This window comes from Carex rostrata, chromosome 4 (assembly GCF_964058835.1).
Source record: "Carex rostrata chromosome 4, lpCarRost1.2, whole genome shotgun sequence".
Lineage (NCBI taxonomy): Eukaryota > Viridiplantae > Streptophyta > Magnoliopsida > Poales > Cyperaceae > Carex > Carex rostrata.
This window is the reverse complement of record NC_135921.1, coordinates 5,790,639-6,078,996: the sequence shown is the minus strand read 5'-3', so window position 1 is coordinate 6,078,996 and position 288,358 is coordinate 5,790,639. Positions and strand designations below refer to the sequence as shown.

Sequence of the window (288,358 nt, the reverse complement as noted above, 5' to 3'; positions counted from 1 at the left end):
ATCTTTAAAAAAATATGAAAACAAACTTAAAAAATATACAATGACAGTTGTAATACAAATAATGTATAGTTCAACTTTTTGAAAGTCGTATATATATGTCATAATTATTTTGGGCAATTCAAATCTGCATCCAAAGTTATGATTATAAATGTACAAAATTCAATCACAAGTTTTTTTCATGTTTGAACTTGAAATAAATTAAAATGAAACTCCATTAAATTTTTTAATATCTAAAACATGGATCAATCACAAGTTCTTCTTCTCTTTGATTGTTGTTCACTTCGCCGTAGATATTAGACATAAGCTCTACAATTAATAAAAGTCAGTGTGGTACTTATCCTAGCAATTTATCACGTAGATCATATTATACTTTGTGTTTTACATTACAAGAATTTTGCTTACTCTCGTAAATGAGATTCGATTGCAAAAATCCTGCCCTCCACAAATTTGGAGTCGATGTAAATGACCAGATGCTTTTTTGAAAGTATGACAAGCAGTACCCAATGATCCCTATAATTAAAATAATAGTAATAAATCAATATGAACTTGTGAATTAAGAAAAAGAAACATGAATAAATTCTATGATTCAAATTTTTGAACCCAAACAAAATTAATTAATCTACTATTGCACAAGTAAAGATGTTAGTTTTAGTGAAGAGGATCTAATGGTATAAGAAATTTAGTGAAGTGCAAAACCCCAAACCAATGAAACTAGATTATCAAGCAAACAAACAACTGCAATAGAATTAGTTTAGTGAAGAGGGATCTAAACAAGCAAACAGTACCGATAAAATAAGGTCATGCAGCGGTTTGCAAGACTTAATTATCAGCAAGATACGTACTAAACTAGTTCACAAGAGAAATAAGGAGCATTGGACACCCGACACCACCAAACGGTGAATCCAAACCGTTCAAACCGATCTACTTCATTAGTTGTGTGTTACATGCAAAATTTATAATTTTTTGAATTTATTTAGTATCAACTCAAGCGGTCAAATGTGTGAGTTTTTAAGTTAATTTTAATACATTAATTTTTTAACATATTTACCGCTTGATTTGATACTAAAATAACTCGAAAATATAAAAAAATTACATGCAAACACATCACTCATAAAATAAATCAGTTTGAACGGTTTAAATTAGTCGTTTGAAGTCTATTTAATCAATTTTGAAGTTAGTGTTATATGACACCGATGTCATACTAACCGGACTCTCCATTAATATGCAAAGTAGAGAAATAGCACATCGCGTTATTAGATTGATATCTTAAAATTATGGGCTTGGGATGGGAGCGATGGACAAGATTAAGGCCCACATATCCAAAAATGGGTAACGTTTGTGTGGTTTCAGCCCAGCAAGCCCGAGAACATAGTGTCCGAGCAAAAATTATCGGATAGGATTTGCAATATTTTTTAGTCCCACAATATTTTCTTAAATCAAATAGCTAGCATATATAATACAACCGCACAACATGATTATCCCCTTCCTTAAGGCAGTGCATTACAAATGCATTTGGCAAAACAAACTACTTAAACTTGACTACTTATAGTGTACGTCATGTGCACTCAGCCATTTTTAAATTTTGCGAGAAAATATTAATAGTACTAATTAATCGAATATAGACGTACTTCCTTGGAAATTCCAGCTCTGTTCCATAAGACCTTTTGTCTACAATTAAAATACTTTTTGTAAGCTACTTTCGTGTTTTGCTTTATCCAACTTTGAATTTCTGATTTTTAAAAATTACTTTTGTTATATAAAACTCAGTTCAAAGTTAGATTTATTAAATTGTAAGCGAGCAAATTTATTTGTTCCATACGATTTATTAAAGGAAGCTGATAACAGTATCCGCAGGGGAATCACCAAAAATTAAATGTGAAAATATAATTTTTTGTGAGGATCGCAAAAACTCCACAATTTGATTTTTTTTTAAAGTATTAATATTTATGCATAAAAGTATTTATATCTATGTACGGAAGTATTTATAGCTATGAGGTGAAAAAATATCTATTGTGCGGGTAGTGTAGCGGAAAGATAATAGTACCCGCAGCACTGTACCCGCAGAGGGACTACCGAAAATTAAATACAGAAAGATAACTTCCTGCAGGAATTGCAAAATCTCCACAATTTTAAATTTTTTTTCCATATTATTAATATCTATGTAATTTTTTATTTCATATGAGATCCATGATGACATACTTTCAGACTCGTCATCGCGTAAGTATTTATACCTCGCTGTACAAGTATTTATACCTATAATTGCAAGTATCTTTTACATAAGACACTGAAAGTATTAATATCTATGTATTGAAAGTATTTATACTTATACATTGAAGTATTTATATATATGCGGTCAACTATTTTTGTTAGAGGAAGGCTGACGCGAGGATGATTGAAGAACTCGAAAAAGGATAATCATAACAAGTCACGCATCAAAATATTAATATTTTTTTAAGGGTTAATATCTTCTCTTTTGAGTATTTATAACTTCAAAGGTATACATATCTAAGTATTTTTTACATATGACACTAAAAGTATTTTTATACATATCTAAGGTACTGTAGCACGATTACTGTAGAACGGCACTATAGCATGGGTATTGTGCGGGTATTATAGCGCGGGTACTAAAATAATAATTATTTATTAAATTGTAAGTACAATTTCTTTCAACATTTCAAGTAACACGTACTAGAGATCTCTCTCCTAGGGTTCTCTGCCAAGCCGCAGAAAAGAAAAAAAAGGTGATCTGTTCCACGAAGCTGAAGGTTTGAGAGTCGGCCGGCTCCACCGTGCATCTCCACCCTGCCCCTCTACCCCCCCCCCCCTCTTCGTCTGCTAAGTTCAACTTGCTGCGTTTTAATTAAGCGGATGGATTCATTCAAGGATTCCGTCGCTTGTTGTATTTTTCGTTAGACTCGACTTTTCGGGTTCGACTGAGGGTTTGTGAATTCATTCTGCCCCGTAGTATCTACTACATCTATATATGAATAAGGTATGTATTTTGATTGTTGCCGATGACGAGAACGCGACGAGTTGTCTCCTTTCTTTTCTCTTTCGTCTTCTTCCTCCTCTCTCAATGGTGACTGTCCTGGTCCGGTTGATTCAGTTCCCAGTTCCGGTTTGATTCAGTGCTATCTCGGTTGAGTGGTGACTGTCCTAGTTCAGTTTGATTCAGTGCCCTCTTCTTTCCTCCTCGAGTGGTGATTGTCCCGATTTGGTTTGATTCAGTGCCTCTCGGCTGTGAACTCCTCTGGGTGGCATCAAATTCAGAAAGAAGAAGACGTTTTGTCATCAAGAAAGGGTTCGATGCGGCATAGTCTGCGGGATATGCAACTCGAAAAAATTACTGCTGTGTCTACATTCTCAGAGAAGAAAATCGAAAGGCCCACCTACTTGTTATTCGGGCGCGAATATATCAATTCATATTTTTTGACTTCACGTATCTTTTATTTTCTGATATAGCAAATTAGATTATTGTACAAGTAGCTCAATGTATAGGTTTTTATATTTCTTAATTTTAACAAAAGAAACCTATGTAATAGCTACTTTGTAAATCATTAGATCAATGCAATTGCCTATGAGCTTTCAAACAAACAAAAAAAACACACGTACGAGAGATTTTCGCCTAGATTGACTGAATTGTTTTTCCACCTAAATAGAAAATCTTTACTTGCTAAGTTAGTATCTAATATATTAATTGCGCATATTAAAGTCAGAATTAGCTATTACACAATTTTTATAGAGATAAAAAAATGAAAAATGACTAAGATTATGCTTTTGTTATATTCAAAGGTTTAATAGCATTTATCGCGTTATAGCGGAACGGTTAAAAAAATGGCGCTATGTGCATATAATGTTATTATAGCGTAAAATAGTGTACTATATATAGCGCGGATAGCGCCATAGCTTTTATGGTCCAAAAATGTTTTAGTGCTGCTATAGCGCGTTATTTAGAATTTAATTATATCTAAATGATTAATCAAAATTGCTAAATGGATTCTACTTATCGAAATATTGTACGATATAAAACTTTGTACTAAAGTACAGATTTTTGAAGGATGAAACAAAAAAATGATACTAAATTAACATATTTGCATATCAAATAGGTCATCTAGGTCATCTTTAAAAAAAAAATATGAAAACACAAACTTAAAATATAGTACAATTTGACAGTTGTAATACAAATAATGTTTGTGCAATGAGGAGGGTTCAAATGCCTTAATTTTTTGTATCTCCATCATGCCTCCATTTTTTAGAACTTTAATAATTCAAAATTTAAAACTTAACAGTCAAAATAAAACCATTGGATATGATCTACACCATTTTATCTATGCACATGTAATAAATTATGACATTTCAATTTTATTTTGATTGTAATCAAGAGCTTGTAAAAAACGTACTACTGTGGATGATTTATAGACGTTGATTTTTGAACTTATTGATTCACATAAAAACAAAATTGAGATGTAATAGTTTTTTATAAGCTCATAAACTCTAACGGTTTTATTGATTACATATATCACATCTAACGGTTTTATTTTGACTTTTTAGTTTTAAATTTTAATTTATTAAAGTTTAAAAAAAATAAAAACATAGTAGTAACACAAAAAATGGAGGCATTTAAACTCTCGTCTTGTGCAATAGTCCAACTTTTTGAAAGTCGTATATATATGTCATATATTTTTCGGGCAATTCAAATCTGCATCCAAATTAAGTTATGATCATAAATGTACAAAATCCAAAAATGTCTTCAAATAATACGCCGTTCAATTTTTGACCGATGGTCTAACAAAAATAAAAAGCTTTGCAAAAGCACTTAATACGCAAACTAAGACTGGTTCAAGTGTAGCCCTGGTTAGCATCAACCAAGTTTACAAAAATAAAAGACTGGTTCATTTGTCCACAACAATATGAAAATGGCAACGACACCGAATGCCTACACAGTCAGCGCAGCAGATGTATAAACCTTACATTCCATGAGGGGGTAGGGATGGAGGGGCGAATTTTTTATTAATATCCAAATTTTATATTAAATTTAAAAAAATATCCGAATCGGTTGTTGTTTTCGAAATCTACCCATTCCGGAAATTTTTTTTCCGGAATTAAACTCTAAATCCGGAAAAAAAATTTCCGGAAACTCGGTTCTAACTCCGGAAATTTATTTTCCGGATTTAGGATTTTTTTTTTTTAGGAAATTTTTTTTTCAGTTTTTATTTATAATTTATTTATTTTTTGTATTGAAGTATTACAAATATTTAATATATTTAAAAAAAAATAGATGGAATACTATATAATTTTATTTATTCGAAAGACTGCTACAAATAATCCGGATCAACATTTTTCATGCCGGATTTTTTACGGCCGTAAAAAAAAATATAATATAATATATGTATATGTATATGTATATATAATATAATATATGTATATGTATATATAATATAATATATGTATATGTATATATAATATAATATATGTATATGTATATATAATATAATATATGGAGTACGGCTAACGCGCTTCCTCTAGCATATGGGCTGAAATGCTTCCGGTGGAAATTTGAAATTTCACAATCCAAAAAGTCGATCTGAACCGTTCATCTCCTTCTCCATATTAATATCGGCTTGGAGACCAAATTTTACATTTTTCTGAAATTTTTTACTATTTATTAAGCCACTTTGAAAATCGCTGATCCAATGGTTTTACTGTTTTGTTAAGCCACCGTTGGATCAGCGATTTTCAAAGTGGCTTAATAAATAGTAAAAAATTTCAGAAAAATGTAAAATTTGGTCTCCAAGCCGATATTAATATGGAGAAGGAGATGAACGGTTCAGATCGACTTTTTGGATTTTGAAATTTCAAATTTCCACCGGAAGCATTTCGGCCCATATGCTAGAGGAAGCGCGTTAGCCGTACTCATAATATATGTATGTATATGTATATATAATATAATATATATGAAAATGAAGATATAAAATATGAGGTATTGGAACCCTCGGTTAGTGCCTCAAAAATTCAGTTTAAGTTTTCGTTCAACGGTAGGCATTCAACGATCGGTATTTTGAAAGTTTTCAAAGTCCAAACAGATCGTTGAATGCCTACCGTTGAAACGAAAACTTAAACTGAATTTTTGAGACACTAACTGAGGGTTCCAATACCTCATATTTTTTATACCTCATCATACCTCATATTTTATATCTTCATTTTCATATATATTATATTATATATACATATACATATTTTATATTATATATAAATATACATATGCATATATTGTATTATATTATTTTTTTTACGGCCGTAAAAAATCCGGCATGAAAAATGTTGATCCGGATTATTTGTAGCAGTCTTTCGAATAAATAAAATTATATAGTATTCCATCTATTTTTTAAAAAGTATATATTAAATATTTGTAATACTTCAATACAAAAAATAAATAAATTATAAATAAAAACTAAAAAAAAAATTTCCTAAAAAAAAAATTTTCGGAAAAAAAAATTTCCTAAAAAAAAAAAAAAAATTCCTAAATCCGGAAAATATTTTTCCAGATTTAGCAAAAAAAAAATCCTAAATCCGGATATTTTTTTTCCGGAGTTAGAACCGAGTTTCTGGAAATTTTTTTTCTGGATTTAGAGTTTAATTCCGGAATTTTTTTTTCCGGAATGGGTAGATTTCGAAAACAACAACCGATTCGGATATTTTTTTTAAATTTAATATAAAATTTGGATATTAATAAAAAATTCGGGATGGAGTGCGTATCCTCTGAGATATCTCAACTTTTGCGTGACTGACGTGTTCGGTGCCTATTCGTGCTGATGTAGGGAGTCAGTATTATGTGTGCTTTGAGATTCGTGCAGTACGTATTTAAATGGTTGGGGTTTTCCATAAAGTCACGCAAAGTTTGAGATATCTCAGAGGATACAAATTTGTAGGGATGGCAACGAGCTGGATTCAATTTGAATTTGTCATGAGCTAGTTTGTCCGAGTTATGAGCGAATTGATTTTATAGGTTTGAGTTGAAATCTCACTTTGAAATTGTCACGAGCTGGATCGATCTAACTCGCAAGCTGGCTCGTTGGGTCTGTCTGGACCTTGTTTTAAGAAGAAAATAAATTCTATAAATTTTTTGGACCAAGTTAGATCGAGCTGAACAGTATAAAATACATACAAATTCATCACAAATATATTGATGCCTAGTCAAACTAGCTCGCGAACTTGTTAATTCTTGACCGAACTAGTGGCAAGCTGGCTCGTTAAAACCTCAGTCCAATAATGAGCGAACTGTTTGCATACGAGTCAGATGTGAATCACGATTGAGCCACGAACTACGAGTTTTTTTGCCACCCCCAGATAGAAGGGACGACTTATCCCAAAAAAAAATTATTTACAGAAATTAATATAAAATTATATAGAGTATTAGAATAATTTCTTTAAGATTTTGATATATACATAGAGGGAACCGTAAAAAAAAATTGATTTCAAATAATAAATTCGAATTTTATTTTTCAGCTTTAATGTTTAAATTGTTCGATATTATATGGTCAAATCAAGCAACGTGTGTGATGTGTGATTATTTTAATGAAAATCCAGCTCGAAAGAATGGAGCCGAATTAATTTATTTTTACGGTTCCGTCTATGTCATGTAAAAGTAACCTATGGCACTCATTCTAGTATCATATTTTATTTTATATTAATTTTTCGAAATAAAAAGTTATTATTTTATTTTATATTAATTTTTAGAAATAAAAAGTTATGCTCTATCCCATGGGTCCCAAAGATAGATAAATCATAATTGGAAGCATGCATCCTCTTAAGATTGTTTGTGGCAGCTCAAATTCCGTACCATGCACACTCAGGCAACCAAATTAAAGCCGAGTAGCCGACAGTCTATAGTCTATACATAGGAAACAAGGAAGTTACTAAAGAATAAATGAAAATTATGAATCAAGCGTTACAGCAAGAAAAAGCCTTAGAAGCCACGCGGCGACAGAGAATGCATGTCGTAATCGTTTTGTTTAGCCATAATATTTAAAAGTGTCACTCGTTTCACAATAAGCTATAAGATTTTAAGCTTTAAATCAAGAATGTAGGCGCTGCTAATTCAGCCGAAAATATAGCGGGTCAAGCTCAAGCAAATTAAGTACAACTGTAGAAGTAGCTACATCATATTGCTAGATGATCAGCTGTCTGTCACCATAATATAAACCATAGGATAAATGTAAATAAAAATATATATAGTTTAAACCAGATTAATTCAATATGTTCTGCTTCACTAACTTTTAGTTAATTACTTGTACATCCAAAAAAAAAGTGTTGGTGAAAGAGCTGAGAAAAATATATATTATGTTGCTCTTACGAAATTTTTTGGGTGAAAGGTGCGTGCTGAATATATATACATTATAAAATTTCATGGTGGATTGTTTTTTTTTTTTCTTTTTTCTTTTTGATAAAAGGCTTTGCATGTTTCATTAAAGAAACTTGTCCGCGGTTACAATCCTGTCGAATTTGTTTTATCAAGGGATATTTGCATTAATTCAGGCATGCACTCATAGACTTCAAATATTTCTGATATAGAAATTTGGGCATGTAGCTAGAAGAGGCACGTGAATATTAAACAAAACTAGGGGCACTTACGAAAATTTCTGGACCTCAATGTAAGATCGACATGGCAAAAATGGAATATATCCTTTTTCTCACATTTAAGTTTTAAAATTCTTTTGGACCCAAAGTTTGTGTCATGTGCTTCTACAAGAGAGAAGTAAAAGACGTTTTTTAAAGGTTACTTTGGGCATTATAATGTCAATATCATTTTGCAAAATTCAGATTAAAAAAATTAGCGCATAATAATGAGGATAAGCGTTTTTTTTTTTCTTAAGCTTATTAGTTAGCAGCCCTTTTCACAAAGAATGTAAAATAAATACTTTGCTCATGCCATCTTAATGTTTCGCTTTGCTAGGTGAAAGATCAAAATGATGTATATGTCATGTATATTACATTTTTTTTTTTTGCATTAGCTTGTTAATATAATTAATTATCTCATAAATTATGGCTTCTATATAAATGCACCAACAAGAGCATTCCATTGACAAATTAAATGAATGGACATGTTGATTTATATAAGTTGTTACAACCCTAAACATACATAGCACATCGCATTATTTGTTATGACATTTGTGGAAATCAAAACTTTACAACGGTGACCTTATCCAATTTTGATATAGACCAACGAAAATATCTGGAAGTTGCAAGTTATTCGTGATCTTTAATGGACTCAAAGGTAGATAATTATCGGAAAAATGTAGATTGAACGACCTTGGCACCTTGCCATCGAACCAAAGTGTGGATAAAAATCCGAGAGCGGATCGGATGTAGGTCGACCTAGTTGTCAACTAGCTAGTCGGCTAATTCTCAGAGTTTGATATTCTATAAATATCTTTTTACTTCGGGCAGTATGTTCAAAGTATTTATCGAGTTGATGCAAATGCTATTTTTGTTGGGTAAGTTTCAGCTAATTAGTTTTTGGCATCTATCATTCTCAGCATAAAGCCAGGATTGGATCCACTGATTTGTAGGAAATTAATTTTTTTTTTTTTTGAAATTCTTTTATAAAATGTTTATTAGATATGAATTAAAGGATAGAGATTGATGGTTTTTTGTAGTTGTATTATGTAAAATAATTTAGAATTACAGGTTTTATGGAATCTATTGTCTTTTGTACTTGGAAAATTAAAATTTTTAGTTACGTTCTTTAGTTTATATTGTGATAGAGTGAATTTGAAGTCAAAAATTTGTTTTCAACTAACATACATCAAGATCCCTGTACTAAACTAAAATAATTAATCAAATTTTTGTTCCGTCATATATAGAGATACATTTGAGAAATAGAACCAAGGACTAGAAGTTAACAGACACCTGACAATGACTTTTAAGATGGCAATGATTTGATATGAAATAGAGATAATATATATAATTTCTCAGTGTATGATTATCCGCACATTCTATGACTGCTAAGGGATAATCTATTTATAATGGTATCATTGGAAATATATAATTACAACGTGACAAAATGTATGGCCTATATATCAAGTATCAACCGTAGTTTTGTTGGCGCCATATTCGCATTTGCGTCCAGGAAAGAAATAGCAATTAAGAAAGTACTTTCATGAATTTAAACTAAGGTTTGGGACAACAGAGGAAGGCCCCATGTTTTATGGATGTCAGGTACTTAATTACAACAGAGCTGGCATATGTTTTCTCTGTTTTAGACATGAATATTAGAACATGATAAGTTTATAGGGAAGTGAACATTATTAGGTACTACCTAAGGATTTGAAATAAGACTACAGAAAATTGTACTAGAACTGGTAACGGCAGATGAACATATTTGTAATTTCATTTGTTCTGGAAAAAAAACCAACGGTAGGAATTGAATTTGTATAGCCCATGTATAAACGATAAACCCGGCCCAACTATGAACATGGAGTATTTAAGCGCAATACTCTTTTTCAACAGTGGAGACTTTTTAAGCCCACAAAGAAGTCCAGAAGAAACAAAATTGCAGACGAACCCTAATAAAACTTGGGAATCTTAAGAAAAATCTTCTGAAATTTATCACTTGGTCATTACAAACTTGTAAATTTTCAATAGAACCCTTTTCAGCCTTAGAGAATCTAAACCCCAAATGAGCTCCAAATCTTATCCAAGTCAACCCAAATCCAAATTAAATTCAAATTAGCCCAGATTAAATCTCAATTGGTCCAAATCAATTTTAAGTACGAATCAAGTTCATACAAATTTTAATGCAAATCGAACAGTTGTTACCGAATTTGATCCGATATATGAGACTGGATATGATAGTTTTATGGCGTAAGAGTTGACAAGGAAAGAGGCAGTGCGACGACAATGCTCCAGTAGACCAGTAGTGAAGTTTGGACATAAAATTTTAGATGACGGTTATTTATTTAGGTCTTATAGTTGTTAGTGCAAATATCTTTTAAATTTTTTGTATGACAATAATATAAAATAGTATTCTTCAATGAAAAAAATCTAGTTACTTGTTTTAGATACGTAAATTGTACGTATACATAAAAAACTCTGAATTATTTGTACAAATAAATATTGTACCATAAACTATTAAACTATCTTCTTCTTTTTTGAAGAAAAACTGACAGATGCTGTCAGTTGTCTACAAAAAAAGGAAAAAAAAAAAATAGTTTATGGTACAATATTTATTTGATTCGAGGATAATGTAGAGAATTTTTAAAATAAATATCTTCTTGAAATGATTCATCTATTATACGGTACGTGATGAGATATGAAAAATTGTCGTTGACATTTATTTAGTCATGCTAACTTAATGTTTCAATTTAGTTAGGTGGAACTAAATGTAATGTGTGACAGCATTGCTTTTGTATTTGTTTGGCTATATATATATACTATTTCCAAAACCAATGTATTTCTATATCAACTAATTCATAATATACAGTATGTAATATATTAGATAGCATATAATGATAAACAATAAATATATTCTCATGATTTATTAAGATATCTGAGAAAATCAAAATACAAGAGTAGTTGCTAATCCCTATTTTACTAATTCGGATTAATATTAAGAAATGAGTATTACCACTACCAATTAAAGAACAAATAAATATTGGACCAATTTTTCCTTTAAATTTTGAAGTTTTGTTAGGTTTAACAGTATTTGGTGCATATATTGTGATCATAGCCTGTTCTTTTTCTTTACTCTCATGTAAGTTGTCAATTTCACTCTATGGTGAATTTTCAACACTTTTTAGACAAAAGCTGAGGTGTCCTTCTCACAAAAAATAATGTGCGGGCACCTCTCTCCCGACATAATTTCATGAAAAATTGAAAGTGCCATGGTTTAAAGAAAAATATGCATTTTTAATATTTTTCGATGCGCATCTGATTTTTTTCTATTGAAATTCGTTCGCAATCCTCCAAAGGAAATTGAAATATTGGATTTCTGCAACAAATCTGGTCTTGCTATTGTCATTTTAGCTGTTGAGATATGGAAGGATTACAAAATGCCAAGGTTGTCAATTACTACTCTAGTACTGCCTCGAATTTTTTCTTGTCTTGAATTTGTATTAATTTATAAAAGTGTACTTCACAAGTTAATATAGAATTTTTCTTTTCTTTTTCCGTAAAGAAACTTGGTATTGATTTTCATCATCTCTTTGAAGTGTTGCACTAGTGGAGAAACAGGAATCAGGATCGGCCTATCTGGATTGTTTTTATTAATAAAACCGATCCTAAAAACTAATAAGATCGGATTTTTTGATCAACCGATCCTAATTTATGAACTTTTAGTATCGGTTCTTATTAAAAATCGATCCTGATAGTATCAGGATCGATTCTAACAAACAACCGATCCTAATTAGCATATATTAGGATCGGTTGTTTATAAAAAACCGATCCTGATACTATTAGGATCGGTTATTTGAAACAACCGATCCTAATACTTTTTTTTTCAAAGTTGGTTCTGCAAAGCAAAAAAAAAAAAAAAAATAGTATTAGGATCGGTTTTTTATAAACAACCGATCCTAATACTTTTTTTTTCAAAGTTGGTTCTGCAAAAAAAAAAATTTATATCAGGATCGGTTTTTTATAAAAAACCGATCCTGATACTAATTTTTTTTTTTTTTGCAGAACCAACTTTGAAAAAAAAATAGTATTAGAATCAGTTGTTTCAAATAACCAATCCTAATACTATTTTTTTTTTTTTTGCAGAACCAACTTTGTGTGGTGCGCTCTATGTAGTCTATATTCTTTTTTTTTGCAGAACCAATCAGTTGTTACATTAATTTTTTTTGATGAAAATTAATGTAATTTATATTATTAAAATTTATGTGATAATATAATTAATTATTTGACATTGATATTTCATTTTGAAGTCATTTTGACTATTGAATTTTTTTATACAATCATGCATGATGCATCAATGACTTGTGCCATATAATAATATACATAGGTCTTGAACCCTTGTTGTGTGGGGTTGTGAAGGAACGGATACGAACATTAGCATTTGGTCGATCGGAACCGTTAAAATGAAAGAATGTCATATTAATTTCACCATTATAAAATTTGATAAAATTCAGGATTCATTTACTAGTTCATCAAAGCAAAACAATATAGCAACATCGCACGGCCGTAAATAGTTTACGTTGGATCAAGACTTACAGTTGTCGGGCCTTCGGCACTTTTACGTTATTAATGTTCCATGTTATATCTTGATCATTTTAAAAATTATTACATGTCATTTAATTACAGACCCACCATTGGATGATCATGCAGAAATGAACGGTCTGCATTCCATTTAACAATTTGATGCCATTAATAATAATAAAATTGTGCAAAATTGATCATGGTAGAGTTGATTTGGCCATACAAACACAAATAAATAATTTTTATATTTTTCACATTTTTCTTAATATTTATCCGTGTACATGCATTACCAAACAGAAAAGAAAATAAATGGTAGCCGTTTGATGGTTGATAGACCATCAATATGAGTGGGGTTTACCTCAGTGATTTTTCTCATATATAGTATCAGGATCGGTTTTTTATAAAAAACCAATCCTGATACTAATTTTTTTTTTGGCAGAACCAACTTTGAAAAAAAATAGTATCAGGATCGGTTTTTTTATAAAAAACCAATCTTGATACTATTTTTTTTTCAAAGTTGGTTCTGCAAAAAAAAAATAAAAAATAAATACTATTAGGATCGATTTTTTATAAAAAACCAACCCTGATACTATTTTTTATCAAAAACCGACCTTGATACTTTTTTTCTTTTTTTTTATTTGCTGCAGAACCAACTTTGAAAAAAAAAATAGTATCTGGATCGGTTTTTTATAAAAAACCGATCCTGATACTATTTTTTTTTTCAAAGTTGGTTCTGCCAAAAAAAAAAAATTAGTATCAAGATCGGTTTTTTATAAAAAAACCGATCCTGATACTATTAGGATTGGTTTTTTATAAACAACCGATCCTGATACTATTAGGATTGGTTTTTTATAAACAACCGATCCTAATGATAACTCCCTATATAACCTGCTTAGGGTTCTTCTTATTTTCATTTCGCGCCTCTCATTTTCAACTTAGCGTCTCTGTCTCTGTGTCTCCGTATCTCCCTCTCAAATCCTCAGTACCCTTTGTCTCTCTCTCTCTTTGTCTCCGTCTCTCCCTCTCCTCCGTGTCTCTCTCTCTCTTTCTCTCCGTCTCTTCCTCTCAAAGCCGAGCCTCTCGCACCTCCGGCTCAATTGTGTCAGTTTTTAATTTTTTTTATTGTTTCAAAAATTAATTAATGGTGTTTGTATATTATTTTACAGTCTTGAGGACATCTCTCTTAAGTTACTTAATCATCCGGCCGATCAACTATCATGGTATTAGCTTTATCTAATTTTCTCATTATTATACTTTTAAAACACATTTTTTTTGTATTTTTTATTGGAAAATGTTTTTCCATCTAATTGTTACCTTTGTTTTTGTTTTTAGGGTCTTTTTTAATCTCAAGTGATGTGATTGCAAAAGAGGTAATTATTGATTTTTTTTATTGTCGTGCTTTACATTAATTGCATAAATGTGTATATTGCCTAAATGTGTGTTAATTGAAGAAATAGCCCAATTAGTCACTTGTATGTTTGTTAATTAATTTTTTTTTGGATTTAAATTTCTTGTTGTAATATGTAATGCTTCACAAAACTTTGTATGAACATGAATTTTTTGTAATAGTTTAAGATGTGTATGATAATTAATTTAGGATGTGCATATGATATTTGATTATTACTTCTTATTGTGCAAAACAAAAAAATTTAGGGTGTTGGCTAGCAAAATATATATGGAAGCTGGTCAAATAAATAAAAATATTTTTTTTAGCTTCAATAAAACATCAGGATCGGTTATTTTAAACAACCGATCCAGATTACTACTATTAGGATCAGTTGTTTACAATAACCGATCCTAATTCTAAAAAAAAAAAAACTTTTAGGATCGGTTATTTTTATAACCGATCCTAAAAGTTTTTTTTTTTTTTAGAGAATTATATCAAGATCGGTTTTACAAGAAAAACCGATCCAGATACTTAACTATCAAGATCGGTTTTTATGTAGAACCGATCCTGATAGTCTCATCTGGATCGGTTTTAATGAAATCCGATACTAATTGTGTTTTTTAATTGGTATTAAAAAACGGGGGGAAAAATATTAGGATCGGTTCTCCGATATAACCGATCTAGATAAGTACTTATTAAGATCGGTTGGGTACAAAATACAAAACCGGTCCTGATAGTATCAGTATCGCCTTCATCAAGATCGGTTATATTCCGATACTAATAGGCTTATATAACCGATCATGATTCCTTATTTTCCACTAGTGTTGTGCATATATATGGTAAAAATATCGCTAGTAACATTTTTATTCTATAAATATATATATCATTGGCCGTGAAGATAAACTTGCAAACTAAAATGAAAATATACAAATTTGTCAACATTAAAAACTACATTTTATTTTAGAATAATTGTCACCAAACACAAGCACTCCTACAGAGATTAGTAAATAACAGTATATGTATCAAATTTGAACCCTCTGGGATAGATGAATCACACGAAATCGGGTATTCTTCCCACTCCTCTGACTCAAATTTGATCCATCAAATATCCGTCGTGCATCAACCGAATCATTTAACCTTTTCCTTGTAGTACTGCAAAACATGATGACACAAAAGTAATTAATTTCTCAATGGAGGTTTAATTTTGGATTTGACTGCATATGGCTTTATGGTATGTATTATTTTTTTGATGGTTAGCGGTACGTAAAGCTAGGTTGCCACTAACAAATATATTGATTAAGAAAAGTATATTGACACAAATTATTTATGCAAAGCACCCTCAAAGTAAAAGTAAAACAAAAAGAAAGAAGAAGAGGGAAATAAAATTTGTAAAATATACACAGGAGGCCTGGTCTCTCTAACTTGCAAACAATGCTGTCACCATTGTGAAAACACTACAGCAGAAGTTATTTTCAGCGACCGGTATCAGAGACCGGCGAAATTACCGGTCGCTGCAACTCTTTTTTTCCCAAAAAAAAAAAAGAATTACGCAAAAATCAGGCGACTAAATGAAAAATTTCGGCGCTGGATGAAAAATTCTCGCGCGCCTACCCCTGCCTCTCCTCTCCGCCAAACGAAAACCCTCGCGTCTCCCTCCCGTCCAGACCCAAACCCTACACCCCCGCCTACCCCTGCCTCTCCTCTCTACTCCGCCTCTCCCTTCTTCTCGCCTTGCTCTTGCGCTTGTGCCAATCCCCTCCCCCGATTCCGATTCGCTGTTAGTCTGCGCGGGAGACTACGCTTACCATTCCTCCTCTCTCCTTTTCTGTTCCACCTCATCCATTTGCAAGACAACGAGGCTGGAAATACAAAATCGAATGGGTGCCCTGCTGATTCGTGAATTTGCACTCGGAGACGGTCGAGAGGCGGGGTTGAGAAGTCGTTATCCACAACCTTGGTACCGACTGGCTTCTACGGAGGGTTTCGCCCTTTCCTTGATTGGTCAATCTTTTGTCTTATACTGTCTTGATTCCATTTGTGTAAACGAGAAATGAACAAAGAGTTAAATTGACTTCCTTGTAAAAAGTGAGAAGACATTGAGTCTTAACTGAATTGCAATTCAATCGGTGGGTTAAAATTTGACTAAATTGAGGCATAATTAACTAAATTGAGGGAGATTTAGGGGTTTTAGTTTTGTTAAGAAGTTAGAACTCTTAGTCACTGTTGTTGAAATTTGACTAAATTGAGGCATAATTGTAGATTTAGTGCTTAACTGAGTTATATTTGCACAATTTTTTATGCTTACTTTTCCTTAAATTTTACCCTCTATAAACCCGTTACCTTTCTCATATTTTACAAATATACTTGGGAAAGGAATAAAATGTGTACAGCTCTAACCTTTTATACAATACATTCATTTACAGGATTTGCCGACTTCTTGTTTGAACAAAATACTGTGTATTTTTCATGTATATGTGGTTAGTCAAATCAAACAAAAATACAAAGACTCAGTATGCCCATTCTGAGATGCATAACTCATGCATGGTCGACCCTGATATCCTTATTGTAATAAATTCTGAGACGCAAAAATCATATTTTCATTATTTTGCTAATTAAGTAGATCTATGCATGAATTGGATGTAACACAGCGAAACTTGGCTATATGCCGCTGCTACCACTCGGCCCGTAAGTAACAGAAATTATGTGGTTTTTTAAAGCTGCATCATTAGTGAAAGGTGCCCATGAAGTATGTATTGATACTTGAAGAAGGGAAAGACCTTATTAGCTTGGTTAATACGGACTTTAACAGCTAATTGGGTCTCAACGGTTTCCCTTTCATTATTCATAGTGTGTATATATACCTTTAGATATGCACTTGTGTCCATTACAATACTTTCATGCATTAATTGCACCTAATACATAACACAACATAATGCATTTCCTGGGTTTTGAGAGGCTGAGCTTGCTTCATCCTGTTTAGCGGTTAATTGGGCTTTTTAAATTTTGCGAATTTCGAGTATCGACTCTTCAATTCAATCCATTCTATACCCAATGGCTTTATTCAATGAATTAGTGTGGTATTTGGTGAAATTTCTCTGCACATGATAAATACACTATTTGTGTGGATTGATAATAAACTCGTTAAATATGCATTCCAATTTTCAAAAGCTAACTACAACTAGCAGAAACCAGTTAGATTTTTCTTGTAACACCCGGCCCAAAAAAGAATCTGGCTTATTTTAGCCCAATTCTATTCTTCAGCGGTTAGATTTTCTATAACGAATAGTGGACCCGAGAGCCATTTTCAGATCCGCATAGAATATACTCTTCTTCTTTTTTCACGTTATACTAACGCTACTCTGTAACTAATATCATTTTATTTTTAGTCAAAACTGAAAAATGTGTATTGGCAATTTAGTCATGCTAACTCAATGTTTAAATTTTGTTAGGTGGAAATAATACAATGTGTGACTACATAACTTTTCCATTTGCTTGGCATTATATATAATACTATATATACTCTCAAGAAACAATTAATGTATTTCCATAGCACTTTATAATGTACAATATGCAATATATTAGACAACAAATAATGATGAACAATAAATACATTCTCATTTAATAAGATATTTGAGAAAATCAAAATAACTGAGAAGTTGCCAAAACTTTAGTGTGCCCATACAAACTTTTGAAATAGCCGAGTTATTCATAAAAACACCATAATATTCAAAATCCCTACAAAGACTTGACATTCTCTCTTCTATCCATTTTTAATTATTTAACTTATAATTTAATTATTTTAATATTTTAATGAACAAATATGTTCTTCATTTGACCGTTACTTGTAATTGTCTTCTTCTTCTCCTATACTTCACACATGATATTTCCTTCTCTCTTTCACAACTGGTATTTTGTGCAACTACTGGCACTGCTTCCATTACTTGCCCGGTCACTCTGACAACTACAGTTTATCAGAGAACATGTGCCACAATTTTGACGGTCCTTTCCTAATTTTTTCTTCAAATTTAATTATTAGAAACATATATTATTTCCTCTTTTTACTCTAACATCATTACCTCTCAACCTATAATACTCAGCATACACATCTGGTCTTGCTATTGTCTGTTTAGGTGTTGATCAAATGGAAGGATTAGAAAATGTCAAGGTTGTCAATTACTACTATACCTCCAATGACTTCTTGTCTTGAATTTGTACTAATTTAAGAATGTACTTCACAAGTTAATATTGGATTTTTTTTTTTTTCTGTAAAGAAATTGGTATTGATTTTCACCATTTCTTTGAGAGATTGAACAATGATGTTGTAAACAAATTTATTTATTGTAAACTTGGTAGCCACTACCAAGCAATTTCAAGAAAAGAAAAAAAAGATTTTCACCATTTCTTTGAAGTGTTGTACATATGGTAAAAATATCGCTAGTAAAAATTCTGTGCTATAAATATATATATATCATTGGCCGTGAAGATAAACTTGCAAACTAAATGAATATATACAAAATTTGTCAACATTAATAGTTACATTTTTTTTTTGAGAATAATTGTCACCAAACATACAAGCACTCTTATATAGATTAGTAAATAATGTATCAAATTTGAACCTCTGGAATTAATAGACGAATCACACGAAATCGGGTATTCTCCCCACTCCTCTAACTCAGATTCGATCCATCAAATATATATAGGTCGTGCATCAAAGAAACCGAATCTTTTAACCTTTTCCTTCTACTTCAAAATATGATGGCACAAGTAATTAATTTCTCAATGGAGGTTTAATTTTGGATTTCACTATGGCTTTATGGTATGAATTGATACTTGACGAAGGGAAAGACAATATTAGCCTGGTTAATACGGGCTTTAACAGCTTGGGTCGATCTCATCGGTTTCAATTGCACTTTCAATATTATTCATAGTGTGTATTCCTTTAGAAATTCACTTATGTCCAGCATAATACTTCCATGCATTGCACCTAAAGCATAACTCAACATATATAATACATTTCCCGCGCGTGGCTTTAATTATTCAATGAATTAGTGTGGTGCTTGGGGAAATTTCTCTGCACATGTAAGTATATTTATGTGGATTGATAATAAACTCGTTAAATATGCAATCAAATTTTCATAAGCTAACTAGAAAAACCGTTAGATTTATCTTGTAACACCCGGCCCAAAAAAGAATCTGATTTATTTTAGCCCAATTCTATTCTTCAGCGGTTAGATTTTCTATAGCGAATAGCGGATCCGAGAGCCATTTTCAGGCCCGAATAGAATATATATTCTTTTTTCACGTTATACTAACGCTACTCTGCAACTAATATCATTTTATTTTTAGTCGTAACTGAAAAATGTGCATTGTCAATTTAGTCATGCTAACTCAATGTTTCAATTTAGTTAGGTGGAAATAATACAATATGTGACTACATAGCTTTTCCATTTGTTTGGTATTATATATATATAATACTCTCAAAAACAATGTATTTCCTTAGCACTTTATAATGAGTCTCCTTTATAATATCCAATATGTAATATATTATACAACACATGATGAACAACAAATATGCTCATTTTATAAGATATTTGAGAAAATCAAAATAACAGAGAAGTTGCAAAACAATACTTATTGGGTTTAATTGAATTAAAAACAAACGAGAATTCACAACCTATAATACTCGGCATATACACATCAAATAGAAGATATAAACACCGAGTCCTCCAAGCTATTGGGCATCGACCCATAAACCAAAGAGGCCACTTCAACCACCTATAAAGCATGGCACAAATTATATATGTATTTATGTTGGATATTTGTTTAATATGTATATGTATTTACGAATAAATTATTTTATAATGGAACCATTTAGTGAAATAAAGTTTAGATTAAAAATAATATTTAAACAATATCAAATTTGACTACACATGATCAAATACAACCAAGTTACATCATATTTGTCAGGACACATAGTTACGGTGTGATCATTCGCATGCCATAACTATATTTTTGTGATTTTCGTATCACATTTCGACATGAATAAAATGATGTTGGATAAACATAAAATAATGAAGCAATTGCCTCCTCCATGTTGTTTGATAAATAAATTTTCTTAGAACTGTAATTCTCTCTCCCTCTTGTCCCCCAATTTTTTATATTATTTTTCCAAGCTTTTTGAAATAAATTATTATTTTTTCTGAGCTAAAATGATATTATTCATACCGTTTCCTACTAGAAAAATACTGTCAATAATATATATTTCACCCGAGAATCAAATAATATTACTTAAAAATTTGAAGTAAAAATTTCATTTTTGTGTTAAGTTCACACAAAGTAATTAACAACAATTCAATCATATAGAAAAATATAGTCAATGATATTTATCAACGTTTCATCTTAAAGTAAACATTGCTTAGAAAATTTGCAATAAAATATTGTTTCTATACTGAGATAAAACAATATCATTGATTTATAATTGTGTTGAAGGTAAAATCTAAATCTTGTCAAATGGTTTAAAATCTAATAAAAAGGAGACAAGCAAACAACTTGATTATCATTTTCGTTTTACTTGTATAGAAGAGCCTAGCCTAAATTAAGCTACATTTCTTTTCAAGTCCCGACCACTATCTAAACGATTAATATTTTCTTAAAATTCTAAAATGAAACATAATTAATACATGCAAAGATGATTATTGACTTATCAGGTTGAAACAAATTATGGGGGTTATCTCATTAACAAGTGTGTGTGTGTGTGCGTGTGTGTGTGTGTGTCAAACTTAGCAACTACATATACATTTATGCAAGTAGATGTTGTTTTTCAGTACAATGAAGAAAATTTATGGCATTTTCGAAAAACATAAAATATAACAGGCCACCCCAGAAAAAAAATAAATAAATAAAACTCAATGTGTGTATACACTTCTCTCTTTTTTCTTTTTTTTTTTAAACTTCACAAAAGCTGCAAAGTCGATGTATATATAATTTTCAAAATTATATTACTGTCATCGTGGATTAAACCTAGCTAGCATGACCTAAGCATTGAATTGAGGTAAACATTAACAGTTTTTTATATGTTAATTAGATTAGTCATAAGAATTGAATGTTTCAATTGAGTTAGGTAACAAATGAAAATAATGTGTGGCCACATCTAATTGCAATTGTGTCATGCATTAAGTACGCTCCTGTAAAATCTATTTACATTGGCGTAATTATTACTTGGTCCATTTGCTCAAGTTTTCAAGGTCCATGCAAATGCATGTATGAAATTCAAAGTTCTTCAAAAGATGGTTTTTTCATTTGTTAAGATATGTGAGAAAATCAACAAGATGTAATTATTTGTTTAGTAATATTTATGAATTGTCAAGAAGTGGCATAGGCATAATGAATGGAAAAAAAGAGTATCCATCATGTCCCCACTAATATATAACCACCATGAGAAACAGGTGTTGATGAACAAGATAGAACAGATTACATTAGTAATATAATTGAATCTAGTAATAACATTGTAATATTGAATAAATTTGTAGTCTAATGGTTGGAAGATGATCCTGAAAACTGATCAGCTAAAAAGGTGGATTAGTTATGAGAGTACAAATCATTTGTATAGGAATGATGAATTGAGTTTTGTACATCTTCATCTTCATCAATCCAAATTGCTAGATGTATTCTACCTATATCAAAATATTGTAGCTAGGATCATATTTTACTATTTTTAAATTTTGTTTACCGTAGTTTTCAAATTTTTGAATGATGAACCCAAAATGATAAATAATAATAATAATAAGCATATTTCATATCAAATAGGATTAACTTTAAAAAGTACGAGATAATTGTAAAATTGTACAAAATATTAAAAATTGTAAAATTTGAAATCCAACAAAATTTTGAACATGTCAAATGCATTGAGTATAGTTTCACTTTCAATCAGATGGTCAACATTAACAAATTGTTATTTAGACCATTTATAATTACAGAAGAAATATTAATATTTTTTTTTACAATAGCGTAACTGAAGGACCGTTCAATCTTTAACAGATGGTCTAACAAATTAAAAAAAAAAAAGCTTAGCAAACGCAATCGATCCGCTAAGACGGTTCATGCCCACAACAACACCCGAAATTTTTAAATGTAACATAACCTCAAAAAAGATAAATCAAACCACCACGGTTTTTGAAAATTTCGAATTTTGACACGGCCGCATCGCCTAGATGCGGCCACTTTTCTGCGTACCACATCTAGGGGATGCGGCCTTTTTTTTTGTTGTCTCCTTCTTATGTAGCCACATCGCCTAGATGCGGCCACATCTAGGGGATGCAGCCCTTTTTTTTTGTCTCCTTCTTATGTGGCCACATTGCTTAGATGCGGTCCGCAAAAAGTTGGCCGCATCTTGAAAATGCGGCCGTGTCAAAATTTGAAATTTTCAAAAACCATGATGATTTGGTTTATCTGAGTTATGGTACATTTAAAAATTTCGGCAACAACACGAAACGAGGTAAAAAAAAAATATGAATCCAGCAAATTAACCACACATGAAGGAAACAGGCGACCAAATTAAATCCGACGGTCTATATGAAGGAAACAGGAAATCTACTAACACCTTGTTTGGATGAAGAGTAGAAGAGGAGTCCGCATCGGCTGCATTAACTCAAAAGAGAATATTTTTTATTAATGCATATGGACCGTCTGATTGTAAACGGAACCCATCTAGCCTATGCCTATAACATAGAGGGGTCTTTAATATTTGTACGGATCTAATTCACACAAATCTTAAAGTTAATCAGACGGTTGAGATGTATTAACTCAAAGGATTCCTTTTTGAGTTAATCCAGATGATATGAATTCGAAGAAGAGAGGGAATGAAAAGAATAGAAAACTTTTCATCAAATTGTGTTTGATTGATAAAATTATGTCGGAGATGAAAAAGTACATGAGGTGAAGAGTTTAATCTTATATTATTGTAACTAATATAATGTGTTTCCCTTTCAATTTGGAGTGTAGCTGATGAAAACAAAAAATTGTTACAAATATTTTAAAAGAAATAATATGAATGTCCAACCATATATCTTACATATATAATTTTAATACAAATTTTTTTATTATAATCCTATAACAACCACATAATTTTTTACAACTTTTTAAATTTTAATTAACCAAACAAAAAATAAGACATAAACGAAAATTAAATTTATTTATCTTCATAAATCATTCAAACACAAAAAAGTTAAACTTGTTAATCTTTATTTCTATTTCATTTTATTCTGCTTCTATTTCTCACCTCCCCTTGCTTCCTCTAATCTCCATCCAAACATGACGTAAGAGTAATGAAACAAACATTAATAATATTAATAATATTATTAAAAGCCTTTGAAGCCACGCATCGGCAGAGAATGCAATAAAAATTATTAATAATATTGTTTCGTTTTCGTTCAGTATTGTGAATAATAAAGTTCAAATGAAAAACTATTAACTTTTATGCAGCATAAAGTCAAAATAACACTGTTAATATATATTTTTATCACACTGATATTACACCAACATGGAACTCGGATCCTCTGAGATATCTCAACCGTTCAGATACGTTTTGCACGAATATCAAAGCACAACTAATACTGGCCCCTGCACTATGCATCGGACACGTCGATCACGCAAAAGTTGAAATATCTTAGAGGATACGCACTCACCAACATGCACCTTAAATCCTTAATGCAGAAGAAGATTTTCCTAAATAAAAAATAAAAAAAAATAAAGAAATACAGAAGAAGACTTGATCTTCTGCAGATGTTTTATGTCTACACGGTATGTCGTTATCATTTTATTTAGCCATAATGCTTTAAAGCATCACTAGTTTCACAATAATCTATACAACTTGGTGTTGTCGACAAAAAGAGCGCCATTCATTTCACAATAATCTATACAACTTTGTGGAGAAAAAATCTGCCTAAATTTCAGCCGTTTAATATAACTGTGCGTCACACAACACCATCCGTTTTTTTTTTTCCTACCACTCTCAAAAATCAGAATTAAATGAATACCACCCGAATAATCAGATTTCAGATTCCGCCACGTTCGCACTGTGGATCTGCGGACTGACCCGCTCGCGTCCTGATCCGCTCGCGTGACCCGTTCGCACCGTGGATCTGCGCACCGACCCGTGGATCTGTGCACTGACACGCTCGCTTTGACCCGCTTGCGTCATGACCCGCTCAAGTGACCCGTTCGCATTGTGGATCTGCGCACCGACCCGTTCGCACCGTGAATCTGCGGACGGGTCAACCTGTTCGCAGATCCACGGTGCGAACGTGGCGGAATCTGAATTTTGATTTTTCGGATGGTATTCATTTAATTCTGATTTTTGAGGGTGGTAGGAAAAAAAAAAACGGCAACACCATCTAACGGCTGTAAATCAAAACTGTAAGGCACTGCCTGGATTTCAACCAGGCTTTAAAATTTATAAAATATATATTGGATAGAGATGTGTACATGCAGTTGAAAGATACTGTGGACGTGTCTTTTTTCCAGACTAGTTGATAAGAATTCACATCCTCTCTATTACCTGATAATGGAACCTTTTACAATTAGTAGATCTGTACCGTACTTTTTAACTTGGTATGAATCTCAAAGCCCAATAATACTGCCCCCTATGCTAGTTCGAATCTCAAACCGTAAAGTGAGGATAATCCTCGACAACACCTGAAATCCGAAAATCCCAACAAATATCCAAAGATGTGGTTAATATATTCGGTTGAAGTCCAAAATAGGGGTGTTCATTGGGTCCGATTTATTTGGTTTTTAACCGAACTGAAAAATTTTGGACTAATTGGTTCGGTTTTTCGGTTTAAATGAATCGGTTCGGTTCAATTTTTGATATAGTTCGGATTTCTTTAATTGGTTCGGTTTATAACTTTTCAAAACCGACTGAACTGAATCGACCGAACTACTTAGTTTTCTTCAATTGGTTTGGTTTTCTTTAATTGGTCCAGTTTATTTTCCTCTTTAGATCTTTATTGGTTCTGTTCTGTCTCGGTCTGCGTACTTTTCTTTTGTTTTTTCAAAAATCGATTTGCGTGCTGCACTTAATCTCTGCTCTCTCTCTCTTCGCTCCCTCTGTCACTTTCTGTTCATCTCTTTTATTTTAATTTTTTCTCTCAATCTCTCAATCTATTCTCCTTTTTTGTTTTTTTTTCTCAAATTCTCCCATACTTGAGTGTATTTTATTAAAATAAATTTCAAAGTCCGGTAAGATCTCATAAAACTCAGACTTTGATTGATTAATTTTGTATTTGGTTAATACTTGCTAAAGCGGCCATTTTTATTAATATCCCTAAAAAAAAGAAAATTTTAAAAATGCCCCTGTCTCCCAATTTTTATCGAATATGCCCTGACCGCCTGGGCCTGGGGCGGCCCAAATAACCCAGTGAGGCGCCCCCCCCAGTGGCGCCCCATATCACAAGTGAGGCGCCACCCCCTGGGGCGCCTCACTGGTATTTTTTTTTTTTTTTTTTTTTTTTTGAGAAATCTGAGGATTTTGATTTGAATAATTTTGTTGAAAAAAGTGTTGGGTTTATGTGTATGTGTATGTCAAAAAATAAAATATTATGTATATGTGTATGTGTATGCTAAAAAATAAAATATTTGAAGAGTTTTGTGAAGAAAAACAGATTAATCTGGACCGCACATCTTAATGGGTAATTTGACTAATCTGGACCGTCGGTTAAAGAATTTTCATGCAATTGACTTCTCTGAAAATAAAATTCTCCGGGATAAACAGAGCGGTGCTTCGTAGCCTCAGACATCGCTCGCAGGGGGCTGCCGCCCCCCTGCCACCCCCCGCATACTCCTACAATCAGGTCACCAAATTTTATATTTTTTGAAATTTTTTTACTATTTTTTTAGATTTATTGAAAATCACTGTTTTTGGATGGTCCCGAATTTTCACATACACATACACATATACATATACATATACATATACATAAATAATATACGGTTACCAATTTTTTTTTTTTTTTTTTTACTTTTTTTATTTTTTTTTAAAAACAGAAAATTTTAATATTTTTTATTTTTCTATTGAAAATATACATGAAATTTTTTTTTTAAAAAAAGTAAAAAAAAAAAATAATGATGCAACATGGTCCTACGAAAAGGCGTGTAACTTTTGATCCGTCCGTCGGATCGTGCTGAAATTTTGACAGGAGCTCCACAGCCCCAAATCCAAGCTAACTTCGTTTCCAGCTCGATCCGACCGTCGGATGGCTCAGATTCGCGATCCAAGTCTTCCTTTATGGAGTTTTGGACCGTTCTTTATAATTTTAACGTTTTCAGGGTCTTTTATGTAATTTCTGTTCTTACGGTTGGTATTTAAAAAAAAAAATTGGTAACCGTATATTATTTATGTATATGTATATGTGTATGTGTATGTGTATGTGAAAATTCGGGACCATCCAAAAACAGTGATTTTCAATAAATCTAAAAAAATAGTAAAAAAATTTCAAAAAATATAAAATTTGGTGACCTGATTGTAGGAGTATGCGGGGGGTGGCAGGGGGGCGGCAGCCCCCTGCGAGCGATGTCTGAGGCTACGAAGCACCGCTCTGTTTATCCCGGAGAATTTTATTTTCAGAGAAGTCAATTGCATGAAAATTCTTTAACCGACGGTCCAGATTAGTCAAATTACCCATTAAGATGTGCGGTCCAGATTAATCTGTTTTTCTTCACAAAACTCTTCAAATATTTTATTTTTTAGCATACACATACACATATACATAATATTTTATTTTTTGACATACACATACACATAAACCCAACACTTTTTTCAACAAAATTATTCAAATCAAAATCCTCAGATTTCTCAAAAAAAAAAAAAAAAAAAAAAACAAACAAATACCAGTGAGGCGCCCCAGGGGGTGGCGCCTCACTTGTGATATGGGGCGCCACTGGGGGGGGCGCCTCACTGGGTTATTTGGGCCGCCCCAGGCCCAGGCGGTCAGGGCATATTCGATAAAAATTGGGAGACAGGGGCATTTTTAAAATTTTCTTTTTTTTTAGGGATATTAATAAAAATGGCCGCATGCTAAAGTCAGTACTGATCTATTGTAAAGCTTTACATGGTGATCTTGTAAAATTAATTCGGATATTTTTCCTCTTCATTGGTCTTAGAATTTTTTGGTTATTTCGGTTTAACCGGATAAACTGAAAATTATATATTCTGGTTCAGTTTTTTTTGGTTTATTATTTAATTCGGTCGTTTCGGTTATGTTTTTTAAAACCGAACAAAATTTTGGTTGGACTATTTTTGTTCAGTTTTAACCTATGTTGCATGGATACGGATACGGGTATCGTATCGGATACGATACGGATACGGCGATACGGCAATTTTCAAAAACGAAGGATACGATACGGCTATTATATATATATTATTTTTTATTAATCTGTATATTACATTTAAATAATCATAAAAAATATAATTTAAAAGATGAATATATTACAAAAACTGAATCAAGCTATAAAAAACTAAAGGCTTAATATAAGATTAGATATTAAATAAGAGAGTTACTGCAATATAACACAAACAAAATCTTGCGGAGTGGATAAAGCTTTTGGCTGGGACTGGGCCTTCCCAAGTTCGAACCACAGCTTTGGCAGAAAAAAATAAATTTCAGCTGGTGTATACGCGGTCCACAGGTGCGGCGCAGCTCAAAGTCGCGGCTCACAGGTGCGGGCACGGTTCACCAGCGCTGATAGCCGTATCTCGCCCGTATCTAGCTGAAATAGTCGTATCGGATACGAGTCAACGCGTATCGCGACCGTATCAGAAAGTTTAGAGATACGCCACGTCATCCGATACGCCAGCTGGCGTATCGAATACGTATCGGACGCGTATCGGTATCCGATACGTATCGGATACGGGTACGGCGACTAAATAGCCGTATCCGAGTAACACAGGTTTTAACCGAACCGAACTGATGAGCACCCCTAGTCCAAAATATGAATACTCAACATGTCAGCTAAAATAACTCGTTCAGTGCCGAGTTCGTGTCCCCCCATATACATGAGGTACAATCTAACAAAATGGACGGTCCAGATTAATCTCAGCTAAGCCAAATTCGATCCGGTGCCGATAAAAGCTATAGGGGATCTGTTTTGAGATTTGTGCCATATAAAAAGAACGGTTCAGATTTAACACTTGCACCTCAGGTGATACGGATTCTTCAGTGACGTTGACAAATTACTCATAATGCAATGTTGGTTTAATTTAATTTGGGTTCATTATAGTGTCAGTTGAAATTGTCTACTTGAATTGATTCCTTCTATCTTCTTTGATTAGGTAAAAATCAGTCAGTTGTATTTGTTCATTATGTTTTCTAATTTGTAACCTTCAAACAAATATTTTGTACCTTTCGCATTTGTTTTGCTTAAACTTGGATTAATTATTAGATGCCTTGTATGTCCCAAAAAATAAATATTATAATTCAGTCATGCGAACTAAATGCTATAGTTCAGTAGGTGAAAACAAAATTAAGTAGATGTATAGATATTAAAATACTGTATCGTTATTCGTCATACTTCAGGTAATAACTAGCATGCACGATATCATTACGATTGTAAGCATCCACGAGAGATAATGTCGGTATACCATTGCGGATATTATCGTCGCTAATAGAAAAAAAAAATACCTTTATGTCGGCATATCTTTGCAGATACTGTCTCATTTTTGTAGTATATATAATTAATTGGGCTAAGAGTTCACAACATTTACATGTGTAATCATAAAAATCAATCCAATCATGCGAACTAAATGTTTCAATTTAATTAGTTAGGTGAAACACTAATTTGTTGGATAACATGCATTTCTTCATGTGTAATTATAAAAAACACTTTTATTTCAGTATATCCTTGCAAATATTGTTTCATTCTTGTAGTAATTAATTGGGCTAAAAGTTCACAACGTTTACATGTGTAATCATAAAAATCAATCCAATCATGCGAACTAAATGTTTCAATTTAGTTAGGTGAAACACCAATTTGTTGGATAACATGCATTTCTTCAAATTTACTATCATATAATTATCGAGTATATTCATGTATCTTAGATTATATAAGGAACTCAAATCTCATTACCTAGCTACAAAGTTGTTGAGGCTTTTGAAGCTGGATAATATAATGCAGTATCGAATAAATTTTGTTTTGCTAAGATATTTGAGAAAACTAGAAATGTAGCATTATCAGAATTTGAGTTTATAGCAAGGGTAGCACAAGTCAATTAGATGGTGGTTGAGGGTTCATGTAAAATAATTGACATTTGTAATTTCGTATAACTTGTTGCATGGGATGTCTCATGCAAAATTATACCCTTATAAATGCATATTGTTTATCCATGTTATTTTCTCCTATTGACCCATGTAAATAATTTTGAGAAAGCCAGCCACTGCCAAACGACTCAGATAATATATTTTATTAAATGTTCATGCAAATAGTTGATTAATTCTATACCCATGGAAATAGGTATAAAGTAGTGGAACATACTTTTCGCTTGGGCTAATCCGTCATGTAATTGTTTTGTTGATCCGTTTTTATATTATGTTATGCTAGAGGTGTATGTTAAAACTGAGCCACCATACTCATGTTAATAATTTAGAGAGTCGAGACTAATTATTGGCATGGATTGTTGCATGTAAATAATTTTTTTTACTACACAGAGACAATTTTTGTATATTTGAAATCTCCCTTTTATCATGCATAAGTGCACATGATAATGATAATCTATATATGTATTTTTATTTCCTTTCATGTTACTTCCCGTATCACTTCCAATATATATCAGTTCATGTACCATATACCTGTATAATCCCGATGATTAATACTTATTATTTTTGTATTGCACAAAATTATTAGGAACAAAAAATTAACTGAGAAGAATAATAATACTAATTCAACTCAATAAATTACCAAACATTTACAATAATTAAGCTTCTTCCTGATTTTGTTATGTCACGCATAAAAAAAAAAAAAAGATCTGAGTAATTTGTAAAGTTTGTTTAAAAACAAAATTTATACCTCCCTTTAGATCCCACTTCATAACTTCACTCAAAATCAAGCGATGAGAACCTTACAAGTTCTTATTTTACATGATTTGATTTTCTCAAAAGTATCACTAGTAATGACAACTTAACATTTTCATCCTATTATTTTGGAACAAATTAAGCACTGCACTCAAAACACTTAAGTACCCATGGCAACAGTATGTCAAGCTTGGTACGTACTGTCCTTAAAACTTTGATGGTACAGGTATGTTCCATCAAATTTTGACATTTTTTTTCCCTTGATTCTATAAATGGTTTAAAACTTAATATTTTACGCATAAACCTAAACTATTAATGGCCAACCATTTGTATTACAAACCCTTTGAAGTACAAACCATATATGATTAATTACATTTCTCCATCCCAAGTTTTTAATTGTAACACCCGGTCCAAATAGGAATCCGACTTATCTATTTCAGCCCAATACTATTCTTCAACCGTTAGATTTAACAAATGGCCATGTGCGTTTAAAATTTAAAACCATTTTCTGTTTTTTTTTTTTTCTTCGAATCGAAGATCATATTTCGAACATGTTTGATTTGTTGGAAAATAACAAACAAAATAAAATAATGAAGCAATTGCTTCCTCCATGTTATTTGATAAATAAATTTTCTTAGAACTATAATTCTTTCTCCCTCTTGTCCCCCAATTTTTTATATCATTTTTTCAAGCTTCTAATTTGAAATAAAATATTATTTTTGCTGAGCTGAAATGATATTCTTCATACCGTTTCCTACTAGAAAGTTGCTGTCAATAATATATACATTTCACCCGGGCCAAAATCAAACATTACTTAAAAAATTGAAGTAAAACTTCCATTTTTGTGTTAAGATAACTCACAGTAATTAACAACAATTCACTCATATAGAAAGGAGACAATAAGTAAAAAAAATGATTTATCATTTTCGTTTTAATTACTTGTATAGAAGAGCCTAGCCTAAAGCGACATATTTTTTCAAGTCCCCATCGACCACTAGCTAAACATTGATATTTTTCAAACAAGGAGATAAAAGTTCTCTTAAAATTCCAAAATGCAACATAATACATGCAAAGATGATAAATGAGTTATCAGGTTGAAACATATTATGGGGGTTATCTCATTCAAGGAATCATATAATGTGGGACTATGCATATGCGGGCAGGTTTTGGAGAGGTCTCATGGCACATTATAACATTTCTTGGATGGGAGCGTCAAACGTCTGCAGGATTTGGATTCAGGTTGCCTTTAACCTTGATGTGGCCCGTAGGAAGCAGTGGACAGTGATATGGGCAGCGGAGGCATGGGCACTACGGAGGGAGAGGAACAGAAGACTGTTCTCACATAAACAGAAGTTGGTACATTGTCTTATAATAGATACGACACTAGAAATTGAGAGCTGGTTGGCATACAGTTAGCTAGAAAGAGAGGTCATCTAATCATCAATGGCTAGATGCAGTGTCATTATGTGTTCTTCAGTGTATAGGTAGTGAGGGAGAACATGTATTTAAAATTTTAATTAGTTTATAAATAATTTTTTTATCAATATATTAGTTGCCGACATTTGCTGCCAACAATAAAAAAATTTAAAATAAAACACAAATGGCTGACACACACACTTAGCAACTACATATGCATTTATGCAAGTAGATATTGTTTTTTAGTACAATGAAGGAAATTTATTGCATTTTAAGAAAAACATAAAATATAACCCAGAAAAAAGAAATAAATAATAGAACTCAATGTTTGTATATACTTGTCTCTTCTTCTTTTTTTAACTTCACAGAAGCTGCACAGTCGATGTATATATACTTGTCAAAAATTATATTAATGCCATTGTGGAAACCTATCATGACCTACGCATTGAATTGGGGTAAACATTAACAGTTTTTTATATGTTAATTAGATTAGTCATAAGAATTGAATGTTTCAATTGAGTTAGGTAACAAATGAAAATAAAGTGGCCACATCTAATTGTGTCATGCATTAAGTACGCTGGCCATTTTTATTAATACCCTTAAAAAAATGATTTTTACAAATCTTCCCCCGATTTGAATATGTCAAATGCATTGAATAGTTTAGATCGTAGTCGAACATATATAAGAAAATGTTAATTATACCATTTGTAATTACCGAAGAAATATTAATATTTTTTTTACAATAGCGTAACTCTATTAAAGTCATAATATTTTTTTCTGGCAATCAAATCTGCATTTAAAGTTCTGATTAAATATGTTTAAAATGTCAAAATGTCTTCATACAATAAACCGTTAGTTCAATTTTTAACGGATGGTCTATCCAATTAGAAAAGGAAAAAAAACTTAGCAAATAATTGATCCGCTAAGACGGGTTCATGCCAACAAGGCAACAACCATAGTGACAAGATACCCGAATTATACCCGTTTAATTCTTTTTTGGGGTGATGCCGAACCGAACACCGAATTATTCGGTTGACCGAACTTTGACCGAATTAAATCCGAATAATTTCCGAATTTTACGAACTTTTTCCGAATTTTACGAATTATTCACGAATTTTTCCTGAAAATTTTCAAGAACAATTATTTTTTTGGTTTTTTTTTTTTTTTGCTCTCTTGCAGGACTGAGATTTCTGATCCGAATAATTCCCGAATTATACCCGAATTATACCCAAATCACGAATTTTTGATCTCGCCGAACCGAACCCGAATAATTCATTTGTCACTATGGCAACAACAACCCGAAGCGAGGTAAAAGGAAATATGAATCCAGCAAAACCACAATTAGCGCAGCAGATGTACTACTTTCCATGCTGGAGGGGATACTCACAAATTCGCATCCACTGAGACTCTCACGGTCTCACCAGTCACCTCATCACACGAATTCGTATCCTCTGAGATATCTCAAACTTTGCGTGACTTTATAGAAAATCCTAACCGTTTAAATACGCTCCGCACGAATCTCAAAGCACACATAATACTGACCCCTACATCACCCCCGAATAGGCACCGGACACGTCGGTCACGCAAAAGTTGAAATATCTCAGAGGATACGCACTCATCACACTGGGCTCCATACGTCCTGTTATGATTATTTGTGGCAGCTCAAATTCCGTATCATGCGCACACAACCAAAGTAAATGAAACAAGCGGTATATCTTTATTGATTTGTTTAGCCATAATGCTTTAAAAGCATCACTCGTTTCACAGTAATATATACAATTTTTGTTGTCTGACAAAAAAGCATCACTCGTTTCACAGTAATCTATACAACTTTGTGGATAAAAAGTCTGCGTAGATGTCAACCGTTGGATACAACTCGTACGTGACAGAACACCATCTAACGGCTGTAAATCGAAACTGTAAGGCGCCGCCTGGATTTCAACGAGTTCCGATCCAGTGAAGTAACTCAAAGATTGAATTTTAAATCGGTACCATCAGATTCGAATCGCGAAGCAATTTCGAGTGAAGAATTCGAATCGGATGGTCCCGATCCGAAACCCAAAGATTGAGTAACTTTAGGGGATCCGGACCAGATTTCAACCAGGCTTTAAAATATATAAAATATATATTGGATAGAGATGTGTACATGCAATTGAAAGATACTGTGGACGTGTCTTTTTTCCAGTCTAGTTGAAAAGCCCAACAAATATTATTATATTCTGTTGAAGCCCAAAATATGAATACTCAACATGTAAGGTAAAATAACTCATTCAAGCCATGTTGGTTTAATTTTGGGTTCATTAGTCTCAGTTGAAATTGTCTCCTTGAATTGATTTCTTCTCTCCTTTTTATTGGGCAAAAATCTGTCCGTTGTATTGTTCATTATGTTTTCTAATTTGAAACTTGTAATATTTTGTACCTTTCGCATTTGTTTGTTTATAACTTGGATTAATTATTAGATGCCTTGTATGTGCCAAAAAATAAATATTATAATTCAGTCATGCGAACTAAATGCTATAGTTCAGTTAGGTGAAAAGTTTGGGCATATATACTTCAGATAATAACTAGCAAATTAAGTTGATGTTTAGATATTAAAATACTGTATCATTATTCGTCATATATACTTCAGATAATAACTAGCATGCACGATATCATTATGATTGTAATTAAGCATCTAATTGTGCTAAGGATTCACAACGATTACATGTGTAATGATAAAAATCAATCCAATATCATGCGAACTAAATGTTTCAATTTAGTTAGGTGAAACACCAATTTGTTGGATAATTACATGCATTTCTTCAAGTTTACTATCAGATAATATTCCTGTATATTCCTGTATCTTAGATTATATAAGGAACTCAAATTTCATTACCTAGCTACAAAGTTGTTGAGGCTTTTGAAGCTGGATAATATAATGAAGTGTCGAATAAATTAATAAATTTTGTTTTGCTAAGATATTTGAGAAAACCATAAATGTAGAATAGCTTGAATTAAAAACTTTCACTAATTTACTCCAATATGAATTTAAAGATGCAGTCCAATAAATTATCAAACGTTGAAATATATAAATCAAATGCGAGAGTTCAAGATATAGCACCAAATGGGTGAATTTTGATTTTGTACAGATTGAGCTTCAATGAAAATTGTTCTACATAATTGTTTCTTATACATATAGCCAAAAGATCTTATTCAAGCACAAAAAATATTTGGACAAAATTATTTTATTCAGAAGAAATTCAGAATTTAAGAGTTTCGATTTGATCTTAAAATTGAAGACTATTATCATATATATCAAAAGAGATCAAAAGCTTCCTTTAGTTTAATGGTATCTAATTCACCACACCATAATTATAGTATCTTGCATCATAAATTTGTTCGAAATGAGAATGAAATCATTCCTTGTTACAACAATTTATTGTATATTCCGAAATTTAAATATTTGAAGTATATATATATTGAAAGTCGCGAAGTAAAATACGTTTCTACTTCACGCTGTATTTTTATTTTGAAAGTCCAAACAACCAATCCGAACCGTTAGATGTTTAATCCATATTGAAATGTGCTTGGAGACCAAATTTTACATTTTTTTGGAATTTTTTTACTATTTATTAAGCAATTTTGAAAATTGCTGTTTTGCTGTGAACAGTAAAAAACAGTAAAATTTTCTGGACCATCAGATCAGCGACTTTCAAAATTGCTTAATAAATAGTAAAAAAATTCCAAAAAATGTAAAATTTGGTCTTCAAGCACATTTCAATATGGAGAACAAGATGAACGGTTCGGATCGACGTTTTGAACTTAAAAATCGCAAAATATGAGCGTGAAGTAAAATAGTCACTTTACTTCGCAACTCACCGTAGCCCATCTCTCTCTCTCTCTCTCTATATATATATATATATATATATATAGAGATGGGCTATGGTGCATTGCAATGCATAGGCCATTTTGTGCATTGGACCATAAATCACCGATTCAAAGTCCAAATGACCGATCCAAACCGTTCATCTTATTCTCCATATTAATATGTGCTTGGAGACCAAATTTTACATTTTTTGGAATTTTTTTACTATTTATTAAGCCACTTTGAAAATCGCTGATCCAACGGTGACTGTTTGGAACAGTAAAATCAGAAGCCACCGTTGGATCAGCGATTTTCAAAGTGGCTTAATAAATAGTAAAAAAATTCCAAAAAATGTAAAATTTGGTCTCCAAGCACATATTAATATGGAGAACAAGATGAACGGTTTGGATCGGTCATTTGGACTTTGAATCGGTGATTTATGGTCCAATGCACACCATGGCCTATGCATTGCAATGCACCATAGCCCATCTCTATATATATATATGGTGAATTTAATAGTAATTAATTATATTTTACTAACTTAAAACTCTTTTAGAGATCAGATATTGTAATTTTGAATTTGGATTAATAGAAATTTCTTTTAGGCCACAAATCTTGAATGGGGAAGGAAATGCATATAAGCTTAAAATATGTTTAACTAGTGCATCAATTCTTCGAAGTTCGTTTGACTTCAAAACGCACTAAAAAAATAAAGTAAAAATGAAAAAAAAAAAAAACACACTAGGAATAGCGCAAAAAATAAATCATTAAGGTTCGAAATTAAATAAAATACAAACATATGCAGCCAACCATAGGATTAATGTTTCTAAACCCGACCCGTTAATTATCTTACCAATCTTAACCGAATCGGTCAACAACAATATATGTATACTATCAAAAAAAACAAAAAATCAAGATAAGGAGAGCATGGAGTCCACAAGCGCAAATTTGTGGCTACCCAAACACCATTCACTCTTCCCTCCCAATCACCTCTCTCATCTTTTATCTCCACTCGTTTCCAAATCCATTTTACACCAAAACACAAACACAGCCAAGCTACCATGGCCTCCACCGCTCTCTCCACCACTGTAAATCCTTCCAAGGTAATACACTTTTAGTTTAATTACCATGAAATGCTAAGAAGAAGAACCATAATAATCATGTTTAATTTCAATGGCAGATTTGCACCGGGAAGAATGGTGCCTTGGCTCCGACCCGGGCCCTCAAGTCAGTCAAGGGCTTGGGGTCTAAACCGAGCAGGGGTGTTGCGTGTCAAGCTACAAGTGGCATATTGCCAGAAGATGTGCCTGACATGGAGAAGAGAAAGCTGTTGAATCTGCTCCTTCTCGGTGCCATCTCTCTTCCCACAGTTACCATGCTCGGTCCTTACACCTACTTCTTTGTGCCCCCAGGGTACATGGCCTCTATTTCATCAGACCTTGTTTTATATTAGGCATATAATTTTTTAACTCGATCGAGTTCTTATTCGTGCAAAGCTAAAGCTATGTCGACATTGAATTATATAGTTGTCAAGTTCATAATCTGTTCTAGTTTCCAAGAACATCACCAGGTATTATTAATCACTGTTAGTGATTTGTAATTTGAATTATGCCACATGTTCTGTTAAGTAATTAGCATACGATAATTGTAAATCTTTTGATATATTTGTATCATTAGATGAATTAGCAATTAAGAAATGTTCATGCCTAACTAAATTTTCTTTTCTCTCTAACTTCTTCAAACTTCAACTTAAAATGTTATTTATTTATATTTTTTATTGACAATTTAAAATACTATTTCTATTTTACACGTACAGCTCAGGAGGTGGTAGTGGTGGGATTGTCGCAAAAGACAAGCTCGGGAACAATGTCGTCGTCTCAGATTGGCTCAAGACCCATGGTCCCAATGACAGAACCCTCGTTCAAGGCTTGAAGGTAGACAAATTTTGTATGATTTTTACAGCCCACAAAATTAATCTTGCTTTTGTTTTGCTAACTACTTTTGTATATCTAAACTATTGTTGTAGGGAGATCCAACATATCTAGTTGTTGAGGCCGACAAACAATTGGCAACCTATGGAGTTAATGCAGTGTGCACTCACCTTGGGTGTGTGGTGCCATGGAATTCAAATGAGAACAAATTCATCTGCCCCTGCCATGGTTCCCAATACAACAACCAAGGCCGTGTTGTGAGAGGCCCTGCTCCTCTGGTATATATGCCTTTCAATTTTAATAAAATTTTATATAATTTAGTTTAATATATGAAAGTCATGTTAACCAAAGAGCAAAGATCATGAAGTGATTTTTTTAATCCTGGTCACTGCAACTTAGTACAAAACAATATGCTGGTAAACTATTCCTGATGACTTTTGTTAAAGAACAAAAGATACATGCATGGTTACAAAAAAGAGAAGGTGAAAGCCCTGAATGATCACCATACTTTTAATAAAAAATTTAATGTGTCATAACTTCATGCTTTCTATTCTATCGATAATTTGGTAGATTTGAAATAGTTAAAAGTGATATTATTATAAGAGCATAATCATCCCTCTCTAACTATATGATTTACTCTTTTCTCGCTCTTTTTGTTTATTGTTTTGACCAATCTAACCCCTGTTGTTATTTACAGTCATTGGCTTTGGTTCATGCTGACGTGGACGATGACAAGGTAATACTGGTACCATGGGTAGAGACTGATTTCAGAACCGGTGAAAATCCCTGGTGGGCTTAATTTTACTGGCATGTGACGAGCTGAAATATAATACACTCTATATAAACATTTCTGTTTGACAATACTTTTGTATCTAAGAACAGTTATTGTTTTAATTTGATGCATATATTTTTCTCAATTCGATTTTGAATTGTACATCAGTGTCAATTGCTACTTGCTTTTATACTCGATTTGTTGAATCTAAGAGATGTTTATTATCAAGTCAGCAAATTCAGCACATCTTAATTAATTCAACCTCTCTTACTATTTTAATTGCTGAAAATAAACATAACGAAAAATAAATTAATTCTACTAGCTTTAATATTCAGATCACGGACAATAAATACGATAAAAATGAGGAGCTTAATTTAGATCATTTGATTTTCTATCAATCTAAAAATATAGCAAAAAAATCCTAAAAATGTAAACTTTATCTCCAAGTATATTTTATATGGAGATCATGTTAAACAGTTCAAATTAATTGGCTCTGTGCTTTGTAAAGTACCGTAGCCTCGCTCAAAAAGAGAAACTCTAAATCTTATCTCAAGAATTAGAATTTTAGATCAGTAAGAATAGTAAAATTCCAACATGCCATGTTAGAGCATCTACATCCCTGAAACTCTTTGAGTTTCTAATCTGATGTGACAGTTTCTAAACCAGTTTCAGGGATGCAGATGAGTTTCTTATTTAGCAACTTTGCTCCAAAGTTTCTTAATAAGAAACCGTTTATAAACTCTGACATGGTCAAATAATTCGCTGAAATTCTTTTCTCTTGTAATTTATTTGTTGATGTGGCAATTAAGAAACTCTAATTTTGAGTTTCAGGGATGTGAGGGTTTATAAACTTTCAGAAATAAAGTTTCTAAAAATTAGTTAACAGTTATTTAGAAACTCCAAGAGTTTCAGAGATGTAGATGCTCTTATCTACAGCAAACAGACATTATGATTGAGAAGTTTCTTCTACCAATATACAAGCTTTTTTTTTTTCCGGAAGGAAAAAAATCAAGAAGAATTCACAATACCTATTTATTACAAACACCAATCAAAGACCATGAATAAAAAAAATATATCTATTACTTACCAAACTGACACAACCAACATCCTACCAAAATCTTAAAAGGGATAACAACATCTCACCATCAGGGATTTATCTTTTCTTTTCTTTTTTCATTTATTTAATGAACTTTGAACCATGATTTGACATCCCAATTAAAAATTTCATTAATTTGGAACTAAGAAGGATTTCTTTCAACTATGAGCCAAGACCTCTGACATCCATGCCGGGTACAGCTGGTAGTTTCCTATCTGTATCTGCTTGAGGAGGCGGGTACACGGCAGCAGGAGGATAACTCAGCGGGGGCCGCACATAAGCACCAGCTGTTGCTTGCTCATACACAAAACTACCAGGACGCATCTCGACAAACTGCTCATTTTCCTTGCTGTAATAAACTTGCCTAGAAATCGGCATCGGCATCGGGATGTACCCACGAACTGGCATATTTCCTTGTCCTTCGAGCGAGGGTTGCATGTATGATACAGGTGTCGGCATGTAGTATACCGGCATTGGCTGAGGCATATAGTAGACTGGAGGCGCTGGTGCCGGCTGGACAGGCACCTCTTGTGGCGGGGCCGGTACAACTGGTTCAACTGGTTCAACAGTTTCTGTTGGGTCCGAGTCAGCATTCACTGGAGACCTGTCATGCAATGAAGGGCTGTCTAGTTTGTCAGAAGGTGGTACCAGTATAGAAAGGAAGTCTTTTGTGCTGCCTCTTTCAAACTTTACTAAAGTTTCATACTAGTCCTAGAATCTAAAAATTAGAACATTACTAAAATAATTTGTACAGCTCTTGTACAGCTGTACTGATTATTATAATTATCTATCTTTTAACACATTAACTTTAACCAAAATCAAAATCAAATCCATATAATTAATTTCAAAGAACAATCTGCAGTCATGCAATGAAGAATGTTTCATATGATAGGATTTTATTTTTGCTCTTCTTTTTCTTTTTCAATGCAGTAGAAAAGACCTCTCTGTGTTCTCTCTTTTAAAATTAATCAAAAGTAATTTCTACTAAAATCTAGGGTTAACAAGGAAGAAAAACCATATGCCCTGTGCCTGTTTCTGATGCAATTACAGAGGCCCTGGGTAAATTTGTAACCAAACATTAGTTGTTTACATGTAAACTACACTTTTATACTTAATTTAATATTTCTATAATTGAATAAATTAGACCATGTTACTTGGTCATATGCTTTTTGACTAGTTCAATTTCTTTTAAACCCAAAATTTGACCAAATTTTGGAATAAATAAAAGTCAGGGGTATACCTGTCAGAACCGGTGTCAATTCCAGTAAGATAATCTGGCGGATCTGACACCATAGAAGATGAGGCCTCAGACCGGCGCCGCTCCAGCACTGACCCGACGGCTGTCGGCGATGCTGAGTTGAGTGCATCGAGAAACCACTGGTTTGACTCCCCAGTCGAGAGCACTGATCCAAAGGCGCCACTTTGTGAAGAAGGAAAGAGAAAAAACCTCAATCTGGGCGACTTGGATGCAGGGTTCAACCGATCCAATTCATCAAGCATGTTGATCAGATCATCATCAGAGCAGAGAGAGATCAGCGAGTCCAGATCTTCGTGCGGGAGTTGATACTTGATGATGGGAGGCGATTTGTGGGTGAAGTGAGAAGGGGAAGGGGAAAGGGAGGAGAGGAGAGAAACAAGGGTGGAGAAAGAGGCGTTGCGAGGAAAGGAGACTATGCGTGTCTCTCCGCCAACGTACCTGAGGAGGTGATCACCAGGGCGGGGTACAATGCGACCTCCATAACTGCACATGAGGCGAACATGAGGGATCTGGGCGTTGGTCGGAGCAGCGGCGATGCTAGTATGTGGAGTTGAATGATTTGATGTAGTTGCTGTGATCGGATTCGACGGAGGCGTGATGGAGGTCGTTGTGGCGGCGGCGGTTGCAGCGGAGGTGGAAGAAGTGGAGATGGCCGGGACAGAGGTGTCGTGATGGTGAGGATGGGAGGAGGGGTGGGGGTGGGGGTGAGGGTGGGGATGGCCGGAGGCCATAAATGATTCGAATTCTCCGGCGAGGAAGGCGGCGGCGGCGGAGTGTGACCTGACTAAATTGCAGAGCGGCGGTCGCGAACAAGGATGAATGACTGTTAGTTGGCGAAAGAGGGGTTTAAAGAAGGTTGAAGAGGCTTGATTGGTATTGAGAGCAACGTGCGCAGCTGTCGAGAAATCCATCGTTTTAACAATTTCTCTGCCTCCTGGTTTTTTTGCACATTGGTACTAAAACCTTGCTTATTTATATGTGGGAGTGGTTTAAGAGAGACGTATAAAGGGACGTCTAAAATTAGAATTACTAATATGGTGATATGTTTTTATTGGTTGGATATTATTAGAGGAAAGGATTTTTAAAACTGATATTTATTGATTTATTTTTAAGAGGATTTTTTTATTTGAGCCCGGATAATTGTCCTTCCACTCTCATCCCCCTCATTATCCCCTCAATTTTATTTGTTCAATCTCGTTCACATTTCTCACAATCTACAAGAAATTTTGCGAATCTAAAACCACGAACGTCTTCTACACAATTTTATCTTTCAAATGAGATCCATGATAACATACTTTCGAGCTCGTCGTCATACAAATATTTATACCTCGTCATCTAAGTATTTATACCTAGTATTTTTCACATATGACACTGCTGACATTTAAAAGTATTTATACCTATGTGGTCAACTATTTTTGTTAGAGAAAGGTTGACGTAGGAACGATTGGAGAAGGTTGATGCGGAGATGCGAGGTCCACGATTGGAGATAAATACTTACAAGTATAGGTATGAATACTTGTACTATGAGGTATAAATATTTGTGTGACGATGAGCTCGAAAGTATGTCATTATGGATCTCATTTGAAAGATAAAATTGTGTAGAATACGTTCGTGGTTTTAGATTCGCAAAATTCCTCATAGATTGTGAGAAATGTGGACGACATTGAAAAAAAAAAATTCACCTCTAAAATATGTTTAAGAAATGAGGGGATGATGAGGGGATGGGAGTGGGGAGATTTATATAATTATTCTTTTTATTTATATTAGATTTTACGAGAAGAAGTTTTGTAAAACTATAAAAATACTAATATATGTTGCCGTGCTAAAAATGGTTCATTTACTCCCTACTTCATTTTCTAATATTCTATTTTTTTTAAGTTGGTTCTAATATTTATGGATTTATTCTAAACCGAAATTTAGTAAATATATTATTTTAATAGACATCAATATTATTAGAAAGTCTATTTTTATAGTAAAGATGGGTGAAGTTTATCAAATAAAATATTTACAAGAATTATTTCAATCTATGACCTCATAATAAGAAGACATTATTTTTGTGACTAGATCAAAGACTAAATTTGAAAAAAATTATCTATTTCAATCGACATCGAAATTATTATAGAAATTGTCTCGTTTAGAAAAATGAATATATTCATACTGGATGAAGATGTTACTACATTGACAAAAATTGTGAGCGAGAAGCAATTAGATAAATAGTATGAACATGTTCTTACTTGTTTCTATTTCTACGATGTAATGAATTATTGGATAAAATCTATAAAGTTGAAGTAAACAAGCAAAAATGAATTCATTCGGTTATTGAATGTATATTTAATGTCATTAATTATTGGTTCAATGCTAATCAAACAATACAGATGAGCCATATTTTTTTTAGCAATTAATGCTATTAACTTTTAAAGTCAATATTTGTAGCGAGAGTGTAATTATGCACTAAGATAAAATTATATCAAATAGTATAAATCGGACTAAACAATTTCATCAAATGTTATAAATTATTATTTAAATCGTTTGATTTTCACTAAAATAAATCTAAATTATAATGGTAGTGGACTACTATTACAACTATAACAGTGGAACTAGTAATCGTGCCCGTGCACAGCAACGGGAGCAAATTATGTAGTAGAAATCATTAAGCTCCTTAATAAGGAGGAGAGATAATTTAAATCAAATTTGTAGAGAAAAATAGTTAAATACTATATTTATCTACAACATAACACATGTGAACTCTAGTGTAGTGGTAAGAATTTTGGCACCAACAGAATCCAACTGGGTTCGAATCCCGCCTTCAACAGAAAAAAAGAAAAAGGGTGCGCGGTGCACAGGCTCGGTCCGTAGGTGCCGTGCGTCGTTCAGAGGCGCGTTCCACGGGTGCGACACACGGTCTACGAGCACTGGGATCATATGCTGCGCGACCAGTGCATACTTAAGTGTTGAAGCTCATAATTTGAAAAATTCATCTATGTGCGATCTAGAAATTCAACGGCTGAGCATATTTCGAAAAAAAAAAAATAGTAAATCAGGACTCTTGCAAGATCTAGACATTAAGCTCCTTAATAAGAAGGAGAGATAGAGAGATTAGCAAATGTATCTCCTCCCCGTAGAGGCTAGTATGAGATGATTAATTTCTTATACTTCATAAAAATGTAAATAAAACTTTGAAGGGGGTTCCTCTGCACATCTGCTTTTCCGGGTGTTGTCTGCTGCTGAAAAAGACAAGGGGCTTTCTAGTTCTACTCAAGTATCCGGGATTGATTATCTCCAGTTGTAACAGGAAAAGATAAAACCTTTGAAACAGTGAAACCACACATGCTTCCAGCTTCTCTTCTCATTAAAAACATACTCCAGTCTAAACAAAATGGAGAGACTACGACTTGTAACGGAACGGATACAGCTGGCGACACAATTATACTGCTGGCATGGAACGGTTATTTTGGAAACCACCCTTTGGGACTAAACAATTATTCTTGACCCCACCAAACATGTGGGGTCCAATTCCTTTACAGCTTCCACTTTCTACTTCCAACATTTCTTTTTTTATTGAAGACAAATCACAGTTTCACTTTCATGATTTCTATGTAGGGGTGCAAACGGATCGGATACGGATCGGATAGTGATAAAATCATATCCGTATCTGTTTTTAATTTTCGGATACGAATTGGATATTATACGGATATTTACAGATGCAGATCGAATAGCGGATATCTGTAGATATATACATAAATATTTTCATAATTTATGGTAAACTATATGGTATATATCTACTATTCATATACGGATAATTAAAATTCAAAACTATATCCGTATCCGTATTTAGGGGCAGACCCAAGATTTTTGTCAGGAGGGCAAAAAAATATCGAATCGGATTTAAACTTATTAACTAATTGGATACTCGATAAAAAAAAAAAAACAATGTTTTGACTTATATTTTCCAATGCCCTGACTTGTAATTTTTGATCCGATAACTTATAATTAATATTACCAATCATAATCCAAAAAATGCATTTTGATTTTAATACTAAATTTAACCCGAATTACAAATCAAACATCCAGAGGGGGGCAAAAAATTTTCAAGGAGAGATAGTCGATCGGTACCAATAGATCACCACTAAAACTTAAAATTCAGAAGAGAGGGGCGGCTATCCCCCTATGCTACAGTAGATCCACCCCTATCTGTATCCGCACGGATATTCAGATATCGAATATCGGTAACTAATTTTTGGATACGGATCGGATAACATCCAATCCAGGTTGACCCCTACCATAGAGTCTGTCTTGCTCTCTGTAAAAGTTACATTTGTATCAATTCAGTCGATATCACTTGACCATATTTTATTTGCAAAATTTCATGTACTCCTCAAAAAATTCCAAAATTAAGTATTTTTATATTAAAATTCATAATATCGTACTTTCTCTTCTAAATTTCAAAAATTACAAATTTACTGGATTTATTGATTTTTCTATTAAAACTCATTTTAAATTTATAAGGTATATATTTTATTTGTTATTAAAAATATATATATAGTCTATGTAAGAAACATCTTATGTTTTCTAATAGATAAGCTTGCAAGGACAAATTATTCATTTATCTACTTGTGAAGCATATATAATAGCATTTAGGTGTATGTTTGTGTGTCTCACATATAAGAAAATGAATCATTTGTTCTCAAAGTCAACAAATTAGAAGACTAAATATTTCTCTTGAACAAGTTTTTTTTTAATAAAGATTAAAATGGGAACTTGATAAATTTAAAATGAGTTGTAAACGAAAAGTGAATAAATTGGATAAATTTGGAGTTTTTAAAATTAAAAGAGTAAATATGATATTATGAATTTTAGAGAAAAACTAAGTAATTTTAACATTTTTTAGGGATATACATGAAATTCGCCCTTCATAAATTGTTTGCATACATACAGTGGAATAATTTCCTATTGTAGAATAGATATTCCATACGATCGTCTTACTTCCTAAAAGGGTTAAAATTGCCCCAATTCTGTCGATATCACTTTGTCATATTTTCTTTGAAAATTGTTTGCTTTAAAGATAAGTCAAATTGAACCGACTTAGCTTACGGACATTGTAACCGACAAAAAAAATTGACTTGACTGCTTTTTCAATGTTAAGTAATCAGTCTTATATGTGCATAATTTTATTCAATTAAATTTATCATCTTTAAAAAAAAAAAAAAAAAGTTCACCATTATAAAAGCATCCCAATTACAGAAGATGGTTTTTCATATCAATAAATTTAGTATTTATCTCAATCATTATGAAATTATCTTAATTTCTGCATTTAAAACTAATTTTAAATATGGAGTAATTTTTTTTAATTGAAAATTTACATCTCTACAATTATCAGTTGCGAATCAATTATAAATTAATGTTGCATTCTACAAAGGTTGATAATTTAACGATCTTGTAAAAATTAACATTCGATCAACATCAAAGCTATTGAAATTATACATATTATATCAATATTTATAATTATTTTGCAATTAAGATTTGGGTGTTGGAATGTTAAAGAATAAAAATAAATCCTCATATCTATCCCTCAAATCCACGCTTCTCTAATCATTTAGGGTATATTTAATTGCAAAAATAAAAATAGCTAAAATAATTCGTTTGTCATTTGTCTTATTAGAATAGTCAAATTCAACTTTTTATAAGAATATGTTATTCTAATAAAACAAAAGAGTTGAATTCACTGTTCTAGTCATTGAACTCCATCCAAATAAAAAATATGCTATTCCGAATAACCTTGTTCTAAGAATAGCATATTCTTACTCCAACTAAACATATCCTTAGGTGGTATGTTTGGTTGCAAAATAAGAATATTTAGAATAACCAAATCAAGAATAGCTATTGTTTGTCTTGTTAGAATAGTTAAATCTCAAAACTCTTAAGAATAGTCTATTCTAATAAGACAAAAAGTTTGAATTCACTATTCTAACTATTCTAACCTAACCAAACACAAATAGATTATTCCAAATAATTTAACCAAAAAATAACATATTCTCAATTCAACCAAACATACCCAATATTGATACGCTCTTCTTCTTTTTTTATTGTGCTTGTCTAGACCCACATTTGTTCTTATTCCTATGAGTTTGGTCTCCTTTATTTTTATCGGCATTCCTAAGCTTGTCTATTCCACGCTATCGTCTAAACTTTATTTTAAACTCGGTACATGACAAATCTTCTCTTCTTTATCCATCTTTGTCGTTGACTTTTCTAGTGATCTCGCAGTTAAGAGTTGTATGATATTTTATTTTGTATAGTAGTTGTTCATTCATGATTTCTGTTGTATTTGTTCCAATGTAAACACACACGAAGTTTATCTAATCAGTATTAAGAACATCAAATATAAATACTAAAAGAAATTAAATCTCAACACAAAATAGTTGGACTTCTAATTTATAATACCCAAAGGAATAAAGCTAATACGTTCTTAAACTCATCAAGTTTTTTTTATGAGCTTGACATTAAATTTATATCAGATTGACTTCAAATGATGAATAGCATTAAAACTGATCTATTTTATAAGTATTGTGTTACATATAAAATTTTTAAACTTTAATTTAATTTAGTATAAATTAATTTAAGCGGTAAAACAAAAGAAGATTTATACAAGTTATTTCAATAAATTCAGTTTTCAACAACTTTTGATTAGTTGTATATTTATAAATTTTAGCGTATAAACATAACACTAACGATGTAGATCATTTTCAACCGTTTGAATTTGCAAATTGAATCAAAAACCTAGTATGCACCCGTTAAAAGAACCGTTATGTATCAATTTTTCTAGAGGAGGGTTCAAATGCACCCAAATGCATTCTACTTTTCAAATCCTTTTTCTCCGTTTTCAAAGTCCGAATAGTTAATCCGAACCATTAGATGCGATCTATATATTAAGATGTACTTGGAGACCAAATTTTACATTTTTTGGAATTTTTTTACTATTTATTAAGCCACTTTGAAAATCGCTGATTTTACATTTTCTGGACCATTGGATCAGCGATTTTTCAAAGTGGCTTAATAAATAGTAAAAAAATTCTAAAAAATGTAAAATTTGGTCTCCAAGCACATCTTAATATATATATCGCATCTAACGGTTCGGATTGACTATTCGGACTTTGAAAATGGAGAAAAAGAATAGGATGCATTTGGGTGCACAAAAATTTGGGTGCATTTGAACCCTCCTCATTTTTCTATTAGGTAATATAACAAAAAAAAAAAACTGTTATGTATCTGTTTTTAAAAAAACTCATAAACATGTCATTAAAGAATGAGTTTTATATTTGTATGAGAATATATTGGTCTGTTTTTATTGTAGAATAATATTCTTTACATTGGCTTATTTTTTACTAAAGTATTTTATTTTGTATGATTTTTTTTCCTCTTATAATATATTCTCATTGCAACGCCGGTACCATACTGATAAACATTTAATTGTACAAAATTGAGAATTGGATAATTCTAATTCAAACAATCAATAATTTAAGTGCAATTTTGAATATTAAAAATAAATTAAATATAAAAAACATGATAATATAAACTTAGAAAATCGAACAATTTTAATTTAAAGTGATAATTCTAAAAGTATAAATAAGAGCATCTACATCCCTGAAACTATTAGAGTTTCTAATCTGACGTGGCAGTTTCTAATTCAGTTTCAGGGATGTAGGAGAGTTTCTTATTTAGAAACTATGCAGGAAAGTTTCTTATTAAGAAACTGTTTATAAACTCTATATATGTTGGTCAAATGATTGGCTTAAATTGTTTCTCCATTTTAATTTGTTGCTAACGTGGCTTAATAAAAACTCTAAAATGAGTTTCAGAAATGTGAGAGTTAGAAACTTTAGAGATCGTAATTTTTAAAAAGTAGTTAATAGTTATTTAGAAATCATGTTGAGTTTCAGGAATGTAGATGCTCTAACCCCGGTGTAAACTGAACGTGGCCACAGTGTGGCGATAAGCGTGGGTTGGAGGGGCGTAGTTGAGCAACATGCATCGTTTTGTTTTCTAGAAAATGCAAAAGCATTATGTTTATCATAAAGGATAGAAACAGATAAGATGACGGAATATGATGAAGATATGCCTTTAGATATTATTATTTAGTAGTATTATGTTTCATCATGTAGTTGAGCGGTGTGTGTCTTTTAAACAAAGAAATTTGTAAAGTTTTATTATCTATGACAGTTTTTTTTTTTTTGATGTAGGTATACATCTGTAGTTTAATATTATATTACTTAAATAAAAATGTTAAATTTATTACTATATATTCAAAAAATATATGAAATCATTGCTCGACTACAACTTTATCTCTGTAGATGACGATATAATAAATTGTTCAAATATTTAGCAAGACACTTCATATACACGTGCCGTGGTGTTCTGTGCTATAATCATGCGGTTCCGTACTGCAACTTTACCGTTCTGTACTGTAACTTTGCCTTTCCGTAATAGAGCCGGTTGCATCATGCTATATATTTTTTGCACTCTAGGAGAGAAATATTTTTATTTGCCCTCTTATTTTTAACCCAAGAAAATTAGGGAATTTACATATACACTCTAATAAGAGAGCAAACAATACAGAGAAACAGAGGAAGACAACTCTTTAATATTTTTGAATTAAGGTACTAAATTGACATTATAATTAGTCTATAATACACTGAGATTCATTATTATCCGGATGGACAAAAGATTTAAATAAATTATGGACAATAAATCATCCTCTTGAAATGTCTCTAATTTGTTACCTAGATTATACTTTCATTTTTTAAACATTAATAAACTAAAATTTTATAACTAAAATATAAAGATAAAACTGTTAGATTTAATCTATATCATTTTCACTTTGCACATATAAAATATTACGACATTTTGATTTGTTTTGATTAGTATCAATAGGTTGTAAGAATACATTGATATGAATAAAGGTTCTAAATAACGATTATAGCGCTATAGCTTTTTGTTGGATTTTGCTGCAACTCTTGTACTGGCTTAAGTGCGGAAAAAGACTGAAAAACAAAAATTTTACGTCTAATTTAAGCCAAGGATCTATCTCCTTGATTGATTTCTAAAACTAAATTTATTTAACAATTAAATAAATTAATATAACATTATACCTTGGTTCCAAATTATAATTGGAACTGCCACTGGACTTGCCTCGCTGTTGCTGCTGCTGCTTGGACAAGAGCACAAGATGTCTAGTTTCTCTATCAGTAATCCACATGGAATAACCAGAGAGCAGGTATTTCTTTTGCCATAAATACTTTACCTGCAGCACTCAGCTAAACCAGTTGTTTCACGATCTGCAGATACTCTAATTCACAACCATTTGCCATAAAGTCAGTTTTGCAAATTACCAAAATGCCCCTGGTCCCAAAAAGGCCCATAATGAATAGTACAAGGCCCGAAAAGGCCCATATTTGAATAGTATTGGACCTAAGCTTTTGGGCTTTGATTTTTGGACTTTCTTAATTATATTCTAAATATAATTAAGGCCCAAATATACTAATCCATATATATAATTGTTCTGAACAATTATATTCCTTTACGATTGCGGTTGTGATAACTTTTACACAACGTGTCATACACGCTTGTAATTTTAATCTGTTTAATCTTGTCATCTCTATGACATTTATAATTAATTATAACATTTATAACTAATAATTGTTAGTTTGTAATAATCTAGAAGTCAATAATACGATAAATTATCATAAAACTTTGTTCATGAATTGAGTGATTAATAAACTGTTATTTTGTTGTATTGAGTATTATTGTATTTATAGATTATTTCGAGTTCATGACTAGAATTGTGAAACTTCATAATATAGATGATATATATTCTTAAAAGTCACTGACCGAGGTAATTAGCAGGAACACTAATTAACCGTTATAAAGTTAGTATGTGGATTAAAAATGATTAAGTTTTAGAAACTATTTGACAAGAGATGTCATTTTAATCGCATAGATACATGTTCCAGGAACATAGTATTTGACAGACCCCGAATGAAACATTAAATGGATTGTGTTTGTGTCTTTAATGTTTTCATTCAGTGTTAAGTTCTACAGTATGAGGTATTCATCGTTCCTACTGAGAGATGTGTATGTGTGAGTGTTATCTAACACTGTCCGTAAAAAGCAGTTATAACAGTAGCACTTCCGTATGCATAGCTTAGTTGAGGAAGTGATAGTTTACCAAAAGTATTATTGTCCCTCGTATCTTTATACGAGTTATAGCATCACTGGGCCCCTTGGTAGAGTAAGATTATCTGCTAGCGGTATAATTACAAGAGTAATTATATTTGATAATCTGCTCAAGATCAAGAAAAGATTAAGTTTACAAGGATGACACACACCTACCTTGAAACTGATATGATAGCTATGAGACGAAAGAATTTAACACAAATAAAATAGTTTACTAGATCGTGGTATTGTACAGTACAAGATCATCTGTGTAATTGGATAGTCATAGTGCAGATGTCAGATGTCTCCTATGATTATAGAAGTTAAACAGTTTTAATTCTATTTACCAATATAATACAGATCCTATTGGGTCACACCGTATAGGAGCTAATCGGATAATCTTATTGATTAATTATAAATTGATTATAATTAATATTAAGATGGTTATAATTAAATTATAAATGTCATATAAGATGACAAGCAGAAACAACGGTTAATTTATAAAGCGTACACGGTACGTTGTATAAAAGTTACCGAAACAACAACCGAGAGAAATATAATTGTACATGACAATTATATATATATTGATTTGGATTTTAATTATTAATTATGGATTTGAATTATGGATTTAAAGTCCATTAACAATCAAAGTCTTAATTAACAATCAAAGTCTTAATTAACAATCAAAGCCCAAATCGAAAAGCCCAAAACAATTAAATTTGATTTATGGGCCAAAGTGCAAAAACTTTGCTCTGCCAAAGTGCAAAAACCAAATCAAGAATAGCTATTGTTTGTCTTGTTAGAATAGTTAAATCTCAAAACTCTTAAGAATAGTCTATTCTAATAAGACAAAAAGTTTGAATTCACTATTCTAACTATTCTAACCTAACCAAACACAAATAGATTATTCCAAATAATTTAACCAAAAAATAACATATTCTCAATTCAACCAAACATACCCAATATTGATACGCTCTTCTTCTTTTTTTATTGTGCTTGTCTAGACCCACATTTGTTCTTATTCCTATGAGTTTGGTCTCCTTTATTTTTATCGGCATTCCTAAGCTTGTCTATTCCACGCTATCGTCTAAACTTTATTTTAAACTCGGTACATGACAAATCTTCTCTTCTTTATCCATCTTTGTCGTTGACTTTTCTAGTGATCTCGCAGTTAAGAGTTGTATGATATTTTATTTTGTATAGTAGTTGTTCATTCATGATTTCTGTTGTATTTGTTCCAATGTAAACACACACGAAGTTTATCTAATCAGTATTAAGAACATCAAATATAAATACTAAAAGAAATTAAATCTCAACACAAAATAGTTGGACTTCTAATTTATAATACCCAAAGGAATAAAGCTAATACGTTCTTAAACTCATCAAGTTTTTTTTATGAGCTTGACATTAAATTTATATCAGATTGACTTCAAATGATGAATAGCATTAAAACTGATCTATTTTATAAGTATTGTGTTACATATAAAATTTTTAAACTTTAATTTAATTTAGTATAAATTAATTTAAGCGGTAAAACAAAAGAAGATTTATACAAGTTATTTCAATAAATTCAGTTTTCAACAACTTTTGATTAGTTGTATATTTATAAATTTTAGCGTATAAACATAACACTAACGATGTAGATCATTTTCAACCGTTTGAATTTGCAAATTGAATCAAAAACCTAGTATGCACCCGTTAAAAGAACCGTTATGTATCAATTTTTCTAGAGGAGGGTTCAAATGCACCCAAATGCATTCTACTTTTCAAATCCTTTTTCTCCGTTTTCAAAGTCCGAATAGTTAATCCGAACCATTAGATGCGATCTATATATTAAGATGTACTTGGAGACCAAATTTTACATTTTTTGGAATTTTTTTACTATTTATTAAGCCACTTTGAAAATCGCTGATTTTACATTTTCTGGACCATTGGATCAGCGATTTTTCAAAGTGGCTTAATAAATAGTAAAAAAATTCTAAAAAATGTAAAATTTGGTCTCCAAGCACATCTTAATATATATATCGCATCTAACGGTTCGGATTGACTATTCGGACTTTGAAAATGGAGAAAAAGAATAGGATGCATTTGGGTGCACAAAAATTTGGGTGCATTTGAACCCTCCTCATTTTTCTATTAGGTAATATAACAAAAAAAAAAAACTGTTATGTATCTGTTTTTAAAAAAACTCATAAACATGTCATTAAAGAATGAGTTTTATATTTGTATGAGAATATATTGGTCTGTTTTTATTGTAGAATAATATTCTTTACATTGGCTTATTTTTTACTAAAGTATTTTATTTTGTATGATTTTTTTTCCTCTTATAATATATTCTCATTGCAACGCCGGTACCATACTGATAAACATTTAATTGTACAAAATTGAGAATTGGATAATTCTAATTCAAACAATCAATAATTTAAGTGCAATTTTGAATATTAAAAATAAATTAAATATAAAAAACATGATAATATAAACTTAGAAAATCGAACAATTTTAATTTAAAGTGATAATTCTAAAAGTATAAATAAGAGCATCTACATCCCTGAAACTATTAGAGTTTCTAATCTGACGTGGCAGTTTCTAATTCAGTTTCAGGGATGTAGGAGAGTTTCTTATTTAGAAACTATGCAGGAAAGTTTCTTATTAAGAAACTGTTTATAAACTCTATATATGTTGGTCAAATGATTGGCTTAAATTGTTTCTCCATTTTAATTTGTTGCTAACGTGGCTTAATAAAAACTCTAAAATGAGTTTCAGAAATGTGAGAGTTAGAAACTTTAGAGATCGTAATTTTTAAAAAGTAGTTAATAGTTATTTAGAAATCATGTTGAGTTTCAGGAATGTAGATGCTCTAACCCCGGTGTAAACTGAACGTGGCCACAGTGTGGCGATAAGCGTGGGTTGGAGGGGCGTAGTTGAGCAACATGCATCGTTTTGTTTTCTAGAAAATGCAAAAGCATTATGTTTATCATAAAGGATAGAAACAGATAAGATGACGGAATATGATGAAGATATGCCTTTAGATATTATTATTTAGTAGTATTATGTTTCATCATGTAGTTGAGCGGTGTGTGTCTTTTAAACAAAGAAATTTGTAAAGTTTTATTATCTATGACAGTTTTTTTTTTTTTGATGTAGGTATACATCTGTAGTTTAATATTATATTACTTAAATAAAAATGTTAAATTTATTACTATATATTCAAAAAATATATGAAATCATTGCTCGACTACAACTTTATCTCTGTAGATGACGATATAATAAATTGTTCAAATATTTAGCAAGACACTTCATATACACGTGCCGTGGTGTTCTGTGCTATAATCATGCGGTTCCGTACTGCAACTTTACCGTTCTGTACTGTAACTTTGCCTTTCCGTAATAGAGCCGGTTGCATCATGCTATATATTTTTTGCACTCTAGGAGAGAAATATTTTTATTTGCCCTCTTATTTTTAACCCAAGAAAATTAGGGAATTTACATATACACTCTAATAAGAGAGCAAACAATACAGAGAAACAGAGGAAGACAACTCTTTAATATTTTTGAATTAAGGTACTAAATTGACATTATAATTAGTCTATAATACACTGAGATTCATTATTATCCGGATGGACAAAAGATTTAAATAAATTATGGACAATAAATCATCCTCTTGAAATGTCTCTAATTTGTTACCTAGATTATACTTTCATTTTTTAAACATTAATAAACTAAAATTTTATAACTAAAATATAAAGATAAAACTGTTAGATTTAATCTATATCATTTTCACTTTGCACATATAAAATATTACGACATTTTGATTTGTTTTGATTAGTATCAATAGGTTGTAAGAATACATTGATATGAATAAAGGTTCTAAATAACGATTATAGCGCTATAGCTTTTTGTTGGATTTTGCTGCAACTCTTGTACTGGCTTAAGTGCGGAAAAAGACTGAAAAACAAAAATTTTACGTCTAATTTAAGCCAAGGATCTATCTCCTTGATTGATTTCTAAAACTAAATTTATTTAACAATTAAATAAATTAATATAACATTATACCTTGGTTCCAAATTATAATTGGAACTGCCACTGGACTTGCCTCGCTGTTGCTGCTGCTGCTTGGACAAGAGCACAAGATGTCTAGTTTCTCTATCAGTAATCCACATGGAATAACCAGAGAGCAGGTATTTCTTTTGCCATAAATACTTTACCTGCAGCACTCAGCTAAACCAGTTGTTTCACGATCTGCAGATACTCTAATTCACAACCATTTGCCATAAAGTCAGTTTTGCAAATTACCAAAATGCCCCTGGTCCCAAAAAGGCCCATAATGAATAGTACAAGGCCCGAAAAGGCCCATATTTGAATAGTATTGGACCTAAGCTTTTGGGCTTTGATTTTTGGACTTTCTTAATTATATTCTAAATATAATTAAGGCCCAAATATACTAATCCATATATATAATTGTTCTGAACAATTATATTCCTTTACGATTGCGGTTGTGATAACTTTTACACAACGTGTCATACACGCTTGTAATTTTAATCTGTTTAATCTTGTCATCTCTATGACATTTATAATTAATTATAACATTTATAACTAATAATTGTTAGTTTGTAATAATCTAGAAGTCAATAATACGATAAATTATCATAAAACTTTGTTCATGAATTGAGTGATTAATAAACTGTTATTTTGTTGTATTGAGTATTATTGTATTTATAGATTATTTCGAGTTCATGACTAGAATTGTGAAACTTCATAATATAGATGATATATATTCTTAAAAGTCACTGACCGAGGTAATTAGCAGGAACACTAATTAACCGTTATAAAGTTAGTATGTGGATTAAAAATGATTAAGTTTTAGAAACTATTTGACAAGAGATGTCATTTTAATCGCATAGATACATGTTCCAGGAACATAGTATTTGACAGACCCCGAATGAAACATTAAATGGATTGTGTTTGTGTCTTTAATGTTTTCATTCAGTGTTAAGTTCTACAGTATGAGGTATTCATCGTTCCTACTGAGAGATGTGTATGTGTGAGTGTTATCTAACACTGTCCGTAAAAAGCAGTTATAACAGTAGCACTTCCGTATGCATAGCTTAGTTGAGGAAGTGATAGTTTACCAAAAGTATTATTGTCCCTCGTATCTTTATACGAGTTATAGCATCACTGGGCCCCTTGGTAGAGTAAGATTATCTGCTAGCGGTATAATTACAAGAGTAATTATATTTGATAATCTGCTCAAGATCAAGAAAAGATTAAGTTTACAAGGATGACACACACCTACCTTGAAACTGATATGATAGCTATGAGACGAAAGAATTTAACACAAATAAAATAGTTTACTAGATCGTGGTATTGTACAGTACAAGATCATCTGTGTAATTGGATAGTCATAGTGCAGATGTCAGATGTCTCCTATGATTATAGAAGTTAAACAGTTTTAATTCTATTTACCAATATAATACAGATCCTATTGGGTCACACCGTATAGGAGCTAATCGGATAATCTTATTGATTAATTATAAATTGATTATAATTAATATTAAGATGGTTATAATTAAATTATAAATGTCATATAAGATGACAAGCAGAAACAACGGTTAATTTATAAAGCGTACACGGTACGTTGTATAAAAGTTACCGAAACAACAACCGAGAGAAATATAATTGTACATGACAATTATATATATATTGATTTGGATTTTAATTATTAATTATGGATTTGAATTATGGATTTAAAGTCCATTAACAATCAAAGTCTTAATTAACAATCAAAGTCTTAATTAACAATCAAAGCCCAAATCGAAAAGCCCAAAACAATTAAATTTGATTTATGGGCCAAAGTGCAAAAACTTTGCTCTGCCAAAGTGCAAAAACCAAATCAAGAATAGCTATTGTTTGTCTTGTTAGAATAGTTAAATCTCAAAACTCTTAAGAATAGTCTATTCTAATAAGACAAAAAGTTTGAATTCACTATTCTAACTATTCTAACCTAACCAAACACAAATAGATTATTCCAAATAATTTAACCAAAAAATAACATATTCTCAATTCAACCAAACATACCCAATATTGATACGCTCTTCTTCTTTTTTTATTGTGCTTGTCTAGACCCACATTTGTTCTTATTCCTATGAGTTTGGTCTCCTTTATTTTTATCGGCATTCCTAAGCTTGTCTATTCCACGCTATCGTCTAAACTTTATTTTAAACTCGGTACATGACAAATCTTCTCTTCTTTATCCATCTTTGTCGTTGACTTTTCTAGTGATCTCGCAGTTAAGAGTTGTATGATATTTTATTTTGTATAGTAGTTGTTCATTCATGATTTCTGTTGTATTTGTTCCAATGTAAACACACACGAAGTTTATCTAATCAGTATTAAGAACATCAAATATAAATACTAAAAGAAATTAAATCTCAACACAAAATAGTTGGACTTCTAATTTATAATACCCAAAGGAATAAAGCTAATACGTTCTTAAACTCATCAAGTTTTTTTTATGAGCTTGACATCAAATTTATATCAGATTGACTTCAAATGATGAATAACATTAAAACTGATCTATTTTATAAGTATTGTGTTACATATAAAATTTTTAAACTTTAATTTAATTTAGTATAAATTAATTTAAGTGGTAAAACAAAAGAAGATTTATACAAGTTATTTCAATAAATTCAGTTTTCAACAACTTTTGATTAGTTGTATATTTATAAATTTTAGCGTATAAACATAAACATAACACTAACGATGTAGATCATTTTCAACCGTTTGAATTTACAAATTGAATGAAAAACCTAGTATGCACCCGTTAAAAGAACTGTTATGTATCAATTTTTCTATTAAGTAATATAACAAAAAAAAAACTGTTATGTATCGTTTTTAAAAAAAACTCATAAATATGTCATTAAAGAATGAGTTTGTATGAGAATATATTGGTCTGTTTTTATTGTAGAATAATATTCTTTACATTGACTTATTTTTTTACTAAAATATTTTATTTTGTATGAATTTTTTTTCCTCTTATAATATATTCTCATTGCAACGCTGGTACCATACTGATAAACATTTAATTGTACAAAATTGAGAATTGGATAATTCTAATTCAAACAATCAATAATTTAAGTGCAATTTTGAATATTAAAATAAATTAAATATAAAAAACATGAGAATATAAACTTAGAAAATCGAACAATTTTAATTTAAAGTGATAATTCTAAAAGTATAAATAACCCTGTGTAAACTGAACGTGGGCACAATGTGGCGATAAGCGTGGGTTGGAGGTAGGGATGCAAACGGATCGGATACGGATCGGATAGTAGTAAAATCATATCCGTATTCATTTTTATTTTTCGGATACGAATACGGATACGGATCGGATATTTGATGGATACGGATACGGATATGGATCGGATATTAGACGGATATGGATCCGATATTAACCAGATGCGGATACGGATATCCGCTATTTATAATAGTAAATAATATAAATTTTTTCATAATATATATTAAACTATATAGTATATACCTACTATTCGGATACGGATAATTGAAATTTAAAACCATATCCGTATCCGTATCCGCACAAATATTCGGATATCGGATATTCGTATCAAATTTTCGGATACGGATTCAGATATGATCGGATAATATCCGATCCGTTTGCACCCCTAGTTGGAGGGGCGTAGTGGAGCAACATGCATCGTTTTGTTTTCTAGAAAGTGCCAAAAGTATTATGTTTATCATAAAGGATAGAAACAGATAAGATGACGGAATATGATGAAGATATGCCTTTAGATATTATTATTTAGTAGTATTATGTTTATCATGTAGTTGAGCGGTGTGTGTCTTTTAAACTAAGAAATTTGTAAAGTTTTATTATCTATGACAGTTTTTTTTTTTTTTTTTTTTAATGTATGTATACATCTATAGTTTAATATTATATTATTTAAATAAAAAATGTTAAATTTATTACTATATATTCGAAAAATATATGAAATCATTTCTCAACTACATCTTTATCTCTGTAGATGACGATATAATAAATTGTTCAAATATTTAGCAAGACACTTCATATACACGTGCCGTGCCGTTCTGTGCTATAATTATGCGGTTCTGTATCGTAACTTTGCCGTTCCGTAATAGAGCCAGTTGCATCATGGCATTTTTCGCACTCTAGGAGAGAAATATTTTTGTTTGCCCTCTTATTTTTAACCCAAGAAAATTAGGGAATTTATATATATACTCTAATAAGAGAGCAAACAATCCAGAGAAACAGAGGAAGACAACTCTTTAAAATTTTTGAATTAAGGTACTAAATTGACATTATAATTAGTCTATAATACACTGAGATTCATTATTATCCGGATGGACAAAAGATTTAAATAAATTATGGACAATAAATCATCCTCTTGAAATGTCTCTAATTTGTTACCTAGATTATACTTTCACTTTTTAAACATTAATAAACTAAAATTTTATAACTAAAATATAAAGATAAAACTGTTAGATTTAATCTATATCATTTTGACTTTGCACATATAAAATATTACGACATTTTGATTTGTTTTGATTAGTATCAATAGGTTGTAAAAATACATTGATATGAATTAAGGTTCTAAATAACGATTATAGCGCTATAGCTTTTTGTTGGGTTTTGCTGCAACTCTTTGTACTGGCTTAAGTGCGGAAAAAGACCAAAAAACAAAATTTTTACGTTTAATCATGAATTTAATAGGTATTAATCACAATTGAATCTGTCATACTTAAAAAACTGGTTAAATTCGCTAACAAATCCATCAATTATAAATTCATCGAATCCAGAGAATAAAATGACATCCAAATAGATTAAAACCTGTTAAATTTGTATAATTCAGTATGCACTTGCTTGAACAATGGAAGATCGTCGGTGATAGGAGAGAACGCTCATGCAACACCGACTGGAAGACTGCCTCTCTCGCCCCTCTATCGCCTTCAATAAACCCTGCGCTCATGCAATTACGATGTTCTTGGACGATCGCCTCTCTCATCTCTATCGATTGTACTCCGCGCACGTCTCTGTCGCCTTTCAATCGCCTCGGATTGCAAGAAAAAAGACCTCAGATCCGAGAATGGAAACTACGGGAAGCATTAAATTTGAATTTTGAAAATGGAAATTGCGGGGTTCTATTAAGGCAGCAGCAATAATATATATGCGGGGATGAAAATGATTTAATTCGAAAATTAGTGCGGGGATTGGACTCTGTGCGGGGCCCACCAAACTGTTAAGGCAGTTAATTCTGATATGGATACTGCGGAGAAAAAGGGGGAAAAGGGGTTGGGGATTCATATAATTATCCATTTCTAATATAAGTGAGATTTAAAATTGGTAAAACAAAAATATTAAACAATTTTAATTTCAATACGATTTCTAAATTTGAATACAAAATATTTTATCTTTCTAATTTGGTCCTTCAATTTAATTATTTCCAAAATATGTAAAAGTTAACATAAACCCATATATTAAAACGTTGAAAATAAATCACAAAACTTTGAATATTTTTCTTAAAAAAATATATGAGATTGAAAAGTCCATTCAAATTTATGGGAAGTACATAAAACTCTTTCTAAGAAGTTTCTTCAGTAGTTATAGTTTTTGTATTATTTACATTTGTTTCTTCAATTATAATGAAAATGCAATAAAAAATCTACAAAATTATTTTTGGGCTAATTAAACTTTCCCAAAGCAATACTAACGGATTAGATTTCTGGGCTTGTAACTTAGTATTTACTTATAGGGCCTTTTCTTCTCCATATTAATAAAAGCTATGAAGAATTGTAGGTAAATACTAAGTTACAAGCCCAGAAATAAATGCTAAGAATAAAACAAGAAGTTCATACTTAGATCTCTTGGGCAAAACAATTTCAAAATAGCTTATTTCTATTCAGCATTTTTTTTTAAACTGATTACTTATTTCTTTTTATTTAAATAAAATACTTGTTTGCAGAAAATTTATATTTTTTTACATCATTGTTTTCGAGTAAATAAGTCAGGGAATTTATTATTAATTGGAATAAGCGAACAAAAAGAATTACGTTTGAAGTAGTTGCAAATACACCCTATTATAATGTCAAATTAGTACCTCGATTTAATTTATCTTATAATTCTCTTAACTTTTTTCTTTTCTTTTATGTTTATAACAAAAAAAATATGTTGTTGTTGTTTTTTTTTTTTTTTAATGAGCGACGATGTCTTTTATACTGAATCAACTTATAATCGATTGTGAGATGTCTAATTATAAATTGGTAAGATTATAACTTATTTTAAAAGACTCCAATGATTTTCTTTATTAATATTGTCAAAAGCTCAAGTAAATAAATTTTAATAGCACGTGAATCGCTTCATTAAGAAACATATTTTTTTTAGTAAAATTTGGCTGATTTCAAAACAGATTTTCTAAATCTTCTTCTCATGATCACCGATATCGTATATTTCTCTTCTCCTCCTGTGATTTCTTGCCTTTTCTTCGGTGGTAACAAAGATGGAAAGTTATATTTTTGAAATCTCCTTCTACTTAAATCTCCCCCTCTGTCAATTTGGTTGTGACTCAATCTCGTTTTCCAGACTTCGTTTGTGGAATCACAAAATAAGATGCTAGGATCAAGAACTGTGAGTAATTTTATGAAAATTCTGAGTTATTTTTATTGAATAGATCCATGCATATAAGATATTTGATAAAATGCTCAAGCCAAAGAGTATTTTGGTCTAGTTCTCTGTCAAAGCTTGCTGGTACATAAACAACTGGAAACTCAACTGTTTTTGAAGTTATTTAAGTTCTAAAATATGTATCAAATCATGAGGGGTAGTTTCTGGTGCAATTTTCCTTTTATTTTAATTAATATTGCATTTTTTAATACACAAAACCGTAACCCACTTAGAAGTTTTAAGAGAAGTGTTAACCTTTAACAAAAATTGATTGTCAGGTCCAATCCTTTTAAGTAAATTGATTGCTGATATAGTTATTTGATGTTAAATCAATTTAGGAGACCTAATCCCTTACCTGGATTGTTTAATTGCACCAATTTTGAACTGCTCTTTTCTTTTTTCTTTTTTTATAGATTACATCAGGTCAATTGAACAATACCTAACCTTTATATTTATAGTTGAGGCCACCTTTATACCAGTTTCTGGTACCAATGCACCAGTCTAGTTCAACAACTGGTATTGGTATTGATTCCAAGAAACAACAACCATCTTGTCATTTTAAAATAAGAATAACTTCATGCTGGCTTTGATTTAAATGCTCAAATTTTTGTGGTGTGTAGAACAAACAACAGAGAACAACTTAAAACAAATTTTTACTTTATCAGATGACCCCATAAGAAGATATTTAAATCACAAAAAGGTACCCTGCATAGATTCTGAAAATAACAGAAATTAAGGTTCATAATCTAAAAATTAAAATTCTTTTAAATAAAAATGAAAACTGAACTAGTGATGGTTCTATGTGATTGGATATGTGCTTTTGGACATTATAACATCAATTTTGGAACAAAAAATTTAAATAATCATTTGAAGACAAGCAAAACTTCATTTTCTAAAAATCAGAAAATTGTAGCCGTCTTGGCCTCTTTGAAATACACAAGTGCTTTGTTATGTAAGAATGAATTGTGAATTACTTTTGCTCATCAACAGAAGAATGCATTATGAATTCTTTTTATAGTTGAGGCTACTGCTCTTCGGAAAATATTTTTATTCTCCTATGTTTTAAGCTGATTTTTGAAAAATCTAATTATTGTTGTTTTACAGGGACTATGTCGGCAATTAATCTTGAGGAAAATGGATCTGTGAAGAATAAAAATGTGAAGGTCATTGCTTGTCTCCATTGTGAGAAAATATTTCAAGTTGGTGGTATTAACTGGTTTAAGTAGCACCTATCCGGTGTAAGAGGAGATATAGAGCCATGCAAAAAGGTACCGCCAGATGTTTATGTTTGTTTTCAAATTCAAGAAAATATTGATTAATTTGCCAACGAAAAATAGAGGTCAAATGATGTAGATGAACAAATTCATTCTCATAAAAGACCAATCTCCTATGGATTTGATCAAAGAGGAAGAAAGAAATTAGCAATCTGTAAGCCCCTTCTAGCTCCAAGGGCAAACATGTTGCTCAACTAGATGCTACCAAGAAAAGGTCAGAAGTTGTGAAAAAAAATGCAGAACTTGGTGTTGGCGACTACATCATTCCTTGTAGGCACATTGGCATCAACCATCCGCTTAGACACTGTGAAAGCAGCCTTCTCTTTGACTTCTTTTGTTTGCAAAACAGCCTTAATATATAAATGGTTGAGCACTGGATGTGGTACGAGGCATGAAGTAGTCACCAACACCAAGTTTTGCATTTCTTTTCACAAATTCTGACCTTTTCTTGCTAGCATCCAGTTGTCCTCCACTTAAAGCAGCACGTCTGCCTTTGGAGCTAGAAGGGTCTGATCTCTTCTTCTTCTTTGTTAGTCTAATCCACAGGAGATTGGTCTTTGTCAGACTGAATTTGTTCATCTATTTCATTTAACCTCTGTTTTTTGTTGGCAAATTTATCAATATTTTGTTGCATTTGAAAACAGACATTTGGTGGTACCTTTTTGCATGTCCCTACATCTCCTTTTACACCGTATTGTGCTTCTTAAACCCGTTAATACCACCGCCTTGAAATGTTTTCTCACAATATAGACAAGCAATGACCTTCACATTTTTATTCTTTCACAACAATGCATTCAATGCAATGTCACCAAGCTAGCTGTGTACGTTTTCCTTCTTGTGGCATCTTTAGGAGAAGAAGATGGTACGTATCTATTTTCCTCGTACCTGTTCGGCTGAGGTTCCTTTAGGGTGTCCTTAAGCTCTTAATCCATCTAAATCCGTTCGAACAGTGACTCCTCAGTGGAGATATGAGCCTCAGCTCCTTAATTAAGAGCATTTTTGGACCCTTTTTAGACTATTTTACCCTCAGTCTGCATCGTTTTGTACCGCTCCCTAAGAAGGAATATTTTCTTTAATATTACTTTTCTATTTTTTTTTTTACCTCCTTAAGCTCCTTTATGTTTCTTTTCTGTTCTCCTTCTCCAAGAGACGGGATACATTCCTAGGTGTGAGAAACAAAGAAAGAAGCTTTTTCTGGCACAAACTGTGAGCTCTCCGACAAATAACTTCCAATTCTAACACCACGTTGAAATGTGCTCTCTACATTGACACCCCTCTTGCTTTTTTTTCCTCTTTGATTCGCCACATCGAGAGTGACCGTTTAATTCCTTAGGTTTTGGGAGAGCCATTTGGGAGATTTTATATAAATTAACTTTTCAATTTGTTTCAGTTTTCAGTTTAATATAATTGTGGTATAATACTGCTTTAATTGACTATATACCTTTGCGAGTCGAGCTTTATGTTCGTGTTGTGGCTTTGCTTGATTCAATAATTGTGGGTAATATTACTTTTGAATGTATGTTGGAGAACTAATTTGTTATGTTATTTTTGAATTGAAATGTTACTTCAGTCCCCTTAAAACTTGCAGGTTAAGATACTTGGTACCACTGGTACCGGTGATTTTCTTGAAACTGGTATGGTTTATGAAGGGGTCATGAATGGATTCAATTATGAATTGGTAAAATAGTGAGTAAATAGGAATATGATTTGTAAATTAATTTTAGCATTAACAAAGGAAAAAGTAAATAAAATTTAGTATATTATCTCATTCTTATTTCTTTTGAATGGTAGTAACATGAATGAAAATGGTAATTGAGAAAAAACTTGAAACTCTTTTTGAATTCCTGAAAGGAAGTACTTAATAATCATCTTGAAACTCTTATTATAATAAATTTATTATGTAAGTAATTAATAATTTTATTTGTTCATGTACTCATTATTTTCCATCTTACTTTATTTATATTTTAATTAAACTTTTAATAATAAATTTTGTCAAATTTAACATAGTTTATTTTAATGAAATACATTTAATTATATTTAATTAAAATTATAACACAATTTGATTCATCAATCAAATTATATGACAACAACACATTAGGGGTAATATAGTCATCCACTCCGCACATATAATTTTTATTCAAATACATTCTATAATTTTAATTCTTTTTATTTGCCGAACACGAATTCTTTAGTGCTCCTTAATCCATATTGCCGAACGGACTCAAGATTAATTGCTAATATAGTTCATGTACTAGCAAGCTTTGACAGTAAACAAGATCAAAATGCTCTTGAGCATTTCATCAAACATCTTCTATGTATGGATCTATTCAATAAAGTTAACCCATAATTTTCATAAAATGAAGTGTGGAAAACGAAATTGAGCCACAACCAAATTGACAGAGAGAATATCGAAGTAGAAGGAGATTTGAGGAAGATTTCGGAAAAACAACTTTCCATTTCTACCGCCAAAGAAAAGGCAAGAAATCACATGAGAAGAGATTTGAGAAAAGAGAAAAAAAATATACGATATCGGAGAGAGGAGATTTAGAAGAATATATTTTGAACGAGGTTTTTATGTCAGTTTTAAATCAACAATTTTTTTTACTAAAAACCGGGTCGTTTAACCTCTTATAAGCGGTTTTATTTTGGCACCTGAGGTGCAAGTGGAAAATCCGCACCGTTCTTTTAGCTTGGCACAAATCTTAAAGTAGGCCCCCCTACAGTCACAATAGGTCCTGATTGAATTTGATTTGAATGGAATTAATTAATCTGAATCGTTGGTTTTTTAATTGTACCTCAGGTACCTGGGGGATACAGACTCGTCTTGATAATTCGTATAGACATTTTAGCTATTTAAATTTATTAATTCTAGGGTTAATTTCTCACATACCCTTCAAGAGTTTCTTAGTTTCCTATTTATCTCTTAACTCTTCAATATATCTAATTTATCCCTTAACTCTTCAAATTCTTTCTTTTTTACCCATAGAATTAATTAATCATTACTAAAATTTAATTTTTCCCATTTTATCCTTGTCTGGGCCCTCTAATTAATTAAAGCACATATATTCCTTAACAAATCAAGATCCTCTAAGTATTAAATAAATTAGACTGTATAAATCTATACTGTTTTAAATATTGAACGCTTTAGATTTGATAGGAAAGAAATATCACTTGCTTCTCATCAGACATAACATCTTCTTTTCCCAATTCAATCTCCTTTGCGTCTTTTGCTTATATAAATGGAAATATTGAGTTTAATTTATCATCTTCTTCTATTCTCTTATTCAATTAAAGTCAAACAAAAATACAGTAGGAGCCCAACTCCGCTAAATTGGATGTAGCTAATTGATTTTTTTTTTTTTTTGAGAATGCCCGTAGGCTTCAATTCTGAAACTGGTACTTGAAATCTGCACCTGGTACACCTTGATAAAACCTTAACCTGCTACTTGAAATAAACCAGTGTCAATTGTTGTGTGAAGTTTAAGTTCTTGCATGAAGGTTGCACCTGGTACACCCTAAAAAATGGTACCGTTTATTCCTGTGGGAGAGGCATTGTGCGGCTTAGAGAACAATTGCATATTCCTGCTGATTTTATTTCACTGATTTGGGTGTAGTTGTTCTATAGTTACTGTTGCTCTACAGAGTTTGTTTTATTTCAACTGGCGTTGAGTTGGGAGAGAAGGTCTTTTGTTAAGGCCTATGGATTTGTTGTGACGATTAACTCTGTAACCTTTGTTTTGTTGTTATATTTATCCATGGCAGCCTCTGCCTGGTTTTGATAAAAAAAACTAGAGGGATATATATGCTTTAATTAGAGGGCCCACACAAGGATAAAATGGAAAAAATTAAATTTTAGTAATAAGTAACTAACTCTATGGGTAAAAAAGAAAGAATTTGAAAAGTTGAGGGATAAATTAGATATATTGAAGAGTTAAGGAGTAAATAAGAAATTAAGAAACTCTTGAAGGATATGTGAGAAATTAACCCTAATTTCTAAATTGATTGTACGAATCACGATGCAGATTGGACGGTTTGAATTTGACTTTTGAAAATTTGTCACAAGCCTTTTGAACAAAAATTCTTTCGAAGAGATAGAGATTTGATATCCAACTTTGAGTGAGATAAAATAAATTGAAATAGATAAAGACTTGTCGATTCTACTTATTTTCCAAAATTTAAATTTAAAATTACCAAATGAACATTTCCACGAAATAATACCATTATCACTTGACAGTTGACACAAGAACACAACCCACAGGATACGGAGTCCGTATCCTCTGAGATATCTATTTAAACGGTGCCTACATTTGCATTCTGTGTCTATTAGAAATTTAGAATGGAGGAGGCCCGTTTAATGTGATTTGAGATTCGTACAGAAAGAATTTTGAATGGCCCAGATTTTATCCAAAATCACTCGAAGTTTGAGATATCTCAGAGGATTCGAATTCCACAGTACTATTCACTTTAGCAGTTACTACACAGCCCGCTAAGGTAAACTGAAAAGAAATGAACTTTAATTCAGAATTATGTAAAACAACAAAAAGAAACTGAACAGCGTTTAATTCAGAATTATGCAAAACAACAAAAAGAAACTGAACACCGTATAAACAATCATACTGAAGCATCACATGTAGCGGGTCATTACATAGAAAATGCGCCCCAAACCAAACCACCACCGTGATTTTTATTTTTACCCAAAAAATAAATTATTTTATTATAAATAACCACATTTTGGTCAAAATATTTACGGTTTGAATTTTTAATTGGAACCGTAAATAATCTGTACGGTTTGAGTAAAAATAAAATTTTGACCAAAATGTGGTTATTTATAATAAAATAATTTATTTTTTGGGTAAAAATAAAAATCACGGAAACCACCATATATGGGCTAGCCACAGTGAAACAAATTTACTTAACGCCTAATAAAATCCAGCTTGCTTCTCCAGCAGACCAGCACATAGGCGTAATGATTTTAACAGAGCAGTTCGAACTACATGCACTGCAAAAATTATTAAATTAAAAGAGTACAGCATATGATTATTGAGCTGTATAAATCAAAAACTGCTCTGTTAAACAGGGGCATAACCAGGATTTGAGCATAGGAGCTGCTAAATAATATCATTTAAAAAAATACATAACACAATATGACACAAGATAAAAAAAATTCTTCACTATTTTATTTCACAAAATATATAATAAATGGGATCGACTATCCCCCAGTCAATTTCCTTCATCCATTCTCCAGTCAATAACTACTTGTGGGGACTGTTAACTAACTGTATTTCATTAATTACTTTGGGGATCACTTAATATTTGATAGATTTTATAACTGACGCGTGCAAATATGGATACCTATACGTGCAAGTGTTAATATATAATATATCAAGTATTCATACCTAAAATATCAAGTATTTCGAAAAAAAACTGGACACATCATACACACATCTTCTACACGTTTTAAGAGTTGAGTTTTTTTTTCTCCATTCAATCTCATCAATATTTCTGACGATTTGTGAGAAAATTTGCAAATCTAAAACCATGGACGTCTTCTACGTAATTTTCTCTTTCAAATGAGATCCATGATGACGTACTTTCGGGTTGTCCGTCATGCAAGTATTCATACCTCGTCATGCAAGTATTTATACATCGTCGTAAATATCTTGTCATGTAAGTATTCATATCTCCTTGTTCAAGTATTTGTATCTCGTAATGCATGTGTATATAATTCATGTCAAAAGTGTTTGTACCTGACATATTTTATCAATTTTTTTCCATATGACATAGGATGACGTTTGAAAATATTAATATTAAGTACTGCAAGTATGCAAGTATTCATACCTCCTCATGTAAATGTAAATAGTTTATGTATCAAGTATATGAATCTAGAGGAGGGATCGGATGACACCCTTTTTTGGTGACATCGGATGACACCGTGCATTTTCAAAGTCCAAACAGTCGATCCAAACCGTTCAACTTGATGGATATGTTAAAATGTGCTTGTACATCAAATTTTACATTTTTCTGAATTTTTTTACTATTTATTAAGATGAGTACAAAAACTTAACGGTCTGAATATAGCGATTTTGTTAAATACTTAATAAATAGTAAAAAAATTCCAAAAAATGTAAAATTTGATATGCAAGCACATTTTAACATATCCATTATGTTGAACAGTTTGGATCGACTGTTTGGACTTTGAAAACTTTGAAAAAGCACGATATTATCCGATGTCACCAAAAAAGGGTGTCATCCGATCCCTACTCATGTATCTAACAAATTATATTTTTTTTTCATATGGCATTGGAAAATATTTGAAAGTATTGCAAGTATTCATACATCGTCATGCAAGTGTGAATAGTTCATGTATCAAGTGTTTTTATCTAACAAATTCTATCAATTTTTTTCACATGACACTGAATGATGTCTGAAAGTATTAATATCAAGTATTGAAAGTATGAATACATTATTATGCAACTGTGAATAGTTCGTGTATCAAGTGTTTGTATCTAACATATTCTCTATTTTTTTTTTCTTTGTGGCACTAGATGACATTTGAAAGTATTAATATCAAGTATTGTAAGTATTCATACTTATAACTGAAGTATAAATTGTTACGTTGAAAAGTATTTTAATTTAATATGTTTTTACAAATTACACTATTTCATGCTTGATTGTATTAATAAGTAATATGAAAAGTATTCACACCTGTGCATTTATGTACTAATATTTATGTTGTAGACTATGCTGCATAGATACAAGTAAGGATATTGTATCAGATACGATACAAATATGACAATACAACAATTTAAAAAAAAATCTAGAATATAAGTATTAATACAGCATCGAGCAAATATTTATACATTTGTAATGCAAGTATTCATACCAAAGGTACCTAACATATTTCTAAAATAACTGGATGCAAGTATGGATGTCTATACATGCAAATATTAATATATAAAAAATCAAAAAACCAAAATAACAAAAAACATAATAACAACATGAGTAAGGCTAGGTGCTATGGATAACACAAAGCATGCTATTCAACTCTATTTGTGGATGTCCGATGGCTTTCAAAATTACTATGTTTGGTGCTTGATTGTCGTGTAAGTATTCATATCTCGTCATAAAAGCATTCATACATATCTGAAAAGAGATATACTTACTGGTAAAACATTATGTACTTGTAAAAGAAAATGAATTCAAAAATATTTTTTCCTAAAAAGGTAGAGTAAAACATGGAATCAATTAAACAAATTTATGTAAAAAAATTGCTTTCTGCTTCATAATTATTAGCCTTTTGCATTTTCAACTCTTCTCGAGTTAATTAGAACTGGATTCGATATCCAAGTCATCACTTCCTATACCACGAGTTTTTTTTTTTTTTGATTTTTTTTTTATTATTTTTTTTTTTGATTTTTTTTTTTTTTAATTTTTTTTGAGAAAAGACCTGTAGGTTTTGCATTAATTGAAAAAGTTCTACATCTTATTACATTTCCTACTTGCAGTAAAATAAAATCCTTGCAGTAAAGAATACAAAGCATAAAAAATTGCAAACTTAAAAACTTAAAAAACACCTAAGAAGCTTATGAGTCGTAGCCCTTCATCTAAAGGCATATTTAAGCTCCTGCAAGTTCTGCCCCTTCTGTTTTCCAAAAACTGAATATACTAGGGGTCCAATTGTAATTTTGTTACAACTTTTGACATCTCCCTTCCTCTTTACCAGTATCTGCTCGGAATGCTGAAAAATACTGGTACGAAGCTTCTCATCCACTCATCTCCTTTCGCTGCAACCGAGTTTTGCGTACCATGAGTTTGTTTCTCATCCACTCATCTTTACCAGTATCTCCTCTTTACAAGGAAGTTCCTCTGTACCATGAGTTTGTTCCGCTGCAACCGAGCTTTGCGCCTTTTCCTTTGCCATTTGAGTATTTGTCATTTTCATTTGACTTTCCTTACTTTCTTCAATGTCAGTCTTAGTAGCTCAACTTCTGAACAATATCTATTAATTTACATTTGAATTTTAATAAATCAAGAGATTTAATCTATAATTTATAATCTAATACAAAGGATAATAACAGTTACACCTCGCCAAAATACATAACACAAATCGTACCCACTACACATATATTACATTTGAATTTTGAGGAAGTAAATTTCGCCTAAGTACATAAAACAAATAGTACCCATTACACAATCCTTCAAAACCACCTCGGGTGCTTGCTGTTGGGGGGTCAATGATAACAGCAGGCCAAGCTGGGGTCCGCTTGTCAGTCTCTACCCATACCAACTCATCGACCTTGAAATTCTTCATTGCCAGTAGATCTTTCATCATTTTACACACTTCCTCACACACCTGATCTATCGGTCTGATAATAAAAAAAACAGAGAAATGAAAATTATAAAAGGAAAAAAGAAAAACAAATTCAAATCTACATATCATAAAAAAAATAAAAGAAAGCTAAATAAATCAAACATATCAGGAATTTTACATGCTGTTCCATCTTGTTGACCGCGGAGGTTAAATCTTTTAATGGGTAAGGTAGGATATAGGTAAGTTCATATTTAATGGGTAAGGATAGAGTATGGGTAATACTAATTTTAAGTGGGTATGGATATGAAAATATCTCCACCCAACCCGTACCTTACCATACCCATTGACACCCCTAGTGTGGAGGTGGGAGTCCAAATCCTCTGGGGAAGTAACTCAACTTTTGAGTTTAAATCCAGTCCAACCGATCAAAAATCCAGGCCAAGCTGGTTCGAGTTGGAATGCACAAGATCCCTTTAACATTCGTGCCAAAGCAGATCTGACGGTCCAGATCTAAACTGTAGACAAACTCATCTGAAATCAATGTCGACTGCAAACAGGAGGTTCCTTTATTCAGGGACCGTCATTTGATATCTAAACTACCATCATTTCATCTATAGACACTGATTTCATTTGAGATCTAAACTCATTTGACATATGCAAATTATAGCTAAGTTTGGTAGTAAGGCTAGTATCTAATGTAGACTGCAATTAATCCATGTTGGTCACAACCTTGCTCAGTTATATTGGTTTTCTATCCAATGTAAGCAGATTCAGGGCAGAAAAAAATAAAACATGAAATGGAAAAATGTACCTTTCCTAGCATATGCATAGGTTGCCAATATTTTTGAAGGGCCTGGAGAAAAATGGGTCATTTCCTAAACCACTCATGCTGAAGCTCGAGCATGCTACTCGTCGCATTAACTTTGGTTCTTGGTCATGCTTCCCGACCATTTACGGAGAAAGAGAGAAGTACTTAATTAGCCTCTTATGTCAAGACTTGAGCAAGAGAACAATAATGTAATATCCAACCATTAATCTTTGTTCAGCAGAAATGTACCTTGTTTGGTTTATGTGTATTCATTGACTAATGGAAGATCATGTAAAAAAAAAAAAAATTCTATCAACAAATTATAATTATCTATATTCAAAAGTCATTACACTACATGCATAGTTTTCCTTTTCTGGGGCTTTCATAGTAAAAGAAATACACAGTGGTACATGTTATTTTAGACTGTGTGTGTGTGTGTGTGTGTTTATACAAGTAGTAACTGAAAACATAGCATAATTGACTAAATTGGTAATTGGAAACATAGCAAGAATAAAAGAAGTCATCTTTGAAGAATGGCCTACATAACAAGTGCTTCACTTCTCATGGCAGAGTTAACAAGCTGCAATTGATCTTGTTTGGATACACTAAATGCAAGCAATTGTATATATCTATATCTATCATTTATATTAATAACTCTGAATGAATTACATGTTATTTTTTAATAACAAGCATCTTTTGACTATGAATTATAAAAAAAAAAAGCAGCTCAACATGATTTGATGGCATGAAAAATGATTTCCCCAGAAAAGCATCACAATCATAGATTTAAAATTTTGACTTTAGTTTTCTCTTGAAGATGGTTAATCTACTTTCAGGATATTAGTTTGACTTTTGAAACAGTTGACACGAAGTTTTGCAAACACTATTAGCGATATATAGTGTTTTTTGTAAATTAATTTGACTCTCGGAACAGTTGATACGAATTTTTGCAAACACTATTAGTGATATATATAGTACATTATGTAAATAAATTCAACTCTTGGAATAGTTGACACAAATTTTCATCTGATACAAAAAAAAAGTTTGAATAGGATGCCTGAGCATAAATAACAAAATAAACACATTAATTAGTTGCCATCCAAAATTCGGACTGGAGCCTGTCGATGGTGTCTTTGTCAAGCTTAAATGTCTTAGCTAGAGCATCATCTGAAATAGGAGGATTTGATCCAAAAATGGTCTTCGCCACAGGAATTACACCAGGATTTTGGCTACTCAATCCCACAAAAGCAACAACTGGGACTCTACCGATGTTATACTGGAAGTGTATAAGTCCGATAGGAAAAACAAACACATCACCCTTGTTCAACACCTTAGCAATGAGCTTGTAATTAGGGGCTGATGTCACAAATCCGACATAGAGGGTACCCTGCAAAATGGTAAGAATTTCGGTTGCTCTAGGGTGGATGTGTGGTGGGACCAAGCCGCCATTGGGTGACAGGTCAAGACGAGCAACTGAGAGGCCCAGTGTGTTGAGACCAACAAGCTTATGCACATCAACTATTGTCACATTTGATCCGAGATCCGGATCAATACTGCCAGGTTTGTCAAGGCCAGAGAAGAGAAAGTCTTCTGGATTCACATCATCTGGATCTTTGCAAGCATAGCCATTCACAAACACTACATGCTCACAAAAGAAAATTAAATATATAATCTAATTAGTGTTTCATTAGTGAAATGTTGTCTAGATAGAGGTTAGAATATTTGAATTTTGTTTTGGTGAATTAAAATATCTATCATGATTTAACAATGCAATGGAGTAATTTTTTTTGTCTAAATTAATACTACAAAGAAGAATGTGTAGTGAATGCAATATGTACCTTTAGAGTTCTTGTCAGCAACACAAAAATCTTGGAGAGGACTAGGATCAAATGCAATTACATGACAAGAGAGACAAACAAACAAAGTGAATAGGAAAAGTGAATAGGAAGAAGCCATATCTCTGTTGTAAATTTCTAATGAATTGGTATGGTACGCAATTGACAATGTATTTCTGCAGTAATCAAATGTTGTTGTTGAGAAGTTACCTATTATAGGGGAGGAAAAAAATAATTTTAGGTGTTAGGTACCGCATTCAAGAGGTTATTATGTTGTTAGCAAGGAAAATTCCATATTTTGAGCAAGTAATTGATGACAAGTTCAAAACTGTTGAGTTCATTAGTATTAGAAATCACTAATTATGGATAATTTGCAGTTGTGATCAACTTTTTGTTGTTCATGAAAGTTGATTTGATTGTTGTTGTTTTGTGGCCACAGTTGCTAAGTGTTGTAATCCGCGTTCTTGTTATTTATGTTATTGTTGTATAATTGTTTGCGTTGTTCAAGTATAAACAATTGTTCAAACTAGACTCCAACCTTATAAGTTTACTATAATTAGAAAAGTGAGTATGTCCAAGATCATGGGGCAATCATTATTGTATTAAACTTTGTGCTTAGTTTATGTTGTAGGACTATTAGATGTTTTTCATAATTCATATACGCACAATAAAATATTTTAGGAAACTATTTAGTAGTTAATAGTCAGTACTACAATTTGAAGTAAATACATATACAGAAATTACTTCCATGCATAATTCTGATTCTTAACTATTTTGTTTTTTTTATGAGATTAATTCGGTGTTTATAGATTAATTTCTTAAGTGCTTTCGTCTCATGGCTTCTTTTGCCAGTCAATACATTTGTACTAAAAATATACCAAAATCCCTCATCTTATATAACTTTTTGAAATAGATTTGCTCAATTAATCAAAGTAGCACTAACATATATAGTAGCTCAACTTCTGAACAATTAATATCTATTGTTTTACATTTGAATTTTAATAAATCAAGAGATTTAATCTATAATTTATAATCTAATACAAAGGATAATAATAGTTACACTTCGCCAAAATACATAACACAAATCGTACCCACTACACATATATTTCATTTGAATTTTGAGGAAGTAAACTTCGCCTAAGTACATAACACAAATAGTACCCATTACACAAGCCTTCAAAACCACCTCGGGTGCTTGCTGTTGGGGGGTCAATGATAACAGCAGGCCAAGCTGGGGTCCGCCTGTTAGTCTTTGCCCATACCAACTCATCGACCTTGAAATTCTTCATTGCCAGTAGATCTTTCATCATTTTACACACTGCCTCGCACATCACCTGATCTATCGGTCTGATAATAAAAAAAAACAGAGAAATGGAAATTAGAAAAGTATAAAAGAAAACAAATTCAGATTTACAAATCATAAAAAAAATAAACAAAAGCTAAATAAATCAAACATATCAGGAATTTTACGTGTTGTTCCATCTTGTTGACCACGGAGATATAGTAAGTTAGCTCTTTCCATTGACACGTGCTCTCTCCATTGACACCCTTCTTGCTTTTTTTTTCCTCTTTGATTCGCCACATCGAGAGTGACCATTTAATTCCTTAGGTTTTGGGAGAGCCATTTGGGAGATTTTATATAAATTAACTTTTCAATTTTGCATTTTTTCAGTTTAATATTAGTTAGCTCAATTCGTTAGTTTTCAATTTTGATATAGTGCTACTTTATATTATCATATATTATTGTTTCAGTTTTCAATTTAATATAATTGTGGTATAATACTGCTTTAATTGACTATATACCTTTGCGAGTCGAGCTTTATGTTCGTGTTGTGGCTTTGCTTGATTCAATAATTGTGGGTAATATTACTTTTGAATGTATGTTGGAGAACTAATTTGTTATGTTATTTTTGAATTGAAATGTTACTTCAATCCCCTTAAAACTTGCAGGTTAAGATACTTGGTACCACTGGTACCGGTGATTTTCTTGAAACTGGTATGGTTTATGAAGGGGCCATGAATGGATTCAATTATGAATTGGTAAAATAGTGAGTAAATAGGAATATGATTTGTAAATTAATTTTAGCATTAACAAAGGAAAAAGTAAATAAGATTTAGTATATTATCTCATTCTTATTTCTTTTGAATGGTAGTAACATGAATGAAAATGTTAATTGAGAAAAAAACTTGAAACTCTTTTTGAATTTCTGAAAGGAAATACTTAATAATCATCCTGAAACTCTTAGTCTAATAAATTTATTATATAAGTAATTAATAATTTTATTTGTTAATGTATTAATTATTTTCCATCTCACTTTATTTATTTTTTTGGAAAAAAGACTTAAAAGCCCGTTTCTTATAGAAACTAGTTTAAGTTACAAAGAACCAAGAACCAAAAAAAGACCGTTCGCTAAACGAAACCAAAGCCATAAGCAACAGAGCTAGCAACTAAGGGTATACCCCCACAGGGTATGCCACTGAAACCACTAACTAAAGTACTTTGAAAGATAAGATTCTCACTTTATTTATATTTTAATTAAACTTGTAATAATAATTTTTGTCAAATTTAACATAGTTTACTTTAATGAAATACATGTAATTATATTTAATTAAAATTATAACACAATTTGATTCATCAATCATATTATATGACAACAACACAATTTGGTTGACAGTTGACACAACCCACTGGATACGGAGGCCAGTTTAATGTGATCTGAGATTCGTACAGAAATAATTTGAATGATCCAGATTTTGTACAAAATCACTCGAAGTTTGAGATAACTCAAGAGGATGCGAATTCCAGAATACGGTACCATTCACTTCAGCAGTTACTACACAACCCACAGAATATGGTAAATAGAAAAAAAAATGAACTTTAATTCAGAATTATGCAAAACAACAAAAAGAAACTGAACACCGTGTAAACAATCACACTGAAGCATCACATGTAGCGGGTCATTACTAGAAAATGCGCCCCAAACCAAACCCACCATATGTGGGCTACATTACATTATTAGAGCCACAGTGAAACACATTTACTTGACGCCTAATAAAATCCAGCTTGCTTCTCCAGCACACAGGCGTAATGATTTTAACAGGGCAGTTTGAACTTCATGCACTTCAAAATCTATTAAATTAAAAGAGCACTGCTGATGATTCTTGAGCTGTATAAAGCAAAAACTGTTCTGTTAAAATACTTTAAAGTTTAAACCGTCTCTTTTTCATCTATATATCATCCCCCTCTCTCTATCCCAAAATCACACCTCCAGTTAATTTTTCACTACGCAAACTCTGGTAAGAAGAGGAGAGGTTGTCGTTGCTTCGGAAATTAGAAAGCTGTATCAGATTCTCCGTCAAGCTCTATAATTCAAAGGTACCGTTGCAGCTTTTTTTTTTTTTCTAGAAATAAAATCAATTCATAAAGAAATATATTGATTTTTTTTTCCCTCCAAAAATGACGGGGACCGAACAAAAAATTAGGTCCAGTGATTGAAACTTTAATTTGGTCTGCCTTCTTTCACACGCACACCATCTGCAATACCGTTTTTGAACAGACTGATAGTTACTTTGTACCCCTGTTCGGTCAATATTCGGTCACTTCCGTGTCACCGTGTCCGGATATTCTGTGGTCTAAATCTTGTGGTGCTGTGAAAGGGATAAAGCGGACTAAAGTTTTGGTCAATTCATGTCTGGACTGAAATTTTGGTTCGATCGTTATTATTCCTGACAAAATGATTTTTTTTTTCTAAATAAAAAAAAAGTTGCTTAATACTCCCCTTTTCTATTCTTCGGATCAACTGTTTTTACTTCCAAATATAAATTAGAAAATTTAATTATCGGTACATTTCTAACTCAGACATAGTACACAATTTAATCAATCTATTTATGGTCTACAAAATTTGGTGAAGTTATTGTTGATTGACAAGGGATTTGGTTTAATAGCGTATCCTATCCCAGTATTGGGTTGAAAACTAACTAGTTTTTGTCCTTTTAGGCCTCTTAGGTTCAGTGAAATTTTTTATGGATTTTGTTCGCCCAAAACCACTTTACATTTAGAATCCTAAGAATATTATGTTTGTGATGACATGAAATGAAATTTATGTAAAAAATTACTTTTACTATTGCCTTATTATTTTGTCTATTTTAACCATATGGTGCCAATACTTTTTGCTAAACCGGTGTCAGTTACTTCAAAAGTCAAACTAATATGGTGCTATGATTATTCAAATGAGGAAATAAAATCAAAATTTTAAACAAATATGAATGTTATTGTCCTTTGAAAAATCACATTTTTCATTCCATTTTATTAGTTCGTACAGTTCCGTTATTTTCTTAGCTAATTCGTAGTCATACCATGCTTGTTTTAAGGAATTTGCTTTCGGAATGCAATCAAATAATAGATAGTGGTGTCACTGGATTCCATTTAAAAAATAGAAATTGGATGAAAGGATCTAATGATTCAATATTATGAAATATCTATTCAATTTCACATAATCGACATTTATTTTAGTTTCTGCTATGTATCCCGCAAATATCGTTTGCGCGATCATTTTAAATAAATACATCAGACCACTAATTACATTTAATATGAATATTATGTTATACTCAATATTACTTGGCTTTGGATATACCATTCAACCATCTTGAATGATTTCATTTTAGTCATTCCCAACTGTATTATGGAGATTACTCATTTATAGATTGTTTGTGTATAATAACTTCAGTAGTAATGATTGAAATGGAAATGTAAAATTGCTTGCATTATTGTGTCCATACAAATTATTTTGTCTTTAATTCCAAGAGCGCTTCAGTAAAAAAATGAATATGCATCGACTAAACAAGCTATTTTTTCCTTTTTCCTATAGACACAGCTAGAGCATTTTCTCAATTATGACCCAGAATTAATGAAAATTTTGTAGTTTTGAATAAAATTAGGGTTCACTTTCTCTCATGGAGAGGCCCCACTTTATATTAATACACTCTTACAAATAGGTCCTTATAACATTAACTAATTAACTTAATAGATCTAAATAACTCAACACTCCCCCTCAAGATGGACGATAGATATCAATCATCCCCATCTTGTTACAAAAGATATTATACTCTTTAGAACCTAATCCTTTTGTTAAACAATCAGCTAACTGCTCTTGTGATTTCACATAGCTCAAAATCAGAATTCCTCCATTCAGTTGCTCCTTGATAAAGAACCGATCAATTTCCACATGTTTGGTGCGATCATGTTGAACTGGATTGTTTGCAATATTAATTGCCGATTTGTTGTCACACCAAAGTTGTAGGGAGTCTCCTCTAAACAAGCGCAATTCAGATAGCATGTTTCTCACCCACATTAACTCGCAGAGGCTAACTGCCATAGCCCTGTACTCTGCCTCAGCTGTAGACCTAGCCACCACATCTTGCTTCTTGCTACGCCAGGATACGAGATTGCCTCCAACAAATACACAGTAGCCTGTAGTGGACCTACGATCATCCATACAACCCGCCCAATCAGCATCACAATAGCCTTCAATTCTCAAATGTCCAGAACTCCTGAACCATAACCCCTTTCCTGGGCTTCCTTTAATATACCTGAGAATTCTGTGAACTGCCTCCATATGCTGCTCTCTGGGATCATGCATATATCTACTCACCACACTCACTGCATGAGTAATATCAGGTCTTGTATGACACAGATATATAAGCCGTCCAACTAGTCTTTGATACTTCTCTTTACATACCGGGTCACCACCCTCGGCACACATCTTATGATTAAGCTCGATAGGAGTAGATGCAACTCTACAACCCAACATCCCTGTCTCTAAGAGAAGATCCAAAGCATACTTTCGCTGAGAAAGCACTATACCCTTTCGCGACCTTGCAATTTCAATCCCAAAGAAGTACTTCAACTGCCCCAGATCTTTAACTTCAAATGCCTCTCTCAGCTTCTTCTTCAACCGTAGGATTTCCTCAGCATCATCTCCAGTGATTACAGTATCATCAACATAGACTGTCAGGATAGTGATACGAGATTTGGAGTGCCTGTAAAACACTGTATGATCCCCATTGCACTGCTTGTATCCCGTACCACAAACTGCCAACCTGAATCTATCAAACCATGCCCTCGGAGACTGCTTTAACCCATACAAAGATTTCTTCAACTTGCATACCTTCCCAGCTGCTTGAGAAGTAGCAAAGCCTGGTGGAATCTCCATATACATCTCCTCCTGGAGATCTCCATGCAAAAAGGCATTCTTGACATCTAGCTGATGTAGTGGCCAATTGAAGTTTGTAGCACATGACACCAACATTCTAACCGTGCTCATCTTTGCTACTGGAGAAAATGTCTCATCATAGTCGATGCCATACGTTTGACTGTAGCCTTTAGCAACTAATCTGGCCTTGTATCTGTCAATCTTGCCCTCTGGAGTTTGCTTAACAGTATACACCCACTTACATCCAACAGCACGCTTTCCATTTGGCAAAAGTACCAGCTCCTAAGTGTCATTCTTCTTCAAGGCCTGAAGTTCCTCTTGCATGGCACTCAACCACTTAGGATCTTGCTTAGCTACTTGCCAGTTGTTAGGTACAGGCACTGAATGCAATGATGCAATGAATGACTTATATGCAGGTGGAATAGATGCATATGATATGTAATTCGCAATGTCAGTCTCCCAACTACCAAACTTAGCTGGAGGTATTCCAGCATTGACTCTAGGAGTTCTACGGGGTAAGATAGGATCATTAGAAGTATCAGGAAAGGAATCGTTACCTCTCGACTTAGGTGGAGAAGGTGAAGAAGGCACTGAGGAGAAGGAACTTGGGACATCAGCATTTATGGGTACTGGCACGGGCACAGGATGCAGCTCATGCTGCTGTTTCTGTCTTCTCATATATACTCTCAGCTCCCCCTGACCTTGACTCCCAACTCCTGAGTCACCACCACTGCTCGATGATGCACCATCACTACTTGGTGACTCAAGAGGACATGGAATCATCCCAACCACAATGTCATTCTCATTCTCATTTTCATTCTCATTCTCCCCCTCTCTACTAGCATCAATCGAGCCATCTCCAAACAAGGAGCTCAACTCAGTTTTCTCCCCATAAAAAGGTTCAAACTCCCGAAAAGTCACATCCATACTGACAAACAACCTTCTTTCAGTGGGACACCAACACTTGTATCCTTTCTGACTGGATGAGTAGCCAACAAAGATACATTTAACTGCTTGCGGATCCAGTTTACTCACCATTAATCTGTGATCTCTCACATAACATGTGCATCCAAACACTCGTGGTGGAACAACAAAAACATTCGAGTCCAAGAGTATCTCACATGGTGTCTTCATCCCTAATACTCTTGATGGCATCATGTTGATCAAATAAGCTGCTGTCATAACAGCCTCACTCCACAAAAACTTAGGCACGTTCATTGTCAACATCAATGAGCGTGCCACTTCTAGTAGATGCCTATTCTTGCGTTCAGCCACCCCATTCTGAGCAGGAGTGTCTGGACAGGTGGTTTGATGAAGAATTCCCTGACTAGAGATGAGAGCCGCAAACTCTTTGTTGACATACTCAGTCCCATTATCTGTTCGAAGAATTTTCACCTGCACTTCAAACTGGGTCTTCACATAAGCCAAGAAATCTTGAAAACATTTGTAAACCTCAGATTTCTGCTTCATCATGTATATCCAGGTCATACGTGAATAACAATCAATGAAAGTAACAAACCATCTAAAACCACTAATAGATGTAATAGGACATGGTCCCCAAACATCAGAATGAACAAGTGCAAATGGCTCAAAACTTCGAAGACCAATCATTTTATAAGTAGAACGAGTATGTTTTCCAAGTTCACAAGCATTACAAAATAACTTTTTTCTATCCACTTTCTTCATTATCTCAGGTTCTAACCTATTTAAACTATCAAAAGATAAATGCCCTAATCGGCAATGTTGAAGCATTGCTTCTGACTTTGGCCCTCCGCTAACAACAACAGCAATCATTGCAGTCTCCCTGTCCAAATACCAAAGGCCATCACGCCTGATGCCAGTCCCAATCTTCCTCCCCGATTCCTTCTCCTGGAAGACACACATATCCCGATCAAATAACACAGTGCAATTCAATTGATCAATGAGTGAGCTAACAGAGAGTAAGTTAACTGGAAACGAAGGAACATGCAATACAGATGACAAGGTAACAGATGAAGTGCAATGGACTGAGCCAGTACCCCTGATGGGTTGGGATGTCCCATCAGCGGTCTGAACTGTCTCAGGATGCATATGCTTACTTGGATAATATAATGCAAACTCACTAGATGATCCTGTGACATGCCTAAATGCACCTGAGTCAATGATCCAATCAACATGAGTTTTAGTGGATGCAAGTGCCTGAACCTGTGTACCTTTGTTCACATGAGCATAAGAAACAAAGTTACCAAAGCAGGTAGTGTTATCCAAATCCTGAGTGACTTGTCCCTTGCCCTTCGAACTCTCAGCCTGAAGCTTGAACTGACGTAGTTCCTCCAACTCTGTCATTTCAGCTCCAATCATCCCATCAGCAGTCTGGGACTCCTCTGCCACAACTAGGTGAGCAACTCCTCGGCCTCCACGTCCCCTGCCTCCTTGACCTGCACGACCACCTCTTTGTCCTCTACCTCCTCGGCTACCACCAATATTGCGGGGTTGAGGGCAATTGTAGCTGAGATGCCCTTTCTTTCCGCAATTGTAACACTCTCTATCATCCCTGATGTGAGCACCAGGAACCACCAATGCTGAGCGGACAGCAGGTGAGGTCTCGTTTGTCATCACCTTCTCTCTGATCTCCTCTTGTTCCATGGATGCAATAGCCTCATCCAAGGAGGGGAGAGATGACATGTGACACATTGCTGCCCTTCTTCCCTCAAACTTTGGATTCAGGCCCTTGAGAAAATGAGCCACACGTCTGCGCTCAAGATACTGCCTCCCAAGAAGAACATCTGTCGGGGTCTGCAGTGACAGCGGATCATAGTGATCCAAATCTGCCCATAAATGACGTAGCTCTGCTGCATACTGGTGAACTGTTTTCTCCCCCTGTGTGGTAGCATCAATCTTCTCCTCCACTTCCATCATCATCATCACACTCCCAGCTCCAGAGTACATCCCCTCTAATGTCTTCCAGATATCAGCTGCACTTGAGATAGACTCAACCATTCCGGCTATGGTTGAAGACATAGAAGTCAATAACCAAGAAACCACCAGAGAATTAGTATTACTCCATGTGTTCCACTCAGCACTCGCCTTCTGCTCCAGCTCAGTGCACTCCCCTTTCACATACTTTTCAAGTCCTTTGATCCGAAGGTTCAACAATGCCCTCCGAGACCAACTCAGATAGTTTCTCGTCCCCTCAAGCTTGATGTCATTAGGCAGCAACTCTATTCTCTGCATTACCTGCGCCGACTCCGGTGTGACCACAATTCTCCTACTAGAATTCTCCTCTAGTTTGGTCTGAAATATCCTAGCTACCCCCTCCAGGATCTCTTTCAGTTCCTGACTAGTTACAGGTGTTTCCATCTTCACAATTGACTGCCCAAACCCAACAAAGGAACGAGATCAAACACAACTCAACTACAAGCCGTGCACCTACACGCGATCACAGCTTTCTCCATCTATCTATATGACCCTAGGTTTATGCACATCTAAAAAAAAAATCTGTCCTTTTCCTTTTTTTTTTTTTACTTCACCAGCACATACTAATAGAAACGAACAAAAGAAAGGAATAACTTTGAGAAAGTCACCAGCACATGACAAAAAACTAATGCCTTTTTTACTTCACCAGATCCGTACAAACAAATTAGAAAAAAACAAAAAAAGAGTCACCAGCGAAGGAATAGGTGGAGAGATGGAGAAAACGCCAAACAACTTCGCTACCAACTATTAGCGCCCAAGCATAGACTAAAAATCAGAGCGGAGTCGCTAGAGCGATAAAAAACACTGAAGCGAACGAAATAGTCGAAGTGGTTAGATTCGCTAGTGGAGTCTGATCGCCATCGACAGAATAGCCGCCTCTGAGAGGCTCTGATACCATGTAGTTTTGAATAAAATTAGGGTTCACTTTCTCTCATGGAGAGGCTCCACTTTATATTAATACACTCTTACAAATAGGTCCTTATAACATTAACTAATTAACTTAATAGATCTAAATTACTCAACAAATTTCACAAAGTGTACAATGCTCAAGCTTTAGCATGGGTGGTCTAGGAAATGTGGTGATGTAAGTTTTATGCATTTTGTTTACTAATATTTGCTATGAATGTGGTTGTAGCAGTCTTGTCAGTGCACAAAAATATCCTGCGATGGCAGGAGTTGTTCTGCTTATTTTAATGAATATCTAAATGATAGGAAGAATCGAAAATGGTGGCTAAGCACCTCATTTCTATATGCGACTATCAGTTAGGAGGGTATTTTTCAAGTCTTCCTATCTTATGTATATCGAAAGGGTGCTTAGCCAACCATTTTCTATTCTTCTGATCAACAGTTGGTTCTTATATATCATAATTAAAAATCATTTAGACATCCATTAAAATAAGCACAACAACTCCTATAGGGGTGGGCGGGTGGCTACTCACCCTTTCGATTATACTAAGATTGTCCCTGTGTAATGATATAGATCTTTTTGTTAAATCGTTTTCTGAAATCAAAATTTATATGCACGAGTTATAAGCAAAAGCCATAATTTTTCAATCTAAAGTGCAAATTTCTCACTGTTTAAATAACTTAGTCTCAGGTTGAACTGCAGTTTGTGACTGCAATGGCCACACAAAAAAGAAAAAAGAAGAAGAGCATTTGAAAATAGTTGGGTGCTATCTGCAAATATGATATACTCTTTTTGTTATTTGAAAAGAAAATAATCCTTACTTTCTAACAGGTCGTGTTTAATTAATGACTTTAAACTTTGTTAGGTTGGTAGATACAAGAGCCCAGATGAGCACCCTTTCTTTCCAGAAGGTCTGCCTAAGCCGGTACTGCCACCAATGAAATACCCTGAGGTGAGTTTATGTCCAGATCTGAATTTTTATCCAAGTTATTTTAAAATATAGAAAAAACTATTTGCAATTTTTCATTTCTTTTTTTTGTTCTGGTATTTTTTTTACCTGCTTAGTACCTAATCGTACCTTTTGTTTTTTGATTAAGGTTTCTGGGTTCTGTTTAACAAGTCAGCCTTTTACGAGGAACCCAGAAAATGTAGCAGCGGTTATTCTAGGCAGTGGTGTTGGGACCCATTTTTTTCCCCTTACTCAAATAAGGGCTAAACAAGTTGTAAATTTCCTTAGATTGAAATACTGTACTATACATATAACAAAGTATCCTACAAATTTTTTTTGTGAGGCACTTATTACTTCTTACGAGGCAGGTGCCAATAGGAGGTGGCTTGTACTGGCTCAACAGTGGGCTCAACAAAGTATATATTCTGACCCAGTTCAACTCTGCATCGTTGAATCGACATCTTACATAAACCTTCAACATCAGCAACAATGTGGCTTTTGGGACGGCTTTATGGAGGTTAGACTTGGACTTCAGGGTTTAGGGTTCCATCCCATATGCATTTACTTGTGACTTGTACTTCCAAAGAACCTGAACATTATTAACAGAAACAAATTCCTGCTGAAGCAGCCTACTTGGACCCAAAATATATTTATGTCCGGACAAAACCCGAACACCTCTCTATTTTCCATGTCTAATACAAATTAGTGTATCATTTATTGAAGTATATAATGATATGTGGCAGGTTTTAGTGGCCACCCAAACCCCAGGAGAGGATGGAATGAAGTGGTTTCAAGGGACAGCTGATGCTGTTTGTCATTTTGATTGGCTCTTTGAGGTGCTTAATTATGCTTTTATGTCTTCATATAATTCTCTCATATGTACTTTATTATATTAAAAATATCAAATGGTTTTCTGGAATTACATAATTGACGATTTTAGCAACGTTTACTACTTTTATCCCGAGGGTGTTGGACTGTTGGTTGCTCCAAATTGGTAATAATTTAGTCTTGATTGAGCCTGAATTTGAACCGAAATTAGCCTCAAAATCCATGATTAATTGAGATTTAGAACTAAGTTTTTTTTTTTTTTTTTTTTTTTTTTTTTGTAAAAATACATTCCTGGCCTAACAACAATGTTTAGACTAATTTGCTGGCTTCTGTATGCAGGTCATATTGATCTTATCTGGATATTGTCTTTAGCGGATGGACTACGTGGACTTTGTCCAGGTATGATAGAACTTACAAAAGAATGTTTTTGTCATTAACATTTTAAAAGAACTTATAATATTGCTGATTTGTACTTCTTTTTGCATGCAGACACTACTAGAATCTGGGTTTATTGCATGCGTAGGTCTAGTTTGTTGCAAGGTAAGGATGGCCCTTGCAACAGAAATGACATTTCTGGATTCCTCAAACTTGTTGCAAGGGTAGTCCCTTGCAACACCTATCGCATGCAAATGTGTGATGTGCAACCATGCAACTGTTTTCTACCTACTCTTGCAATTACGTTTTGGAAATCATATATTATAATTAATTGGAGGTCCTTGCAACAACTGAACCCCTTGCCCATGCAACTACTCAAATACATGGTGGATATTATATTTTATTAACCGGCCTTGCAACTACTTAACCCCATGCCCATGCAAATATTTTATCCCCTTGTTTATATTATATTTTAATGAAGCTCCTGTTTATATTATTTTCTCATGCAATTGCATGAGACTACCCTTGCAACTGTTTAGTTCCTGGAGACAGATTTGTTTCTGTTTATTTTCAATGAAAATTTTTATTATAAATCACAACAACATGAATAATATTAGTTTATAAGAATTCAATACTTTGATAACTTAAATTTTGGAAGTTAGAACAAACACTCATTAAATTTTTCTTTTTTCTCATCACCATGGAATATTATTCTAAATATATACCTATACATGGGCAACATAAATATTCAAGAGCACAAAATAACAGATATATATTCATAATAATTTGTTCAATATCACTTCAATACAAGAACTATCTTCTGACGAGATTGTAACATCCACCTATCCATGTAAAATAAATTAATAAATTAAACAAATAATTATATTGATATCTTCAACTTGAAAGTAGACAATTCTTATAAGAGTTAAACGAAAATTTGTAATTACTGGTACAACATTTTCAAAAAAAAATACAAGATGATTATTGTCTTATAACAGAAACAAATTTTTCCATTTTTGAAATTTTCTACGATTTATAATGAATTCTTAAAGTTTAGCTTCTGAAAATGCAAAAACAGGTACAATAGTGCTGCTGTTGCAGAACTTCCCTATACAGAAACCCCAAATTCAACTCAGTTACAAAATCCATAAAAATGTTAAATAAATCATGGTGAAAGATCTTAATATCCTGAGAATTTTGGTACCAGGAACACTCAATTTGGAGCTGTATTTTGTCTTGTACAAATTATGCAAAACTGTTTGTCAGAAAATAAAATCTGGTACAGAACTGATCTTGAGAAAAACTTAAGTTTGGCATAGCTCTAGGCAATACAATGAGTTGAAATTAATAGTGGGTGTAGATCATGACTTCCTGAAATTTTAGAAACAAAGAATATCTAATTTGGATCTATGGTTTGTTCTACACAAAAATAACAAAACAACATGTCAGAATGATCCAAACTGCACCTCACAAACTGAAAAGTGATGAAATAAATTGTTAAAAATATTGCAAAAAATAAGAAAACATGCACAAAGGTTGTATGAAGGTCTTTGGGTAAGTTGTGCATACATTTTTGTGATAAAATCATCAAATTGAGCATCAAGGAGACTACAAACTAACCCATAGTACATGTTGCTTTTGCGCTATGCATTGATATGAACTTAATATGAGTCTCACACTCAATCCAGTAGCATAGATGCAAATGTATTAGTTATTTATTCTTGAATTTTTTTTTAAAAGATATAAATAACTATATCTTATTGCCTATTTTCTTAAAATGCCCTGCAATCAACAAAGAAATTGTTTGTTTTTTTCTAAAACATATCCGAAGATTGGATAGTGGATGAAGGAATACTCATGATTTATTTTGTAAAACATAGGCAGAACCAAATCCAACTCATGATATGGAAATGATATTTGTGAAAGATCTATTTGTCAAAGAATTTAGAGTTTTGTGAACTTCCCTCCCGAGTCCCATCTCTAAATCGATTGCCGACCTTGATAAGCAGTAAACTAACCCATCAGTGATCAATCATGGTTCCAATTGGTGAGCTGCGAATTGAAAATAGTTACTTAAATTAGAGAAGATAAAAAATAAATCATACTTTTTTTTGGATTTGTAGTCACTGGCACAAAAGGTTAAAAAATCAATAAATAATTTCCTAATGTCGCTTTGTAAAGCTGTCACCATTAGCTGTGGAATGAAAAGGTAGTTAGTTGTAACCTTATATGTGCAGGCATTTTAACAAAAACCTTGTATGCATGGCAAGATAAAAAAGATTCCAAAACCTATTTAATTGCAAATCTTTATTGTAACTATTCTTATCTTTAATTAATTGATGAAAGACATGTTGGAATAGAGTACAATAATCAATATGACAAACAAAAATCTGAACTAATAACTTTGCGTTAGTCAGACAATTCATCAAACACCTTTCACGCAAGGTACATGTAGTCAGTTTCTAATCACAATTCATCAAGTACCTTTAACAATGTTGAAGTTATGACTTGAAGTCAGTTCTTATCACAAAAATTAGTTATGATACAAAGTTAGTCTTACAATTTGGAAAGAACATTGAAGAGTCCAAAGACACCCGTTTAAACTGATTGGAGATCACTACGCAATCGTTGGTGTGGAGAGACAATAGAAATAACACTAATCGTAGCGACACACTAGCACCGAATCTGATTGCCCCTCTCGACGGTCTCTCAATAGAATGACAGTAGAAATAACACTAATCGTCGATAACACCATAAAAAATTGTTTGGCGGCTGCCAAAAATGTGGAGGGAAAATGTAGAGGGAAGTTACTGAAAGTACATGAGTTTTAGAGGGAAATGAAAATTAGAGTTTTGGAGCGAAATGAAAAAAATTGGTTTGGAAATTTTGGAAGTTTTGGACCAAAATTGTGAATGGAGCGGGTTAGTCTTCTCCATGAAGGAAATGAAGGGAAAGAGATGAAATATATTTTATTGGGGTGGGATCCACTTGGAAGAGAGAGCAAATGAGAGAAAAAAAGTGAGGCAAGGCCATACAACTATTTGTGTGGCTCGGTCTGACAGGCATCAGATGGCTCATATCTGTTATGAAATTAATGATTATTGTACAGAAAATAATATGAATAAATTCCTAAAAAAATCAATTCGGCATTTATACATATCCTTTGACCAGATAATGCTTGTAATTATGAATTTCATATAATTTCATCAGTATTTGCCATTTAAAATTGAGCCAATAATTATGGACCGTTCATTTTTGTATGATCAATCAATGGTGGATCTGCAATTAAATAATTTCAAATTAGTTTTTTAAATGATCAAGAGAAAACATTGAACGTAACCAACAAAAAAAATTTGAAGTTTCGATATGTGGAGGCTTCGATCCAATGCGAAGTATTTATAGCCCTACGATGTTTGTATATTCCGTTAGCTTGATAGATTAGTAAATGAACATAAAATTTCATCAAACTTCACTACAACGAAATGAATATGATATTCTTCAATTTGAACGGTTCCGATCGACCGTTGGACAATGTATACTTATGGGTCTTCATTAACTCACATTACAAGAGTTCATGTTCTATGTTGATACTTGAAGGGTGTGAGTTATTTGTGTAACAAGCATGGTATGCTGTGTAATTTTTTTTACAAATCATTCAGTAATTCACAAAACATGTTCTTCCATTTATTACCACATTAATTTAATTAATTTCGTTATAATTTGTTCCAAATAAATAAAATTTGTTCACAAAAATATAACTCATTCTTTAATGATGCCACGGTTCACTAAAAAAATACTAAATATCTAACCAAATCATATAATGTATAACTTTCAATTCTTACGTAAATTAAACCATATAAAGTTTTCAAATGAAATTAATTTCATTCCATAATTAAAAAACAATTACAAATTACACCATATATAATTCCAATCATATTCAATTAATTGCAACAATAACTAAAAATTGCTCTATTAACGATTATACCATATATAATTCCAATCATATATTATTCCATTCCATAAAATTATACCATATATAATTCCAATCATATATAATTCCATTCCATAAAATTGCTCTGTTAATGATTGATCTCTAGAAATTTGATTTCCAGAAATTTGGTTTATGTCCCAGACAATTTTCATTTCCCTCCCACTTTGACCCCTTAGTAATTCGGATCCATAAAGTAATTCAAATTGTGAGTGCAGATTCGGACCATTCGATATTTTGTGGCACGAATATTAAAGAGATCTGTGCATTCACCTCGGACCAGATCCTAATCGGACAGTCCATATCTAAAGTCACAATTCAAGTTACTTTAGAGACATTGGACCCAGACAAAAAACCCTAGAACTTATCCCCTCTCCCGCAAATGACCCTCCCTGCCAGCCACCTCGTTATTTCAATTTTATTTGTTCACCCCAGAAGTGCTACCCTCTCAAAGTGGCTCGTTTTACGCCTCTCTCTCTCTCATAAGTGCTACCCTCTCAAAACCCGATCAAATCGATCTCTAGACCATCCTCAAAACCCGATCAAATCGATCTCTAGACCATCCTCAGACCTTTCGCTCTTAGGCTTAAGAACCTAGCTTCTGGCTCTTTTCTCTGGCGCGATTCAGGTCTAGAGGAAGGTTAGATCGAACATCCAGTCGGGTACAGTGTGAACCAACTGATTTTTTCCAAATCAGGTAACAAGGTAGTAATTAATTTGGAAATTACTAGTTTTATAGTTTCTGGTTTAATTCGGGTAACCCTAAAATTTTCACCTCAAACTTGTTATTTCGAAATTGAGCTGTCAATAGCTTATCAAATCATGTTGATGCTCATTTAAGTGTTGCCTTGCTTGTTTGTTCGAATTTTGTGTTATGGGAACAAAGAGAGAAGGCTAATTGGATAGTTCTTGTTAAATATAGCAGTAAGGTTGAGGTTTTAACACTTATTGGATAGTTCTTGTTAAATTAGAACTCGCAAATTGGTGATTTTTTAACTACAAAATTTATTTTTAATTATTATGCAGGACATCAGCATTGGGTCTGGGATTGTATTTTCTCAGTTGATGGTGCTTAAATTATTTGATCACAGGTAAGTTTTTCCAGAAAGAGAAGGCTGTAATTCCAGTTGATGGTGCTTAAATTATTTGATCACAGGTAAGTTTTTCAGTTGACGGTGCTTAAAAGGGTATCATGACACCCCTATTACAGCCCATGCCTGTAATTCCATTGGACCGTCAATTAGGCTCAATATGTGCCACATTTACTCCTGGTTATCAAAATGGATACATTTGTTTTCGTTTACTGTGACACCAACATTAATTAAGAGTCTTTCTAATAATAAAAGTCAACATAAAAAAAGTTGCAATAATATTAATAATAGTGTACATCTCTATAATTTATAAGAATAATAAATTATTTTTCAAGTTAAAGTAAAATTATAAATGTGTTATTAATTGAATTTGTATGATTCTAAAGGACTTTTGGGCATTTGCACCAACCATTTATTGAATTATAATAAAAATTACAACTATCAGAGGAGCACGACTGCCATATATGTTGGTAAATTACTCTCATTTCTTAGATATATTTTAACTTTGCTGAAGGATTACTATGGTGGTTTTTGCAATAAAAAATTATGCTGCCAGTAAAACTTGTGTTGTTCACAAAGTCAAATAGTATGAATAACTATTATGTGAACTTCCTCTATTAGATAGATATTATTTGCTTCTAGAATTCAGTTCTTGGCTAGAGGTTTCATTATATTGTAGCAAATAGAATAGAAATATATACTTAATCAGACTAGCTATAATGGAGGGTTCCAATGCCACAAAGTTAATAGTCACCAACTAATTTTTTTTATTTCAAATTTTAAAATCCAATTGTCTAATTCAAACTGTTGATCTTGTAAATAATGAACTTGAAAAATCATAAAATTTTACGAGCACACATCTCTCATGAAAATGAACAAGATCAATGGTTTGGATTTGATATTTAAAATTTCAAACTTTGAAATATAAATAAAAATATTGTGGCATTTTGTGACGCCAATAATTTGTGGCATTGGAACCCTCATTTTTATGTGTGGTGCTTACACAACCTTTTTTTTATAGTTGCTCCAATATGCTATGCTCATCTGGCTGCGACCTAGGTGGGTCAATTCATGAAGTTTGATGATTATCAGTCTGACACATCCTCAAGCCAAGATGGCCACTCTGGGGGTGGTGCACCTGTGCCGGAGTTGCCTCGCCTCCATGAGAAGGTAAAGAGCTCATTTTCTTTTGCTAAGTTAACATAATAGTCTAAGAAGGTGAGGAGGCCTTCATTAGAAGGTGATGAGCTCCATGTTATTTTGCCAAGGAATAGTCTGACTGTCTGTGGTGTATATGAGGCTCTTGAGGCCTCCATTAGAAGGTGAGGAGCTCCATGTTATTTTGCCAAGGAATAGTCTCTCTGTCTATGGTGTACATAAGGCTCTTCAAGCCATGATAAGTTATGGCTGTTTTTATGATGAATATTAGTACTTACTATTGTTTTGTTGTGGTCCCTGGTAGGGATTCGTCTTAATTTATGTGATAACTTTGTGTTAGCAGTGCTTGGTAGATTATCTTTGTTATTTTCTGTGTACTTGGTTATTTGTTAGCTGTGCTTGGTAGATTATCTTTGTTATTTTCTGTGTACTTGGTTGGTTGTTAGCTGTGCTTGGTAGATCATGTACTTAGTTATTGTTGATTTTCTTTATTTTTATTTTATATGAATGACCCAAGGACCATTGTTTTCAAAATTTGTAATCTTGGCATATTTTTAGGGTCAAACACTAAAGTTTTCATTTGCTTTTATTATTGACTAATACATAATTAGTCAATCAATTTTTAAATTAATCACATTTAAAAAAAGTGATTAAAACAGATTTTCAATCCTCACGGCGTAGCGTGGGCACTTGACTAGTTTTCCTAAAAAAAAAAATATTTTCCTGAAGATAAATGGTGCTAAGTGCAGCTATCAGTACATGTATATTAACTATGTTGATATTTTAATTCTTTTATATGAATCTAATTGTTTGCTTCATTTTCAAATGAAGGTCGCCTAGTGGTTGAATTATTACTTGTAGTAATATTATTCCCACTTACAAGGAAGAGTTATGAACCCTCAAAGAGGCCTCTGACAGAAAAAGGTCTTATTTTTACAATGTCTTCTATTTTCATAAAAGAATAAAATTGAAATGCATGCTACTATATAGGAACAAAACACTGTATGAAATGCTAAACAACACACATCAGCATAATATGTAAAAGGAAAAAAATTAGGTACACCTATTTATGACCTTCAAGTGTCCCTAAAGGCCATAAGTTAGAGCCCTAAATTTCACCATAAGTCTCTAAAGGCCCCCATGCTGTTAGATATATCATGTGTTTCTTGAATAGTTCTCTCCATTAGGTCTGAAGCCACATGAAAACAAAATTATGTTTAATATGTACTATTTTTGTACTTGCATGTTTCATTGTATAAATAAATTTCAGAACTTAATACAAGTCATTCTTCACATATAGGGTGATGCGGTTGGATATTGCCTTGCCATTGTGAAGAGCAGTAGTCTCAGTATAATTGGGGGTAAGTTCAATTTCCTATATTCTTTTTGTTTTATTTTTTATCTTTGACTGATTATGGTTAAAGTGAAGTGATAATAGGCCCTTACAGTAATTATGTGCTATATTTCTCTCCTGTAAAGCAATAATTGTTGGTTTTGCTCAGTCAGGAAATTAGGTGTGGCCAATTCATGCTCTTATTTCAACAATTGCTTGTACAAAGTTAGATAAATATTTGATCAATTATGTATCTGAAGCACAAATGATCCAACAACAATAAGCACCAACCATTGAAACAAGAGTAAGCAAGCAAATTTGTTATTTACAAGAAATTTGTTGAGGTTAGTAAATTTAATAGTTTTCTTATGTAATGGTTGTTAAAATTCATATTTATTATGTGCAAAGTTTCAGATGAAAACTCAAGTGAAGTACAAGAGCAATAAAGTGTTTTTGTTGCCATGAATTCGACTGTGGAAATTAACTCAATATCAGTGCATGAAAATATGAAAATATAGAAGTTACAAGTACTTGCAGTATAGTACTTTTGTTTTACTATTTTTAAAATTCTGATACAATGTAAGATGATTATACTATGTTGGTCAATGTTTATTAGTTGCTTTCTATATATTTTTGAATGTGTTTTATGTAAATCTTGATTAATGGGAAACTGAAAATTGTAAAACAGCACTGAGCTAGTACCAGATTGGTACAGGAAGGGTGGATTGTAGAATTGGAGCATGCTAATTTGCATCCATTTCCTGTTAATATATTCTTTGGTACATCCACGCAAATAGTAATTACTGTGCATGCAAAAAATGCAAATCATATCCTTGAAAAATAATCATCCATGCAATAATCTAATCATCTTCTCATGCTAATAGTTAGGTGGGACCCACGTTCCCTTGCCTTGCAAATAGTAAGGTGGGACCAACATGTGTTAGCCTTGCAATAGTCAGGTGGGACCAACATGAGTTAGCCTTGCATATAGTCAGGTGGGACCCACGAGTGTTAGCCTTGCAAATACTAGAAACAGGGTCAACTGTGAAAGTATTAGCATGCGTAGTGATTGCAAGGTCAGGCGCTTGCAACAAGTCAGAAAATAGTTGTTGCAAGGGTGTCCTTGCAAATACTTAGTAGTTGTAAGGAACGTAGTTGCAAGGTTATTGTTGCAAGGGTAAGCGCATGCAACAAGCATTTTCGGGCTTGTTGCAAGGCTAGGCACTTGCAACAAGCCACTTTCTGATGCATGCAATAAAATCGGATTCTAGTAGTGAGAGTCAAAGACAATGTGGCGCAGATGTTGCAATCTCATGCTTGCATATGGACGACAGGTAAATTTAGACAAGTAAATTGCTATACTTTATTTGGTTGAAGTGCATCCATGGTCATTGTTAATTAACTTGTAGGTATTTGATTTGTTTGCTTGACAGTCGTGCTTCAGATTTTGCATTGATGAAGATAGGCGACACTATCAAAGAGTCAAGAGTCATTTCCTTCAGCAAGAAGCCCAAGGGAGAAATCATTTGAAGGATATGGTAATAGAATTTATTCAATGTCTTATCTAAGTTATTAGTTATATGCTATATTAGTCAGGTAATTAGTCCGCAAATGTGACATTAGTAATGTCTGTCTGCATGCATGACCATGTATATACTGAATAATTAAATAGTTGTTAGTAGCTAGTCTTTAGCAGTGTTTAGATCAGGATTATAGCTGTGACTATATAGCGGAAACCACCCTATACAAGTTGTTGTCTATGCCAAATTTTGTTAACAGCATATTCTTAGCTATAAACCATAGATATATTGTACTACCAGGGCCTGAAAATTTTGGGGTCCGGGGCAGGAGATTAAGTTTGAACCCTTTATATATACAATTTTTTTTATTGATATGTGTCAATAGATCATATCTATTCATAGAAAAATTTGTGCTTTTATATATACAAATTTTGGGTCTCCTTGGATCTTGGGGCCCGGGGCCATCGCCCTGGGTGCCCTGCACCTGGGCCGGGCCTGTGTACTACAATACCAATTTTGATACCAAATATTGGAATTCAGATCCAGTGCTAGACCTGATTGAGTAGAATGAGATCTGGGTCGTTTGTTTCAATTTGACACGAATATTAAAACGGAACCCATATTCTAAATAGGCACTGAATTGGTTTTGGCTCGTCCAATAGTATTGTACCCCATATTCTACTCCCAAGAGTTATTAATTGAGCTATGTATTTGCATTAACTTTGCTTTGGTTTGAACATAGAATGGTGAGTCAACAAAGGTGTCCAAGATGCTGCCAGAGAAACTGATGGGTACTTCATAAAGTGGCATCGTGACTGTGATAAAGGATACCATTATACCGAATGGCTGGATCTTTATGTCTGGACCCGACCCGACCCATCTACAGTAAATTGGGCTCGAAGAAAATAAGTTGCAGCCCAAGATCCAGAGTCCAAGAGCAAGGCCTTACAATAATAAACAACCCAATTGTCTCTCTCTGTGTGTGTGTGTGTGTGTGTATATAGATATATATGAGGAGGATTCAAATGCCTCCATCATGCCTCAATTTTTAAAAACTTAAATAACTCAAAGTTTAAAATTTAAACATCAAAATAAAACCGTTAGATGTGATCAATGTTATTTTCTCTATGTGCCCATAAAAAATTATCACATTTTGATTTTTCTTTTATATGAATCAATAAGTTGAAAAATCAATGTCTAGAAATTATTCACATTTGTATACATTTTTACAAGCTCAAGATGACAATCAAAACAAAGTTGAAATGTCATAATTTTTTATATGTGCATAAATAAAATGATATAGTTCATATCCAATGGTTTCATTTTGAATTTTAAGATTTAAATTTTGAGTTATTAAAGTTTTTAAAAATGAAGGCATGATGGAGGCACAAAAAATAGAGGCATTTGAACCTCCTCTGTATATATATATATTTGTATTGAGATGTTATTTAAGCGATAGACAATGTTTTTTTTTTCTCATTAAGCAATTAAATATCTGGTACTTATTGGTCTTCTCCATAAGTTAATTGAATTTTACAGTTTAGTTAAATTTGAACTTGTGAACGCATAAAAGCTAATATTCATAAGTTTGTATTTATTAGAAGCAATTAGTGGACACAAAGTACAATAAAATTTTAATTATTCGATCTTTCTATTTGGGATTTTGGGTCCTTCAATTTAAATTATTTTTCAAAATGTGTGAATATTAACATAAAACCCATAGTATTAAAAAGTTGAAAATAAATAACAAAGTTCTAAATACTATTCATAAACACGTATATGAGATTGAAAATAAATAAGAAAGTTAAAGAAAGAATTGTAGGCTTATAACTGAGTTCGACATAATTATAGGTATACATTTCTTCAAAAGTAGCCCATTCTATTTTCTATTATTTCTTTTGCCCAAGTATTTTATTCCTAAATCCCAAAAAGGGAAAAAAAGAGAGAAAACAGTACTTTGTTTAGCAATGTGCAATTTAGCCATTTTTTTTTATTAAGAGACACTAATTAAGAACGTTAAATTCTATTTTTTTTCATTTTTTATGTTTGAGAAAATTTGCAAATTTAGTCTATAGCTTCTAATAAAACCAGAAAAGTTAAATTGCAATTTTTGATAACCTAATTCTAAACAATAACACATAGAAAATCAAATTTTAGATTGTAACATTAATTTAAATAAAATAATGTATGCCAAGTGTTAAACATGACCAGGATTATAATTTTAAGTATGTTTTTAAAAATAAATTTGTAAAGAATAAACCAAGAAGTTCATATCTAGATTTTTAGGTCTTTTTTTAAAATTGTACTCATAGGACTATTAATGGATGCACTTTGCATATAAAAAGGAAGGAAGCTTGAAAGAGTGACAAACACACACAGAGAAAGAAACAGAGACAAGAAACAGAGAGAGAAAGGATGGAGGGAAGAAAGCTATTTTTTCTTGCTTGGATTTTGATTTCCACTTTACATGTTGCAGCTATAAAGAAGGTATGATATCCCAACCTGTTTTTGTGTTTATTTGTTAAATATGTTAGTTATTTCATTTTGTTTATGTCAAAAACAATCAAGAATCATACAAATCTTGTTAGTTTTCTCAAGAGAAACAATGATTTACGGTAACCAGTAACTTACAATATGGAATATACACTGTTTTATTTAAACAAATTATATGATGTTTTTTTCTCTTTAATTAACATTTTCATTTTCTCTCTGACATTTGCAACTTTTGTTGATGCAATTATAGTCATATATTGTGTATCTGGGAAATCATGCACATGGTAGCGATGCGACTATTGAAGACTATGAGAGAGCAACAAATTCCCACTACAACCTCCTTGGATCATACCTTGGGAGGTATTAAAAATTTCAATATTTCATTGTTACTGACACCAGCAATATATCAGCTTGAGGTTATAAGAGTTTCTGGATTGGTGAATGTTCTCAAAATGTTATATTGTTAATGCAAGTAACAATTAAATTTTTTTTTTTTTGAAGGTCAGGTAGCAATTACTACTGACAGATGCATTGAACTAAAAAGTGTTATACATTATTATTTACAAAGCCAGCCCCTAACTAATTACAGAAACTCAGTATTTATCAATAAATCTCAGAAATACAATGTGAAGAGGACAGCGATAAAAATTGAGAACGCAGAAGCACAGTTGCTTGCTTCCTTGCGGATTATGGTTGTTAGATGACCGTGAGCCACTGTTCCAATTAAAAATTAATGGAGTATCTCAAACAATTACTAAAACTGTTCCAATTAAAATAGGGAAACATCAATAGATTATAAGAGCAACATCATTAATAGTATAAAAATTAAATATATTGTTTTGTTGATGCATCATAAGCATGTGATTCAATTGCAGCTGATATAATGGTAATTTTATTCTTTTAGTATAAGAATATCATTAAGACAATTAAAATTAATGCTTCATTAATTATCATGCAATACAAATAAATTCTTTATTACTTGTCCTTAAAATTATTTTGATGTCCAAAGTTAACTGAAGGTTTGAATGTAAATATGCAGTGAAGAGGAAGCCCGTGATGCGATATTTTATTCCTACACGAAACACATAAATGGCTTTGCTGCTCGCTTGGAAGAGAAACAAGCTAAAGAAATTGCAAGTATGATTAAAAAATTTCTTCATCAATTTGAAAGAATTATAAAGCAATCCAAACTTATTATTAATTGAGAGAACACATCTTATATTGTGTTTTTTGTGTTGATGCAGAGCACCCAGACGTCGTATCAGTATTTCCAAACAAGATATATAAATTACATACGACCCGATCATGGAGTTTTGTTGACATGGACAACAACATGCTTAAGGAAAGTGTACCAATTTCAGACCTTGGCCGTAATGTTATCATTGCAACTCTTGATTCCGGTAATTCTGTCGAACTTAATGATTTAATTAACTCAATAAATAAATTACTGACTCAAACATATGAAGGAATGGGTTACAATAATTGAATTAACTGACTGATATATTTTGTTTTTGACATATTGAAATCAATTTAATGGCTCACAATTGAAATAACTGACTGATATATTTTGTTTTTAACATATTGAAATTGGTTTAATGGCTTAAAATTGAATTATAAGGTGTCTGGCCGGAATCAAAGAGCTTCAGCGATGAAGGAATGGGTCCAGTTCCTTCAAAATGGAGAGGATACTGTCAAAACAACACCAAAGAAGGTGTCCCTTGCAATAGGTGAAACAATTATGAGTTTTTAGTTTACAGAGTTCACTGAGTTTTTGTTTAGGTGGAACATAATTCATGCCAAATCAAAATTATCATGTTAACAAAAAAAGAAAAAACCTTCTATGAAAAGCCAAAACAATTATGATATTGAGGTTATTATAATTCAAATAAAATATCGTACATATTAATGTCACATCCATACAAATTATTGGACTGTTTTTGTAATTTTAAGGTGCTTAAACTAATGATACAAACCAAAAATTTCTTATTTGTGCTTGACAGGAAGCTAATAGGTGCAATATACTTCAACAAAGGCATAAATGATTTATATCCAGACCAAAACCGTACCAACTCTACACGTGATGAAGAGGGACACGGTTCGCACACCCTCTCAACTGCAGCTGGCTCATTTGTTCCAGGTGTTAACTACTTTGGCTATGCCAATGGCACTGCACGAGGCGGGTCTCCTCGTGCGCATATTGCTGCCTACAAAGTGTGTTGGGCTGAAGGTACGAAAATATTTTTTGATGCAAACAAACTATCATTTTTATTGTATAGAAAATGATTTCCAGAAATTTAAAGATAAAATATAACCATATCTGTAATTGACATCCTTTTTGGTTAAAAGTTAAAACCATGCGTAATAGAAATATGTGTCTGACTACATATAATAAAACTCTTCTCTTTTTATATTTTGTGCAGTAGGTTGTAGCAGTGCTGATATCTTGGCAGGCTTTGATGCTGCACTGCATGACAATGTTGACATAATATCAGTATCTCTTGGAGGGGGCTCAGCATTCATTGGAGGGACAGAGTTTTTGGATGATCCAATTGCACTTGGATCGTTGCATGCAGTTTCTAGGGGTGTTACAGTGGTTTGCTCAGCTGGAAATTCAGGACCAGATGCTAATTCAGTTAGCAATGTGGCTCCGTGGGTTATTACTGTTGGAGCGAGCACGATAGATCGGGACTTCCCAAGTTATCTTAAACTTGGTAACAAGCAGATAATAAAGGCATGTTTATTATGATAGTTTCTTGAGTTGATTTAGTCATTTCTATTTTTATAAATATTTATTGAGTAGATATTTCCCTTTTTTATTATACAAATTATACCCAAAAATCAGTTTAAACCATAATTTTTATATTTTATTTTCTTGGTTAATAGAACAAGCTTAGTTTAGAGCTCACCGATTTCATAAAATTAAAAGAACGTGCTTTCGCATGAATTATCTCAATTAATACTTAATAGTGACTCAATATATAGTGATGTGATGACCTTCTATTTATTTATTAATATCATGTAGGGAGCAAGTATGGAATCAAAGTCTCTACCACAGAACAAGATGTACCCGTTGATCAACAGCTCAGATGCTGCAGCCCCTGGACTAAATGTAACTATGGCGTAAGTATACCGTTGTTTCCTTGCCTTACTAGTGTTTTCTTCGGCAACTTTTTTCTCTATCCTGTTTTTAAGCTTCGATTACCTTACACCTATAAATTAGTTAGTCATGTTTATGATGATTTTGAAGTACGAATATATAGAATATATATCTAGGTACTTATTAATTATTTATCACTTTTAACAAGTTGCATGATCCTATATTTGAATTTTATCCAAAAAGAATAGTATAAGCATATAAAGTGTTTTTTTTTTTTTTTTTTTTTTTCAGTCAAATATGCAATACAAGTTCACTTGATCCTGAAAAGGTGAAGGGAAAGATTGTAGTCTGCATGCGTGACATGGAAGTAACCAGAGTAGTAAAAGGGATGACCGTTAAAGATGCCGGTGGTGCAGGAATGATCTTAGTCAACAACGAATATTGGGGGGACGTACTCTATGCTGACCCGCACGTGCTCCCCGCCACCATGATTTCTTACAATGATAGCTTCGCGCTTTTCTCCTACATGAACTCTACCAAGTAAAGTCATTTTCTAACATTTCATATTCCCTGCAATTTATCTTCATAGCACTTTTTTTCTCATAATTTATCTTGAAATTAATCCATGGCATCTATGATCCTGTAATTAAAGTTCTCAACTTCAATCAATATAACAAATCTATTTGACTTCAAGTTGATTGGGATCTCTTTTACTGTCACCGCAGGAAGCCTCTAGCTAATATTTCACCACGACAAACAAGAATTGGCCCCGAACAGGCACCGATGATGGCGGCTTTCTCATCTCGAGGACCTAGTTTTGTTACTCCAGAAATCTTAAAGGTCACACCTGAAGATCTTATCTTTTGTTTGCCTACAATAAATTGTTTACTTTCTATCTAGCCAAAGATTGTTGCTGTCTCATAATTCAGTTAACAAATAATGGAATGTAACATTATAATTTATAAATACTTGTACCTATTGCATGTTCTTATTATGTTGTGTGTATATATAATTTTTGCAGCCGGATGTGACGGCACCAGGAGTGAACATACTAGCAGCATTCTCCGAGCTTGTTAGCACGACAGGAGTCCCGGAGGACACACGTCGTTCCCCATATGCCTTTCTGTCTGGCACATCCATGTCGTGCCCGCATGTTTCTGGCGTAGCAGGCCTCTTGAAGTCGGCAAACCCTGGTTGGAGCCCTTCAGTTATCAAATCAGCTATCATGACTACTGGTATGATTAAATATACATTAAATTACTTGTTTGTTCCATGATTATATTGTTCTACATACTTTTGTAAGTATACATTATACCTTATCTATATATTATGTTCTATTAAAACTGACAACAACCTTTGTGTCTAATTTTTAGCAAGAACCAAGGATAACAAAAACATGACAATGAGAGATCTCTCCACTGGCAATGAAGCCACCCCATTTGCATATGGTAACGGCCATATAAGACCCAACAATGCAGCTAATCCCGGTCTAGTCTATGACACCACTGTGGAAGACTACCTCAAATTTCTATGCACGTTGGGTTTCAATTCAACCTACCTTAGCAGCTTCACAAAGAAACCCTTCACTTGTCCGTCAGAACCCATGAAGCTTGAGGATCTCAACTATCCTTCAATTTCTGTTGGTGCTCTTAATAAAACAATTGTTGTAACTCGGAGACTGAAGAACGTGGGGCCACCTGGTACTTATAAAGTTCGAGTGGAAGCTCCTCCAAGGGTTCAAGTTGCAGTGCTTCCTCGTGAACTTACCTTTACCAAGGTCGGAGAAGAGAAGACTTATCGTGTTGCAATGATGTCTCGGATCAAAGAGAAAAGACAGCAGGGAATTAAATTTGGGAGATTGATGTGGTCCGATGGCAAGCATCACGTTAGGAGCGCAATGGTGATTAATGTGGTTGCTTGATTGAATTAGTCAAGATAATCCAAATAGGATGTTTTAGTTTTAGCTAGTTTTGTTTTAGAAGAGCTCTTTAGAGTTTATGTTTTACTTTAAGTTGTTATGTTAGTGTTGTTCCCTTTTGTCAAACTCTAAAATCAAAATTAGGTATCTTATGAGCTCAATAGAATTTATATTTTTCCTTTTACTTTTATACTGTTGTTCTCTTTTGTCAAACGAATCCTATCTTTTTCTCCACCAACAAATGCTAGGCATTCTCAAAATAAGACTGCTTAATTTAAAATTTATTTTCATTTAACCACAGTGAATACTGGATTTTGGTTGATTCGAGTGTGTCGTCATAAATTAAATAATATATATATTTATACAACTCTAATACGCTAATACTAGCATAATAAACATATATACAACACATCTATTCATGACATTCGGGGAACTACATGAGCTAAGAAAGGCTTACACCAAAATTAAATTATTATTTCCCTTAAATAGTACGTAAAATCACCTTATAAAAGCCTTGTAAATTGAACGGCTCTTAAACTATAAGGCCATCATTCGATTTTGTTTTAATTAGTATGAAGAGCTTGTAAAAATACACCGATGTGAATCAATTTTGGATGTTAATTTTGCAACTTATTGATTCACATATAAACAAAATAAAAAAAGTAATATTTTTATGTGCATGTAGAGAAAATAATATTGATCATACCTAACAATTTTATTTTGATATATAATTTTTAAAAATTTTGTTATTAGAAAATAAAAAAGTGAAGGCACAATGAAAGAACAAAATATGAAAGCATTTGAACCTTCTCATTGTCAATTGATATTAAGAGAAGTTTTGTCAATTGTGGGATATAGAAGTGTAAAATATCAGCTGTGCGTGAGAGAGAGAGAGAGTAAAATTAAGGTAACAAGTGTATAATTTTTAAATATAAAATTCAAAAAAGATGTCACTAGTTTTATTCATAATAATTTTATACACATTTTTTAAAGTTACAATGATATATAAAAGTAAATGAATAAACCTATCAATTAGTTTGGACTTTCACTAGTGAAGAATCCACAATTAGTGTCGCCTCATTAGTGTCGGCTAAACATTAAAGACTGACACTAATAACTTAGTGTCGGCTAATTTTAATCACCCGACACTAATATGGTGCATTTAGTGTCGGCTCTTACTTATTATCCGATACTAAAACTTAGTGTCGGCTGATTATTAACAGCCGACACTAAAAATGGTACAATTCGTGTCGGTTAATTATATAGAGCTGACACTAAGTATTAGTATCAGGTAAAATTTAACAGCCGACACTAATTGTTGGTTGTTAGTGGCGGTTGATATTATTAGCCAACACTAAGTGTTAGTATCAGGTAATTAGAACAGCCGACACTAATAATATAATTTATATCTGCTTCTCGCTAGGTTTTAAGATAAACAGAAACAAACCCAAACCACGCTGAGCTCTCTCAACTGTTGTCTCTGTACGCGAATCACTGCGATTTTTTCATTTTCTGCACTTTGGCTAGGTTTTAAGATGAACAGAAACGAGCCACGCCGAGCTCTCTCTCAACTATTGTCTCTATAAGCGAATCACTGAGATCTTTTCATTTTCTGCACTTCGATTTCTCTCCACTGCATTTTCTGCATTGTAAGTTCGACTTTGTATATATTTTGATGATTAGGAACAATTTTGTATGATGAGCCAAATATAATTGGTTTTCACTTCTAAACCTTGGACCTTCCTCAAACATTTTCCACTGCTTGGTGTTAATTATTGATTCATATGGGGTATATTCTGAGGTAATTGAGTTGATGCGTAATAGTTAATACAAAGTGCTGAACTTTGAAATAAAAAGATGAGTGAGTCTATGGTACTATGCATATTACGATTTGACCCGTAATACGGTTCAATATTCGACTTTTCAAAATCTTAGTGGTCAATCCGAACCGTTCATGTTGTTCTCCATATTAATATGTGTTTGGAGACCAAATTGTACATTTTTTACTATTTTTTAAGATATTTAGAAAATCACTTGATCTGAAATTTCTGGACCATCCAAAAACATTGATTTTCAATAAATATAAAAAAATAGTAAAAAAAAATTTCAAAAAATATAAAATGTGGTCTCCAAACACATATTAATATGTAGAAGAAGATGAACGGTTCGGATTGACCACTAAGATTTTGAAAAGTCGAATATTGAACCGTATTACGGGTCAAATCGTAATATGCATAGTATCATAGACTCACTCTAAAAAAATTATGCAAAGTGCAGGGACCATAATGAATCATTTGAGAAAAATAGCAACTTCCCTTTGTCCCTTAGGTATTAAAATTGTACTTAGTTTTAAAAAATTAGATGAAAATTCTGATAATTGAATAAAAATATACATATTGTTTGTTTTACTAACAACAAATTAATTACAAAATTTCAATTTTAGGAGATTTATAAAAGAAATTGGTGCTATAATTTTGAGAGATTTGGTACGACGATCTCGATCTTCATGTCACTCGATCCGGCATCCCAAAACATTGTAAGTATAATATGAAACTCATGTTTAATTTTGGTGCATGAATGTGTATTATGATAAATGTATGTATAGTTGGTAGGTATGGAGCTAATTAAAGTATTGTCTTATGAGCCATAACTGAATTATTAATGCCTTTAGGTCATGATACCCGTTCAAAATTAATCCAATAGGGATTAATTTTGAATAGTCCCCGTTTTGGGACTGCTCTTTGAATATTTTGTCTCAATTAGGATGTGAGCCCGTGTTAGTCGCGTTTAGTATTTAAGAAAATTTCGGCAGCATTTCCCCTTAGTTCCCCGAGTATTCGGGGAACTAAGGGGAAATGCTGCCGAAATTTTCTTAAATACTAAACGCGACTAACACGGGCTCACTATGGAGACAAAGTATTCAAAGAGTGGGATAGGATTGTAAACCGGCCCTGTATAAGCACTAAATTCAACATTTGACCCTAAATAAAATAGTTAATTGTGTTTTCATATAATTGCAGATGGACCGCAGTTGGATGTATATGGCATCACGTGTTTCAGATGAATATTTGACAGGTGTGGATGAATTTATAAAAGTTGCTATGGAAGACATGACAAATAATGGGAATGTGAAGATGGCGTGTCCTTGTCGTGATTGTAACAATAACCAGAAATGGTCTAATCCCATCCAAGTGAGGAATCATTTAATCCGTCGTGGGTTTAAGCAAGATTATACGCATTGGATATGGCATGGCGAGAGTTTGGAAACCGGCATAGGTACTGGTACTGGTACTGGTAGTAGGAACCAGGAAGACCATAATTACAATAGCGGAAGTGATCTGCAAGGTGATATACATGATGATATGGTTGAAGAAGAATGTGTTAATTTTGATCAAATGTTACGTGATTTAGAAGATGATTTTGGTAATGATAAGCAATATGATGTATTTGAGAATTTGTATGAAGATTCTAAAAAATGTTTGTATCCTGGTTGTACTAAATTTACAAAATTGCAAGGTGTATTGAAATTGTATAATATAAAAGCATCTAATGGCTGGAGTGATAAAAGTTTTACTGCGTTATTAGAAGTATTAAGAGAAATGTTGCCGGATGGAAACGAAATACCATGTAATGTTTACGAAGCGAAGAAAATGTTGTGTCCAGTAGATTTGGAAATTCAAAGAATACATGCATGCCCAAATGATTGTATATTATATAGAAATAAGTATGCAGATCTTGATGAGTGTCCAAAATGTGGTACATCACGTTACACAAGAAAGAAAGTAACCAATAATAACAGTGATGATTCTAAATTGAAAAAAGGGTCTCCCGCAAAAACATTGTGGTACCTCCCTGTGATACCAAGATTCAAACGTTTGTTCGCAAATGCTAAAGAAGCAAAATTATTGCGTTGGCATGCCGAAGACCGGAAAAAAGATGGAAAATTACGGCACCCCGCTGATTCTCCTCAGTGGAGAAATATCGACAGAAAGTTTGACTTTGGTGGTGATTGCAGAAACCTAAAGCTTGGGTTCAGTACAGATGGAATGAACCCGCATAGTAGCATGAGCAGTAAGCATAGTAGTTGGCCGGGTCTATTATGCATTTACAATCTTCCACCTTGGTTATGTATGAAACGCAAGTACATCATGCTGACCTTACTGATATCAGGACCCAAACAACCCGGAAATGACATAGATGTATATCTAGCACCGTTGATAGAGGACCTACAACAATTGTGGTTACCAGGAGTCACTACTACAAAAAAGGAGATTGTACACGGACATAAATGGAGGAGCTACACGGATTTCTTGCCGTGTATGATGTGAGGGTGTAGAAATCATTGTAAACAGCCGTGTACAATTCCTTACCGAGCTACACAGATTATTACATAAATAGCCGTGTACGATTATTAGTTCTACACGGACGTTGAACTAAATATCCGTGTACAATTCCTTGCCAGTGTCGCTCTCCATTACCGAGCTACACGAATTATTACATAAACAGCCGTGTACAATTCCTCTTTCTGCACGGACTTTTAGCTAAATATTTGTGTAGCTCTCTTATATTATTATTTTATTTGGTTGTGCCGAAATAGTATCTCGGCCCGACAATTTTCACAAGTTTTTAATCAATATGCAAATAAAATAATTTTTTTTTCTTGTGCCAAGATGAGAATTGGGCACTCTATTGAAAAATATCAATTTTTTTTTCCTTGTGCCGAGATGAGTATTGGGCACTCTTTATCAATTTTTTTCTACACTGTGCCGAGAATATGGAGGAAGTCTTGTGAGTGATAGTTTAGTTTATAGAAATATGGCACTATGCCGAGAATTATTTTCTACACTATGCCGAGAATTTTTTTCTACACTGCGTCGAGAATTTTCCTTGTGCCGAGAATTTTTCCTTGTGCCGAGATGAGAATTCGGCACCCTTTTCTTGTGATTTTACGGCTAAGTGCATGTGAGAGTAATAGGTTCCTGCAATAAAATCAACTTAATATAAATCATGGAATAGATGACCCTTTTGTATTATTAGTTGTTTGTTCCTAATATTAGAGTAAGATAGAGAGGAGAAATACAAATTAACAGAAAATTAGAGGAAGAAAAGAGAAATATATATATATATATACATGACTAACCTTAGAGGAGAAATACAAATTAACTTTAAAGATCTCAGATCCAGCCTCCTTGTGTGCAGAAATCAGACCGCAAGAGAGAGAGAGTATTAATTGATCAAAACGGCGCTAGAAGGAGAAGACATTTTATATAACCAAAACCCTAAAAAAACCTTTCTACACGGCTCTTTATTAAATGTCGGTGTAGCTCTCTCAAGGCTTTCTACACTGTTATTTAAACAATGTGCAGTGTACAATTCCTACCTTTCTACACGGTTCTTTAATAAATATCCGTGTAGCTCTATCAAGGATTTATACACTGTTATTTAAACAACAATCCGTGTACAATGCCTACCTTTCTACACGGTTCTTTAATCAATAGCCGTGTAGCTCTTTCGAGGTTTTCTACACTGTTATTTAAACAATAATCCGTGTACAATTCCTAATAAAATGTCCGTGTAGCTCTCTCAAGGTTTTCTACACTGATTCTTTAATAAATATCCGTGTATAAATCCCACAGTTATTTCGAACTTTCAAAAAAACCTATTTTGTACACAGTTTTTATATAAAATTGTCAAATTCGTGTACAATGTGCAGTGTACAATGACCATTTCTGTAGTAGTGAGTGCAGATGTTCGATGCATATAGCAAAGAAAATTTCACCTTACGGGCTATGAGTGCAGATGTTCGATACAATTCCGTAACAGATCAAGTTATTATCTTTCTTATTTTCATTCCGTAACAGATCAAGTTATTATCTTTCTTATTTTCATTTTCTAATTGCAGGAACCAAGCAAAGAGTCACAAGTTCCCACAAGTGGGAAGTCAGTTCGTAGTGATGGGTTTCAAGAAAGAGATCGATACAAGGGGTTTCAGGGTATAAATTTTGATCTGCTGGGTCCTATCTTCAAGAATCTACGTGATCGGTTTGTGAAGCAAGTAGGCAACGCATTCCAAATCGATCCACCAATTGACCTTTTCAATAGCGAGGACCTCATTTCTGTTCATGCAGATGATTTGAAGACTTTGATTACACCAGAGACAATGCTTGTTGGACCAATTTTGCAGATCTTCATGATGTGAGTTAATAATTGTAATAGGTTCAAAATTTACTAGTAATTCAAATTTACTAATAATGACATTTCTGTCTTTATTTACAGGTATGCTCATAAATACTACAAGGATGAATATCCCAATGAGCTCGTTGGTTTCATGGACCCCAGGAAAACATGTGGCCAATTTTTGAAGGGTGATGATCATGACAAACAATTTGTCGAGGATTACATAACAGCAACATTGAAAGAAAATAGGGACAAAAAGATTATATTCTTACCGTATCATGAGGAGTGAGTTATCTAACTCTCTATTTATATAATTTCTTCCATTTCTGTCATTTTGTAGAAATTAAATATTATAGCATGTTTTACATCATATGCAGTGTCCATTGGATATTGCTTGTGCTGATGCCAAGAGAGAGCACGTTTTATGTGTTTGATTCCATGAGTGTCAAATGCCCGAAAAAAGTTTACTTGATCATCAAAGCACTTGAGGGGTAAGTTTTTGAAACCGCTAAGTATAATTGTAAATCATGCGCTCTTTTTTCTATTTCCATATTTTTCTTATTTAAAAACTTACTGCCCTCATATCTGTGACGGCATATACCAACTGATATTATACTCCTTAATATTTACCTTATTTCTCAAGTCTTAATGACATTTAATCTTCAAATAAAAAGGAACCTTTTCATATTGTTTATTTCCTGCACATGACTTGAAAGCTATCTAGAAAATTGTATATAAGTTTGATCAAAATTTTGTTCTCATTTAATCAAATGAGAAGGATTATAATTATCTCCACAATAATAAATTTTGGGCGAAAATTTGTTCTCATTTAATGGCAATGTTGTTCTCATTTTGCAAAAAAGAAAAGGAGATTGTGTCCAGTGGAATACTGGTTGGAATCCTCTTGCTGGTACGCTACTGGTGCTGTTGCGCCAAGTACCCAGCTTTGTCAGTAATTCACTTGAGACAATTATTCACTTTAGTCTACGTGTATTAGACATATCTAACTTTCTAATGGAACGAAGATGAGTTTTATTTGTACAAGGGTTGTATATAAAAGAGTAAAAGACGCAAGAACATTAATGTGCATGATTCAAACTTATTGACAGTGTGTGACATGCAGCACGTTCTATTTTAGTTGCCATTGGATCCTCATCAAGGTCGTAATTTATATAATTCAAATAATTAATTTTTTGTCATCATTTTGAATATCTTCTATCTTTCATCAGGTTACTTAATTCATATATTATATTTGATGAGGCACGTATGAAAATGACCTAATTCAATTTTAATTTCAAGGCTTATTAATTCATGTTACATGTTTCTTTTCTGTTGTGTTTTATTAAAAATTATTTTCGTTTTTTATATTGTGGGAGGGAGAAAAAAGAAAAGAAAGGAAGGGAATAACTTAGAAGAAGTGGAAGGGAGGGAAAATGAGGGGAGAACTGGGGCCACAACGTCATTTTGTTAATAATTTTAGAGAATGGGTATTTTGTTTGATCATTTTGGAAAGAAGGGCATTTTATCAAATTTCCCTTCAAATTCTCGTGCAACCCATAAAGTATCGAATTTATGCGCTCTCACAATTGAATTCTTTTCTAACAGCCCATTCCTAACGGATTCATGTACCGGAGGACCTGGAAAAACTAGGTGGAAACGTTCAAATGTTAAGGTAAAGCAGCTCTGTTTTTGCATTTTTTAGGACTAAACTGTAATTAATTCAAATTTGTTCATGGAAAAGAGATGACATGAATAATTCATATCTTTCGACTTCATATATGTTTGTATCTTTCGACATTTTGGATAGTGTTCTAATTTGAATTTTTTTTTAATGCAGTGCCCACAACAAGTTGGAGGTTGGGAATGTGGATATTATGTCATGCTATTCATGTATGACATAATAACTCGATTCCTTGATATTTTTCCGAATCTCACGGTATGTGCATATTTTTTTTTGTGCAAAGTATGCATAATTAATTTATCTTGCTTCAAAAATATGAAATTTTGATCTTTTATCATTTCAAAAATGCAGCACTTCCCCAAAAAGTACACCGGAACAAACATCGAATACATGCGAACATTGTGGGGTAAATTTTTCTTGAAGGAAGTATTAGGAGTTCAAAGTAAATCAATTTAGGAAGTGTTATTTTGTACTATTTGGTGAACTTTGTAATTTAAACAGGCTTAATTTTAGGATGTGTTATTTGAGATGTTTAATTTAGGATCTGTTATTTCATATGTTTATATAGGCCAGCAAAAACATATGGTAGCTGGCCAAATCTAAAAATTTATTTAAAAAAAAAAAAAAACAAATAGTGTCGGATATCTATTTATAGCCCGACACTAATAAATGTTGGTATCGCTTCTGTTCAAACCTCGGCCGACACTAATACAAACTTTGGCCGACACTAATTCTTGGGCCAGCAGTCGATATAATGATTTAGTGTCGGCTCATTATTAATAAACCGACACTAATTAATATTAGTGTCGGCTCATTATTAATTATCCGACACTAATACGTATTAGTGTCGGCTCATTAATAATGAGCCGACACTAATATTAATTAGTGTCGGTTTATTAATAATGAGCCGACACTAATTCTTAACCTTTAGTGTCGGTCGTTTCTATGTATTAGTATCAGTCCGATTAGTGTTCGCCGGTAATCCGCCACTAATACTCAAAAACAGCTGACACTAATTCCATGATCTCCACTAGTGTTTCTTAATTAATAACCCTGAATTCCAATTTATAATTAATAACACGTGAGAGATACCACATTACAAAAATAGTCAACAAATTACATTAGAAAACAGAGACAGAGAAGCTACACTGCAACATATGATATCAAAATTTAGACCATAGCATCAACAAAACAATTTTCATATCGTCTAAGGTATAAGAAAAGTAAAAATATGATGTGAATTACCAAAAATTACTAAAACTGTAACTTTGAAAGAACTTCTAAATATAAATTGTAGATAGATGTATTGCAAAATATTGCAAATTTCATATATAGACAAAATGGGTATATATGACTATTAATATGTGCCACCAGATTATAAAATTAACAAAGAAAATCTGAGGGGGAAATAAAACACACACATAAACATAATCACAAAACAAATAAATTGAGTGACAAAAGAATGAATAAGGAAAGGAACCTGATCCTGACTATAATTTGTATTTTGATTTTCACAAATATACAAGTTTCAGCTTCAAAGAAGGCAAGAGATGTATATATCATTTGTGTATATTAATATTCATGGTTCTGGTTTCTGCTTTTTTATCTTTCTCCATAACAATGGATTTTTTTTTTATAAATTTTTAGCCACGTATGATTTTCTTTTTTCTTTTTGTAGAGTAATAACTTCTTTTCCCTGTATCTCTTATGGAATTTGTGTAGTTTTCTGATATTTGAACTTCTAAAATGAATCATATGTGGTGTTCTTGTTTCTGGAACACAATTACACTAATAATTTCAGTACAAATCAACCAAAATAATGTTAAATTTGTTTACATTGTAACAATCAAATACCAGAACACCAAAATAATTACTTTGCATGTTTATTTCGTCAAGAGAAAACAGAACATATCTGCACATTGTTTTCCGTAATGAGCGTATAATTTTGATTTCTTTTCTTATTAATTTACTGTCATTTTCAAATCAAGCTTAATTGAGGATACTACATTCTGGTATATAGATCTGTATATAGTAATCTGGTATGGCTATGTCTTATGACCTTGCTACATTTATTGATGAAATTGTAGTCATATATTGTATATCTCGGATCGCCTCAACACGGTAGTGATGAGACTATTAAAGATTACGAACGGGCAGAGAATTCACACTACAAACTTCTGGGATCATATTTAGGGAGGTACCAATTTTTCAATATTAATTGTCACCAACAGTAATTAAGGATCAGAGTAAAAATGACAAGTCTCAAATACCAGCATATTGTCGCTTAAGATTGTAGCAGAAACTAAATTTGTGCAATAGGAATTTATGATTAAAATGCATCACCAACAAAATTATTTATTATGTTTTGTTGTTATTTTTTTTTTATTGTTATGTATAATCAAGATTTGAATGTTAATAAACAGCGAGGAGAAAGCACGTGATGCGGTAATTTATTCCTACACGAAGAGCATAAATGGTTTTGCTGCTAACTTAGAAGAGAATGATGCTGAGCAAATTGCAAGTAAATTCCCAAAAAAACAAAAAAAAAAATATCTGTTTCATTATTGAGATTTCATTATTGAGAATGATGCTGAGCATAGGTTAAAACAGAAGGTTGTGACTTGTGAGGTGTATAAAACAAAACATATCAATGCAATGCTTATTATATATATATATATATATATATATATATATTACAAGAAGATGCTACTTTTGCATGCTTTAGTAATCATATGTTGTGTTTCTGTGTTTAACCAGAGCATCCAGATGTATTATCAGTATATCCAAACAAGATCTACAAGCTGCATACAACCCGATCATGGAATTTTCTCGACATAAACAGCGGCACACATGGTCAAAGAGGATCTAATTCAGCACAAGCTCAGATCGGCCAGAATACTATCGTTGCAACTCTTGATACTGGTAATTTAATTAGTTAGACCAAATATTATCTGTTCTTTTCTTAAAGACAAATTTATAATGATTTGGATCATATTTGATTTCTACATATTAGAATTTAATTTAATTCCTTCTATATGACTAAGGTGTGTGGCCAGAATCAAAGAGCTTTAGTGACGAAGGAATGGGTCCAGTTCCTTCAAAATGGAGAGGATACTGTGAAAACAGCACCGGAGATGGGATTCCATGCAACAAGTACATATATTCCATCTTGTCTTAAATGATGCAATCTACAGAGTTTAATTTGGTTGAAATATCTATTTAATTTACTACAACTATATAGTAAATGATGCAATCTACACAGTCCATGTGTGTGCATGACAGGAAGCTAATCGGTGCAAGGTACTTCAACAAAGGCATTCTTGCATCAAAGCCACATCTAAATCTCATGAATACTGCACGTGACACTGACGGACACGGTTCACACACTCTTTCAACCGCAGCTGGCGGGTATGTGCCAGGTGCTAATAGCTTTGAATATGCCAATGGTACTGCTAGAGGTGGTGCTCCTGGTGCACATGTGGCAGTATACAAAGTGTGTTGGGATGTAGGTTGCAGCTTTGATGACGTCCTGGCAGGTTTTGACGCTGCAATTTATGATAATGTCGACATAATATCAGTATCTCTTGGAGGGGGACCAGAATTCTCAGGAGGAACAGCATTTTTGGATAATATTATAATGCTTGGATCGTTGCATGCGGTTGCTAAGGGAATTACAGTGGTGTGCTCGGCTGGAAATGATGGACCAGGTAATCAAACAGTTGGCAATGTAGCACCATGGATGATTACGGTTGCGGCGAGCACAGTAGATCGAGATTTTCCAAGTTCCCTTACACTAGGTAACCAGCAGATAATAAAGGTATGCTTTATTGTTCTTCTTTTGTTCCTCGATCTTTTTTTATCAATTTAGTCTTCTGACATTTTTCTTTTTTTGCTTATTCGTAACATAATATAGGGAGCAAGTCAAGAGACACAATCTCTACCACAGAACCAGTTGTATCCATTGATCAATGGCTGGGATGCCACCGCCCCCAATAAAACTCTTGCGTAAGTCGATATCAATTTGATTCAGTTTCTCTTCACTTTTTGATCGGATGGCTTTTACAAGTAGCATATTTTTCTCTCTTCATTTAAAAGGTATATATGTATTTGATAGATGTATTGATCTACAATATAAATAGTTCTTAAAATAATACAATCATTTGTGTTCCTCTTTTGAATTATCGTGCAATTAATTAATCTTATTGTTAACACTTGACACTTTTCGTGGAGGAAAAAACTCATTTATGACAGTACTCCATCGCGAATAGAAAAAGCAGAACAATGACGGTACTCTGTCGCGAAAAGTCACTTTTTTATCCTCGCGAAAAGTGTCTCATTCTTGTTGTGGTTTATCATTGTATATGTCTTCTATTTATTTTAAAAAAAAATTGTGCTCAATATTTTCTTAATACAAAATACTTTTGGTAGAAATTATCTTAATTTAGAAATTATATCTTCATTCAGAATATATTTCGTCCGGAAAAAAACTACCAAAGTTTAAATAAATATCTGAGTTATTTAACCATTATATATGGCATTATCAATAATAACCATTATGGCACTATCAATAAATAATAATTATTTGATTCATCCATATGGGATTAACTAAATTACATGAACTATGTACTTGATCTATTTTTTTAGTGCATTTTGCAATACAAGTTCACTTGACCCGGAAAAGGTGAAGGGAAAGATTGTAATCTGCATGCTTAGCGACTATATATCTCGAATAGTTGCCGGGATTACGGTCAAAGATGCAGGTGGTGCCGGCATGGTGTTAGTCACCAACCAATATTGGGGGAACAGGCTCTTCCCCGATCCTCACGTGCTCCCCGCCACCACGATTACTTACAAGGATGGCTTCACACTTTTCTCCTATATGAACTCTACCAAGTAAAGCTATTTAATTAATTTCAGGCATTTCATATTTCATCCAACAATAAAGAAGAATTAAAAGAAAGAATCTTAATTAGTTGCATATCCCTTTCCAAAAGGTTATCTTTAAATTAGTGTCTCCACTCTGCAAATGTTTGTTTGTCTTCTTAATTAACTTAGAATTTCTAATAGACATGTCTTTCTTATTTTAAGTAGCATAATTCTTCTCCTATTTATTAATTTTTTTTTTCTGTTATTTGACTGCAGAAATCCTCTGGGTAATATTTCACCATCAACAACAAGAATTGGCGTCAAAAATTCTCCAACCATGGCCGATTTCTCATCTCGAGGACCTATTTACCCGATGCCAGAAATATTGAAGGTTATATTTGACACTTTTTCTTTTGATTTTTTTTCTTTCATTCTCCCCCATAAGGTTAATTACAATATGAAAATTTCCCAATGTCTACATCTTAATTTACTTACAAAAAGTTGTCACTTTACTACCCTTCAAAAGAACATATTATGAAATTATCTCATATATAACTTAATTATCATATGATGAAATATATCCGGTGTATTGTCATCTTGTTTTATATATATTTATCAGCCGGATGTAACAGCACCAGGGGTGGATATTTTAGCTGCATTTACCGAGTTTAAAAGCCCGACGGATTTCGATGGTGACACACGGCGTAGCCCATATTTGTTTCTAAGTGGCACATCCATGTCATGCCCACATGTTTCCGGTGTAGCGGCAACTCTCAAGTCGGCACATCCTGATTGGAGCTTCACAGCTATAAAATCAGCTATCATGACTACTGGTAAGAACAAATTAATATGCATTCAAATTACTGGCTTGTTCCAAGATTGTTCCAACATATATAAGTGCTCTAACTATATAGGTAGTTTAATAAATTTAAAGAACATTTATAGATGCTTCAAATCTTTAGCACCAAAATCACCAACGTTTAACACATTTTAACTTGTACTTCACTTTAATTTGCAATGCATTGTATCTATTATGTACGATCAAACGTATTCATGCAGTAAATTGCACATATTATGTTTGAAGCTAATAATAAAGTGTGTGTCTACATATTCAGCTAGTACAAAGGATAACATGAACATGCCAATAAGGGACTACAATGGAATCAAAGCAACTCCATTTGCATACGGCAACGGTCAAATAAGACCAACCCTTGCAGCGGATCCCGGCCTAGTCTATGATAACACAATTGAAGACTATCTCAATTTTCTATGCACATTAGGTTTCAATGCAACCTTCCTTAGAAGCTTCACAAGCAACCTTAATTTTGTGTGCCCATCAAAACCCATGAGACTTGAGGATTTTAATTATCCTTCAATTTCTATTGCTGCACTTAATCGAACAATTGTTGTGACTCGGAGAGTAAAGAATGTGGGTAAACCCGGTGCATATTCAGTTCGTGTCGAAGCTCCTCCTCGGGTTGCTATTGAGGTCAAACCTCCGGTACTTGCCTTTTCACGTGTCGGAGAAGAGAAGGTTTTTAGCATTGCATTCATGTCTCGGATCAAAGACAAAAATGAGAAAGGTTTTAAATTTGGAAGATTGATTTGGTCTGATGGCAACCATGAGGTTAGGAGCTCAATAGTGGTAAATGTGGTTGCTTGAAAAATTATTAGATATATATGTAAACGAAATATATAGGAGGCTTCAGTTTTAGCTAGCTAGTACTTGCGTGCATTTTTTTTTTTCATTTACTTTGTTTTATTTTGATTGCTTAATAAATTATATTTTTTTAATTTTTTATTTCTTAAACATAAAAGTATAATTGCTTTCAGCATGTTGCAATCTTATCTGTGTTTTTCGTACGTGGAGCAATCCATGTTTCTTTAATTTTACATTTCTATTTCAAATTTTATTTTATTTGCTTTCGTGGGTTCTTGCACAAAAATTTCGTAGTTCGTGATTCGATTTGAGTTTGATTCAGAAAAAGTTTGTAATTAATTTGATTCAAAATTAGTTCGTTCTGAAACAAATCAAATAAATTCGGTTCAAAATTTATTCAAACTCAAACTCAAACTAGGTATAGTTTGTTCAAAATTGGTTCGTGAATTTAGATTGCAGGAGCCAAACTATATCAGAGCTCAAAATTGTTAATATAATGGTAACTTATAATAGGAAAATGCTTCAGTAGCGTAACAAATTAACGATGGAAATAAGTTTCATTTGACTAGGTCCATGCTGTGATTTTAATAAATCCAACAGCATAAAATGTAACGGAATTTTGGGCTGGCCATAATTTATTAGTGTGAATTTGTGAAAGGTAAAAGGTAAAAAGAAACTGCGTGAATTTTGTTCCAAGTGAAAAAAATTAATGCATAAACTACCGGTGACTGTCAAAAGAAATCCTTATTTTGTGATTCGATTGACTTCAATTCAATTCGAAAAAAAATCACAATTAATTCATTTGATTTGATTGAAGTTTGTTCTGAAACAAATCAAACCAGTTTAGTTCGAATCTTATTCAAACTCAAACTCACACTGGAGTAAGTTTGATATGGTTCAATTCGTTTGCAGCCGGTTCATAATAATTAAATTGTTATTCTCTTAAATCATGTATTGGAAGTTACGGGTCATGGTGGGTGGGTGTGTGGGTGTGCGCGCGCGCGTAGTGATTGCTGTGTTCCCAACACCGGTATCCATTCATAATGGAAAAAAAAATAACTTTAAAAATATAGAAGTTAATTAGCAATAAAATTTTAATTCGTCGAATTGAACATTTCAGATGAACTTTTGAATCTCAAATAAGCAAGAATATCGATCGGAGTTATCTATCGGTGCTATGCATAATATCATATACATACTTAATCTACACACACTCACATGTGATGAAAGAAAACAGAGTAATAAAATCATGGGCGAAATCAGACTTTCGAACTATGGAGTTAATCATATAAAATTTTTGTGTTGAGAATGCGAATCATATTTACAGTTTCTTGACATTTTACTAAAAATTATATAGAAAATTATATATAAATTAAAAAGTAAAAAATAGAGATCAATTGATCCCCATACCCTCTTTTTTGCCTCTGCCTCTGAATAAGATAACATGAGAACTAGAACTGTATATTCAGCACTGCAACCATTTTAAATCTCAAAAATAGTATTCGTGAGTTATATAATTAAGAGAGAGAGAGAGAGAGAGAGAGAGTCCAAGGACTGTTGTATACTCATTCCATGAATGAAATTGCATTAATGTCAATTTTGGAGAAAAGAAATGTATGAAACAATTGTTGTAAAACAAGACTCCATGGAATTATGCTTCCTTAGCATTTTCCATATTTCAAATTAATCTAGTAATAATTATGAACCGCATAAATGAGTCTACGGTACTTGCAAATTGTATAACGAAAGTTAACTACCTAAAGCAATGTGTTGCTTTTGTCGTACGTATTACAATTTGAGAAATTGGTTTGAATAAGAATAAACAAGAAATTGTTAATTAACGTTGAGAAAAGAATAAGAGGTTGGACCTCTCCATTTCATTGTACGTAGAATATCCTTAATAATAGCAGCAGTAAGAAAAGTTTGCCTCATCTATTTCAAAACAGAGGAAACCATGTTTTTCTTTTTCAGTTTTACATGTGATTAAATAGGACAAGTTTGGCATGTTGTGTGCCCTTCAATAGATCTTTGGTTTTTGTCACTTCCCAATCATATGTTGAATTAATTAATTGATGCAAAATTTGTTGTTGTTATGCATTTTGTTTTTGAAGAAATTTTCTTTTAGAATTGAGATGGGGGGTGGGTTCAACGAATCACATCCTCTCAAAAAGGGAATATTTTACTATTAGTGGATTCAGACTGTTCTTTTTAACTTGTCACGGATCTCAAAGTCAAATAATATTGTCTCCTGTGCTAGTCCGAATCTCAAACTAGCTGAGATTAAATCTCAAACCATATAGTGAGATCCTCTACAGTACCTGAGAGGAGCTAGATCCGGGTTTCAATGGACATAAAGGCCAAATTTTGATATGGATTGAATGATTTCAATCAAATGTTAGACAAAATTTGATCTAATGCCCATCGAACCTCTTCTCTTTTCCTCCTTGACAATGTCCTTTGCGATCTATCTATGTTGGTTTTTGGAAAGGAGTATTATTTTTCTAACATAATTATTATGTTGTGGTAGGTGGTGCTGATATGGAAATTGATATTTTTATTTTTATTTTGCATTACTATATGGAAATTTATATTTTGATTCATCTTATCTGGTGCAAATTTATCTATGAAGACCCTCATGGTGCTCTGTCTGCATGATAGCGGCATTCTTTCGTGGAATCCACATTGTAATCTGATTTGGTAGTCGAAGTATAAGTCCTGTTTTAAAATCATATCTGCCTCTAATTTCGCCGAAAGAAACAATCATTTTTGGGGTCAATTGTTTAAATGTACGTCAAAATAACTTGATAAATTCTTTGAATAGTTGTTCCTTGTATATAACTCAGTTTTGATCCTTCACCTTTTATATTTCTTTTTAGAGTTGAGCTACATTATTTCGGAAAGAGAAGTCTCTATTTTATTTCCGCTCTATATTGTACAATTTTAAAATAATCTCCGTATTAAAAAAATATGTTTAGAAATCAAATTTTACATTTTATTTTTATAAAGATATATTTTTGTCTACTATTTTTTACGTTTCATAATCTTTTAAACAACAATAATTTTCAAAAATATTAAAAAAATTCAAAAAAAATAAATTTTTGCCTCAAGCACATATTGATATGGAGATCATGTCAAATGATTCGAATCGACTATTTAATCTTTAAAAACAAAGATATAAACAAAAAATTAAAACAATTTTGATTTTGAAAACAAAAGTCTTTTTAAATTAAGAGGGTTCAAATGCCTCCATTTTTTGTGCCTCCATCATGCCTCCATTTTTAAAAACTTAAATAACTCAAAGTTTAAAACTTAAACGTCAAAATAAAACCGTTAGTTGTGATCTATGTTATTTTATCTATGCATATGTAAAAAATTATAGCATTTCAACTTTGTTTTGGTTGTCATCTTGAGCTTGTAAAAATTTATACTAATGTGCATAATTTCTAGACGTTGATTTTTCAACTTATTGATTCATATAAAAACAAAATCAAAATGTGATAATTTTTTATGGACACATAGTGAAAATAACATAGATCACATCTAACGGTTTTATTTTGACGTTTAAGTTTTAAACTTTGAGTTATTTAAGTTTTTAAAAATTGAGGCATGATGGAGGCACAAAAAATGGAGACATTTGAACCCTCCTCTTAAATTAAAGCCCACCTTTTAATTAAAGCAGTCCATTTGCAGCTTGCATTTCCTTTTTTTTTTCAAATGTGGTAGGCCTGCGTACTACCATTAATTAAATTAAACAAAACACATCTTATAACATTGATGAACATCTTTAAAAAAGCCCGGTGAATCGAAACCCCCTCAGCTGCCCAAAAATGAAAATATAGAGAAAACAAATTAGATATCTCAGAATACTAAATCCTTCAGAAAAAAAACATACAAATCAACTAATCTAAAAGTAAAAGAAACAAAAAAAAAATGGTTAAGAATGCGAAAGTTCCTTTGATGTTTCTAAGACTTGTTTTAGTACATCCGCTATTCGGTCGGCCATATGGTGCTCCATGAACCGCTCCTTGACCCGCTCGTACCCTTTTCGACCCATTCTTACTCTTCTCTCCACATGGGTTGCTAAATCCACCATGTTTTTTGCCAGAGGAATGATTCCTTCCTTCCCAGCTGGGTGCAACAGACCCGTCGTACCATTCACTACTATCTCTGTCGTACCACCAGCCGCAGTTCCCTAGTATTGCCAGATAAGTTATTCAAGTATAAATCTAAGGAATTCATATCACCTGAGGTAACAGAATTTTTGAGTTTAAATCCGATTCGTTCATTATATACTAGCATGGATCTCAAAGGGGAACCATGCATTACAGGCTTGGACCGGATTGGCCCAGATTTTGATTGGACGGTCCAGATTGAAACTCAAAAATTCTTTACCTCAGAGGATGCAGACTCAAATCTAAGCACGTCAGCATTTACATTTAATTCATTTTATTTATTTATTTGATTGATTTATGTGGTACTTACTAAAACAGGAAGATGGAAGGCCATAGCTTCAATAGTAATACGTCCAAAACACTCTCCACGTGCCTACAAAAACAAAAAAAAATACATAAATAAATTATGAACCAACTTTTCTCTTAACATGTGATGCCCTCTGTGGGGTGGGAGATGCAGATTGGAAACCAGATAACCGGTTTCAATCGGGTAAGTAAAAATGAGGGGCCTGAGCTCTTTCATTAACTAAAATAAAAATAAAAAGAAAGGAAAAAAACATTGTATATGAAGACATGTATGAGCACGCAGCAGAGCAGTTATCGGTTCAAACTGTCTCATTTCCATGTCCTCCATTTCAATTACATGAGTATAACCTATGAATTTAGAGTTGGCAATTCATGACCCACCCCAACCCGACTCGTGTAAAATATATGCCCATGAGTAACTGGGTTGAGTAACTGGGTTGGGTCCAGGTCAATGTTTCTTAACCAGCTGCAGACCAGGTCAACTACAGGTATGACCACTTATATGGCACAATTTATAAAAAAAATTCATGTCTGCACCATATATGGCACAATTTATAAAATTCAATTAGATTTCACCATAAAATTAATGACTGCCCCCTTATAGAATTTTGAACACTACCCATAAATCTACCTTAAAAACATGTTGGGCCAAATGTCGGTCAGACATTACAATTTTCGCCCGACCCAACTGATTACCACTGCGGCCCATGATAAAGGTCAGAAAAAGAAAACCAACAAAAAGGTAAGAAAAAAATAAGTACCTGAGAGTTCTGAACAAGCACATCTATGGCAGCAAGGTAAGGTGTAACATTCATGGTCTTATTTACAAAATGGACCCTGTCTTGGATTCCTTTCTTTGAGACAAAGTTGCGTAATTCCAATTCAAATTTGGTCTGTGCATTTATGTCACTTCCTACTATGATCGCATGCAAAGGTGGCACCTTTATCTTTTGAGATTTTATGATTTGAAGCATCTGGTAGAATGCTTGTAGAAACAAATCCTGGCCTTTTCCCCTTGACACACCTGTATGATTTTTTACACAGTTTCAAAATTGAAAGTATGAGACAAATATGAATCAGTAAAAGTTATGGTCTGATCGGAAGGAATGAGATTCTTCAGAAATAAGAAATGGAGTTCTTATTTTGGGAAATTCTCTGATTGAAACAAAAAAAAACAGAAAATGATTTCATTTCAGGGGATTTGAAAGGACAATTTAGAACATATGAAATCCTGTAACTTATGGTCCGATTTGGCGAGAATTCAACATGCACCATTAAAATTACTTATTTGGCCCCATTGTCTTTGAGTGTTTACTCTTCCGCTTGCACACCTATCTCATTTGATTGCGCTTTTGTAAATTTGATGAAAATTATGGATTATTTTTTTTCTTCCCAACAATGAATTCATCTCATTAATATAACGGTTCCCACCAAACATTTATTCTTTATCATTGCTACCGATCATAGCATTAATTGTTTATAGGAAGTATTGTATAAATGAAGAGAGAATGCTTTCAATCACTACTCTCTAATGGCCTAAAATCTTTACATCAAGTGATTTTCTACCTATCTAAAATAATAGTAAAAAATTATTAAAAAAAATATACACATTGATCTACAAGTGCATTTTCATATGGAGACCATGTTGAACAGTTGTTGAACTTTGAAAATGGAGATATTGATCCATAGTACGGACCAATCCGCTCTATGCATAGTACCATAGCCTCACTCAAAGGCAGTTGTTTATAGGAAGTACATAAAAATGAAGAGAAGCATTTACTGTTGATTAAGGCAAAGAGAAGGTCTTCTTTGCCAACATGAAGATCTTGATGCCGCACATGTTCTCTCAGAGCATATGTCTCGCCTTCCGCTACCTTCATCAACTCTTTGCTATTTCCAAGGTGTACCACATATGTCTTTGGCATCTCTATTCTTCACTCCTCACATTACATATACACCCAATCGCTTTGAAAACTTAGTTTATGCAAGAAGTTATAACATGTATTGGAACCATGCAGGTTGGTAACCTTCATATCAGCAGGTACCCACTGCCATACTGGTACCAGACCTAGCCAACTCTAGTACGAAAAAGGGGAGGTCCAATGGGCATCGGACCAAATTCAATCCGATGCCTGATCAGAATCGTTAGATACGCTTTAAGATTTGTGCAGCCCATTGAAATTTACAGAGTGGATTTCAAAATTCGTCTGCACGAATCTAAAAGCAGATCGAGTGGCTCAGATCCCATCGGACCACCCCCGGTCCCTCTAACACTATTTGTTGATAGTGAAGACTAAATTTGGAAACAAAATCAATGAAAAATGTCCATTTGCCCCTAGCTTTCAATCACCGAAGTCCCTGATATCTTTAAAAATCATACATTGCGATAGTATAAGATGCAAACCATACTCATAAGCCCTGTAAAGTTTTACTGTTTAAAATTATCATATTGTCCCAAAATTAGTTCGTGAAAACTTCAAGAAACTAATAAAACTACAATCAAATACAATAAAAGAGGCTAGTAACCAGTTGAATCCAATGATATGTAAAATTTGCATAAATTATACATACTTGAGACGTTCTCTGGTGCGGTTCTTCCAATAGGCAGCGGTGACGTAAGAATCAATCATGGAACCTGCCACATAAGGAAGGTGCTTCACATACTCCAACTTAAAATAGTGACCTCTCATTTCATGGATCCACCAGAGCACCTTTGGCAACACCTGGTGCACCTTTTCTTTCAATACACCATCCAGCCATTTCCCAGCGACAGCTGTATTTAAAATTACCAGATCACTTCTTAGTGCCATGTCGATTGCTTCTTGACTCTTAGCATTTATTAACTGCAAGACAGAGAATAGTTATAACATATGTTAATTAAATAAACTAAGAGTAACTCCGCTTGAGTAGTTTCACACAGCCTGTCCCAAGCCAGGAAAAAGGAGGAGGGTTATGATAGGCGTGGCGAGACAGCATAAAATACAGCCTTTTTACAGAAATGAAACCCTCACCAAATGACTCCGGTTGGGCTTCATTTTCTAGCCTACCCCAACTTGTATGGGACTAAAGGCTTGGTTATTGTTGTTGTAAATAAACTAAGGGTAGGGTTAAAATGCCTCATTGTTTTCGTGCCCCAATCATGCCTCGCATGATCTCCGTTTTCAAAGTTCAAACAGTTGTTTCGAACCACTCAACATTATTTCCATATTAAAATGTACTTGGAGATCAAGCTTTATAATTGTTTGGATAAAATTTACCATATTTTTTTAGATAGATACAAAATCACCATTTTTCAGATGATTTTGGACCATCCAAAAACAGTGATTTGGTACATATCTAAAAAATAGTAAAAAAAAATTCAAAAAAATATAATCTCCAAGCACAATTTTAACCCTACTCTTAACCTAAACATGATAGGAGAGTGAGAAAGAAATGTTTTGAATGAAAAAGGTTCACCTCGACTCCATGGTTGAGCATCTTGTGCTCCAACCTGCTCGTGACATCATTTGCCTCATCGGTTTTAGGGTAAGTAATCCATACCACTTTGGAACTAACTCCTCTTAGGAGGAAGGCGAGCTCCATCAGTAAAAGAGGCCCACCTAAAATCAATGACAATAATTACTTGACCAGAACTTACTACTAGTTGTCAGGAATTGTATGCCTCACTAAGAAATTGCATTAATAACCACTTCAATTAAAAATGTAAAATGCATATTTTCATGTTCACATTCCCAGATTCACTAGAAATTGCTACAACTGCAAAATTTACAAAAGATGTAAACTTCCAACCAAATAACAGATTGCAATTTTTATGCTAGACATTTCCGATATCTTCACAGATCCTTACCACAAAAATGATGATAATAATAAATGACAGCATTCATTAGATTTCTACTTTTAATAACACAATTTACCTGAGAGTGAGAGTTCATGTGAGACAAGAAGAACCAGTTTGTTCCGCATGAACTCCAGAGGATTACCACTCCGATCAGCACCTGTTCGTACCAGTAGCTGTTTGGGAAGGCTCTTTTGTTGGATCGAGGCATCTGACGTGGCGCTGGGGTTGCAACAAGCGGAGCGACAGAGAAAGAAACCGAGAGTGAGCGACACGGCGATAACGAAGGCTAAGAGAAGAAAGCGACGCGTGTGGAGCGGGATGCGACCGTTTGAGAGAGACGAAGAATGGGGCCTCGCCATTGGTGTCGTTTTGCTTCTATTTAAGGTGGAGCTGAGATCAGATTAGAGTAGATTGGTGCTAGAAGGAGATTTTGCCATTGAATCGTTTTTCTTTTCTCCAAGGAAAAGAGAGGGAGAAGCTCAGAAAGGCCGAAAGTGTCGAATCCGTATCCCCCCAGGTACCTGCGGTGAAAGCGGTGAATCTGGACCGTTTATTTCACTTGGAAAGAATCTCAAAGCAGACCCCACACCTCAACAGTTACCGGATTGAGTTTGGCTTGGATGGAATTAATCTGGACCGTCCATTTTTATTAATTGCACCTCAGGTACCTGGGGGACACGGACTCGAAGGTGTCTGCGAGTGACCGGATTGCGGAGATTCGCCTGGAACCGACACCGCCGTTTTTTTTTTCCGGGTGGAGTTTTTAGGGAGATGATATTAACAACTTGAATTCTGTTATCGACACAACAATTTCTAAACTTTTGAAGTTAACAGACAGTTTTTACTTTTACCCTTTTAACTTTTTTTTTCCTCATTTTAGAAGATAAAGATGTACCAATTATGGAAATTATACAGTTAATGAATACAAATGAAGACAAGGGTGATTTCAAAGAAAAATTAAGAGAAAGGCAATCAAAAAAATAAAGTTACAAGAGGGAATTTTAGAAGATAAAGAATTACTAATTATAGAAATTATTTAGCTAATGAATAAAAATATATTAAAAATCTTCACAGATGCTGTGAAGTCGCTAATGAATAAAAATTAAGACAAAAAAGAACAAACATTTATGAATTAAAAAAAAAAAAACATTACAAAAGAACAATTAAAAGAGGAACTAAATTGTCCATAATTTTTTTTTTTATAATTTTGTTGGAGGTTACTAAACTTTGGTCATATATTCAAATTTGATTTGCCACGATAAAAAGTGGCTTGTACGGACTCTTGTTTCTCCAATAAAGTTCTTGTCGAAAACAGTAAGGAGTTTGACAAAGCTGGAATCAGATCTCCTGCTCCCTGGGGTGCAGGAAATTTCTGTCCCCAGAGCCACTGCGGGGTGGGTCCGGTTACTGTTAAAGGGTTTAGAGTTAAAATAGTTTTGGGTTTAGGTTTTAATGGAGATCCACTCTGCAGTGACTCTGGGGGCAGAAATTTCCTACCCCCAGGGGGGCAGACGATTCGGTTCCGACAAAGATGCCGAGTGTGGAGCCTGACTTCCTGAGAGAAGACGGATCAGCAGGCTACCACGAGAAAAATGGTGGAAAAACCCTCTCGTTTCATTGCACTCTAATTAATTTTAAAAGAGAAGGTGCGTTCTCTAGTTAACTTTAGAAGAGAAGGGAAGAAGAGAGACACTAGACAGAAGCAGCGTAAAAATTGCAAATGGAACAGAAAATGGCATACATTGTAAATAAGAGGAAAATTATGACAGATTATAGTATATCTTCAAGTTAATTTCAATTATTAAAATTTAATTCTAAATCAATTTTTAACTCTATTTTAGTGATATTAATTGAATTCTTATTTTCTTTTTTATAGTTAGCGGCAAAAATAGACACTAACAAATATATTGATTAATAAAAGTTCATCTACTAAAATTGTAAGAAACATAAGGAAAAAAAAAATCTCCGCATAGTTTTTCTATACAAACACGTGTAAACACCTATTATAAAAATAATTGAATTTTTATTATACTTTCTGATTAGATGCTTAAAGAATTCAATATATGAAATTACTCGCGCAATAAGATTATTTTACGGTAGGGCTCTAAATGAGCCGAGTTTGAGCGAGTTACCCCCAACTCGAACTCGGCTCGTTTAATAAACGAGCGAGCCAACTCGAGTTGAGATGATAATAACGAGTTGTAGAGCCAACTCGAACTCAGCTCGTTATCAACTCGAGTTGGCTCACAACTCGTTTATAACTTGTTTAACCAGTGATAGTATTACAACACACGTTCAAACTCAGCTCATTATCAACTCGAGTTGGTTCACAACTCGTTTATAACTCGTTTAACCAGTGATAGTGTTACAACACAAGTTCAAACATATTTTACACGAATCTCAAAGCACAAATAACAGTCTAGAGATTCGGGTTTGATTATTTTGGAATTTATTGTGACCAATACTGTGTAACTTTATGTAACTCGAGTTATAAATGAGCGAGTTGGGCCAACTCGAACTCAGCTCATTTATTAAACGAGTTGGCCAACTCGAGTTGTAAATGAGCCGAGTTAAACGAGTTGTAAATGAGCGAGTTACGAGTTTGAGCTTTTTTGCCCAGCCCTATGTTACGGTATTATACATCAAATTTATGGTCACCTGGTGTGAATTGGGTGTCACGTGATATGTTTATTTGTGTGATGTGTTTTTTTGAGATCGAAAACAACACATCACAGCACGTAACAGACTTAATCACATTGCATGAAGTTACTAATTTTTCTAATAATATTTCTTTATTTAATTTATTTTGCAATTTATCTTATTGTTTAACTTCTTTTATTTTTTCACTGAAATAACTTAAAAATTTAAAATAAATAGTTAACATGAGTCGCTATGTCACGTCACGTATGATTCGTGTAATGTGATTGTCATTTATTATTTTAATCATACCATGCATCACGTAATTTAAAAAAAAATTATGTGACGTAACCAATCCATGGTGTGTTACTCAAGTTACATGTTACGTCGCATCACATTGTTTTCTTTACAAGTGGAGAACTAAGTTTTGAACACCTCAATTTCATATGGAGGAGGTTCCACCACCAACAAATCACCTTTATATACAGCTATTAGCACACTAGATAATTTAGGTGATATTAGTGTTAGCTATGAACCAGGAGCTACCTCACAGGTAAGATTTTGGAAAGATATTTGGTATCAGAACTGTTCCCTAGCTACTATTTATCCACAATTGTACCAGATCTGCACAACCAAACACATCCTACTTTCCACAGTTATTCAATCTCAAGGTAGTACCTTACACTTTAGAAGATTCCTTAGTGGTATGAATCTGATTGACTGGTCAGATATTTTTAATAGGGAAGTATTCTACTCAGGCCATTTATAAATTTTTAAATAATAGAGGGGTTTTAGCTGCACATCCTTTACTCTGGTGGTCATTACTTATACCACACAAAATTAGGATCTTTATGTGGCTCAATATGCATAGGAAACTACTTACTAAAGATGTCCTCACCGCAAAAGGTTGAACAGGGACAACCACCTGCCACTTTTGCTCTGATACAGAAACTAGAGACCATCTTTTCTTGAAGTGTCCATTTGCTCAACAGGTCTGGTTCTGGTTAGGAAAGAGTCAAACGTTTTTGCAACATTGGAAGTCCTGGGATGACATCTTTAACCATGCTCTTACTCTTACACTTACTGACTCTCAAGGACTACTTATAGTTTTTAGTGTTGTTTGTTGGGTGATCTGGAAGCATAGGAATGATATTTGCTTTAATGATTGTCAACCAAAATCTGTTAGAAATATCATCTTACTAATTAAATCTAACTTTATATACTGGACAGGGCCGGTTAAGAAAAAGATCAGGGACGCAGCAATGAGATGGATGCCAACCATAGAGGATGCAGTGCCCCTGAATGTCATTCTACCTAACATGGAGCTGGTGGTGTTCCAAGCACCTGGAGTAACTTCTGGTGATGAATGAAGACAGCTTTATCACTTACTTTTTGTTTACTGCAGCCCTTACCAAAGTGGCTTAACTATAGCTAGATTCAAATACTTTTGGTTGCTAGACTCTTTTTTTGCTTGGTTGTATTGTTGCCTTATTGCGCATGTGAACCAGGAGATCTGTTGGGTCTTCTTTTGAACTGCCAGTAGCTGGTTTGCTTTTGTAATTTTATATTTTTCAATAATAGAAATGGGCTTTAGCCTCTTTAAAAAAAAAAAAACACCTCAATTTCAAAATTCAACTAATAATATATAACTTATACTTATATATATTATATAAAATAATAAAATTTGTAATAATTCATATTAAAATATTTCATAAAAGAATAAATAATATTAAAATTGGATAATAATTAACACACTGTCGATTTATGAGGAAAACAACGTGTTTATTGTTTTTTGTTTTTAAAAAAGTTAGTATGATTTTTTTTTAAAAACATTGTTAAAATTGTCAAGTTTAGTCGTTGTTAATGCCTCCTAATTTTTTTTGTCCGATGTTAAAAGAAATGAGTCGATCTCTATATAATTTTACTTTTAAGTGAGGAGTCCATGCTCGTCTTACAATTGTCGAATTAGTAATTTCTTTTAACAAATATATGCAACTATTTAGCTAGTTATATTTGATAGTAAGCTAATCGATTTTAATTTATAATCATAAAATAACTATATGATTGCTTATATTAAGCTAGTTACTTTTAACAAAAAATTTAATTTTTACAAACAATTAACTACTTTCTTTTAATGATTTCTAATTCATATTACCACTTCTATAGATACAATTTTTAAAATATATCTGATGATAACAAGATAGTGCAATGATAATCATTTATGTGACTTCCGTACAATCATCACGTCTTGAGAATTAATTATAATTATAATAATAATAATAATAATAATAATAATAATAATAATAATAATAATAATAATAATAATAAAGAAAGAAAGTGGAAAATGAAGAAAGTAGCTAGATGCTACAATAATAATAATTTTTTAATATAGTCATTTAATAATTTATATAAACATATCGCCACACGGTAAAATAAAATTATAAATATTTTTTTATTTTTTATCGTTTCATCAATACAGCGAACTAGTTTTGCAATCATATATCCAAACAAAATGGAATGATTAATCAACGAATTTTAGCTTTTCTCTTAAAATCTGTCAATTCACAAACAAACAAACAAAAATGAGCAAATACGGCTTAATCAGCCTTGGACAAAATTCAATATTTTTTTCAAAAAATAATTACATTACCTATTAATCAGCATTGATACATGATGACCCAATTAAAAATTTGCTAACTTCAAAAAAAAAAAAAAAAAGACAAGATGGACAAAATAATGCATGAAATTATGAGTAAGGCTTGGGTGCTATGGATAGCATCGAGGCCTACGGTGCTACAGCTTAATATTCGAGTTTTTTAAATCCCAATGGTCAATTCGAACCGTTCATCTTGTTCTCCATATTAATAAGTGTTTGGAGACCAAATTTATATTTTTTGAAAATTTTTTACTATTTTTTTAGATAGGTAGAAAATCAAATATCTGAATAGTGCATAATTTTTCAGATCAAGTGATTTTCTATCTAGCTAAAAAAATAGTAAAAAATTTCCAAAAAAATGTAAAATTTGGTCTCCAAACACATATTAATATGAAGAACAAGATGAACGGTTTGGATCTACCGTTAGGATTTTAAAAACTCGAATATTGAGCCGTAGTACCGTAAGCCTCTATGCTATCCATAGCACCCAAGCCTTACTCTGAAATTATACTATATACTATATAGCATTACAGTGTGTTTGAGTAATCTTTTATATTATTAATTTATTTATATCATATTTATGATATTAATAATATGAAAAACAGATAATTTCTAACTTACCTCCTTTACATGTTTTCAAATTTACTTCTGCAAAATAACAGTTGGCGTCCACCAAATTCTCAGTAGTAGAAGATGACGAGGTAAAGTTATTAGCTGGTGGATTCTAAGGAAATTGTACAAGTGGTTTTCTGTTTTCTGTTTGATGGTTAATATTTTAATTGCACTTAATGTAGCTTCATACATACATTTGAACAAGTGTTGTCCATTGGTTAAAAGAATTAAGTGGCTGAAAAGTCAATGGAGGTGTTGCCCTTCTAACAAAAACTAAAATTTTGGCTTGAACTCAAATCCGGACTTAAACTCGGATATGAACTCAGTACGGATTAATTGTTATTCAATCTTCTTAAATAGCTAGGCATAAGTCTCAAGAAGGGGTTTTATGGATCCCACTGATTTATTATTTTCTATGATGATTAATTACATAATTAAAGTATGTTGTGTTTTCAATGAAACTTAATTATGTTTTTATTTTCTTGGTTTTTCTTGGTTTGACTATTTACATTTTTTATATTGCTTTAATTATGTTATAGTTTTCAAGAGTTAGTCATTATGTGTTGTTAGTTTCTAAGTTTGATTTTTAGTTATTCTAAATTATTTATTATGAGATTAATGTATTATAAGAAGAGATAGCATGTTATTTTTTTCTTTAGATTTTAATTAGTATATGAAATGTTTTCTTATTTTCTCCTTCTTGTGATTTTTTTTTTGTCTCTCTTCTTAAATTGTTTAATATTTTACTAAATTAAATAAAATATGTACACATGAAGTAGAGTTAACGTGTTGTCGTCACATTCACTAAAAAATTCACATTCACTTATTTAAAAACTAAAAACCTGTTTTATGCAAATAACAGTTAACTTCTCCAACCAAATTTTCATTTGTAATAAGAGTGAGGCTATGGTAATTTCAATTAGTAATGTCCAGATAAAGCCGTATAATTAATGTCATATAATGAATTTATATTTTCGTTTTTAAAGTTCAAACTCCTACAGTCACTATTGTAACAATGACTCTCGTTAAATTGCAACAAGAGTGACGGTAGAAATTTGAACTTTAAAAATGAAAATAAAAATTCATTATGGATTTGGGTTCCCTAAAGTAATACAATATTTGAGTTTTGGATTGGGACCGTCCAATTTGAATCCGTTGTTCGAGATTACTTCGTAATTGGAATTCATCTCTCGGAATGTGTGCGCTCCATTTCGGATAGATTATCGCGGACTCGAATCAGACGGTCCGATCCAAAATCCAAAGATTGAGTAATTTTACTGAATCTGAATTCAATAAAATGTTCGTAGGTCGTAGCCCTTTAATATCCTTGCCTAATTAGATTGAACGGCCCGGATCTAAAATCAAAATTTGAGTTACATTAGGTGAGACAAATTCTGGACTATAGTCGCTGGATATAAATAAACACTCTCCAGAGTCTCTCTCTCGAGAGACAGCAAGACAACTCAAGCTCAAATGGCGCGACAATCGATGGCGAAAAATGCAACGCTGTCACCGGTGCCAGACGACCGGCGGTGCTCGCGGAACGATGGAAAGGGATGGCGATGCCGCTCCGAATCTCAGCCGGGCCTCCGCCTCTGCTCTTACCACATTCGCCTCGAAAGGTCTTTTTATCGCCCAAAGACCAAGGCAGCGCGCGCTGTTACTAATTCCAAAGCGACACGTGTCGCCACTGATGGCAACGGCTCCGAAGATCCTGACGCTGGAGACTTGATGCTTAGGAGGAAGGAGGCAAAGGAGAAGAGAGAGAATGTGGTCAAGGCATCTTCTCCGCGCGTCATGGCGGCTCTCCGTGCATTGGCGAAGAAGAATCGAGGTTTTATTTTGTTCTGTAATATATGCTTCGTAAACTTTGTATTTTGCATTTGAACCCTCCGAAAGCTGGAATTGCCTTAAAAAGGTAAGAATATCTAGTGCATTACGAACTACAGTTGATTCAGTTAAAGTAGAGGAGATCAAGTGTGTAATATTTTCAAAATTGGCATTTATATAGTTGATTGAACTTCATCATCATATCAGTAGTCGCAAATAATCTGTAATTTTGAAATCTTGCCTTTGTCATCTGATATGTACTATATCATAGAAAGTGAAACATGGTGAAACTTGATGCAACTCGGCCATTCGTGAGCAATTGGAGCAACTTATTTACTTATACAAGTTGAATATGCTCATGTAAAGCCTAAGAGATCATTTTATCTGATAAATGTTTTGCCTGGGCTATTTAAGAACAGTATTTTCTATCTTAATCATTCATCCCCAGCTGAATCTACAAAGAGAATGGATTTGATAGTTCTCCACTCTTTCCATTTTTAATCAAATAATTACATTTCACCGATATTTTCATGTGTTCATGTAACACTTTATAAATTAAGGCTAATTAATCTCTTTGTTTCTCAAATGTAGGAATTGGTGTGACAAACCACAGCCCGAAAGGTATTCTTCTGGGACTATCCAAAAGAATGTCTTTTACAGACCCTATCTACATTCCACAGAAGGCAAAAGTCATGATTGAAATTAGGTTTTGCAAGGGCAAAAAGGATAATTCATCTGAGGTCTATAAGTTCTATGGAAAAACAGAGGACGAGGCTGCTTTGGCGGCAATTGAATTTCTTCAATGTGTGCTGTTCGAAATTAGTGATTTTAACCGGACTGAAATGGAAAATTGCCATGGTGTAATTGAGTCTTCAGCTGATAACAAAGATTTCGACAAACTTCTTGACAGAGAGGAGGTTCTTTTGGTAAAATGCAAACGCATAATTGATTCTGCTATTGAAGAAATAGAGGCTCGCCAAAGAAAATTTGAGTAACACTTTTACTTTGTCTTTTTGCAATTTTACTGGTATTAGTCACAAGTGCTTTTTTACTCTTCAGACTTGAAACGGGGTAAAGCTATGACTCGTGTGCTGCATGAATGTAATTACAGATACTTGTATTGAATATAGCAGTATGGAACTATATAAAAAGAATACAGATGTTGTCAAGTTTAAGATACACTTGATGCTTAACTGTTTGGTAAAGAATATTTGAATGGATCTGCACGGGGTGCTCTTTGTTCGGGTTGGAGTTTCTGGTCTGGTATCTTTTAGTTAAAATTCTAGGTACCAGAATAACTGTTTTCCTAATTTGTAATGTCAAATTTTATTACCAAGTAGTGAAGGTATATATGCCATGACCAATCTTAAATAAACGACAACCATCCAAAAGTTGCTATTCTTTCTTCTTTTCTTTTTTTTTTGGTTTAAGCCGGAAATTATATATAAAAAAGAACAATGATGTTTTTGTTCTGAAAAAATAGATACCAAGTTAACATAAATCCTAATTTTAAAAGAAAACAATAATATTCTTGTTTCCAAAAGAATCTCAAATATGTGTTTGCAATCTAAATGCGTGTATTAAAAAAATGTTATGCACTTGTTCATCCAAAGCTCGTTCATTATTCAACCATAATTTTATTTTTTTTCGAAATAGGAATACTACTTTTATTCTCTGTAATCAGGATTTGACAGAACAAGTTTGTATTGGGAAGTTAACACAAAGAAATTGAAATATGAAAAAAGTAAGAAAGTCGATATAAACATATGGGCCTCATTTTTGGTGGGCCTGGAGAGAATTCACAGGCTTTTGGGGAATTGAATTGAGCTTCATTTAAGAAAAGAATATGGACATTTGTGTTTGTAAAAACAACAATATTTTGGACCCGCTGTTAATCCAAACAAGAGAATTGTAGAAATGGGAAAAAATAATTTGTAGCTCCATCTCACTTGCAATCAGCTCGAAAAAAAAGATTAATAATAAGTTCGGCGATTCAAGCTAGAACTGTTAATGAGCTGATTCGGTTCGGTTTGCTCCGACAGAAATCAAATTTAAACTTGGATCAGTGTTGTAACAAAAATATGTAGCTCCCCACACTTTTTTTTTTTTTTAAATCTTAGCAGCTGCTGCTAAGTGTGTAGCTCCCCACACTTTTACGGTTCTTTTTTGTGTCAATCATAATAGCCTCTTTTTAAGCTCTCTATTAGGAATGCGTATCCTCTGCATTAACTCAAAAGGGAATCTTTTGAGTTAATAAGTCTGAACCGTTTGATTTTAAATAAAGTTAATCCGGCACCTGCCTATAACATAGAAGGTCTTTCAATATTAGCGCAAATCTAATCTGTACGAATCTTAAAACAGATCGAACGATTGAGATTCATTAACTCAAAAGATTCCCTTTTGAGTTAATGCAGAGGATACAAATTCCTCTATTAGTCCTCAGCAATTTTTCCATTGCAATTGCAACTACTTCTTTAACTATCTGATCTATCATTTTTTTTTTCCGAGAATTAATCTCTAGTCTAGTGACAAAGGTAATGCTCTCCGTCTGAAATATCACAGGTTTAAAATACGTAAACAACTATTTTTTTGTAAATATTAAATAGTTGAATAACTTGATCTCCAACCTTTACTCAAATCTCTCTTACTCTCCTAACAGACACTTTCCAACTCAGACTCACCTCTAAACTTTGATTTTGACGGTTCAGATTACACCGTTCCTAAATTAGGCTCAACTCAGTTATTATATTCCATAACTGTGTTTAAATTTTGTCTTAGTTTTGTGCGGCTCGGTTAATTAACAATCCTAAGTGGTGCATTCAAATATAATGTCATTCAATGATAAATAGTATATGTGGAGTTGTAAATTAAACTTTAAAAGGGCTAGGCTACTATGACATTGGTGTTATTTGAAATTAAATAACACCAACTTTTAAACCCTTAGATCTGCCTTGAGATTCGTACAAAATAAAGTGCTTGAACAGTAAAAGCGGATATTACGAATCTCAAGGCAGATCTAAGGGTTTAAAAGTTGGTGTTATTTAATTTCAAATAACACCAATGTCATAGTAGCCTAACTCACTTTAAAATATTGAAAATAGTTATTAAATCGTCAAATATTTAAAAACTATTTGTTATCATTTAGTTAAAAGGTCTAGATAGAACCAAAAAAAAAAAAAGTTCCACCATTATTAGAGTTAATACTAATTATACATTTTGCAATTGACTAGAGGCCACGCCAAGTTTGATTCAAGGACAAAATAATCACGCATCGCTCATTTCATTGGGTGTGGTTTGCATTTTATCATAGTGTTTTCCGAGCTTGTTTTTGGGCGGCCACAGGTCATTTTAGTAAGATTTAGTTCAGCATTAGGTGTATTATCTTTTTCCTGATTAGACAAATTACTAAACATATCATCATTATGTTGATTTTGACATTCTATCTCAATAGCATAGGAATACAGAAGTAATTTCACGGCTATTGGTACCTATCTAGTTTAGGGTTGTACAAAATTATTCGAACTCGCAACTCACTCATAACTCGCTCGTTAATGACTCGCTTTAACTCGCTCATTTACAGCTCGAGTCAGTTTCAACTCGAGTTGGCTGGCTCGTTTAATAAATGAGCTGAGTTTGAGCTGAGCCCAACTCGCTCATTTATAACTCAATTTATGTACTAAGTTGTATGAAAAATTATTGGATTCTAAATTGTTGTTTGTTTTGAGTTGACTTATTATCCCTGTGTTAGATTCTTCGTCTTTAGATAAACTATTATTAGGTCATTTCAATTGTTTGTATATAGATAAACACATATTAGTGTATATTGTATAAAAATACCTAAGAACTTGACTGGTTAAACGAGTTATAAATGAGTTACAAGTCAACTCGAGTTGATAATGAGCTGAGTTCGAGTTGGCTCTACAACTCGTTATTATCATTTCAACTCGAGTTGATTTGCTTGTTTATTAAATGAGCCGAGTTCAAGTTGAAGGTAACTCGCTCAAACTCGGCTCATTTACAACCCTAATCCAGTTTCACAAGGGCAGGCTCTCTAGTTGAGAAGTTGGGTACCTCATAGTGGATCATTGTAAAAGCATAATGGTTATCTCTAACATCAGCAAATGCAAGTGGAGGTGTGTAGCCATCAATTACTCGTATCGCGTTAGCAGAGTTAGCTCGATCTGATGGTTGAGTTTTTGAAACCACTGCTTTATCTTCGTCTTGTTTATCGTCTTCCCGGAATCCCTCTTTTGAATCTGCACCGGATCTGTAGCTACTACCAAGTTTTCAAAAAAAAAAAATCTGCGCCGGATTTCATAAGTAACTTGTGCTATTTTCTGGTCATCTTAACCCCTTTCACAATTTGTTAGAAGTGAAGTGATTAAATCCAATAGATGCGAGTAATTTGATTAATATTTAACATGTTTTAATTAGTATTTGTTTGATTACTTGATTAAATAGACAAATTTGGAAGCATTGGAAAAGTTCAGAAAGGAATATGATATATTAAAATATTGAGGACAAATAAGAAAAAAATTAAAAGAATATAGAAGAATATATTAGTTGTTATGGATGCCATAGTTTTCTGAAATTGCCGATCGGTACCTAGCAAAAATATTTTTTTATTAAATATCAAACATCAAAGCATAATTCATACCGTGTTTTCAAAAATATATTAGAATATTGAGGCACTATCAATCTATCATCAAACATGAAATTATTTTTATATATTTATTTTTGTGCATATTTGTTTGTAAATTGCGTCAATAAAAACAAACAAAAAGAGTGGGAGTCTGGGAGATCATGACATGTTACTTTTTAGTACCGATTAGGTAGACAAAAGAAGGATAAGCTCAATAATTAAACCAACAACGCGGCTAAATCAGAAGGCAAAACTGCTGCGTACACGGATCAAAAAAAAAAAAAACGCTTCAACGTCATAGTGACAACATACCCGAATTATATCCATTTAATTCTTTTTTGAGGTGATGCTGAACCGAACACCGAATTATTCGGTTAACCGAATTAAACCCGAATTTTACGAATTTTTCCCGAATTTTACGAATTATTCACGAATTTTTCTTGAATTTTTCCAAGAACAATTATTTTTTTGGTTTTTTATTTTTTTGCTCCCTTGCAGGACTGAGATTTCTGATCCGGATAATTCCGAATCATTCCTGAATTATACCCGAATCACGAATTTTTGATCTCGCCGAACCGAACCCGAATAATTCATTTGTCACTATGCTCAACGTCACTGTATAATTGCGTGCCACACGAACAGCTGTACCGAATCAGCTGCAGTAAAAAGAGGATTTTAAAAAAAACCATAATTATTAAAAGTAAAATTTATAAAAAAAAATTTGATTGATTTTTTTTTTTTACAAAAATCATAAGTACCGAATAGACTATTTGGTACATTTTATTTATGTATTTATGTTTAAGCAGTACTAAATAGCCTATTCGGTACCTCTCAGTTTCATAATTTGTTATAATTTATGTTAAATAAAAGGATAAAATTGAGTGATGCCGAATAGGCTATTCAATACTAATGGTTTTTGTAAAAAAAAAAAAAAAAAAATCAAATTGTTCCGTAAATTGTATTTTTCTAATTTATAGTTTTTTTTTTTAAAAAAAAAAATCGTAATAATAGAGCTGCGTTAATTATGACTCAGTTGGAAATATTCAATTTCTCTGTATATCTGAGGAGGTGGATTCTTGTTTTCTACGGCTATGGTTTGTGTTTGATTTCAACACGTTTAATTAGTGTATAAAGTTATATCAACATACTTTATTTATAGAACGGACATGTAAAAAGATAAGATATTTGTGTTTGGTACATACAAAGATATAAATACACAACGCGTTACTAGTGTGGAGTCATACTTTCAAATTATAATGTCAATTATATAAAAAAAAATTACAAAAAAATGAGATCAAATTTACAGTAACATAATATTTTACTCTAAATTATATATAATTTAAAAAAAAAATACAAGTCAATTAATTCTCATACCTTCTAAGTAAATCCGTCCATGCACATCACACTTAAATCCAACTTCTTAAATGGATGGAGGATATTATTTTTAGCCATTAGGTTAAAGATTGATTTTCGTATGTACCTTATATGACAAATTTTAGCAAAAAAAAATGGAGATTCTAATAAAAAGTTGCAAAATAAAAAAAAATAAGGTTAATTGACTCTATTGTTCACTAAAAAATCAGTCAGTGAATTCACTGCATAAACTTTGAAAGTTGAAACAGAAAAGAAAGAGAGATCTACACTATTCACAGAAAGGTTAACACGAATCTAAACTCAATCAAACGGCTCTTGAATTGTAAGGCTAGCACAATTGTGAATTTGTGTTGTGACTTTCCAGCCGTATAGATATTTCTTGATGCATATACATTTAAATTAAAAAAAATCAATCATTCAGTATCAAATTAAGCAGTTAAATAACAAAAATTAAAAAATTAATTTCTTATTAGTTTTAAATCATTTGATTTTCTACTAAATGAGCTTGAAAAATATACAATTATACATTAGAAAAATAATTAGTTTATACAGAATAAATTGGTTCTTCGAAATTCATTCCATCAGCTTTTAAATTAAGTGTATAAACCAGTCAGAGTTTAAACTTTGAGTTAGGCTGGGGTGCTATGGATAGCATAGTGGCCTCTATGCTACGGCTCAATATTCGAGTTTTCAAAATCCAAACGGTCGATCCGAACCATTCATCTTATTCTCCATATTAATATCTGCTTGGAGACCAAATTTTACATTTTTCTGAATTTTTTTTTACTATTTATTAAGTATTTTACAAAATTGTTGATCCAACGGTGGCTGCACAAAACAGTAAAACCGTTGGATTAGCGATTTTCAAAGTGGCTTAATAAATAGTAAAAAAATTCAGAAAATTATAAAATTTGGTCTCCAAGCAGATATTAATATGGAGAATAAGATGAACGGTTCGGATCAACCGTTTGGATTTTGAAAACTCGAATATTGAGCCGTAGCATAGAGGCCACTATGCTATCCATAGCACCCAGCCTAACTCTTAAACTTTAAACACATTTATTTGAGCTAAGCGAGCTTCGGACGGTTTAGCCCATCTAACCTCTCTCTAATCTCGAATAAATTGCTGTAACCAGCACACTGAAGAGTTGATTCTCTAAGGTAATGCACCTTTCTAGTTTCAATACGCATCGTCCGATCAGAATCCGGGCATTCCGGACCAATCCTGTATTGCTTTCAAGATTTGTGTAACATGTAATAAACGGATCAGATTCAAAATCAAAATATAAGGTACCTTAGGTGATATGTATTACGAATGGAACCAGATTAAACTCTCCGACTCACTCCACTAAAATCTAATAAAAAACCCCAACCCCCTACCTCTCTCTCTCTCTCTCTGTCCCTTTTCGGCGATGCGCCGGCGATCTACTCCGGCCGATGCGCCGCCGATTCCCGACGACATCCGTTGTCGGAGGTCGAACGGAAAGGACTGGCGCTGCTCCGAACAAGCCCTTCCTGACCTCTCCTACTGCTCTTACCACCACCGCCTCAACTACCATCGACCTCAACCCTCTGCTTCCTCCAATCGCAGACCTTCCAGGCGAAAAGAGGCGTATGATCCTGCTCTAGGTGTCGATGGTTGTAAGAAGACCGATCGGGGAGGAGATTGCGGTGCTGGTTCGGTTGGAGACGGTACTTCTTTTGTGAAGAGACGAAAGAGACGGAGGAAGGAGGGTTTGATGTGCTTTCAGGGTATGAATTGTGCGAATTTGGAAAATTGTAATGTTAAGAATTTTTTGTATATTAATATATACAAAAAAGTATTGAACTTTAGTTAGTTATATGAATTGCTGGTGACCTGGGAAATTTCTTTTGAAAATGAGGCTGAAAGTGACCTGTGAAATATAATAAATTAGGGAGTGTGTATTTCACTTCTTTTCCTTTCATTCTTAGTGTATTACTGACATTAAACTCTTAATTGAGATCCTTTTGCCCAATTTACAATGAATTGATAAGTGTTATTTTAGTTTCTTACAGATGAGCTACAGTAGTTTTAGCTCTTGATTAAATTGAGTACCATGGCCTGTTTGATTCCATGAGTGAAAATAACTATTTGTGCAAATTAGGATCATTTTATTTTCATGAATGAAATGTAAAATGAAATGCATGTGTTTTATTACCACAAATGGAACTCGGTATTAGATAGAATAATTCTGCACAAGCTATTTCTTTGGTCTTTCACACTATTTTTTTTGTACCTTTCTCCCTTGTCAATTACAAAGTTTCTTTCTTTGTACAGAGATGGGTTCACCATATTTTCAATCTAATAAGGATGTAACAATATTGAACATTACTGGAGATGAATCCAGCCTCTCAGACCCGATATATGATGCAGTACCAGTGCGTTGCCGTCAAATCAATGGTCAGTATTTCTCATTTTTTGCAAATGCAAATTACAATATCATTGCCTTGTGTTTGCAATGTCATTCTAATTTTCTCATAATTGCAGTGTACTGCCTGCATTTTTTTTGTTTAGTTGCAATTGACTCTCAACTTTCAGAAGTTACAATGGATACATGTCGAATTACATTGGCATTGTTACAACTGGAGTAAATTGTCGGATAACCAACTGGTACAAACTTGAAAACATTGTTTGAATCAAGTTCTAATTAAAAGACCTGTACATTGCAGACCACAAAGGTTGTCTTCCTCTGTTCGTCATTTATTTGCATAATTCTATTTAACAGATTTTAAGCTAGAATTGGATAAGTATTGGAGTTTGGGTTTATTTTTAAGATTGAATGGATTACTTTTGTTTGTGATTTGAGATAAAAATCCGAATGTTTTGAAGGCAAAAGTTATAGTTATCTTGATGTGATATGTTGGAGACAAAACTATCAAAAAAATTGCAACAATCTCATTTTTTTGGTGATGGATGCAGACTCGAGATTTTTGTAATTTGCAAGTGTCTTTTTGTTTTCTTCTGCTTAGTTATCTAAATGCTTTTTTTTTTTTACTTTTTCAGAGTCAACCATGACAGACCTTTTATCGAGTAATAGCTTAGTACAAGAAATGAGTACGGATGAACTCAGCATCTCAGACACGGTTTTTGGTGCACTGCCGGTACCAGATGAGTACAGGTGCAAACGATCCAATGGAAAGGAGTGGCGATGCACTGAGCAAGCCCTTCCTGGTCTCTCCTATTGCCCGTACCACCACCATCTCAACTATAACCGACCACCCTCTAAGACAAGGGGTACATCTCGTTCCAGTCGTACAAAGACCGTACAACAGCCAGAACCCAACAAGCTTCTTTGCCGGCGTACCAATGGAAAGGGATGGCAGTGCCCCAATCCAGCAGTTGAAGGGCTCTCCTATTGTCCGTACCACCACCAACTAAATTACCGTGGTGGTACCTCTAGCTTAGCATCAAAGGATGCATCTCATATAAACCGTATCAAAATCAAAACCCAGAAACTGGTACCAGAGGAGGAAGTGCAGCAAAGGCACAATTTGTTGCTAGATGGATTGCAGTATACATTTTGATTTCCTCTTTTTCCTGTCCTTTTTGTTTAGTTTATGTTTCTCTCTCTCTTTAGAGTATTTGCTGTGATATGGTTAGTGTAGAAAGTAGAGCAATTTCCTCTTGGCAAGGATTGTAGTAGTGCTGGTGGGATGCATATAGTGTTGAAATATGAAATTAATTATATAGGCCTATGATCTGTAATTAGGTACTGATTTTGTCAGTAAGTTGTGTTGTAGTCAAATCTACAATCTTGCTTCCAAAATTGTAAAGGAAACTTTTTAACTTACTATTTTAAAATTTTTTGTATTTGCTAGAAGATCTAATTAATTTCTAACCAATGGGAAATTACAAATTTTAGGAATTGAGACGATGAAAATGGAGTTTAGACTTTATGCTGCTTTCTTGACTTTATAATTTGAACATTGGATGTAAGAGGAAATTCTGACAAAACTTGTCCTGGTTTTACTCGATTAGTCACTTGGAACATGTATTATTCTGCAAATCTTATCAATGGGAGCAAATATATGATTAGAAGCTACGGATTAATGTTTTTGTTTTTAAAGTTCAAATAGTCTGAACTGTTGAATGTAATTTTCATCTGAAAATAAACTTGTAGACTAAATTTTATATTTTTTATATTTTTAGAAAAGTAGAAAATTACTTCTTTTGACTAGTCTAAAATCTTTAGAACAAGTGATATTTGATCTATGAGCACATTTTAATGTGTGATTCATGTTGAATTGTTCAGATCGATTATTTGAACTTTCAAAATGGAGATATTGATCTAGAGTACAGACCAATATGCCGTATGCTTAGTACAATATCCTCACTCATGTTTCTATTAACAATGCGAATACACAAGCAGGATTATTGAATGAACATCATTGTTTGATACAGTTACATCAGTTACACTTCGAAGAAACATATATACAGCAAAGATTATTTTTGCCAACGAGGCGAATACAAAGGCATGATGTTTTGAACTTGATTGTTAAGTGCAGTGACACCAGTTTTAGAAAAGTAAACTTGCCCAGGCGGCGACAAGTGCAAAACCTCCGAACGGAGCCGTTGATGAGTACTTCTTGTTCTCAAAATAGGCAGCCGTATAACACCTGAACAAATTGACTCGAGTGTATTTATTAACCAAATTTGTTAATTAGAAGTTGTAGACTTGTTCTACATTTTGAAAATAACACACGAGCATAGGCTTGTCAGAGCAAGGTGTATATAATGAAAGTGTATTCTTTACATGAATTAATTTTGTTGCAAGTTTAATCAATTTTAAGCAGCAATATGTGGAAATTACAATTAATTGACTGTGCAGAGATTTCCAGCTTACCCTCCAGAAAAAAGCAATATGCCGACAGCCAGAAGCGCTCCAAACTGCAATTAAAATGACAGAAATCTTTAGTAAACTTAAAGCTAAACTACTTGAAATTAGAGACAAAAGAAGTGAAAAAGGAGACGAACAATGTGAGGTCGTCGGGTCAACGGAGCTCCGACTAAGGCAGCTGTGTGTGTGAGATGATATAAATTTGCAATTTGCCACACCTTCAATCAACTCCAAATAATTACTATTTAGTCATGAATTTAACAGGGAGAGACCATTCAAATAATTTTTTTTCATCATTTTCTTCAAAATTATATTTTCAAGGAAACCAGGAAGGAGAAATTGACACACCTGTTTAAAAGAAGTATCTTGAGGGTGGTACATATGGAAACCATAAGTACCAAGGCCAAGGCCAGCAATACCTAATTCATTATTTTGAGAGTTTAAATTTACAATTAATCAAGGAATAACTGAATTTTCTTGCTGAAAATTAAGGATAAGAAAAGATTATCGAAGAACAAAAATTAGAAATTGGATGAAAGAAATGAGCAGTACCAAAGATGGCAGCAACCTTGTGCCACAGCAAGGGATCAACCTTAGTTCTGGCCTTAATCTTATTATTACAAGAGGGATTAATGAGAGATTCCTCTATAGATGATGAATAAATTGCTGATGGTTCTCCCATTTTTCTTTCTTTTTTTGAGTAATTTTCTCTCTTTTTAGTCTCCTCTCAGCTTCTTCTTCTCTTTCTCTTTTTTTCCACAAATACAAGCGAAGAGCTAGCTTGTAAGCATATACGGGTTGGATCTTCTGTGGCAGGTTGAGATCATTAAATTATGTGGCAATTCACTGACTCTGCTCCAAAAAACAGTTTCTTTTCAAGTTGTTTTAGTATTTTTCAATTCTTGCAGTGTGAATATACCTGTCAGGATGTAGTTTCTTGACAGGACAATGTTTTATTAGAGTCAAATATATAATTGGTAGTTGACATGCCTGATTGATCATATTATATTGTTTACTTCTTACAAGTTACAACTTGTTTTGTTCACAGGAGGAGGAGAAGGGAGATGAAGAGTAGGAGGGGACAGGTCAACGGATTAAAGATTTTAACAGAGTAATTTTGGTTTAAGGCAGCGCACGAACCATATATAGAACTATTTTGATTTTATAGTCCGTGCACTGCATGAAGCCAAAACTGCTTTGTTAAAAATCTTTACCCAGGCCAACGTGTCTAACCTCTTGTTGTTCGGATAATTATTGAGAGAAGAATAACTAGCTTCCTTCCGTTTCCTTTTACTTGTTTGGATGATTAAAATTAAAGAAGGTAAATTACATGATTTAAGTACATTTGACAAATCACTAATCTACTTGTTAGACGGGTGGAATCAACGGGGCTGATTGGAATTCACTCGAAAGATTAATAAGGAGCGTACATATTTAAAATTTGTGTCAATCTTTAATAGACGGCCCTAATTGAAACTTAATTTTGAGTTTACTCAGACTATATGAATTCTATGATTACTTTTTATTTTTTTTGAAATTTTTTGTGTATTTTTTGATAAAATTCTAGCTCTACATATGTTTTGAATATTTTATTTTTTTTTATCAAATTCAGCCTCAATTGAAGTAAATTTATGATTTCATCCCTGTCGTTAGGATATGTTTTGTATAACAAATTGCTTTCTTAGGAAAATTATTGTTGTTGGGATCTGTTTTTTATAACCAGTTGCTTTCTTAGGAAAATAATATTGATCATTCCGAAAATTGCAGAAAGGATAACTCAGGTTCAACAGTACAATATACTCTGAAAAGAAACTTTATACAAAAAAATAGCACAAGTATACGACTGCTGAGTCCAAAGAATACATGGGTAAGGTTGACTTTTCTCTTTTTGAAGGAAGTAGCGCAAAAGTGGCTTTAAATTTCCCTTACATTACAGAAACAAAAAACAGTACTGATACGAATCACAATTCACAGAACAAAAATAAAAGGCACTCCAAAACTAAAAAGAACATCCTTTGTGTTTCAGTAAATGGCAGGGTTGCCAGATACTGGGTAACGTACAATTTACCTGTAACATACTTTTGTCTCAGTAAATGGTAGGGTAGCCAAAGAGTCTGTACCAGTATGTATAAGTGCCCAGCATCCACAACTCATGAAACAGCAAAATCACTAAAGCATCATTTTGATGTGCTTTTGATGTAATTTTCTTTCGGTACTGAACCCGACAGCCAATGCTGGTATTTAAAAAAAAAAAAGCTATTTAAAAAAGTAGCAAACAAAACCTCAAAACCTACTCCAGAATCAATAAACTCACAGATAACCATTCAAATTTCAATTACACAAATCACACATTTATTGAACAGCTTTGCCAGAAATGCTCTTCCTCTTGCTTGTCTCTAAGCAACCCTTGAATTAGGTACCAATAAGCTACTATATCAAAATTACATTATTAGTTAGTGGTCTTTGTTTAGAATTTCTCTTAGACTAATTAGCCGCAAAGTTTAAAAATTATTACGGTCAACTAAAAAATCATGAAAAATAGTAAAAAAACATGGAAAATGTAATTACTAAATGTCTCCACACCACACACACGTGTGTGCTCCTCCGACAGAGAATAACATGCACTTTAAAATCAGAAGTGTAATTCAAAAATCAAAACAAGATACTTTGCACAAGAAATTTCATTCGAACAAAAGCTTATTTGCACTAATTTTTGCTAAATCTACAGACTAGGAGTTACTATATAATTTAATAAAGAACATGATATAACACTTTCAAGCGTGAGTTCACCAATCCCATTAAATGAAATAATATGAAAAATGTTGCTGTGCTTAGGCCATAATCACCAGCCTTTGCCGATTAACCACAACCAATCAAGCGTAACTCCAGAGGAAATACCAGCTAACAGGCATAGAGCCAGGATATTACCTAGTGCATTTTGCTCCGGTGCCTGTAAAATCAAATAATTACATCATTCAAACGAGTTACTTGAAAAATTTGTCAGAGATGCTAATTTCAGTAGTAGGATAAAAATGCCCCATTGTTTTCGTACCCCAATCATGCATCACATCCTTATCTCTATTTTCAAAGTCCGAATAGTCAATCCGAACCACTCAACATGATCTCTCCGTATTAAAATGTGCTTGGACACCAAGTTCATATTTTTTTTGGAAATTTTTTACTATTTTTTTAGATAGGTACAAAATCACTGTTATATAGAAGGTTCAAGACCATCCAAAAACAATGATTTTGTACCTATCTACAAAATAGTAAAAAGTTTTCAAATAATATAAAATTTGTTGTCCAACATGTTAACATGGAGATCAGCGGTTCGGATCGACTATTTGGACTTTGAAAATAGAAATAAGGATGTGAGGCATGATTGGGGCATGAAAACAATGGGCATAGTTCACACAAATTTCCATTGTAACAAAAAAAGCCAAAATTTGACCTGAAAAGGTAAATTTGACATGACACCGAGTTCCTGACCAGACCTTTAGGTTGTTCTAATCAAAACCCTAAACCCAGACCAACCTAATCTGCATTCCACAGTAAGATTCGACAGGAATCGATTCTAAAAGCAAAATTACTCCCCAGTTAAACCAGGCTTGAAGCTCAATTCAAATTGACCTGAGAAATAAGCTGGTTAACTTCAAAAAGTCTGAAATTATCTCAACCATAACTCGAATGCCCCGAAATAAACCAAAAAAAACTCAAATACCAGAGCTTACCTTCAATCTCATTTGAGTTACCCCAGACTAAGAAGCAACATGACCTCTGAATTAATTTGACCTAAATGACCAGGAAACCCAAATGACACAAACCCAATTTGGCATCACATCAACTCAACCTGACCAATCTTTGGCGCTTCTATTTGAAATTAATGAGAATAATAGTACTATGATGCACCAATCATCTCTAGACTAGCACATACTTCATAGCATCACACACACACACACACAGAGTAAATTGAAATTTTGATCTTGAAAGTATTTTGAAAATGACCATTTTACTCCTGTGAGAACTAACCTTGTATCCTTTTGGTGCCTCTGTGAAAATACACACAGTGAGATAACCATTTGTCAACCCTAGAAAGGATGTAAGAAAGATCATCCAGCCTTGGTCGCCGTATTTTGCCGTAAAATAAAATGCAGGAATTAAGAGGAAGCGAGAAAGAGTTGCAGCCATAATTCCTTTTCTGGAAGTCAACTTTATGCATTCGATCATAGGCAAATATCTCCCGATTAAATCCAGCACATTGTACATGGCAATCAGTACTATCGCGTACCTGAGTGGTACAAAAAATAAAACAAGAAATTTTCTAAGCCAAATAAAATGTGGAAACTATTTAATTATAATACACCACCTAATTAATTGAAAATAATTGCTTCTAAAAGAGAGGAGAACTAACCATGTACCGAGTCTGTGGGTCCCAGTATCTTCTGACAAAAATCCAGGAAAGATGGATAGTGTTAATACGTAGATAAGATAAAGTGAGATCGCATGGTCTATATTTTGGAGAAATAGATCCTTAGTTGATAAACGTCCTAGAAGCTGTGGGTCCTCCTCAGCCTAAAAAAATAAAAAAAATAAAAAAAATAAAAAAGTTAAACAATCCTTCAAGAAACAAGTTTAGCAAGGTGCCTCATCCTTAGTTTTTTAAAGGATGTATGCACAGTAAGCAGTATTTGGTGTGAATTAATAATTCAAGTTACCAAACTCTCTTAATTTCTTTTGTAACACCAAATGCATACTTATTTCTACACCACTTGTGCAGACATCGAAAGCAAAGGATTTGTTTCTGAAATAACTTGTCGATTGGTAGGAAAAAAAAACATTTTTCAATTATCTTTACAGCAAAACTGATATTATCTATATCTATGCTTCATTGAGGTAGAAGCATGACATAGAGGGTTTTGGTGATAATTTTGACATTTTACTGGGTGTACCTAATAATGACCCTAATTAATGAAGAGATGAAAGATGAGTAAGAGAGAACCGCAATCTGGGACTGAGTGCGATGCTTGACCCCACCGGCAACCAGGTCTGCAGCTACAGTTAAAGATCCTTCAGATGCAGCCTTCATGCGGTAATGCTTCACAATGGGTACTTTTGGAAATACATACGCATATAGAAATAGACATAACAGCTCGAAGAAGCATGTTATGGCGAAGAATAAAACTGAAAAAACAAAAGTAAATTAAAAAGAAAAAAAGTTAGATTAGACCACATCTCTATTTTGTTCATTTGCATCATATTGTTATTTGATTGTTTTGAACCTGATAGTAAAAGAGAAAGAGAACAGATTGTGTAAGTTGGACCTGGTAAAGGCCTAAAAATGTCTTAATAAAGTGTAATCCGCTAATTAAGGGTAAGTTCAGACAAAAGATTAACCAAACTAAGGCTTAGTTACAAAATTTAAGATAATTTGGTTTACATACGAGCGCCCTTTCGAAGGCCATTTTGGGAATCTTCAAAGGCTGCTTTTGTCATAATTCTTAGTGCTGATGTCAGCACCCCTGATGCTGCCAGACCCGCCATAAATGACTATAGCACAATTACAAAATAAGAAAAACAACTAATTAGTAGGATTATTGCAAGACTGCAAATAATTAGAGATATTTATTTACTAGATTTAATAAAGAGTACCTGCATAAATTCGGGACACATCAAGGCAAGGTCACCAACCATACCGCCTTCTACAAACCCATCCGCCACACCAAAGATCGCACTGGCCAAGCACACACCAAGAAAGACACTAATGCCGCCTTCCCCTCCAGTGGCAACATCCAGCTATGTAATAAAATTTCAAATATATTGGCATCAGAACATACTAACATTTACAAAGTAAAAATACTTAGGAAGTTTACAGAAGCATCCCTACTTATCAAGAAATTTCTGAAGAGCCCTAATTAGTTAGGTACAAGTTAACCAATAGAAAAAATTTCAGATGTTGTAGTCATTTGGTTTTAGAATTGTGTTAACCAGAAAACAATGACAACCCCCCCCCCCCCACACACACACAAATAAAAGTATTAAGCCCTTTTAATGTTATATTCCATTTACTAATTCCAACAACCATCAAGCATCTGAAATGAAGAAACAAAGATAGTATTTTCAATTTACTAACTAGTTTATATTCAAATGTGAAACTCTCAATTCGTAAATGTGCAGATATTTTTTATTTTTCTTTTGTAGATTAGAGAATGATAAATATATATGATTAGAGTATGCCTTACAATGATTAGTCCTAAACTGCTCACAAAAAATAGCACAAAACCAACTAAATTACGCAGACGTGTGTTGCCTTTTGCTTCCCGGTATGTTAGAATTCCAATGGTTATCAAGGCACAAGGTTGGTACACTATGGTGAGTACTCTTGTCGGATGAAATTTCTGCAATTTAGTATAGTCCAATTTTTCAGAAATGTTAACACAGACAGCAATATATAAGAAAACAAACAATAATAGATCTTACGAACAAACAAGCATTAGCTGTGGCCAAGAAATTGTAGCTCGATGGGTACTTTATGAATTTGAAATTTTTAATAGAAACATCAATAAATTGGGTAAATTTGTGAGTTTATGAAGTTTAGAGGGGGGAATACGTAATTTTCAGTTTTTTTGAGGGGTATACATGAAATTCCCCATAAGAGTTAAACAGGCATTAGTTGTGGTCCAGAAATTGTAACCATTGATTGTATAAGACAGTTGCCTTCCTTTTTATAGGAAATTATCAGTGAAAGAAAAAGAACAACTTTTACTATCTTTTATTTTGCACTAGAAAATAACACATACCGGAAAGAGAGCTGAGTAGTAATCTTCAATGGTTAGCATACTGTTCCATGCTAAAAGGGATCCATTTCCAAGCAACCAGCAAACAAGTATTGCAAAAAGTTTTCTCTGTTAACAAACTATTAAATTAGCTAATGGAAAAAAAATCAGACAATGTCAGAAAAAGAAAAGAATATAAAACTTAAGCAATGTGTACCTCTTTTGTATCTCCTTTAACTGTTTCAAGGCTACCCATGGCCGCCATTATGTCAAGAACCTTTATTTAATTAAAAAAAGAAGTAAAACGCATAAATTATTGAATTAACAAAAGAGATAAGTTAAATTCATCATGCATGAGTTCAATTTTTGTCAATTTTACAAGAATTTAACTAAAACGGAGGAGGCACAAATTCGATATTTACAGTATACCAGTACCAGTAGAGAACAATTAGAACATAGCAAATTTACATTAAAATTCATCTACATTTCAGCAATTCAGATGAAATTCAAAACAAAACCCCAAAGAACTTGCTCAAGCGCAAAAACCCATAGCTTTCAAAGAGAATTAAAGAGTATGAATTACTAATTCTAAAGAAAAAAATTACAAAAAGGCGCGTACAGAGAGAGAGCACGCACCTGCGTATGGAAAGAGCTGAGATGAGAGGTGATGAAGAGGAGAATCAATCCCCTTTAAATAAATAAAACGAAACAATGTGAAAAGCAGAGAATCTATTTTTGAGATAATTTATTCTGATACATCTCTATTTAACTCATGGCAGTTGAACGCGTATCCTCTGCATCAACTCAAAACGGAATCTTTTGAGTTAATGAATCTCAGCCGTCTGATTTTAAACGGAGTCAATCCGGCCCCTGATTATGATATAGGGGCCCTTTATACTAGTGCGGATGTAGTCTACACGAATCTTAATACAGATCGGATGGTCAGGATTCATTAACTCAAAAGATTCTCTATTCTCTTAAGTTAATGCAGAGGATACGAGTTCGTGGCAGTTGAAACAAGAGAATATTTTATAAATAGAAAATGCACGCTCTTTTATTTTCGGAAATGTGCGCACGAGAAATAGAATACTAGCGCTTTTTATTCATTAATTCGCCATGCTTGAATCGTGTGTTTTGAAGGGTAAAGATATTAACATAGCAGTTTTACTTCATGTAGCGCACAAATCATATACAACCTTATTTTAACCATATTGTATATGCGCTGCATGAAGCAAAAAATATTCTGTCAATAACTTCACCATTATTTTATCATCTTGTGCAATGTGCCTATCTGTCATTCTCATCATAAATCTTATTTTTAATATTTACTATTCATTCATGTTTTATTTTGTCATTTTGTTATTCATAGTAATGATTGATCTAAGTTATATTAATATTCTTTGTGAAATTTATGTTTTTTTTTTCAAATGTCAATAATTAATATATTATTTTCATTTCGAAAGACAATTTATTTTAAACTATATATTTATATTATTTCGTATTATAAATTTATACATGATCCTATTATTATATTGGAGCTTACATTGGAAATTATGGTTTATAATTGTACAAAAAATATGCATTTACTATAATTTGAGTCCGCCATCAGAGGGTTCACATCAGAAAATAGAAACCCTACTTTTTTTCGAAAGTGTTCACATTAGGAATTGGGGTTATATATAGAAACGAGTGTTAATACTAAAATTAGGTGGCAAAGGCTGGTTGGTTGAGCTGTCTTTGTCTAGGTTGACTAAATTTGACATCAGAATATCATATACTTAATTTCGCCGAGCTTTTGGACTTTTGGATTATATGTGATGTGACTATAGATATGTACATGTGTATAAAGTTAAAGGTTAGGATCATCAATGATATTTTTATTTGATATCTTTTGTCAATCGCCAGTTATAATTATAAATAAAAACTTGAGTTATAGACACCACTGTTGTAAATAACGATATGCAGTTATTGAATGGACATAATACCGTCAAATGATTAATCATAAATAATCGAGAATAATCCGTCGATTTATCGGAAAAATCCGTGACAGTTTGATTACCGCGAACTACTAATCGGCCGATTCCGTAATCGATATAAATGGATTTTTTTTACAACACTGATAGACACGATTTGTAAATAACATAAAGTCTCTTTAAAAATATAAGTTCACTTTTGGTTAATTTAGGATTTACTCTGGACATATTTTATTTGTTTATAAGATTTATGTTAGCTATATTATGGTTCAATTTTGTCTTACTATCAAACCCTTAACAATTATCTTAATTTAATTTATCTTTCCCACAGAGAATAATCATTCCAAGACACTTAATCATAAAGCCCAAAAAAATCCAAAAAAAATTAAAAATAAAAATAATCAACTCAATTACATTTAATTTTTTTTGATAGTTTGTTCCAACAAGCTTTTGTTGCCTACCAATTGCTTTAGATGCAGCAGCTAATTTTGAATGCAATCAACAACAGTACAAAAATTACAATAGCAACGAAAGGGCGCCGATAAGTAACCGCATTTGCGTGCGCCTTTATAAATCACCAGCCTTTGCCAATAAGCCACAACCAATCAAGAGTAACTCCACAGAAAAGACCTCCTAATAAACACACCACCAGCAAATTACCTAGTGCATTTTGCTCCGGTCCCTATAAAAAAATTCAAAATATTATATCATTTAACATAGTTAATGTGGGTAGTTACAGCTTACATTCAACTTTGATGTTTATGTATTAATATCTTTGAAAATTATTATTTAAGTTAGAAAATTAAAATTGCAGATGTGTTCTTTATGTTTTAAATAACAAGTCTTATAGTTGTTCAACCTTCCATTAAATAATTTAAAATATTAAATGGTGAAAAAGGAGTTATAAACTTATAATGAATTTATGATGGATAACTGATCAAATTCTAAATTGAATAAAATTTGCTACATGCATTTTATAATTATTACGAACACGTCTAAATTTTTTTTTTATATTGAACAATATTTTGCAATATATCAACTTCATTAAATTCCTAAAATCACGACGAAACAATTTTTGGGAAGTCAAACTGCAGCAAACAAAATATGACTATACCTCAAATACCAGACTGTACCGACTGATATTTTTTTTATTTACTAATGACTATTTTACCCTTGCTGGTCTTAACTAAGGAATTAGTCATGAAAATAGTACCTTGTATCCTTTAGGTGCTTCAGTAAAAATGCACACAGTGAGATAACCATTACTCAACCCTAGAAAGGAAGTGAGAAGGATCATATAGCCTTGGTCTCCATATTTTGCAGTAAAATAAAATGCCGGAATTAACAGGAAGCGGGAAAGAGTTGCGATGAGGATGCCCTTCCTCGAAGTCAACTTGATGCTTGGAATAAGAGGAACATACCGGCCAATCAAATCCCACACATTGTACATTGCAATCAGTACCAGTGCATACCTAAGTGGTACATTTACAAACTAAGTCAACAAATTTGAAGGGAATACTTTTCAAAAGAAACATAAAACAGGAGAAGATCTATTATAATAAGAGTGAGGCTATGGTACTATGCATAGCGCATATTGGTCTATACTATGGATCAATATCTCCATTTCGGAGTCCAAAACATCGATCTGAACCGTTCAACATGATTCCATATAAAAATGTACTTGCAAATTAAATTTAGAACATTTTTACTATTTTTTTACATAAGTAGAAAATCACTTGATCTAAAAAATTCTAGATTAATAAAAAATAGTGATTTTTTTACCTATTTAAAAATAGTAAAAATTCTAAAAAGTATAAAATTTAGTCTACAAGTACAGTTTCATATTTAAATCTGAAAACGAAAAGATAAATCTGTACTCTGTAGTACTGACCAATTAGCCTCACTCTTATTTAACATCAAAAGTAGAATTCTGAAAATAATAAAAGAAGGAAAACTCACCATGAACCGAGGCTGTGGGACCCAGTGTCTTCGGACAAGAATCCAGGGAAGATAGACAACGTTAGTACATAGATAAGGAATAGCGATATGGCATAGTCCATATTTTGAAGAAACAGGTCTTTGCTTGATAAACGTTCAAAACGCTTCGGATCCTCTTCAGCCTGAAAAATTAAAGGAAAACTCTTTAAAATGCAAAAGACAGTTCCATTTTAAAAAAGCAAAAATAATTCCTTAGGTTCTCAAAAGACATATGAACAAAACCAATGTTTTTATAGGATAAAAAGTAGTTTGTATACATGATTAAAATATGTAGGGATGCTAGACATGCTTGACATTATTTATTTCAGGGTCCAATTGTCATTTCAACATATTTCAGGGGCATGTGTGAAATTTGCGTACCGCATTGTCAGAGTTGTGCTGGATGCCAGCAGCAACAAGGTCAGCGCTGACGGTTAGGGACCCTTCAGAGGCAGCCTTCATGCGGTAATGCTTCACAATGGGTATTTTGGGAAATACAAATGCATATAGAAAGACGCATAGCAGCTCAAAGAAGCATGTTACAGAAAAGAATAGCACTGAAAAACAAGATACATAGCAGTTCAAATTTTTGTTTCATCTAGTAATTCATCTGTTTTTGTAATAAAAAAAAGTCGGATTTGTTGCAAAATTAAAGGTTTTTTGTGCATCATTTGACACTTGACAGTAAAGTGGCATCATTGGATGAATGAATGAACCTAATTGTGATAGTCAAAATAAATGAATTTCTATTTTTAAAAGAATAAATAAATAAAAAATATTTCATTGCACATACTAGCTCCTTTGCGTAGACCGTTCTGAGAATTCTCGAAAGCTGCTTTTGTTATTAGTCTCAGTGCTGATGTCAGCACGCCAGACGCAGCCAGGCCCGCCATAAATGACTATAATTCCACAACACAGAGAAGCAAGAAAACTACTCAATGAACCAAAAGGAAATAGATAGATAGTATCTCTACTTTCAAAATCCAAACAATCAATCTGAACCGTTCAATAACTTGTAGATCAAATTTTCCATTTTTTAAAAAAAAGTTTACTATTTTTTTAGAAAGGTAGAAAATCACTTGATCTAAAATTCCAGACCCTTCAAAAGGTAGATTTTCTACCTATATAAAAAAATAGTAAAAAAAAATTCTAAAAAATATAAAGTTTAGTCTACAATACAATTCAAAAATAAATAACACTTTGAACGGTCCAGACCAACTATTTAAACTTTGGAAACGACAATACTGATCCGTAGTACGGACCAATCTGTGCTATGCACAGCACCATAACCTCACTCAAAGGAAAGAAATAGATAACAGGATCCATTAATTTGACTCATTAAAAGAAAAGGTACCTGAAGAAATTCAGGGCACATGAAGGAGAGATCACCGACCATGCCACCTTGCACATGAGCATCCGCAACACCAAAGCACGCACTGATGATGCACACGCCGATAAAAGGACCAATTCCACCTTTACTTCCAGTTGCCACATCCAACTATAACACAAATCATGAACTCAAATTAATATTTTACAAAAATCAAAATAACTTGTAAGAATTTGCAGAGGTCTCAAACTATCCTTTATTTTCATTGATTTTCAAGTTGACAGTTCATTAGTATTGGGAACTGATAATCATAACACTTATCCTTTATTTTCATAACAACACAGGGGCATTTACGAAATTTTAATTATTTTAATGGTACTGATGAGATGAGACAAGATCTTACGATGACCAGTGCAAGTGTGCTGAAGAAAAATAGAATGAAACCAAACAAGTTGCGTTGACGGGTATTGCTTTTCGCTTCCCGGTACGCGAGAATTGCAATTGTAGTGACAGCAAAAGGTTGGTACACTACTGTCAGTACTCTTGTTGGATGGTAGTTCTGCAAATTTTAGTTTATTCCATTATTTCCAGAAAATTAATATTGATTATAAAAAGTAAACCAAGCATTAACAAACTTCTCAATAAAGACATTAGGCATTCCCTCTGATCATTAAATTCTAGCTGAGGCTATTCTGGTAATTTTAATATTCAGTATCATGGGCAATTGATTCAAGCTTGGGGTAGAATGGTAATTTTAACAAAAATAGTATAGGTGTTCCTTATAGTCATCAAATTCTATCTAGGGGTAGTCTGGTAAATTTAAACTTTCATAAATGATAGACAAGTTATCCAACTTACCGGGACCGGGATCAAAGGTCCTATATTATTAATTCTTAGTTTTATAGGGTTATATAGGAAAACTGAGAATAAATTACAGAAGCAAAATAAAAATAAAAAAAGAGTGAGTCTATGTTACTATGCATATTACGATTTGGCACCGTGCTACGGCTCTATATTCGAGTTTTCAAATCCTAACGGTCGATCCAAACCGTTCATCTTGTTCTCCATATTAATATGTGTTTGGAGACCAAATTTTACATTTTTTGAAATTTTTTTACTATTTTTTTAGATTTATTGAAAATCACTATTTTTGGATGGTCCAGAATTTTCAGATCAAGTGATTTTCTAAATATCTAAAAAAATAGTAAAAAATTTTCAAAAAATGTAAAATTTGGTCTCCAAACACATATTAATATGGAGAACAAGATGAACGGTTCGGATCGACCGTTAGGATTTGAAAAATCGAATATAGAGCCGTAGCATGGTAACAACCCGTGATATGCATAGTACCATAGACTCACTCATAAAAAAAATTGAAAACAAAACATAACACATACAGGAAAGAGGTAGACATAGTAATCTTCGATTGTTAGCATACTGTTCCATGCAAAAAGAGATCCATTTCCAAGTAACCAGCACACAAAAATAGCAAAAGGTTTACCCTATCAAAGCAAATAAATAAATAAATAATCAAGTCAAACAGTCAGAACCAAACTTCAAAGGAGAATTTTCAAAAGGAGAATATATAATTAATTTATTATTCTACCTGTTGCTTTGGAGCTTCAGCTACACCAGTATCGTAAACCATGGTGTATGTATGTCTCCAAAATTCTACAAGCGAAAGAGAAAACATGTCTGAATAAAAGCAAATTTCGAAGCACACAGCCTAAAATTTCATTTTTCAAACTGAAATCGAACAATTTAACTTTAGTTTCCACCAAAACTGAGATGGTAATTAAAAGAAAAACAGTAAACCAGTAAACTGAATAAAAGGATATAAAATATATTCAGACATTACATGCTGCGACAAAAAAACACCACAACTGGCGCCAAACTACAAAGAAATTATCTACCTGGAAAAGGAATTGCTTCAAAAGCGAATGCAAAAGCTTCCTAAGTAGATATAAAGATAGGAATTCCGAGGAAGAGATAGAAAGAGAGAGAATCAATCAAGCAAAGTGGAGTGGTAAAACGGGGCAAAGTGCACACCTTTTATAAGGAGAGGAGGAGAGGAGAAGATTCCCTTGCGTAGTGAGAAAAGGCGAATTTAATAGTGTGCCAATGAGAGAATCCAGCTGCGCCATTTTTCTTCTTTGACTTTCGTTGAGTGATCAGTAGAGCCTGGTTCATTTAATTAAAGGGAAATTTTCTGATGTACCAATACAAATTTTTGAAATAGCCAATATCCCCATAAAAACACAATAATATCCAATATCCCATAAAAACTTAACAAAGTTTCTTCTATCCCCATTTAATCATTTAACTTTTATTTAATTATATATTAAATATTATTTGACCAATATACCCTTCTAATATCAAATAGAGGTGTTCTGTACAACAATTGAGGTGCTGTGCTGCTAATGAATTGGAATCAGGGATGATATAACTGCCGAAGGTTTACTTGTTTACTCAGGATCTCAGGATTTTTACAAAGATTTTACTTAAGACAGTATATTTCTCCGTTAAGACAATATATTTCTCCATAGAGAGACAATACTAATAACAGCTAATTGCCCCAACTTGACGTTAAAGTGCGAATGAGATGATATACCATCTAATTCTTAAGACATTATCTCTTACAACAGCGGGTATAGAGTTAGAAGATTGTTGTAAGCGAGAAAGAAAACCTTGAGCCCAGAGAGAGGATAAATCGGGTATGGTACCCAATAACAGGTTTGATTTGAGGCTAATTACCTTGAGACCGTCAAGCTGGGACAGAGCCAACTGTACCGGTCAGGTTCAAGTCTTCAAGTACCAAGCGCATGACCCGGCCGCCGTTGCATGTGACCCCGAGCCACGTGGCATGTGGAGAAGGGTCGGAGCGGTTCCAGGTTCAGAGCGCACCTAATAACTGATCGGAGACAGTGTAGAAGTTGAACAAAGAGCGGTGAGGTTATTGTCGAGTGAGCTGGAGGCAGAGGAGAGAGTTCGTGGTTAGGAGAAAAATGCATTTTGTTTTGGCCTCTGCCATTTAATCCTGGAGAGAGGAAGAGAAAAAATAATAGAGAATACAGACATATGGTAATTAGGGAAGGAAAATGAAACTAAAATGCATCTCGTTCTTTTATTACAATTAAGCATGAAGCACAGGAAAGGGATGAAGAAGATGATTAGAAACAAAAATCACGTTAAAATTAAAAGGGTATTTTTGTCAAATCAAATTTTAATATAATTAAATAAAAAGTTAAATAATTAGATGGGGATAAAAGAAAGATTGTTAAGTTTTGATGGGAATATTAGCTATTATTGTGTATTTATGAGGATATTGGCTATTTCAAAAATTTGTATGGGTACAGCAGAAATTTTCCCTTAATTAAAATAAAAACAAAATTGGTGATTTGAAGAAGAGTAAACGGCGAGGTTCAAATTTAATAAGACTAGTGTGGTGGTGGACTGGTGGGGGTGGCCTGGTGGGGTAAAGTTGTCCTAATGCTCTTCATTACCTTATACTTTGAGTTTAAAAATAAATCGTCCGATTAGAATCCGCTAAAATCTGGCCCAGCCCAATAAATAATGAACGGGTAGAATTTGATTACACAATTTGAGGTACTTAGAGGTCGTTCGGCAACAAATGATTAAGAACTTAAGGAGTGCTAAGGAGTCGATGTTCAGTTGTCTTAATCCGTGAATAAAGACTAAAGAAGCTAAAGGAATATGAGTGCCGTAAAGTCCGAATAAAAAAAAGCTAAAAGAGGTGTTCTTAATCCGCGCTAAGGAACCGGTGTTCGGTAGGATTAAGCAACTAAGAAAGTTAAAGGAAGCGGTTTAAGTCTTAAAGAGGCTTAATTTTTTGTTGCCAAACTGTCCCTTAGTGAAATAGATTAGAAGTAAAGTGAGGGGTCCGGATCCGCTAAAGTAACCCAGTTTTTGAGTTTAGATCCTGACCGTCCGATTCGAATCCGGCCCAATCCAATCTGAGGTGGAACGCTCTGAGTCCCTTTAATTTGATGGTCCCGATATAGACTCGAAAAAATTGTTACTTTAGGAGATCCGAACTCGTAAAGGGAGGCAGTCTAGACTGAGTGCGTATCCTCTGAGATATCTCAACTTTTGCGTGATCGATGTGTCCGGTGCCTATTCGGGGTGATGTAGGGGGTCAGTACTATGTGTGCTTTGAGATTCGTGCAGAACATATTCAAACGTTTGGGATTTTCAATAAAGTCACGCAAAGTTTGAGATATCTCAGAGGATACGAATTCGTCTAGACTCCGGATTGACATTTTTGAGGCAGATCGATAGATGGAGTGCTGCCGGAGCACTCTGTAGTCATCACTGAGGCACTGACATATGGGACCCGCAAGGGGGATGCATTTGTGGGGACCACCTGTCGGGATAATGGCTATTCCTTGCACGGCGCAAAGAGTAGGACTTTTGGCACTGATAATTAATAATGATCCTTTGTAGTGAGATAGGTAAGATATTCGGATTCCTTGTTGCGTAAACTCTGTTACACTTCGTGTTACAAGATCCTGATTTCCACCGGATTTTATTGCAGAAATGGGGTAGAAACCCATGGAATTTTTTGGATTTCACAACTCGTAAGATAAATTTTCTCAAGACATATTCGGACCACTTTTTTTTTAAAATGATAATTTTTTCAAATTTCAAATTTGCTAGAAATTGTGTCAAGAAATACAAAATTAAGAATAGGTAAAGGCACCGAAATTTGTATTTATAGCACACAAAAAAAAAAGATAAACCAAAACAATCTAGATTTGAGAGATTTCCATATTTACCCGGGCTCCACAGCCAATCGAAACTGCAAATTGGCTTAGAGGTCCCCCAAAAGCACAAAAAATGCACTGTAATATTGAATATATTCAAATTTTGAGGATCTCTAAGCCAAGCTGCGGCCCCCCATAAATGGGCTGTAGATTGGCTGTGCAGCCTGGGTAAACGTGGAAATCCCCTAAATCTAGAGTGTTTTTTTTTATTATTATGGTATTTAAAAAAATTCGGGTAAAGGCATAATTAAAGATGGCATATTAGCACTACGTACTTTGGCACTATTGTCATGATTATCGAATACGATATGATTTATCTGAGATGATCAGGTTATGAGAAAAAATGCCTATTATCTGTTAAATTATATAGATTGTAAAATTTAATTGTTAATAAAAAATATTCTATGATATGAAAAAAAATATATATATTCTATACTTGAGCAAATGTGCAGAAGATTTTGAAAAGAGTTAAAGAGTTCGAGCCCTCATCTCGGGGATAAAGATTAGTGCATTGTCATTTAACTAATTTTTAAAATAAATATGAAAAACACGTCTCTCGCCTTTAATTATTTACAAAAGACCCCATTATGTACAAAAGATGTTGGCTATCTGAATATTACATAATTAGTTCTAATTTCATTTTTTTTTTTGCCATACATTTTATAATAACAAAACATTCACATCCTGCATTAAAGGACGAGAAAAAAAATTCTTACACTTAAATCCTATTTTTTCTGCCAATTAAATATTTTTAGTCAAATCTCATATTTTAGCGTATGAAAACAATAAAAATTAGTTAAAAGGGCAAAAATGATCCCGTCATCTTTCAAGCCAGGAACATTGTGGTAAAAAAACGACCTAACAACATAGATTAATTATATCTAATATATAGGCATAATAAATTTAGAAAATAAAAAAAATCATTTCTAATTTCACATTTTTAAAAAGATAAATTACAATGAATTAGCAGAATAAGGAATAAAAAGGTTCGAGAAAAATATTCTGGCTTTAACCTTTGAATGAAGCAAATTATTGTTTTGGTGTGTTGAAATATGAGACCCAGCGAAAAAAGAAGAAGAGAAATTACAACGAAATTAGCATAAGGAAAAATAATCTCCTCTTATAGTAGTGTATAGTAGTCCTTTTTTGATAACACCGAATTACATCTTATATTTTAAAATTTTTAAAGTCCAAATAGTCGATTCAAACCGTTTGACATGATGGATATATTAAAATGTGCTTGCAGATCAAATTTTACATTTTTTTTTTATTTTTTAAGTATTTTACAAAATCATTGTCTTCGAACCATTGAATTTTTGTACACATCTTAATAAATAGTAAAAAAATAAAAATAAAAGAGTAAAATTTGATCTGCAAGAACATTTTAATATATTCATCATGTTAAACGATTTGGATCGATTATTTGATCTGCAAGCACATTATAAAATTCTGTTATAATAGTCATATCTATCAATGTCAACTTTTGAAGCTGAAATCTGCCCTTTTCAACTTTTAAATTAATCTTAAAAAACCAGTTATATCAATTATCTTGGAATTACACGGCCTCTTAGAAACGCGCTGAATTCCGTTGCTCTCTAAATAGGAGAGCAGGACCATGCTATTCATAATCTAACTGTTCATCTGAATTGAGATTCGTGCATAAATAAATTAAATGGTTAGATTTTGAATAGCAGGATTCTGCTCTTCTATTTGAAGATCGGATTCCTTGAAAACTTGCAAGATATCATGTAAAGAAGTCAACTCAACGTCTCAACCTATGTGACCAATTTCAAATTTTCAGATTTTTTTTTTTTGTGTGGGTACATTCACGGCCCGAAGGCTTTAAATTTTTAGATATCGGAGAAACCGCATCCTACCTTAAATTTTGCAAAACCGGAGAAATATATTATGTGTTTTAAAATAAAAATAAGTAAATATAAAAAAATAAAAAAAACATGTAAAAAATAGTTATCTCTTTATTTATATATTTTTCATGTGTATAATACTACAAAATTACAAAGCTTTACTTATATATATCTATTGTAAATTGTCATATAAATTAATTTTAATAATAAATGGAAAAAGAAGTTTCAAATGGAGAAATGAATTGTGGTAATTAATGTCAAAAGTTATAAAATGAAAGAGTTACAAATGAATATTTATAACTATTAATTTTATAACACTCATCTTGAATGTCTATTACATAAGAATTTATAAGAATTTGTCTCGTTAAAACATTACTGGGAAAAAAATATATTATTCTTTTAATACTTAATTATAATCTCATCAAAAAATCTTGTGAAAAAATCATAGTTAAAGAAAAAATATAGTGCATATTAACTTACTCTCATAATAACATTAATCAAGGTCTTTAAGTTAACGAACTCTAATATTAAGAACTTTATCTCCTTTAATGTATCATTTCTTTAATTGAGCAATACATGCAGTATTATCTTCTTATATATAATTGTCAGGATCATTTCTTTAGAAGACAAGCCACATGTATGATAAATGTGTTGAATCATAGTTCTTAATTAAACAAACGCAATCTTGGTTTACTTAGTGTATTGGAAATTTTGTCGGAGGTAGCGAAGTATATATTTAATTCCATTCTAATATATATATTTGTGTGGGAGAAAAACTATATCTTGCTAATAAATTTATAACAAATGATATATTAGGTCTTCGAGTAAAGCTAATATACGCTTAAGTGTACTGTACTCTTAAGTTTAGGCCGTTCGATTTCTTTAAAAGTCATGCAGATTCTTTAAAAGTCGTGAAAGCACGATTTTTAAAGAAATCAAACGGCCTAAACTTAAGAGTACGGTACACTTAAGTATATATTAGCTTTACTCTTAGGTCTTCTATCTCCAACAAGATACATCTATAAGTGCGTATATTGTACTAATCATGACCAAGTAGTTGTCCATCATTTTCTCGAGGACAAAAAATATCTTTGTTCACATCTAATGATTTCACAAGAAATGAAGTGCTTGATTTGTCCATATAAAATTATTTAAGCACTCTTGCAACGTAATTTTCTTGATGTATAAAATGTCATTTTCCAAATGTTCAATTTGTAATTTTAAGGAAAAATTGTGTCCTATCAAGATCTTTCATCACAAATTCTTTCTTTAAATAATTTATTACTTTTGGAATCTCCGCAGGAGTTCTAATGATATTTAGATCATCAATATAAACTGTAATTATAACAAATTTATTTCCATATCTTTTCATGAAAATACATGAAAAAATTGTATCATTTGTATATCTATGTTTCAATAAATATCCACTGAGGTAGTTATACCACATGCGTCCAAATTGCTTTAATCCATATAACGATTTATTTAATTTAATTTAATAATGTTCTCGATAACTTTTTATGCATCAAGCATATTAAATCCTTCATAGATTTTCATATAAATAACATTATCAAGGGAACCATATAAATAAACTGTAACAATATTCATTAGACGTAAATCGAGTCATTCAAGGTTTAGATTCAGTCCTGGATGGTACCTGGATGTGAGGATTTAAGGTTTAGATTCTTTTCTTTTCTTTTTTATAGTGAGGATCATGTATGGTACCTTTGACTCAAAAAAAGAGAGGATCATGTATGGTACCTGGATGTTTAGATTCAGTCCGATACCTTATTAAGATTTTCAGTTTGAATATGTTAGAGGTTTGAGTGATTAAATTTGTATTTTGAAAACGTGCATTTTGTAAGTTTTTAGAGGTGGCGCTTCAAGCTGCTGGAACTCTAACACCTTGTTTGGATGGGGAGTAGAGGATTGACAGTAGGAGTGATTAATGAGCGAGCATGAGCGAGTTAGGGTATGCTCATGCTCGCTCATTAAGTAAATGAGCGAGTTGTTAATGAGCGAGTTTAAATGAGCGGATAAATGAGCGAGTTGTAAATGAGCGAGCTTTTAATGAGCGAGTTATGAGCGGCTCACGAGTTATGACTTATGACTCAAAAAAAAATTATATAGTGTGCCCACGCATAACAAAATTTGTTAAAAGTCATTATAACAAAATCTAACAAATTGTCATAATTCATTTAAATGAGAGAGTTGTTATGACTATTACTTGTTTTGGGATTTAGGCGGAGGTTTTGGTTCTGCCGATTTACAAAAAAAAATGAATATGAAACTATGAATATTAGTATATTACACACGATTAAATGTTACATTGTGCTCACTATATTACACAGAATCAAATATGAAACTATGCAAGGTTGATGTTACACAGAATTACATAGGATTAAATGTGGCAAGGATTAGATGTGGCAAATGCTTAATGAGCGAGTTATGAGCGAGTTGGGTCATGCTCATGCTCGCTCATTAAGTAAATGAGCGAGTTTAAATGATCGGATAAATGAGCGAGTTTAGACGAACTTTTAATGAGCGAGTTATAAGCGGCTCACGAGTTATGAGCGATTTACTCACCCCTAATTGACAGTACCCCTAAAGAATCACATTATATGATAAGCGACCCCTTCAAGATTCACTTTCTAAGCACTAGGATTTGTACTAGAGCGTCAAGATTGACACCCCTAAAGAATTACATTATTTGTACTTCATGCTCTAAGTTGGAATTCATGTTGCGCATGCACTTCCTTGGGACTTGATTCCTGTATCAAGTTTATTAATTCTAAATATTAAAAAAAAATATCCATTTGTACTTGTGGTCCCGCAGAATTTTCTTTTACATCTCCCTCCTACATTTTCGTCAGATCAAAATTACCAAAAAGATAACAAAATTATGAACAAATCTTGTTGAGTGCACCTCGATCGTATTCCTGTCTGTCAAATTAACGATCCCAATACTGGTAGCAGACTAGAGTTTTTCTCTGTTTTTTATTTCATTAATTTGCATGATGAATTCCAAGACAAGCTAACAAATCATGATATCTGTACATGTATAATAAGAATAAAGTAGGCGCAAAATCTTCCATGTCTAATGGAGTACCTCTTCCATGTCTGATAGAGTACCTTTCAATGCCAAATAATTGCTTTCAATTGAAAATGTTAGGCATATTAGATTATATCTGTAAACATTAATCTAGATTTAATTTTCAAAGACGGAGCATGTACGTTTTACATCCGTCTCTCATCTTGAATCAGATGATGCTGATCACGACGACGGCAGCAACGATGATAAAATTAGTGATTCTGGTGATGAACAATCATTTGTAGTACATATCAGAGCACAAGTTCATCAGGTAATAGTATTAATACTTTCTAACTTGAGAGGCATTGAGAACCATCATTATTTGATCTTGGCAAAGACAATGTCCTCCGTGTGGGAGATTATAGGTTCAAAATCTGAATACATTTTTTTTGTGAATATTAAAAAAGTTGAGTTGAACTTCAATCTTTAGTAAAAATAACTTGAGAGGCCTTATAAACCAGCCTTCAATACACTAATTATTATTGTTGTTCTTGTACTTGTTTTTTTATGGTATTTCCATAAATCTCCAACATTAAATGTGAACGTAGGGCCAAAAATAATAAATCATGGCCCCTCTTTCACTACAGCAAAACAGACTTTCTGCGACCGGAAAACCGGTCGCAGAAAGTCCAGGCGCCGGTCGCAGATACTATTTCCGGTCGCTGAAAGTAAAATCCGGTCGCTGAAAGACCGGTCGCAGAAAGCATTGTCGCAAATACTCTCCTGATGACGTCACCGGTCACAGCAAGACGTCACCCGGTCGCAGATACTTTTTCTGCGACCAATTTTTTTGGGTCGCTGTTGATTTTTGCTGACGTCAGAAAAATAGTTCTGCGACCGGAAAAACCGGTCGTTGATAGTCAAAACCGGTCGCAGAAAGTATTTTGTCAGGTTTTTGAAATTTCTTTTATTATTTAAATTTGCACCAGGTACGACAGGTACCAACATACAATATAAAACATACAAATAAATTTAAACATAAATATTGATATTGATATATACAAGACATATAGAAAATTCAAAATACTTTGCATTAATCATAAAAGTTTTATGTGAATAACCTCATCAAAGGGGCGTAACTTTTGATCCTGCGCAATACAAGACATATATAAAACATACAATACAAGACATATATAAAACATACAATACAAGACATATATATGCAATATGGTCCTGCGCATGCTTCACGAAAAGGGGCGTAACTTTTGATCCGTCCGTCGGATCGGGCTGAAATTTTGACAGGAACTCCACAGCCCAAAACTGGATGCAAAACAAATCTATGATTTGTTTCGCCATTTGCGGGCTCAGATTCGCGATCCGAGTCTTCCTTCATGGACTTTTGGACCTTTCTTTATCATTTTTAGGGTTTGCATCAAAAAAACTACTAATTTAGTGATATTCAGAATATATAATCACTAATTTAGTCCAAAAATGTACTAATTAGTGATATTCTTTAATTTCTACATTTCCTATTTGAAAACTAAAACTAATACAAAGGGCGTACCACTCGAGAAGAGATGACATTCAATTGACAAGGCCTATTCAAGATAATCAACTTCACATTGTCAAGTTCTTCACCTAGTATAATATACGGATAGCAATTAGAGCAAAGAAGAAATTATTAGAATTCTTAAGGATTTTTAAGTAATTATTGAAATCAATAAAAGGGTAACCTTAGAATTGTTTAAAGCTGATCTTTCGCCTCTTGGTGAAATGGGGATACTAACTCTTGCCTCTAAACTTTTCTTCAAGGTACCATTCTCATCATGAAGCTTAGGCAGTTGTTCCTGTCATAATACAAAATAGTACAATTTTGAATAAAACTCACAATTAAATGACAGAGAAATATAAACTGATGCAATGACTTAGAAGTAGAAATAAAAGCAAGAAAAGCCTTTGTACATAACTCAAAAGTAAACCTCAATTAAGTGTCGATTGTTGAACATAAGCCTCAAATAAGTAATTGTTATCAACCAGAATACAAATCAACTTTCTTTGGAAAATCATGACTGAATTTAGACCCAATTCACCAAAAACAGTAAAAGTCATTTTAAGCCCGACTCCAAGTTATAAAATTCAGAAGCCCCTTTCTTAATTTGCTTGTAGCATGGTCTCAATCCATCATTCCAACACAATTGTGGTCTAATCTTTATCATAATTTTGATAAGAAATACTCAGTTTAGAAATTGTAAGACAGAAAGAAAAAAAAAAAAACAAACGGGGTTGAATTGAACAGATCTAGCGGTCTGGAGCACATTGGGAAGAGAAAAAAAAAAGACAAAAACATCTCACAATTTCTGCGATTTTTTCTTTTTTCTTCTACGATGGCAGCGGCGGAGGCGCATCGCTTCCAGTGTTCGGCCATGGAGCTGCCGCATCGCTTTCAAATTTCCAACTACATCTTTTGATTCAACTCCTGAATAACGTTGCAGTTAGTTATTAGCCATTACATCTTTAGTTGTTAATTAAGATGTATATCTTCCATTAGATAGACGTACAAATTAAATTTGTTCATTTTCAAAGTTGTTTGAGGAAAATTCTTTGAATATTCTGATTCCTCAAAGTCAGCTAGCTAGATAGACAAATTAAATTTGTTCATTTTCAAGTTATTTGAGAAAAATTCTTTGAATATTCTGATTCCTCAATGTAGGGGTGCAAACGGATCAGTTACGGATTGGATAGTGGTAAAACCATATCCGTATCCCTTTTTATTTTTTGGATACGGATCGGATATTAAACAGATACGGATATAGATATTCGCCTTTTTATAATAGTGAATAACATATATAATTTTTTTTTTTAGACAGACATATATAATTTTTTTAATAATATATATTAAACTATATAGTATATATCTACTATTCGGATACGGATAATTAAAATTTAAAACTACATCCGTATCCTTACGGATATTCATCGGATATCGGATATCCGTATCTAATTTTCGGATACGGATTCGGATATGGTCGATAATATCCGATCCGTTTGCATCCTTACCTCAAAGTCAGCTGATATCTCAACCTTTTTTGAGTATTATTATTATTTTTATTTTTTTTTAGTAAAAGCTGATATCACAGCCTTGTTATGAGCATAAGAATATCAGTAGAACATAATGTGTTCTTAAGCTGAATTTTTTTTCACCCCCAAATCGAGGTGTAACCGGAGTAAACTGTCTGAGTTGGCTCATTCCTTCTCTCTACGTCGTGGTGCGCGCTGTGAAACACGCCCTTATTAGTAGCACATCCCATTCAGCGATAGGTGTCAACAACTTTTGTTGACTCCAGAACAAGTCTTAACGGTTAATTAATTAATTACAATATAAAATGTTATTTTCTTATTTTTCTTATGCATTTAAAACTAAAACAATCCACGTTACGGTTAGTTAGCTATTATTTAATACCCCCACAGGCCACAATGCACTATCTTTTCCACCATCAACAGAATATATAGGAATAGCAAAGAAAACATAAGTTGAAAATTAAAGCCTAAACCCATGGCTGCTCTCACAATCTTTATCTTCTCCCTCCTTGTATCAACAACCTTTGCCACTGAAGACCTCGAGAAAGCTCAAGTCGTTGAGAAAGAAGAGAGACCGGCATTCCAAGCTCTTCCTCTGCAACTTGGTGCCGCTACGAAGGAATTCTACTTCCATTTGTACTACCGCGAGAATTTCGGTGAAATCGGGATCACGGATGTGCTTTTGTGGGATGATCTTAACGAAGAAAAGCTCGTTGCCCGAATGCAAGGCCCAATTTTTCAATCTGATGGAACAACTCATGGCTGGCACTTGAATTGCAGCATTGAGTTCGAGTTGCCCGAGTATGTACTTCATCCTATAGACTAGAGAGTATTTATAATTTAATTTTTATTTTGTTGATTTTCGGGTTCTGAACTGTTTCATCTCAAATTTGCCAGTAGAAAAAAGAAAACACCATTGCTGACTTAGTTAAAGAAAAAAATTAGAAATGTGCATATTTAGAGCCATACAAAGAAAATGTTCCAACGGTTGGCTCAATCTGGTACTGTTGTAACGTGCCAGCAAACAATTCATTAATTTTATTGTATTAAACTAATTATTTTGGTAATTTTATGTGAATGAAGGTTCAAGGGTTCGACCCTTCAGGTGATGGGGCGGGAGCTACAACCGACGTTTCCTAGGAAGTTTCCTATTGTCAGTGGGACCGGGGTGTTCACATTGGCACATGGCGTGCTATATGGAAGAAGACTGAGCTCACCGGATGATTGGCTTTGGATCGAGCTTAATATCCACAGGTACTACACCCCAATGTAGCACCCTGCTGGAACTGATCATGTCGATCTTGTTATACCAGATAGTGATGCTTGTATTACCAGATAGTGATGCTTTGAACTTTGATAATGGGTTCAGTTAATTTCTGTTCCGAAATGAAGTAATTAATCTGGCTTTCTTTTTATATTACCAGAAAAAAATGTTGTTGCAAACTTGCCAGATATATGATAGATTACAGTCTTTATTTTCTCAGTTATTAATAATAGTATACACCAATTACTCCATATATTCAAACGATGGTGGTGTTCTAAATATATATATCCAGTAGAAACCCTCCTCAAACCCCGGATTCTCTCTCTCTCTCTAACTCATTGCGAAAATTAACTTCCCAACATCGACCAAATTATCAGAAGCATTCCTCTCTCGACGTCGATCGCAACAAGACTTCCTTGATCAGGTTTAATTGCTTACATTTCTCTCACCTCTCTTTTATTTTTGGTATCTTTAATTTTAATAGTTATTTTGTATGGTTTGCTTAAATTAGGGTTTGATCTCTCTAGTTTTCTGAAACTAGGGTTTGTACAGTGACTGAAATTGTGAATGTAGCAATTATGGTAAGCTTAGTTTATTGTTTAGAGCATTATCTTTATTATTAATTAAAGAAGCATTTAATACAAGTTTTGCAAAAATAAACAAATGAAAGGACTATAATGTAAAAATGACAAAAATAAACAAATGAAAGGTCACTGGACCTGTTGAAAGCAAAGCCTTAATTGATCCATATGCAATATTTTAAATTACAACAAGTACGAGTGACAAAGATATTACTCTTCACACGTAATAACAATAAGCTGGATTACAAATCAACATTAATAACAATAAAGATACAAATTCATATGTAATAACAATAACTATTACATTTTATTTTATTTTGTTTCTTTACAATTACTAAGAAAATTATTTCCTTTATTTGACCTCAAATATTTCAAAAAAAAACAGTTGAAAAATAAAGTAATAGCTTCCAGCATTAGTTCACTTTTTTTGAGTCTCACTGACACTTTCATTTTAAAGAACATAATTTTAGCACAGATTAATTAACCGGTTTATGTAAATAATCACTAAATTGTTCTGTGAAAAACATCAGTTCTTAGATTGACTGCGGTATTTCTCTCAATTTATGGGTGGATATTTTAACAGAGCAGCTTTAACTTCATACATCAAAAAAATTATAGAATCAGAAGTACGCTGCGGTTCAAGCGCTGTATGAAACCAAAACTGCTCTGTTAAAATCTTTACCTTATTTATGTCGTTTCTTTCAACTTTTTTTCATCTTCTCTTCTTTCCGTTGATGGAAAATTAAGGGCTCTAGATATTTGTTTAAATGGGATTTATTTGAATGGACAATAAAACAAAAACAAAAAATATAGGCATAGTATCATCATACCAACGTAACTAAACATAATAAATACAAAGTAAACATGCGCCTCTACTAAACAAATAAAATAGAGAACACTATTAGCAATTTTCTTCCAAGCTGTTATGCCATTATTGTGTATATATAATAGCTTTTTTGTCGCACTTGCAATGATGTATTTAAGTGCCAAATATTTTCATATAATAGATATACATTTTGAAAATATTTTTTTTAGAAAAACTATTAAATAAAATTCATGATTTGGAGATCTTAGAATTACTTCTTTATTCTGGTTTGTATGAATTTTCAATTAGATAAAAAGGAAATCAATGGCCGTTATTGAAAGTTCGACTCATTCAAAGGCCGTGATTTGAAATTTCGGCCCTTTAACCGCAATCAAAGGTTTAAATAGCGTTTATCGCGTTATAGCGGACTAATTAAAAAAACAGCGCTATGCTCAAATAGCGCCGCTATAGCGTGAAATAGCGCGCTATGGCACTGGTCTGAAAACGCTATTAAGACTTAAGAGGTCGGCCGTGATTTAAATATCAAGCCCTCCTTTTTACTTTTAGTTTTATTTAAAATTTTATGATTTTACAGATCAATATTTCTTTTCTCTTCCACTAATAATGGAAATTCATTTAGTCCGGATTAAATAAAATGATGATTTTAACAAAAGCGTGAAAGATTGAGAGAGACGGCTTGACCGGTTTTAGTTTCCGGCGCGTGCCCGGAATCACGCGATATGTCAGATGAAAAAAAAAAATGACAACTTGACAACAACGTTTTACACGCAGCAATTAAAAAAATAAAAAAAATAAAAAGAAGAAAGGAAATGCCAAACTACTATCATGTTCTTTCAATTCTAAAAATGAGATGAGATCCCAATTCCCAAATGCAAGTTTCTTAAAAGATTTTTTTTTTTGTTCAATAAGGACTGATATTATTTTTAGATGTATTTTATAAGAATTGAATTTAAGAAATTAATCACACTAACACGTGTACTAGACGGAATTGGAACAGTCTGATAGACATCGAATCAAATTCAATCTGATGTCAGTTCAGAACTATTTAGATTGTGTCATAATTTACACAAACAATTTTAAGATTCATGCAGATTAAATACGTATAAATATTTAGAAAGATCAAACGATTATTATCTAATTGTTAATTGATTCTACATGCCGGTGAATCAGTGATGCCACATAAAGCCCTGTGTAGATATCTCTTTTTTCGCCTTCTTTATTTTCTCAGTTAGAGGATCTAAACCTGATAATGACGCCAACTATACATATGTAATTCAGACTTTTTTTTATAGAAATTGTTTTAAAATAATATATATTATTAGATATATTATAGTTATATTTTGATCTCATAGAAGACGCTTATATTTTTTTTTCAATTTATTTATGAACCTATGAATCGGACGGGACATGTCAAAGAAAAATTTCAATTTCTTCTATGGATCGAAATATGAATATAATGTATCTAATCTCCTATACTATTTTATAATAATTTCTATAAACAATATATAATTTGCATGAAACACAATGTTTTTAAAAGTAGTTTTTTTATGTATACAGAAGGTCACTGCATACCACATATGCAGTATGCAGCCGTATATGCAGATTTTAATGCCGATTTGCATATGCGGATTTAAATAAGATAAGTAATAACATAATAAAAGTTTGTAATAAAATAAGAATAAGAATGTTGGACATGGATGAATTGTATATAGTATTATGTGGTTTGCATGAACATTTTTAATGCAGCAACAAGCTACATACACATATGCGGCTGTATTTATAAACACTCAAAACAATGATTTCACTGAATCACTCGAATAAAAAAAATTGAGTCTTCTTAGGATAGAAATATGAATACAATTCATTTAGGGGTATGTTTGAATGAAACAAAGAATAGCTCGAAATAGCTCGCTAACCTCAAATTCGGAATAGCTGCTAACCCAACATTTCATAGGAATAACGGAATAGCAGCTAACCCGAGCTATTCCTTGTGTTGAGAATAGCGTTTTTTTTCACTCAAACGTGAAATAATGAGAATAGTTTGCTAAAAATAGCAGTTATTTCTGTGTCATCCAAACGTACCCCTAATATCTTATATTATTCTATAGTAATTTCTATAAATAGAAAATTCTGCGTATAATATGTGTGAAGCAATGCTTTCACTGAATCACTCTTTAAACTTTTTTAGTGGAGACGAATATTCTTCTGAATTTTAATTTTGAACAGTCATTTTACACTTTTTTCAAACTTTGAGGTGAGACGATTAGACTTGAATTCTTAAATTGAACGATCACATCATACTTTCATTTTTTTTCTTTGATATCCGATATATGTCAAATTTTAGTTTGAAACAATGTAACATCATTGTCGAATAATTAATATTTGTATGATTTCTAACACCTGATTGAATGAATAGACGAATTAGATAATATTCTGTGGATAGTTCATGTAAGATTATTATTGTTGCAAATTTCATCCATATTATATATTTGAAGCGGTAAAAAAATTATAAATTAATATTCACGAATTCAATTATCATTTTATTGTCCATTTTGACTTTAAACAAAATTAATTCAAAAATTTATAAATTTTACATGTTAACGCTTCGCTTCTAAAGTATATCGGTTTCAATAATTCGACAATGCCATGAGTTAGTAATTTAGATAAAATGGAAAAATATATTGATTTATAGTACATATAATATATTATAATATCAGTACATTGCACAGAGTGAATACAAAAGTTGGAAAAAATTATGATTAATCTAGAACAAGCATCGATATTAATTGTGTAACTGTAATATTAGTCAGGGATCCGTATCCTCTCAGATACCTGACTCAACACAATTGAAACGGATGATTCAGATTTACTCTCAATCGGTGCTTATTCAGAATGGCGCAGAGGCAGTATTATTTGTGCTTTGAGATTCGCGTTAAGTTAAATAGAACAATTTTAGACCGTCCGATTCAATTGTACTCGGTCCGGTAGAAAAAAAATTATATAATTTATTTAAAGGCGAGTATCCCTGATATTTTTTTTCTTTTGAGAATTTTGACAATTTTCAAAGATAAAAATTAAATTTAAGATATAATATTATAGGAGTAAAGCTAGCGTGTGACATGCTCACCAAGAAAGTTTGGTGAGCATAACTCCAAAAGTATATCGGATCGACGTCAAATGTCAAATCCAAACCGTTGAAATCCATGTACTTCATGAGTGATGAATATACATGCAAAATTTTGAAAGTTTCGAATTTATTTGCTACACGGTCAAGTGGTCAAAGAAATAATAAAAATTGAATATATAAAATAACTTATAATAAAATGTTCATTTCTTTGACCACTTGACCGTGTAGCAAATAAACTCGAAACTTTCAAAATTTTGCATGTATATGCATCACTCATGAAGTACATGGATTTCAATGGTTTGGATTTGACATTTGATGTCGATCCGATATACTTTTGAAGTTATGCTCACCAAACTTTCTTGGTGAGCATGTCACACGCTAGCTTTACTCATATTATAGATACGATCTAAATTATGCACATATTATTTCCATACAAAAATGATGAGATCCGATGTATCTTTTCTTTCATCACGCATCAAGTCGCTTAATTTTTCAACGGTGACACTAACAGTGTCGAATATCTTTTCTTTGATTTGGGTATGACGCTAATCAAACTCAAACTCAAACTCAAATTTGAGTCTGACCCTAGTCCATCCGATTCGCTTTGAAATTTTAACGCATTACTTCAATATTTATGCGATCCGTTTTAACATACATATAAAAATCTAGTACACAGAGATCTTAAAGTGAAGCGATCCGTTTCAATCCGATGGACTTCAAATTCAAATTTATGCACCCTCCAGCCCATGTTTTTCGATCCGTTTGAATCCGATGGCTTCAAATCCAAATTTATTCCCCCTCCAGCCCATGCTTTTTGACCGCCTTAGCTTTTTGACCAGACTTGGGAAAATTAATTGTAGGCCTGGCCTGTGTGCTTTTCCTAATTCAACTGCTAAACAACAAGAAATTGAAACGAAATATTAATTTTCGGTCCATGAACAGTTAAACGCACTTTGTGTAATTGTGTCCCCACGCAAACGAGCTCGGATCCTCTGAAGTAGCTCAAATTTTAAGCTTAGATTCATAATTTTTTTTGATTAAAATTTAGGAGTCAAGCTCCTAGATTTCATTAAAAAAGACACTAGGAGTGTCAAGTCCAATTACATAATACCAAAACAAAATAAGAGAAACATAAAATAATAATCAAAAGAAGAAAACAAAGATAAAACAAGGACCAGAAAGCCAACGAAGTCCTCTGTACCAGAAAACAACGGATCCCTCAGTACCAGAAAAGTAATGAAGCCCTCTGTACCAGTACCAGTACTCAAAGTTTACTGTTCCTGAAACCAATTCGCTATCTCCGACAGTATTTCCTGCCCTATTTGCGAGATTGTTTGATGCTGCTCACTGAATGTTCGTTTGCATCTCTCCCTCCATAAAACAAAGCCATAGTCATCTGCACCTGTTTTACTTTCTTGAATTTGGATCTTAACATTGCTTGCTTATAGTCCCCAGCATTGAAATACCGACACTGTATTAGTTCAGGGATCCGAGATATTAATTCCATTTTTAACATCCTTGTAAGAGGTGCTTTACTGTCTCAGAATTAGACTGATCTGAGGTAGACATTTGCTCTCGGGTAGGGTATGGGTACCTCGGGTATACCCGGGACGGGTAGTCGGGTAGGGCGGGTACGGGTAGGACGGGTAGTCGGGTAGAACGGGTACGGGTACGGGTAGGTCGGGTAGGTTTTTAAAAAAGTGTACCCTACCCGTTTCAAACCCGTTCCCGTCTCGAGTAACGGGTACGGGTACCTCGGGTATTGTACGGGTTTTTTTTTCTGTTTTTTTTACTATTTTTTGTGTTTTTTTTTTTTTTTACTGTTTTTATTTTTTCTTTTTTTTTCTTTTTTACAAACCGGCGGGATTTTTTTTTAAATTTGAATTTCAAAATTAGACGGGTAAAGGGTGCGGGTAAAATGGGTAAAGTATGCGGGTTCAGGTTCGGGTAAATGGGTGCGGGTACGGGTACAACGGGTCCGGGTAGGCAAGTTTTGGGTACGGGTAAGGCGGGTACGAGTTGGACGGATTTTTTTTTCTCAAATATTGGTACCTTACCCGTCTCAAACCCGTACCCGTGTACCCGTGTACCCGTTTACCCGCCTATACCCGGGCACGGGTACAAGTACCTCGGGTAATGGGTACGGGCCAGGTAAAACAGGTAGTACCCGAATGGGTATTAGCAAATGTCTAATCTGAGGTGAAATGTACGGGTCCCTTTTAATATTCACTGATCAGAATAAAATTTTCATCGTTCGTTTTAAACCTGACATGATTTTTTTTATTTTTTAATATCCAACATTAAATATAAATTACTAAATATATCCAGTTTGGCTAATTATTTTTAAAACTGTTCAGACCGGTCAAATTTTGGCCGGCTACCCGAATATTTACTCAGGCCGGCTAAAATTTCAGCAACCTGATTTTTTTTTTCTTTGTGTGAAATTTAGCTATAAAAAAACCGTTTCTCTCTCCTCCCACTCACAACTCACTTAAACCCACTAGAAAAGAAAGAGGAAGACTAATATCAAGTCTACATGCATGCCAATTTTTGTGATTTATTAAAGTATTTAACTGGGTCAGAATCTTGTCCAAAGGCAAAGACAAACTAGATAATTTGTTATTCTAAATAGATGAACTTTAAAAGTACATTAAGATTCAGTTACAATGTTAATACAACCTACAGCATAAACACTAACCTGATGAAATTTAAACTCTAATACAACATGGTAAAACCCTAATTGATAAAACTTAAAATGCTAAAATCATAATGTAAGCACTAGTAACCATACTTCTTAGTAGGCGGCTCTAGACTAGTGACAGCAGCTGCAGTGCTAGCCTTACCAATATAAATACATGCAACAAATTCATCATCCAATGTTGGAGGCTTTGGATCAACCTTTTTTTTTTCAAACCATAGTCATAGGGGTTTTCCACAATGTCATCATCTGAAATTTCAAATCGAATAGACCGCCTACAAAATCTCTCCATAAAGTAGGTACGACATGTGCATTTTTTTACCTCATTTTTACCTCGATCACTTATTAACCCTCATCTCACTACGCCACGATTGGACGTTCTACCTCGGTTGCTATTGTCCATCTTTTTCACTTTCGAAATCGTCTCCTCTTCCTCTTTCTCTTCTTCTTTTTCTCTTATGGTGGGTTTGAGTAGGTTGTGAGTGGAAGGAGAGAGAAACGGTCTTTTTATAGCCAATTTCACAGGAAAAAAAAAATTCAGGCCGTCGAAACTTTGGCCGACCCGATTAAATATTCGGTCGGCCAAAGTTTCATTGGTCTGGATAGTTTTGAAAATAGTTAGCCAAACTGGATATATTTGATAATTTATATTTAATTTTGGATATTAAAAAAAATCGGTGAATTTTAAAATAGATTTCTATTATTTAAATAGATAACGAAATAATTTTAATTTGAATGAGTAGAGATACTCTTTCTCAGATACAACCAGGAAGATGTGATCAAGTAAAGAATAGGGACATACTCTCATTTCACCGATTATATAATATATTCTCGTCTAATTTAAATCATTTCGCGAGATTTTAGAGCCAATAAAGTCTTAATTCAATATATTCATTTTTACACAATTTACATCTAAATTTTCTAATTTGGACTACGATCCCTCTAGGCCATGACACCTCTTTTATCTCTTCAAATCATCATTTTTTTTATTCTCCCTTATTGCATTTTGATCCGAAGAGACAATAAAACAGGAATAGTCTCTTGTGTTCAAGTTAAAGTGACTTCGTACTGATTAGGAGATAAAAGAGGAAGGAGAGTCCATGAAAATTTGTGGGACCTGACATCCACATTTTTCTTTTTTAAACACTTGTGACTATCAAAATTATTACAAAATAATTTAACGGATGGAAAATTTACAAAATAAAAATCGTTAGAATATTAAAACAATTTACAAATGCATATATAAAATAATATGAATAATATTAATTGTTAATGAATGGAAAATTTACATAATAAAAATCGTTAGAATATGGAAACAATTTACAAATGCATAAATAAATAATATGAATAATATTTTTACTGTCTTATTTTACCGAATTTTTTTTTTAGTATCCATAAAAAAAATTATATAAATATTCAGGTTTTTTGGATATTTTTAAAACCGCCAGAAGTTTGGGCGGTCAGAAAGTAAATTAAAAAAAAAATCCAAAAAAAATCCTAGATATTTGTGCAACTTTTTTTATGGATATTAAAAAAAAATGGGCTTATTTTGTCATTGAACTTTCGACTTTCTAATTTTAACTTTCCAAAAAGTCGATGCATAACATTGGGAAAAAAAAAATCTGGCTTGTAAAATACACTGATTTTGTTAAAAAAGAAATTTATATGTTTTGCAAATTAAATACCAAATAAATAGAAACGGTATAGTCGTTTGGATAACCGTACACAGCTTTATACACGCGGTATTTATCCAGAACAGAAAGCGCCACGCTGGATGCCCGTGAAACACTTTTGTAAAGTTCAATCGTAGAAAAAGACGTACTCCGACCAAACTAAACACACAGTAGCGTCGGGTCGTGGACCCCACCCACTAACTCCACCGTGAGAAAGAAAGATTTACCCCACCAGTCAGTGAAACCTCAATTGAAAAGACCAGGACCATAGTACGATTTATCAGTCAGTTAGGACTTGGTGCCTCCTTCCGAGTCCGAATCCACTGATGTAACTCAAATTTTGAGATTTTATATAAACCGTTCGATCATAATCTGGATCAAGCTGGAATGCCTAGTTTATTTAATATTCGTGCTAAAAATGATCTGGCGGTTCAGATCTAAACTTAAAATTTGAGTTGCTTTCGGTGATTGAATTACTGTTCTGTGTGTAACCAATCGATGGAAAAAAAAAACGAAAAAATTTCTTCGATAGGCGACAGCTCATTTCCACTTTAACCTACTGTTACCCCAAACCCTCCCTCGGTCCCTCCTCTCTCTCGCTCTCTCCTCCGGTGATTTACGATGGGCCGTCGCCGATTTACCGACGATCCGCCGCCGCCGGACGATCTTCGCTGTCGCCGCTCCGACGGGAGGGACTGGCGCTGCCCCCAGCCTTCCCTCCCTGGTCTCTCTCTCTGCATTTACCACCACCGCCGCAGTTACAAAAACTCTAGCTTTAGCCCGAGCCCCGGTCCTAGTTCGGACCCTCCACCGGAGACTCCTCCTACTAGCGCCGACGAGAAGAAGCCATGGAAACTCCGGATTAGGAGTTCTAAGCGACCAGCTTCTCCGTCAGATGAGGGAGGCGCCATGGAGACACCGAAATCTGAGCGTACGGACGATCAGAAGTCGAATCAGCGTCGAAGAACAAACCCTGATCCACCACCGTCTTCACCACCATCAGGTAGTTGCTTGTTTGGAGTAATTAAAGATAATCTGAGTAAATTCTTGCAGATCACAAGGTTTAGACTTAGAAATTTGTGTACAAAAGGTTTATCTGAGTAAAAATTTGAATCTAAAGGTAATTAATGGAGTAATTTAATTTTTTAATCTTTGAAAAGTAAGTTCTACAGAAGCGATTACCCCGGGATGAAACAACAACAACAACAACCAAGCCTTTAGTCCCAAACGAGTTGGGGTAGGCCAGTGTACCCCGGGATGAAACATACTGGCTATTTTCATGCTAAAAAAATAATCTGAAATTCTATTATAGACCCCAATATGGATAATTTAAAAACATCTCCAAAGAAGTTCATATCTGGAGAGTCTGTTGACACAAACTATAACACCTCTTCAGAAGAAACTGCAAATGGAAACACTAAAATGACGCCTATTGTGCTAGCTCTGGCGCACTCAAAGGGAAGAAAGGGCAAGAAAGAGCCAGAGGAAATGCAAAGCGAAGCCACAGAGGGAAGGAGGCGGCGAGGTGCAAAGCCAAGTCAGACTGAGACGCCAACTCCGACGCCGACTCCAGTACCGGTTGATTCAGAACGGTGCAAGAGATCCGATGGTAGAGGATGGCAGTGCAAGTCCAAAGCCTCCCCTGGTGTGGGCTATTGTGAACACCACTACAAGAGGGTATTCCTTTTGTAGTTTTTTTTTTATAATTTCAAAGATCTGGTTTTTGGTTTGTACAGGTACTATATCTCTGGGTTTATTGGTACGGTATAAGAACGGATTATATTGAATGCCATTGTGTTTTATTTATTAGTCTGGGCTGAAACTTCATTGGGGCATCGGAACTATGTTCTAGTTCAGTAATTTAGATGTAAAAAATTGTTTTTGGTTTGCGCTTATCAGTATGAGATGAGAAGTCACTACTTTTTGTAAGCTTGGTAGTATGAAAACAGTGACAATTTCATTTATTATTATCCAAATGAGCCAAATCAGATAAAAATCTGAAATGTAGCTTGTTCAATTTTGTTAAATATCACTTGATACTTGGGTACTTATTGATACCGGTGTTTATGAAATATCAGAGCACAAGTGAACTTCAATGCATATTTTTTGTTGCAAACAATTATATCCTCTTGAAATCCAGGTTAAACTCCTTAAAGATTTGAGAATGAAGAAGAACGCACTAGGAGGTGCTCAAGGGAGGAAGAAGTTGTCGGCAGCTGCTGTAGCAGCAGCTGTCAAGCGGCAGGCTGAGAAGCAACAGCAGGTGGTGACGTACACGTCACCAGCGAAGGCTCAGGAGGAAACAATGCAGCTTCCCAAAGGGTTAATGACAATTTCGCCCTTGGTAGGCAGTGCTACTACAGCGAGGGGTTTAACTGGAGATAAGAAGGTTGGTGTTGATCCTGCGCCACTTATGGTGCGTCCTATTCGGTCCAAGAACTGCCCGCCTGAGCCTGTGGGACCCGTCAAGGTTGGACTCTTTGGATTGATACTATTTTACATGACAGTTTCAATTATTGTATTATGTTAGTCCAGTGCCTTTGATTATAAACTTCATTTGTTTGGTTTCCCTTGGATTCTTTCATGTTATATGGAGGTTCTATACAAGATACTATACCTTTATGCTGGGTATGTTTTGACGGTAGATTTGACAGGTGAAACTCACTTCTATTACTAGTTGTCCTAGAGGAATGGGAAAGTGTAACTTGTATAACTCATCTATTTTGCTCTGCATGTTCCTTAACTTGTTATTAAAATTATGCAGGGACGGAACCAGAGAGGTAAAGGGGTCTGGTTAAATAAGTGTTCTGTAATTTCATTTTATGAGGGGGGCTAGTAGTATACTTTTTGTAAAAATTAAAAAAAAAATTAAAGGACAACTGAAAATTTTCAATTTGTAGTGGGGGCTAGTGAATTTGTTGTTGTCTTATATTAAATCAGTAGCTCAATTTTCTCTTCCTTTTGGATTGGCAGGTGTTACCTCTAGGTGGTAAAGGGAATAAGAAAGACAGGAAGAAGACATGTCACAGGTGCGGTGAGACCAAAACAGGGCCGGCCGTCAGGTGCTTAGCTTGTAGGAAGCGCTATTTTTGCTCCAAGTGCATAAAGAAATGGTCAGTTGACAATATTAACCTTTTCTTTTTTAACAAATGGCTTGTTTCTTTTGCCCTTGTTATTAACAAACGATTATGTGTTGAAAAACAGGTATTACAGGATGTCGAAAGTAGAAATCAAATCTTCATGCCCAGTTTGCCGGGGCTGTTGTGATTGTGATACATGCACGGCAAAAAATGTGAATTCTGATGATGCAGCTCAGGTGTGACTTTTTCTAAGAATGTCTTAAGAAAATATTCGAAGAAACACCTATGCTAAAATATGAGTATCAAGAAGTTTCTGCATTAATGGTATTTCTGAAAATATACTTGCACGCTGTTATAAAATGTAATGGCAAAATAATTGCTCAGAACATAACTAAACCTCATGTAAAGCTTAGTTAAATGCTAAAATGACTACAGCATGATAAATCAAATGTAACTTTAGAGTTAGGAAATTTAAATTTGTTGCATTGTAGTTAGTTTGATTGTGATTGGGTTTGAAATTTGTTTGATTGTGATTGGGTTTCATTTCTAGCCTACCCCAACTCGTTTGGGACTAAAGGCTTTGTTGTTGTTGTTGTTGCATTGTAGTAAGTAAGTCAGGCATAGCTAATCCCGAGTTCTCTTTAACAATTAATGTTCTTTTTATCATCTTATGATGCTGCAATATGTAGGAGCTCTTTTACAATTCTTGGATAATCTAGTACTTTAATTATTAAGTATCCTACGCCTAAAGCCCGAACCAGGCTGTAAGAACTTGAGTGTCCATGTCATGTTGTCCGTCTTTACATGTGCACACTTGCTTATTTCTTGTTTTATTCATGAAATGATAATAGAAGGAAGATATGAACGGGCAGCCAAAGGATGTTAAAATAAAATACGGGACTTCTCCATTTTCCCAGCTGCTACCTGCTATAAATAAATTTAATGTCGACCAGCTCGATGAATTGGAAATAGAAGCAAAGAAACAAGGTGACTTCATATCATGCTCATTTTTGAATTTATCTTTTAGCATATAGATTATTTGCACTTCCGTTTCTTAATTTATTTTGCCTTTTGAATCAGGGAAAAGGGTGTCAAGTGTTCATGTTCAGATGCTAGAAAATGGCGGTGAGGAGGAGCTTAGCTGGTAATCCTTTGGCCCTCACTTGATATGACTATTTGAAATTATAACTAAAAAATGGTGTTTTGTTATTTACCAAGAAATAAACCAAAAGGGCAGTAAAAGCAGCTGTTGATTTAGTTACTTCAAACTGTTTTCAAACATCTAGTCTTGCTAACTTAGGTCTACAAAGAGGAATATGTTATCCCAATATTCAACTATTGATTTACACGGACCGTAGGCCTAGCACAGATGGTAATAGGCCTCATATGACGATTATTCAAATCCTGCAAGAGGCATCTAAAAATAAATGGATGCCAGGAATAACAGGAGCTATTATTTAAAAAACAAAAAAAAAGACTGTCTACTTGCATCTTTAATTTGAGCATGATGATTTGTATTGAATCAGCAATAACTGTGGGGACTTGATTCTGGATTTCTCGAGGAACTGCTCAAAGTGCTCCTACAAACTCTGCATTACCTGTTGCCAAAAGCTACGGAAAGAAGAGACATCTGATAAACTGAAGGCAAGCGACTTAATAAACTGCAAGTCCAGTTCATGCAAGTCCACCTCCCCTATTTTTCATGGGTGCAACCTCAAGTGCCCATCGAAACAACTTGGCGGCTGTAACAACTCTTCTCTAGGTTTAGTTTATTTGTACCCTGCTGGTTGGTCAGAGGCACTAACCATTAGTCAAGAAAAGATACAATTAAATGCATCCAACAGCACTCACACCGAAAGTAGAGACGCCGCCGTTTCCTCAGACTGCCCTTCTCGTGCCAATGGCAAGGTTACCCAATTATCAACTAAGCCCCAAGAGACATTATCTGGTTTCCTATAGGTTGAGGCACGCACTACTCTACCATTATTTAATCTTTAGAGGTAATAGCATGTCGGTGATGGTGTAGTTGTTTGTGCTGTGGATGTAAAAAAAATGTTTAGATCTCTGATGCTGATAGTTAACTTGTTATATCTTCATTGTAGTGAGGTTAGTGAATTGTTTTCTTGTTGTGTATTGTGTCATTTGAGATTATTGGTTAAATCCATGATTGTAGAGAGCTTATGATGTCGGATTTTAGCTTAGATTGCAGCAGAACCATCTTTAAGAAGTTGTTAACATTTCGTAGTGCATAAAGTGGTCAATTAGGATATGAATTATGCAATTTCTGATTTTGAAATAATGCTTGATATGAGGGCAACTTTGTAATTGTTGCTGTTGTTATGGTAAAGTGAATTTTAATTCCAAGAAATTTACAGTAAAAACAGTATTTTGGGGTTAAGTTATTTCTCTTTATCAGCCCTTCTATTAGCAGTGGCCACAAACCAAATTATCTTCACAAGGAAAAATACTTCTAGATCATTTTTCCGTTGCTACTTTTCCTAATGTTTAAATGTTTAAATGTTTAAATGTGACGTGTCATTTGGAATACGAATTACATAATATAATATAATACTTTTTTTAGAAATCTGTAGCTTTGTTTTATTTTCTTAAAAAGTTAAAACAAGTTCGATGACGATTAGTGGTTTGGTCATCTAGTTACGAGCATCCTGTTATATTGTTTTGGTTCTGAAACTTTTTTGACTTAATTTTCATATTAAAAGATTTTATCAAATGTTTTTTTTATCAATTTTTTTGAAAAATAATTCAAGTAAAGACTTGACAAGTTATTTGTCAAAATTTAATGGTCTTGATGTTACGTTACGAAATTTTTATAATTAAATTCAAATGAATTAAAAGCAAGAATCAAGTTAATTGTGCTAACAAAATAGAAGTTAAAACCTTAATTTAGGTTCCTCTAATTAAGTAAGTTAAGTGTGAATCGAAACCGCATCGAAATTTCGAGAATTTGAGACTTTACAGGCTCACTGCGTCCGCACTGGTGGTGACTGCGGGTGACTGACCCGCACTGACTTCTGTTTTCCTTAAATTGCCTTTGAAATTTCTGTGAGTGCGGGTGGGTGCGGCCGCACTCATGAAGTTCTGTGTTGAACTGAAATTGGCTAAGTACTGAGTGCGGGTGAGGCCACCCGCACTGCGGGTCAGTGCGTCCGCATTACACTCGGACTTTTTCTGAAATTCTGTCAAAAATCTACTAAGTTCTGAGTGCGGGTGATTTCTGTGTTAAAATTCATTCTGAAAACTGACTAAGTGCTGACTGCGGGTGAAGCCACACGCACTGCGGGTGATTTCTGTGTTAAAATTCATTTCTGAAAACTGGCTAAGTGCTGAGTGCGGGTGAAGTGACCCGCACTGCGGGTGGAGGACCCGCACCGACACCGATTTTTGCACTGGAAAGTGCTGGAAGGACCTACAAACTGCTGAGTGCGTCCGCACTCAGGTCCAGTGCGGGTGAGTGATCCGCACTGGATGAATCTGAGGGCTTATTTGCATAATTCCTTTGCTCTCTCTCTCTCTCCCACTTCATTCCTTTCACATATTTGAGTAAGATTTTGCCTAGAGAGAAGAAAAAGAGCGAGAGAGTTTCCCGTCTATCTCAAACCCCCGATTGTTACGAGAAATCGAAACTGGAACCGAGTAAGCGCCTGTGAATCTCTCCCAACTCCCTGATTCGGTATTCTTTTCTCTCCTTTTCTCTTTCTAAACCTCGATTTTTCTCGATTTCTCAGATTTTCATTTTAAACTCGAGATTTGTGTTCGAATTGCTCGAGGACTAGTTCCTCTACACTCCTTGCTTGTTTACTTGCCAATCTTTTCCCGATTTCCTTCCGATTTGTGAATTCTGATTTCTAGGGTTTCGTGCCAAAACTGAAAGTTGGCATAATCGTGATTTGATTTGTTTAACCCAACCAATTAGACTTGTAATTGGTAGGGTTGCTTCCTGATTGTGAATTTTTAGAACGTTTAACGGTTAATTTGAGGTTTTGACCAAATTAGGGTTTAACCAATCGGTAAATTGAATTGATCCGAGAACCAAAGTAGTGAAACGGTGATTTATTGTTACCAAAGTGAAATGGTATATGGCTAGAGGGCCTAGATGCAATTGTGCACCGTTATATGAGATTTTTAATAAGAAAGAAGGAACCGAAAAGAATTGATTTAGGACTATACAAACCCTAAGTAAACGTATAGACCACTGAACCCGAATTAAACCAAGTAAACGTATAATATAGGTGTAGGCTCGGTCGAGCAAGATATCGCAAGGCAATTTGAGACGCCCGATCCGTAACTAAGCGGTACGCTCGTCTTAAACAGGTGCGGGATTCTTGGACTTGTTTGATACTTTATTTTCAGGAATTAAACTGTTTATTCGTTTGTCATGTTGAATGCTTAATTGTTGCATATTTTGGAATTCATGCTGTATATTAATTCTTGCATAAATGAGAATGATTTGAATTGTTCGGTTAAGATTATTTGACATGTTGGTATGGTTATTATTTAATTAGTTCTATTAATTGTTCTTGATGTGAATGAATCTGCCAGGCCGACCTGTTTAGGTGGCTGGATAAGGTAACGGTGACCTATCCGTTGACCTGTGTTTATGAATTTGCCAGGCCGACCTGTTTAGGTGGCTGGATAAGGTGACGCTGCTGACTTATGCGTTGACCTGTTCGAATTTGCCAGACCGACCTGTTTAGGTGGCTGGATAAGGTGACGCTGCTGATTTATGCGTTGACCTGTTATGAATTTGCCAGACCGACCTGTTTAGGTGGCTGGATAAGGTGACGGTGACCTATCCGTTGACCTGTTTAATGAATTGTGCAAGGCTGATAGTTGGTTGTGAATCTATTTGAATGAAATTGCAAAGTTGAGCGGTATGGCTGACTTTGATTCCGTGTGTTTGCATTTGTGTCAAGTTGACCTGTGTAGGTGACATGTAACCAGACCTCAGGAAATGGTTAAGCCAAACAGCTACAGATGGGTGTCAGATAAAGGGTCTAGCTTGGTTGGCCATCTGTAGGCGCCTGTAACCCTATAGATGTGGGTTTGATAACGGTCCAGCTCGAAAGAACATCTGTAGTTGCTACAAGCCCTAATGAATTAAGTTAAGCCAAATATATGTTGTGTTTTTAAATTCATCTTGGAAGTTCCGTGAACTGTGTTTCAGGCTAATTAATTGTTGTCGAGCATTGGCATTCTGTTAATTATTATTATATATATCTGTTTGCTTTGTTATTGTTTGAGTTTCATTTTTGAATATGGAGTTTGATTGCAAGTCCAATAATTCAAACTGTGGCAAATTCGCACTGAGAATTTATTCTCACCCCCACCCTCCCGGTTATTTTTACAGGTACGGGTGCGACTGATTCTGGAGAGGCACGCGAGTAGTAGGCCATAGTAGCTTACCATCTCATGACCTTAGTACATTTTGTTGTATAGTCTTAGGGTAGGCCTCGTGGTTGGTATCTGGATGAGATACTTTTTGTTGTATTATATTCTGACCAGACTGTGTACTCTGATTGGTGTATATATAAACTTGGTTTATATTATTTCATTTTGAATTGTTAAGTATAAATTGAATAGCCTTGTAAGCATACACGGCGTTGTATGCTTACGGCGGGAGACTGTCGCATCCCGTGGCCGCGGGGTGTGACACTTGACAATCGAGCAAAACTGAAACCTAATATTTTGGATTCAATCTATGTTGTACAAAACGATCTGCGTATGTTTACCAATGGCATTGATGAAAGTAATTTGAAAATTACAACCGTCATCATTTTAGCTACGTTTATAAGAAAGAGAATATAAATGCTTGAATTTCATGAAAGAAACGGTAGAGCATTTTTTTCAACCTTACAACATGCAGATGAATATGTAAATATTATCAGGATTATTAGCAGATTACATGACCGAGTTATAACGTATCATTCTTAATTGTTACTTGGGATAGCTTGAAATTTTAGACTTCGTAGTGGTGTTGAAATTTATAGGGTTCAAAATCCGAATAGGATCCTCAGACAGAGTAAAGCATATGTGGTCAATGGTCATGGCCTCATGGGTTAGGTCGTGTTGGATTTGACTAAATTAAAGTAAAATCATCTGATCCAGATTAACTCAATCAATAACCCATATTGAACAAAGAGATGTTTTCAATTAAGTGGGTTAATTGGGTTTGCTATGTGAATTTGGATTTTGACAGAGAGATGTTTTCAATTAATTTTGATATCTTCAAGTTATTAAACCATGAAAACTGACATTAAAGCTAAAATAAATTTTAGTGAAATATCAAAAGAATACACTAATTTTCTTTTTTGAAGGTCAGCGGGCTTGCAAACCTGTTGAGAAATTTTCATTATAAAAAAAGTATTACATTTCCGCTACCATCGTCGGTAGCGGTTCCTAATTCAGAGAAATATTAACAAAACTTGCATATTTTACAATCCACTACTGTTACTTAGTGGAATAAGCTCTGTAAATGCCTCTCACCCACCCCCCCCACTCTAACTAATTGGTTATAGGAAAAGGGTCCAGCTATGTACATCTATTACTGCCGCATTTATATGACCTGCATGTGCAGTAATACACTAATTTTCACTGAATAAAAGGCTACACTAATAAATTTACGACCTGCATGTGCAGTAATCCTGTCTCCGAACCCGCTGATATGATGTGTGGGTTGTAAGAGCAATTAAGTTAGCGTTCACAACAGGTACAATCTTTAAATTTATAGACTTCGTAGATCATTTTTATTGAGGGATTCTACGATTTCAATGAATCAGATTGAAGAATTCAAACATATTTGACGCAGAGATTTTCTCAAGCTCCTTGAAATTGATGAACTTTGGAAGGCCTCTCTGTATCGGAGTTCAAATTGAAGGGCCATCGCCAAGAACCGTCAGCCCAAGAACTTTATAAGCCCAATTTCATTTAAATTGTTATGTATTGAAAATTTCCTATTCATTTTAAAATTGTTTTGTGTTAAGAGAGTATTGGACTGTTGAAGAGATGTTAATTATTGTATTTCTACCACTCTTTAAATTATAGCTTTATTATAGTAGAAAAATACATAACATGTGTAGAAAGAAATAAAATAGACATGAAAATGAAGTCTAATGACAGTTTAACTCAACGGATCCAAAAAGGTGAATGTGCAAGTACAATTTTTACTATTCTCTTATTATCACTTCTGTTACAGATGCAGCCGAAATTTTTATTCATATCCTCAATTAAAAAACAAAATTCACAAATGCTCTCAAAATATTTCTTTTAAAAAAAAATACCCCTGCCGATGAGAAACTCAGTGGTAGATTGGGCTATAAGCCTATAACAGATTAAGCTATTCAATTCTTGACCCCTCAAATTATACCAAATGCATCCTTCTTTTCAGGAGATAACAGTGTATCCTTATGCTCCCGCCAAAGCCTCATATTGGGAGAGGGACAGAGAGTTTACAAGAAATGAGAGAATTGAAGCAGATCATATTTTCGGTGGGGCCGGCGGCAGTTGTTCATGCTCTGCGACCAAAATGTAGAAGAGATTCATGACACCAGTGTGCATTTGGTTGCTACTATAGTTGGAAATCAGGGTTAGTGTTTCTCCATCTGCTATCTTCACCGAGCCAGGTTTTGGATAGCATGTTGACATCCCCACTATGTAATTGGCCTCATTTCCTGCATCTTTTCCTTCTCCATAGCTAGGAATAGAAGCGCATAGGAGCCTTCCATCCTAATTCATTTGTGCAAATTAATCACACCAGAGAAAAGGCTAGTGAAGCAAAAATGAAGAGAAGTTGCATGGTCTAATAGTGACATCTGTTGACTGTTGTGGTTATATAACACCATTTTCAATTGAATTATGAAATTAAAACCTGGTTTCCAAGCTGGTATAATACCGAATTTCCATCATAGAACTTCCTCATGCACTCTGATGGCTCAAAAGGTACAGGTCTTTGAACCATTTTTTAATTTTCCCAAGTATTATTAGACTCAAGATTTTACAGAACTTCCTATCTTGCCGTTGCATGTTGCATAGCATAACATTCAATTTCAGACGTAAAAATACTTTATTCCTCATATTATTTTTTTATTGACCAATAATATATTAAAGGCAATTCAACTTAGTAATGTTTAAGAAAAAGGAGCAATAACTGAAATATTACCAGGCCGTATAAAGCAGAGCCAGCCCCGCCAGAATGCTGGTGGGCCACACCATAAATTATATCACCATCACGTGGGATAACCAATCTTGTAATCTTCGTATCAACACAATCTCCATTTGCCCTTTCTTTTGAATTACATTCTTTCACATCATACTCCACCTACATATTCATAGCTGTCACTTGTTAGATAGCCAGAAAAGATTAAAATTTCATTTGGTATACAAAATTTATTGTTAGGAAGAAGTGGTAAATTTGCCTTCACGCTGTCAGCAAGGAGCAGTTCTTCACATATTTTGGAGAAATTGAGAGACAGGAACATAATATAGAGATTCTGGTGTTTTATTCCAGGTCAATTACAGATATCTATTTGATAATTTTGTTTCCTAAATTTCCTGCACGGCATCAGCATGTCCATTTATTCTGAGATTCGTGCTAAGACACATCCCAGGATAAGAAGTACTGCTGTTTGAGGTATATACCAAACTTGTCTATTTGAGGCAACTTCTACCTCGAAAGTGCAACTTTTTTTATACCTTGCAGCTTTGGCTCGAATTTGTCCCGGAATCTGTGATATCAAGTATGTAGATCTTCACGGGTACAATGTGGGGCTCCCAATCAACCCACTCCACAGTGTACTTTATAAAAAGCTTCCTTGTCACACTCTCAAATCCTTCTCTCATCTTGCACTGAGTCTTATCGTAGCAGCATAATAAACCGCCAGTGTAATTAGGAAGTATAGCATCTCCATCTTCATCAATTGTCACATTGTACAATCCACACCTGAAAATTGAATTTATTGTAATCATTGATAAAGCAATAATCATTTACTGAAATCAAAGGTTCAAACAACCCTTTTTCTCAACATTTTATAATACTTTGGTTCAGCATAGCTACTCTACTTTCTATTGCCAGTATATATGTTTTATTATCTAGAGCTTTTGAGGTGGCTTTGGTATTGCTTTTCTTTGTTTCTATTGCCAGTATATATGTCTAATACTCAGATAGATAATAAAAGAGGAAAATAGAAAATTCGAAGAGCAGAAAAGATCTGAAGTTCGGATCAAAGAAGGAATGACAAATTTTCTTGCATGATCTGAAACAACCCTGTCATCGTTTCATAATTTCAGGTACTATCAGTAGGTAATCAGCCAGTGCTTACATCACACCACCAGAGAATGCAACGAACTGATTTGAAAATCAAACAATGATCCTACCTGCACTCAGTGCAACCCAGCCGATCAGTGACTCCTTGCGTGTCAATTGCATGAACGTTTAACAGCCATCTCTCCTCATATCCAGCTGGCACATCTTCTGGGTTGCCAACCACTATACCGTATGGGTCAGGGACCCATGTATCAGTCTTACGTGTCTCTGACCCAAGCCCAAAATACTGCCCCAATGTATCCTTACAGAGACCAGAATTTCTCACCGGTATAATTTTTGATTCATCACCTGGTGCTGAGTCTTTAAACCCATAGTACCTGAAAACAATGTGAAATATATGTATTGACCCATACAACTCAAAGCCAAGAGAAATGTAAACAAAGAAAAAAAAACACTGTCAAATCAATCTTGACATGTTGACAAAAAGGAAAAACAGAAAAAGAAAGGATTACAGGTATATCCTAGACTTAACATAACGAACTTGAGTAAAAAAATTGTATACAATAAAAAAAAAAATTATTTAAAGGGCCCAGGTACACCCCAGCATCTTTTAGAGGCTATTCTCGAGAATTGAACATGTGTCTCTTCGAAGAGAGACAAGGGCTCGTACCACTGTACTAAGTACGCGATTTTGTATACAATACAATTTGGTTATGATTTTTTCTTATTGATAAAATTCTTCAAATTTAAAACCTTCCAAGGAAAATCCCCAATTGGATCAAACATAAAGGAAATCCAATAAGAAGATGTAACACTACTTTGATTTGTGTTAACAATACCTGTCGACGACCCAATGGTGGAGATATGTCTTGTGAAGTGGGACAGGGTTTTTGCATTCATCTATGATCTCACCATTGAAGCTCTTCAAAGCTATGTGGCCCTTGGGAAAGGGGATATCAAAGTAATATTTGTTTGCAACTTGTCCTGGTTTGAGATAAAAAGGAGGAGAGAGAAAGGTCCCTGTTTTTACTCCGACGGGTCCCAAGGCCTCTGTATTGTGGAGGAACAGTAAAAATAATAGCACCAAACAGAACTCAGTTTGCATTTTAGATTCTGCATAAGAAAAAGAGAAGAAAATGAAAACTCAGATTCAAATTCAGTAATTAAGGTGCTTTTTACCAGCACCAGACCATACCAGCATTTTTAAATTAATTTTACAACTAGAAAACATAAAATAACATGAAAATCGGTTGGGTCCTTCATCAAGTAAAAAGATTGTCGGATCTTACATAAAATAAAAAGATCCAATTTGCTAGTTTATCCACGTGTCTTTATTCATACCTTTTTCCCCATATCAATTTTAAATAGAAATTAAGGATGCCCTTGACAAATTCCGTTGACAAAACTAAAGTTGTTCTGAAATAGAGACGAACATCGGAGCATATGAAGGTGGGGAATTAGAAACACACCATAACAACTCACATCTAAAATGTCTCTAGAACAAAAAAACTTTTTTTGTACATTAATGATAAGTAGGTTATTGGTACAGATGGTCATGTCATGAAAACTATTTAATTTTATATTATTAATAGGTAGAATACTTATAACTACCAATAGTAATTAATTTTACGAGCAAAGCTAGGATGTGGTGAGCACATCACATCCTAGCTTTGCTCTTAATTTTACTTCTATTTTTGAAATTAAAACTCTTGATAGTTGGTACTGGTTGGAAACTATATATTAAAACGAATGAGAAAGCATATGCTCGGAAGTCAGAAAATGCGATGTGAATTGTGACCCAAATAGTTTTGTACCCATTGAACTATTTATCTTATTAATTTATTTTATTGTTATATGTTAAGACTCTTGTTAATATACAGATTAAAAAAAAATCCAAATTATATCTTTTCTATCTTCTTCTTGAGTAGGGTTAAAATGCATTATTGGTTTTGTGTCCCAACCATACCCCAAGTCTCTATCTCCGTTTACAAAGTTCAAACAGTCGATCCGAACCATTCATCTTGTTCTACATATTAAAATATGCTTAGAGACCAAATTTTATATTTTTTGAAATTTTTTTACTATTTTTTTAGATAGGTACAAAATCACTGCATCTGGACCATCCAAAAACAGTTATTTTACATATCTAAAAAAATAGTAAAAAAGTTCCAAAAAATATAAAATTTGGTCTCTAAGTACATTTTAATATATAGAACAAGATGAACGGTTCAGATCGACTGTTTGAACTTTGTAAACGGAGATAAAGACATGGGGTATGGTTGGGACACAAAACCAATGGTGCATTTTAACCATTGTCCTTCTTCTTTCCTGTTGAAAACCTAGCCGACATTAACCAATTAATGTGTTATAACTATGAAAAGAATAGAGACTTAATTTCTAGAATAAAGTTTTTTATTTAAGTATTGATTGTAAATACTTCCTCGGTTATTAATACAATTGTTATTAGTAGGCATTATAAACCACTAACCTTAAAAAGGTAAAAACTATGAATTAAGAGGGCACTTTGAAAACGCTTTCTCCAGAAAATCACCTATTTTAGTTCTAGTGCAAAAGAGAAGTCCATAAATATATACAAATAACAAAAAAAAGAATTAATACGATATAATCTGCACCAGACGAGGAAGCAAGGAGGTAGAAAATCTATCATCCCAAATTGAGATTCTATCATAAACCTGTTATGCCAGATTAATTTTAAACCAGCTAGTCACAACTGATTTCTTTTAGGAGCTAGGGTTTCACTGAACTAAATCATGTATTCTTAAACCAAGATCACAAAACCGATTAACTAAATTAAGCTAAGAACATTTTGAAATGGAAGTCCTTGACAAAGACAGAGTAGAGAAAACGATTTCTTTGGAAAGTTGAGAAAAATCTAACCTTACTTTTTCCTGAGATTCAAAGATAGAAGTGTGAACGTTCCTCTACAAAGAGTACTGCAGCATCAAAGAAGTTTGTTGTTGGATCTTGTTTCTTATCAGCGTGTTGTAAAATGAAGGCGATAACTTAGCTGGAAATTTTACTCCGTACCACTCCCTTCCCTCATTAATTCTAAACTGTACTTTTTCAACCATGGATGTTGCTTGCCGGGAAGCTTCTTTTCAAACAGCGTTGAAAAAGTACAGTTTAGAATTAATGAGGGAAGCTTGCCACAAGCAACGGGATTCTCGTAACACATGTTGGGCACATGTTGTTTGAAATTAATGAATTCTTCGACTGGGATTCTCGTAACACAACTTGAATTTGGGATAAGACCCAAAGAGATTTCACGAAGGGAAATTAGAAAAGAAAATAATATAGGAAAGGATATGTGAAAGGGTAAAATGGACTGTTAAATATTTCATTAAGGAAGCAGCTAACAGTCCTCAAATTTCAGTTTCTCAAAAATTTTCAAATATTTTCAACTAATTCTGTAAACATCAATACTAAATCCTGTAAACTAATTTAACAAATTCTGTCAACATAAAAACGCGTGAAAGCTGTTAAAAACGCGTGACAGCTGTTAAAAACGCGTGACAGCTGTTAATAACGCGTGACAGCTGTTAAAAACGCGTTAAAGCTGTTAAAAACGCGTGACGGCTGTTGAAAATGTGTGACAGCTGTTGGGGACCACCTTTTATGAACATACACATAGTATCATGTGAACATACACATATTATCCTATAAACATACACATATTATCATGTAAACATACATATTGTACTTGAAATTATGGTAGTTGAAATTATGACAATTGTGGCAATTGAAAGCGCGTCAGAACTAAGCTAAAAAAGAAAGACTTTTATACACGGAGATTTTCAGGGGACTGTAGCCCGGAAGATATTACATTTTCTCTTTCATTAATATTAATTTATATTTTTTAGTGAAAACAATTGAAAATGGCTATATAAATAAATAGTTTATGTTTGAACAGGAAAATATCTAATTTTCAATTTTGAATAAGTAAATATCTAATTAAGGGAGTTTTGATACTGATATTTTTCTGTTTGGATTATTATATGATTTATTTGTGTGGAATCATGTGAATAATATTGGATATTTTTCTGTTTGAATGGAAGATGCATTATAGAAAATTCAATGTAGATCAAAAGAATATGATATAATTAATTAAGTACCATTCTAAGTTGTTTGTCGGGCCGAGCATTTTCATCATCAGCGCATCTCCATTTGTAGCTGATATTTTTTTTCTAACATTTAGCACTTCTTGTGCCTCTCCGGCTTATAGGATTGGAAACTGATGGGATACAGATCAGATAGTCATAAGCCATATTATTGGTATTTATTTTTCAGATACATATACGAATTAGATATTAAATAGATACGGATACAAATCAAATATTAAATGAATAGAGATATAATTCAAATATCTAATTTAAAAACAGTAAAAAGTTTAACATATTATTCAATAAATTATTTTTTTGTTAGAAAATAAAGTAACATAAAATATAAATATAATTCAGACATTTTGTAATTATGTGAACTAAATATTTTTTTATTTTACAAAATATATTTCTCATTTACAAAAATATATCACCAACATAACCATATTTCTCATCAGAAAGATATAAACAAAAATAAATATTCATATCTAAACATATATAGTTCTAAAACAAATAGAGAAAAAAATATAAACACATACAATTATTCGTATCCGTAACAGTGTCTAATATGTTACAAAATATTTCAGCGCTACCAGTCTCTAAACAAATATATGCCACAAACTTAATTATATAATAATCATTTTCAAACAAAAAAGTATCAGTATTTAATACGTTAAAAAAAAATCAACGCTATTAGTGTTTGAACAAATTTCTGGCACAAACTTGCTTTAAATCATATAATATTTTTTTTATTCAAATGCCTCAGGCTTTAAATCAGTAAAACAAATCAGCGCAGAAATATCATTAAAAATAAGAATATAATATTTAGTGGCCGGTAGAATTCTGAGCCTTGTTTAATTTGATAATTACTTAAAGGTAGAATTCTCACTCACTTCTTTAATTAGTTAATATGAGAGAGAAGGGGTAAATTAGATATTTATTGGTAAAATTTTCTCTCAGCACTCAAAACTTTAATTTGTACTCCTAAAATAATCATATATGTAACAAGGAAAAACTAAGTTTAGTGTCAAAAAAATCACTCATATTTACAATTTTACAAAGTGTTTTTTTAGGATTTGCGAGCAACCAGCTAACAAACATATTTTCATTAAAAAAGATCTAAAAAATTATGTACATCAACAGACTGATATGTCCGTTATTTACATGTACCAGTATCCACCTGTGTATCTAAACTACAAAATATTACTAGAATTTTTGGTCCTGTTTGTGGCCATTCTTACCTGTTCCTTCTTGAATCCCAAATAAATGACAAAAAAAAAAAAGATAAAAAAGAGAGTTAAAATCTATAGATTTGGAAAATGATATAGCATCTATAAAGAATGGAATTGTGTGTTGAGAGCACTCAATGCTCTGAAAAAAGAGGTAAGCAAATAAATGGAGAATCACAAAAGAAATCAAGACAACAAACAAGCAAGCACAAGTAATAAAAGATGACACAAAATTTTACGTAGAAACTCTTTTGAGAAAAAATTACGAGTGCACACGGCACAAATCCACTAAAATTAAAGAATCTTACAAGTACAAAAAGATTAGAAATTTTTAATGGCACTGTCTCCCACACTCTCTTACAAGTTTCAAAAGAAAGATAACAAACTCTAGACAAGCCCAAGTGAAGAGACAACAGAAACGACAGAAGCAGCTCTAACTCAACGCGACGAAATGGCTCAGACATCTCTGGAAGCAGCGGCACCTTTTAATTGATCTCAAACAATTAAACACCATCGCCCATCGGCTTGCTTAATTCCTACCGATAGCAATAACCATAGTTCGGCAGCAGCTTCAATTAAAGACTCAATGCCAACTGTTTGACCAATGTTCCGATGGCAAAGCTCAAATTGAATCAGCAGCTTCAATCGGAACCATATATACTCAAATCAAGTACCATCGGTCAAAACCGATAGGAATGATATTCCAAACAGTGCCTTTAATTAAACCATAACAGCAACGGCGTGATGCTTCTGCCGATGGCAAAAGGTCAAATTACCATCGGTCCAAATTTCTGCCGATAGGAAATGAACCAAGCAACATCGGTTAAACTTAAAAACCGATGACAAAGGAAAAACGGGCTGGATCCATTAATTGTCTTCAACTCTAACATTGTGCTGTGTCAAGTAAAATAGCAAAAAGAAACCTGATTCTTTAGAAAATAGATAAATGATCATTTTTTAGGTTAAGTGATAAGATAAATCACTACTTATTTTACTCCTATTAAACTCGTGGGGATTGGCTAATGGCTGGTGGATTCAGAAATGGGATAAGGACTCAGATGCCGCCAACCAAATATCTTGTGTGTCAAGATCAAAATTAGTAATTTCTCTCATGAATTCTGGCAGCAATTCTTTCTCCATGAGGTGGTATCAAGTTTTGGGGAAATTGAGTGCATAGACAAGGATAATTTGAGAGAGACAGATCACACAAAATTTGATATGCTCATAAAATGCATAGACCTCAAACGAATTCCATTCTCAACTCTCCTCCCATGCGGAGAACAAAGGAAGGAATGCTATGTCAGAGTGTTAGACTGGGCGTATACCGGCTGGGTGCGGCTCGGGATGGATTCCATCTCGATCATTGAATTCTCTTTGGTCATAAAATGCATATACCTTAAACGAATTCCATTCTCAACTCTCCTCCCATACAGAGAACAAAGGAAGGAATGCTATGTCAGAGTGTTAGACTGGACGTATACCGGCTGGGTGCGGCCGGAAGCTACAATAGAACCAAACCATGGGAACAAAGAGCAACCACCAGACTCGGACAATTGGCTCAAAGAGGATGAGGAAGGCAGCCCCATATTTAAATTAGCGTTCACAACAGGTAAAACAATGGATGAGGAACGCCAATTTAATTTCTCTAATAAACATTACAGCCGGATTATACATGCCAGTAGCAGATTAAGAACTAAAACACAGTTATAGTTATAAAGAGTAGTACTGAAAACAAACAATATGGAAATCAAAGTTGGGCAAAATTATGATCTTAAAAGGAAAACAATTAAAAGAAATGAGCCAGCTAGTATGATATTAATGTCACATGATATCAACTCCAAAACTGATTAGATAAACTTCAAACAATGAATTCAAACCATTCAAACTGATTTACTCTATGAGTGATGTTTTTATGTGCAAAATTTATATTTTTTTTGAGTTAATTTAGTATCAAGTGAAGCGGTCAGAAATCTTAAAAAATAAATGCATTAAAATGAACTTAAATACTCTCACATATGACTCGTTGACTGTTTGACTAAATTAACTTAAAATCTTTGAACTCTCTGATATGATGTGTGCGTGGGTTCTATCTTATAGAGCAATTAAATTAGCCTTCACAGCAGGTACAAGCTTGAGATTTATAGTTTTCGTAGATCATATTTATTGAGGGATTGTACGATTTGAATAAATCAGATTGAAAAACTCAAACATATTTGACGAAGAGGTTTTCTCAAGCACTTTGAAATTGATAAACTTTGGAAGGCCTCTCTGTATCAGAGTTCAAATTACTGCTCTTTGACGAAGGGGTTTACATAAATTGAAGGCCCATCGCCAAGCTACGACGGCCCGTGAACTTTATAAGCCAGTTATTGGGCCTAAGCCCAATCTCCAAGGATTTTCCTTTAAAATTTGGTTTGTATAGAAAGTTTCCTATTCACATAAAAATAGTTTTGTACTGCAAGTTTCCTATTCATTTCTCTCTTTAAAAATTGTTTTGTATTCAAGAGATGTTAATTGTTGTATATGTACCCCTCTTTAAATTATAGAACGATCCGCTGCTATTCTTTCCATAATATTTCCATACTCTTCTCTCTATCTCTCTCCACTTTCTCTCTCTACCTTTTCTCTCCACTTTCTCTCTCCTCCTCTTTTGAAGAGAGAGATAGACACATAAAGAAAAGCACGAAGCTGCTATTCTTAGAAGAATAAGAATAGCAGCAGATTCGTATCCTTAAATTATAGGTTGCCAATTATCATAGTAGAAAATTACATAACATGCGTAGAAAGAAAGAAAATAGACAATAAGAAAATAAAAGAAAGCTATTAAATTTGTCAAAAAAAAATTGAAGCCTGAAAACAGCTTGGAGATTTGAGATGCAGCAGTGGTGTGATTTATCAGGAAAAAAAAAGATGGGGAATGATAAAAATATATAATCCAATCTATTGTTATAAAAATAATGTTGCAAATTTATGTCTCTAATGAGCTTTTTAACCCCCGTTTTCTTATAATTTTTACCTCATGATCAAGTAACACAGGTTTAATTTGCTCTTATCAAGTAATTACCGGACTTATTTGAAGCGATCAAGAAACTCAAGTCGCCAACTATGCGTCAATTTTCGCCTAAATAAATATTCTAGATGTTCATAAGACATATGACCTTTGGTAAATAATTCATAATTAGTACTTATTTAATAATTTTTTAAAGCTACTAAAACTTCTTTGATTTTTTTTTTCTTTTGTCAGGAAGTTTCATGAAAAGTTGAAAACTGTTGGGATAATTTGTGCCCATTTTGTAAGTTTGAAAACATCAAGTGCAGTACAAAAAAAGTCCGTACCGATGGGATATATGGATTATGGAATATGGATTCGATACAAAACACATCCCCCTTCTAGTCTTGAGATTTCATCATTTCAATCTTTTAGAAATTCAATAACAATTTCAATTTTCCGCAATTAATTACTCTGTGTTGGTATTTTATCAGCCTGAAATATACTATATTTTTGTATTTTAATTATTCTATTTTTTGGTTGTCAGTTTATCATTTTTTTTATCTGATTAGTATACAGGTTTCCTTTAATAACTCTTAAAATATTTATCATTTGGATGAGAAGGAATCCTTTGATAATAATTATTTTAATAACTTAAGCAATAGTTAAAAAATAAAATGAAAAATGGAAAATAATAGAAATAGCTAAACCTAGTTTCTAAGAGACAATTAATTTGTTGATAAGCCCAGTTCAGGAATGAAGACCAGCTACAGTTTTAGGGGATTAAATTTGAATTATGTGCAAATAATTATACGCAATAAGTAGGTATTTGTATGTGCAATTTTGTTTGTAGACAATTACATTTCTTCACGCAATGAAAAGAAATAATATAAGCATACGCCCGACATTTTGTATCTAGGGGAACTTAAAAAATTATATAAAAATATCAATGATTATGTTTATTTATATATATTATATGAACAAATAGGCTTAGTTGTCATCAATATAGTTTGTGTCGATTTATTATCATTTTGATCAAATTCAAGTCTTTGTCGAGTCCATATATCAAAGGTATACAAACAAATATCACTCTAGCAAGTAGCAATCATTATTTTAGTTCCATTTAAATCATAAAATGCGGCATGCATTTTGTAAGTAATTGTCCTTGCATTGCGCTTAAAGTGATATTAAAATGCATATACAGTTAAATATAAAAATTTCACGTGCATTTTTAATAGAAGCACCGCCAAATTTTTTTCAAAAAAATACAATTGTCTAAAAATCCAACCAAAAATACATGAGAGTTTTAATCAGAATTTTTGTTCTCGTAAATAATAAGGAAAATATTGGTTTATATATCATTAAGGATGAAAAGTCTGAAATTTGAAATGAGTTATTAATTTTTTGGCAAATATATACAAATAATAATAATGTAAAGAGTGTAAATTAGGTATTTCTGAAAGCATCTACTGGACCATCATTTTTTCACGGGGGATATCCAAAGATAACTGGGAAGCACCACATTATATACATCGACAAGTGATAATAATACACAAGGGCATAGGATCCAATCCTGCGACTACAGGAAATTAGAAAGTGAGTTGTGAGGTGTGTGGAGGGGTGTTCAAACGGTTTGGTTTATTTGGTTTTCAACTTAACCAAAAAATTTCGATTTAACACAGGTTATCAAAACCAACTAAACCGAATTAATCGAATTATATTGGTTCAAGTATAATTTATAGTTTGTTTGATTCAATCATTGCTTTCTTTCTTTCTTTCTTTCTTTCTTTCTTTCTTTCTTTCATTTTAGTTTAAATATTTTAAAACATCTGTATGAAATTGAACAATTTGTGTATGAACATGTGTAATTTCCGTTAATAATGACACCAATAGGTTTATTTCGGTTTGAACCAAACAAACCAAAATTTACTTTAGTTTATTCGGTTCGGTTCTTAATCGATTCGATTCGGTTCTATTTTTTAAAACCGAAGAAAAATTTAATTTAGTTATTTTAGTTCGATTTCAACTTTCAACAAAACCGACCGTTTAAACACCTTGGATGGGTGTGTTGCTTACTGTGATAAAAAAAAAGTGATAATAAAACATTACAAATAGTTATAGTTTAGAGTATGGCTAATATAACATCAGTGTCATTTCAGTATATATAACACCAACTCCAAAACCTATCAAATCGAGTTCAAATGATGAATCCAAACCGTTCAAACCGATATACTTCATTAGTTGTGCGTTTACATGTAAAATTTATAAGTTTTTGAGTTTATTTGGTATCAAGTCAAGCGGTCAAAAGTGTGAGTTTTTAAGTTAATTTTAATACATTCATTTTAAAATATTTTTACCGCTTGATTTGATATTAAAATAACTCGAAAATATAAAAAAAAATTGTATGTAAACGCATCACTCGTAATGTAAATCGGTTTGAACGGTTTGGATTACTCGTTCGAAGTCAATTTGATAGGTTTTAGAGTTGGTGTTATATAGATTAAAATGAGACTGATGTTATATTAGCCAAACTCTATAGTTTATTGCTAAGAACAGACAAACATCCTCCGGGATGCTCTCCTTGCAATGTGTTTGGTACATTGTGAACTATTAAAAAACAGCAGCAGCCGACTACTATTGATTTTGTACGGTCCAATTTAATTTAAATGGACCAAACTTAAGTAATAAGATGTTTTTATATCTCCATTCTCTTCATTTTATTATTAAGCACGTTGGGTGTCCGATTCGTCAACAACTATGATTGAAAGATAAAATTTCGGATTTATCTCATCTCTCCAATCACATAATCTGTCTTATTTTGATTAAATGCATATGTTTTATGTATAGAAGTCTAAATTTAGTTAAAAACATGCTCGCCACACGTATTGCTACACGATATGTTACAATTAAAATTGAGTAGACTCTCCAAAATTTAGCAATATATTTCTCCATTTTCTTATTTCTTCATCTTCAATTGAGCAGACTCCACTTTCCGTTTTCATTTTCTTTTTGTTTCCTTCCTTTTCATTTCTATACGGATCACAATGGAAATTGATTTTTTTTCTTTATTTTCTTATTTCTCTTTTTCATTTTTATACGGATCACAATGGAAATCGATTTTTTCTTTATTTTCTTATTTCTCTTTCTTTGTTTCTATATATATTTGTTGGAAGTGTATTTGAGAAACTCAAAATTTATTAGCATTCGTAATATTTGTTAATTTGAGGGACTAAACCGAAAATTGAATAGTTGTTAAATATTTGCCAATTGGACAAACCTCTTGATTGTATATATGTTCCTGTTCCGATTTTCTCTGTTCAAATTCTTTTAATCTTTGATTCATTAAAATATTAATGACCTTTTAATTATCGAATATTTTGGATGCGTTTTCTTTCCTTTACTGAATTTAATTAATTGTTTACTATATAAATTCATCTTTCTTTCATTTCCGAGATAGAGAATATAGCATAAATAAAAACTGATTTTGTTCCATCTTTCCATCCGAAGAGAGAAGAGAAAATATATAATTCTTTTATTCTCTCATTCAACCATTTTAAATTTATCTCAATTTAAATTGAATTCTGGTCTATACTGGATATTACAGAGTTATCATCAGTTGTTTCTATAACATGCTCAAGGAGCAACAATCCTGAGTTATTTTGGCTGTGTTTCCATCTTGTACAATGAGACAGAATACGCTTAAGGATAATGTTTTGCACGATCTGAATAACTCCATTTCAATTTGATTAATTTTAATTAATTTATAACTATCCAAATATTTTGAAAATTTATCTCAACAATATTGCTATGAAAAATCTAAAATCTAAATATATTTTCAATTTTGATACCAGCCTCAAATTAGAAAAAAAAAATTAAAAACAAAAAATAGGCTACATTTACAAAAAAAGACATGTATTAGTTAAACAAGTTAATGTCAACAAAAAAGTCTCTTCATATTCTATTTTATCTTATAATATATTCCCGTTGCAACGCCCAGGTATGATACTAGTATCTTTTAAATGATTCTCACCTATCATTCATTTAATAGTAATAGTACAAGTGAATTCTCTAAGCAGCAACAAAGTATAATTTCTCACTTCCAAAATTAGAGATTTGTCTTTAGTTGCCTATGGCCTCTTTCAGTAATTTACAAAATCACCCCAGGTACCACTTCAACTAAAAAAAAAAAACCAAAGAGTGCACCACTTGACCCAAAAAGAAGAAGCTAGATTAGTGCATGACATTATCTCAACTAAATAATGGAATTTATGATCATTCTACTTTTTTTTTGGAAATATCACTTGTGCAAAGTCTCAGTCTCTAAATCTCCTCAAAAGAAGAGGGAAAAAGACTTATAGAGTCCCACAATAAAATAATTTTCGCATACCTAGCTTTCTAATGGTAAATATTAAAATAAGGTATAGAGAGAGAGAGAGAGCAAATCAAAATTTCTAAAAAGAAGGGGGGGTTAATATAAAAAGAATTTACAAGGCCAGAAACAAACAAAAAGGAAAGGACAAACCAAGGCCCCAACCCAGTCACATCTTTCACACATCTCAATCCATCAGCAGCCCGTGCCAGAGCAGCAAACACAGGAATCCGACAACGAGCAGCCGCAAACAACCAATGAAATGCAAGGAAGGAGGCGGGGCCCCGGAGGAATCCGCAGTGAGGCGCTGGAACTGGAGAGAATCCACAGCCAAAGGCATGTTCTCTCGGTCTGGACTGCACGTGCTCTGCATGTGAGCAACACTATTTGTGTATAGCAACGCGCGGAGCACAGCTGAGACGGTGGGGATGTATGCTGTTTTGTTGCGAGCTAGGAGCCACGTCAGCCCCATGAGCTGGCAGTCCCGGCCCATCATTTTGCTCTCTCTGTTATTATCTCCAGCACCTGGCACACCCTTCAGCTATATACACCAGAAAAATACAAAATCAGTTCAGATATTTACAATTTATTAGGTGTTATGAATTTCAGATTCTCATACTTGGTAACATTTAAAAGAGAATTTTTTTTTTAGAAATAGAAAACAAATCAAATTGATTGTCTTTTTTTCCATTCAAAATTTGTGGTCAAGATGAGGTTAGAATTTAGGGTTTAACAATGGTACTATACGGACAAACGGTCCCCAAATCTATGGTCAAGATGTGATTTAACGTCCGAACAAATTAAATTTTAAAAGAGCTTTCTATTTCCAGCGAACACTTGGGTATAGAATTTGAACAGAGATAAATGGATTGAAAAGAAAAAAAAAAATGCTATAGTATTAAATGTCCATGCATGAGTAGCTTGGGACTCATTTAATGAGAATGAATAAATTGGTTTGCCGCAAATTTGGGTAGAAAAAACCTGGATCTAACATTCCTTTCAAAAGTACACAAAAACCGTTAACATAGAAATTCACCAGTGAAACAATTCAAGATGTCTCCTACTTCATTTACTGCATATTTCAGTTTTTTAGAAACATAGCAGTAAATGTCTCCTACTTCATTTACTACATACTTCAGTTTATAAGAAGCATGGTTCATTTATCTTCTTTTTTTAGAACAACTGGCTTAGGCAAATCTACAATGAATGAGGCCAGGGTACTATGCATAGGGAATATTGGTGTGTATCAGTATTTAATATCTCTATACTCTATTTATAAAATACTGATACAGTTTTATTACACATGTAGAAATTTTTTAGATCAAGCTTTATAGTTTTTAGAAATTTTTATTGTTTTCTTACATATGTAGAAAATCACTTGATTGGAAGATTCTAGACCATTCAAAAATATTGATTTTTCATATATCTAAAAAATTGCAAAAAACAGAGCCCTGAAAAATGTAAAATTTAGTCTGCAGGTACATATTCGTATGAAAATCATGTTGAACGGTTCAAAATCACTTTTTGACCTATGAAAACAAAACAAAAAAAATTGATATGCATAGTACCATAGCCTCATATTTTTTAAATTTTAGGAAAAATCACCCTTATTGAGCTTCCGAGCAAACAAATAGAGCATTTGAAAACTTACCACAAATGTATACTAGGACAAGGGATCTTTTCTAGTTCTCTTCACATGCTAAAAGTGGTCCCTTTTCAAGAGTTGTTATGTGCCACAGTACAAGATAATATATAAAGATTATTCTTATTGACTAAATAACAAAGATACTTGGTTTAAATTAATCTTAGTTTAACTAAAAGCAACTTTCTAACAGATACTGTCTTATACGGTTATACCTCGTAAAAATTAATTTAAGATTTTCCTAAAGCAATGCACCAACACCACAATTCAAATTTACCCATATAAATTTGTAAAAACATCAGTTTATCAAACAGACTATATAAAAAAATTATGTATCCAAATGATATACCTTTTGAAGTGACTGAACGCACCGGGTGCACCCAGCATAAGACGCATTCCGGCAACTCTTCTCTAAATCCCGTACAGCGGCAGTTGGCGTGGCATTTCGTGCTGTCAAAGACTCCAATGGCTGTGTGGCGTTGGAACCATTAACAGGAACAGAGAAGGCGGCAGGACAGCGAAGCGACCCGATCTGGTGCAGCCTGATGCCGCAAAAGCAAAGCACCGTGTCGCATGTATCATTCGGCCGAGATAACTTCACACCTTTCTTGTCTAGCGCTTCCTAAAATAGCAGTTGAGATACAAATTCTTTGAAAAATGTACCATGTAAACATTATTTCAGATTTTATTTGGAGCATGTCACATTTTGATGAATTTGTAAATGGTAAATTTATAGTCACAATATCTATAATGTGATAAAGCTTGAAGAACATCTTGCATTTTCACTAGTTGGAAATATGAAGCACAATATAGTGCTTCAGTCAGACTGTATAGGTCCAATAATTTATTTACACTATGATACAGGCTAGAAAAAAATATTGTCAATAACATAGGCTTAGTTTCATTAAAGAAAGGAAACGTTACTACTAAGTACTTACTTGTAACGCATCGACGCACATCTGGTTATCGTAAGGTACCATGGGACCATCCTCGCCGTACGATGCCACATCGGCAGGAGGATCAGATACCTCCAGAGCGGATCGCGCATGAGCAGCGAAGAGCCACGCGGCGAGAACGGGACAGCATCGGCCACGGTCGAGGTTGGCGGCACCACCACGGCCTCCGCCGCATGCAGCCGAGACGCCGCCGAACAGCTCGTTAGAAAGATCGAGGTGACACGTGCCATTCTTTGCTTGAGCGACAGGAAGAGCAGGGACAGTGTTTGAGGCGAGTTCGCCGGGGTTTAGAGGCTGTTGTTCGTTCGAGTAGGAATCTGGCGTGATGACCAACTCGGGCAACGTCATCACCGGAGAGATGACATAGATTATGAGAAGGAGAAGGAAAAGGAGCAATGGCGATGAAGCAACTCGCATTGTACTATATTGCTTTTTTTCTCTGTTTGTTATGCTTGCTGTTTTGGGGTTTTTGTTGTTGAGATTGGAGAGAAGAGAGAAAAGGTGAGTATCTTTTTGAAAATCTGAAGGGGTTTGGGATTTGGGATTTGGGATTTGGGGAGTGCGAGGAGGGTGAAAAGGGAGGTGGTTTTGTGTGTAAAAAGACGCAAGCACCCAAGCAGAGAGACAGAGAGAGAGAGAGAGCATATAGTGTATAGTAGCACCGGTGAATTCACATCCCCTCAGGTTACCGAACTGAGTACTATTGAATCAGACGGCCCAAAATTGTTCTATTTAACTTGGCACGAATCTCAATGCACAAATAATCCTGCCCCTCTGTCATCCCGAATCCCGATCGGATGAGAGTAAATCTGAACCGTCCATTTCAATTGTGTTGAGTCAGGTACCTGGGAGGATACGGATTCAGAACCGGTGCGGTGTATGTAGGACCTAAGCCTCCAAGGAGAAAACAACAGCAGGTACGGGGTACCTACCTAAACAGGGTCACAAGCGCTCTGTGGTCCTCAATCGGACAAAATTCGGTCCGATACCTAATGAAACCGTTCGATATTCATCGAGATTCTAACGCATCAAATATACGCGAATTTTAACGCAGATCGAGCTGTTGAGATCGGAAGTTTGACTGAATTTAATCCAGTACCCATAGAACGGACCTCCACTCTGGTCATGTGGACCGTGAAAATTATTTGGTTATATCTGAACCATGGGAGAGAGATCACGAGGACTGTGATGAGTATTAGGACGTGTTCGGCGTGTTACTGTTCAGAGTGAAAAAAATTTATTTAGACTGATTTTTTTTATCAGATGAACAGTAATTTTCAGTTTTTATTTCTATTCCTATTTTTAATAGGGACGCTGAACAGGCTCTTAGAACTTGTTCGGCTGACGGAGGTGAATAGAAATGGAAATGAGATTGTAAAATTTTTGAATTAATTTTTACTGTTTATGTGGGAAAAAAAAATTCAGTCTGACATTCGACGAACACATGGGATTGGGAACGGATTTGAGATACAGGTCAAAATTAACCATCGGTTATTGTACGCGTGCAAAGAAAAAAATTCAGTTGAACTAAATTTTTTTCTTCCCACGCGAACACGTCCTATGAGTGAATTGTTTTTTTTCCACGTGAATAGTAAATTCCGAACACTCCCTTAAAGCCTGTTCGGCTCCGTTATTATTCGCATAGGAAAATAAAAATTCAGTTCAATTGATTTTTTTTTTCCCACAGAAACAGTAAAAAGCAGTTCAATTCCTATGCCTACACCAATTCCTATTATTTTAAAGCTCGTGTATTGATGCGTGATCTAGTTTGTCCGAATTAAATCTGATGGTTAAAAATTTCCAGAAACTCTCAATTTGAGGATGCAACTGCTGCTGGTGGTCCGATATTCATGCCTGTCTTACATTTTATCCTTCTTGAAGACTTAAACTTTGTTCCATCTCATAAGCAAAGAAAAAAAGGATAAAAAAGTTGTATAGTAGATATAAATAGTTGTAAATTCAAATATAATTAATTTTTGTGTTAAATATAAACACTTTTGAGGTGCAATAATGGATAGATGGGAGAGGGAAGTTCATGCATATAAACTTCCAACAAAATTTTCCCTATATTTAATTAAATTTGAGAGCGTATGAGTTGAAGTGTGCATGCTTTGTAAGAGTGTGCACTTGAAAAAAAAAAAAAAAAAAAACTGAGAAACCGATCCATAGCCGCACTGAAAAATTTTAAAATATAAAGAAAAAAGAAAAAAAAGCTAACTTAGCACTGTTATCCCCGAAATTTTTAAATATACCATTTTATAAAAAATGTTAAACCAAAACACCAGTTCTGGCTGTTTTTTACAAAAATCGCATGGCCGCTTGCCCTGGAAGCGGCCACATGGAGCTTGGCCGCTTTGGAGGGAAGCGGGCACCTATTATGGGCCGCTTTGGAGGCCAGCGGCCACTGTTCATTAATTTTTTTTTTTTTTTTTTTTTTAAAACAGAATTTTTTTTTTTTATTGTTTGTATTAAAATATTAGAAATGTTGAATATATTTCTTTGAAAATAGATGAAATACAATATAATTTGATTTATTAGAAAGACTGCAACAAATAACCGGTTCAATATTTTTCAGGCCGGATTTTTCGTGGTTGTAAGAAAAATTAATATATTTCTTTATGTGTTATTGGAAAATAATAAAAATACTTAGATTTTGAGTTATTGATCCCGGTTCAAAAGTCACTTCTAGGTAATCCAGAAAATATTGTGATCTTTCTAATACATTTAATTTATAAAAAGTTATATCTTTTTTTAAAAATATTATGATCCTTAATAGAAAAACCGAAACTAGTTCATTTCGAACTAGAAGGATCATAATATTAATCGAACCAATTAATAGAAAAACCGAAATAGATTAAAAATTGAACCAAACTAGTTCATTTAAAAAAAAACTGAAACAATTAGTTCAAAGTTTTCTAATTCGGTTAAAAGCTGAATAGACTAGAAACCAATTAAGCAACCACCAGTGAGTGCAAATTGGCACGCTCGTATAAAGTTGATGCAAACCTGTCTATTTCTGTTTTTGTCATCAAAGGTTCCGAACTTCCAAGTGTTACACATTAAGAGGAAAGTAAATACACTTTAGATGGCTCAATTGCATGGGCGTGCAAACCTTTTTTTGCATATGTTATGATGCGTCACAATTTAGATGGTCCAATTTATCATAATTATGATGTGTCACAACCTGATTGGTCCATACTAAATTACTTTCATATTAAAAATAATTCTAAAAATAGATACAACTTTTTAAAAATTAAATGTACTAGAAGGATCATAATATTTTTTGTATTACCTAGAAGTGAATTTTGAACCGGGATCAATAACTCAGAATCTAAGTATTTTTATTATTTTCCAATAACACATAAAAAAATATATTAATTTTTCTTACAACCGCGAAAAATCCGGCCTGAAAAATATTGATCCGCGTTATTTGTTGCAGTCTTTCTAATAAATCAAATTATATTGTATTTCATCTATTTTCAAATAAATATGTTCAACATTTCTAATATTTTAATACAAACAATAAAAATAAAATTTTGTTTTCAAAAAAAAAAAAAAAAAAAAAAAAAAAAAAATGAACAGTGGCCGCTGGCCCCCAAAGCGGGAAAATATATCCTCTCCAATACCTGATAAGGGAATCTTTTACAATTACTAGATCTGAACCGTACTTTTTTACTTGGCACGAATCTCAAAGCCCAAAAATGGGGCCCCCTACAGTGACCCGAATCCCAAGCCGGTTGAGATTTAATCTCAAACCGTTAAGTAAGTCATCCTCTGCAATAATTGTGCAATACCTGAGAGGATACGGGTTCCCCAAAGCGGCCCATAATAGGTGCCCGCTTCCCTCCAAAGCGGCCAAGCTCCATGTGGCCGCTTCCAGGGCAAGCGGCCATGCGATTTTTGTAAAAAACAGCCAGAACTGGTGTTTTGGTTTAACATTTTTTATAAAATGGTAATTTAAAAAATTTCGGCTGTTATCCGGATGGATCACTGAGTTGTAACGTATCCAATAGAAAAAGAAACGTATCCAATAAAAAAAGAATAGTAACCGTAAGTCCAGAAAATAATTAAGAAATTTTAATTAAAACAATAATAATAACAATTCAAACAAAATAAGCAAATAACTAAGAAGTGATAACAATAACAGGAGTAGAAATAGGGTGTTCTTAATTTCATCAAGTTTTTTTTTGTGAACTTAGTTCTAAAATTTATTAGATTGATTTTAGTCTTTAGACAATAAATCTAAAATGTTAAAATTCATCTACTTAACTATTGATTTTGAAAGATTTTTTTTCATTCATCACTCTGAATTCTCAAGTAATGTGTCTAGTGTCTACATATGAAAATTTTAATTTTGAACTAATTTTGTATAGAGTCAAGTGGTGAAAACATCTATCAAAAAAATGAATGTATTAAAATTAATTTACAAACCTTCTGATTTTAACCACTCGATTTTATACTAAATTAATTTTAAAGTTTGAAATTTTTGCATGGAGACACATCACTTGTAAAGTAGATAAATTACAAATTTTAAACGGTTTAAATTTATTATTTAAAATCAATTCTAATATATTTTATAGTTTAGTTGACAAAAAAAACTTTGTGAACTCAAAAACACCCAAATTCACGACTAAAACTAGGGTGCTCTTAAGCTCACAAAACTTTTGGTGAGCTTAACTCTAAAACTCATCAAATCGATTTCAAATGACGAATCTGAACCGTTGAAACCCGCCCACCTTACGTGTGATGCATCTACATGTGAAATGTTTAAACATTCGAATTTATTTAGTATAAAGTCAAGCGGTCAAAAACCGTTCAAAAAATGAATGCACTTTATTAATTTATTAATCTTCTAATTTTGACCGCTTGACTTTATACTAAATTAATTCGAATATTTAAAAATTTAACATGTAGATGCATCACGCGTATGGTAGACGGGTTTCAATGATTCGGATTCGTCATTTAAAATCAATTTGATGAGTTTTAGAGTTAAGATCACCAAAACTCTGGTGAGCTTAAGAGCACCCTAGTTCTACTCCAAATTCACTCCAATAACTATAACAACAATAAATAAAATTAATTAATAATAATATCATGACCTGTCCAGCCTGGCTTAAAAATTATTAAATAAAATAAGTTCGCACCGTCCCTGGATAATAAAAAAGAATCTTAGTCTGAGGTTAGAAACAAAACGATGGCCTACTGTACTGCATTATCTGCATGTCAGACAATAATTTAAATAAAATGTATGGAATTAAGAAATGTTTTCATTAAATACAATATCTATCAAGACGGATTTAAGCGAGAATTATGTGCATTGGAAAGGACTAAGGAGTAGGTATAGTTGTCACCTTTCGGAATTCGTGCCAGAAACCTTGCCTCACTTCACCTGTGTAAACTGACAGACTTATAAGGGCCTGTTCGGCCGACAAATGGGAATGGGCGCGGGCACGGGATTTGAATTGAAAAACACTGTTTCCGTGGGAAAAAAAAAATTCAGTTCAACTGAATTTTTTTTTTCCCACGTGAATAGTGATCTGGCCGAACAGGCCCTAAGAGAGAGAAACTTATAGCTAGGCAGCATCCAAAGTTTTAATATTTTAGAAATATATTAAATATTTCGTTTTCGGAAAGGAAAAAAAAATAGAACTCTTTTGGTGTACTAGAATAAACTGTATTATTAATGAAGTTGAGTATTGTTCAAATTGTTTCACACAAATTTATGTAAGGTTGGGCTTAAAATCGTTTGATCTACTTGGAGATTTGAATGCCAGATTTCGAATTTTAATTTTAAACGGATCCGTAAGTTTAAACTGCTTATTCAAATTTTGATGTTAATCAGACAATTTTGACTCAATTTTGATGCGAATTTGTCCAAAAGCTCTTTGAAAAAACCTCACCCATTATTAATTTGGTTATTTAGAGTTTATATTTTGTCAGAAAGGGGAAAAAAAATGAAACATGCTTTTCAATTCAATTAATTATTAATTCGATTTGGTAGAGTTCTTATGTAGATTTTAGCAATTGATAACATATTATCAAGGTTTTAAATAGCAATCATCGCGTCATCACAGAAAGACTAAAAAAATGCTATCACAAATAGCGTAGCTATAGTAAAAGCTATCCAACATAGCATTTTTTGTTTAAAAATTATATTTTATATTTCTACTAATTATCAATATTGTGTAGTCTCGTAGAGTGATAAGTAACATAAAACTGATTAAAGAATTAGAATATTCATATGGAATCAGTACAAAGTCTAAAATATTATTCAAAATATCTCTAATAATATCATAAAGAATCTTTTTTTTCTTTCCATTCGTAATAATCTTAACATCATGGTATAAACTATATATTTTTTTCTATTAAAACAAATTAAGCATCATAACATAAACTTTTTTTTTCTATTTAAAAGCAAAAACAATTCAAACCTTGAAAAAAATTGATACTTAAAAAAAAGGTTCAGTTTGGACCTTTAAATAAAAGCCTATGTAGTATAGCATGTGTTATAGCGTGTAGCGCAAATAGCGGACCGCTATTATCACTATAGCGGTCGTAGCTGAAACAACGCACTTTTATTACATTGCTTAACGTTTAAGGTCTAAAAACGCTATAGCACCACTATTGCGTCGCTATAGAACACTGCATATTATTATTAATCTGCATGCAAAATCTAAGTAATCAAATTAATAATTTGATATTTAGTAATAATCTAAATGAACCAAATTAATAATTCCAATTTTTCAATAGTGTAAAAAATTTACCTTTCTAATTACTTAAAAGTATTTAATATATTTCTACAATAACAAATTCTGAGCAGGATCAGCCGTTGGCCCATTGGGCGTGACATAGTACGATACAGAAATCACGTGAGCAGATTGGTTCTGTAACTTCTGTTTGGCGCACCATGTTTGGATTTATTCTATCTATTTTTTTTCTTTATCCAAAAACCAACGGCAAAATTTGGACAGCTCTTTCAGAAATTTCTTTCTTTTTGCCAAAAAACTCTTCCAGAAATTCAGATTTTTGACCTGTTTTTGATGTCGGTTTCAGATTTCCTCTGGATACCTGACCTGACTGGTACCAGGAGATATGAAATGAACCGTTGCTTTCTTTTTTTTCTTTAAATTTTTTGTCTCAAATGTTGAATTGCATTAAGTTGGTATCTTGTTATGATCCCTAGGTTGGTAACATGTTATAGAAGTTTGGCTAGCATCAGTGTTATTTTAGTCTATATAACACTAATTTCAAAACTTATCGAATCAATTTCAAACGAGAAATTCAAACTGTTCAAATTGATCTACTTCATTAGTTGTGCGTTTATATGCGAAATTTATAATTTTCGAATTTATTTAGTATCAAGTCAAACGGTCAAATGTATGAGTTTTTAATTTAATTTCAATACATTCATTTTTCAACATTTTTACCACTTAATTTGATACTAAAATAACTCGAAAATATAAAAAAAATTTGCATGTAAATACATCACTAATAAAGTAAATCGATTTGACCGGGTTGGATTAGTCATTTAAAGTATCAATTTTGAAGTTAGTGTCATATGACACTGATGTTATACTAGCCGGACTCATGTTATAGATATATTGTATATTATATCGGTACAACTTAAAAAATTGACTAGTTATTCATTGAGCGATTTGAAAATAAAATTAAAAATTTAGTTTGATAATTATCTGATTGACAAAGTGAATTCAAGAAATTTGTCAAGTTTCGTAATTTCAAATAAATATAAGAGATATTATATATAAAAAAAATCACATTTTAGCGAAGTACAATACTTTAAAAAAATTTTGGATTACAAAATAATAATGTCTAGAATCTTTATCAACCAATTACAATTATCAAACAAAATCAATAACAACCGTCTATAGATTTGCTTGAAGAGAAATATATATTTATGTAATATTTAGAAGTTTCAAATATTTTCCTTTGATCAACATAGAGAAAGATTAGTGAACTTGTGTTCATGCAAATGTACTGGGATTAATGATTTCATCCATCATAGAGGAACACTCCAGATAAACTTCATTGGCAGCTTGGCACCAAGCACCATTGATTTGTGTCATGATAATCCTTTATCCTTACAAAATGATCAAAGTACCCATGAGCCTGAAAAGCATGACAAAAAGAAATCGCACTGTGGACCTGTGGTACTTTTATTTCCGTGCTAGTAGAAGCAAGTAACACAGCATGCAACAGTAACAGTAACCCAAGTAAAGGTTAAAAGAAAAAGATCAAGTGAAAGGGAACAGAGGGATGCAACTTTCTTTAACTGTTTGGTGCAGTCCAAGTCACCACTTGTTGTTTCTTGAGTCTGTATCCTCTGCATTACTTCACATCTTGGGTGTTGAAATCTCGACCGTGGATTCAGGATTTTCGTTGAGGGATTAAAAAATATCGATTTGGATTTAAATAACTAATTGGTTGAAACCTATTAGCTAATTGAGTTTGTTATAATTTTAACCCATAATGTAACTCAAATTATGAAACAAAGAATAGCTCGGAATAGCAGCTAACATGATATTTCTAAGGAATAGCGAAATAGCGTTTTTCTTTCATCCAAACGCGCTAGGTTCGAAATAGCTCGCCAGAAATAGCAGCTATTCCTGGATTAGCGCGATTTCTGTGTCAGAGAATAGCAAAATTGGTTTGGGCATAGCCCTCCAATAAATTTCAAAATTCATGGGGGGCATGCCCCTCCTGGCTCCACTTGAGTTCGCCCCTGTCAACCGTTCGATCAGAATTCAAGTCAATTCGGTCTATGTCTGCAATGCACATTCCCTTTAAACACTCGTGTCAATACGAATCAGACGGTTCAGATCTGTTCTAAAGAAATTCAAAATTTGAATTACTGCAAATGATATGAATTATTGTTTGTTTGGGCAATGACAAGACCGAATTAAACAGACCGACTTTTGGTCCTATTTGGAGACAACAAGCGGAGACATGTACCATTTCCCGCTATGCCCTCCTGTAATTTAGCCTTTTTGACCTTAATAGAACGCAGGTGTTGACTGAAATAACATAATAAAAAGATGAAATAATTGAACCTGTGGCCAATTTGTGAAAAAATGTCATGGCATGTCCGCATGGAAAATAAAATGTACGTTTGATCAAATTTTAGATGTTAAACCAAAAACAAAAGCTTTTATTGGTATCAAGTTGATATTTAGTTATTTACACATAAAAATATAAGCTGTCATTTAAATTTAATTAAAAGTTAAGTTTATGTCTGAATATTCATTTGCATAGAATTAATAACTAACAAATATCTTCCGAGTTCTCACCTTATTTGTCCACTTTGGGTCCATCCTGATGTGTTCCCAACTTATTAATAAAATAAAAGTTCAACTGAGGAATTTGAAGTCTTTTTTTGAGATAAAAGTGGCTTCTTTGGAATCTCATATTATTTCTCTAACCTCTTATTGGTGTAAAGCAAATTCAAATGATTTTTTTTTTAAACTAACTTTGATTCTTCCAATGGATGTAACATTTTTGTCACAGGCAGGCGCTATAACCCTATCGGGGATAGATACATCAGAGGAGGAAAGCAATTCTTGGGATTCCGAGGACGATCCTGGTCATGGTCTCGAGGGGTCCGACCTCTCTGAGTATCTACGTGACCGTGCAGACTGTGATGCCATAGATGCTGAATACTTTGCTGTCTCTGACCTGGCTACTAATACTAGTTCATCTCATACCAGCTCATCAGTTACCTCTTAGTTACCTTAAAAATTGAAATATGATAATACTCTATCCTTTCTTGTATAATATGACCTTACTTACTCTGTTAGCTTTACTCTTGAATGCTTTAGATATCTGGTAGTTGCTTTCCAACTGCCCAGATTTTATGTTTTTCTAAATGATTTAGATATCTGGCAGCTGCTTTCCAACTGCTCAGATTTTATATTTTCTGTGTAATATTTTGGAGTTACTTTGGACTTGCTTCTAAGCATGTTTTGTAATTTCGTACCAGTTTCTAAGGAAACAGGTGGTATAAATGTACAATGAATCACGATTGTTCAAATGTTTTCATTTTCTGTGCCTTCACTATGCCTCTATTTTTAAAAACTTTAATAACTCAAAATTTAAAATTTAGAAGTAAGAATAAAACCGTTAGATGTAATTTATGTTATTTTCACTATGTGTTCATAAAACATTATCACATTTCAATTTTGTTTTTATGTGAATCAATAAGTTGAAAAATAAATGTCTAAAAATTATTCACACGAGTACGTTTTTTACACGCTCTTGATAACAACCAAAACAAAATTGAAATATTATAAATTTTTACACATACAAATAAAATGATGTAGATCATATCCAACGGTTTAATTTTGACTTTTAAATTTTAAATTTTGAGTTTAATAAGTTTTTAAAAATAGAGGTACGATGGAGACATAAATGAAGGCGTTTTAACCCTCCTCTATAATATATCAAATCTCACTATTTTTATAGACAATATATATTGGATAATATAGATCACAAATATAACGCTGGATCTTAAATCCATGCTTATTTCTAAAAATTGTCAAATTGAGTTATAATATTTTGAATCACTAAATTTTTTGAATAACAAGTAAAACAACGGTTAAAGTTGGATACCTATACACTTCAATAAAAACACAAAAATTGGAACCCCACCCCACCTATGTTGTTGTCCTATTAGACTGTACTAATTTGATATATATGTTCATTGATTGTGCTTGTTTATTCTCATCTCCAATGGCGACAAGGAGGATAGATTGGGTATTAAAATCTCATAGGATAATACATCCATACAACATGACAAGTAACCATGTGCATCTCAGTAAAAACCAAACCAAGGTCTTCATAGCATAGGTCAGTGTGTCAATAGAATTAATATATTGTGTGGACAGAGAAAAACGTATTAAAAGGTTCGCTTGACATTAAATTTATTTGATAGTTTTGAAGACTTAATTCAAATTATAAGTTTAAAAAACAAAATGGTTATAGAGGTATTGTTGTTTATAGCATTTTTAATCATCAGTTATACTTATATCACACAAAATATGTAATTTGCACCAGGGGAGTTAATGATTTTCATATGATTAATTATGAAAGTTTAAAACTTAAAAAGGGCTGTGGGCCTACTTAAAAAGAAAAGTTAAAGACCTGAACAAAATATGGGCCCATATTTTAAAGATAATGCACCAACAATTAATTATGATGCATGAGAAAGTTGTAAGACTTTGCATCACACTCATTCTTTTTCAGTACTTTTCCCTCTTAATAAAATTTGAACATTTTTTTGCATGCCCATGGAAGACTAACAAATACCATATATACCCATTTAGTACAAGAATTGTCTCATATTCTCTTCTGAGATGTGACATAAAATCTTATAAAATAGGAGTTACTATCACCTAAACATTTTTTTTTTTGCAAGACATTATATTTCTCTTTAGTCTTTACAGCTCGGTGGGTAACATAATTTTTCCAAAAAGAAAGGGGGACCTTTTTTGGAAAAAGTTATCATGACATTATCAAAAGTGGTACCATAAAACAAATTATGAACAACTTAAATGGAGTTCAAAAAATGGCCCCCAAAACAATGATAAGAAGGGCAATTTGGAGATTGTAATTAACATAAATGGTCCTGAAATATCATGCGTCTAAATTAGAACGTGGAATTATATAAATAATTTTGCATATTATATTGAGTCTTTTGTTTTTTTACTTTGTAGACGACATGTATAATATTAAGTTGGTGCAGCTACATGTAATATAAAGGTTTTGAATATTTATTAATGAGCTTAAAGTGGAACATATTTCTTTTGGAAATTAAACCATGGAATGGGGAAGATAGATAATTTTACAATATCACATGGATTTTTTTTAATTTAATATTGTCAACATTATAAAGTAATATATTATAAGAAAAATTCATACCGTTTTTGTACCATCATCTAACTTTTTGAAGAAAAACGAAATGCCATAATTAGATTTTTCTCATGATGTCCTGAATATTTATACACAAAAAAGTAGCCACTCATCCAATGAAAGGATTTGAGGTTCAAAAAATACAGAGAAATTGCATTTTGCATTAACTCTCAGACTTTCACTGTGTGAAATAAATATACATGGTTTCCAAGGTTGGGGGTTAGCATCTAAGCACATGTAAAGAGACCAAAATTCAAAGATTGCAAAGAAAACCTAATCTCAATCATGAGCTATAGTCCATAAACCTTTACAACTGGTTAAATAATTGATACATCTAATCATTAGCTTAAAAGGATACGCCTTTTGAACATTACATGTGATATGAGTCTTCTTAAATATATTGTTCACTTGATTGGAGATGAAAGAAACAATAATTACATATGTCATCAACTTTTCTCATCCTGATATGATATATACAGACAGGTCATCATTTCTACATTAAACAGGTCTTTTTTTAGCTTTGACAGCAAAGAGTTTACCTAATTAAGTAGAACTGATATTCATATACATATTTTTTAAATTTAATTGGCTAATTGATGACTTTTTAAACAATTATCTGATTGTTATATTTAGGAAGAAATCGCCAAAAAGATCACGTTAATAATGTAATATATTCTAATAGAAAATAGATGGGTTTCAGTTCTCCTAGATTAATGACAAGTTTATCAATACTATATTTTCAGTTAGAATTTTTTTTATTTCTTATTATTAGCCTTAAATTTCGTATTTATACACTATGATGTAGTTTCGTACTCTTTAACTACATTTTAACTTTAATTGATTGTCAAAGATACTTATAATAAAATTTTATTGGTCCTTTCAATAATATTATTTTGGCTATGATTGAAGTGAGCAAGGAGCAAGATGATGTATGCACAAATATATGACTGAATTTTTCTTGGTTTGAAATTAAATAAAAAAATATGACAATTATTTTGATAGTTGCTATTTTGTACATAATTTCATTTTTATATGTTTAGAAATTACTTGCTATCTTTTATCAATACTACCTAGTTCTTTTAAAGCCTTTTATGCGAATAGGCCGCTCTAAATTTTTTTTAAGAAAATTGGCCTATTGGTTGTTGGGTTCAATTGTGTTTTGGGCCCAGTTTACATTCATCTTGTGGTGATAATTAACAATGTCATACTTTTGCCATCTCTATGCTACACCACACTCAAGCAGAAAGACAATTTGTAGCAAAATTTATTTCAATTTTCCATTGTTATTTCATATTTTAGTCAAGTGAAAATCAGATTGAATGCTATCAAAAGAGAATAAATAAGTATACAAAACCAATTTATGTAGGATATTCATACGTGAATAATTATTATTATTATCAAATATTGAGATAATTTTTATCGCAATACAAAAAATATATTTACAATCATGTCAATTATGTTTATTAAAATTATGATATCAATCCCTTTTTATTTAACTTTTCTAACCGAAGCAACAACATCATTGCAATTTTTTACGGTGGCTTCCGTACCATCTCCACATGCTTTTTTAGTAGCCTCAGCGCTTTCAGAGCAGCCCCAGTCCGAATCTCCAATTGCAATCTTGGTGAACCTACAGTGTATTGATTCATTCTTGAGCAGCCCCCAGTCACAACATCATTGCAATCTTGGTGAACCTACAGTGTACACGCCTCACAATTTCCAAAGTTGTATTGATTCATTCTTTTGAAAAGAAAGAGAAATCAAGCAGTAGCCATTAGACAAAGAATAGTCCCCCGAAGTTCTTATTAAATATTTGATGACATCAAACTAGAAACTATTTTTTTTTATTAAGAATTACAAACTACAAAAGGTACTGGCATCAAAAGTATTTCTTCTCATAAGATACCAAGCCATGGATACCTCCCTCTACTTGAGCAGCCCCAGTCCGAACCTCCAATCGTAGCTCCTCAGAGCGAAGTAGCTGGTGAGCTGAGGGAATGGAGGTAGCACCAAGATCCTGAAATCCCTGCTTCACGGCTTGCATCGTGTACGGCACGAATCTCAAGACTGAGCCCTTGTCAGCTACTGCTCCCACCACACCCTGAGCCACTTTCAATTTAAGAGTGTCGCCAAGATACCGCGCATCACTCCCCTTGGTCATCGCCTCAAGAGAGCCCATACCTCTGTATTTCTTCACTCTCCTACCATCTTTGTACTCATAGGTACCAGGGGCCTCGTGACTACCAGCCAAGAAGCTTCCCATCATGACGGTAGAAGCACCGAGTGCCAAAGCCTTCACAATATGCCCAGAATTTGAAATACCTCCATCAGCTATAATTGGTACATCATGATCCTTTGCGTATGATGCAACCTTGTACACTGCCGTTGCTTGGCCTCGACCAACCGCACAGACTTCTTGTGTGGTACAAATTGACCCGGAGCCCATTCCGACACGCAATCCATCGACGCCCACCTTAATTAAATTTTGAGCTTGTGCCATTGTCACCACATTTCCTCCAATTACATCAATCTCTGGATAGTTGAGCTTTATATATTTTATCAAGTCGGTTTGATAAGTTGAATTCCCTTGAGAACTATCAACAACAACAGCATTAATTCCTTCTTTGACCAGACATTTCAACCTCTCCTTGTCTTCTTCTCTCGTACCAATTGAAGCACCTACTGTGAACTTACCATCAGACCCCACTGATGGATTTCCCAATTTAGGGTAACTTCTAATTCTCTCTACATCCTTAGTTGTTACTAGGTCAACAATTTCACCATCTTCAGAAACTAAGGGGGCAAAATCAAGTCCTTCATTTTCCAAGAAGGCTGCCACTTGATTGAAATTGAAAGTTGAAGAAGTTGATTTAGGAGATTTGCGCATATATTCTAAGACTGGTGTGTTTGTTTTATCCGATAAACCTGACCAATCAGACGCCACCACAACACCAAGCAATGCTGACGTGGCAGTGCCTGATTCGGTTACAATAGCATATTCATGTTCCCCAAAATTAACAACAGGGTCATGTGGGGAATAAAACGGGGTGTTTGAAACAAAAGGTAGAGCACGTGACTTGGCTGCATGAACAAGTATTGACTGTATGGCGGGAGTGGTGTTGTTGTGGATTATTGCGACCCCACCAAGCGATGCCATAGCTACAGCCATGGCAGATTCCGAGACCGTATCCATAGGGGACGCGACACAGGGGATGGATAGGGGGACACGACGGGAGAGGCGTGTGGACAAGTCAACAGCATATGCCGGAAAGGAGATGTAGCCCGGTAGCATTATCACATCATCGTAGGTGTAGGAGAAACCTTGGGAGAAGAGGTGCGTTGCTGGAAATCCATCCTCGGCGCATGAGAGAGCGTTCATGGTGGATTGGCCAGAGAGATGGGAGGGACAAGGAATTAGTGTTTTGAGAGGAAGGAGTTCTGTGCCTCGTATTAATTCATTCTAATATCTTATGAGAAAAAAAAGTTATTTTTATATGTGGAACACATAATATCAAGAAATAATCTAATGTTACTTTTATTCAATTTCATACAAGTCATATTAATGATATGTTTTACACTTGTGAACAACTATTTTAAGAACAATATATAAAAGTTTATCAACACGAAAGTCATGTTTTATTTATAGGAGTTGTTCCACCAATCTGACGAATCATGTGACAAGTAAGAAAAATGTGAAGTTTTATTTATAGCAATACATTTAATGCCGGTTTAATATCTGGTATTTTTAGCAAAAATAACGAATTTTTGGGCTAACTATACAAATTAACCTTTTTAAAATATCTTCCGATTTTAGTTTTAACAACTTGAGCCATGTTTTATTTTATTAATTAATATATTTATTGTGACAATGATATTTTTAAATGCACCTATGTTTAAAATACTTATATTTTATTATTTATATTAGTTTTTAGGTAATTTGACGCTTAATTTCCGGAACTATAAATTAAGTGGTGTTAAATTATTTATTATTTTAATATAGGGAAATTATTAAATTTCGTATTGCAATATAAATTTTTTAATTTGAGATTTTATTTTGTAGATTTTATTGTCTACAAAATAAAAAAATAGTTGAAAACAATCACATGTACTAATAATCTTATAACGCCCAATAATTAAATAGATGTTATCTGCTATCATTTATGACAAATTTTTAAGGGTACTTTTTTGTATTTTGACAATCCAAGCAATGATGCAACAATAAATGCAATTTTTTTTCCATGTGCATACGATAATCTCCAACATTGAAGCTTCATATATTGTTTACATTTTAACAATATGCTTTCATGTATTTGCTATCTTTTATAATTGTAAGAATTGTACAAGCATAGCAATGAACTTGTACTAGCGTTGGAAAAGTAGATCAACAAATTTCTTTTAATAAGCAGCTATTGAAATTGAATATTGGAGAAAAAAACACATATAAAATAACATTTTACAAATCTAAACCTTCTGATGAAGATTGGGCCAGTTTAATAATTTTGAAGAAATTACACATCGCACAGTTGACCACGCACGAGAAGGAATAGGAAATCAGACAAAAACATTAACAATGCTAAATGATTCCAGATCACCTTGATTAGTTGATTTTTTTGCGTAATACAAAAAAATGGGCTACTGCGGCTGCGGGTTTATCTCGATTCAATTGACCCATAAAATTAATGCAAAAAAGTGGATGGCACATAAAGCAATGCAGAGATCACGTGCCCATTTTCCAAAAATTTCATTTCTATAGATGTTAGGCCTTCAACATAACTGGCGTCTGGTATTTGATAAAAAAGACACATATATCCATTTTCCAAAAATTTCATTTCTAAACAATTTTTTGGTGCAAATTCTCACAAATTTTCCTAATTTTTCTACTCTTCTATAGATGTTACCCATGATCAAAATGAACAGCCGAACGGACAATGAAATAAAACTTCTATTTTTCTGAAAATCTAATAAATTCCTTCTCATTCCCAAGCAACCGAAGTGAAGATTTTTTAGATCTGGTTAGAATGCACCGAAAGTCATAAAATCAACAGGTAGTTGCTCTGCTGGATATTCTATTTGGATTTTGGAAAGATCACCTTGACATATCATGATACAATTGTTTGAAACCTTTAAAGATGAAGAATCACTTATTTCACACTTGAATGCAAAATTTGAACCAGTAGTAATTTTCGAAAAATAAGCAGATCGACATGTCATGAAAATGGTAGACATTTTCACATTAACCAGAAAAGAATTACTAATTTATTTTCCTACTTTATATATATTTTTTTACTAAAATAGTTTCCATGCAAGTCACTAACCTTCAAAAAAATAAAATATTTTTCATCCTTATTGAGTGACTATCTAAAAGTACAACAACTTTGTATGAATAAAAATGACTTATACATGAATAAATTTCTATATATATCACTAGTTACGAAATACTCAAATTTATTTCCCTCTTCAACATACTTCATATTGAATTTCAAGAAATAATAAGAGCAAAATATCTTCTGATAGTGTGACATAAATATAACAATATATATAATTAAAGTTTCTTATATTGATATCAGATATTGGAGTGAATCAAATAATACTAGTTCTTATGCTTCGATTTTAAATTGTTTAACCGGTCAAAATTTTGCATATATATTTTTGGTAAATAACAAATAGAATATATTTTAAGATATATGTTTGTATAGTTAGTCTTTTAATTTTAATTGTTAAATTTTTAATATAAATTTTTGCAATACGATCTTTAGTTTTTTTTGGATTTTTTAGATAAAAATAATTGTAACATAAAATTTTGTTAGTATAATTTTTTTCCAATGGAAGGAAAATTGAGATATTAGAATAGTCTTTGATATTATTTGTGGAGATTTAATGACACAAGATTGGTTTTTGTAACTTTAAAATTAAATTTTTTGATATTTTTATTAATTAAGTTAAATAATTTTTGGCATAGCGAGATGTAAAGCAGGATCCTAAAAACTTGAAACGGTAGGAATTGAAACATAAAATAAATAAATATTATACTAATTATTACGTTGAATTTAATTAGCGAACTGTATTATTTAAATAAAAAGTTGTTGATGCTTTTTTTTTTCATAATATAATCAATCTATATATTACGGATTTGTCCCAGTTTATTTTTGAGAAAACAAAACAAAATTTACAACTACCTTTCAAATATTTAATTCGGAAGAAAATTACTGCTCGAATTTGAAAGTTGGTTTGATACGATCTTGTGAATTTTTTTTGTAATGATATACTTTTAGGTATTCACTAGTTCAATATAGTCTAAATGTTTTCTAAGTCAAACTTGAATAATTCTTCAATTTTAGTTTGTCAGGAATATCACAAATATAACTTCACTTTATATAAAAAAAAAAAAAAATTCATGTCGCCTATTTAGCATCCTAATAATTGCTTTTGTTACTAATCAAGCTCTGTTGTCAAGTAATGCCTTCAAGGTAGGGGTGAAAACGGAGTGAATATGGAGCAGATAGTGGTAAAGCTATATTCATATATATTTTTTTAATTTTTCGAATACGGATATGGAGCAGATATCAGATGGATACAGATACGGATTCAGATTGAATCAAATATTTATTAAAATAATATAAAAATATTAAAAATAATAAAGTTTGTAATATTTATCTAATTATAATGGTGTATAACATATTTTTTTCATAATATATATTAAAATATGAATAATTATACTAATCCCCCCATTTATCCCCGCACTCTCTCCAAATTAACTTCCTTAACTGCCTTTTATCCCCCCATTAATTTCGCTAAGAATTTTCATTTATCCCCGCATTAATTACTGTGAATTAATAACAATCTCCGCATTAATTATACTGTCATTTTATTAACAATCCCCGCATTAATTATACTGTCCTCTAATAACAATCCCCGCATTAATTATACTTTCCTTTAATAACAATCCTCGCTAACAATTATTTATTTGTTTATTGATGTTCAATAAAGTATTTATCATTGTTCTGACAAGTATTTATCTTTGTTCTGACAAGTATTTATCCTTATGTCTGAGAAGCATTTATCATTGTCCCTGACATGTTAATACTTTGATTTGATTAAACATTACTTATTGACAAGTTCAAGAACAAAGTTCAAGAAAGTATTTATCATTGTTCTGACAAATATTTACCATTATATCTGAGAAATAGTTATCATTGTCACAGACGTTTTACTTTAAGTTGCAATTATGTCTGAGACGTATTTATCGATGCAATATAAAATATTTATCCATGTAACATAAAATATTTATCATTATATCTGAGAAGTATTTTGCTGTAAGTTGCAATTATGTCTGAGAAGTATTTATCCATGTAACATAAAATATTTATCATTATGTCTGAAAAGTATTTATTATTGATGTTTTACTGAAAGTTGCAATTATGTCTGAGAAGTTTTTATCCATGTAAGATAAAATATTTATCCATGTAGCATAAAGTATTTATCATTATGTCTGAGAAATATTTATCATTGGGTGAGGGGATTGTTTATTTAATGGTCCCTAGTTGTGCGAGGACAATCAAAAAAAAAAAAGAAATTTTGTGTCGGAATAACTGACAAGTATTTATGATGGGATTGTTTATTTAATGGTCCCCAGTTGTGCGGGGACAATTCAAAAAAAAAAAAAAATTTGTGCGGGAACAATTGATGGATTGATTAGTTCAGTCATAAATAGAGATCATTGCATAGGGATTAATACTTTGCAAATCCAGGATAAATATTTTGATGTTTCAAGTTAAATACTAACAGTTTCTGCGGAGTATTAATGATTGAGCGGTCCCCCCATGATTTTTTTGGCAGTTTGTGCGGGGTTTTTCACGGGGATGAGACTGCGGGGATTGTTATTAGGATCCTTAAAATATATATATATATATATATATCTACTATTTGAATACGAAAAATTGAAACGTAAAATCATATCAGTATCCTTATCCACACAGATATTCGGATATCAAATATCCATCTCTAATTTTCGAATGTGAATCGAATATGAGTCGGATATTATTTATACCGTTTTTACTCCTACTTCAAGGTCTGTTTGATACAATCATATCTATTTCAATAACCTATGCTCCTAACACTTTATTTAAAACATTAATTGGGATTGATTCACAATAAATAATTGGTGAGATTATGATAAAGTAAAATAATTTAGAGCTTCCTAACGAACGGAATTTTACTACATTCGGGGTTTGAACAAGCATTTAAATTGCGGTTCATGTTTAGCAAAAACTGACGCATGCATGATTACATATTCTGTTTTTAAAAACTACAAATAGAATTAACTAAAACTGTATTAATTGATAAAATTGTGATAGTACCAAAGAGTGTTTATTTAGAAAGATCTACAAAGAAAGCAAATTTTGCTCATGTTAAATTAGGACTATAATTTCTTCTGGATTATTTTGTGGCTTTCAAAGATTTATTGTGAAAACTAAAATATTGTCTTTTGTATAATGGACTAAAAAGCATGTATAATATTGGTACGAAATTGATTTGTTATACAAATGAACCAAACCCACTTTCTCGTCGCTTCTGTTTTTCTGGATTATTTTGTGGCTTTGACAGATTTATTACGAACGAAATATATTGTCTTGTGTATAATAAACTTAAAATCTTATATAATGGTACTGATTGATTCGTTGCATGATGGTTCTCTAAAGTGGAATGCAGAGAAGATATAATTCCTCTTAGAGCGGTTTAATTTCCGAGGCTTTTTTAAGATCGGTTTGCAACGGGGACAGATGGATTTGGGGGCGACCGTTGGAGCGATAAGTTTAAATGAAGGAGCGAAGGTCAGAAAGGGCAGCGATACAGGGCAGCTCATTAACATAAAGAGTGAGACTGACAATGGGTCCCAAGCAGTTGTTATGAAGAATAGAGCACATAAGTTTAGCGTGACTGATGGTTGGGCCCCATGCGCGCAGAACAAGAGAGAAAATGGAGAGAAGACAGGAGATGAAACAGAATGAACTGTTCAGCGACAGGATTCAGAATTTGTTAGAAGTAGTTAGCTTTCGTTGCTGACATGGCAACCGTAGATCAATTCAGCTGAGATTTTACTTATTTCCTTTACTTTCTTTTACGCCTTTCATCGCCTATATAAGGCAAATGCTCCTCTGGAGTTGTATCCAGTTTTTGATGAATAAAATAGGCGAATTGCTTTGAGCATTCGACGCGATGGTTTCTTGTCAGAACCTCACTATTGCCCCAAATTGATACTCCTTTTGTTCAAAGTTTTCTCTTTTCTTGCTTGTTTCTAGCAATCGAGTGTGAAGCTCCTTGCAATTGGTATCAGAGCCAGCGATTCACATCTGGGAACTTGGAGTAACCAGCCATGCCACCAAAACGCGTTCCTGACCACCCTGACGATGGAGCACTTGATCTAGTGGCGATCACTGAGAGGATCGATCAGCTTGCTCGTGACTCTCATTTGCAATCACAGACACGAGATGACCACATCATCGCCCTTGAGCATCGTTTCCAAGGAGCTGAAGTTGGTATCACTGAGCTCCGTGAGTCTGTCAATGGCATTCACATGTTGCTCAAAGAGCTCTCCGCTCGGTTGCCCGAGAAGAGAGGGAGTGAGACTAGTGGGGGACCATCATCTCATCCCTTTAATCGATTTGGGGAGGGACAAGGCCATCGCCAGTCTCTCGATGGGCGCGATTTCACTGGTTCTGGTGAGAACCGATCAGGTAATGACTATCATGACCCGAATATTCAGCGGGTGTACTTGCCACGAGTAGATTTACCTATTTTTGATGGGAACAAAGCAGCTAGTTGGTTGGAGCATTGCAAGCTCTATTTTGAAGTTAACCAGACCCCTGAAAACTACAAAACCCGCTTAGCTACTCTAAGCTTTACGGGTGATGCTGAAGAGTGGTGGGAATGCTATCGGGTCGAACATCCTAACCCGACTTGGTTAGTTTTGGTGGAAGGTGTCTTTGAAAGGTTCAAATTGCGCAATAACACTAATCCAGTGATCCAATTTAAAAAAGTGACACAGGAAGGTAGTGTTGACGAGTATGTCAGAGAATTTCAGAGAGCAAAAGCTAGATTATTGGCTGAAACGGGTATTAAGCACGAGTATTTCTTTGTGTGGAGCTTTATTTGTGGTTTGAAGGAGGATATTCAAAATTCTATACACCTTTTCAAGCCTCAGACCCTTAATGATGCTTTCAATACAGCATTAGAAATTGAAACTGCTTTTGGTCCTCATGACAAAAAACCCATTTTCCTCAGATCTCAGCCTACATACACTCCTAAAGTCCACACCCCTTTGACTTACAAACCTATCATCAACAGACCACAAGAAGGAGGGTATAAGAGAACGGTTGAACCACCACACCACACTAAACCTTTCATACCAACCAAGCCCAATTCCAACCTAACTATTGACCAAAAGAGAGCACTTGGACTTTGTTTCAGGTGCAACGATAAGTGGAGTCAGGGGCATAGATGTAATAAGGGGTTACACACTTTGGAAGGTAATGGGGAGATAGATTTGGATGCACAATATGGCCAGGAGATCTTAGAGCAAAACACTGCAGCAGGGGAGGAGTTGGAGCGAGAAGAAGAAGCAGTCATAATTGGTACTTTGAGTGATACCAGTAAAGATGGCAGACACAAAACCTTGCAGTACCAAGCAGAAATTGGGGACTGTCAGATCTGTTTATTGATGGATACTGGAGCATCTCACTCCTTCATTAACCCTAAATTAGTGCAGTCTCTCCAATTGTTGCCAATACAGGCCACCACTCTCCAAGTTCGAAGTGCAGGAGGGGAGAAACTGGTGTTTAAGAATATGTGCAAAAATGTTCAATTCAGCATACAAGGGTATCCATTTGAAGCTGATTTAAGAGTGATGGAAGTGCTTGGGTATGACATAGTACTAGGTGTGGATTGGATAGCAGAAATGGATAAAATTGAACTCATATTAAAGAAGGGTGTAGTGGTAGTTGAGAACAAGGGTAAAAGGGTTAACCTATTAGCAGAAAAGGTAGAGGCCAATGTGCAGGTTTTGGAAGGATCCATAAATGTGTTGAGGGAAATAACAGAAGGGAATCAAGTGTACTTGGGCCAGTGGTATAAAGTAGAAAATGAAGGCAAGAAGAAGGAGGTAGCATTACACCCCAAATTAGCAACAATCATTGACCAATTTCCTGCTGTGTTTTCAGAACCGACAAACCTACCTCCACACAGATCCATTGATCACCAAATTACTCTCAAACCTGATTCTCAACCAATTAACATCAGACCTTACAGATTCTCTTATTTCCAAAAAGCTGAAATCGAAAAAATTATCCAAGAGCTGCTGCAACACTCATTCATTCAACCTAGCACTAGCCCTTACTCAGCTCCTGTGCTCTTAGTCAAAAAGAAGGATGCCACATGGAGGATGTGTGTTGATTACCGAAAATTGAATGAAGAGACAGTCAAGAACAAATTCCCTATCCCTCTCATAGATGACCTATTAGATGAGCTCAATGGTGTTCATTTTTTCTCAAAATTAGATTTAAGGGCTGGGTATCATCAAATTAGGATGGCTGAACAAGATATACCCAAAACCGCTTTTCAAACTCATGAGGGTCTTTATGAATTCAAGGTCATGCCTTTTGGGTTGACCAATGCACCCGCCACATTTCAAGCCCTTATGAATAGCACTTTTAAACCATTTTTTAGGAAATTTGTATTGGTGTTTTTTGATGACATCTTAGTTTATAGTAAAGACTTAGACTCTCATGTTATCCACCTAACAATGGTGTTGGAAAAATTGCAAGAAAATCAGTTATTTTGTAAGAGATCAAAATGTGAGTTTGGTGTTCACAAGATTGAATATTTGGGGCATATTATATCAAAAGAAGGGGTAGCTACAGATCCTAAAAAAATACAAGCCATGGTGGATTGGCCTACACCAAGAACAGTAAAGGGCTTAAGGGGGTTTTTAGGCTAGACTGGGTATTATAGGAAATTCATCAAAGGGTATGGGATAATTTCAAAGGTTTTGACTGACCTTTTGAAAAAGAATTGTTTCAGATGGAGTCAGCAAGCACAGCAAGGTTTTGACACCTTGAAGAAGGCCATGATCACAGCTCCAGTACTCAAACTTCCAGATTTTCAACAACCTTTTGTGATAGAAACTGATGCTAGTCAAGATGGGCTGGGGGCGGTGCTGATGCAAGGCAGGAGACCTATTGCGTTCATGAGCAAGAAACTGTTAGTGTAATAATCTAGAAGTCAATAATACGATAATTTATCATAAAACTTTGTTCATGAATTGGATGATTAATATCATTTTGTTGCCTTGAGTATTATTGAATTTATGGATCATTTCGAGTTCATGACTGAAATTGTGAAACTCCATAATATAGATGATATATACTCTTAAAAAGTCACTGACCAAGGTAATTAGCAGGAATACTAATTACCGCGATAAGGTTAGTATGTGGATTAAAAGATGGTTAAGTTTCACAAACCACCTGACACGAGATGTCATTTTAATCATATAGATACATGTTCTAGGAACATGGTATTTGACAGACCCCGAATGAAACATTAAATAGAATTGTGTTCGTGTCATTTATGTTTTCATTCAGTGTCAAGTTCTACAGTATGAGGTATTCATTTTTCCTACTAAGAAATGTATATGTGTGATTGTTATCAAACGTTGTCGATAAAATGCAGTTATAACGGTAGCTCTTCGGTATACATGGCTTAGCTGAGGTAGTGATGGTTTACCAAAAGTACTATTGTCCCTCGTATCTCTATACGAGCTATAGCATCACTGGGCCCCTTGATAGAGTAAGATTATCTGCTAGCGGTATAATTACAAGAGTAATTATATTTGATAATCTGCTCAAGATCAAGAAAAGATTCAGTTAGCAAGGATGACACACATCTACCTTGAAACTAATCTGATAGCTATGAGACAGAAGAACAAACACAAGTAAATTGTTTACTGGATCGTGATATTGTACAGTACAGCATCATCTGTGTAATTGGATGGTCATGATGTGTTGCCAGATGCCGCTCATGATTATAGAAGTTAAAACAGTTTTAACTCTATTTACCAACATAACACAGATCCTATTGGGTCACACCATATAGGAGTTAATCGGAGAATCTTATTGTGATTGATTATAAATTGGTTATGATCAATAGTAAGATGGTTATAATTAATTATACGTGTTATAATTAAATTATAAATGTTATGTAAAAATAACAAGCAAAAACATTGGTTAATTTATAAACGTGTGTGACACGTTGTATAAAAGTTAACCGGTTAATTTATAAATGTGCAGGACACATTGTGTAAATTACCGAAACAACAACCGCAAGAAAAATATATATAATTGTTCAGAATAATTATACGAATATTATTTGTGTTCGGGCCGAGGGCATTCGGGTCTTTTCAGATTCGTCCTTATTCGCATGACATGTCATCGATCCTATCCAGATGACACGTCATCGATCCTATCCAGATGACACGTCATCGATTTTATCCACATGACATGTCATCCTTATCCATTCAATGGCATATCTTGTAAATAGGCCGAACTTGGAGGGCATTTTGGTCTTTTGGCAACCGACCCTAAACCCTATAAATAGGGGTGGAGGGGTAGAGAGAAAAATCGCTAATTCACTCATACCGTTTCGTGTCGAAACGGATCGGTATTTTCTCTCTTTCTCAGTTTCTCTCCCAAATAGTGTTTCGGTTGAGAAAAGAAAGTTATACGTAGTTGACGTATAATCTTGCGGGTTGTTGTGAAGTATATTTATGAGATCGATGAATAGTGTTTTATCGAATTTCGCGGTATGTCAGTTTTGCTTATTGATGAAACTGAGCAACCGAAAATTCGTGTTCACGGGTTTTCATCTTTTTCTCGTGAATAGTGTTTTTGCAGAATTTTGCGGTTTACGGTATTTCTGGCAGAAGAAATAAACCACTTTCCGGTTAGTCCTGGTGGATAACCGATAGAGGTATCACACGTGTGATACTCCGAGTCGATTCCTTCCCTGGTGAGGCTCTACTCGCTCGGTCTGCATTCCAACTGTGATTTGGAAATAAGGTATAAATATGCTATATTAATCTATTTAATTGGTAAGTAGATTAAAGTTTTAGAAATCAATCATGGAGTAGATCTGTAAAAGGATTAAATTGGGTTTTGATGCCAAAGGAATACTGAAGGTGGACCGCCTTGGAAAGTTTTCTGACATACCCCGTTTAATCCTGAGCTTAAGTTGGCTGTAGAAATTTTTGTTCTACGGTCATTCCGCAGCTTAAGCCTAGACGGGTTTTGGTTACAGCACCCCGAAACCCCAACAGAAACTGGGGGTGAAGAACCAATCTCTGTCCACTTATGAGAAGGAGTTACTTGCTTTGTTTACAGCAGTTACTAAGTGGAAGCATTACCTATTGGGGGGTGAATTCATCATAAGAACCGACCAAATTATTTTAAAGTACTTGTTGGAGCAAAGGGTTAATACACCCATGCAACACAAGGGCTTAAGCAAGTTGCTTGGATTGAATTATAAGATAGAATACAAAAGGGGCTTAGAGAATAAAGCAGCTGATGCACTCTCAAGACAAGAGAAACAAGAGAAAATTGCAAAAGAAGGGCAAGACGGGAATGAAACACCAGCTGAGGTTGAACTGGCAGAGAGAGATGCAAATGGCCGACCAGCTAAGATTCATGCAGTAAGTGAACTAATACCCAAGTGGGTAGAAGAGGTGAGAGGTAGTTATGAAAATGACAAGTGGATTACTGAATTGAAAGAGAAGATGAAAGATGGCAGTGCTAAGCTCATACCACACCACCTAACTGAGTATCAAGGGGTAGTTAAGTATAAAGGGAGAATTTGCATAGGTGATCAGGGAGGATGGAGGTAGAAAATTTTGAAGGAGCTGCATGATTCCAGTCTAGGAGGACATTCTGGAATAGCTGCAACCTATCAAAGAATTAAAAAACAGTTTTATTGGCCTCAGCTGAAACAATCAGTACATTCCTATATTCAAGCTTGTGTAAACTGCCACCTCAACAAGGCTGAACATGTAGCCTCTCCGGGTCTATTGCAGCCCCTGCCCATTACAAGTGAAGCATGGCACAGTATAGGTATGGACTTTGTTACTGGTCTACCTAAATCTAAAGGCTATGAGGTGATATTGGTAGTGGTTGACCGGTTGACCAAGTATGCCCATTTTATTGGATTGCAGCACCCTTTTACAGCTTCCATTGTAGCACAAGCTTTTGTAGAATCAGTTTACAAACTACATGGATTACCCCTCTCAATAATATCTGATAGAGACCCAGTGTTTACTAGTCTTTTTTGGCAAGAACTGATGCTGAAATTAGAGGTCAAACTGAACATGGGAACAGCATATCATCCCCAGTCTGATGGACAGACAGAAAAAGTTAATCAATGTTTGGAGCAGTAATTGAGAAGCATGGTGTTTGACAAGCAAAATAAATGGGCCCAGTACCTACCCTTGACAGAATGGTGGTACAACACCAATTGGCACAGTGCTACCAAAATCTCACCATTTGAGGCACTATATGGCTACCCTCCACCCCAGCTTGGCTTAGGAAGCTGCCATGATCCAATTGAAGAAGAATTTGCAAAAAGCCCAATAGAGGATGAAAAGAAATGAAGATAAACATAGGAGTGAACGGAAATTCGAAGAAGGCAATTGGGTATATTTGAAATTACAGCCGTACCGACAAATTTCGGTAGGGGGCATGCTCAATCAGAAGCTTAGTTCTAAATTCTATGGTCCCTTTGAGATAATTAAAAAAGTGGGGACTGTAGCTTACAGACTTAATTTGCCACCCAACTCCTTGATCCACCCAGTGTTTCACGTCTCACAACTCAAAGCCAAATTGGGAAATTCACAGGCACCTTCCCCTACTTTGCCAGTGCTAGGACCGAACACCAATCCTTCCCCGTTACCTCACTTAGTACTGGATCAAAGAATCGTGAAACGGCGCAATACAGTGGCCACTCAGCTCCTGATTCAGTGGAAAAATCAGACCTCAGATGACGCCACTTGGGAGGACTATGAAATCATAGCTCAAAAGTTTCCAGAATTTATTCGTGAGGACACGAATTTTGTTAAGGTGGGGGGAGTGCAACGGGGACAGATGGATTTGGGGGCGACCGTTGGAGCGATAAGTTTAAATGAAGAAGGAGCGAAGGTCAGAAAGGGCAGCGATACAGGGCAGCTCATTAACATAAAGAGTGAGACTGACAATGGGTCCCAAGCAGTTGTTATGAAGAATAGAGCACATAAGTTTAGCGTGACTGATGGTTGGGCCCCATGCGCGCAGAACAAGAGAGAAAATGGAGAGAAGACAGGAGATGAAACAGAATGAACTGTTCAGCGACAGGATTCAGAATTTGTTAGAAGTAGTTAGCTTTCGTTGCTGACATGGCAACCGTAGATCAATTCAGCTGAGATTTTACTAATTTCCTTTACTTTCTTTTACGCCTTTCATCGCCTATATAAGGCAAATGCTCCTGTGGAGTTGTATCCAGTTTTTGATGAATAAAATAGGCGAATTGCTTTGAGCATTCGACGCGATGGTTTCTTGTCAGAATCTCGCTATTGCCCCAAATTGATACTCCTTTTGTTCAAAGTTTTCTCTTTTCTTGCTTGTTTCTAGCAATCGAGTGTGAAGCTCGTTGCACGGTTTCTCCTCCGCTCAGCCACCTTGGGTCCCTCTCCCTCCGCCGCTCAGCGCATCGCCAGCGCCATTCTCTCTAGGTGATTCCAATGTATTATTTTCTCTCTACACCTTCCTTCATTTTGCTTTGTAGTACGGTGATTCCAAAGTATGGCAAAAATAATTGGTTTAGTTTTAGTGTATGCACATTCCAAGTTGTGTTTCCACGCCCATTATTTGGTATTGTTACCTGTCTATGTGCGAAGGTTTTATTAGATGAAATTATTGTGTTGTTCAATGATTTTGTTGAAGACTTAAAGGTGATGCCTGTCTATTTGGTGTTTTGTAATTCATATTAGTTGTGTCCTTCAGGTGTTCGATAAAATTTCACAAAGATTAGTTTTGTCAATTTCACGGGGACCTGACACAAATTCCTTCCAATAGATTAGAAACTGAATTTACAACACAATTTTTATACATGGTTGAAATTCATTAAAATTCAAATTTCATCAGTTATGATTGACCTCTGTTTGATAGGTTATACTATTGTAAATTCAATTCCTAATATATTGGAAGGAATATTATTCTAGGCAGTGTTATACTATTGTACCGATAGAGAGAGGAAGCTTGATTAACTTTCATATTCATAGTGCCAATTTTCTATATATAGAACTTTGTTATATCAACTTAATATGGAATCGAAAAAATAAGAGATGTTATTATGTACATATATGCTATAGATTTAACTTACATACTGATGCAGCAGCTAGATTGTCACTTTGTCAGCAAGGCACTGTTTTCCAGACTCTGCAGAGACCGTGGATTAACTATCTCACAGACAGCCACTCATACATGACTCAGGCCTTTGATCATATCTGGAGCGCTTGGATTTTACAGAACCAGATGGGAGAGAAATATAGGACCGCACATTGCAGCAAGGAAGACCAAGGAATCAAAATGGCGCATATCCTAGCGACCCGAGGAAGAATATATGGCCGGGACAAAGAAGGAACTGACACACCGGGTTTTAGAATTGAAGAACTGTAATTAGGATCTAATTCTAAGGAATTTGATGTAGGCCTACAGGTCATGAATGAAACCAAAAAAAAAAAAAAATCCTAAACACCAAAGTTGTCATTTAGTATAATCTTGCATCATGGTTTTGTTAATTAGGAAAAACCAACTAGCACCAGTATAATTATATTGCCCCTAAATCCTAATTTTTGTACAAGTATTTGTCAGGATAGACTACCCCTTCACTTTATTTTATCCAACGCACATTATAAATGCTGGTGTGTATTCTTTTCATTTCTTGATATTCAAATTATGTAAGCTATTGGAGGGAGAGGTGCACTAGAATTTTCAGAGACATTCGCAAGGAGCCACATGTGCTGCTGGAGGAAATTCTCTCAATTGCAATTTTTACAGAGGCAGTAGCTCAACACTGGCTAATGCAAAGATGGTATGGGATTTTTTTGCAATTAAGGGTGGTACAATAACTTCGACTGAGCAATAGAGACAGTACCAACACTGGTAATAGAGAAGAAAGTGTACTGGTTCAACTGGTACCAATACTGCACAACCAGGGTTGACCCGTGACCACGAAAGAAGATCAAAGCTGATTTAATTCAATTGGACCCTGTCAGCTTTTTAGTTTTTTGGATTTTATTACATGTCTTATTTGATTTCACATTTTATGTTTTATTACTCAAATTTTTTGAGTACCCTTTTTTCTTTCAAGTTTGTTACAAAACTCACGTAACTGGTTTAATGAAATCAAATGTAGGCTGGACTCTAGGGGTGAAAACGGTATGGATAATATCCGATCCGTATTTGATCCTCATTGGAAAAAAATAGACGTGGATATCTGATATCTGCATATCCACATTGATACTAATGTGGTTTTATGTTTCAATTATCCGTATGCAAATAGTAGATATATATTGTATATTTTAATATATATTATGAAAAAATTATGTTATTCATCATTGAAATTAGATAAATTTTATGAATTTGAGTATTTTTTTTAATATTTTTAATACTATTTTAATAAATATCTAATTTGATTTGTATCTGTATTCGGTTGATATCCGATTTGTATCAGTATTTGAAAAATTAAAAAAAGAATATAGATATAGATTTACCACCATTCGGTCCGTATCTGCTCCGTTTTCACCCCTACAGGACTCACATTTTTTTCTTAAAAAAAATGAAAATTTTGTAAGCTATTTATTTATATTGGTTCATGGATGTTGATTTTCACCCCTACTGGACTCACATTTTTTCTTAAAAAAAAATGAAAAATTTGTAAGCTATTTATTTATATTGGTTCATGGATGTAGAACAACAATTCAGTGTAATGAAGTATATTTCTTGTTAAGTAATAGCAATTGTTTACATGTCCATATCATATATAAAAACAAAGTATATTATCAAATTAGATCGGATAATTTGGATTACTTTTCCATTTGCTCTCTCTAATGGCTTAATTCACAAATTAAAGATTGTACGATATTTTCAACTTCATTCTTGTATGCCATGAGCAAATACAAGCAAAAATGATGGCGTCCAACTACATCTATATGTGAACACACTCAATTATCTTTGTTTCTGAAGTGCAAAAGCTTTTCTGTCTCTTTAATTCGTGTTGTATACAAATGCCAAGAAATCTCGTAACTACAAGTGTTCAAACGTTGTGGCAGGAATATTTATGGACAGACAAATATTTCGTCACATATCAAATTTATAATGGTGGTGGTACCACTCCAGTTCTTGTTCAAAGTTAGCCTGTGCAAAATATTTTTTGTGTTCTATACCTACTTTGTTATTGAATAGGTAACAGTCTCTGGTGCTCAAAACAAAACAAAAGAGAGTCTCGTACTCGATCCTTTAATATTTCCATTCTACCCAAATGGACAACATCTTGAGTTTCATCCAATATCTAAATGTACAAAGCAAATTATCTTACGCAATTATTTACTACAATAAAATATTAATTTTGACGTGATACTCGGACAATGCTTTTTTTTCTTTTTCTTTTATTGTTTAAAGTTCTGCCTTCAATGTATTCAAGGATTTAGTAGAGCTACAAATATACAAATCTCTCATCACACAAAAATTAATGTCATACAAATGAGGTGACAACTAGTGGATACCAACGCAATTTCTATACCTGAACTACGAGTACTAATTCTATTGCGGGATCATGCATTTGAGGTGCTAATATGGTAATCACACAAAATGTAAACCTCAACGAATAAACTCTTCTAATGTCAAGAGATTACTCAGTAAATGATGAACTATTTTCTCGTTCATTTTTTGTATTATATATGCAGGTCTGCTCATATTATGAGGAATCAAAGTTTGTATTAATGTAGATTTTAAAGAAAGCAGATGGTTTGAAAAAAAGTTAAATTGTCTTTAATGGTATGGATCGGTCATCTCTCATTCTGTCCAACTATCTAATATTTATGAAGCTTTGGCGATAAAATAAAAACATAATTGATACTAGCAATAATTAATTAAATTAAGCGCTCAAACAAATAAAGAGATGGCATTATCGATCCATGCAATACCAATATTCTAACTTGCATAACATATTTTTGCATTAAGGTCTCTGTTTTTTTTTTTTTTTTTGCTTCAATAGCAAAACAGTTTAGCACTTATTTCTATGTAAGAGTGATATTCATATCCATTTTGTTCATTTTATTGGATAACTGATGACTTTTTAAACAATTATATGATTGAAAGAAATTGCCACACGGTCACATTAATTAATAATTAATGTCACATATTCGGTTCAACACTCAAAATTTATTAATATTACAAATGAATATTTTAATCAAATTTATTGAAATGATAATTTTGGGATTTTCAAAGTAAAGTTTCAACAATAATATTGTACTATTAATTAATAATTATGACTTACTTATAATTGAATAAAATTTTTATTGGCCCTCCAATAATAATATTTTGGCTTCGCCCCGCGCTAAACATCCGTAGCTATGATCGAATCAAACAAGGAGCAAGATGATGCTATGCAAAAATATATGGCTGATTTTTGCTTTTGTTGAAATTTAATAAAAACATCAACACAATTATTTTGGTTGTTGCCGTGTACATGCCAAAATTTCCGGATTGCACACCTTTTCATTTTTTTATGTGTTTAGAAATTATTTGTTGTCTTTATCAATACTAGGGGTGAGTAAATCGCTCATAACTCGTGAGCCGCTCATAACTCGCTCATTAAAAGCTCGCCTAAACTCGCTCATTTATCCGCTCATTTAAACTCGCTCATTAACAACTCGCTCATTTACTTAATGAGCGAGCAAGAGCATGACCCAACTCGCTCATAACTCGCTCATTAAGAATTTGCCACATCTAATCCCTGCCACATTTAATTCTATGTAATTATGTGTAACATCAACCTTGCCTCATTAAGATTGATAGATAGTGAGCATAGTTTCATATTTAATCTTGTGTAATATAGTGAGCACAATATAACATTTAATCATGTGTAATATACTAATATTCATAGTTTCATATTCATTTTTTTTTGTAAATCGGCAGAACCAAAACCTCCGCCTAAAGCCCAAAACAAGTAATAGTCATAACAACTCATTTAAATGAATTATGACAATTTGTTGGATTTTGTTATGATGACTTTCAACAAATTTTGTTATGCGTGGGCACACTATATAATTTTGTTTTGAGTCATAAGTCATAACTCGTGAGCCGCTCATAACTCGCTCATTAAAAGCTCGCTCATTTACAACTCGCTCATTTATCCGCTCATTTAAACTCGCTCATTAACAACTCGCTCATTTACTTAATGAGCGAGCATGAGCATACCCTAACTCGCTCATGCTCGCTCATTAATCACTCCTAATCAATACTACCGAGTTTCCTTTTTAGAAAGCATTTTATGCGAATAGGACACTGTGAATAGTAATTTTAAGAAAACGGGCTTATAATTGGTTGTTGGGTGCAGTTGTGTTTTGGACCCAGTTTACATTCCTCTTGTGGTGTTAACAAATTAACAATGACATCGTTTTGCCACCTCTAAGCAGCACCGTAACAAATCACAGAGATAATCTGGACAAAAATTTACTTAATTTTACAATCGTTATATCATATTTTAATTAAGTGAAGAGAAGACTGGATGTTATCAAAATGGAATAAACAAGTAGTTACAAGAAATTTATATTAACAAAATATACATAAATAGTTTACTATTACAAAATATTAAGATATTTCTTTACTAAAATAAAAACATAAATTTTAAAATTAGATTAATTATTTTTTTGTTACAAGAAATTGGTATGCATTCTCATTTGAAAGTAACGAAATATATATTTTAATCACTTTTAACATAACAATTCTCATTTTTCTTTAGCCCTGGCAACAACTTTAGCGCTGGAATTGTTGACATTGATGATGTGTTAAGGGGCTAAAAATTGATGTAAGTGGGATGATATAAGTGAAGCGTTGGAATTTGAAAATTACGATTTACATATGTTGTGGTTGTCTATTGGTTTACTCTAATATCTTATATACAAGAAAAAAAATAAGTTATTTAATATGTTGAGCACGTAATACCGAGAAACAATTTAATATTATTCTCATAATTTAATTTTATACTAATTATTAATGTTATGTTTTACAATAATCTTGTCAATAACTATTTCAAAAATAACAATATATAGAAGTTTATCAATACAAAAGTCATTTTTGTTCATGCAAGTTGTTGTACCAATTTGATGAATCACGTGACAGGCAAGACAAAAAAAATGTGATGTTGTACTTATATGAGCATATTTAATGAACTTTTGCTCTAATTATGCAAACTTTTTTAATTTTAAAATATTTTCTCATTTTAGTTTTAACTATTGAACCACGTTTTTTTTTATTTAATATATTTATTGTGACAATGGTCATTTTATTGCACGTTTGATTAAAATAATTATATTTTATTATTTTAATAAGTTTTTAGGTAATGTGTCCTGAGAGGAAGTTGCCATGTACAGTAGAACTATTCATTAGAGTAATAAGGTATACTTTTATTTGATAGACATAATTAAAATCATAACGTGTTTTGCAATTATAAGAATACAAACAATTCAGAATCTATAAATCCAAAATAAAATAACAAATGCAATTTAAATCTTATAGTTATGGAGTGATGCATCTAAATAAGAGAATAAATATTTAATAACTCTGAGATAACCTTTGGGACCAATATAATTTTATAAATAGCAATCTGATTTTTTTTCATAAAAATTACCCATGTCTTTTCATTAATTATGTAAATTATATTGGTGCACAATAATAACATAGACTACATAATTAGATAAAACTAATATTATTTTCGTTTTTTATGATTGGACATTTGGACTAAAGTAAAAATAGAGTGGGTTTATTGTTGGAATAAGGCTATGCGTGGGTTTGTTTTTTTTTGTTTTGATTGGACTAAAGTAAAGACGAATTTTTTTTAGTTACCACCCTGAAATTTTAAAATTCTAACATTAATTAGTACCATATGAGGGTTTGGCACTGCTAAGTTGAACAAGCAGGGAGAAATCCTTTTTCTTAGTAAAAATATGGATTAAATTCTTCTTTGGTTTAAGTAAAAATTTCATGGTTTTTAACCATGGTATGCAAACTGGGCCGAGTTGGACATGAATCGGCCCATGGCGATTCAATTTTGGAATGAGTTACACGCGTGCGATTTCCGGGTTGACTCGTTGGGTCGGCATGATTCTGAAAATTTGGACCTATTCACAGAGATTTGGGCTTTATTTTCCAGACTTTGCTCTTGCGGACCGAGGTTGATATATAAATATCGTCATTTATGTTTGACTTGTGGGACAAATGTTATGAGCTCCGGTCGGAATAAGATCTTTCTCTTCCCCATTCGCTATTTTTTTTTTGGGATTGACTAACTATACCCCGAATAAAATCCCCCATTCATCCCCCGCTGTGGGCCTCATGGTTAAATTGCGTGAACCACTCATAAGATGGCGGGGATCAGCACAAGAAGACAAAAAAAAAAACGCGTTTAATTGGGAGGGACCAGCACAAGAAGACAAAAAGAAAATGCGTTAACTGGGGGGACCGTTTATTAACAAAAACAAAACGCATTTAACAGAAATAAAACACGTTTAACTGTTGATGGGGACCAATAACTAACTGGAGGGGACCGTAAAACAACAACATAAGCCTTGATCAACATTCAGACATATAAACAAAGTATTCATTCTAACATTGCAAAATGAATATACATATGATATAACACTATAGACCTATGTAAAGGGAAATATATAGGGCGGACCATCCGTAAAGTTGGGGGGGGGGGGACCGCTAACTAACTGTCAGAAAACACATTTAATGGAAAAATAACCGTGTCTAATTGTCAATGGGGACCGCAAAAGAGTTACATAAGCCTTACTAATCATTCATAATAAAACCAAAAGTATTTATTGCAATAAAACGAAATTTTTAATTTTAAAACCCAATAATATTCATGCATATGACTTCACCCTTTTATCGTATGAGCAGTATAAAAATAGTATGAAATTAACTTTCAATGTATGAAGTATTAATAGTTAATCATATAAGTATTCATTTTTATAAAGACTATTTTCCATCTTATTTAAGTGTATATCATATGTAACCACAACTAACATAAAGTATAAACTGAAAGTATTCATTTGAATAAACTAAAACATATCACTTAGAACAACAAAACCATTGTCATCACATAACAACCACATTACAAACTATATTTTCACAATCCATTACCAGTTCACAAAAAAATAAATCCTAAAGTGTTCCAAAATCAAACAAACCACAAAAGCAACTAACATCACACAACAACCAACCACCCACAAATTCATGATAGTAACGACAAATATTATCACATAATAGTACCAATCATCAAAAACAGAAATATCAAATAACCACAATTCATTACACCTTAGGAAATGAACTTCACCTCATTCCTATCATCAATTAGGAATCGGTACGCAAGAAGAAGCCGTTCCTTGCTAATCATGTCCTACATTATTAAAACATAAATGGTTAGTTAACAAAAAAAAAAAACTATTAATGAATATGAAGTTGTATTGAATAAATAAAAACCTCATTGAAGTCTAGTGGAGCATCTCTGCTCAGACAATCAATATAACGGATGACAAAGATTACACAGTCTTTTGATCCTTTGGCTTGCTTGGGACAATCCATCCACTGGTATTGAACTTCTCTCCAAGATTGATCAGCTAAACAACAATTAAACAAAATAGTCATTTGCATCAAAATAAATCATTGAAAGTAAATAAAGTATTCATTTTCATAGAAAAAATTAATCATCTTCACAAAACAGATTAAAGAACTAAAGATTGATTCACATATACAAAACAAATATTGATTTACATAAATTCTTCCAATAGATTACAATAATAGCTGGCAACATTAATAAGAATGAATACTTGCTCTTGTAAGTATTTAATCCAATACATGACAATTAAAATTTAGTAGCAGCTATTATAGACATTGTGGTAATTACTAACAAATGTAGTATTTTTCACAATCAATATATGATGAATATACTTGCATAGTGTTTCTGTGCGGTTAGAAGTAGTGTTCATTAGCGCCTTCTCCGCTCATAGAATTATAAAGTTTAATTTCTTTGGTCTTTAACTCAACTGCAGCCAATATCCAATGGTTGTAACCACATAGAGGAATGAAAAGTCATCTTCCTAATTCAAATTGCATTGAAAACAGATAAGGCTGGCAAGGAAAGATGTTGACGAAATGATTTACAATACCAATATCCTGAAAAGAAAAAAATAATGAAAAACCTACATACAAGTGTCTTTCAAAGTAAATAAAATGAAAATTTAACATTACCTGTGTTTTCGTTTGCATAATGAACCATTCATGATAGTAATGAACAGGTGTATCCCTTTGCATGATGAAAGTTGCTATTTCAATTGTCTGCGTAACAAATAATTAAATGATTAATCTATATTGATGCAAGTATTCATACCTACATTTCTAAAAAAAATACAAGTAAATAGGAAAATTAATTTTACAATTCAAACTATCTGCCAGATAATTTCATAAGTACTATTTCTATCTGTGAAGGTATTCATTCCTATACATAACCATCAGTTTAATTATGTAGGTATTTCTAACAATAGAAAAGCCATGCATTCTTCTCTGTGATCAAGTATTCATTGCTATGAGTCCAACTATAACTACTTACTAACAAATAAAAAAATTACTAACAAATCTCATACCTCATATCCAAGATTATTTTCACAAAACAGCAAATCTCGGAAACAATCGATACTCATCGTCATATCTGCAGGATGATTTTTGAATACATATTCTTCGTCACCAATTTGGTACTGGAAATACTTAGTAACCCATGCATCCAGGATATTGCTTACAAGATCACTGACGGTATCCCTATTTTCATAAGCCCAGTTCTTATCTGCCAGTGGCAATTTCTCAGTTAACGGAAGAGACCCAAGGTCAATAAAACAACTATCAGTATAGTAATTCCAACTTACATTGTCTTCAAAATATTTGAAAGGGATATCATCAATCTCATCAATCCTATGCTCATCAAGGCAAGTTCCAGTAAAAACAGAGAATGAAATTAGAGATCCTTCCATTGCTGCCTCAGTGATGTAAGGTTGACCAGTAAAAGCAGTTCTAGTTGGAACATTCCTCTTTGGTTGACGTCTTTGTTTCCGTACTCTTCGTTTCTGTGGTGCTTTCTTTTTGCCAACTGGTTTCTCCTGTGAACTAACCACTATCACTTGATCTCCTTCTTTAGGGACTGATTTCAACTTCTTTTTATTCTTTGGCAATAACTTCCTACGGGTTGCTGGGGGACCTCGTTTATTCTTCTCATTAGGATATGGGCTAAGGATTATTGCTTTGCAAAGATTTGGGGATAGGATTATAGCTCTGTAAGGATTTGGACTTACTAATATAACTTTTTTACTACTTTCTTCCCTGGCTTCTTTCTGCAAAGATTCAACCTGTGGTGTCAAACACAAATCGAAGAGAGGATCTTTTGATTCCCCAAGCCTAATTTCTTCTTCTTCTTCTTTCTTTCTCATTTCCATTCCAATTACTTGCTCAACCAATTTAACATCTTTCTCAGCTTCTTTCTTACGTTGGTTCACACCTCCTTGTTCAACCAAATTAACATCTTTCTGACCTTCCATCTCAACTTCTTTCGCAACTTGCTTCTGTCCTTCTTTCTCTCCTTCTTGTACCTTCTCACCTTCTTCTACTTCACTTGGCAATTTCATGTTCTTAATATCTTGTAACACTGCTGAAATTTGCTCCTCATAAATGAAATCTTCTGGTACTTCCAATTCTGGTGATTGGACTGGTGCTTTCTCAGTACAACCTTCACCACCTTGTTTTTCAACAGGAGGACATGCTTGAGTTTGTTGCTGTGAAACATCTACATCTTGTGATTCTGTTGAAACCTCAGTTTGAGGACCAGTGTCTTCTTTTTCATCATGCTTAGAGGTTTTCTTTGGTGCGTGTTTACCAACAGATGGTGTAGGTGTTATGGAAGTAAATAAGACCCTGTTCTTTAAAGGACTTTCAGGGGTTTCATCTATCAGTTTGGCCAAACCTCTAGTAAGGGCTCCAACATTGCGTACAGGAGAAGGTTTCTCTTCTACCTTCTTCCCAGATTTACCAGCTGAAACCAAAAAATGCTTGAAAATTAGTATCTGATCTAAACAAAGCAATTATTTAATTTAAAAAGATCATGTATTCATACCTAAAGATAAAATAAAATACAAAATAAAGTAAATATAAAAATTTCAACAAAGTAAAACAGTTGTTTATAAAACTTACATGCATTTATACTAATAACAAATACTAAACATCATTAAAGTACCAAATATTTAAACAAACAAGTACAAACTCTAAAAATATAAATGTATATTGTATTAAACAACAGATAATAAAGGAACAATAAATCACTATCCTAAACTTTTGAAAAACATAAATAAAAGAACCTTTCAATATTATAATATAAATTACAAGCAAAATATTTTCTCCATTCCATTATTAAGCACGTTGGGTTCTTGATTCGTCAACAGCTACGATAGAAATGAAATTTCAAAATTATTCCTTAGAGCCTCTACGGTGGATTGAAATGAAATTTCAAATTTTTTTACATGTATACACATCACTCATAAGATAGATAAGTTTCAACAATTTGAATTTGTCCTTTAAAACCAATTCAATAAATTTTATAGTTGAATTTATAAAGAAACTTGATGAACTTCACCCTAATTCTACTCCAATTTCTATACCTAAACCAGAGTACTAATTCTATTGTGATCATGCAAGAAGTGGGATCATGCATTTGAGGTGCTAATATATAGGGTAATCACCCAAAATGTAAACCTCAACGGATAAACTATATTTTAATGTCAAGGGAATATAACTCAGAAAATGATAAAAAATATTCTCTTTGTTCATTTGGATATTATGCGGGTGGGCCCATATTATGAGGAGTCAAAGTTTGTATTCAGGTAGATTTTCAATAAAGTGGAGTTTGAAAAAAGTTAAATTTTGTTTAGATGTACGGATCGGCCATCACTCATTTTTACTTTTATTTGCTTAAATCCAACTGTCTAATCGTTTACGAAGCTTTATAAAAACATAATTGATACTAGTAATAATTAAATTAAACGCATAACAAACAAAATATGGCATTATCGATCAATATATTCAATACCAATATTCTTCAAATAAACTTACGATTGTACCATTATATATGCTACAACATTATTAATTTGGAGACATATTCCGGCTGAATTATATTATTCATATGGGGTTGAATCTTTTTCGAGGAAGGAATAGACATAGCCTCTATTCATCATTTTTACATTAAATAGGTCTCTGTTTTTTTTTTCTTTTTTTTTTGCTTTAGACATAGCCTCTATTCGTCATTTATTTATATGTAGAAGTGATATTCATATGCATTTAGTTTATATTTAATTGGATAATTAACTCATGACTTTTTAAACAATTATCTGATTGTTTATATGTTTATAAAGAAATCGCCAAAATGTCATCACATTAATAAATAACATATTATCCATTTGACTTTGTTTACACCTCTCTCTCTCAACCCCAATCTCTCTCTATTTAAGCGTTTCCTATGCAACCATTTTCTTTCGGGACCCAATACTTCGAGTATTTTGCCTCAATTATTCAACACAAATTTATCCTGTGTTTTCACCTGATCAGGAAACTCATCTCAAGTTTTCTTTGGTTTGGTGTGGCTATAATCATTTCAAGTCAATGGGGAGATCACCAAGTCGCGAAAAGGATGGATTGAAGATAGGACCGTGGACACCGGAAGAGGATCAGAAACTCGTCAAATATATCGAGAAAAACGGCCCAGGCAACTGGCGTACTCTGGCGAAAAATGCCGGTGAATAGCGCACATATTCATTAACAAAATTGCAAATGAGAGAAAAACAACAGTTGTTATTATCTTTTCTATATCTGGTTTGTTAAATTCTTATATACATGTAGGTCTGACAAGGTGCGGTAAGAGTTGCCGCCAACGGTGGATGAACTATCTCCGGCCGGATATCAAGAGAGGAAGGTTTTCTTTTGAAGAGGAGCAAACAATTATCCAACTCCGTAGTATCCTTGGGAACAAGTACGAGAAATAATTACAGATTTTTTTTTTTTACTAAATATTATATCATTGGTTCATTACTGAGTTCTGACTCCCGCAATTTCGCTCTTGCTTAGGTGGTCGGCTATTGCTGCTCGGTTGCCAGGAAGAACAGATAACGAGATAAAGAACTACTGGAACACACACATCAGAAAAAGGCTACTAAGAATGGGAATAGATATGGTTACTCATGAACCGCGCTTTGACCTCTTCAATCTATCATCTCTTCTAATCCCTACGAATTACAACTGTTACCAATCTCTGTTCAATCTTGACACGATAAAATCATTTGATGCGCTTGTCAATCCCGACATATTGCAGTTAGCCATTCTCCTTTCAACAAAAAACAACTACAAAAATCCCTTGTTATTCCAATCTCCAGAAAACAGTATCCCTTCTAATTGCACAACTCAAAGTGGCCAATTCTTAGATGGAATCGCACTGGTACAACCGAATGTGAGTCAAATACCGGACCAAATCCCTACCCTATTGAACCCATCCCCGCTTCAACCTAATTTGGTGTCAGACAATTTTGTGCAACCCAATTTGCAAGGTCTCTGTAACAATTTTGACGCTGAACTCCTCCAAACTTTGTTGGAAACTACACCTGATATTCAGTGGATGAACAATCAGACGACTTGCTGTAACCCAAATTACAGCAATCAGACTTCGGGATTGTCGATACCAGGTTCTGATGTGGAGAGGAGCAAGCACTCAAGCAACTTGTTGCAATTTGAATTTTGAAGATCCTGAACTGGGAAAAAAATCTGCTGTTATTCTTAAGGAATAACAGGAACCTATTATTCCAATCCGAACCATTGATATTAGTTGAGATTCGTACTTAAAAAAGTTGTTTCGTTGAGATTTGTGCATGGAATAATCTGAACGGTTGGGATCGGAATAACAACAGATTTATTTCCTCTGAACTGTGGGATGTTAGTGACTTCTTTTAGATGGAGAGAGAGGAAGAGAGACAAAAATTATGAAAATCTTATGGACTGTATACGTATAGTTTGTTTACCTATTTTGGTTTATACTTAGTGAAGTGGATCCTCTACAATCCCAGCTGAATGCAGGGAGCTTCAATGCTTAAAATATTGTATAATTCATCCAGTTGCAAGTTCTTGAAGCTGGGGTTGTAGAGTATTTGGTCCTTCCTACAAGTCATGTTATATTAAATTACCCTGGAGAGCTTTGTTTTTATACATATTACAAGTTTTTAGATAGTGTAAGCATGTTTGTTATCAAATATAGAAGCTTTTTACAAGAGTAGTTGTCTTTGTCAAGCTGTGTTACTGCTAGGGGTGGCAAAAAAACTTGTAACTCGTGGCTTGATCGTGACTCGTATCTGACTTGCTCGCTAATAGTTAGCTCGTTAATGGATCGAGTTGTTAACGAGCCAGCTCTCCACTAGCTCCATCCAGAATTAACGAGTTCAAACTGGAGTCTAGTTTACTCGTCAGCTCATGAGCTAGCCCGGCTAGACATCAATTTGTGAATTTTTATGAATTTATGTGCATTTTATATTGTCTAGCTCGATCCAGCTCAGTTCAGCTCGATCCAAAAAGTTTGTAGAATTCATCTTCTACTTAAAACAAGATCCAACCAGACCCAGCGAGCCAACTCGTCAGCTCGCGAGCTAGATCGGGATGGCTTGTCACGATTTCAAGCTAAGGTTTTAGCTCGGATGCCCTAGATCTAGTTCGCTCGGTTATAACTTAGTCCATAATTAACAAGTTGATTTTTCTCAAAAAGAATTAACAAATTGAGCTATAATTTAGCTTGGACCGAGCCAGCTCATTGCCACTCCTAGTTACTGCACTTATAAATTTCTTTGCAAAACATGAAAAATGAAACCAATGAAGCGTACTTACAGCAGAAATATATAAATATTGAAAGCATACCTTGAATTAATTAATCCAAGGTGTTAGAAAGGTCAAAGATTCAAGCAAATCTAACTACTATTGATAATCACATTTCAATTCTGTAGTATAGCATATATTCTAGAAGGGGTTATCCATATTACATAAAATATATTAAGTTTCTAAATTTCTTATTAGATATGTATGTCATATTATTTATGTTCACACATGTTCAATTTATTTATATTCCCTAATTTATAATGATATGATATGCATTATGTCATTCTTCTCTCTAAAATGTATACATATATAGAGAGAGAGAGCAACTAGGGTGTGATGTAAACACCAACAAGGGTTGGTGAGTACACCTCCAAAAGACTATCGAATTGATTTCGAACGACAAATTCAAACCATTGAAATCCATGTACTCGTGAGTGATGCATATACATGCAATTTTTTTAAAGTTTTGAATTCATTTGAATTCATGAATACATAAAACAATTTGAAATATAACTTATAAAACACTACAGCAACAAAGACTATCAGAGACCGGTTTTTCGGTGTTTGATAGTCACGTCGCCGGTCGCTGATAGTCATTCCGGTCTCAGAAAGTCAATTCCGGTCGCTGATACTCCGGTCGCTGAAAGCGTTGTCGCAGATGCTCTTCTGATGACGTCACCGGTCGCTGAATGATGTCACCCGATCGCTGATGATTTTTCTGCGACCAATTTTTTTGGTCGTTGTTATTTTTTGTTGACGTCATGAAGAGACATTTGTGATCAGAATTAACGGTCGCAGAAAGTCAAACCCGGTCTCTGATACTATTCTGTTAGTTTTTTTATTTATTTTGTTATTTGCATTTCTCCATGATATTTAATAGAAAACATACAACATTACATCAAATAACATAAATAAGACAACAAATAACATATTAATTCCACATTAATTCATATCACATTTACATAATTCAAATTTTATTAAATAACACTAATAATACCACATTATCTTAATGCAAATAAATGAAAAGAAAACTTTCAAACTGTCACAGCAGCTGTTCCTCTTCTTTCTATACATGCTTTGTCGATTTCATACTTTATGTTGCTGCCTCTTGAAACTTCAACAACCTGCATTCATCCATTACTTTATTTATTCATATTATTTGTTTTATATATTTTAATTCATTCCTTATTCTTTTTATATTTGTCAGAACTAGTATCGGTGACTTACACGGTTGACGCTTGGAGCTCCAGGACCTGCATTAGAATTTGGAAACAACAAAAATCTAATGAAATAAAACAACTTGAAGGCTTTTCTGACTTATAAGTTCTAATCCAAAAAAAAAAAAATTAAGAAATTTGAAAATAAAATGACTTTTGACCTAATTCAAGGTCGTGCCAGGGGTGAAAGGAAACAGATCTTCTGGTCTTGGCTGAGAGAATTCGATGATTCAATGTTTCAGGAGTGAAGCTGGTGCTTGCCAGAACGTAATTTGTTCCTGCCACCTCAATTCGAACTAGCAAAGAGTATGGATATGCATCAAATTCTATTCAATTCCTTTTAATATTGAAATATGCATTCCTTCAAATGAGAAACAAAGAGTATGGATACAGAACCATGCAAACTTAACTTTTTTGCTGTTTTTCTCATTTCAAAGGCTGAACTTCAAAAATTCATTAAAAATAGCAAACAAATCTAAATTGATCAAAGTTTGAGCCTAAACTGCATGAAATTAAATCCTCTATCTCTCTGTCCTATTTATTTTACCAGAATCAGAATTTATGTTCTCTGATTGGCCAATTTTCAACAGAAGGGTATTTTTGACCTAAGGCTATTAAAGTGTATTAGGTGGATTGGTACAAAGAAAAGCAAACCTTAGAAAGAAACTTGGAAAAGATTCACAGATTGGCTCTTTGAATTCCAAGTTATCCAACTAAAAAAAGAACAACTTAATTCACCGAACAAGGACCCATCAGCCACTTGCATGAAAATAATGCGGTTGCTCTAGCTGAAAAAAAAAACATTAACCTCTTAAACAAAAGAGGAAACAAACACCTTTGTAATTTTTTCCTTGCAATATCTAAGCACCAAATAACATTAACTTTTCCGTCAGCAATTGGTGCTACAAGCATCTTAAAGAGAACAAGTAACCATGCCGGAAACAAGGATTTTAGCACTCTAACAAGAAGCTAAAAATTAAAAGGCACAGTACGTAATAACAGCGAAAGGAACTTCAAGAACAGCAGAGGATTCAATCTCAGACACCACAATTAATGCACAAACACAACAATACAATTGATTCACCACAAATCAGAAAATCAAAAAATTAGGTTTAAGAATTACATGTAGGCAGTAGGCGGCTAGGTGTCTTCTCCTCCGCGAGCACAGATGCACAAGCGAGGCGAGGCGAGCAGCAGGTGGCGATGGTGATCTGGTTTCTTTTCTCCTTCGTGCACAGGTGGCAACGGCGATCGAAGAGATGGGTGGCGCGGGGGAAAAGGGTAGCGCGTGGGAGGAGAGGGGTGGCGTGGTTTTGATTTTGGGGAAGGGTTTCAATTTTGGTTTTGATTTTGGCGGAGGGGTTTCGATTTTGGTTTTGATTTTGGCGGAGGGGTTTCGATTTTGGTTTTGATTTTGGCGGAGGGGTATTGCTGGCGCGCGTTTTATTTATCTGAAGCTGCGTTTTTTTCAGCGACATTAAAAAAAAAAAATTTCAGAGACCGGTGTTGGCGCCGGTCGCTGATACCGGTCGCTGATACTACTGGTCGCCTGATTTCAATCGGAAATTCTTTTTTTTTGGGATAAATTGAGTATCAGCGACCGGCGTCCGCACCGGTCACTGATACCGGTCGCAGAAAATCTGTTCTGCTGTAGTGAAATGTTCATTTTTTTTACCGATTAACCATGTACTAAATGAATTTGAAACTTTATTTCAATGGTTTAGATTCGTTGTTGAAAGTCAATCCAACAGTTTTTTAGAGGTGTGCTCACCAATCACTCTTGATGAGCACATCACACCAACCACTTTTGGAGGTGTGCTCACCAACGATTCAAATGCCTCCATTTTTATGCCTCTATTATGCCTCCATTTTTAAAAACTTTAATAACTAAAAATTTGAAACTTAAAAGTCAAAATAAAACCATTGGATATGATCTACATCATTTTATTTATGCACATGTAAAATATTACGACATTTCAACTTTGTTTTGGTTGTCATCAAGAGATTGTAAAAAAATGTACTAATGTGGATAATTTCTAGACGTTAATTTTTCAACTTATTAATTCACATAAAAACCAAATTGAAATGTGATAATATTTTATGAACATATAGAGAAAATAACATAGATCACATCTAACGATTTTGTTTTGACATTTATAATTTAAATTCTGAGTTATTTAAGTTTTTAAAGTGGAGGCATTTGAACCCTCCTATATATATATATATATATATATATATATATAGAGAGAGAGAGAGAGAGAGAGAGAGTAAGGATACTATACATTGCAATGCATAGGCTCCTTTCTGCATTAGATTATAAATCACGAATTCAAAGTCCAAATAACCGATCCAAGCCGTTCATCTTGTTCTTCATATTAATATGTGTTTGGAGACCAAATTTTACATTTTTTGGAATTTTTTTTACTATGTATTAAGCCACTTTGAAAATTGCTGATCCAACAATAACAGTAAAATCAAAAGGCACCGTTGGATCAGCAATTTTCAAAGTGGCTTAATAAATAGTAAAAAATTTTTCAAAAAATGTAAAATTTGGTCTCCAAACACATATTAATATGGAGAACAAGATGAACGGTTCGGATCAACCGTTAGGATTTTAAAAACTTGAATATTGAGCCGTAGCACCGTAGCCCTCTATGCAACCCATAGCACCGTAGCCTTACTCTATATATATATATATATATCGTGTGAGAGTTATGATGGAAATCCAAAATGGAGATCTTTGCGATTAAAAGATGTGAGTCTTGATCTGCCAACGACTGAGATTAAAAGATATAATTTCAGATTGAATATTAGCCCATCGATTAAATAATTTTCCTTTGTTTGATTATATGTATCTTTTATATGTTTGTTTAAGTGTAGAAGTCTAAATTAATTTAGATACGTAATCGCTGTAAGTTTATTTAGTCTACATTCTTTTGGTCCTGATTTATTTCTATTTTACTTAAAAAGTTAAATTTTATCAACCTAAAACACGGTAATAATTAATATTAGCAAGTTGTAATATGTTTTGAAGAATTCAAAAGAGACGGGTGCATGACCTACAACTTTTTTTTTGTACAAAAAAAACTAGCACATATCAAAATTTATGTATTGTGTCTTACCTTAACTTTCATAAATAAAATAAATAAATTTGAAATTCAAAGGAGTATTTTTGTTAGTTATTATTCTATTATCTAAATAAAAAAAATACGATGCTCCAGAAGTGTATAGCAAAAATATAGGTTACCGGGAGGTCATTAGCGAAAAATAAGATATGAATCATATTAATTTAGTATTGCTAATTTTATTTTACATTTAATTCAATGGTAGCAATTGAATATTTGAGTTTAAGCATGAGTTTATTGACTACTGTTCATACTTTTGCCTTGTCAAATTGTTACTTATTTGGTGGGATTATATTTACAGAAGGAAGGATCAGGAAAATCAAAGCAAAAAATTGAAGGAGAACAAAAAGTAAAATATTAATAGCTTTCCTATTGCAGCAACAGTATTTAATTTTAATTATATTATGTGCACAGTATGTGTGGTGAGTACAACAACAACAACAACAACAACAACTAAGTCTTTAGTCCTAAACGAGTTGGAGTAGGCTATAAATGAAACCCAATCACAATCAAACAATAAAGATAAGTAATAATAAAGTAGTCATAAAATAAAAGTAAAAATAAATAAAAGTGAAAGTGAAAGTGATAGTAATAATACTAATACTAATATTAACTATATTCTACTTAATCGTAGAGGTCAAAGTCCTAAGCTTACATCCTAGACTCCAATTTCCTACTCCTATGACCTAAGACCTATAATACTATCTCTAAATAATCCCTAACCAGCACTAGCTAGGTTATGGTTTTGGCACGTGGATCGCTAGCTTCCACGCGCTCATGTCCGAAGCCGACTCCTTAGCTATATTCCACTCCTTCAAGTCTCTTTTTACTGCTTCGTCCCATGTCAATCGTGGCCGACCTCTGCCTCTCCTTGTGTTTTCGATACGCCTTATAATTCCAGTACGCACTGGTGCTTAATAAAATCATTAAATCAAAAGAAGGAAAACTATTTAATTAGAGGGCTGGTATTCAATCCAAAATATCATCTTTTAATCATGATCGTTAGCGGATCAGGACATCTAGATGCTTAATATAAGAATGGAGATAGATACTATTTTTAATCATGATCGTTAATGGATCAGGACATCTAGATGCTTAATATAAGAATGGAGATAGATACTATTTTTAATCATGACCGTTAATGGATTAGAACATCTAGATGCTTAATATAAAAATAGAGATAGATACTATTTTAATATAAAGTCCGAAGATTAACTCTAGTTCTACAAAAAAAATGTAGTTAATTAGAACACATCAAGCAACTTGAATTTTGAAAATGAATTTGGCTTGGCCTAATTTTCAAATTTACCTTATCATTATGCACTTCTTTAGCAATTCAAAATGGAAAATTATTTGTTCGTAAATTTGCTAAATAAAAGTATATAATAATGTCAAAAATAATAGAGATAACTATAAAAACACAAAACTCCCAAGAAATCTCCCTACCCACTCAATTTTATTTCTCGGTCAAATTAAAAATTACTTTGTTACATAGCTGTGTACTCGTATTTATCAATCTAGAGAGATATTTTGGTACTGCACATCAAATCAATTATACATGCTAAATATAGGATCCTTATTCTAACTTTAGAAGAAAATTAATCATTTTATATATATTGTAAATTACATCAGATGCGCATATATATCTTTCCTCCTTGAATTTTATTCTTTCCTTCTTTGAGTGGATACAGATCCTTTGATAGCTGCTGAGTTCTTTCCTTCTTTGAGTGAATACCGATCCTTAGCGTATCTTTGTTTATTCCTAAATTTTAAGCTGCCGAGTGTATTCTCAACAAATAACAATTATCTCATGTAAAATTTAACTCATGCTTCGATACAATTCGTTGTAGAGTCCGACTAATAACTAGGGGTGTCAACGGGTATGATACGGGTCGGGTGGAGACATTTTCATACCCGTACCTGTTATGATAACGAAAAAAAATCTTTACCCTTCTCCGTCTTTTCGAATACGGTATGGGTACGGGTCGGGTAAATGGATAAAAAGTGCCATTAACATTTTGATTTGTGCTTTCGATAAAATATTTTTCAAAATAAGGAAAAAAATAATGAATACGACTAATTTGTATTATGAAAATTTAATAAAATACAAAATTTTATTGTATCATGTATACAAATATATATATCTATATATATAATTTTATTTTTAAAAATTATCTTATACGAAAATGGGTAAGATAACGGAAAAAAATCATTACCCTTAGTCGTACCTGATTAGCTAACGAAAAAAAATCTTATCCTTACCCGTGTTTTCGGATACAACACAGGTGAGGTAAACAGGTAAAAGGGTGTCATTGACACCCTACTAATAACTCTAGTTCTAGAATAATATGTAGTTAATTAGAACACATCTAGGCAACTTGAATTTTGAAAATATTTAGTTAATTAGAACACATCCAGCTGGCAACTTGAATTTTGAAACTAAATTCGCCTAGGCCTAATTTTGTTTTTTTTTATTATTATTATTAATGGGCCTCGGTATGCCTCACATTTTTTTATATGTTATTCGAAAATTGAATCCGCATCTTTTCGTCGAGAGAATTTTGAAAATGAATTTGGCTAGACTCAATTTTCAAATTCACCTTATGTGAAGTCCGACGAATAACTCTAGTTCTAGATTAATATATAGTTAATTAGAACACATCTAGGCAACTTGAATTTTGAAAATATGTAGTTAATTAGAACACATCCAGGCAATATATTCCGTGCTCGGCATGCAGTCCTTCCTAATTGGAGCCCAAAGGATATGTATCGTCTAGTAGTCAGTAAGAAATGTCAAAGTTAATAAATGATTGGGTTAATTACTCGTGGTATGAGAAGGCAGTACAGCAGATAGGGAAAGGTATGATTGTTATATGCTGATGCCAAGTCACAGCAAGAGTTGGCTTCTCCCATATTCACGTTACGTGTTATACACTGTTATTCAATCCTGGACATACACTACTACATAAAATGACTATGCACAATTAAAAAAGCTAATGACACACAGTTCCACAATGTTATCCAAGCGCGTCGTGTATATTATGAAAGTAATTATAAATTGTACATGGTTGAAGAACCGTGTCTATATAAGATTAGCGTACATTGTTCCTACAACAGAAGCGTGTCGTATCTCAGAAAAAAAAGGGGTGCTAGCTGAAACAATGAATTATACACGGTTATAGTTACAGTATATAATAACAAGGATTATATACACGGTTATAGTTACAGTATATAATAACAAGGATTATATACACGGTTACTACAAGAAAATCGTGTATGTTTTGTGAACAGCTGTACACATTTGTTTTCTAGAACTGTGTACGATTTATATGTATTTTTTTTATTAATTTGATTTTATAGTAGTCTAGCATTCATATTTCCGAAATTTTTAAATATACCATTTTATAAAAAATGTTAAACCAAAACACCAGTTCTAGCTGTTTTTTACAAAAATCGCATGGCCGCTTGCCCTGGAAGCGGCCACATGGAGCTTGACCGCTTTGGAGGGAAGCGGGCACCTATTATGGGCCGCTTTGGGGGCCAGCGGCCACTGTTCATTAATTTTTTTTTTTTATTGTTTGTATTAAAATATTAGAAATGTTGAATATATTTCTTTGAAAATAGATGAAATACAATATAATTTGATTTATTAGAAAGACTGCAACAAATAACTTGATCAATATTTTTCAGGCCGGATTTTTCGTGGTTGTAAGAAAAATTAATATATTTCTTTATGTGTTATTGGAAAATAATAAAAATACTTAGATTTTGAGTTATTGATCCCGGTTCAAAAGTCACTTCTAGGTAATCCAGAAAATATTGTGATCTTTCTAATACATTTAATTTATAAAAAGTTATATCTATTTTTAAAAATATTATGATCCTTCTAGTGCATTATGATCCTTAATAGAAAAACCGAAACTAGTTCATTTCGAACTAGAAGGATCATAATATTAATCGAACCAATTAATAGAAAAACCGAAATAGATTAAAAATTGAACCAAACTAGTTCATTTAAAAAAAAAAAAAAAAAAAAAAAAAACTGAAACAATTAGTTCAAAGTTTTCTAATTCGGTTAAAAGCTGAATAGACTAGAAACCAATTAAGCAACCACCAGTGAGTGCAAATTGGCACGCTCGTATAAAGTTGATGCAAACCTGTCTATTTCTGTTTTTGTCATCAAAGGTTCCGAACTTCCAAGTGTTACACATTAAGAGGAAAGTAAATACACTTTAGATGGCTCAATTGCATGGGCGTGCAAACCTTTCTTTGCATATGTTATGATGCGTCACAATTTAGATGGTCCAATTTATCATAATTATGATGTGTCACAACCTGATTTGTCCATACTAAATTACTTTCATATTAAAAATAATTCTAAAAATAGATACAACTTTTTAAAAATTAAATGTACTAGAAGGATCATAATATTTTTTGTATTACCTAGAAGTGAATTTTGAACTGGGATCAATAACTCAGAATCTAAGTATTTTTATTATTTTCCAATAACACATAAAGAAATATATTAATTTTTCTTACAACCGCGAAAAATCCGGTCTGAAAAATATTGATCCGCGTTATTTGTTGCAGTCTTCCTAATAAATCAAATTATATTGTATTTCATCTATTTTCAAAAAAATATGTTCAACATTTCTAATATTTTAATACAAATAATAAAAATAAAATTCTGTTTTCAAAAAATAAAATTCTGTTTAAAAAAAAAAAAAAAAAAAAAAAAATGAACAGTGGCCGCTGGCCCCCAAAGCGGCCCATAATAGGTGCCCGCTTCCCTCCAAAGCGGCCATGCGATTTTTGTAAAAAACAGCCAGAACTGGTGTTTTGGTTTAACATTTTTTATAAAATGGTAATTTTAAAAATTTCGGTTCATATTTGCTAGCCATTAAACATACAATATCACACATCTATAATTAAAAAAATATTGAACATTTAGAACATATAGCAAATAATATTTAATATTCAACATTCAACACACAGAAGGTAAATATTTCAATATTCAACATTCAACATTCAAAATACATATACATTTTAATTCAACAAATATTCAACTTAGATATACACATGTGCTATCTGTAGGTGAGTCTTTGCAACCCATTTTGTTTGAACTCAATATAGATGAAACTTGTTATAAAAATTAAGGAAAAAAAAAGAAAATCTAAATCATGTTTTATCAAGAAGTGTCATTCGTTTCATATTACTCCAGCCTGAGAAAGAGACATGACCATAGTTTTTCCATGTCATACAAAGTTTTAAATTAATGAGAAAACAAAACATATACGTTAGCTATTCAAACCAAACAAATTAAAGACAATATCATATATCACAAAATAAGGTTATTCATATCTATGTATATATGCACATGTGTGTGTGTGTGTGTGTGTGTGTGTATACACATGTATGTATGTATGTGTGTGTGTTTGTGTGTGTGTGTATCAGAGAAATACATATAGAGAGAAAGAGATGCTTTAGAAATGAGAGAAATACCTTAGAAAATATAGATAAAGATCGATGACGTAAATCTTTTTGAATTTCTTTCATCACACATGGATCATACAATCAGAGCGTGTATAATTGTTAGAGCATTCATATGTGTGCGTCTGTAGATACGCTACAATATTCATACACGGTTTTTTTAATAAAAAATCGTGTACAATTGGATCCAATTATTCACGGTTCTTTAATAAAGAACCGTGTATAAATGTTGGAGCAAATTTTCGGAAGCGCGCTTTCTACATTTAGACACAAATTTAATAGAAAATTTTGAGAAAACATTCATAATTAATGTACAGCGTATGGTTAACGTTTTGTAGTAGTGTTTACCAATGGCCTCAAGTAGTGGAAGTGAAAAACCAACGGTAATCATTGGAAATGGCGTTTTTTGGGCCTGTTCCATGAATAACCTATTGGAACAAGCCATTTTCTGGCCCTTGGAAAAAGTTAAGATTCTAGTAGTGTTGCCACCTTGTGAGCCGGTGCACTGATCTTCGACAACCTCCAAAACCCCTCCCCACCTGTCTTTGGGACTGAAAGATTGAATTAAAAATTATTACTTTAAATTAAAAGCGTAATCATTTCTGAAGAATAACAACACAGATCACTTAACAGATTAGAAGTATACTCAATTAGTTACTAACAGCCCGAGTTCATTACAAGTACATTAAATTAGTCTTGAAGTTTGTATATTTTCTTGAGGTCATTGTGGTTGGTCACATGAAAAATCACTTATTTATGATAAATAACAACTTCTAGATGTATATTTTGTTTAATTAGGTCGTTGAGGTTGGTCATATGAAGAGAAAGGGGAGGTAGCACAATTGGCGATGAAAATGTCATAGAGTTGTTGTATCCAAAGATCGAGAGTTCGATTATTCTCCCTCACGAGTTCGTAGCCTCTGCGAAAGTTTTCAAAAAAAAGAGGTTGGTCATATGAAAAGTCAGTTAATTTATATTCAATAACTACAGATATGACTTAATTTCTGAAAAATAGCAACAGTTGGAAATATTCATTCTCATTCTGTTTGTATATTAGGTGAACTAAAATAGGACGTGAAAGTACCGTACCTCTCTCTGCCACCTTGACTTAGTATGTCCTCTTTATTTTTGATGCCTCATTATTTAAACCTACTGTCCAAATTAAGCATCCCCAATATTTGGAAAGGTAGAAAGAGAGCCGTCTGGACAATATATGACTAATCAATTCATTGCAAAGTTTGTCATAAAGTTTCTTCAAAGACGTAATGAACCATAATGACAACAGACCCTTTCATTCCAACTAATTGGTAGGTTAGCCTCATTCATTACCAGCTATACGGGGCATTGCCATTTATTCTCTCTATCATCAATTCCAGGTTTGGCATTTAAGGCCAGCACTCTCAAGTGACATTTGGTCCACTGGTGTGTGTATTTTCCAATTTAACTCTTTAATGCAGGTTATTCAGCCACAGTAGGAGCAGCTCATGAAGTGCAGCTTAATTGCTTTTATGTTACGACCAGACTTCATTGCATTAATTAAAGGTTAAACATTTTTTTTTGTAACTGCACGTTACGTTGCAGAGAGGAAGGCCTCTCCTAAGGAAATATTTATAAGATATTTCCTTGTAAATGCAAAAGCTCTTCTATTCACTTTAATGAAGCATATTTTAATTATAATTATTAATGAGTTGGGCTATAGTGAGTTGCGAAGTAAAACACGTTTCTACTTCACGCCGTATTTTCATTTTGAAAGTCCAAACGACCGATCCGAACCGTTAGATGTGATCTTCATATTGAAATGTGCTTGGAGGCCAAATTTTACATTTTTTGAAATTTTTTACTATTTATTAAGCAATTTTGAAAACTGCTGTTTTGATGTGAACAGTAAAAAACAGTAAAAATTTCTGGACCATCGGATCAATTATTTTCAAAATTGCTTAATAAATAGTAAAAAAATTCCAAAAAATGTAAAATTTGGTCTCCAAGCACATTTCAATATGGAGATCATGTTGAGCGGTTCGGATCAGTCGTTTATCTACATAATCAACACATAATCTTTGCACATTATCTGAATATATTCGCTCGTCATATTCTTTCTCTCACCTTATGACTTTGATTTAACGAAACACTCAAATGGCTAAAGCGAATTAAAACATGAAACTATTGAAGTCTTTTTTTTCAGAGTAAGATGAAAATGCTTGATTATTATTTTCGTATATTAATTATACACTTAATTTTTAAATAGTTAATCTAAATTGTTCAACATGACATTTAATTAAAATGTGCTTTGAGATCAAATTGTATATTTTAAAACAAGTACTAACTTTTAGATATGTACAAAACCAATGATTTTTGTACTCATCAAAATAATTAGTAAACAAATTATAAGACCTCAAAGACCATTTTATTATGGAGATCATGTTGAGCAATTCAGACCAGCCATTTGAACTTTGAAAATAAAGTTAAGAATGTGATGCATGATTGGGGTTCAAGTACATTTGAACTTGGAAAATTATAACCATTATTTCAAAATATATAAACTATTAATTAAAAAAAGTGGTAAAAAATATTGTATAATTTAATTTTGTCATAAATTACTAATTAAATAGCTATATAAAAAGTGAGGCTATGGTGCTATGTATAGCACGAATTAGTCCGTACTACGGACCAATATTTTTATTTTCAAAATTGTAACAGTTGATCTGAATCATTCAATATGGTCTCTATATGAATATGTACTTGTAAACTAAATTTTACATTTTTAGAATTTTTGGATGGTCCATAATTTTCAGATTAAGTGATTTTTTACCCATCTAAACGAATAGTAAAATTTTCTAAAAATATATAAAATTTAGTTTACAAATACACATTTATATGAAGGTCATGTTGAACGGTTCATATCCACTATTACAATTAAAATAAAAAAAAATTCAGTTCATAGCGCGGACCAATATGCGCTATGTATCCCATTGCCCCACTCTACTTCTAATAATGAAATTATATAATTATATGTATAAATAAAAAGATATCATATATAATTTTATATTTAATAATTATTATGTAAAAGTTATAATATATTATTCTGTAAAGTAATGAAATTATATTTATTAATTTTGTGTGAATGTCAAACAAAAAGATCTCTTCATATTATATTCAATCTTATAATATATTCCCGTTGCAACGCACGAGCACAATACTAGTGTGTTGATTATGTAGATATATGCCAAAATTATATTTTTATTGTTTCTTTCTTTGTGTATCGTACACAAATTGAACTATCAACTAAAAATGGCAAACAATCACTTCTAAAAACTCTCTCACCTCAACACTGCATGAGCCAAAACATTGCTGTTAAAATTCACACCCTCTATCAGACTATCAGCACAAGAATTTTTTTTAGTGTAAACATCAACATAATAAGATTTGCTATTCATTTATTCACAAAGATACAGTAGATCTAAACAAAATTCAAAAATATATGATTGTTTCCATTTTCATTATCAAAAATATAGAGAAAGAGGAGAAATTAAATGAAAGAAATGAAAAAAAATATGAAAATGATTTAATTGCATGAATCAAAGATAGCTGTAAGAAGAAATAAGGAAATTTTAATTATGACAAACCATGTAACAGTCTGTGTGGCGACTATATTTTTAATTAAATTTAGACTTCTACACATAAAATATATATATTTAATCAAAAGAAGACAGATTATGTGATTGAATGACTGATATTCAATTCGAAAATTCATCTTTCAATCTTAGCCGTTGGCGAATCAGGACAACTACGTGCATAATATAAGAATTGAGATACATAATATAAAACACACTTCGTGTTAAAACAAGTAAAACTACACACACAGAGAAACATTGAAACTAGTAAAATCTTAACCTCCAAATAATGGCTAATATATGTACATTTGAAAATTAAAACATGTAAATTCTCACTCATCATAACTAGAGTCCTTGCAATTGCTCTTGTACTACGATAAACCTCGAGCCCATGCATGAACAAACGGACGACCGTACTAAAAATATTCATTCTCTTGTACCAAGCATCAAAGTTAGTACCATGTATCGTTGTACCATCAGATTATATTTTCATAACTTGATCTCAACCATCTTGAGTTTTCTTCTTGAAGATACTGCATCTGTCAGTAGTGAAATTAACTCTATATCCAATCCCTCTTCATGACTATAACAAAACTGCAACCAATAACTAATTAATAACTAATGAAATCTTTACTTAATCATGCAATTAAAATAACTAGGGAAAAATCAATATTTTTTCCTCGCGAGCTATCTAAATTGGTAAAGAATACTAAAATCAAACACTCAAGCGAAAAGTAATGCTCGGTTGAAGTATTTTCATCTCCAATCACCTTCTTGGTGAAGATACCACCTCTCTTGCCATACCCCTCACTCTAGCATCGCCTGTTTAGAAGACATGCCTTAGAGAAATAAATGTACAGAGAACAGATGCTTTAGAAATGAGAGAAATATCTTAGAAAATTTAGATAAATATGCATTATAAGAGGAAGGTATAGATTGATCCCATGAAAATTTTGAATTTCTTTCATCACACATGGATCATGCAATCAGACCATGTACAATTGTTGGAGCATCATATATTCGTGTCCGAAGATGTGCTACAATATTCATACACCGTTTTTAATGAAAAACTGTGTACAATTGGGTCCAACTGTGGTTCTTTAATAAAAAACAGTGTATGAATGTTGGAGCACATTTATACACGGTTATTTATTAAGAACTGTGTATGAATGTCGAAGCAAATTTTCAAAAGGGAGTTTTCTTCCTTTGGACACAAATTTAATGAAAATTTAAAGAAATTAAACACATGTATGATGTATAATGTATGGTTGACGTTATTGTAGTAGTGTTTACCAATGGTCTCGACTAGTGGAAGTGAAAAAGAAACAAAGTCCTTTTGCCAGGTGCAGTGGGCTTCGACAGCGCAACAAGAATGAGACACTTTTTGTGAGGATAAAATAGTGACTTTTCGCGACGGAGTACCATCATTGTTCTGTTTTTTCTATTCTCGACGGTACTTTTTGCAATAAAGTACTGTCATAAATGCGTTTTTTTCCTCACGAAAAGTGTCTACTATATTGTTGAGCCTCCAAATTCCTCCCAAACCGATACCTCTGTCTTTGGGACTGGGACTGAAAGAATGAATTAAAAATTATTACTTGAAACTAAAAGCATATTCATTTCTGAAGAATAACAACACATATCACTTAACAGATTAGAAGTATACTAAATTAGTTACTAACAACTCCAGTTTATTAATTACAAGTACATTAAATTAATGTCTTGAAGTTTGTATATTTATTTTAGTCATTGTGGTTGGTCACATAAAACTCACTTAATTTATGCTAAAAAACTTCTAGAAGTATGTATATTTTGTTTGGGTCGTTGAGGTTGGTCGTATGAAAAATCAGTTAATTTATGATAAATAACTGCAAAAATCACTTAATTTCTGAAAAATAACAACAATTGGAAATATTCATTCTCATTCTTTTTGTATGTAATTAGGTGAACTAAAATAGGACTTGAAAGTACCGTAGCTCTCTCTGCCACCTGCAATTGACATTAAGTATGTCCTCTTTTTTCTTATATGCATGCCTCATCATTTAAACCTAAGGTCCAAATTAAGCATTCAATAATTAAAAGGCTTGAAAAAAGAGCCGTCTAGCTAATATATGACTAATCAATTAATTGTAAAGTTCGTCATCATAAAGTTTCTTCAAAGACGTAATGTTATGAAAATATTAGTGACTTCTTTTAGATGGAGAGAGGACAGAAAGGTTATGAAAATGTTAGGAACGTATTATAAGCCACTTTGAAAATCATGCCCGTGCGTTGCAACGGAAACATATTATAATATTGAATAGAATATAAAGAGACCTTTTTGTTTGACATTGATACAAAATTAAGAAAAAATATATTCAAATGAAAATAAAAGACACAAATGAGAAAAAAATAGATATCCAAATAATAAATAACAATAAAAGAAACAACAACAAATGAAGAAAAAAGATCAAATATAATATAAAAAATTCTTGAAGCATTATTAAACGATTTAGAGGAGAAGTAATATGTATATAAACAAAATTGGAAAAGATATGATTAAATGATTCAAATAAGGATTTTCTCTATATATATATTCAAATTGGAAAGATATGATTGTTTCAATCAACACAAGATCTGTTATTCATCTATTCACAAAGATACAGTAGCTTTAAACAAAATCTAGAAAGATATGATAGTTTTTATTTTTATTGTCGAAACTATGGAGGAAGAGGAGAAATGAAATGGAGGAAACAAAAAAAAAAAAGGAAATAATTTAATTGTAGGAATTGGAGATAGTTTTAAAGAGAAATAAGAAAACAGATCGCTAGAGATTCATTCAACTTTAATTGTGACAAACCATGTAGCAGTTCTTGTGGCGAGTTTGTTTTTAACTAAATTTAGACTTCTACACATAAAATAGATGTATTTAATCAAAAGAAGACAGATCATGTGATTGAAGGGCTGATATTCAATTTGAAAGTTCATCTTTTAATCTGAGCCATTGACAGATCAGGACAACTACGTGCATAATATAAGAATGAAGATATATATTATATTTTTTTAGAAAGTGTAACTATGTTTGTTTTTAAAAACATAACCTTTTTCCAAGAGTAGTTGTCTTTGTCAAGCTGTGTTAAAGCAATCATATTTTGTATAAGTAGTATATATATCTCTATTCTTATATTAAACACTTAGATATTTTGATCCGCTAACGGCTTTAATTAAAATATGCAATTTCAAATTGAATATCAGTTCTCCGATCAAATATTATGATTCTATACATCTTTTTTATGTTGTTTTACATGTTATTTAGACACATACTCACCATATGTAAATTGTATCATTTTTCTAATTGGTTCTAATTTCTTTCTATTTTTGAAATATCATTTAAAGAATTTATGAATTGATTGATTATGTCTTTATTTTTTTTATCTTTTTTAATATCATTTAAGGAAAGTTATTTGTTATTTAACATGTCATTTGGTATTAGATTTTTATGAAAATATGTCAAAAAAATTAAAAAAATTTGTATATTATTTAATATGTCATTTAAGGAATGTTATTGACATGTATATATCATTTAATATTTCATTTAAGAAATGTTATTTGTCATTTAGTCTAAATTATTTTATAAAAATATGTCATTTTGTATGAGATTTTTTGTTATCTTATAATATGTCCCATTGCAATGCACGGATACGATACTAGTGTCTATCTATATCTATCTATCTCTCTTTATATATATATATATATATATATATATATATATATATAATTAGGCTACAATGCTATGCATTTATTGTCAGATGTACTTTAAGATCTGTGCAAAGATGGATCAAAGACTTTTCGCGAGGATAAAAAATGATTTTTCGCGGCGGAGTACCGTTAAAACATGTTTTTTTCTATTTGCGACAGTACTTTTCGCGAGGGAGTACCGTCATCATTGCGTTTTTTCTCTCGCAAAAAGTGCCTATTTTTTCTCTCACAGAGAGACTTAATAAACTAAAAAACACCCTAGAGCTATCTCTCTCTGTCGTGTGTGCGCGCGCGCGCGCGCGCGCGCGCGTGCTTGAGGAGCTTTATATATTTTTTGTTATAACGACTGTTTCACATATGAAATTGTGAACCTACCGTAATAACAACGATATATACAAGAGAGTTGATTATATTAGCTACATTTGAACTTTATTGATTGAATAACAAATCAAATGCTATTCTAAGTTTCTAACTTAAATCCCGGTAATTAAGAGACCGATTTGGCAATTAAGAGATATACACGTAGCACTTTTCTATAAACAAAGGCAGTACTAGGGGTATCAATATATTGACACCCGTTTATCTGTTTAGCTAACAGTATAGTATTCGAAACGACAGGTAAAGGTAAGACTTTTTTTTCATTAGTTTATCGAGTACATGTAAGAGTAAATTTTTTTTTTCATTATCATAATTAATATGTAAAGATATGGATAAAGACAATTTTTTACCATTATCATATATAGATATATATTTGTATAAATATGATACATGCATGATATAGTAAAGTTTTATACTCTACTAAATTCTTATAATACAAATATGTTATTTTCGTTATTATTTTTTTATTTTTCTTGTTTTGAAAATATTTTATCGAAACCATAAATTAGAATGTTAATGACTCTTCTTTATTCTTTACCCGGCCCGTATCATATTCGAAAGGTCAGGTAAAGATTAGATATATTTTCGTTAATTTATCGGGTCGTTACCATGATAAGTACAAGTATGAAAAATGCTTCCAACTAATCAGTATCGTACCCATTGACTTTGTTACACCTCTAGGCATATATACCTAGGGCTGTCAAAAAAGCTCGGAGCTCGTGGATCGCTCGTGACTCGCATGTAGCTCGCTCGCTAACAGCTCGCTCGATAGTGGACCGAGCTGTTAACGAGCCAGCTCGGCTCAGGCTCGGGCTAAAATAAACAAGCTGAGCCAGAGGTCAGCTCAGACCGAGCCAGCTCGGCTCATAACGAGCTATATACTGTATATAGCCTATTAGCCCCGCCCCCGTATAATTTAGGTTAAGTCTCATTTTCAAAGAGCGGCGATTCAAATGAAATCTCTCCTCAGTCCTCTTCCCTGCCCGACTGGCGACTCCTAGGTTAAATCCCGACTCCCGAGTACTCCACGTCTCCACCGGACAACGGACTCGCGCCCCCTCGCGCCGCCTCGCTCAGTCGCGCCTCCTCACGCAGTCGCGCCGCCTCGCGCAGTCCCACCGCCTCACGCAGTCGCGCCGCCTCGCATCTGACCCGAACTCGCGTCTTCATTGTCAGTGCTTTTCGTGGTAACTCGCGCAGCCTCGCCTCCGCCTCGCATCTGACAACCAAGCACAGACTAGGCTCTCTGCCTCTCTCTAACTGTGGTAAGTGCTCTTCGTTCTGTGTGCTAGTTTCTTTAGCTGCTTTAAATTTAGACCTGAGTTCTGTGCCAGTTTAATTTTTATAGACCTGAGTTCTAATATTTGACAAGTGACAACTAATGTTCTCAACTAATTTATTAAAACTGATACCTGATATTTACCGTATTCGTACCAGTAGAACAAAATTTTAGAGACCTTGTGTTAATCCTAATGGATCTCTACATGGAAATTGTTTTCTTATATTACAATGGATATTCCAGGCCACCGACTGATGTATCGAGTGATCTCACAGTCAAAGTGGGTACGTCAAGCTTCGCACTTCACAGGGTAATAAAATGCAAATACTTTTAATTGACTGTAGTTATTTCTTTTTATTGTTATTCAAATTGAAATAATGACTAATTAAGTAGAATATTTACTTGAGAGAAAATAACATTTAGATTCATTTGTGTTTGATTTTAGCAAGTAATGATTACTTAGATACACCACTGGCTGTGCATGCAAGTGACTAGTTAATATTATTCACATATTTACTAGTTAATATTAAAACTACAAGTGAGTTCTATATATCTTATTTCAATTTCTGTTTTTAGATTCTATTAATATGTTGAAAAGTTTGTTATTGCATTTTTCAATTTCAGCAAGCTTCAAAGGCAGAAGAGTTTGAAAAATAGAGTTGTGCCTCGTGATGTTTGTTTTTATTCTAGATTAAGCATTTATTGAGTGGCTGAATTGGGTGTTTTTTTGCTTGGCTGAATTGGGGTATTTTTCCTTGGCTGTTGGGGAGGGGGTTTTCTGCTTGGTTGTTGACTTGTTGGCTGATAATTTAATTTTGGGGAATTTCAGCTTGGCTGCTGGCATGATGCCTGTTGGTTCTAACTTCTAAATTAAACATGTATCGTATGAATTTGTATGAATTTTTGTAATCTTAATCATGTATGAATTTAGTTGTATGAATTTGTATGAAGTTGTGTGCATTTCTGTTATTTTGTGTGAATTTGTATGTTTAATTGTGTTTATAATAAATTAATTGCTATATTATGTATGAATTCTATCATATTTGTGGCTTGAATTATGTAAATTGATTAATGGGCTTTTTTATTTTATATTTTTGAATTTGTATAACAGTAGCCCAATAAAGCCCAGTGAGCTAGCTCGTCAGCTCGCGAGCTAGCTCGGGCTGGCTTGTCACAAGCTGAGCCAAGACTTTTGGCTCGGGACCTCTAGGTCCAGCTCGCTCGGTCCAGGCTCGGGCCAGAATTAACAAGCTGAGCCAAGGCCCAGCTCGGCCCGAGCCAGCTCGTTTACAGCCCTATATATACCGAGTCCGTTTGACTTTGTTACACCTCTCTCTCATCCCCAGTCTCTATCTCTCTATTTAAGCGTTTCATATGCAACCATTTTCTCTTGAGACCCAAAAAATACTTCAAGGATTTTGCCTAAATCTCTCAACACAAACTTATCCTGTGTTCTCACCTCACCACAAAACTCATCTCAAGTTCTCTTCTTAATTTGGTTTACTTTAGTGTGAATATCATCATTTCAAGTAATGGGAAGATCACCGTGTTGCGAAAAGGATGGATTGAATTAGGGACCATGGACACCGGAAGAGGATCAGAAACTCGTCAAATATATTGAGAAACATGGCCAAGGCAACTGGCGTACTCTACCAAAAAATGCCAGTGAGTAGCACGTATTCATCAACAAAATTGCAAATGAGACAAAAGCGAGAGTTTTATTTTGTTTGCTAAAGTTGGTTTGTTAAATTTTAAAATATATGTAGATTTGGCAAGGTGCGGTAAGAGTTGCCGCCTCCGGTGGACGAACTATCTCCGGCCGGATATCAAAAGAGGAAGATTTTCATTTGAAGAGGAGCAAACCATTATCCAACTCCATAGTATCCTAGGAAACAAGTAAGAGAACTAAATACATAAAAAATAAATTTATTATATATTATTTTATCGGTTCATTATTGAGTTCTGACTCCCACAATTTGGTTCTTGCTTAGGTGGTCGGCTATCGCTGCTCGGTTGCCAGGAAGAACAGATAACGAGATAAAGAACTACTGGAACACAAACATCAGAAAAAGGCTACTAAGAATGGCACTACTACAAAATTTCAAATCTACACCGCTCAAACAACACCGGATTTGACAAAACCGGTGTTGTATGTATCTTAGCAGCGGTTAAACTTACAACCGGTGCTAAATATCTAACATACAACACCGGTTTATTTCTAAAAACCGGTGCTGAATATTTAGCACCGGTTTTTAGAAATAAACCGGTGTTGTATGTTAGACATTTAGCACCGGTTTTTTTAATAACCGGTGTTGTATATTTAGCATCGGTTTTTGAAAATAAACCGGTGTTGTATGTAACAGATGCAATGTTAGCGCAAGGACCAGAATGGCTTGTGAGGACGTACCAAGGATATGACATCAATGGGTACACCTTTTACATCAAAAATCAAGATGACAAGAGTACCATGCAAAATAGTGGTGTGACATTAGTAACTTGGTCGAAAGAATTCTCGAGATCAAAAGATTCTCGACCAATAGACATGTCAAGTTCATATTATGATTTTATTGAAGAAATTTGAGAACTAAATTACATTAACATTAAAATTCCTTTATTTAAGTGTCAATGGATCGATACCGTCCTGGTGTAAAACTTGATAAATACGGGTTTACTCTAGTGCATAAAGAGCGTTTGGGATATATTAATGACACGTTCACACTTGCCAAACAAGCGCATCAAATATTCTACGTCCTTGACCCGGCCGACAATGCCCTTAAATGGCATGTTGTTCTTCATGGGACGAGACGTATCGTCAGTATTGAAAATGTCATAGACGAAGAAGAATATGATCATTTCGACAAAGTTCCTCCATTCTTTGTTGGCATGTAACCTGGAGAACATGCAAATGACGATGTCGATGGAGCAAATTACAGTAGTTTAGTTTTGAATTTGAAGCGGATCCGAAGTGAGCTCCAGTAGTTTAGTTTTGAATTTTGTTCTCATTTGTAAAATTAACCTTATTTTCCATTTGTGCTCATTAATTAGTACAATTTATTTTTCATTTGTGGGCACATCATATTTTGTTCTCATTAGTACAATTTATTTTACAATTTATGTTACAATTTATTTTATATTTGTTAAGTTATGTTATGTGACTATTTTTTTTTTAAATTTGAACACGTACTCATTTCATATTTTTAAAACTATACAATAATAAAATTATAATTTTAATATTATTTATGATAATTACAACATATTTTTCATAAAAAAAATGGACGGGATCTTGCAATTTAAAAAAAAAATTCAAGTATCAACACAGCTTTTCTTTAAATAACCGCTGTAAAAAAAATTTCCAAATTTGAACAGCTATCTTCAAAAATTGAGAAAAAAATTTCGACTGGCGCTCTCTCACTTGAATCCATATCTTCTGCGGTAACAGAATAGTTATGCTTTATATTTGGACCGTCCGATTGTATTCCGGGTCAATCCATCCTTTTCATAAAACACACAGGTCCTTTAATATCTGTGCATATTTTATTTAAACGGACTGGATACAAACAAAAATAACCTGTTACCTTAGGTGATATGAATTGCTCCGCACCCTCATTCTAAATTTCTTCCAAGTTCGTCTAAGGTTTTCCCGCACCATCATTCAAAAATTTCTGAAATTTCTTGGCGGCTCCGCTAAACCCTTGCTACTCCTTTGCCGCACCCGCTGATCTGAGCCCCTCTAGACAAAATTTTCTGAATTGCTCCTCTAAACCCTTGCTACTCCTTTCCTGCACCAAGATGGAGCCTCCGCACTGGCCGTAGAGGGATTCAATCCGAGCCAGTGCCCGAGAGAGACATTGTTGCTTGGAACAACCATTCTGCGGCTACACTTAACACGTGGTGCCTAAACAAGTTCTCGACCCCTTTCTTGTTAGAAATTCAAGAAGTTACATAGTAAGTGCTCTTCCCTTTTGTATGAGCTTCTTTAGGTGCTTTGCATTTAGGCCATAAATTTTAGCCTTTGGTAGATTGCGGTGACACTTAACACTTTTTTTGGTACCACATTTGTGAACGTGAATGTGCTATTTGGGAATCTTTGACCGTGCACACAAGTTGCTTGATGAAATGTCCCAAAGAGACTCTCAGTGTGAAATCGGCAAATAACAAATTTTTTATATACTTTATTCCAGTTGTATTTCTCCTGAGTAGGATCAGCCAATTAATTTATATGATATGAATTGTGTTTTCTTTCATCTAACATTTATATATAAACAGCAGTGAATCATTTTTGTAGGCAACGGATCAGACAAATTATGATAGTCATAGCATATAAATTTGATTCACTTAAGCACTAATTTACCTCTTTCTTAATCTGTAGTAAATAAATGCAAATGAGAATTAATCCGTTGATGGAATCTGAAGTGATGGATCAAGCTTTAGTGGGTTACGACAAGGTCAGGGCAGAGAGGATCAAGTCTAATAAGGAGAGATGCAACAACTTGGCATCCTCAATCCGTCACATGATGTCAACGGTGATTCCAGGAGCTCTAATTCGAAAAAGAGGAAGAGGAACAAGAAGAAGAAAGTTGATTTAACTCCCCTTAAGCATATGTAAATATTTTGAGATATGAAAATAAGGTACTAGTTAAATTTAATTTGATGCAGTTCTCTTTAAGTTCATTAAGTTTAACATCTAAATTAACAATTTAATATAATTTCATGCAGTGCTTAAGTTCGTCGCCGTATTCGATGAAAGATCTTAAACAATTTCAGGCAATATGGACTAATTTATCTGTGGAAAAATATTTGTAATTGATTATGAAGTTATTTTAGCTTGTTTTAGTTAAGATAGTGTGAGAGATGATATTATCTTAGCTTGTTTTTGTTGAAACTATCAAATTTAGTTAAGATGATACTTTTAAATTATGTGTTGTTTCATTTGTATAATGTTTTGTTCATTCTATATTTTATACATGTGAATATTTAATTTATGGTTAGCAAATTCGGAGGCTAGCCTAATGTAAAACCAAATTTCAAACAATAAAAAAAAATTAGCGATAAAAACCTGTTCTAAAAAAAAATTACTGAACAATTCAATTGATATATAACACCGGTTATTTAACAAAACCGGTGTTGAATATAGCTTATAAGACCGGTTTTTATGAAGAAACCGGTTTAGCTTATAACATTTAGCACCGGTTTTTACGTAAAAACCGGTGTTGTTTCATTACATTTAGCACCGGTTGTTACGTAAAAACCGGTGTTGTTTCATTACAATTAGCATCGGTTTTTACGTAAAAACCGGTGTTGTTGCATTACATTTAGCACCGGTTTTAAACCGGTGCTAATCAATCGATGGAATCAGCACCGGCCCGATCAGCACCGGTTTGAAAACCGGTTTTAAATGTAAAAAAAAACCGGTGCAGATTTGAAATTCTGTAGTAGTGTGGGAATAGATCCGGTTACTCATGAACTGCGCTTCGACCTGTTCAATCTATCATCTCTTCTAAACCCTACAAATTACAACTGTTACCAATCTCTGTTCAATCTTGACATGATAAAATCATTTGATGCGCTTGTCAATCCCGACATATTGCGGTTAGCCGTTCTCCTTTCAACAAAAAACGACCACAAAAACCCCTTGTTATTCCAATCTCCAGAAAACAGTATCCCTTCTAATTGCACAACTCAAAGTAGCCAATTCTTTGATGGAACCACACTGGTACAACCGAATGTGAGTCAAATACCGGACCAAATCCCTACCCTATTGAACCCATCGCCACCTCAACCTAATTTGGTGTCGGACAATTTTGTGCAACCCGATTTGCAAGGTCTCTGTGACAATTTTGACGTTGAACTCCTTCAAACTTTGTTGGAAACTACACCTGATATTAAGTGAATGACGACTTGCTGCAACCCGAATTACAGAAATCAGACTTCGGGATTGAAGTATAGCGGTTTTTTTGTATTTCAATTCATTTTTTTGAATTGGAAATCGACACCGGGCTCAAATGTGGAGAGGAGCAGGCACTCTAGCAACTTGTTGCAATTTGAAGCTCCAGAACTGGAAAATAAATCTGCTGTTATTCTTAAGGAATAACATGAACCTATTATTCCAATCCCAACCGTTGATATTTGTTGAGATTCGCTCTTAAAAAAAGATGCCTTGTTGATAGGGGTGTCAATGGTACCTTTTTACCCGTTTACCCGACCCGTATCGTATTCGATAAGGCGGGTATGGGTAAGATTTTTTTTTCGTTAGCTTATTGGTATGGGTATGGGTAAGAATTTTTTTTCCTTAAATAAATAGGTAAAGGTATGGGTAATGACTATTTCGTACCCGTTACCCTATAGGGTAATTATAAAATCCAAATATATATTAAATTCAATTTCCAACCCACTTAAATGTATACTCAATTCAATTTTCAACCCACTTAATTGTATATTCGTGTTTTTAAATTTTTATTCTTTATAAAAAATAATTTAGTTGGAATTGATTGCACATTTATTTTATTTTTTTTATTATAAATGCAATTATATATGTGTTAAAATGAATGAGTTTTTGATGTTTAATTTGTAAAATATAATAAAACTAATTATTATACTAGTATTATCCGTTATTCACCCGCTACCGTTTCGTTACCCGATAATATTAACGGGTAAGGGTAGGGTAGGATAAGATCAATTTTTAATGGGTATGGGTAGGGTATGGGTAAGGTCAATTTTAATGGGTATGGGTATGAAAATGTCTCCACCCGACCCGTACCGTACCCATTGACACCCCTACTTGTTGAGAATCGCGCATGGAATAATCTGAACGGTTGGGATTGGAATAACAGGTTCCTGTTATTCCCTGAGAATAACAGCTTATTTATTTCCCCTGAACTGTGGGATGTTAGTGACTTCTTTTAGGCCCTGTTCGGCTGCACAGTGGGAATGAGAATAGAAAAAGTTTGAACTAAAATTTATTGTTCACGTGAGAAAAAAAAATTTCAGTCTGAATGAATTTTTTTTTTCCCACGTAAACAGTATTTTCGGAATTACATCCGAACAGGCCCTTAGATGGAGAAAAAGGGAGAGACAGAAAGGTTATGAAAAGTTGCTTTTAGATGGACTGTATAGTTTGTTTACCTTTTTTGGTTTATACTTAGTGAAGTGGATCCTCTACAATCCCAGCTGCAGGGAGCTTACTGCTTCAAAAAAATTATAATTTATTCAGGAGGAGGGTTCAAATGCCTCCATGTTTTTGTGCCTCCATCTCTCTCCATCATTTTCAAAGTTCAAACCGTCGATCCGAACCGCTCAACCTAACCTCCATACTAGAATATGTTTGGAGACCAAATTTTATATTTTTAGAAATTTTTTTACTATTTTTTTAGATAGGTACAAAAATATTGTTTTTAGATGGTTCAGATTTACTGATTTTGTACCTATCTAAAAAAATAGTAAAAAAATTCCTAAAAATATAAAATTTGGTCTCCAAACATATTCTAGTATGGAGGTTAGGTTGAGCGGTTCGGATCGACGGTTTGAACTTTGAAAATGATAGAGAGAGATGGAGGCATAATGGAGGCACAAAAACATGGAGGCATTTGAACCCTCGTCTTTATGGAGGCATGATGCAAGTTCTTGAAGCGATCGAATTCACATCTCCTGAGTACAATTGAACAGTTCAGGATTCTTCTTTTAACTTGGCACGAATCTCAAAGCATAAATAATACTGCCCATGTGCTATTCCGAATAGGCATCGTTTGAGAGTAAATCTGGGCCGTCCGTTTCAATTTTCTTAAGTCAGGTACCTGGGAGGATACGGATCCGTTCTTGAAGCTGGGGTTAATTTGTAGAGGATTTGGTCCTTCCTACAAGTCATGTTATATGTGAGAGAGCTTAGTTTTTATATATTTTAACAGCAAAAAAATGGCTCAATGCAGCAATTAGGTGAGAGAATTTTTTCACTTAGACCATTATGTCCATGTTTTAAGAAGGAAACTAATATAACAGTATATTACAAGATCATAAGCATTAATGGAGCATCACCTCTTAGTGGAAATATTTTCTTCAAATAAATTCAAAGATATACATATGAAATCAAGGATATTGCATTTCCCTTTTCATTGTTACAAAATATAACGTTATTTTTTTAGAAAAAATGGCCCGTTTATTTTATGTTAAATATTGAATTTCTGCATTTGGAATTTTATATCCTGATTTATGTTGTTATTATTTTTCAACATCATATAAACATGTCTGATTTTTATATATCTTTTTTTTTGTACAATTCAAAATTTCTAACTGGTCCTGTTTTATTTTATTTTTCTTTTGATTTTGTGAACTACATAATTAATTATTGAAGATACACACATAAGTAATATTATGAAGTAAATAAGCTGATTTCAAAAATTAATTTTTAGGGCTGCATGTCTTTGCTTCTCTTGATGGAACTATTATCTTGAGAATCTAAGTCTATTTTATATCAAGAATGAGTTTAACAATAGATCAATCAACATATCACATACAGATTTTGAGCTGTTACAATCTATAACGTAATAGCATAAATATAACAACCATTAATCCTAAAAACTTCATTTTAACAATAATAATTCGAATAGAGTTTTCGATAAAAAAATTATTATTATACTAACCATAAAACTAAAAAATTTAAAAACTAGGAAATTCATTTAAATTAAGCATAGTAGTAACATTATTCTCAAAGATCATATTAAGATCTGCATTGACGGCCAAATAAAGAAAGAATTATCAATTGATTATACTCAATTAATGAGATATTTATTAAAGAAGGAGTAAATAGTCATTTTTAAAAATTTCTCTAACCTCTTTGCTGCTTTGAGCCAAAACTTAGCTGTTAAAATCTACGCCCGTGTAAGCATATGCATGTTTGGTTTCAAATATAGAAGCTTCTTGCACGAGTAGTCGTCTTTGGCAAGCTGTATTATTGCATTTATAAAGTTCTTTACAAAACAAGAAAAATGATAGCATGCAATGAAGCGTAAATTTGCACTCATATCTTTAGTTTTAAAGTTCAAATAGTCAATCCGAATTTGTCTTTTTTTTAGGGTAAAGTGGCAAGAAGCTATCTTACGGTTTTAAAGGAATGCAACACAGGGACTTCCCAGGAGGTCACCCATCCTAGTACTACTCCTACCCAAGCACGCTTAACTGCGGAGTTCCGATGAGATCCGGAGCTTTAGTGCTGGTATGACGCATCCCAATTTGAATTTGTCAACATGTTCTTCATATTGAAATGTGTTTGGAGATCAAATTTTACATTTTTGAAAAAAAAATACTATTTTTTTAAAAAATTTCAAAATCACTGATTCTAATGAAAAACACTAATTTTGAAAAATTCTAAAAAAATAGTAAAAAATTTTCAAAAAAAATGTAAAATTTGGTCTCCAAGCACATTTCAATATGAAGAATATATTGAGAATTTCGGATTAACTATTTGATGTTTGAAACTAGAGATATGAGCATAAATTAAAATATTCACTTTAATTTACAAACTTTAATAGTTTTTAATATTAATTTATATTATTTTAATAAATATTCGATCTGATCAAGATCTGTATCTGTATCCATCTAATATCTGTTCTGTATCCATATCTGAAAAAAAAAAAAAAATATATATATATATATATATATATATATATATATAGAGAGAGAGAGAGAGAGAGAGAGATATGGGCTATGGTGCATTGCAATGCATATGAACCCTTGTGCATTGAACCATAAATTACCGATTCAAAGTCTAAATGACTGATCCAAACCGTTCATCTTGTTCTCCATATTAATATGTGCTTGGAGACCAAATTTTACATTTTTTGGAATTTTTTTTACTATTTATTAAGCCACTTTGAAAATCGCTGATCCGGTGGTCCAGAAATTTTTACTGTTTTACTGTTCACCCAGATTTTCAATAAATCTAAAAAAATAGTAAAAAAATTCCAAAAAATGTAAAATTTGGTCTCCAAGCACATATTAATATGGAGAACAAGATGAACGGCTTGGATCGGTCATTTGGACTTTGAATTGGTGATTTATGGTCCAATGCACAAGGGTGTCTATGCATTGCAATGCACCATACCCCATCTCTCTTTCTATATATATAGATAGATAGATAGATATGATTTTAGTCATTTTATCACTGTCCGCTCAGTTTTCACCCCTTGGCACGATGCGCTAAACTTCGATATTTTGTCCCAAACGATATTATATAACCCGTCCCTGACATAGGGCTAGAAATAAAGGCCACGAAACCATTCATCATTATAAACTTAATAGGCCTCATCGAAACAGGCAACTAGCCCAAAAAAGCCCATGTGACAGGATTAATCACATCTCCTGCTTATTTAAGTATACAATACTTGAATTCGTATCATCTAATTAGTTAACATAATATTTGAATTTGGATACGGACCATCCGATCTACTTTAAAACGAATATTAAAGATAGCATTATATCTCAGATCAAATTGGTCCGAATTCTAATCGGATGGTCCAGATTTAAACTCAAATATTCTCTTACCTCAAAGGATATGGATTGGAAGAGAACACTTAATCAGAACTTTCGTATTTAGCATGCGTGGTGGAAGCATGCACACGATTAATTGACATGAGCACAGAATGCCAACACAATTTGTGTTCCTTACCAAATTTTCAACTAAGGTGGCGACAAAATTAGCCTTTTTCTTTGAAGGTTACTTTGGATTTTGATTTTTTTTTCTATCTGGTCGGCTGGAATGTGACAACTGACAAGCCCAAATTATGTGCTGGTCAGAAAAGTTACACAGTCCACACGTGTCAGCTGGTTCAGCGTATATGTGGTATACAATGAAACAAATGAAATGGTTTTCATGTCTATATGCGTGTGAGAGTATGTTCTAGTGTAATTTATTTTTTCTTGTAACAATTCATGTTTTTTTCTTTGAACTTTGAATAGCATGAATTGACGCGCTAATAGAGATGAGTAGGCACACCAATAGAGATGAGTTGGTGCACCAAGAGTTCTCTGCCCAATCGTTTCTTCCATTTTGTTGAAACTTGAGTTCTGAAAACTCAAAATTGTTAAAATATTTGTTGTAAAATTGTAATATTTCACAAAGTTTAGGACTAAACCGAATATTTCATATCCAGTTAAATTGAAAATTAGAGATGTGCCTGGGCAGTGGGCACACTCTCCCTCTCTCCGTGTATTAAATCATTCTAATTATTTTATAATTAATGACACCTCTTAACGGCATCTTAGATGCGTTTTGCTTCTGTTTCTAATTCTGATTAAAACCCTTCATGATCATAAATATAAGACTCTCTCTCTGCGTCTCTTCTCTGTTTTGTTTTGGATCCGAGAAATAAAATAAAAAAGAAACATGAGAAGTTTCTTGATTTACCCCCACAGAAAATGAATTAATTTTGATTGATCCCTCATTTCATATTGTTGTCCATCATCAGTCGTTTTCATGGTCGCTCTGAGTTGCAACATCTCTGGATTATATTGGTAGTGATTCCAAGTCTTGCACGATAAAGAGACGGAATACGCTCAAGGATAGTGCTTCGTATATGATCCGAATAGTTTTATTTCAATTTGATTTTTTTTTTTTACTATCTAAATTTTTGAAAATTTATCCCAACAATATTCATGTTTGATTAGGGCCTAGGTTATAAAATAAGTATCATATTTTGCATTTAGGTTGCTAAACAAGAATAACATTGAATAAAAAAAAAACATGAAATAATTATCATCATCATCGTAACTATTTATTATTATTATTTGATGTGAAAATTGAAATTCACTGATCAGTTCTTGATCACAATTCAGTAAAAAGCTAATTATCCTTAATTATAAATTATGTGTGTGTGTGTGTGAGTGTGGTGATATAAGCACTTGCATTTACTGAGAACACGCATGTCTCACTGAGCAAAATCCTTTTATTCTGTTACTTATCTGGCATGCATATATGCCCATGTCAATTTCTCCGCATGAAAGTTACCTTTTGTCTATTTTTATGACTACACATGGGAAACCAGGATTGGATAACAGTGTATATAACACGTGATAGAATATGAGAGAAGCTAACTCCTCCTGTGACCGCCCATTTTTTTTAATACCAAAAAAAACATAATTTTAAAAATAATTCTGCATTTTTTTTTTCTAAATTACCCCGACCGTCAGGCTCACGGGCGGCCCAGAAAAATAGCGAACCGCCTGTTTCACGGACGGATCACTCCCCAAGCCCCCCCCCCCCCCCCCCCCCCCCCCCCCCCCCCCCCCCACGAGCTGTCCTTTTTTTTTTTTTTTTTTTAGATTTAAGTATTTTGATTTAAATAATTTTGTAAATAAAAGGTTTTATTGTTTAGAGTGTATGTCAAAAAATAAGACATTTGATATATTTCCTCGCGGACCGCTTGGAACCCCGGGCATTGTCGTATCCGAAGCATCATAATTTCAAAAAAACGTCGTTTAGTGCCTCAAAAATTCAGTTTAAGTTTTTGTTCAACGGTAGGCATTAAAAAACAGCGATTTTCAAACCATCTTAATAAATAGTAAAAAAAATTCAAAAAAAATATATAATTTGGTCTCTAAGCACATTTTAATATAGATTAAACATCTAACGGTTTGGATCAGCTATTAAGTTATAAAGAGTTACGACATCACTTCATAAATATATCAAATGTCTTAATTTTTGGCATACACTCTAAACAAGAAAAAAAATTCTTCACAAAATTTTTAAATCAAAATACTAAAATCTAAAAAAAGAAAAAAAAAAAAAAAAAAAAAAAGAGAGGACTGCCCATGGGAGGGGGGGGCGGTCCGCTTGGGGTGTGACCCACCTCTATTTCAGGCGGTCCGTTAATTTTCTGGGTTGCGATGATCAGAGTATTTTTGAAAAAAAAATAGAATGTAGAATTATCTTTAAAATTATTAGTTTTTTGTTTGTATTAAAAAAATGGCCTTCCTTGGCATCAACATATATCAATCGTACCTTTCCTTATCTGCTGTACTGCCTTCTCATACCACGAGTAATACACTCAATCATTTATTAACTTTGACCTTCTTTAAATAAATAAATAAACTTTGACCTTCTTAGTGGCTATATTGACCATATATCTTTTGGGCTCGATTTAGTAAAGGCCTGCATGTCAAGCACGGAATACTCTTGTACCCTTCGTGGGACAGACTTCGGGGTGGTTTTTTGTTCTTTTTCCAAAAGGTTTTGAACAAAGGATGTAAAGAAGTTATGTTGTGATCGGATAACGACGTTATGGTACATACTGTTTTACCACGAAACAGTACAGTATGTGGCAGAGATCAAGTCAAACTTTTAAATTATGAGGATAAAATGTAAATAAAAATTAATTACATAAAAAAAATTAATGCAAATAAAGATCATTTTACACAGCTCTTAACATTTAACTATAAATTATATAAAAAATAATTAAGATCCATATCAAAAAAAAATTAAAAGGAAAAATGGAAGTCAATTGACCCCGTTTATACACTATGGCTCCGCCTCTGATATGTGTGTCAATCACATATTATACGTGACTAGCATGTTCCATATTGTAACTATTTGTGTGACGTCGAGAGTGGACTTAAGAACAAACAATGAAAGTCAATTGATCAAAGTTATATAACTAGTCACAACACAAGTACACATTAATTACGTATTTACATTCTTATTTGGGACAATGCATGTTTTATTCAAAATCGGACGTAAACCGTTGGATAAGTGTCAAAGTTCATGCGGACGGTTTTGATTCAGAAGACCGTTTAGTTTATTAATTAATTTCTAAATAGTTGGAACAAGTCTCGACGTCGACGATTTAAATCTGGCTTTAATTAGGAAGTGCGCATTATCATTATAAGGTTCAGGAAGTCCGCACTGTCATTATAAGGAATTGAATTCATTGGCAGATGTTGTGATATTTGTTTTAAACTATTTTTTTTTTAATTAACAAAAAAATTAAAATAGACTACTGCGTACGGCTTATTTTCTTTAAAAAAAATAATAATAAAATAATAATAAAAAACTAAAATATGTTATCAATTTTGGGATCTATATATGATGCATGGCAAAAATAATTGATATATATTAGACCGTTGGTTGATCAACTTCCAACTTCAGTTTGAAAACAAAATGTAAAAACATTTTATGGTTGTATATTAATTTGCTTATAAAAATTCATATGCACCCCCATATATACCTTGTTTCATATATCCCTATCTTAAAACAATTATGATATTAGCAATTTAGCATAATCACATGACACTATTAATTGGTTGTTACTTAGGCGAGACTTTATGGTCGGTATAAGGAAACTATGTCCTGTTAAGGCAAAATAATAGTCTTTGAGTACTGAGCCTTTTTTTTCCTTAAATGTAGACTTGTGCATATTTTGTTTAACCACCAAAACTATATATATAGTGTTAGTCAAAGTAACTTTGCCCAAGCCAATATATAAACGACAGCTGCAATATAATTTCAATTTTTTTATTTTGTTCTGGACATAAAGTGTGGATTTGAAATTAGGCCTAGCTAGTCAAATTCATTTAAAAATTCAAGTTGCCTTTTTGTGTTCTAATTAACTGCAATTTTATCTATAACTAGAGTTATTCTTTGTACTTCACATCCACAAAAGAAGTATCTATTGAAAAAATAGTTAAATTTTTACATAAGAAAAAAATAAATATATTTATATTTAGCAAATTTTGTGCAAAAATAAATCTATATTGTCTGAATGCAAATTAAAGTCGTGCATAATGATAAGCAACACGATTAATTACACACATATATATAGTAATTTATGCGTAAGAATACAAAATAATTGTATTGCTGTAAGACTTACATTGCATTTAATTAAGTACATCAAATACTATAGAGTCAAGTTAGCGTGTGCTCGCTATATTCACTAAGAGGGCTCGGTGAACTTAACTTCAAAATCTATCGAATTAGTTTCAAATGAGGAATCTAAACTATTGAAATTGATCTACTTCACAAATAATATATTTACATGCAAAATTTAAAAAAAAAATTGAACTCATTTAAAACAAACTCAAGTAGTCAACAAATATTGAAAAATGAATGCATTAAAAATAACTTACACAATTTCATTTTTTTTTCCGTTTGACTTTGTATTAAATGAATTTGAAAATTCAAAATTTGCATATAATGATATACATGTAACACTCATGAAGTTAAATCGGTTTTAACAATTTGAATTCATCATTTCAAACTAATCCGATATATCTTAGAGTTAATATCCACATGCACTTGGTTAGCGCCTTGCGTGCTCAAACATATATATATATATATATATATATATATATATATATATATATATATATATAATTGAGAAATTACTGCATGAGCCATATTTTAATATAAATAAAATTGGACGTGAGAACATAAATAATATGGCATACGTACATATGTAAGAAATTTAGAACCTTATTAATAACTTTTATATAATATAGACAAACTTCTTCAATACTACTACATATATAATTGAAATGTACTTATCATAGTAGTTATGTAAGCTTATATCTTTGTCCTTTCTAGCACTTTGATGATTAATTAATTAATTATCAATTAATTCAAGACATGCTTTCAATATTTTTTATGTTCATCTACCCTGCTTCATGACTATCGTTTTTCTTGTCTTATGACATGAAGAAATTTGGTTAACACAGCTTGACACAGACAACCACTCTTGCAAAAAGCTTCTATTTTTTGAAAACAAATTAAACATGATTACACTATTTAAAAACTTATAATATAAAAAAAAAAAAAAACAAAGCTCTCTAACGGTAATTTACTATAACAGGACTTGTAGGAAGCACCAAATCCTCTACAACCCCAGCTCCAAGAACTTACATGTAGATAAATTATAAATTCTTGGAAGCAGTACTGGATTACCCAGCAGCTGGGATTGTAGAGGATCCACTTCTCTTAGTATAAACCCAAAAAAATAAAATTAAACAATTTATACAGTCCCTAACATTTTGATAACCTTTCTGTCTCTCTCTTTCTCTCTCTCTAAAAGAAGTGACTAACATCCAACAGCTCAGGAGCTTCAAATTGCAACAAGTTGCTTGTGTGGCTGCTACTCTCTATATCAGAACCCGGTGTCGATAATCCCGAAGTCTGATTGCTGTAATTCGGGTTACTGCAAGTTGTCTGATTGTTCATCCACCGAATATCAGGTGTAGTTTCCAACAAACTTTGAAGGAGTTCAGCGTCAAAAGTGTCACAGAGACCTTGCAAATCAGGTTGCACAGAATTATCTGACACCAAATTGGGTTGCGGCTGTGATGGGTTCAATAGAGCCGGGATTTGGTCAGGTATTTGACTCACATTTTGTTGTACCAGTGTGGTTCCATCAAAGAATTGGCCACTTTGAGTTGTGCAATTAGAAGGGATACTGTTTTCTGGTGATTGGAATAACATGGGGTTTTTGTAGTTATTTTGTGTTGAAAGGAGAGCAGCTAACCGCAATATGTCGGGATTGACAAGCGCATCGAATGATTTTATTGTGTCAAGATTGAACAGAGATTGGTAACAGTTGTAGTTTGTAGGGTTTAGAAGAGATGATAGATTGAAGAGGTCGAACCGCGGTTCATGAGTAACCGGATCTATTCCCATTCTTAGAAGCCTTTTTCTGATGTGTGTGTTCCAGTAGTTCTTTATCTCGTTATCTGTTCTACCGGGCAACCGAGCAGCGATAGCCGACCATCTAACCAAAAACCAAATTGTAGGGGTCGGACTTTAATAATGAAATAATAATATAATATTTAGTAAAAAAATATTTTTATGTATTTAGTTAGTTCTCTTACTTGTTTCCTAGAATACTATGGAGCTGGATAATAGTTTGCTCCTCTTCAAAAGAAAACCGTCCTCTCTTGATATCCGGCCGGAGATAGTTCGTCCACCGGAGGCGGCAACTCTTACCACACCTTGCCAAACCTACATATATTTTAAAATTCAACAAACTTTAGCAAACAAAATAAAATAACACTTGTTTTTCTCTCATTTGCAATTTAATTTGTTGATGAATATGTGCTACTCACCGGCATTTTTCGGCAGAGTACGCCAGTTGCCTTGGCCGTGTTTCTCGATATATTTCACGAGTTTCTGATCCTCTTCCGGTGTCCACGGTCCCTTCTTCAATCCATCCTTTTCGCAACACGGTGATCTTCCCATTACTTGAAATGATGATATCCACACTAAATCAAGCCAAATTAAGAAGAGAACTTGAGATGAGTTTCCTGATCAAGTGAGAACACAGGATAAGTTTGTGTTGAGAGATTGAGGCAAAATGCTCCAAGTGTTTGTTGGGTCCCAAGAGAAAAAGGTTGTATAGGAAACGCTTAAATAGAGAGAGACTGGGGTTGAGAGAGAGAGGTGTAACAAAGTCAAACGGATTCGGTACCGCCTTTGTTTATAGAAAAGTGCTACGTGTATGTCTCTTGCCAAATCGGTCTCTTAATTACCGGGGTTTAAGTTAAAATAACATTTGATTTTGTTATTCGAAAAAGTTCAAATGTTGTTAATCAACTCTCTCTCGGATCGTTATTATTACGGCCGGTTCGCAAATCACAATTTCACATGTGAAGCAATCGTTATAACGAAACGTGTACATAAAACTTTCCGTACTGTTCAACTGAGAATAAGTCATCAAAGTTTCATACTATGCATACTATATGCTTGTCAGTATAAGGAATTATATGTTTTCAAGTTTCAAATAAATCGAAAATTTTATACATCTTTCTAAAAAATAGCATAGAAAAATCTTTTGGAAAAAAAATATCAAAAATTCTTATTAAACTGCCTTGCTTTTACTCTAGAAACTTATTGGATTTGACCAATGGAAATACTCCTAGAGTTGCTTTTTTTTTTTTTTTCTTAAGTGTTTATATGTTTATCCAAGATGCAATGCACACTATATACTTTTGCAAAATAATTTTTGAAGGTAGATTTATGAGAAATTAATCGCTCAACTTCTTTACCATTTGACTTTAGTTTTTCCGATTTATTTTAGAAAAAACTTAATTTTCATTCAATTTGAGTCAGTCTCGATTTTAAATTCAGACTAGATATAAATATAAATAACTAATGTTTACATAATTACCTTCTGAATTTCCACTTAATTACAAAACCTGAGAAGTGACGCGAATAATCTCACATTAATTACCAAATATAATTAATGTGGTATATTGTACTTAATTTTATTCTCTATACATTTTTAAATGTTATGATTAAAATGGAATAAATCAAAATTAAATTGATAAAAAATGTATACAGAATAAAACTAAGTGACCTTCCGTAAATAACTTGATATATATACAGTTTTGGATAGTAAATCATTTTTTTGTACTTATATAAAGTAATAAAGACATTTATTTTCATAAAACAGGAAAAAAATTATACGTATGTCTTTATTACTACCCATGAGTGATCAAAACTACTTATTATTCTAAAATGCTAAAAGTCAAAAATATAATTAATTAAACTAATAATAACCCTTATTAACTACTTCGTAGCTTCTGCATGTGGAGCTTTCAAAAAAGAAATAAAACCCTAAATTAAATTTATAGGGGTGAAATGTACGTAACTTGTTTTCAATTATTGCACCTTTTTGAGGTGAAGTTTGTTCAGAGTAAAATGAAATTGAATGGTGAAAGACGTGTTGAAAAGGGTAAAATTAAATCTTATCTTATACACCTACGGGTTTTCATCCAAAAAAATATATATATATTATCTGAAATCCTACAGCGCTGTCTTTTCTTGCCATGATATGAAGTTGACCAAACGAGAGACACCTGGCATGCTGTGACGCTATGAGAAAGAAAATGTGGGGCCCACTCTGACAATATTTTTGCTTATTTCAATAATCAATGATATGCATTAGGCGCTAGGCTCTACATGTCCACAGATTCTATTCCCTTTGAATCCGTATCCTCTGCATTAACTCAAAAGAGAATCTTTTGAGTTAATCAATTTCAACCGTTTAATCTGTTTTAAAATTTGTGCAGACCAGATCTGCACTAATATTGAAAGACCACTTCTATTATAGGCAGGTGGCGGATTGGCTCCGTTTAAAATCAGACGGTTTAAATTGATTAACTTAAAAGATTCCCTTTTGAGTTAATGCAGAGGATACGTTTCATTTCCTTTGGCGCATTGTATGCGTATGGGAGACTTTATTACGTGTCAAGTTTACATTTGTCTGATATGAATATATAACATATTTGGTTTTTATATGATGTATGCAATACTTCATGTACTTAATAGGAAAAATTGAAGAAGCAAATTATAAAACATTTTTGTACAACCTATATCTTAACAATTAGCAGTACTATATATATATATATAGAGTTGGACTACGGTGAGTTGCGAAGTAAAGCGACTATTTTACTTCACGCTCATATTTTGCGATT

At 33.1% G+C, this 288,358-nt stretch overlaps 17 protein-coding genes, 4 long non-coding RNA genes, 1 other non-coding gene and 1 pseudogene across 38 annotated transcripts; 12 read left to right on the top strand and 11 right to left on the bottom strand.

The window, feature by feature from the left end:
- Window positions 1-36,827: 36,827 nt before the first annotated feature.
- PETC (photosynthetic electron transfer C) lies at window positions 36,828-38,747 on the top strand. Its single transcript, XM_078300902.1, has 5 exons — window positions 36,828-37,002; window positions 37,080-37,312; window positions 37,716-37,833; window positions 37,926-38,108; window positions 38,528-38,747. Exons 1-5 carry the CDS (start codon window positions 36,961-36,963, stop codon window positions 38,627-38,629), a joined length of 678 nt encoding a protein of 225 aa, XP_078157028.1. The 5' UTR covers window positions 36,828-36,960; the 3' UTR covers window positions 38,630-38,747.
- A 781-nt stretch (window positions 38,748-39,528) lies between these two features.
- Window positions 39,529-41,874, bottom strand: LOC144552874 (uncharacterized). Of its 2 annotated transcripts, none has more exons than XM_078300900.1 (2): window positions 40,939-41,874; window positions 39,529-40,320 (listed from the first exon to the last, which is right to left on the bottom strand). In XM_078300900.1, the coding sequence occupies exons 1-2, from the start codon at window positions 41,865-41,867 to the stop codon at window positions 39,861-39,863; spliced, it is 1,389 nt and encodes a 462-aa protein (XP_078157026.1). In that variant the 5' UTR covers window positions 41,868-41,874; the 3' UTR covers window positions 39,529-39,860. The 2 variants fall into 2 exon arrangements, with proteins under 2 accessions (XP_078157026.1, XP_078157027.1); XM_078300901.1 differs by having other exon boundaries at window positions 39,529-40,302.
- Window positions 41,875-73,335: 31,461 nt separating this feature from the next.
- Window positions 73,336-74,207, bottom strand: LOC144552458 (putative germin-like protein 2-1). Its single transcript, XM_078300439.1, has 2 exons — window positions 74,090-74,207; window positions 73,336-73,889 (listed from the first exon to the last, which is right to left on the bottom strand). Exons 1-2 carry the CDS (start codon window positions 74,205-74,207, stop codon window positions 73,336-73,338), a joined length of 672 nt encoding a protein of 223 aa, XP_078156565.1.
- Window positions 74,208-84,276: 10,069 nt separating this feature from the next.
- LOC144552424 (uncharacterized) lies at window positions 84,277-85,441 on the top strand. Its single transcript, XR_013511128.1, has 3 exons — window positions 84,277-84,332; window positions 85,026-85,112; window positions 85,258-85,441. It is a non-coding gene; the product is annotated as an uncharacterized LOC144552424 (long non-coding RNA).
- Window positions 85,442-90,708: 5,267 nt separating this feature from the next.
- LOC144552426 (uncharacterized) lies at window positions 90,709-96,867 on the top strand. 6 transcript variants are annotated; one of them, XR_013511132.1, is made up of 7 exons: window positions 90,709-90,997; window positions 91,327-92,561; window positions 93,381-93,473; window positions 93,850-93,910; window positions 94,767-95,216; window positions 95,316-95,420; window positions 96,145-96,867. It is a non-coding gene; the product is annotated as an uncharacterized LOC144552426 (long non-coding RNA). The 6 variants fall into 6 exon arrangements; XR_013511135.1 differs by lacking the exons at window positions 94,767-95,216; window positions 95,316-95,420; window positions 96,145-96,867 and adding an exon at window positions 94,297-94,510 and having other exon boundaries at window positions 91,327-91,861; window positions 92,413-92,561; XR_013511130.1 differs by lacking the exons at window positions 94,767-95,216; window positions 95,316-95,420; window positions 96,145-96,867 and adding an exon at window positions 94,297-94,510.
- Window positions 96,868-97,815: 948 nt separating this feature from the next.
- Window positions 97,816-102,963, top strand: LOC144553193 (subtilisin-like protease SBT5.3). The gene is made up of 12 exons (XM_078301293.1): window positions 97,816-97,889; window positions 98,146-98,255; window positions 98,935-99,032; window positions 99,140-99,295; window positions 99,514-99,622; window positions 99,896-100,122; window positions 100,319-100,630; window positions 100,922-101,015; window positions 101,284-101,532; window positions 101,718-101,832; window positions 102,014-102,255; window positions 102,400-102,963. The coding sequence occupies exons 1-12, from the start codon at window positions 97,818-97,820 to the stop codon at window positions 102,911-102,913; spliced, it is 2,298 nt and encodes a 765-aa protein (XP_078157419.1). The 5' UTR covers window positions 97,816-97,817; the 3' UTR covers window positions 102,914-102,963.
- A 2,967-nt stretch (window positions 102,964-105,930) lies between these two features.
- LOC144553192 (subtilisin-like protease SBT5.3) lies at window positions 105,931-117,519 on the top strand. Its single transcript, XM_078301292.1, has 17 exons — window positions 105,931-106,353; window positions 108,813-109,105; window positions 109,187-109,372; window positions 109,465-109,578; window positions 110,693-110,759; window positions 110,925-111,023; window positions 111,120-111,194; window positions 112,856-112,965; window positions 113,192-113,289; window positions 113,526-113,690; window positions 113,813-113,921; window positions 114,051-114,585; window positions 114,682-114,773; window positions 115,413-115,661; window positions 115,911-116,025; window positions 116,254-116,467; window positions 116,750-117,519. Exons 1-17 carry the CDS (start codon window positions 105,931-105,933, stop codon window positions 117,295-117,297), a joined length of 3,492 nt encoding a protein of 1,163 aa, XP_078157418.1. The 3' UTR covers window positions 117,298-117,519.
- A 3,544-nt stretch (window positions 117,520-121,063) lies between these two features.
- LOC144552872 (uncharacterized) lies at window positions 121,064-126,136 on the bottom strand. Its single transcript, XM_078300896.1, has 7 exons — window positions 125,687-126,136; window positions 125,229-125,371; window positions 124,344-124,615; window positions 123,553-123,704; window positions 122,534-122,796; window positions 121,777-121,839; window positions 121,064-121,486 (listed from the first exon to the last, which is right to left on the bottom strand). The coding sequence occupies exons 1-7, from the start codon at window positions 125,967-125,969 to the stop codon at window positions 121,229-121,231; spliced, it is 1,434 nt and encodes a 477-aa protein (XP_078157022.1). The 5' UTR covers window positions 125,970-126,136; the 3' UTR covers window positions 121,064-121,228.
- Window positions 126,137-132,983: 6,847 nt separating this feature from the next.
- LOC144553293 (uncharacterized) lies at window positions 132,984-134,344 on the top strand. Its single transcript, XM_078301397.1, has 2 exons — window positions 132,984-133,349; window positions 133,937-134,344. Exons 1-2 carry the CDS (start codon window positions 132,989-132,991, stop codon window positions 134,338-134,340), a joined length of 765 nt encoding a protein of 254 aa, XP_078157523.1. The 5' UTR covers window positions 132,984-132,988; the 3' UTR covers window positions 134,341-134,344.
- A 6,373-nt stretch (window positions 134,345-140,717) lies between these two features.
- On the top strand, window positions 140,718-143,203 carry LOC144552870 (growth-regulating factor 9-like). The gene is made up of 3 exons (XM_078300893.1): window positions 140,718-141,113; window positions 141,661-141,783; window positions 142,387-143,203. Exons 1-3 carry the CDS (start codon window positions 140,774-140,776, stop codon window positions 142,905-142,907), a joined length of 984 nt encoding a protein of 327 aa, XP_078157019.1. The 5' UTR covers window positions 140,718-140,773; the 3' UTR covers window positions 142,908-143,203.
- Window positions 140,735-207,477, bottom strand: LOC144552869 (putative GPI-anchored protein At4g28100). Of its 2 annotated transcripts, XM_078300892.1 has the most exons (4): window positions 206,840-207,399; window positions 206,251-206,523; window positions 204,425-204,800; window positions 140,735-140,745 (listed from the first exon to the last, which is right to left on the bottom strand). In XM_078300892.1, the coding sequence occupies exons 1-3, from the start codon at window positions 207,272-207,274 to the stop codon at window positions 204,447-204,449; spliced, it is 1,062 nt and encodes a 353-aa protein (XP_078157018.1). In that variant the 5' UTR covers window positions 207,275-207,399; the 3' UTR covers window positions 140,735-140,745; window positions 204,425-204,446. The 2 variants fall into 2 exon arrangements, with proteins under 2 accessions (XP_078157018.1, XP_078157017.1); XM_078300891.1 differs by lacking the exon at window positions 140,735-140,745 and having other exon boundaries at window positions 204,267-204,800; window positions 206,840-207,477.
- On the bottom strand, window positions 143,742-144,973 carry LOC144552871 (uncharacterized). Its single transcript, XM_078300895.1, has 5 exons — window positions 144,773-144,973; window positions 144,569-144,639; window positions 144,358-144,438; window positions 144,227-144,270; window positions 143,742-143,999 (listed from the first exon to the last, which is right to left on the bottom strand). Exons 1-5 carry the CDS (start codon window positions 144,900-144,902, stop codon window positions 143,900-143,902), a joined length of 426 nt encoding a protein of 141 aa, XP_078157021.1. The 5' UTR covers window positions 144,903-144,973; the 3' UTR covers window positions 143,742-143,899.
- On the bottom strand, window positions 146,900-161,831 carry LOC144552866 (equilibrative nucleotide transporter 3-like). 3 transcript variants are annotated; one of them, XM_078300883.1, is made up of 10 exons: window positions 161,827-161,831; window positions 151,211-151,272; window positions 151,018-151,122; window positions 150,460-150,615; window positions 149,870-150,013; window positions 149,662-149,767; window positions 149,220-149,401; window positions 148,632-148,792; window positions 148,250-148,508; window positions 146,900-147,170 (listed from the first exon to the last, which is right to left on the bottom strand). In XM_078300883.1, exons 2-10 carry the CDS (start codon window positions 151,256-151,258, stop codon window positions 147,063-147,065), a joined length of 1,269 nt encoding a protein of 422 aa, XP_078157009.1. In that variant the 5' UTR covers window positions 151,259-151,272; window positions 161,827-161,831; the 3' UTR covers window positions 146,900-147,062. The 3 variants fall into 3 exon arrangements, with proteins under 3 accessions (XP_078157009.1, XP_078157008.1, XP_078157010.1); XM_078300882.1 differs by lacking the exon at window positions 161,827-161,831 and adding an exon at window positions 151,630-151,749 and having other exon boundaries at window positions 151,211-151,270; XM_078300884.1 differs by lacking the exon at window positions 161,827-161,831 and adding an exon at window positions 151,599-151,673 and having other exon boundaries at window positions 151,211-151,270.
- Window positions 153,368-158,385, bottom strand: LOC144552867 (equilibrative nucleotide transporter 3-like). 3 transcript variants are annotated; one of them, XM_078300887.1, is made up of 10 exons: window positions 158,320-158,385; window positions 157,877-157,941; window positions 157,668-157,772; window positions 156,674-156,829; window positions 156,298-156,441; window positions 155,737-155,842; window positions 155,325-155,500; window positions 154,926-155,086; window positions 154,180-154,438; window positions 153,368-153,648 (listed from the first exon to the last, which is right to left on the bottom strand). In XM_078300887.1, the coding sequence occupies exons 2-10, from the start codon at window positions 157,916-157,918 to the stop codon at window positions 153,541-153,543; spliced, it is 1,257 nt and encodes a 418-aa protein (XP_078157013.1). In that variant the 5' UTR covers window positions 157,919-157,941; window positions 158,320-158,385; the 3' UTR covers window positions 153,368-153,540. The 3 variants fall into 3 exon arrangements, with proteins under 3 accessions (XP_078157013.1, XP_078157012.1, XP_078157014.1); XM_078300886.1 differs by lacking the exon at window positions 158,320-158,385 and adding an exon at window positions 158,184-158,292; XM_078300888.1 differs by lacking the exon at window positions 158,320-158,385 and having other exon boundaries at window positions 157,877-158,059.
- LOC144553191 (uncharacterized) lies at window positions 169,501-170,298 on the top strand. The gene is made up of 2 exons (XM_078301291.1): window positions 169,501-169,826; window positions 170,109-170,298. Exons 1-2 carry the CDS (start codon window positions 169,501-169,503, stop codon window positions 170,296-170,298), a joined length of 516 nt encoding a protein of 171 aa, XP_078157417.1.
- LOC144552865 (lysine-specific demethylase JMJ28-like) lies at window positions 179,712-184,453 on the top strand. Of its 3 annotated transcripts, none has more exons than XM_078300880.1 (8): window positions 179,712-180,197; window positions 180,594-180,871; window positions 181,335-181,664; window positions 182,168-182,307; window positions 182,399-182,510; window positions 183,126-183,261; window positions 183,355-183,418; window positions 183,801-184,453. In XM_078300880.1, exons 1-8 carry the CDS (start codon window positions 179,816-179,818, stop codon window positions 184,231-184,233), a joined length of 1,875 nt encoding a protein of 624 aa, XP_078157006.1. In that variant the 5' UTR covers window positions 179,712-179,815; the 3' UTR covers window positions 184,234-184,453. The 3 variants fall into 3 exon arrangements, with proteins under 3 accessions (XP_078157006.1, XP_078157005.1, XP_078157007.1); XM_078300879.1 differs by having other exon boundaries at window positions 180,591-180,871; XM_078300881.1 differs by having other exon boundaries at window positions 179,713-180,197; window positions 180,636-180,871.
- Window positions 189,744-194,546, bottom strand: LOC144552868 (uncharacterized). 2 transcript variants are annotated; one of them, XM_078300890.1, is made up of 6 exons: window positions 194,458-194,546; window positions 192,394-192,667; window positions 191,665-191,931; window positions 190,984-191,230; window positions 190,451-190,609; window positions 189,744-190,017 (listed from the first exon to the last, which is right to left on the bottom strand). In XM_078300890.1, exons 2-6 carry the CDS (start codon window positions 192,657-192,659, stop codon window positions 189,769-189,771), a joined length of 1,188 nt encoding a protein of 395 aa, XP_078157016.1. In that variant the 5' UTR covers window positions 192,660-192,667; window positions 194,458-194,546; the 3' UTR covers window positions 189,744-189,768. The 2 variants fall into 2 exon arrangements, with proteins under 2 accessions (XP_078157016.1, XP_078157015.1); XM_078300889.1 differs by having other exon boundaries at window positions 194,453-194,528.
- LOC144552440 (uncharacterized) lies at window positions 199,049-199,681 on the top strand. The gene is made up of 3 exons (XR_013511151.1): window positions 199,049-199,326; window positions 199,407-199,426; window positions 199,623-199,681. It is a non-coding gene; the product is annotated as an uncharacterized LOC144552440 (long non-coding RNA).
- Window positions 207,478-220,558: 13,081 nt separating the features above from the next.
- LOC144552864 (inosine-5'-monophosphate dehydrogenase pseudogene) lies at window positions 220,559-222,219 on the bottom strand (annotated as a pseudogene). Its single transcript, XR_013511256.1, has one exon. The product of XR_013511256.1 is annotated as an inosine-5'-monophosphate dehydrogenase pseudogene (transcript).
- Window positions 222,220-247,722: 25,503 nt separating this feature from the next.
- On the top strand, window positions 247,723-249,115 carry LOC144552863 (transcription factor MYB41-like). Of its 2 annotated transcripts, XM_078300878.1 has the most exons (4): window positions 247,723-247,963; window positions 248,068-248,197; window positions 248,293-248,535; window positions 248,834-248,953. In XM_078300878.1, the coding sequence occupies exons 1-4, from the start codon at window positions 247,831-247,833 to the stop codon at window positions 248,838-248,840; spliced, it is 513 nt and encodes a 170-aa protein (XP_078157004.1). In that variant the 5' UTR covers window positions 247,723-247,830; the 3' UTR covers window positions 248,841-248,953. The 2 variants fall into 2 exon arrangements, with proteins under 2 accessions (XP_078157004.1, XP_078157002.1); XM_078300876.1 differs by having other exon boundaries at window positions 247,725-247,963; window positions 248,293-249,115.
- Window positions 249,116-268,556: 19,441 nt separating this feature from the next.
- LOC144553301 (uncharacterized) lies at window positions 268,557-269,884 on the top strand. Its single transcript, XR_013511347.1, has 3 exons — window positions 268,557-268,901; window positions 269,159-269,225; window positions 269,540-269,884. It is a non-coding gene; the product is annotated as an uncharacterized LOC144553301 (long non-coding RNA).
- An 8,131-nt stretch (window positions 269,885-278,015) lies between these two features.
- LOC144553648 (5S ribosomal RNA) lies at window positions 278,016-278,133 on the bottom strand. The gene has a single exon (XR_013511418.1). It is a non-coding gene; the product is annotated as a 5S ribosomal RNA (ribosomal RNA).
- Window positions 278,134-284,931: 6,798 nt separating this feature from the next.
- LOC144553578 (transcription factor MYB41-like) lies at window positions 284,932-286,261 on the bottom strand. The gene is made up of 3 exons (XM_078301801.1): window positions 285,989-286,261; window positions 285,755-285,884; window positions 284,932-285,654 (listed from the first exon to the last, which is right to left on the bottom strand). Exons 1-3 carry the CDS (start codon window positions 286,119-286,121, stop codon window positions 284,958-284,960), a joined length of 960 nt encoding a protein of 319 aa, XP_078157927.1. The 5' UTR covers window positions 286,122-286,261; the 3' UTR covers window positions 284,932-284,957.
- Window positions 286,262-288,358: the final 2,097 nt, after the last annotated feature.

Excerpts from the sequence above, each read along its gene's own strand:
- PETC (XM_078300902.1), top strand. The coding sequence starts at position 36,961 with ATGGCCTCCACCGCTCTCTCCACCACTGTAAATCCTTCCAAG. Across the intron at positions 37,313-37,715 it reads TACTTCTTTGTGCCCCCAGG|CTCAGGAGGTGGTAGTGGTG; the intron begins GTACATGGCCTC and ends TTACACGTACAG. Across the intron at positions 38,109-38,527 it reads TGAGAGGCCCTGCTCCTCTG|TCATTGGCTTTGGTTCATGC; the intron begins GTATATATGCCT and ends TGTTATTTACAG.
- LOC144552874 (XM_078300900.1), bottom strand. The coding sequence starts at position 41,867 with ATGGATTTCTCGACAGCTGCGCACGTTGCTCTCAATACCAATCAAGCC. Across the intron at positions 40,321-40,938 it reads ATTGACACCGGTTCTGACAG|CCCTTCATTGCATGACAGGT; the intron begins GTATACCCCTGA and ends CAAACTAGACAG.
- LOC144552458 (XM_078300439.1), bottom strand. The coding sequence starts at position 74,207 with ATGGCTTCTTCCTATTCACTTTTCCTATTCACTTTGTTTGTTTGTCTC. Across the intron at positions 73,890-74,089 it reads TGCTGACAAGAACTCTAAAG|TGTTTGTGAATGGCTATGCT; the intron begins GTACATATTGCA and ends GTGAGCATGTAG.
- LOC144553193 (XM_078301293.1), top strand. The coding sequence starts at position 97,818 with ATGGAGGGAAGAAAGCTATTTTTTCTTGCTTGGATTTTGATTTCCACT. Across the intron at positions 99,033-99,139 it reads ACAAGCTAAAGAAATTGCAA|AGCACCCAGACGTCGTATCA; the intron begins GTATGATTAAAA and ends GTGTTGATGCAG. Across the intron at positions 101,016-101,283 it reads GGACTAAATGTAACTATGGC|TCAAATATGCAATACAAGTT; the intron begins GTAAGTATACCG and ends TTTTTTTTTCAG.
- LOC144553192 (XM_078301292.1), top strand. The coding sequence starts at position 105,931 with ATGGACCGCAGTTGGATGTATATGGCATCACGTGTTTCAGATGAATAT. Across the intron at positions 113,290-113,525 it reads TGATGCTGAGCAAATTGCAA|AGCATCCAGATGTATTATCA; the intron begins GTAAATTCCCAA and ends GTGTTTAACCAG. Across the intron at positions 113,922-114,050 it reads GATGGGATTCCATGCAACAA|GAAGCTAATCGGTGCAAGGT; the intron begins GTACATATATTC and ends TGTGCATGACAG.
- LOC144552872 (XM_078300896.1), bottom strand. The coding sequence starts at position 125,969 with ATGGCGAGGCCCCATTCTTCGTCTCTCTCAAACGGTCGCATCCCGCTC. Across the intron at positions 125,372-125,686 it reads ACATGAACTCTCACTCTCAG|GTGGGCCTCTTTTACTGATG; the intron begins GTAAATTGTGTT and ends CATTGATTTTAG. Across the intron at positions 123,705-124,343 it reads CGCACCAGAGAACGTCTCAA|AATAGAGATGCCAAAGACAT; the intron begins GTATGTATAATT and ends TGAGGAGTGAAG.
- LOC144553293 (XM_078301397.1), top strand. The coding sequence starts at position 132,989 with ATGGCGCGACAATCGATGGCGAAAAATGCAACGCTGTCACCGGTGCCA. Across the intron at positions 133,350-133,936 it reads ATTGGCGAAGAAGAATCGAG|GAATTGGTGTGACAAACCAC; the intron begins GTTTTATTTTGT and ends TCTCAAATGTAG.
- LOC144552870 (XM_078300893.1), top strand. The coding sequence starts at position 140,774 with ATGCGCCGGCGATCTACTCCGGCCGATGCGCCGCCGATTCCCGACGAC. Across the intron at positions 141,114-141,660 it reads GGGTTTGATGTGCTTTCAGG|AGATGGGTTCACCATATTTT; the intron begins GTATGAATTGTG and ends TTCTTTGTACAG. Across the intron at positions 141,784-142,386 it reads GCGTTGCCGTCAAATCAATG|AGTCAACCATGACAGACCTT; the intron begins GTCAGTATTTCT and ends TTACTTTTTCAG.
- LOC144552871 (XM_078300895.1), bottom strand. The coding sequence starts at position 144,902 with ATGGGAGAACCATCAGCAATTTATTCATCATCTATAGAGGAATCTCTC. Across the intron at positions 144,439-144,568 it reads AAGATACTTCTTTTAAACAG|GTGTGGCAAATTGCAAATTT; the intron begins GTGTGTCAATTT and ends AGTTGATTGAAG. Across the intron at positions 144,271-144,357 it reads TGACCCGACGACCTCACATT|TTTGGAGCGCTTCTGGCTGT; the intron begins GTTCGTCTCCTT and ends TTTTAATTGCAG.
- LOC144552866 (XM_078300883.1), bottom strand. The coding sequence starts at position 151,258 with ATGGCGGCCATGGGTAGCCTTGAAACAGTTAAAGGAGATACAAAAGAG. Across the intron at positions 150,616-151,017 it reads ACTACTCAGCTCTCTTTCCG|AAATTTCATCCGACAAGAGT; the intron begins GTATGTGTTATT and ends ACTAAATTGCAG. Across the intron at positions 149,402-149,661 it reads TGGCCTTCGAAAGGGCGCTC|TTTTATTCTTCGCCATAACA; the intron begins GTATGTAAACCA and ends TTGTTTTTTCAG.
- LOC144552867 (XM_078300888.1), bottom strand. The coding sequence starts at position 157,963 with ATGTTTTCTCTTTCGCTTGTAGAATTTTGGAGACATACATACACCATG. Across the intron at positions 155,843-156,297 it reads TGTGCCCTGAATTTCTTCAG|TCATTTATGGCGGGCCTGGC; the intron begins GTACCTTTTCTT and ends GTGGAATTATAG. Across the intron at positions 155,501-155,736 it reads CGGTCTACGCAAAGGAGCTA|TGCTATTCTTTTCTGTAACA; the intron begins GTATGTGCAATG and ends CTTGTTTTTCAG.
- LOC144553191 (XM_078301291.1), top strand. The coding sequence starts at position 169,501 with ATGGCTGCTCTCACAATCTTTATCTTCTCCCTCCTTGTATCAACAACC. Across the intron at positions 169,827-170,108 it reads ATTGAGTTCGAGTTGCCCGA|GTTCAAGGGTTCGACCCTTC; the intron begins GTATGTACTTCA and ends ATGTGAATGAAG.
- LOC144552865 (XM_078300879.1), top strand. The coding sequence starts at position 179,816 with ATGGGCCGTCGCCGATTTACCGACGATCCGCCGCCGCCGGACGATCTT. Across the intron at positions 180,872-181,334 it reads GTGAACACCACTACAAGAGG|GTTAAACTCCTTAAAGATTT; the intron begins GTATTCCTTTTG and ends CTTGAAATCCAG. Across the intron at positions 183,262-183,354 it reads AATAGAAGCAAAGAAACAAG|GGAAAAGGGTGTCAAGTGTT; the intron begins GTGACTTCATAT and ends CTTTTGAATCAG.
- LOC144552868 (XM_078300890.1), bottom strand. The coding sequence starts at position 192,659 with ATGCAAACTGAGTTCTGTTTGGTGCTATTATTTTTACTGTTCCTCCAC. Across the intron at positions 191,932-192,393 it reads CACCATTGGGTCGTCGACAG|GTACTATGGGTTTAAAGACT; the intron begins GTATTGTTAACA and ends CATTGTTTTCAG. Across the intron at positions 190,610-190,983 it reads ATTCGAGCCAAAGCTGCAAG|GTGGAGTATGATGTGAAAGA; the intron begins GTATAAAAAAAG and ends ATGAATATGTAG.
- LOC144552869 (XM_078300891.1), bottom strand. The coding sequence starts at position 207,274 with ATGCGAGTTGCTTCATCGCCATTGCTCCTTTTCCTTCTCCTTCTCATA. Across the intron at positions 206,524-206,839 it reads TGTGCGTCGATGCGTTACAA|GAAGCGCTAGACAAGAAAGG; the intron begins GTAAGTACTTAG and ends CTGCTATTTTAG. Across the intron at positions 204,801-206,250 it reads GCGTTCAGTCACTTCAAAAG|CTGAAGGGTGTGCCAGGTGC; the intron begins GTATATCATTTG and ends TGGTGTATATAG.
- LOC144552863 (XM_078300876.1), top strand. The coding sequence starts at position 247,831 with ATGGGGAGATCACCAAGTCGCGAAAAGGATGGATTGAAGATAGGACCG. Across the intron at positions 247,964-248,067 it reads TACTCTGGCGAAAAATGCCG|GTCTGACAAGGTGCGGTAAG; the intron begins GTGAATAGCGCA and ends ATATACATGTAG. Across the intron at positions 248,198-248,292 it reads CGTAGTATCCTTGGGAACAA|GTGGTCGGCTATTGCTGCTC; the intron begins GTACGAGAAATA and ends GCTCTTGCTTAG.
- LOC144553578 (XM_078301801.1), bottom strand. The coding sequence starts at position 286,121 with ATGGGAAGATCACCGTGTTGCGAAAAGGATGGATTGAAGAAGGGACCG. Across the intron at positions 285,885-285,988 it reads TACTCTGCCGAAAAATGCCG|GTTTGGCAAGGTGTGGTAAG; the intron begins GTGAGTAGCACA and ends AAATATATGTAG. Across the intron at positions 285,655-285,754 it reads CATAGTATTCTAGGAAACAA|ATGGTCGGCTATCGCTGCTC; the intron begins GTAAGAGAACTA and ends GTTTTTGGTTAG.